Source organism: Pecten maximus, chromosome 6 (genome assembly GCF_902652985.1).
Source record: "Pecten maximus chromosome 6, xPecMax1.1, whole genome shotgun sequence".
NCBI classification, from domain to species: Eukaryota; Metazoa; Mollusca; class Bivalvia; order Pectinida; family Pectinidae; genus Pecten; species Pecten maximus.
Window position 1 is genome coordinate 32,292,764 of NC_047020.1, and position 251,470 is coordinate 32,544,233.

At 36.2% G+C, this 251,470-nt stretch overlaps 11 protein-coding genes and 2 long non-coding RNA genes across 18 annotated transcripts; 4 read left to right on the top strand and 9 right to left on the bottom strand.

Moving 5' to 3' along the window:
- Positions 1–8,505: 8,505 nt before the first annotated feature.
- Positions 8,506–11,374, bottom strand: LOC117329547. The gene has a single exon (XM_033887540.1). It carries the CDS (start codon positions 11,204–11,206, stop codon positions 9,647–9,649), a length of 1,560 nt encoding a protein of 519 aa, XP_033743431.1. The 5' UTR covers positions 11,207–11,374; the 3' UTR covers positions 8,506–9,646.
- Positions 11,375–31,125: 19,751 nt separating this feature from the next.
- On the bottom strand, positions 31,126–43,099 carry LOC117329548 (trichohyalin-like). Its single transcript, XM_033887541.1, has 7 exons — positions 42,943–43,099; positions 39,866–39,953; positions 39,390–39,609; positions 37,725–37,979; positions 36,247–36,311; positions 31,627–34,786; positions 31,126–31,277 (listed from the first exon to the last, which is right to left on the bottom strand). The coding sequence occupies exons 2-7, from the start codon at positions 39,950–39,952 to the stop codon at positions 31,273–31,275; spliced, it is 3,792 nt and encodes a 1,263-aa protein (XP_033743432.1). The 5' UTR covers position 39,953; positions 42,943–43,099; the 3' UTR covers positions 31,126–31,272.
- Positions 43,100–54,344: 11,245 nt separating this feature from the next.
- LOC117329549 (putative leucine-rich repeat-containing protein DDB_G0290503) lies at positions 54,345–80,598 on the top strand. Of its 3 annotated transcripts, XM_033887543.1 has the most exons (17): positions 54,345–54,669; positions 55,329–55,565; positions 58,086–58,229; positions 59,042–59,098; positions 61,742–61,822; positions 62,134–62,189; positions 62,652–62,756; positions 63,046–63,135; positions 63,606–63,680; positions 64,952–65,038; positions 66,114–66,227; positions 67,550–67,636; positions 68,824–68,928; positions 69,748–69,946; positions 70,750–70,836; positions 77,061–77,177; positions 78,132–80,598. In XM_033887543.1, exons 1-17 carry the CDS (start codon positions 54,655–54,657, stop codon positions 78,498–78,500), a joined length of 2,025 nt encoding a protein of 674 aa, XP_033743434.1. In that variant the 5' UTR covers positions 54,345–54,654; the 3' UTR covers positions 78,501–80,598. The 3 variants fall into 3 exon arrangements, with proteins under 3 accessions (XP_033743434.1, XP_033743436.1, XP_033743435.1); XM_033887545.1 differs by lacking the exon at positions 64,952–65,038; XM_033887544.1 differs by lacking the exon at positions 61,742–61,822.
- Positions 80,599–89,944: 9,346 nt separating this feature from the next.
- On the top strand, positions 89,945–101,206 carry LOC117329550. Its single transcript, XM_033887546.1, has 9 exons — positions 89,945–90,072; positions 90,935–90,961; positions 91,804–92,098; positions 93,175–93,221; positions 93,348–93,563; positions 94,102–94,294; positions 94,502–94,591; positions 97,327–97,431; positions 98,306–101,206. The coding sequence occupies exons 2-9, from the start codon at positions 90,936–90,938 to the stop codon at positions 98,585–98,587; spliced, it is 1,254 nt and encodes a 417-aa protein (XP_033743437.1). The 5' UTR covers positions 89,945–90,072; position 90,935; the 3' UTR covers positions 98,588–101,206.
- An 849-nt stretch (positions 101,207–102,055) lies between these two features.
- On the bottom strand, positions 102,056–105,875 carry LOC117329552. Of its 2 annotated transcripts, XM_033887551.1 has the most exons (5): positions 104,267–105,875; positions 103,856–103,913; positions 103,466–103,643; positions 102,983–103,068; positions 102,056–102,268 (listed from the first exon to the last, which is right to left on the bottom strand). In XM_033887551.1, the coding sequence occupies exons 1-5, from the start codon at positions 104,267–104,269 to the stop codon at positions 102,162–102,164; spliced, it is 432 nt and encodes a 143-aa protein (XP_033743442.1). In that variant the 5' UTR covers positions 104,270–105,875; the 3' UTR covers positions 102,056–102,161. The 2 variants fall into 2 exon arrangements, with proteins under 2 accessions (XP_033743442.1, XP_033743441.1); XM_033887550.1 differs by lacking the exon at positions 104,267–105,875 and having other exon boundaries at positions 103,856–104,252.
- A 118-nt stretch (positions 105,876–105,993) lies between these two features.
- Positions 105,994–123,111, bottom strand: LOC117329551. Of its 3 annotated transcripts, none has more exons than XM_033887547.1 (6): positions 123,033–123,111; positions 121,552–121,600; positions 111,088–111,204; positions 108,880–109,072; positions 106,831–106,919; positions 105,994–106,279 (listed from the first exon to the last, which is right to left on the bottom strand). In XM_033887547.1, the coding sequence occupies exons 1-6, from the start codon at positions 123,042–123,044 to the stop codon at positions 106,167–106,169; spliced, it is 573 nt and encodes a 190-aa protein (XP_033743438.1). In that variant the 5' UTR covers positions 123,045–123,111; the 3' UTR covers positions 105,994–106,166. The 3 variants fall into 3 exon arrangements, with proteins under 3 accessions (XP_033743438.1, XP_033743439.1, XP_033743440.1); XM_033887548.1 differs by lacking the exon at positions 123,033–123,111 and adding an exon at positions 112,985–113,104 and having other exon boundaries at positions 121,552–121,594; XM_033887549.1 differs by lacking the exon at positions 111,088–111,204 and having other exon boundaries at positions 123,033–123,108.
- Positions 123,112–126,254: 3,143 nt separating this feature from the next.
- Positions 126,255–135,016, bottom strand: LOC117329554. The gene is made up of 6 exons (XM_033887552.1): positions 134,917–135,016; positions 134,039–134,087; positions 133,516–133,542; positions 132,833–133,007; positions 127,212–127,300; positions 126,255–126,506 (listed from the first exon to the last, which is right to left on the bottom strand). The coding sequence occupies exons 1-6, from the start codon at positions 134,974–134,976 to the stop codon at positions 126,364–126,366; spliced, it is 543 nt and encodes a 180-aa protein (XP_033743443.1). The 5' UTR covers positions 134,977–135,016; the 3' UTR covers positions 126,255–126,363.
- A 2,970-nt stretch (positions 135,017–137,986) lies between these two features.
- Positions 137,987–149,307, bottom strand: LOC117329555. Its single transcript, XM_033887553.1, has 8 exons — positions 149,131–149,307; positions 148,821–148,871; positions 147,198–147,372; positions 146,438–146,523; positions 142,112–142,210; positions 141,113–141,293; positions 139,176–139,282; positions 137,987–138,195 (listed from the first exon to the last, which is right to left on the bottom strand). Exons 2-8 carry the CDS (start codon positions 148,864–148,866, stop codon positions 138,077–138,079), a joined length of 813 nt encoding a protein of 270 aa, XP_033743444.1. The 5' UTR covers positions 148,867–148,871; positions 149,131–149,307; the 3' UTR covers positions 137,987–138,076.
- A 3,220-nt stretch (positions 149,308–152,527) lies between these two features.
- LOC117329556 (WD repeat-containing protein on Y chromosome-like) lies at positions 152,528–200,659 on the bottom strand. Its single transcript, XM_033887554.1, has 28 exons — positions 200,488–200,659; positions 198,688–199,255; positions 177,756–177,896; positions 177,389–177,454; positions 176,142–176,369; positions 175,495–175,554; positions 174,874–174,962; positions 174,212–174,304; positions 173,171–173,263; positions 172,610–172,727; positions 171,708–171,777; positions 171,240–171,422; positions 170,864–170,906; positions 170,418–170,523; positions 169,884–170,038; positions 168,526–168,549; positions 164,753–164,855; positions 164,244–164,350; positions 163,704–163,783; positions 162,844–162,898; positions 161,766–161,880; positions 161,015–161,177; positions 160,700–160,851; positions 160,229–160,373; positions 159,302–159,430; positions 158,032–158,198; positions 157,146–157,300; positions 152,528–156,344 (listed from the first exon to the last, which is right to left on the bottom strand). Exons 1-28 carry the CDS (start codon positions 200,499–200,501, stop codon positions 156,188–156,190), a joined length of 3,579 nt encoding a protein of 1,192 aa, XP_033743445.1. The 5' UTR covers positions 200,502–200,659; the 3' UTR covers positions 152,528–156,187.
- Positions 200,660–201,104: 445 nt separating this feature from the next.
- On the top strand, positions 201,105–204,995 carry LOC117329557. The gene is made up of 4 exons (XR_004533231.1): positions 201,105–201,505; positions 202,138–202,309; positions 202,669–202,800; positions 203,521–204,995. It is a non-coding gene; the product is annotated as an uncharacterized LOC117329557 (long non-coding RNA).
- A 3,482-nt stretch (positions 204,996–208,477) lies between these two features.
- Positions 208,478–233,953, bottom strand: LOC117329558 (calponin-1-like). The gene is given in 8 exon segments (XM_033887557.1): positions 208,478–212,420; positions 212,483–212,724; positions 212,726–212,854; positions 214,697–214,901; positions 215,109–215,182; positions 216,691–216,777; positions 217,001–217,067; positions 233,825–233,953. Coding segments are annotated over 6 exon segments (615 nt in total). The 5' UTR covers positions 217,052–217,067; positions 233,825–233,953; the 3' UTR covers positions 208,478–212,420; positions 212,483–212,655.
- Positions 233,954–233,977: 24 nt separating this feature from the next.
- LOC117329559 lies at positions 233,978–235,022 on the top strand. Its single transcript, XR_004533232.1, has 2 exons — positions 233,978–234,088; positions 234,458–235,022. It is a non-coding gene; the product is annotated as an uncharacterized LOC117329559 (long non-coding RNA).
- Positions 235,023–235,797: 775 nt separating this feature from the next.
- LOC117329560 (alpha-glucosidase-like) lies at positions 235,798–248,704 on the bottom strand. Its single transcript, XM_033887558.1, has 10 exons — positions 248,468–248,704; positions 247,308–247,487; positions 246,873–247,033; positions 244,798–244,923; positions 244,474–244,581; positions 243,804–243,928; positions 243,222–243,405; positions 237,040–237,225; positions 236,784–236,915; positions 235,798–236,436 (listed from the first exon to the last, which is right to left on the bottom strand). Exons 1-10 carry the CDS (start codon positions 248,580–248,582, stop codon positions 236,077–236,079), a joined length of 1,677 nt encoding a protein of 558 aa, XP_033743449.1. The 5' UTR covers positions 248,583–248,704; the 3' UTR covers positions 235,798–236,076.
- Positions 248,705–251,470: the final 2,766 nt, after the last annotated feature.

Consider the following 251,470-nt stretch of genomic DNA (forward strand, 5'->3'; position numbering starts at 1 on the left):
ATTGGAAAATTACTTGGTTGTGTTAAATAACGCAAAGGGCGATAACCTGGCAATGCTTCTGCTAAGAAATGAAGTGAACCCTGCAGCGTTGATCTTAAACAATCATTTTCCCTGACTGTAGTAATGACTGCATCAAAATTGATATATCTTACCAAATGTCGTTGACATTAGCGAATATACTTTTTATGTATCTGGATTATCTACGTAACTCTAGGACATGATTATGTAAATAATAGAACAACAAACAAAGCAAATGTCAATGACATTCTTGATCAATACTCAATTTCGATATATATTCGGGAAATTGTCCGCATACTAATACAATAACACTGCTTATATTATAACTCCATTAAGAAATTAATTTGGGCAAATTGAAATAAGACGACGCGGAAAAGCTAATATCTTAAATGATTACATTGTTTTCTTTTCTACTATGGACGATACTAACACTGACGTACCAACTGTAGAACTTCGGACGGACGCAACTATATATGACATACCCTTCAACTTAAATGACATAATCGACATCCTAAAATCGTCAAATTAGTAAAGCAGTAGGTATTGTCACAATACATATTAAAGAATACAGCAAAACCAGTAGCATTTCCTCTATCTCTTATCTCTAAAACTGGCAAATTATGGTATTTCGGGAAATTGTAATAGAGTGGTTAAATAATTATATAGTGATAGACAGCAGCAAGTCTTTGTTTTATATATTAATTCTTTATTTCTTCTATATTCAAATTACATAGCTAACTTGATTGATTTATATAGATCAGGGCGTATAATGGTGTCGCAAGTTCATCCCACTAGACCTACAACAATTATGTACACTTACTTTTAAACTAAGGACAGCGTCATTGATCTTTCTCGACTCATATGACACTTGAGAAACGAAGATATCAGCAGGAAAAGAAAGACAAAGTGATGAATGTCAACTGATGTCATCCGAGTTGGGAAAGATCAATGGCCCGGTCCAAAAACAAAACTCTTATTATTTATTTATTTATTTATTTTTGTAAAAAATATCCGAATTATTCTTCATCAATTGTAAATAAATAAAGGATACTTTCACATTCTCTCCCTCCTTTCACACTTCTTACATCCCATCTCCATGTACCCATTCTAAACTCCCATTTCCGAAGATAAGGTCACTATATATAAACTCAAATGTCATCTTGTGTAAGTACCTATATGTTGTGTTGATATTATGTATAGGCATCAGCAAAACTATTCGTACGAAATCAATATTTAATTTTCCAACTGAGATGACATACGTATACATTGGTGACCTGTGAATAAACAACGACCGTCTTGGGCACTCGCTTGTATATGGATTTTTACTGTCTCGTGAAAATGTTCTGAAAACAATACATAATACATAAAGACACCATTTCTTTTTCAATTACTTACTGCGATTTCGATAGTTAAGCGACACCTAGCGGTTAAAGGCTGTATTCATATACGTCCTTTAATCTCAACAATCGATTGTCTGGTCCGGTTTCCAGCAGTTTATGGTAAACTTACAATATACGTTTATAGAGCTGTATTAATTAGAATAAATCTCGTCTCCATAACTAAATCAGTGACATAACGACGTACAATACACATCAACCATGTCAGTTGTTATTAGAGGCAAAGGTTTTAGGTAAATACCAAAGAATATTTTCTGTAAATATCATTATGATGCTAACAATACGTCGCAGACTTCCCATCGTAGAGAGATGTCGGCACCCCGCTACTCCCCTGTATCCGTGACGCTTGTACAGCGGCCAAATCGTAACCATAAATGTGTAATTTGTTTACGCCAGTAAATATATATACATTGTACGTGGATATTTCCAGAGTAACCTCATTATACCAAGAATTCGTTTGTTATGATTGTATAAAAGTGGTACATTGTAAACACTTTTAAGTACGAATGCACCAATTAATGTATCGATAGAATAAACCAACCAACGAATACATCTTCTAGGATTCGTCAGTGATTGCAAAAATCTAAAAATATCAAAACAAAACAATAAGATATATTAAGATATAATGCATAAAATTAGGAATGTAGGGATGCAGTATGACTGTATGAAAGGCGATGGGGGTATGAAAGCCCTCTTGTGTTAGACGACATTTACTCTGCAGGAGATAGAACCCATGGCTTACCGACCCTGGTAATCTTTACATCTGTACATTTTTTGTTCAAAATCATAAATTCTAATGTGTATTTTGAAAATTGCATATGAAGTTATATTGAATTTATATATATATATATAGCGTTGACATATATTTGTCATGTCTGCAAAAATGAATGAATGAATTAATTAATTAATAAGAGAGGTAGCCATTTCGTCGGAATTTTGCAATCATGTACAGTACATTGTTTAAAACATCAATACCAGAAAATGGAGATAACCAACAAAAAAAAACACAGCATCTATAAGATTATACTTGCTCAAAATCATAAATTCTAATGCCTGTATTTTTAAAACTGCATGTGAAGCTTTATTGAATTTTACCATCATTCAATAATGTTGGTAACTGGACTGAATGTGTTAGATCTATGTTATATAGCCTATGTTTTAGCAAGGTCTGGGTAAACCAATGCACGGTAACTTATCATTAATGTAATGATATTTTCCATTCTACATTCGTAAAAGTGTCCTATACACCACATGAATTATGTATTACGAGTCATGTATTTGTATGCAGATTAGCTGTATAGTTTATTGTAATAAGAGAATTTGAATCTGAGTATAGGCAAGGTTACAACCACAGCATATATTAATAATAAAACACAAAACTAATTAAGTTTTTGCTATAACTGTTTATTGCATAATTGCGTGTAAAAGACGCGTGTGTACAAACTAATAAATTGTCAGTGAAACATTTTGTGTATGACAAATAAAATAAGTGTCCATTGAGCAAGATCGGTTTCATCTTTCACATGTGATATCACACACACACACCTAGCATTATAGACGCATTAATGCATCTTTTTAGCCACAGTTTCGTACATGGGACAAACCTTGACATGCGCATTGAAACCAGTATATTTTCTTTCTGAATTGAATATACTTTGTTACATTTTAAATTTCAAAATACCTATCTCTATCCATTATGCCTATGATAAAATGAATTGTAGTGTTTTGTGAAAGGATATTTCTTTTTTAAATAAACTTGTGACTCAATAAGAACTATTTGCCAAATTGCATATACCTTGCCTTTCATCCTATACTTTCTATCATACTAAACGTATAACAGATACAATCAGCATGTCACTTCTCAAAGAAATCTATCGAGTATTTCATATAACACATTAAATATTAGTTGATTTGTGAAGGTAATATACTTTTGTTTCAAATATGCATATGGAATATTACTTTTCCAAATTAATTATTCAAGAAAGAGCTGTGCAAGTCAAAAAGAAATCAAAAACATTGTTCCACATGTACATCTAATATACTTTCTAGAATGAAAATATTATCGAATGTTACGTTGGTGGAAATTGAGGTATGTGTTATATTATAAAACATGTAACTATGATCATATTGTCAGCAAGTATAAACAACGTCGACCTACAGTTCATTCCATGTTCATTAAATCCAACATATTCAGTTCAGCATAGCTAGTAAAGGCGAAGTCCATTGATTTGTAAACAATGTATCATTACAATTGTAAAAAGCATACTTTCTATTTAACGTAGAAATAATATATTGTATGGTCTATAATGTATGGTATTGCCCTGTTTATCAACTCTTAGTTAAATGACGGATATATTGGGTAAAGGATGGTCTTATTAAACATAAGATCAATACAATTGCCATTTTAAGTTCTTACTATATTTGTATTTCAGAATCTGGCGGACAAAAAATGTTCCTTGGGTGCATGCTGTTTCATTACACTCATATTGCAAACAGCAAACTTTTTGTTTGTAAAAAGAAGTATCGATTCGTCCAATTATTCAAAACTGTGGTAAAAGAAAGTTCTATTACTCCTGATAAACGCATTATTGTTTTGGCCATTCTAACATTTTTAAATCAATTAATTTAGTTTGATAAATAAAGATAAAATCACCGCTCATTTTGGAAATTTTAGTTATGGTACCAAAATGTTTTAGAAGTTATGGGTATACTGCTTATTCCATATGAATAGATTCTATTTCATGTATAAATATTATTCAATATTTTAATTACTTGTAAATTGAGCACTATAACAAAAGCAATTACAATGCTGAAAGAAGGAGAGAAAGGATTCTATTCACACATATTAAAGCTACAATCAAAGATTTGAGAAGGTATAAAATATACCTAACAAATATATTCTTGATATATCAGTATTACGTGTATTACCATAACGGACCCACCCTCTTATAATTCTGTTTATTGCAAGGACGTTGTTAAACACATGTAAAACAGCATGGTACCTCATATCTTAAGTTGATACAAAAGAAGTTTCAAGAACATTGTAGGATTTATCTTGGCATCCTTATCAAAGGTTTGATTTTATCAATACACACGTCCCCCATTAAACCTTCTTTAAAATCAATGCCTGTGTCAAGGAAACAAGTAATAAACACTGGATGGAAAGTTGACTTGAAACGCCATATCTACGTCATTGATTACGTTGTATTACGAAATGCACCTTGTAGGAGAAAAGAGTCAATACCGCATCCGAAGCAGGCCATTGTCAAGATAGATGGTGTCTTAATTTTGTAACTCGTAACGAGTGCATGAAATATTAACGCAAATGGAATAGAATTTTTACAGAATCAGCATCTGAGGAAACAATCAGGATAAATAATTGATATCAAAAATTGATTTCCATGCAAATCAATAAGTCGGTTTCAATTTGAAAACAAACCTTCTACACATGTTATAAAACTGATGTATTCAGGAGAAATATGGACTGCTTTATAATGTATTCTTATCGTAGATTGGACACGAAATGCTTAATGTTTTTCAAAAGATCGTGAAGTGATAATTGGCGAAAACTAATGAATATTTCAGTATTTGTAATATATACATAGTTCTACCTTCGTCAGAGGATACAAACACAGCTATGAAGGGTGAATCAGCATGCTGTCTAAACAATTCGGGACAGAAACATTTTTTCATTCAGATAAACGAACAAAAATCAATTTGCGACTTAACTTATTGGGTGATAAGCCTTGTTTCGTGGCTTTGGAGTAATTTGCAAAACTAGAATCCAGCACCGTTTCTGTAATTAGACGTACTTTGCATTACTATCAGAGTATTGGAGGTATGCATAGATAAACGTCACTTTGATCCCAGAGTATGGACAAGTACTGGTTTAAAGTTTATATCGCAGCATTTCAAGTCAGAATTTTGATCAAGACACGTCAAACCTCTGACCTAACGTCGAGCACAATATAACAGCTCAAGTACAAATACATATAACAATAAAAACTTCAAAGTGGACTATTCAATGTGTAAAGTTATTTTAGTGTGTTTGCATAGAAAAAAGATTAATAACAATTTTGATAAAATCTATTATTTTATAACTACATATATAGAAAAATTGTAAAGATGTAGAAAAACATGAAATTTTAAAACTCTAATAACAATAGTATGTACATTACATGTATAATAAAGAGGCGGACAACGACGGTTGTCTGTCGATATGTTTCATATACATCAATCATTTGTATCATAGTTGTGTAAGATATAGTCCTGAATTGATAATCAAGACACAGTCCAGTTTTGATTTAATTTCTGGTTAACGGCTCAATTCGAGACATAGTTGTTAACAGATAAGGTACATCTGCTGCCAACTACATTTTACCATATCCCACTCTCATTGACATCTGAATAAAGATACTGCAAGCCAACACATGGGAACTGAATGATTACATAGGTACACATAACCGGTGTCTGGATAGGGAGACAATGGCTAGAGGGACAAACCACCAAGATTATTGGTGGCTGAATAGAGACAACCCATCAATATTATTTGTGGCTGGGTAGAGAGTAAACTTAGGTTAGAAAGACAACCAAACAAGTAATGCTTGATAACTCACTCACCTATGACTGGATATAGAGATAGCCCAATAACCTATGACTGGATATAGAGACAACCCAATCACCTATTACTGGATATAGAGACATTCCAATCACCTATTACTGGATAAAGAGACAACCCAATCACCTATAACTGGATAAAGAGATAATCCAATCGCCTATTACTGGATAAAGAGACAACCCAATCACCTATTACTGGATATAGAGACAACCCAATCACCTATTACTGGATAAAGAGACAACCCAATAACCTATGACTGGATACAGAGACAACCCAATCATCTATTACTGGATATAGAGACAACCCAATCACCTATTATAGTGGATATAGAGAAAACCCAATCACCTATAACTGGATATAGAGACAATCCAATCACCTATTACTGGATATAGAGACAACCCAATCACATATGACTGGATATAAGGACAACCCAATCACCTATGATTGGGTATAGAGACAACTAAATCACCGATGACTGGATATAAGGACAATCCTATCACCGATGACTGGATACAGAGAAAACCTAATCACCATTGATTTGACGCAGACAACCAAATCACTTATGACTGGATATAGAGACATCCCAATCACCTATGATTGGGTGTGGAGACAACCAAATCACCGTTGGATTTAGACACAATCACCTAAAACTGCATATAGAGACAACCAAGTCACCTAAGACTGGATACAGAGACAGTCAAATCACCTATAACTGGCCATGGATATACAGACATCCAGAGAACACGTTAGTACCTAGATTAAGTTACAGTCAAATCGTTGGAACCTAGGACCAAGGACATACAGAAACAGAAAAAAAAATGTTGGGCAGATATTGGGGCAATACAATCAATTGTACCTCGATATAGTTACATATATATGATAACTTAAAAAGAAATGTTTTTAGGGGTACACCAGTATTAGTAGATTAGCAATTTAGATATTGGGACAACCAGATTAATGGTGACTAGATTAGCAATTTAGATATTGGGACAACCAGATTATTGGTGACTAGATTAGCAATTTAGATATTGGGACAACCAGATTAATGGTGACTAGATTAGCAATTTAGATATTGGGATAACCAGATTAATGGTGACTAGATTAGCAAGATTAGAGAGATGGACAGCCAGTGATACAAGTTCACTACTCCCGGCCGTAATTATATTTGATGAACAATTGTGTAAGGTACGTAACATTACATTTCATATATACTATTTTAACCGCAATGTATTTTTGTGGTTACAATGGTGACATTGTAAATTCAAAATAAATCACAGAAGTTTCAGCTCCTAAATCCTGTAAACGTACTTAATTTGATGCACTCAAATTTTAACGTAAACCCAAATTTAAACATATTAGAAGAACGATCAATTAGCAACGATCAATTAACGCACCAACAATGATTGCCATAGAAACAAATATAGATAAACTACAATTAGCGCGATGTTTCCGGCGCGAAAAACGCTAAAATATGATGACTACTAAAATATAAACATTTACAGTATTCTGTATAATAACATCAATCTCAAACGTAAAGGACCGGTTAAGTAATAATCTACATAAATTACATGCATTCACAATAGTCAAAATTGTCATAATAAAGAATATCTAAGTGCAGAACAGCAGCAACATCAGCTGGATAGTTTATCAAACATTATATATTAAAGATATATAACTAATCACATTTAACACTACTGTTGTAGACAAAGTGGGCATACTGCAGACTTGTAGTCGTTAGTTTTGCGGGGCTTACATTTCGCGATTGTCGCGGTTGGAACTATCTCGCGGAGATAATATTTCGCACAGAACCGACTTTCTAAAATTCTACAATAAATAGGCAGACGGGTCTAGATAATTGTAAAAATGATATATGAAATGCACACTCACAGAGGTTATAATTCATGGTACAACTACGTGCTAGTTATTTTTTCGGTCTATATTCATTGACCACGAATATATCCGATAATACACTAACTTGCAATAGATTCCAATCATACTAAACGTATAAGACAATTGTATCAGTGCAAATAAATCTTCTAGGAATGTTGTAGCAATAATAATATACTAGTGTAGACCATTAATAAAATCATGATGATATCATTTACACGTGACAAATAAACGTACTCTCAATGCAGATTCTAACCTTGTTTCACGTCAGTCATTAAAACTCTAATTTCATCACTCACATCCAACTCCAATCAGACCTGATTAAAATTGTCAGATAAAAGATCTCATTTACAAAGGAACGTAGATGACTGTGCTAATTAGTACTAAACTACTAATTAGTACCACAATACTGATTTGTAGAACAATACTTATTAGTACTACCTTACTGATTAGTACTACAATACTAATTAATACTACAATACTGATTAGTACTACAATACTGTTTAGTACTACAATACTAATTAATACTACAATACATATTAGTACTACAATACATATTAGTACTACAATACATATTAGTACTACAATACATATTAGTACTACAATACATATTAGTACTACAATACATATTAGTACTACAACACTGACAATTACTCTAGTACTAATTAGTACAACAATACTAATAAGTACTACAATACTGATAAGTATTACAAAACTGATTAGAACAGTATTCAACGATAACAATCATTACTTCGGAGCAAAAATAGATCTGCTTGTCTGATCCAATCATATTACATAGGTGAAATTGAACGAGTTTTATCTGTGAATGCTAGTATTTAAATTCCTGGAGCATTTTACTCCGGAAATTGTAACCTTATATAACAGCGATAAAGATTGACAATGAGGATGTAGTATGCTCTCTCATTGTCAATCGATGTTCCTGCTAGGCCGATTCACAACCAAAGGTAATTATGACAATGTTATTCTGTACACGAGGCAGTTTCTGTTAGCATCCACACAGTACATACAGTTATGTACCATTGTGTTTACGAGGGAAGTATCAGATAGAAAAAAAAACAGAAATTCTTAAATGTTGCTATGATAAAACTTAAATGAAATGTCCATTGGAAAGCATACATATATGTGTTTTGAAAGCAGGTTGATAGACCTCTGCATCCCGACCTTTATATCCATACATTGGTTTAAGAAATTTTAGATAAAATGAATTTAAATGATATTTCAGTATAGGCTTAAAGCTGAGTGTTACATAACTAAACATGACTTTTGTATTTTGATTCAAAATTTATGGAGTATGTCATTGCGTTTTTTTTTTCAAAGTTTTTCTTTTTCCAGTGTAAGGAATCGTGATTTTTACTTAGAATCCCTTGAAACTTAGCAACTCGTTCAAAAACATTTTAACGGGAGTAGGTATCTTATATATTGAACATCAAATTGTATATTATATAATTAAAATAACGTATCTAGCAAAAACGGTATATCGGAGAGCGTTTCCAACGCCCCGTTTCACCCAAAGTATGACTTTAAAAAATGTCTGTGGAAGAAAGGATATGAAATATCATTTATCAAGAGACTTGTAACAATCGATTTCTAGAGTACATCAGCTAGGTTTGGTAAAAAATGGAAACTGTACTGTTGGCAGTCGTCCTATCCTTTTCACACAAAAAAAACCCAACACCAAATGATTTTGATTTCTTATCTGGTGGTTTTAAGAAATTACATATCGAACAATTTTCACTTTTCCGTTGGAGAATCCGACCCACATGTTGCCAGCTTTGTCTGACGTCATAGCCGTGATTTTGACGTCACCATCCAATACTTTACCAATGACCTTGCCAGTTTGGCTGTCCATGACGAACACGCATGATTCATCTGCTACCACTAAATTATCCTCCTTGTCATAACACACATCCTGTGGGTGGAAAAAACAACTGACGCCTGGATCACCGGCTTCTTCTGGTCGCTTGTACTCCCCAACCCCAAACGTGACAATGCTTCCATAATGTCTGAACTTTAAATTCAAATGTTTGTCCAAAACCACAATGCTGTTGGGATTGGCATCCCAGTTGACTATTGCGATGTCCCCTGTGAGTTGACTCTCGGCGATTCTGTGAGGAAGTGACACAAGTTTCTCTCCAGACCTGTCACATTGGGCCACATCTACGATCTCCGAAATAGCTTTAGAGAATTTGACGAGCTGTCCCGAACGGAGACCTGCGATCAGGTGATGTGATGACGTAATCGAGTAGGGTGTAGTATTCGTTGTAGCAAAGGTCATGGGATCATTTGTGAGGAAGTTTTTGATGGTGTTGTTTGTACAACTCAGCCATATTGTCGGGCTATCTCCTTCGCAGTCACAGCTGACGTCACAAATTGGGAAGTCGACCTTGAGGGTTTTTAACAATCGCCCTTTGTCAGACATTAGACGGACTTGTCGGCTAAACACGGACGACATCCAAACTTCCGCCCCTTTTGACGAACTCATGGCATAAACATCCGGGGCCCCACTCGAGAACTCAGAAATAACACTGACCTCTCGAATCTTCCTTTCCCCAGATTCTTTAATTTCGATTTGCTCTTCTTTTTTGTTCTCTGTTGTAATTTTTCCGAATATAGCTTCAAGTTGCATGGTTGTGTCAGCACGATCGTTGAAGGGGAACTCCAGCTTTGTTTTAAGAGGTACCGAATATACTTTTCTTCTCAATAATTTTTTGAGAGCTTTTTGTTTTTTCATCACCATTTCAACATCAGAAGCAGTGAGCCATTCCTGATAAGTCAGAAGTCGTTTCTCAAGTTCTGCCTTAAGTCTGCTCAATTTCTCCTCATGTTGAGAAATAACTTCAACTTCTTCATTATAAAATTCGTGTGTTTCTCTGATCAGTTTCCCAGCGACCCCATCGACAAAGTCTTTGACTTGTTTTTGCCTGGCACCAATCCTACCCTCCACAGTGTTACACTGTTTTTGTACACGGTCTTCTTTTATCCTCAACCCACCCAGCTCAGCGTCTACATCTTCCAGCTTCGCTGCCGCTTTTTCAAGTGTTTCCTCCAATTCATCTTGTTTCTCTTTCAGAAACAGATCAGCATCTACGCAATCGTGGCCACGGTGTGAGTTGGAGACACATTTGTGACAGACAGGTTCATTTTTACACTTCATACAAATCATTTGAAGCTGAACTTCCGGATGTTCTTTACACAAATGTTTGTCATTTTGTAAGGCGTGGGCCTGGTTCAGCGCCATGTTAGCTTGTAGCTCTATGATATGCATGAATACGGTTGATTGAGGTTCCCCACCTGTCACACACCTGAACACGCCGTCAACCAATAATTCCTATGAATGCGTAAAGTACCGACTTTACGTGCGACCCACCGTTCCAAGCCCCAATGAAGACGACAGCAGCGAGGAGCCCGTTTATACACCCGTTCTATCAGCCTAGCTCACCGCATCAGTGGCGTGGCAGCGTAATGTTCACCAATAATACACCAGAGAGAGCTCTTGCATGTGTGTTTGCTACTCGTCTAGATCGTTGTCGCTGTTAAACTTGCCACATCAATCATATATATCCCAGAGTGCAAAGTAGGTTTGCTGTGGAAATTTTAGATCAGAATTGCATTTGTCTAACACATTATGTACCAGAGCAGCAAACAGAGAATGTTATCATTGATTCGTTTCGCTACTAATCCCACCTGCTTACACCAGCAGATATGGTTAACTTAAAGTCCCGCCACATATATATAACTTGAAGGAGATAATATCATGGAGTACCGAGGTTTTGACAACAAGCAAAGCAAGCTTAAGGTCACAAGAGAAAAGCACAATTGATAGGTATCAATTTAAGCAAGTTGAATTATATATCATTGCTTTCCTTTCGGAAACTGCTTGGAGCAATAATTGTGATTTCTGCAGACATTTAGAAAATAACGTGAAAACTGTTCCGTATTTTTTACATTTTAGGATAAGAGCTTCCGTCATAGTCAGCTGATCTTTTGTACATCAGCTTGATATGACATTTCATAAAGCTCACATATGCAGTTACGATGTAATTAAATGTAGATACAAAATGCTGTTGAAATGTGGATGTTTATGCTTTTAATGTAATGGAGACAGTAAGTGTACTAACCAGCCAGCAGACGGCAGTCCAGATAAAAATATCATATATATACAAAGAGTAGAAATAGCAAGCTTTTTAAATTACATTTGTTGATATATTTTCAATTGATGGCTTCAATCTATATCATTTAAACAACACACTTTAATTTTGTTATATGTTCCTTCCAAAAATCAAGTTTCATGATGTGCTCTGGTAAAAACCAGACTTGGTTTCCCAGGAAATTACATGACTACGACATACCACGTTTTGGTGTTTGCGTGTCTGTCACATGAAACGGTAGAGCGTTAATGCTTCGACCCCAGTTTAAACAAATATCTGCATGGTAACTTCAATTACCTGTACGGATTTCACCACTCAGTAATTACATTTGGAACCAAAAAGTAAACATGTAATAGGTGCCCAATAAAGCGCTTTGTAGTCAATACATCGTTGTTGTTTGCCTAATGCTTTGTCAGCTTAACAAACCCCACCTTCTGTATAAACCATGGATCGGTGTCTTTATCAATAGGTCTTCATACTATTCTGTTTACATCCCAAAAATCTTTACTTTTATATCATAGTAAAATTTCATGTCGATAAGATTTTTTTTTTTTTCGTTGTTATACACTAAACTATTTCGACTGGCGTTCAATACTTGACACTGGTGTCAATTTGTTTTAGAAAATCATGCTGATTGCAGCATATGCATTGTCATGGTTCACTGCGTCCCGTCACGTAGATGTTGCCTTGTCTAGTAACAATCGATAGAACTGTATATATACATCACCGTTCTGTCATCCTCCAATTAATTATTCAAACTTTTCTTGATTTGGTTTTTATTGTATATTTAAAAGCGTTAATATCTTAAATACGGTTCTTTAAAAAACATCTCATTTTCAAACAAAATGAACTTCAGCAAATCTACCCAGCATAATGAAAAACTTTTTAATTGTTCGTTTCTCATTGTTAAGTTAACTAAACATTTTTCAAACGGAGGATGATGTTAGCAACAAGGATTGTCATGTAAAATATTTATATCGAGTTACTTTTTCAACAATAGTGAGAGTATTCCGCATCTATAACCTTCAATAGTATTCCACTCGTACCCGTAAAACAATACACACAATCACTATTCTGTGTTTGTTTTGTAAAGATTAAACATTCATTATACGTCTGGTACAAACGAGGCTCGCCAGTATACCTTTAATTCATTGCTATTAGCGTGAAGTATTGATCTGCTCTATCGATTTCCTTTTCATCGGTAGAATAGCATTTCATACACCTACTAGTGAGGCAGGAATGTGCCAGGCGCTGACAGAGTAACGGGTCTCGCGAGATTTATGAATATTAATTACTTTTAAGGGGATTCTCACGAGACCGCGCGATGTTATTCCAAATTTGAAAGAAGTAATTCCAATACTACAAGATAGTGTTGTAAACACCATTCGGAGTGTTGTAATACGAGAAATAATAACACCTCTTATTTTATAAAACATCCCAGAGTCGGAATATTGATATTGAGGTTGTAAAAATTGTAATAATTTCGTGATCATATCACGCTAGCCCAGGTCGGGTGATAAATGAAACCATCATACTAATCAGAAGCAGAACAAATCAAATCCAGTTACAGTAATCTTTAACTGGCAATCATACAGGTGTGGTTGAAAAATGTTTGCTAGGAACAAGGTAAGAAGTCTACCTCACTGAACAACATATGGGAGGCCCTTTACACGCCAACCAGAGAAACGATGGCAAATTGTCTAACGGCACAACCACTACAGCCCGAGACTTCCCGAGAAACACAAGCCGATACGGGCAGGAAGTATCGAACCACGCACCTCGGTTCTTTGCCTGGCGTTACATGGCCAGCCCTCTAACCATATACTGCATATAGTGTATACAGGTGATTGTGATATCAGCCCAATGTCAGTACGTACGTTTACTTTCTCTAGATTACTCTGGACAATGCCATGTCACATGTTGATAAAAGATAAAGACTAATTTGATGGATGTCAATCTCGATGTTGCCATACCGTTAAATTGACTGGCTTTAAACTTGGTTGTCGCTTTCTGTAATCTTCAATAGAAATGCGTCAGTTTAGTGATTGGTCAGGATTTTCTCCCGGCACCAATGAAATGTTAAGTAACTAGTCTTGTGATTGGTCAGGGTTTTCTCCCGACACCAATCAAATGCTAAGTAGCTAGTCTTGTGATTGGTCAGGGTTTTCTCCCGACACCAATCAAATGCTAAGTATCTATTCTTGTGTATTCCATTTTTCTATGACATATTCCATGGGTGCTGAGAGCGGAAGTGAAGGTACCTACTGCAGTATCGATGATGATATCTAGTATGCGACAGATTTTTTGGAAACAAGTTTTACATTATGGTATAGTTAGCTTGTCACGGAGAAAAAGAATATTTTTTGCACTATGACAATATACATAGCATGTGGGAGAAATTCGAAAACTTTATGATCGTGATACTATGGAAAAGTGTCACGCCTGTATGGTTGGTTCCGGGGTTCGATTCGCGCCGTCGCAAGACATACTTTATATCTAATGATTCGCTTAAATTGTTATCCAGTGAATTGTTTTTGTGTATATGTCACTAGTATAATATAACCTAGGGCGTTTTTTTCCATTGGCTGCATCAGTCAGAATTCCACTGTGACCTCACAATTCTGACACTTCATGAATTGTACGTGGCGCAACAAAATGGCTGCCTCAGTTTGATTTTATCCCCACATTTTGACTTTAAAACCTATCAAATTGTAAGTTTTTAGAGTTATGTGATAAGTATATTACATTTGTTTTCATTGCATATGAGATTTTATGAAACTCGTCTTGAAGCTTTGTTTCAATTATTGCTCGTCAAAGGCTCAAAAAATGAAATTTTCTGAGACTTGTTTCATGAAAATCTCATTTGTCTCATTTGAGATTAAAAACGTCTTTAAGATCATATCGATATTAGTCAGGGTCTGGTAGTTTTGATGGAACTAACTTTATATCTATTATAAACCAATACCTAAAAAAAAAAAAAATATTTTCAGCAGAAAATGTGCCATTTATCATACTGCTCGATCTATTTTCTGATAGCTTACGAGTTAGTGCCTGTCGTATCAAACTAGAGGTGACGGTCCTACCAACTCAAACTGCTAATACCACGGAGCTAGGCAAACGAATGGGTTAACACCATCTAATAAGGCTAAACACAAAATGAAAATGGCATTTTCTATTAGTTGGTTCTAACGACCATGCCGCAGTATAAAGGAGGCCAATTGTTCTTTCCTAGAACAGTGTAATTACACAGCTGTCTGTTCCAACTCGGGCGGAATTGATGGAACCCAGCGACTAAATATACCCCCGTATCTCTGTGCATCATACCACGCCGCTAACTCTTCATAGATTTGGCATTATTTGGGTCAAAACGTTGTGAACAGTTAATGAAATTCCACATATATGAGGCATTGACCTTCACGAACTATCAAAATTCGTTCAAAGAGACTTGGGATATTTTTTTCGAATTTGGGAGCGATCCAACATCTGTTCTCTTTTCAAAACATTGAAATGCTGTTTTCTTGTTTACGTATCTTAATAAATGTATGGGTACGTCTCAAATATTCAATAACCTTCGTTTTCTACACTTTTTTGATTAATTTCCTAAATGGTAGCCTATCTATCGACTTGGTGAATGTATTGTTCGCGTAATAATGCTTATCTATCTTCAACTATTACCGCTCCCCCAATAAATTGAGTTTTATCAACGTCCCCGACACTGGCTCATGGACGAATTAATACCTAGTTACTGGGATGTGGTCGGATATTATCTTTGGAATATAAGACTCATTAAATGCCTGTTATTCTAATTTCTTTCATTATAGAGTCATTATTACACATTGTACGTTACATAGTTGTGTGGCGTGTCAATTAGAAGTTCCCATTTTTATCGTCTTTATGTTTATATTCTTACATGATCTTGAAATTTACATTTATGAACTCGACCCCATGCTACTATTTTATTTGTCATCGTTTGATTTGATAATCATGAGAGCCTTATTCACCTATGAGTCCTATAAATTGATCATGAATAACACTCATTCGTTTTTCTTTCTTTCTTTTTTTTGTTACCACATTTGCCATCGACATAGATATTGGTTAATTTAAAGCAACGAAGCAGAGAAAATATTTGCCGTCGTTTGCTTTGGTGCATTTTCGTTTTTCAATGTCATGCCTTGCCTTCTTTCACAGTGAATTGTGGTTATGATTTCAAACCAGTGGAAATTTCGATGTAAAGATAAACAATGACGTCATATAATACCCGTGATACAAACTATAGTAAACAATACATATATAATCATATTTGATATAGCAGATATTATGTATCATGTTTCCGATAAATATTAGAGGTGTAAATTGTCCAAACACTATTGAATTTATTTTCAATAACGTCAATGTTTTTCAGTACAAACATTACGCGAAACAAATAGATACAGATGCATATGCATTGTACTGTTAATTTGACCTGCCATACTTGTTCGATCGTGTGAAATTGAATCCGTCACCATAAACGTTATTGCTAATTGTTCTGGTAGGTATTTATGATTAGACCAACAAGCGTAAAACTTCCGTATTTTGCTAGTCACTTGATATTCCAATAAGTGAGTGATTGGCTAATTTGATATAACAGCACGTGCTTCAGAGTCCCACTGGACCTGGGTTATATTGACGCCTGTCCAGGGCTAGCTACCCAATATGAAAGCATTGGAAGTCGGCTTGATCGTGTAATATTTATTGATGCGCTTACTTCATTGGATACGGCAAATCAAACACGTGGTTTTATACCGTTTACTTACAAATGGCAGGAATCATATGTGTTGTTTTCAAATACAGCATTACAGTCTGATACAAACTATAAAAGCGACCATCAGCGGCCACAATAATAATATCTTAATATAATATCTTCCTTAAATTAACTTATTGGATAAATGAAACCTAAAACAAAAATTGTTTTATCAAGCAGGCGCGGATCCAGGAATTTGAAAAGGGGGTGGGGGTGGGGGGTTCCAGTAATTTAGTGGTAATGCGAGCGCCAATAGCGCGAGCCGAATTTTTTTGGCGAGGGGTCTGGGGGCCAAAATTTCGGAAAATGATTATGTCAAGCAACCAAACAAACCCGTTCATGATGATCAACAATGTGGTAATTACGCTTGCATTGTGATACACTTCTGTGTTACAGATGCCATACAGCGATGCAACGCAATTTCAGCAAGGAAAAGAAAGGTTCCAGATACCTTGTGGTCCGAAAATCGCTAGTTCCATGTCCATATCTTCGAGGGAAATCTCAAAATACAATTTATCAATTATGGTGATGCTTGCATATTACAATAAAAAAATTATTAATATGATTAAATTTAAACGTTGTAAATCGATCGATTTTGAAGCAAAAATGCATGAACTTGAATAATGACCTTGCGTGGTTTTTACTTTGAATTGTAAAATATGTTATTAAGTTAAGCTTTTTCGTGATATTGAATTATTCTAATTATGATCACGTTATCTTTAAGAAGACTACAAAAATGCGAAATGTAATAACCACAGAGATTCATCAAATATAAGGCACATCTCGAAATAATTCTGATTCTAATTGTCAGAAACATTGTGATGTGTTTGGTTCCTGGTAATGAATTTTAACACAAACAGGGAGTGGGTCGCTAAGGGATGCTATGATCCAATGATTAGTCCTGAAATGACAAGGGACTCGATATCTTCCTCGTAAAGTCTACAATATTAGATAAAAACCATGCCCGGCGCGGAACGGGCAAAAGATAGGCCGCATAAAATGAATATTTGTTTTTTATCTATTGTTTTTGGCATTGAATACAAAATAAACGAATGCAAAACGTCAGCTACAAGGAAATGCTTTCTGACTTTGATAGTGACTTTCTTATTCAATTATTACTTAGACTGAGAAACTACCAGTCGATATAAAGGATGCATGATATACAATGTAAAGTATTTTACGGTGGTCCAGAAATTCATGTTTTACGAATTAACCCCACCAGTTCACCGCGACGCCACCCAGACAAAAAGTATTGGAATTACACAAATAATTCTGATGGACTGTATTGTTCAAATAAAGTTTTGGCCATTCCAGTGAGACTGACTGGAGATAACATACAATACAACATCATTGTTTATTGAATTAAATAAGCAGGTCTTTTAAAGCAATATATTCGTCCATTTTTGCCAATTGTATGTCCTGAATTGCTGAAATCATCTCAATACAATGATCCTCTATATTGTCATCACCATAGCAACGTCGTTCTCCCTCTCTCTCGTCATTACATTGATAAAATGCCTGGTTCCACTATCTCTATTGCAATCATCTGAGCATGCTGTCTCTCCCCGTCTCTCTAACTCAAATTGTCTTAGAAAACCGTGCCCCTGTCTCTTGATCGCAATCACCTTTGCAATATCATGCCTCCCTCCCCTATTTTAATGGTCATTACCGTACAACGTCGGTGTTGTTGTGGTTGTATCCTTGTACAAGGCGCTTAATTTACACTCTTTGCTTTTGTTGGCTTGCGACTGGTCTCCCGAATGTTGTTCAGTAAGGTAGTTACCAACCCAGCGAACCAACAAACAAATGTCCTTCTGCATCACCGCCTTGGCAACATACGTCCTTTAAACGTTACTCTCTATTGCCATCAACCTTGTATAACGGTTATGGCGACCCCGTCGTCAGTACTAGACTCAAAGTTATCACATTTCATCGTGATTTGATTATCGAGGACACAAACCCAGCAATGTGTAATGGCAATGTTGAAGTATTGCGTTTTGTTGATTTGCGTTATTATAAGTGTAGGGGACGGGATCTTTTAAATAACATTAATCCCACTCGTGTAAGCCACCTGGTGTATTCACATTCGGCACTTTGTTTTGTCAGATTTTACCAACATCGTCTGATTACTTGATATACAGTTCAGCTGTCATTCTTCAGTAGTAAAGCCATACATTTATAGAGGAGGGAACATGTAATTCTCCATTTCTAATAGTACGTCCTGATAATCAATAAATATGATTACATTAACTACTCTTGTTGTCGGAATTCATACAATAATTACATTACACCCAGAAATACTTGCCTAATTAATTTGACACTGGTGTACAATCTTACTCCTTGGGTCTCGAACTCATATCACCTACGCATACATGTTTGGCAGCCGACATCCGGAACCCCTCGGAGCATTCCGTCAGAGGTACACACTCTAAAGGTCCGGAGTGTTCCGGATGCTGTAGTTTTGGTGTCTTTACCCAGACTTACGATCTCCCAACATAGTATCTGGGACCAGACATCGTACGTCATATATACGATCAATACATCTACACTTATATGAGAATTCACACGAAAATTGAAAAACACACTATGATTTGGTGCCTTCGCCCACATCGATTTTTATTCCGCTGACACGTCTTATACAAAAAAGAAAAACAACCATTACCGGCAGCATTTCATAGACTATGGCCATTTGAATACACAAAACTCTTCAACGGAATCCCAAGTTGTAACTCTTCAACGGAATCCCGAGTTGTAATAAAACGTGATTTTGTCTTATTTTTAAATTGTTGCGATCGGAAAAAACAAGTGTTTCATTGGATGTATATGACTCATAAGAATCAGTAGCAGCAGTTAGATATAAGACATTTATTAGGCAATCCCTTGGCATTACAAGCTCGCACGCGGGCGGAGATGTCACTAGTTTGACCGTCCACATTGGAGATGTGGTCATCACGTCTTCGGAATTTGACGTCATCAAAAAATGCAATACCAGTAACTTGACCATTTACTGATTGAGGTAGGGATTGCCTCTTTAGACCTCCTCTTTAGTTTGCGTCCACATCAATGAGGTATTCAATGCCGATTGTCTCTTCAGAATCTGACCTTATCAATATAGCTTGACCGTCAACAATAATCTGTATTTTAATCAGATTCGACCATCAATATCGGAGAGGAAGGCCATTGGCTCTTCATAACTTGATTTCAAATGGCCGCAAAGGACGTGATGCTATTTTTGCCGTAAACTATTTTGGCGAATGAATTTGCCAGATATACAGTGCAAATTTAATATTCATATAATTACTAGAAATGCGTATAAGTATCACCCAGTAATTCTTCGACCAGTCTGACGTCCGAATTTCGTCTAATTGTGACCATTCCTAGGAAATTGGGACAATAAATATCAGGGGGAAAACAATGACTAGCGTGAATGTTACTTCGGTACAAATATCCATTCATAAGGCGAGGATGTTGGTCCAAGAATCATTAGTAGCATTAATTAGGGTTGTTCTAGTTTACCAATAGCGTTTACACACAATGGCATTAATTATACATACTTGAACACACCGTGACCCCGCCTAACAGTATAAATATATACCTTAGCTTTCCTCATCGCCCTATAGGCTGTACTAATTTCCCCGTGGATTAAGCACAGATATGCAAGCCATCCTGGATCGATAGGCCAATTTGGTCACCTTTATGTGTAGTCGCGAGGTAACTACCTGTCAATATACCGACTATTGCGCGTGTGTCTGTCACACCTTCCGAACCCCTTATTTCTCGACAGATTAGACAATGTATCTAATTAAACTAATTTGACAGTCAGTCTTAATGACAGGAAAGATTTACTTTAACAAGTACAATGCCATCTCGTTATACTACAGCAGCACACTGGTCCAAATATATAATACAGCTTCCACGTTCCTTTTAAACAGTACAGCACGCTGCAGTCCCGTTATACTGAACGGTACGCTGTGGTCCCACTATTACACACTGTGGTCCCACTATACGGTATAACACGCTGTGGTCCAGCTATACTGTATAACACACTGTGGTCCTACTATACTGTATAACACGCTGTGGTCCTACTATAACACGCTGTGGTCCCACTATACTGTATAACACGCTGTAGTCCCACTATACTGTATAACACGCTGTAGTCCCACTATACTGTATAACACACTGTGGTCCACTATACTGTATAACACGCTGTGGTCCCATTATACTGTATAACACACTGTGGTCCTACTATACTGTATAACACGCTGTGGTCCCACTATACTGTATAACACGCTGTGGTCCCACTATACTGTATAACACGCTGTGGTCCCACTATACTGTATAACACGCTGTGGTCCCACTATACTATATAACACGCTGTGGTCCTACTATACTGTATAACACGCTGTGGTCCCACCATACTATATAACACGCTGTAGTCCTATTATACTGTATAACACACTGTGGTCCTACTATACTGTATAACACGCTGTGGTCCCACTATACTGTATAACACACTGTGGTCCCACTATACTGTATAACACGCTGTGGTCCTACTATATTGTATAACACGCTGTGGTCCCACTATACTGTATAACACGCTGTGGTCCCACTATACTATATAACACGCTGTGGTCCCACTATACTATATAACACGCTGTGGTCCTACCATACTGTATAACACGCTGTGGTCCCACTATACTGTATAACACACTGTGGTCCCACTATACTGTATAACACACTGTGGTCCACTATACTGTATAACACGCTGTGGTCCCACTATACTGTATAACACACTGTGGTCCTACTATACTGTATAACACGCTGTGGTCCCACTATACTGTATAACACACTGTGGTCCCACTATACTGTATAACACACTGTGGTCCACTATACTGTATAACACGCTGTGGTCCCACTATACTGTATAACACGCTGTGGTCCTACTATATTGTATAACACGCTGTGGTCCCACTATACGGTATAACACGCTGTAGTCCCACTATACTGTATAACACGCTGTGGTCCCACTATACTGTATAACACGCTGTGGTCCTACTATACTGTATAACACGCTGTAGTCCTACTATACTGTATAACACACTGTGGTCCTACTATACTGTATAACACGCTGTGGTCCCACTATACTGTATAACACGCTGTGGTCCCACTATACTGTATAACACGCTGTGGTCCTACTATATTGTATAACACGCTGTGGTCCCACTATACTGTATAACACACTGTGGTCCCACTATACTGTATAACACGCTGTGGTCCCACTATACTGTATAACACGATATAGTCCCACTATACTGTATAACACGCTGTGGTCCCACTATACTGTATAACACAATGTGGTCCCACTATACTGTATAACACGCTGTGGTCCTACTATACTGTATAACACACTGTGGTCCTACTATACTGTATAACACGCTGTGGTCCTACTATACTGTATAACACGCTGTGGTCCCACTATACTGTATAACACAATGTTGTCCCACTATACTGTATAACACGCTGTGGTCCCACTATACTGTATAACACACTGTAGTCCCACTATACTGTATAACACGCTGTGGTCCTACTATACTGTATAACACGCTGTGGACCCACTATACTGTATAACACGCTGTAGTCCCACTATACTGTATAACACGCTGTGGTCCTACTATACTGTATAACACGCTGTTGTCCCACTATACTGTATAACACGCTGTGGTCCCACTATACTGTATAACACACTGTGGTCCCACTATACTGTATAACACGCTGTGGTCCCACTATACTGTATAACACACTGTGGTCCTACTATACTGTATAACACACTGTGGTCCCACTATACTGTATAACACGCTGTGGTCCCACTATACTGTATAACACGCTGTGGTCCTACTATACTGTATAACACGCTGTGGTCCCACTATACTGTATAACACACTGTGGTCCTACTATACTGTATAACACACTGTGGTCCCACTATACTGTATAACACGCTGTGGTCCCACTATACTGTATAACACGCTGTGGTCCTACTAAACTGTATAACACGCTGTGGTCCCACTATACTGTATAACACACTGTGGTCCTACTATACTGTATAACACACTGTGGTCCTACTATACTGTATAACACACTGTGGTCCCACTATACTATATAACACGCTGTGGTCCCACTATACTGTATAACACACTGTGGTCCTACTATACTGTATAACACACTGTGGTCCTACTATAACACGCTGTGGTCCCACTATACTGTATAACACGCTGTGGTCCTACTATATTGTATAACACGCTGTAGTCCCACTAAACTGTATAACACACTGTGGTCCTACTATATTGTATAACACAATGTGGTCCCACTATACTGTATAACACGCTGTGGTCCTACTATACTGTATAACACGCTGTGGTCCCACTATACTGTATAACCCACTATACTGTATAACACGCTGTGGTCCCACTATACTGTATAACACACTGTGGTCCCACTATACTGTATAACACACTGTGGTCCCATTATACTGTATAACACGCTGTGGTCCCACCATACTGTATAACACGCTGTGGTCCCACTATACTGTATAACACAATGTTGTCCCACTATACTGTATAACACGCTGTGGTCCCACTATACTGTATAACACACTGTAGTCCCACTATACTGTATAACACGCTGTGGTCCTACTATACTGTATAACACGCTGTGGACCCACTATACTGTATAACACGCTGTAGTCCCACTATACTGTATAACACCCTATGGTCCTACTATACTGTATAACACGCTGTGGTCCCACCATACTGTATAACATGCTGTGGTCCCACCATACTGTATAACACGCTGTGGTCCCACTATACTGTATAACATGCTGTGGTCCCACTATACTGTATAACACACTGTGGTCCCACTATACTGTATAACACGCTGTGGTGCCACTATAACACGCTGTGGTGCCACTATAACACGCTGTGGTCCCACTATAACACGCTGTGGTGCCACTATACTGTATAACACGCTGTGGTCCTACTATACTATATAACACACTGTGGTCCCACTATAACACGCTGTGGTCCCACTATACTGTATAACACGCTGTGGTCCCACTATACTGTATAACACACTGTGGTCCTACTATACTGTATAAAACGCTGTGGTCCTACTATTACACACTGTGGTCCCACTATACTGTATAACACGCTGTGGTCCCACTATACTGTATAACACACTGTGGTCCTACTATACTATATAACACACTGTGGTCCCACTATAACACGCTGTGGTCCCACTATACTGTATAACACGCTGTGGTCCCACTATAACACGCTGTGGTCCCACTATACTGTATAACACGTTGTGGTCCCACTATACTGTATAACACGCTGTGGTCCCACTATACTTTATAACACGCTATGGTCCTACTATACTGTATAAAACGCTGTGGTCCAACTATACTGTATAACACGCTGTTGTCCCACTATACTGTATAACACGCTGTGGTCCCACTATAACACGCTGTGGTCCCACTATACTGTATAACACACTGTGGTCCTACTATACTATATAACACGCTGTGGTCCTACTATACTATATAACACGCTGTGGTCCCACTATACTGTATAACACGCTGTGGTCCCACTTTACTGTATAACACGCTGTGGTCCCACTATAACACGCTGTGGTCCACTATACTGTATAACACACTGTGGTCCTACTATACTATATAACACGCTGTGGTCCCACTATACTGTATAACACGCTGTGGTCCCACCATACTGTATAACACGCTGTTGTCCCACTATACTGTATAACACACTGTGGTCCTACTATACTGTATAACACGCTGTGGCCCTACTATAACACGCTGTGGTCCTACTATAACACACTGTGGTCCTACTATATTGTATAACACGATGTGGTCCCACTATACTGTATAACACGCTGTGGTCCCACTATAACACGCTGTGGTCCCACTATACTGTATAACACCCTATGGTCCTACTATACTGTATAACACGCTGTGGTCCCACCATACTGTATAACATGCTGTGGTCCCACCATACTGTATAACACGCTGTGGTCCCACTATACTGTATAACACGCTGTGGTCCCACTATACTGTATAACACACTGTGGTCCCACTATACTGTATAACACGCTGTGGTCCCACTATAACACGCTGTGGTCCTACTAAACTGTATAACACGCCGTTGTCCCACTATCATGTGTTAAAACGCTGTCGTCCCGTCAAGTCAGGTTCCTGTCACCTAATGAAACCTTGGATAGATGGGACGTTTTAATTGTAGCCGAAGTACAAAAAAAAAAAAAAATGAATGAGACCATTGATTAGAGCATACTCTTTTATTTCCATATGTGTGTCATGTGTCTTACTGAGTTTATAGAAGTTATATAATTCATGCTGGCAAGTTGTTGGCGATCCGACAATAAAACGTCACCGGTCGAACTCTGGTCTAACAGTTTAATAACTATAGACATGCTCATGCTACATTCGTAAATACAAAAGTGATATAGTACCACACCGGTATTTAATTTTACCATCAAGTGCACGCAATATCTGTGATCCAGTTGGCAGAAGATTCTTCGTTTTAGAAGTAAATTGGTGCCCACATTCGATCGGTGACCTCGGGAGTCTCGACCAAGGCGAGGCGGCCGGATGTCGTGGAGACGTATGATGTTCGGTGAACTATTCGAGCAATAGCGATAAAAATACTTGGGAGCCTTCACGTACATGAGTTCTGAGAAAATGCAAAAACTTAGTTTAATTAAGATCCTGCGACCACTTTTGTTTTGATCAGTCATACAAAGGAATCTACATATGAAAGTTGAAAGCGATTAAATTGGTTCTCGAGAAGTAGCGATAACAAGAAAAACTTTGTGGCCGCACAATGAACGATGGGCGATATGAACATATTCCCTGTCGAGTTTCGAACTGTTTGTATCATAAAACATCCCATCTCTCAACTCAGAAAATATATAACTTGCACATATTTTCCAGATTATATCTGTTTTCGCATTTCTTTATCTGTTCAAAAGTTAATAATAAAGTGGTGATGTGCTAGGGCAAAAAGATGTCATAATCTGCAGAAAATATCTTCTATGCCGGAACTTTATTATGGCAAGATAAAACACATATGCAGACAGGATGACAGCAAACAAATAATTTAATAACACTGGCCAAATTTCAGTCGCTTTGGCATCCCAAAGGAAACAGAAGCAACTCTCTTCTTGTAGTACTCAAAAATTAATCCATACTTCACACACATGGTCTGTGTTTCGACTGTTCACTTTACACCGCGTCCCCAAAGTCATATAAAAGACGTCACGCAGATCACCAGAACGGGCCCTGCCGACGGTTTCCTGATCAAAGATGGTACGCTACCAAATAAACAGTCGAGTTTACGACTCCCGCCGTTATAGCAGCGACTGATTCTGTGGGAAATCCAGACATCGGACTAGTTTTTCGTTACCGGACGAGCGGGGTTATATCAACTGTCAAAATGACAGACATTTCCTGAAACAACGCCAGATTTAGAATTTCCCATTTCCTTAATTATACTTCAGAACACCAAAATAGTCAGTGTTCCGTGAAAACCGTATACACATAGAAACTGTTCTAACAAAGTATATGTACTCTCCACTTTCTCCTCTCAGCAATTATTTTCATTCGATATGGTTGCTTGACGTGTGTCAGCCCAGTCTTCCACTAGGTTTGATTCCCGGCTGAACCACAGGGGCTTGGCACGATTTTATAAATGATTGTCCATATATATATGTATTATATTGACTGTCAATATAATACATATATATATGGACTATCATTTATAAGATCGTGCCCCTGTGGGTCGAACGTGAACATGTATGGGGTCACTTACCCGACCAAGTGTACCTCGGTCCTCTCCACAGCGACTCGGTTTCGGCATTTTGAGTAACATTGACATCAGTGAACAACCACAACACTATAAATCCAGTTTCCATATACAATCTGAAACTGTTATGCATTGAATCCTGGTTTTTATAAAGTTTCAGAATGTATATGAATACTTAATTATAGGTTTGTGGTGGCTAGCTGATGTCACATGTTAATCAAAATCTGGAGTCATATTATTTGTCCATCCTTATGCGGCATAACTCCCTAGTCTTGTCTTTTTTTTTCAAAATTGACGTGGGTGTTTCGCAGTTGAATAGAGAAAGACAATTAGTGTATATTATATCCAAAGTGTAATATGATAAAGGCCCCGACTACATATGTAGTTACGTAATCCGAACAACCATTCCATGGAGTTCTTACGAAGACGTAGTTACGAGATAACCATTCCGTTATTACGAGCTAACTTAAGTATGTCCTATGAAAAGATAAATAATATGTAATTTCGAGATAACTATGTTGTAGCACTAAACGTACGGCGTCCGTAGCGAGAACAAATCATAAAAATGTTTCTTGGTTTGGTTGGTTAGCGTAGCGTCAGGCTTCGTCCCAGAGATATATGGTCATACCGAACATCATGACCATATACCCAAAGATTCAGTTAAGGACAAGTTTAAAGCTGATGGACGATGGACATCATGCCGTGTTGACAAAAGGAAGCTAGCTGTCTCTGTATCGATATCATTTCAATTGGTAACAACAAATGTTTACAGGTGTGTGGAAGGATCAATAGACCTAAAAACAAGAGATCCCTGAGGGATCTTAGCGCCTACCATTGAATGATCAATATCAGTCAAATAAAACACTGACCTTTTCTTCTACATTTAATAACTTGATATAGTACAATATAGCAGGAGCAACCTGGGATTGTCAAACTCCAAGATGGCCGCCTGTCGGCCAGGTTGTTTCCGATCGGTCTGAAAATGCAATATGCATAACTGGAGACCCGAGTAAATGTACATATGAAATTTGAGAAAGATCCCTTTTGTACTTTCTGAAAAAAAACCCCCAAAAAAACCCAAACAAACACATACGCCCGCCACAATATTCGACACTTGGAAGGGGGTAGTTTCACAGGTTGTAATGCTTTAAAATGAAGTATCATTGTTGGAAAGTTGGAAGGAGATATTGATACACATAATGGTAGTCGAAACCGAAGGGCAACTTTAAATGATGAGATGTATATATGTTGCAAATATGGGAAACCTTCGTTTAGACACAACACAAAAATTAGTTCACATGTTTATATACAGAATATATAAATTAAAAGAACCTCTTTGCAAAGAATCGGCCTCCTAATACCATTATTAAGTGAATGGTGAGCAATTACAAAATCATCAAAGGGGAATAACTCCGCAAATACAGGGGTAAGGGGCATGATTTTGGTATGCGACACTCCGGCTCATCAAGATGTATATTTGTGTCAAGTATGGAGAGCCTGGGTCGAGTAGTACTGGAGATATGGTCCGGACACCATATGTGCCCGAAGTAAAATCATCAAAGGAGAATAACTCCACAAATACGGGGGTAAAGGGCATGATTTTGGTATGCAACACTCAAGCTCATCAATATGTATATTTGTGTCAAGTATGGAGAGCCTGGGTCGAATAGTACTGGAGTTATGGTCCGGACAAGTAAAATCATCAAAGGGGAATAACTCCGCAAACACTGGGGTAAGGGGCATGATTTTGGTATGCGACACTCCGGCTCATCAAGATGTATATTTGTGTTGAGTATGGAAAGCCTGAGTCGAGTAGTATTGGAGTTATGGTCCGGACACCATATGTGCCCGCCCGCCACATGATAACATAATACATCCAGTCTTTCGTCGGGTGTATAAAAAAAAACAAAAAACGATAACTTCAATTCTCAAAATAAAAGATGGCCGTTGTTGGCATGTTGTTTTCTGATCGGTCCCAAAATGTAATATGTACAACTAGAGACCAAGGGGAACCTACATAAATAGCGAAAACAAACTTCAATTGTCAAAATCCAAGATGCCTGTCGGTCATGTTGTTTTCCGATTGGTTCCAAAATGTAATATGCATAACTAGGGATCAATGGGAACCTACATATGAAATTTGAGAAAGATACCTTCAGTACTTTCTGAGAAATAGCGACAACAAAAATTGTTTACAGAGGGACAATAGATCACGGATGCAGAGCAATTTGAATAGCCCACCATCTGATAATTGTGGACTAAAAATTATGCGTCAACTTATTGGTATCTCCAAAAGATCTAAACAATAATGAGGTCAACTTTTTGGGTTCTCTCATCTTTATTTCCATGCATATGAATCGCATACATCAATGACAAACCACCCTCAGCAAGACCTGGTTCCACGGAACATAAACTTACCTCAATTTCCCTACAGAGAAATTAGAGGTAAAGTTAAGATTTTGTATAACTTCAGGTATGTTTGGGAAACCAGGCCCTACTAGTCTGGCATTAGATGTATATGCCAGTGGTCTAATCATACACTTTGTCCGATTTATAACTCGCTTTCAGAAATCTTCCATTCCACATTTAATTGTATACTTTTCCGACACATTTCTGGTTTCATTTGTCCCACATTGAGAGCCAGAAAAAACCTTTAATTTCACACATGCAAGCTTAACAATAACAATATATAAGAGGCTTCAAATTATCTAATACGTTGTACAACATTGTGCAAATACAAATAATCTAAAACATGAGCAGCTTGTCAAACAAAACTTTCTTTTACTGGGGTACAATTTCATTCACCTTTAAATATAAAAGCCTTTTATTTGAAAAAAAGGTATCCTCTAAAATTCGATATACATAACAATTCTCAAAAAAATGTCAGCAAATTCCCTCCCCTCCTTTCTTTTTTTAAATCACATTCTTTTCTCATCCTCCCTAAAAGCATTCCAAACATCTCTCACAGCACAACACTGTATATTCTTTTACACTACAATGATAGTCACACACTAGGTCAAGCATCACAAGAAACACTACATTTGTGATATACAATGCTACTTCACATTTTGTATGCCACCATTCAATCTCAAACAGATTTGATTGGGAAACAACACTACAAAGCATTTCTATATTGATGCTTATTTGTCTAAATGTCTGTTAGCATTTAAACTTTATGCAGAAAGTGTCTTGTACATGACCTATTGACGTCTTTTCTTAGGTCTTTATGGAATGACCACCAAAAGATGTTACTGTTTGTACTAACACATGTACACATATCAAGTTTTCAACAAGCTGGTTAAAATTTAAATAACAGAGTTTTCTAAATTAACAATGAAAAAGTTTTTTTTCTTATTATTTAAGAACCAATGGCCTAAATGGTCATCGAAATTCAGTTAATTAATATGTAGATTGTTGGCTTTTGTTTTTAATACACAACAAACAAAATTGTTACCTATTCAAAATGCAAAAATAAAACTGCATGATCCAATAGCATACAGATATATAAAGACGGACAATGGACAAAAGACCATTGTGATAGCTCACAAGTCTTAGGTGACTTAAAAAGCAGCACATTTAAATAGTTTTCCTTAATTGGGCCCAATCATTTTGTTCTTAAGGGGTTAAAACAAATTCTGCCATTTTAACCAATATCCTTAAAACCGTCATACTTGTATGACAATACATTACAGGAGATCACACAAATATTTTGAAAACTAGTCAACTAAAATTTTTGTACAATAAAAATTGATGATAAATTATGGACAGAAAAACAACTTTTAGGCTTCAGCCTGAAAGTAATATTTTCATATTGGTATCATGATGCAATTGTCACTACATGTCAATATGAAAATTGAATAAAAAAACGTAATTTATTAAGTATATTAGAATATTTGTTAATCAATATATCTAATTAGTTATAATCTTATCTATATGGTCTTTGCCTACCACTAAAACTTACATCCATGTTCTGTGTCAGACATAAATTTGTCCAATATTTATTCGGTACATGTTAATAACTGTACCATGATAAACAGCAGTCACCAATTTCAAAATTACTGATGTTGTTGATCAGAAACAGCCTATTTCATTATTCAATCCATCTTCACCAAAAACTTGCAAGATATGCACTTGGAATGCAGTTATCTTTAGTGTGCTATCAGATCTTTTGAAATTGTTAAAACAGAATAAAGTACACGCAGCCTCAACACATTACACTGCACCCTGTTGTATCTGAGCATATAGCTGAGCTCCGTCTGCGCCAGCATCCATTGGCTGCTGCATGACATACTGGACAGTACCGTCCTGGTCCACAATGGCATGTGTGGCATTCTCCCCACCATCAGCGGTCTGGACAATGATGATGGTCTCCTGTCCACCTTCGGTTTGCAGAGTGGTCAGTCCCTGTCCAGCCAGGAGCTGAGCTGTGTCACTGACCACTGCTGTGGTGTAGGCCCCGTCAGCCCCAGACACCGTCACATAGGTCTGACCATCCTCCTCCAAATGTACGTTTTCAACCTGAAACAACAGTTTGTAGACACGTCAACCTAATGAAACTGGTGGTAAAGATTATACATTCAAAACTTGAAAAAGTCTTCCAGCATATCCAGACCACTATTTTAAAACCAGAAAATAAAAAAATCTGTATGGAATATCTTGATTATGAAAACTATCAGAGGAAAATCCTGCTAGACCTAAATGAAAAGGCACCAATTTCCCACATAGCATCACAAAACATTCAACCAAGCATCATACATGTAACAAATGAGGGAATATGAACTTTAATGTATAGAAGGTATTGATCCTAGTTATTTCTAATACAGCTTATCATATGGTACTGTTAGGACAAGTTCCTTTGATCTCTTACCTGTGCCACAGTCCCCCTGCTCATCCAAATCATCATCATCCAGTTCATCATCAGAGTCCTCTTCAAGCTCAAACTTGCGAATGATTGCCTGGGCAGCCTCCCCAGCGGTGACATGGACTTTACCTATGTGCTCCAACAGGAGTTTCTTGCGTTTGAAAGTCTCCTGGCACATGTCACATTGGTATGGCGATAACTTTTTATGCACCAGCTGGATGTGGGACATCAGATTGGACTTGTTGTTGAAACATCGGCCACAGTCTATACATTTGTGTGGCTTCTCTCCTGTGTGGATCAGCATGTGTCTGTCCACATGGTACTTCTTCGTGAAGCGTTTCTCGCACACCGAGCAGATAAAGATCTTTTGATTTGGAGACTTCCATCCCTCATGAACACGCTTGGTGTGACCTATCAGAGCTCCAAGTGTCTTAAATGCAGCCTTACATGTATTGCAGAGATACTGACGCGTATGAAGATGCATGCCCTTAATGTGGGTATTCAGATTTCCACGGAATGCAGATGAGTAATCACAGTGTGGGCACTTATATGGGCGGCGACCGGAGTGCACAGTACGCATGTGGGAGCTCATACCGGTCTTGAGAACCACCTTGCCACAGATAGGGCAGGGGATCTGCATGCGATTCTGTTGGTGAAGTTCTTGGTGACGTTTAATATTCTTAGTGGTTTTGCCGCATTCTTGACACTGCTCACCATCTTCTTCAGCACCCTGTGTAGAAACTTTCATTATTTTCTCCCTCCACTTGGCATTTCTCATTTCCTCTTCATAGTCCGTCTCATCCCTGTGCTTTCCCTTGATGTGTTTCACAAGGCCAATAAAAGCCTTATCACAGAAGGGACAATTCAGCGCCTCCTCAGTGTTTCTCACAGACCTCCTCTTTGGTTCCAGGTCTTCGAACATTCCAACATCATCTTCCTTCTTCTTCCTTTTTCTTGGAGACTTCTCCTCTCCATTCATATCCATTTCCATTCCAAGTGGTCCAAATTTCTTTTTCTTTAGTTTTGGATCAGTCTGAGTCAAAACTGACCTCTTTCCAGGTGACTCCTCAATGGTCTCAACCTCAATAAAAGGTGCAGTAGGTACACTAGGCCCTGCAAGTGAAGAATCCATAGGTTCATCCTCATCAATCTGGTCAATACTATAGATGTCTCCCTGATCTTCCCTCACTATCACTGTCTTAATCGGTTTAATTTGATGTTTTACATCATCCATAGGTTCCTGCTTTACTCTATGTAGAGTTACTTTGCCTGCCTCGGTCGATGCATCGGACATGGTCTGAACACTTTCCGTGTTTTTCAAACGTTTTTTCGCTGGTGTCTCTTCTTCAGCAACAGCCTCTTCTTCCCGACCGTCCTCTTCTGTACCCCTTCCTCGTTTCTTAGTGGCAGGTGTGACAGTTGCTGTTGCAGCAGGTGTCCTCCTTGTTTTCTCTTCCTCTTCTTTCTTTTTCCCTTTCCCTTTCTTTACTGGGGACTTCAATACCTCTTCTTCAGTCTCTTCCTCAAGTTGTTTTGCTTTGCCTGACCTCCGTCGAGATTTGTCAGAATCTTCTTCCTCTGCAAGTTTACCTCTAGTGATAGTTTCTTTCCCTTTCCCAGCTGATGGAGTTTCAGCTTTAGAAGGTGTACTAGATTTTGAAGGTCGTCCTCGTTTCCTCTTAACTTCAACAACCTCCTCTTCCTCTTCTTCCATTTCCTCTTCCTCATCATCACCCTCATCTTCTATCTCGATAACCTGTTCCTTTTTTGGCCTACCTCTTCCCCTACTCTTTGGTGTAGGAATGTCTTCCTCTTCTTTTCGAGGTCTTCCTCTTTTCTTTGGCTCACTACTTGAAGATGGTGTTGCAACTTCTTGAGATTTACCTTTTCTACCTTTTGGAGTAGGAGTTGGTTCTTCCACATCTTCTTCTTCCTCCATCTCCTCATCTTCATCCTCTATTTCCACTTCTACTTCTTTCTTTTTTGGCCTTCCTCTCCTGCCTGGAGTTTTAACCTCTGTACTTTCCTCCGTTTTGGCCTCTTTAGGAGGACGTCCCCTACCTCTACGGCCACTCTTTGGAGGCTCTGGAGTTTCCTCTTCAGGTGCTTCCTGCTTGATTGTTTTTGCAGGCCTACCTCTTCCCCTTTTAGTTTCTGGTGTTTCTGAAGATGGTGTTTCCTTTGCCGGTCTACCTCTTCCGCGCTTAACTTCAGGTGTCTCAACTTCTGCATTATCTTTCTTGTTATTTGATTTCGCCTCAGGTGTGTCTTCAGCAGTGGCAGACTTCCTCCGTGACTTTACAGCACTAGCTGCAGCTTCCTCTGCTACTCTGGATGGTCGTCCCCTTCTTTTTGCTGGAAGTTTCTCTTCTTCCATTTCTTCTTCCTCTTCCTTCTCCTCTTCTTCTACAATCTCTTCCTCTTTTTCCTCCTCCTCTTTTTCCTCCTCCTCTTCTACCTCTTGTATTTCCTCTGGTTCTTCATCATCTTCCTCTTCATCATCGTCAGGAGGAGGTAGAGGCTCAACCTCACCCTCATCGTCGTCGTCATCATCCTCTACATTGTAAGTAACAGCCACAGTTCCCCCATCATCACATTTCAGGGTTTCTATTGTAGCACCTGTACTTGGATCAATCACTGATGCAGTGGGAGTTTCCATCTCCTCTATCATTTCTTCTTCTTCATTCATCGCTTCTTCATTTTCCAGCTCCTGTGGTTCATTGTCATCGCCTTCCTCTTCCAATGTATTCTCTGTGTTCAACTGAATTATCTTCACATCTTCTTCCTCTATAAGCTCATCTTCCTCATCAACTTCTTCAACATTAGTTTCTTCCTCCAACACTTCTGGTGCTTGTTCTACATTTTGTTCCTCTTGTTCAGGTGTGACAATTTCTGTTGTATCTGGGACAGTGTCTACAGTTTCCAATATATCCTGTTGTGGAACAGCTGGTGTTGCCTCCTCTACAGTTTCCTCTCCAAGAGGGACAGCTGGTGTTGCCTCCTCTACAGTTTCCTCTCCAAGAGGGACATACGTCTCAGGTTGGATGACAGCCTCTATTACTGGTTCCTGTAGCGTAGTATAGGACTCCACTGGTGCAATGTCTGCAGAGTCAGCAGTCATCATCTCCTCCTCTACTTCATCTTCTCTTTGTTCAGCGGCCAATATCTGAAACAACGAAAGAGAAATGTGATATGTGAAAGATAGAAAGTGATATTTTTTCAAGATGTTTCAGTTATAAATACAATGAAATAAACAATCTGTAGAATTTCAACAATGTCATAAATGAACTGTCAAATATAGATTTCAAGATGTCTAAAATTGTAAAGAGCAAGTCACTGAACAATACAAATCTGAATCATCACATAAAGCAGAAAATTTAACTGATGTATTGAATTTCATGACACATAAATTAATTAATTAATTTAATTTGAGGTCAGAAGAGCAAAGGTGTCCAAATTCTATTGATTCTTAATGAAGTCAGGAAAGAGAAGACAACATTGAATAATGTAATTAGGGTAGATCTCTGTATCACATAAACAACTTGTTACCTGGGGATAAAATGTATTTGGATATAATGTGCATTCTGGTTCAATAGTCAAGTGCTTTTATGAAGTTTTCTATTCTATTTTTTATTTTTTAGTGGCAGACTAGGGATGTCAGATGGTTGAAAGTCAAAAAGCAAATACTTTTCATTTCCTTTAAAGTCATTGGGCCTATGATATTAATGTGAAGAAAAATGTATGTTCAGTTTTCAAGGAAACAACTATCAAGATGAACTAAAAGTGCATATGTTGCCTGCACCCACTAGCAATATTTCAATGTGAGAATTTCTGTGTACAAAGGGTTATAACTCCAGCAAAAATTAAAATGTTGACAGAAAACTGTTAATTCAGAATTTTTTTTATATGCAAAGGGCCATAACTCCAGCATAAATGGAATATTTGTAATCCAATATGATAAAGCCACATACCAAGTTAAAATCAAATACCAAATTAAAATCAATATGGCAAACAGAAGCGAAACAAAAACTCTAGAAAACTCAAGTGTGACTGGTGATGTCAATCATGCAAGACAACGGATAAAGTGATCCCTAAGTATCTGTTCACAGGCAACACAATACAGGTTGGAGACACAACTTCCCAGAAGGAAGAGAATTGCAATCAAGATGATCTGTCATGGATACAGGTGTATACACGAGGTCTCCCCAAAAATCCAGGTAATGAATGTGTAAAAACTGTGAGCCCAACATGAAGAATCATTCAATGGTCGGATTTATTGGAGAGCGTTGTTTATAGTTTTCAGCTATAGGGCGTGCATGCTCTGATGTCATCAATTTCTGATGTTTATACATTTATCTAAGACGCAACAATGTAAGATTGCTGTTCTGATTGATGGCTACCCTATAGCCGAAACATGTAAACAATGCTCTCCAATAAATAGAACCATTCAATGAATCTCTGTGTTTGGCTCACTGTTTTTAATTACTATTCAAACATTAATTGCTGATTGGCCATCAAATAGATACTTTGTTCTATCAGAAATTTTTTTGCTTGCATGATAGCATCCAGTAAATCAAATACAACACACCTGAAGTCTTGATAATGCAAAGCTTAATTATGACTCACTTCTTCATTTGCCTGCTGGACAGCTGCTTCCACAGCACCATTACTCTGCATCACCTGTAGTCCATCTACAACATAACAGGTCATACATTATGTAATGTGTACATCATACTGGTATTTATTATGGGAAATATTCAATGTTTGCACTATGCTAAAACTCTGAAATGAATAACATCAGCCAAAGCGTGCAATTCCTTCTTGTACATACTCAGACACTTTGAAAAAAATCTGACATTTGTCAAAACATTTATTCATTATTGCTGAATGAACCAATAACCTGTTTTCAATGGTACGTATGTCTTTTATTGAATGTAAATACATTTGATGTTAACTTGAATACAGTGGAACCTCTATAAACCGAACATGCATGGGACATGACTATTTGTTCGGTTTATAGAGGGTTCGGTTTGGAGAAGTTGATCGAAAAATGACCGGTCAAATTCCGGATATAATTGGTCGGACGATGTTTTATTAGAATGCACCCGATTCCAAAACGGCACGTACATACTTAGACAATTTGGATTGTCTGAATAATATGCATATTATGAAAGTTAATCAATGTTTATATTGCAGAATATATAAGAAAGGCAAATGACTATAACAATAGTTTTAAACAGTATTTTCACATGTACAACTACACTTTACGATCGGCCTACATTTTGTTACATCCGGTGAAGCCTCGTCATGTGGATGGGGCCAATAGTCCGATACAGAATATTTTACACATCAAATAATATTAAAGGGTGTGAAGATGTTTTGTTTCAATATCAATTACAATTGATCAGATGATACTGGTCGTATTTCCGACATCGCTGCTGTCTAAAAAAAACATCACGGGCTTCTTTACGAAAACAACCCCTTTTGGGCCTCATTTAAATTAAATGCGAAACTCAGGCTTCTAGCTCTACTTGCATTGAGAAGATAAACGAACCGACGCGCTTCAATGAAGTGTGGCATTGTTTCATAATTGTCGTGTTGATTATACACTAGGCCTTCCGTCATAATGCCCCCTTGGGGTATATATTGGATACCTGTACAAATCACCTACGTAGGTCCCGAGACAAGATGGCTTCACACAATACCCGTCACAGTTGTTGTTTCACGGTTGACTGGCCTGACCTCGTGTCATAATCGCCCAGGTAAGGCCGGTTTTCAGAAGTAATTTTTGGTATATTTTAACAGGAACCGGACACAAAATCAGTCCGGTGTTCGGAATTCAGAGGGATCGGTATTTGGAAGTTTTTTAATACTATAATAAAGAAGGACCAATTCCGTACAATGACAATTCGTTCGGTATTCAGAGGTGTTCGGTTTTTAGAAGGTTCGGTTTTCGGAAGTTGCACTGTACTTATCAAATTTTTCTATTTACTGAGGTTTTTAATGCAGCTTCAATTTCTGTGTATGATTGGAAGGAAATATGGCTAAACCTCCCGACTATATTCTGGTCAACCTGTAAGTGTGACATACTGCTTCATTCATACCTGCTGTTACATGAAGAACCTGCATATGAGAAATGTCAGCTTCTTCTGCAGCTTCCTCAGAGTTGTCTCCCTCTACAACCTCAGCCTCTTCCACCATCTCCTCCACTGATTCCTCAACCATGTCTGGAACAACAGGCATCGGCAGAGACTCCATGTGATACGACACAGCGTCCATGGAGAGACCTCCTTCACACTGGCCCGGTTGGGCAGGCTGATCTGCTATCACATAGCTTGCACTGTCGACTGACTCACCAGCTGTGAACAGTAAAATTTTCAAAATGACAATCTTGATGCAAGTTAAAATCATTCAAGATATCAAGGTCATAGGGTTTCCATTTGAGGTACAAATACACCCAAGAACCTAGATCAATTTAGTGTTGTCTTTAATTATCTAAACTTTGTAAAATTGGCGTTAAAACTGGGGTTATTTCCCCTACACCATAGTCAGTGTGCAGTAACCTGAAAGGTGTAAATAGCTAGCAGAAACTATTACAAGATAGGAAGCTGGGTATCTATTGTTAACTGCAGTGTCCTCTTACCATGAAATTGAATCTGGTGATACCAATTTATTATTTGATTGCATTTGATGGTATGAATTTTAGTAATATCACTAATTTATCAGGATTCAGATGTGAAAACGAAAGATTCAAAGAGGCAATGCGACTAATTTGTCAGATCAATGATATTGCCCATTCTAATTGTGTAAAATCACTCATGTTCATTTTAACTGATATATATATATATATATATATAACTTAATTAATTTTGATATTTTACTAATTTGATACTGTTTCCTGAATTAGAAATATTGTTATCTTTAACTGATAAAATATATCTAAGAGAAAATATTACAACTTAAATGTGCATATGGATGTATCAGGATCAGTAAGTCTGAAAACTTAATATCTTAAGTATTACAAACACACATGGAAAAAAGATTGTGTTTTTGTTGTTGTTTTTTTGCATGTGTGTGTGCATTGGCTCCATTGCAGAAGTTTTTGAAGTCTGTCAATGATGAAGTTCAAAGGTCATAATATGGGTTACAGTAACAACTTTTGGAACACAACATACTGCCTTATTTAGGTGATCCCATGCCCCTAGTATGAAGTGCCCGTGCTAAAAAGCATAGGATATAGAGCTCGGACGACAATTTTCTTTGATGTAGGTCAAAGGTCACAGTGTAGGTCACTCAATGTAGGTTAGAGTGACCTTAGTTTGGTATGCGACACATTGTCTCATTTAGGCAAACCCAAAAGTACACCCCAAGTATGAAGTGCTAACATGGAAAAGTGTAGGAGATAGTGCCAGGACAAGATAATGTGTGGAAGGGCGGTTGGACACAACACAAAACTTAAGCCCCCTAGTTTCTGGGGACTAATATTACATCACTGTCCTACCTTTTATCCACTCATTTTGATTGAGACCTTTTAGAAAATTAACCTCTGCTTTGAATAATGTGCAAAACTTTTTTGAAAAGTTTGCTCATGAAGGGAACACCACATAAATTCCTTTATAATCTGCAGAAATTAAATCTAGTGGTGAAAAAGGATCAGCAGACATTAAAATCTCACCTTGACCATGATAGTCATAGTCATATATGAAATGTGTATTAAACCTAGTTACATTTCACCCGGAATTCTAAAGTTCAAATATGATATGATTTACCTGCAACATGCACCACTTGCGTTGTAGTATTTTCCTGCTGGGCCATAGGTTCAGCCATGATTACAGCTGGCATAGTGCTACTGACAGCTTCCACCTCGCTGTACTGAGCTAGGCCATCGGCATCTGCAGTCGTCAGGTCCTCAGAGGCATATATCACCACATTTGGCTGATCTTCCAAGGTCGATTCGGCTACCGGGTCAGTCATCACTATCTCAGTTTGCTAAATAAAAAATGACTGTTGTAGTATTTCCATAAAAAAAAAAATAATCCAAATTGCAAGATGCAATTTCTTATTTATTCAGATTGCATTAATTATAGCTGGGATGTTATCTTTATATACTATGTTTAACACAAAGTCAAGGAAAATGGTATCAAATCCTTTAATTAAGATGTAATGATTTTAGTCAATATAATGCAATTGAATACTTTATATTTTATATATACAATCTTATAATCAGCACTAAAACAGAACTCACAACTTGATCTGTAGGTGGTGCCTCCATAGAAATGACCTGTTCCTCCTCTACCGCAGATGTTCCCTCCTCTGGGACTGGATTGTCCATCCTAAAATCATACATCCATCAATGGCATCATGCTCAGTGAAAATTATCAATCAACCAATCCAGTATCTATATTTCAGTCAACGATTCGACATCATCAATGAGGATTATTAGTGCCACTTCCCAAATCAAGGCTCTCGAAGTGTAATTTTCAATGTTTAGAAACCGATAGGATGCACATATACTGTACGTCTTGACGCATGTTTGATTTCATTTTCCCATTTGTTTTCACATTTCATATTTTGTAATTTTAACTAAAGATGAAATTAAGCCATCTATGACCAGGTTGACCTATAGCTTTCAAACACGTTTCGGTCAATAGAAAAATCAAATCTGTTTCATAGATGTGAAACGAATTTTATTAATGAAAAGAACAGCAATTTTGTTTTATTTCCCTTTATGTACTTGCAGTGTTTTTGTTCCCATTATTTTTCAGCCTCCCGTGGCTTTTGAGTTGGGAAAATTCATCGACATTTTGAGAATTTGGGAAAATACCAAATTGCAAAAAAAAAAACTACTGATTTTGTCAAATAAATTTATTAATATATATGGTAGTTCACCATGTTTTCAGCATTATTAAAGTAAACATCACTTGCCACAAAAAGAACACATTATAAGTGGTTTAAAATCATCATGTGCCGTTAATATACGAGCATGGTGAGATATGACTTGTTGCTAGTAAAGTTCTGAATTTGTTGTTTTAATCCTTTTAAAAGATCAACAAGTTCCTCTTAATCAGTCAACAAAAGCTCCTTGTTCAAGTAGCAAATCCCATGGCCAGTAAGAATGAGTTTTCATACCATGCATTCACTGCACTCCGACAGGGTATAAGAAATCCCTCCTACTCAGTTTACAGCCGATAATGTAGCAAGCCCCGCACAGGGCGGTTGTATGTACACATATTTTTGAATAGAATACATATCAATATATAATTTGGATAATTACAATCAGTATCCTTATTAATGTGTCACTAATTCTAACAAGAACTGCATGTTTTTTTCAGTCGGTCATTTGTGTAGTTTTGGTTTTACGATGTCTGCATCATCTGAGCGCTTGAAATCACTGACATCTTATTACAAAGCGTTTTAAAGATCAAGATCTAAAACAACAAAGATCGCACACTGCTAGGCCTACGGGATGATGTTACATGTATGAAGTGATAACGTTCATATTAGTTAGGTTTGGAAAATACTTTATGGCTTCGGAAATCGTCGCGATGTTATCATTTACACAATGTCAGAATAGGTAGAAGAAACATTTTTAAACTTTTTTTTCAACTTTAATGATTGGGAAACTCCATTGAAATTTTGGGAAAATACAGCATTTTTGGCCTAAGGGGAAACAGCCGATATTCGGCGGTAAAACAGGCCAAACAAAAACACTGACTTGCATTCAGTTTTTATATTAACAAAACCTTTCCTTCAGTGTAGAGTGCTGATGTTCTATCATCTTAATGTTAGGAGAGGAAAAATTATTATTATCCATTTTTTCCACAAAAGAATGAAGATTTCATCTTTGGTGACCAGAACTAATCAGCTGAACTCTATAAATTGATAATACTGCAACATGTTATTGAAATCTGACATTTGAAAATGCAACAGCTGATCAGGTAAATCACCATCAGGGTTTGCGTTGAAGCCATCCCAATAGCCTTTTGAAGCATAGAAAATTGAAAGAACCCCCCCCCCCCCCTTTTTTTTTCTTTCTGGAAGCTCCATTCAAATTATTCAAAGGGACCCAGTGCAAACCCTGACCATGATAGGGAAATTTGTAGATACACGGCACTATTTATAATAATAAATTTCTTGCTGTGTCAAACTTAAAAGATATTTGAGTAATGCATGTTAATAAATCTAACAATTTGTTGAATATAAAATAATTATATGGATGATAAAAAAAATTAAATTAAAAGAAAATTACAATGAATCTGGAAAGTATCTAGCTAATTATATATTATGATATATAATTATGACTAGTAGGTACAGTATGAAGCTAACTACTGCTGTGAATGTTTCAAAAACTGAACATTTTAAGATTTGTTATGATATATGTATTCACATGTTAACAAAATGTATTCCTTTAAATTATTAATATTATCCTTGTAGGCTACAGCATCACTGTGTCTAGTGTGTGAGCCATGAATGATAGCCTATGATTTTGGCTGCCATTGTTTAAAAGTATTGTTGCACTAGACTTCATGTCCATATCAAATATGCAAAGCTTGATTTCATATTGATTTCAGAATTAAACTATTTATTCTTTCAACTCGCTAACTGGAAATCGTCTCCTACATTGATTGTGGAATTTGAGGTAATAATTATATTGTCTAAATCATGAAGTTATGATAATTTTTAACATAGTTAATCAGCCACATCCACTTCATAATGTATGCGCTGCTGTGTGCACTTTATGCAGGAAATTATGCACATTTTATTGTCGAGTCAGCTCTACATAATACACGTAGTCACATGATCTAAACACTCGAGCGTTTGACCTATGACCTACGAAAAAAAACGAAATAAATCTGAATATATTTGTATTTACAATTTTAATGCTAATGCAATGCTTCTTAAAAAGTGATGCGTAGCCGTTTTGCACTGTTTTATATCAATATAATTCAAATGTATTCCAGGGGAACTCACTCCAATCTAGCAAGGCAAACATACTCATTATGCACATAATGAAATGCCGCTTCGACTCGCTGGCGACTGCGGGCACTTTGTCATAAATCCGCCATTTTGAAATACGAATTATGCAAACAGACCTTTGAGGATTCCCCCAGTTTCCTACATATTTAATCAGAATCCATCCGGTTTATTCTGAAACTACACGATCGGTCAATATTTCCGAGTACGTATGTGTGCCCTCATACCCGAAAATTAAAATAAATTGTCGCCCCTGTTTACTTCAAGGGCAGTAACTGAAAAACAGGCCATTTTAGTTATCGCCCGTTGTCTTTCTTCCTTACTGGTGTGTATTACAACAAAACTTACCTAGAATGTAATGTCAGTCAACTTGAGACCTATGAAAATTGATCCGAGGCCACAGACAACAGAATGTATATCCTAAATGTCCAAATTTCCTATTTTACAAAGCGATCTTCGATTTTTCAGCCATGTAGACCCGGCACGCTTCTCGCGATCCCACAATGCACCACGACATTGTCGTGAGCTTTCGCGGCTTTCCGTGATGTCATCATCGACATCAGAGAGGACTTTTTTTTTATTTTAATAAAATCACTAAAATATAGATTTACAGAATACTTGGTTATCTTAAATGGTTACTACAAATACATTTTTAATTTCATTATTTTTTACTCTTTTTTCTTTTCGATATGATCTTTAACAATAATAGAAAATGTATTTAAAATATTTTTAAAATGTTTTATTACCGAGACCATGCAGGACGCACGTCCCTGTCGAGACGCAGGCGGCATCTCCTCTCAAGGGGAGTCATCATTCAATTATACAATTTAGGATAAATGTGCCGAAATTATTTAAAACATTTTTATCCGGGTATTAATGAAATATCCACATTTTAAATGCATTTGTAAAATAGTGTTTTGGAGAGTTGTGCGTATGTGTAAAACCATCCACACTACAGTGACTTTATATAGATTAGATCTATATGGTGATTTCAGATTTGAAAAATTACTTTTCAATTTTGATGTTCGCTAGGAGATTATACGCCATTTTTATAATTATTTTGATTTAAAAGATGACCTTTCCTCAAAATATTGAATTATTTTTCAGTATAGGTTTGATATGTAAAGGACGTGATTTGTCAAATACGAAACGAAATAAAGTTTTTAACTCCATTTTTTATGAAAAGTTAACTTCATCCACATTTTCCTTCGTCATTTCCATCATAAGTATGCTTCTATGCTTGATAAATATTAGAACTGGTGATTTTATTATGTATTTGACTGAATTTTAACGTACCGGTAAGTACAGTAGAATACATTAATACGCAATATTTAAAGAAATAAGAAATCTGTTTTTTATAGTGCGTATTCTAAGTCTTTACATCTAAAAACAAAAAAACAAAAAAAAAGAAGGTGTTTCTTATTCTACGTACACACTTCCACACAAATAGATTTCCACTACTCACTTTTAGGGTGAAAATATCCACGGGCGATTGTTGGACAATGAAACACATGTGATGTACCCACGTGCCTTTTGACAGGTGAGAAATTATCAGAATATGTCAAAAATTGTAGTACACTTGTATGACTATGCCAAAGAGATCACAAATGAGGCGGATGTTCTTTATACAGAGGTTTTTAATGGCACATAACAAAACTGGTAATTAATCCCAACTGTCCCGCTATATGAAGTTTACTTATGATATAAGAAAGTTTATTTTACGTCGAATATACACAACAGAGTAAAAATAGCTCAAAAGAACTTGTCATTCGACATACATCAATTAAAACAGACATACACACAACAACATAACTATATCGCAGCACTAGTTAGTTATATGATAATTTAGATAATTACAATCACAGATATATATTATACTTATATATCACAGATATAGATCGTACTTACATCACAGATTTGTGGATTAGGAAGATAAAAATCTAAGAATGAAATTAAAACACAATTAAAAAAAAGTGTAATATCCATATATTTGCTAATGTAGCAAAAAAAGTTCAAACTTGCAGAATACACACTGATACAGTGTACGTACATCAAAAGAAAAAAATAATCTTGATAGGTATTAAATAAACGAAATTATATACTAAAATGTCGGTAGAGGAGACTATAGAGACAAATGTACAACGTGGTTTTCAACCATAAATCGCCGAATGTTTGGAAGGCTATTCCATATTCGAGACACCTCGTCCCTGAAGGACATTTTTGCTTTGTTCTCTGTCCTAAAATCATTATCGTCGTCGTCGTCGTCGTCGTCGTCGTCGTCGTCGTCATCATCATCATCATCATCATCATCATCATCATCATCATCATCATCATCATCACCACCATTGTATATGTATATAGTAGGCGAACGCAAAGGGGCTTGGTGCAAATGTACAACCAACTGTCCATATATGGGTTGGTCTCTGGTACCAAGTCTCTGTATGTGGGCTAAGACACGGGACAGAACACGTGAATCAGTCACCATATTTTAGGAAATACATCAAGAACTGTTTGATGATTTTCACATGAAATTATTATGATATGTCATTGTTAACAGGTATTTTCCCAACCACTTGCTCAAGCCATGCCTTTGTTAAAAAAAGGAGACCTTCATGTTATAGACTGATTTTTCTTTCATCTACTGTTGGTAAAGTTTTTGAACGTGTAATTAACAAACGTCCGCATAACTATTTCGTAAAAAATCATTGTTTTACCATTTGGTTGTATGCATGCCTATCTAACTGTATATCAGCTGATAGAAATGTATCACAACATTTGTATTTCACTTGAAGAAAAGAAACATATATGTATGGTTGATCGTATGTCGCATGAAGGTTTAATGGTGAAGCTAAAAATCTTATGGAATTTGTGGTGAATTATATACCTGGCTAGAAAACTATTTAATTGACAGGCACCAAAAAGTTACATTTACATTTAGGTTTGAATTGAACAGGGTTCCTCAAAGTTCCATCTTGGTCAACTTTTATTTTTTAATTTATATTAATGACATTGCTGGTGTCCTCGACTCAGCTGCCCGTCTGTTTGCTGAATATACATCTCTATCAATGTCTTCCTCATAATGTATTGAAATTCATACAATCTTAAATAGTGAACTTGAATATGTAAACGTGTGGTCTAAAACGTGGTTGGTAACCTTTAACCCAGACAAAACTGAGGCAATTCTTATTTCAAGTTCTACTGATATAAATGAAGATTTAGAGTTGATATTTGACGGAAAAGACTTAAAATAAAGTTAAATTATTCTGACAGCCATCTTGGAATTTATTCTAATGCGAGCGCCAAGTGGTGGATCATATAAATGCCAGATACCGTTCTGTTATGAAGAAAATAAATCTATGAAGAAGATTAAAATTTTTGCTAAATCGAAATAGTCTTTAAAAATGTATCTTGCAGGTTTTAGAATATGCGTGTGAAGTATGGAATGGTTGTACTAAATATGAAACTGAATTGTTAGAGAAGGAACAGGCCTTCCTTCGAACGCGCATATAGAAGATCTACATTTTGAAACTGTGCTAGAGACTCTTTCAAATCATCGAAAAACGTAAAAAAAAAAAACACCCTCCAACTTTTATATAAAATGCATAATAAGATATCTCCGGACTATATACGTTCCATTATTGGTAGCTGGAACTTGTTCGTTCTATATGTACACTCGTTGCCTTTCCTGAATTTGTTCGAAAACTCCATAAACTCAAATGTACAACCATCTCCACCTGTTTACTAGTATAGTGCACTCTGTCCAAACCGGACTCTGTCCAATCCGGATATTTGCCAAAACCGGTATAATAATTTGGTCCCAAAAACTTCCTTCTTTATCTATAGTAAGTAAACTCTGCATGATCCGGACTCTGCCTTTTCTGTAATCCGGCCATACATTCCGGACCCATTCCTCCTTCTGTATACTAGTAAACGTACTCTGTATAAACCGGCGTCGGTCCCATCCATGTTTCGCCGTTAGCGGTGCATGTAATAGTGAAAGATTTTTTTAAACGCTTTACATACTAGAACGAGGTACAAATAAACGTTTTACATACTAGAATGAGGTACAAATAAACGTTTTATATACCAGAATGAGGTACAAATAAACGTTTTACATACTAGAATGAGGTACAAATACTAGAATGAGGTACAAATAAAAGTTTTACATACCAGAATGAGGTACAAATAAACGTTTTACATACCAGAATTAGGTACAAATAAACGTTTTACATACCAGAATGAGGTACAAATAAACGTTTTACATACCAGAATGAGGTACAAATAAACGTTTTACATACCAGAATGAGGTACAAATAAACGTTTTATATACTAGAATGAAGTACAAATACGCGTTTTACACACTGGCACCTGTGGGCATCTTTGCGAAAATTCCATTAACTTTTTCTTTGAATGCAATGTGTATAAATTGAAAAACAAGAGGCCAATGGGGCTTATTGGTCATCCGAGTTCTGATATGCATACACTATCAAATTATTTTTTGCTTTTAAGCTTTGAACTTTTGAACTTCGTTCGCACATCAGAAACATACACAATTTCTATTGATGAAATCTAAATCAGAACGATGATTAGACGAGTGTTTGTGCCTATAAGTAATTAAAATAACGCCAACACGTACAGGAAAAAGGCGTGTCGTATACAAATACCGTATGTTTGTGCGGTAATTAGTGATACTTAGGATCGAATTAAGAATTTTCAGGACTCAATACTTAGAACTTTTGTTTATCTTGAGAGTAAAACTGCCTTCGGTAGTCCTTCATCCCAGAATGCTATTGGCCGAATATTAGGATCATAGACCTAAATTGCAAAGGGCCAGAACTCTTTTTATCAGATCAGTCTCCAATTGATAAAGATCTTATTGATATTAAAGCTCACAGTACGCCATTGTCATCAAAATCCATTCATATTTACATGCTATTTTTTTCAAAAGGCCCAATGGTAATAAAACTGCAAAGCGCCATAACTCTATCCATTACAACTAAATCAGCCCCATCCTAATAGATTTTATAAATATTTAGTTGCAATCCATGTTTCATCAAACTCTCCCCATGTTTAGTTACTGTGTTCACCATGTCCTGTGATATAAGTAGTAAAAATACAAAGGGAAATAATTCAGTAAGTTAAAATTGAATTGGTTCAATTGTTGAATGGATCAGAGAACTTATTATATAAGGCACCATACAAAGTTTCATCAAAATCTGTATGAATTTATTCAAGTCATCTTTGTTTTCAAGGTCCAATGATACAACTGCAAAGGACCATATTTCTGCAAGTTATAATTACCATTGAATTGCTCCGATTTTTGAACTCATCCAAAGTTGAAACATCCTATTAGACACTTTATTGGTGTCAGTGTTAGTACGCTTCACATTGGTCATTGGTCTGATGAAGGCGACAGTGAAGTCATTGAAACGCCACACTCTTAAATATCATATCGGTCGTTATATAGCCTCTACCATATTTACATTACCGACCCACAGAAAGTGTTCCAGAATCCTCCGAGATCTTATGAATATGAGACTGCCAAAGTTTCATCAAAATCTGTTCATATTTATTGAGGTTACATTGTTGAACACAAAGCCCAATGGTGATAAATTAAAAAGGGCAATAACTCTGTCAATTACAACTAAATCAGTCCATTGTTAAATTCATCTGAAACACTATTGATAAAAGGCTGCATACCAAGTTTCATCAAAATCTGTTCACATGTTTACTAAAGTTAGTGTGTTCAAAAGGTCTAATGATAATAAAACTATGAAGCACAATAACTCAGTAAGCTACTATTGAATGGGTGAAATTGTCAAACTCATTCGAGATTTTTAAATACAACGCAGCATATCTTTGGCTCAGATGACATAAAAATCCTACAAAAATTACTTTGTAAGTCTTTCCAATGTACCAGGTATTTATCAAAAATATATAAAATAGTGTAACAGAATTCACAACAAACTTTATTACATATTTATAATTTTATTCCTGAAAATTCTTAAATGTGCACACATATTTTATCAGAGTCACTTGGTCAAAGAGATAATTTGGTCCCTTATCTTCCTGTTCACATCTCATCTGCAAATTTAATCATTGCTTCTTCCTTTACCCTGTATTTGTTGATCTGTGGAAACAAAGAAATACATATTAATATCACTAGTACTGTACCAGTACTTCACATCAAAATTAATCCCCCCTCCCCAAATTATACCCATAATCACCTATTCAAAATGAAAAGTGAGTGAATGGGGGTCACATTGATACATGTACTCTCATCCCCTCATGAATCATCAATAATACTGTCCAGGGCCTGGTTCGTGAGATGTTATGTATACCAGTCCTTTTAAAGTAGTAGTGGTCTCAGCTTTGATGGCCAACCAAAATTTGATTAGGTATAGTTTCATGCTGTTGTGTTATTGTCTGAATAAATATATCTGGTGCACAAGATTTTTATTTCGAAAGAAGTCAAGTGTGTGACATTTGACTTTTAACCTTGAACAATAATCACGGAAGTCTCATCAGGTGTACATGTACAGCCTGATGCTGTGATGTTACGCCAAAAAGTAATGTTGTAAATATGAATTTTTTTTTAAAAGGGTTCATGAGATATTACATACACAATCTTTTTATTTCAAAATTGGTCAAGCGTCACCTTCACCTTTAATAATGAAATGACCACCAAAATCTAATAATGTGTAGATCATGATCATGTGATGCTATGGCGTGAATATGAGCGGTAAATCTGTCCATGAGCTCATGAGAAATGATGTGTATACAAGATTATTATGGAAAGACAAGCTCAGAAAAATGAAATGTGTAAAGACCAAGTGATTATTATATATACCCCTCCCCTTACTATAGTGGGGTACAAAAAGGAATCAAGCTTAAGTAGAATATATAATATTCAGTGAAAAATGAGCTTTCAGATTGAGAAATTTTACATTATCTTGGGAATTTAAATATGATCACTTGCTTCATTTTCTGAGAACATTATCCCTACTTGGTCTGCACGAGTGAGGCATTGTAAAATCTGCCTGGTAGAAACACTTAGTCAAAAGCAGTATTGACTAAATTCTCTCATAACATGATATAACGATACCAGTGTTTTTTTCTGACAGTTTTTGGAAATTGCTACATTGTTGAAATTTTTTATTTGCAAAAATGTGAAATAATGAGGAAAATGGATCACAGATTGCTGAATCTCATGCCCTCAAATAAATACCAGAAGATTTGGGTAATTTTGTTGATTTCATTTGGAAAAACAAATTATACACACATATGGCAATATGAGGAAATCCAAACTAGGACCAAAATAATATATAGACAAGAAAAACTGCAATACCAATAGATATCAAATCGGTATTGAATAGGATTTCAATGTCAATGACAATCTTTTTGTTATCCTCATAATTAAACCCACAAGACTCTGTCTCTGCTTTCACTTGAAAGAAACAGCGTCTCCTGGGTTAATTTCAGATAATGTAATTTTGCAGACATACTCATTACTGGAATTAAGTTATGTGTTTCAATACATTGGGACATCTGGTGGTGCATTTTATGAGCAGCCTTTTAATTACCAGATGACAATTTCCTGAAATAGCCTGGAAAAACACTGTATGAAGTGTAATATTGTTCATCATTTAAAAATTTTCTTACCCCTCTTAATGCATAGGCTACGAAAAAAGCTGTTGTTCCACCATAGAATACTATATCAGGTAGTGGTTTCATGTAAGAGCCATATGATCTAACACCTGAAAAGATAAGAAAAAAAATCAATCATTTCACTCATACTGCCTTCATTGAAAACATTGGACCTGCAGCAATTTCTATTGTAGATTATAATTATATTAATTAGTAATAATCATTACTGTACTTACTAATATAGGCTGAGCCTGTTGTCCAATCCCTTTTGCCAACACCAATTCTGTACGATATTCAATGTAAATTTATACTTGTTGTGTTGACAATAAAATATTTTGAAATTGAAAATTACTGTACTTAACTTGATAACCCTTGATGCAGTTACAAAAACACAAAGTAGGTGTTAAACAATAATTTCCAGTAAAAGTTAAAATTTCCATGTGAAATATGGGTCCTAAATAAATACATGTACCAATGTCGGAAATATATTTTATTGAAGTGTACAATTTGAGTGAAATATATATCTCTTCAATATGTCTACATTTCATAATGTAGTGCATTTATGATGTATGTGTGTTGTTGTTTTTTTATCAGATTGTAGAAGTTTCTATAAAACTTCTCTGGAAAATCTTACCAAAAGAGTTTGACTGCGTTGAATTGGCATACATCACAGGTGCCTGTGCATATATATCAATGCTATTTATAATACAAGACAGCTGCAGATACATCCTTAAATTCCTGGTCTCATTGGATTTTCATATTTCAAATGTTATTAAATACATTTTTATATACAAAACTAGCATAGTGTTGAAGACTTAAAAGTTAGTAACATCACACAGAAGGGTTTTCTGACTTTTTTCTGAAGGTTTTTGGGGCTGGTAGTTCTGAATTGGTCAATTGGAATGAATCAAGTATGATAATATGCCAAATTCACAAAATTTGCAGTTTACTCGTGAACAACATTTCTTTCCTAAATGCAGGATGAATAGTACATTTCAGTTGAGCTGTAAAACCTGTTCAATTTGGTTTGGAATCAGGTTTTCCCAACCTAAACTGAGTGGTACATGTTGGGAGGTTATTTATAACAGTATGTTCACCATCTAACAAGACACACACATGTACTACACTACTCCGCTTGGTATCTTATATATAGACCATTAGCCCACGATCATCTGGAATTTTATTTATCCACTTCATGCATGTCTTCATTATAATCTAACCCCCCCCCCCCCCCCCCCCCCCCCCCCCTCTTCATTAGCAACACGCCGGATCTTTATATCTCCAATCTGAAATTAAACTGCGTTTTCACACTCTCCATTCTTACTTGAAACAGTGTTTGGAGTGGCTATATTCCTTGTTAGTAGCCCAACTTTTTGAACGGAGCTTCTTAAAAGTCGGTTCATGGTGGAATCTTGTCTGCCCTTCTAAATATGTCCTCTGACTCTGGCGTGCGAGGCTTATCTGGGTTAACCTAAGATTCAGAAGCTTTCCGAAGGTAATGGGCGTGCTCGATTTGTTCGAGCTTGTTTCTTAAAAATATAGGTCGTGTATTTTTTCTGTCGCAAAAATAGTACATGTACTTATCAAGTGAATTCACAAATTGAAGATTTTTGAATAAAATTATAATCAAAAGCTAAATAGACCTAACCAGAGACGGAAATATTTACGTCTCTAGCCTTGGTATAATCAGAGTATAATTTACGTAGGCTAACTCACGTCAGTTATCGTTTATGGTGGTAGAGAATTTGTATATCCCGAGCCGAGCCCGAGCTGAAGATCCGAGCCCGAGCTTTGGATATTTTCGTTTTTCTCCTTCATTACTGAATGGATTAAAGTGATTTTCTCTACAAAGATTTGATTTCAGGTTTTTAAACAATCCGTGTAAGTGGATTTTCATGAAATGTATTTTAACGTCCTAAATCGACGATTTTCATTTTTTAGGGGGAGAATTTGTGTAGCCCGCAATCAAGCGTGACTATTCATGTTTTTTGCTAATTTTTTCCGATACATGCTATTACTGAGAAATATTACTAGATACAAACAACCAGTAAATATAGCTGATTCTAAAAATATAAATTTCAACATATATCTAATGTGACTTGATGTCAAATTTTGACATTTTTGTAACCGCGCTGACGATCAATGAACTCGCCGTGTTTACCGAGCTTTCACCGAGCCCGTGCTAAGGGCAGATAACTCTACCGATCCCGAGCTTTGTAGAACTTTTAGCCATTCTGGTATAAGAATGTTTCTGGGCTCTGCGACGAGGACGCAGTTCTACACAGATTTTTTTATTTTATTTTAATGATTTTAAATATATTTACCCATCTTTTCATTAATGTTTATCACATTAAAATATTTTTATCAACATATGTACTTTTGTATTTTTTTACGTAGAAAATAAAGTTTTCATTTGTGGTATAAACCAATTCACTGGTTTACTTTTTATCTGTTACTAAAGCTATTTCTTTTAGTAAAAAAAATATTTTCATCAATGGATGATTTTAATACAACTACAGTACTATTTTCTTATTGTATTCTAGTTTGAATTTTCGAACATTTAGTACAATGCCAAACGAAACTGTCTCTTGAAAAATGAAAATCTGACTGATCACAAACACATTTATTGTGAAACCTACACGTTTCCTGGAATTACGTTTAAGTTGGGCCATATGAAGTTTTCTCTTACCTACTGAATCATCTATTCCTATACTTAACTTAGCAGCTATAATGTTATAACAAGTACCTATAGACGGACACTGACATTTCTCTTTGGGATGTAACTGAACTGCATACTTATCTCCCTGCGAACCTTCAATTAAAAATGTCTTGGCAGATGGAACATGAGTTACCTTATTATCCCTTAATGCGGCTACTGCTAACGACTTTTGTGAATTATACTTACCTGCTTGCGGAATATTATAGTCTGTTGTGGCGTTAACATTGTCATCACTTACCTCTTCGTCGGTTATCTCGTCGTGTACATCTGGCTCTATATCATTGATATTACTCTGAATTAAATCTAATATACCATCGGGATTACAAACCTTCTTTGAAAATACTACATCATCTGGATCTAACTGTGCGCTCTTATGTATAGCTTTAAGTTTGAATGGACCTACTCCTATTAACCCCCTCTTGATTTCGTTACAATAGTAATTCTGGAGATAATAAAAAGACAAAACTGTACTATCTAACGGTAATTCTTTCCAATTATTTAAAGATTTAGAGCTATTAGCTATTAGTCCCCTCCACAATGTTATTTGTAATAACCATATACTTGTTACCTACACCTAGCTCCGATAGTACCTACCAACCTGAATATTTCACTATATCTCCCTTAACACTAGAATTGAAATAGTCTACAAAAGGTTCGCTCCATTTCTCAGAGACCTTATCTAGCATAGTAAAAAAATCACTTTCACTATCACATCTCAAAAGTTGAAGAATATCTTCCATGTAAATAGATATATCACTACTCCCCTTATGTTGATTCAACCAAAACCTAATATCTCTACGAATATGATTCCAACAAAAAACCAACTTGATATTTGGAAAAACTTCCTCTAAAGAATTTCTAATGGCGAATTCTCTGTCTACTACCATAACATGATTACCCTTCGATAAGTTTGGAATTAGTGATTTAATAGACCGCCAAAAAAATTCGTGAATCTTAGTTGATTTCTTATCGTGAATGAAAAAAGCTACTGGGATGGTTTTATTACCCTGAAATAAGACATGCCTAAATACTAAAGCAGAAACATAAAAATCCCCTACTTGAAATGTTGTGTCGTAAGACATGTACAACTTCTCGTCAGACTCTATTTAAAGCACTAAATTAAACTCATTCAATAACTCCTGAATACCTAAAACACACCTAAGATCGGGACCTATAGCTAACTCATGAATATAACCCTCTAAATGATACATAAGCTCTAGAGTACTACACTATACTATGATTTTTGTAATTTGATATTTCAGTTAATAACTTTAAATGTGCGATAAATATATAAGGAGAAAAACGAAAATATCCAAAGCTCGGGCTCGGGTCTTCAGCTCGGGCTCGGCTCGGGATACACAAATTCTCTACCACCATCGTTTATCGCGAGCTGACTGAAGGCTTAACGGTTGGACCTGTAAGGACGGACCTGCTGTTTTGTTGTTTTGTTTTCAGACGAACATTATCAAAGATTTTAAAAGCCTGTAGTAACATGAGATGTTCGTCAAGATATTTATATTCACTTAAAAACAGATGAAGCAGTCTGTCCGCGTAAACGAATTCAAACAGCACATTAGGCCTATTTGTTTTCCAGAAACAGGGAAGTTTTACAGACTGCGCAACTGAGCTGGTCTTATCGTAGATATCATGATCACCGTTATTTAGAGAAAGTTACAGGCTTCATTGTAAAACCCATGGCAGCACTAAACGTGAGTAACGCTTTAACATTATTAGACAAAATTACATATATGCAATATTATGACAAGTTAGCGTTTTAATGTTTGTGTATGTACCACTTTCGTTATCCATATATTTAACATGCGGATGTAAACAAGTTCAGTGGAAAACAGTTGTTTGGCAATTAATGATGTATAAGTATTATTTATAAATCTTCAAATAACTATGTTACTTAATAAATAATCAACAAAAATATTATTCAGTTAAAATTCATGTCACAAACGCTATCTTAACACAGCGTCAGTTTCATTATTTCAGTGAAAAAGATTTTGGATTGTGTGTTCGCATAATATGTTTTCATCTAGTTAAATTCGTTTTATCTATAGAAAATATTCCCTAAGAAGAAAAAGGGTTAAATCTTAAAATGCACAAATATTGAATTAGATTCCTGAATGCTATTAATGTCAGCATCAGATGATACTACTTTTATTCAGCCTCAGTTTTCTCTGGCCCTGTCACCATGTCTGGTGTAGGGTCCCTACACAAGACATGGTGACAGTGCCAGAGAAAACTCCCTACACCAGACATGGTGACAGGGCTAGAGAAAACTCAGGCTATACATGTACTTATAAATACTCATTACTACATGTACAAAACTGAATACATTGTAAATTAAATTTCTCTTTAATAGGATTCCAAAGAGGATACAGATAGTAGCTTGAAAAGGAGCAAGTTTTCTAGATCTTTAAGTTATTCTGGTGGCAAAAAGAGTGCTTCATTCAAAGCCAACCACTCAAGTAGTTTTACTGGTTTGGAGGAACTCCAAAATCTAAATGAAGCTAGAAAGAATGTATTTGATGGCATATGCACACATCTCCGAAGCCTACATAATGAGCCTTTGTCACTGAGAGATTGGGAGCAGTTTGAGGTAAAAATGTTAAATAAATTTGAATTTAGGTTATCAGGTTGGCGCCAAGCAAATTGTCAGTGTGATATCATTTAGTACAAGCTATCTATAGATATGTAGCGAAACTGGACTGGGTGGATCATCGGCGACCAGGTAGCTCAGTGGTAGAGTGTCCATCTAGAGTTCGGTCTGTCTAGAATTCGGAGGGTCCCGGGTTCAAACCCCGGTCTGGCCGCGATAATTTTCTCCTCTCCTGTTACATAATTGGCGAGCTTGCCTACCCTTGTTTAAAGCTTTAGGAGTATGCTTAGCAAGGGGATATCCGAACTTTTGGTCTTCGGGGGCGAAGACTTGAAAAAAGAAGGGAGGAATGTAGTGGAACTGGACTGGGTGGATCATCGGCGACCAGGTAGCTCAGTGGTAGAGTGTCCATCTAGAGTTCGGTCCGTCTAGAGTTTGGAGGGTCCCGGGTTCGAACCCCGGTCTGCCACGGGCTGCTACATTTTTTCCTCTCCTGTTACAGATAGGTACTTAAGATCAAAGATATTCCAACAATGATATATGACTGCACCAATAATCTATCAATATAAAAATTCTGTATTAAAGATGTTATGTAAGTTGGACAAATGACAATGTGCATCTGGTTGTTACAAAACTTAACATTCTGAGAGTGACTGTGAGTTTATTATAATTGTTGGTCAATGTTAAATCTAATGACTATTGCAAGAATTGGAGTACATATAATTTGTATGCGACCCTGATCATGGCTACCTGGTAATGTTCAAGCGTAGAATGACATAAAGTATTAGCCATGGACAGGTACAATTTAGAACAGATTAATATGTTCTCAAAAAATGGATATTAGGGGCATGCTGGTGTTGTGGAGATGGACTTGGCTGAGTGCCAGACTGGCCAGGTAGCTCAAATGGCTATACATTACCTGCCCGGAGTTCTGTACAGGTTCCTGGTTTCAGTCACAGTCTAGTCATCGCTTTTCCCCCTTCCTGTTACATGTGGCACCCAACTTAATACCGGTGTATGAGGTATTGGGTGTCATGTGTGTCTTCAGGGTCGAAGATTTAAATTGTTGAAGGAGGGAGGAATGAAGCAGAACTAAACAGGGCTGATGGCGGGTGGTCTGAGGGCAGCTTAATTTGTTAGAGCATCTGTCTAGGTTTTGGAAGTCCCCAGGGTTTCGAGCCCTGGTCTGGTTGTTGCATTTTTTTCTTTCCCCTGTTACACTAGGACGAAGTGCTTTTAATTTGGCTAAAATGAATGACCTTGATCTATTTCTATGGTCAAACCTGTCGGATGGCTTAAATCATCAAAATATTTGTTGCTAAAACCAAAATCCCTTAGTTATATCAGATTAAATTTGACAGTCCTAATTACCAATAGCTGAATAGAAAGTGTCTTAATTTGGGTCCCACAGCCACCACCTGACAAAATCAAATTTGAAAAGTCTTAAAGTTTGATATAAACAGGCCAGCAATTCAAATCAATGTGTCATTTTAGAATAAATTTGACCTTGATCCATTTTCATTTTCATAGAAGACGTACAGTACTAGTAAAATAATTAAAGTGAGTCAGTACAGGTCCTATGAACCTTTTTGCTGCCCTTTTTGTCTGTCGTCTGTTGTCCATCCTGGAACAATTTCATGTGGGGTGGTCGAGTGAAACAGTGGTAACAGGTGCTTTTCACCTATGCGACTGGGGTGGTAACAGGTGCTTTTCACCTATGCGACTGGGGTTCGATTCCCAGATCAAACATGAAAATTAAGGTATAGAGTCACCTGCCCCTCCGAGTGGGTTTTCTGTGGATAATCCAGTTTCCTCCCACACTATGACCATCACACGCTTCCATCTGTGCCAACAAGTGTGATTAATATAAGTTGATATAACTTGTTAAAAATGGCAATTGTTGTGAAATAGATAAAGTTTACATTTTTACAACAATTTTCATGTTATCATTGTTTCTCAAGAAGTACTGGAAGGAACTTTCTCAAAACATATTAGGAATTCATTGGTCTCTAGTTTTGCTAGTATAATTTTGAGAATGATTGAAAACACAGAAATACCCAAGATATAGCTATTTTGAATATATTGCTATGGAAGTTTTAAAAAATAAGACTAATATTACCATATATGACCTAATTTATAAGGGCACCCCTACCTTTTTTTCCCAAGAAAATAAACTTTTGACTAAGTGTCAAAATTGTGTTAAAAAGTAATAATTTATGTGAAAAAGTTTTGCTACTTTTTGTGTTCAATTTTCTTTAGCAAAATTAGTCACTTGACAGAAGTCTTCACCACATTGTCTAAGCTTAATACAGTTTATTTCAATGATATTTAATCTAAATAAATGATCATGAATAGGTATCTTCATCCTGAACATTTTTTATAACCGAATATTTTACTATTTCCACAGCCTTGGGTTTTCTGTTATAAGGTATATTCTGTTTCATAAAACTTTTAGAATAAATTAGGACAAAGACGGTATATGATGACACATCAAATAAAGAGACAAAGGTTTTATTACAGGTTTGGTGTATCAATGATGAGGAAAAAGGATTATCAAACATCACAACTTCGTCTGAGGCAGCCGATGTATACCAGAAATGTAGGCTGTTAATGGTGGATTTGTATGGACAGTTACCAGATAAAACAATCTGGAAGGAGGCCAAGGTACGAAAATATATTTTGAAAGATACTATAAAATTGATAGAGAATAAATCCAATGTAATTAAATTTCTTGATCTGTTCTCCCATTTTGTATCATAGCTGATCATGACATGGGAGCAGAGGTCAAGATATGTTTTTCTTATTAGATTAAAATTAAGCATGGTATGTATGTATTGGTAAACAGGAATGATCTAAATAGATTATGAACTGTATAAAAGTATCTATACCTGTTCAGTCTGAATATGATTCTTACTATCTATTGATTTGCTTTGATATACAGTTGTAGCATAATACTGGAGTGGGCTGAACGCCAATGGCACAGAAGCCCAAATGATTAGAGCATCCATCTATAGTTCAGAGGTCACCGATTCAAGTCTTGGTCTAGTCGCTGCATTTTTCCTCTCCTGTTACCTATAACATCCACCTAAATACCCACAGAGTTGGTATAGGGTCTTGTGTCTTCGGGGTGTAAGACTTTGTTGAAGGAGGGAGGAAATTAGCATAACTACACTGGGCTGAACATCGGAGGCCAGGTTACGCTCAAATGGTTACAAGCGTCAATCTAGAGTTCGGAGGTCCCGAGTTTGTGTCCTAGTCTGGACACTGCATTTTTCCTCTCCTGTTACACAGTGTACTGCTAGGGGTGAATGATATATCTATCTTTTGCCGCTGGTATTATATTAAAGTGCAAAGATATTTCAAATCATCCAGACCAATACCCAGTATAATTGTAAATATAATGTACATATGCCAAGAAGTAACCTTTCGCAATTTATTTTCCTTGTTTTATTAATTAAGTGTTTTCTGTTTTGTAGGAATGGTATATGGCTCTGCATTCTGGTTCCTCTCATCAGAAGAAAACTCATGATATGGTGATCATTATTTGTTTGTTTTATTGTTGAATGTGACCCATTGAAATACATTGATGAAATACATCAACATGTATAATGTTAATTTAAGATGATGCACATGTGCATATTGCAAATTTGTTTCACCTTTGAATCAATTTATCATGTGTTAGAAAAAAATACCTTACTAGTTCTAATGAAGCCTTGTTTCTAGAGGAATCTGTTTGGCCTCACTTACAGAAATGAACAGCCTCTGGCAGCCACCGCAGCAATATTGCAGCTCTAGTCTGATTTGTGTGTAGTTCACTTTGCTGCTCAAAGTTTGCTGCTGACTTTGTGACACTAAAGCCGCTTACTTTTTGGCATAAAAACTGCCATATTGCGGCTTTTTTTATGCACAGATGCCATCCACTCTGTGGCATGAAAGCTTCATGATAGTTGCACATATGGGTTTGCTGCACATATGGGCTAGCTGTTTTTGACAAATACTAAGAAAAATCTAGATAAAGCAATTACTTCAATTCCTTATTGTTGCAGACAAGTAATATATAATTATATATTGAATAATTTGAGGTCAAAATATCCCATTTTATTCAGTTATGAATCTTTTCTATTTCCTCTAGCATCAAATTGCAAATAATATAGTCCTGTGATGCAAGCTTAAAGAATGCTGATGTATTGTGGCTTTGAATTAAAATGCAAATTGCAAAATCCAAGAATGTTTTTCTCACATCATCCATTTATGACTGAATAGGCTTCCTTAACTCTTCTCCTTCAGCAGCAGCCATTAATAACCAAATTGGCTGTTTGAAGTCAACCATTTTTAGCTAACCTGGACCGAAGGTCCGGTGAGCTTATGTCATGGCGCAGCGTCCGTCGTCTGTCGTCTGTACGTCGTCCGTCGTCCATCAAGATTTGCTTCAAATCGCTACTAGTAAAAAAAGTTTTTATTGGATTTTGACCAAATTTGGCCAGAAACATCCTTGGCAGAAGGGGAACAGATTTTGCATAAATGGTGACTCTGACCCCCCCGAGGGGCCAAAGGGGTGGGGCCCAATAGGGGAAATAGAGGTAATTCCTTTAAATCGCTACTAGTCATAAAGTTATGAATTGATTTGAACCAAATTTGGTCAGAGACACCCTTGGGGAAAGGGGAACAGATTTTGCATAAATGGTGGCTCTGACCCCCGAGGGGCCAAAGGGGCGGGGCCCAATAGGGGAAATAGAGGTAATTCCTTTAAATCGCTACTAGTTATTAAGTTATGAATGGATTTGAACCCAATGTAGTCAGAAACATCCTTGGGGGAAGGGGAACAGATTTTGAATAAATGGTGACTCTGACCCCAAAGGGGCCAAAGGGGTGGGGCCCAATAGGGGAAATAGAGGTGATTCCTTTAAATCGCTACTAGTCATGAAGTTATGAATGGATTTGAACCCAATTTTGTCAGAAACATCCTTGGGGGAAGGGGAACAGATTTTGAATAAATGGTGACTCTGACCCCAAAGGGGCCAAAGGGGTGGGGCCCAATAGGGGAAATAGAGGTAATTCCTTTAAATCGCTACTAGTCATAAAGTTATGAATGGATTTGAACCCAATTTTGTCAGAAACATCCTTGGGGGAAGGGGAACAGATTTTGAATAAATGGTGACTCTGACCCCCGAGGGGCCAAAGGGGCGGGGCCCAATAGGGGAAATAGAGGTAATTCCTTTAAATTGCTACTAGTTATTAAGTTATGAATGGATTTGAACCCAATGTAGTCAGAAACATCCTTGGGGGAAGGGGAACAGATTTTGAATAAATGGTGACTCTGACCCCAAAGGGGCCAAAGGGGTGGGGCCCAATAGGGGAAATAGAGGTGATTCCTTTAAATTGCTACTAGTCATAAAGTTATGGATTTGAACCCAATTTTGTCAGAAACATCCTTGGGGGAAGGGGAACAGATTTTGAATAAATGGTGACTCTGACCCCCGAGGGGCCAAAGGGGCGGGGCCCAATAGGGGAAATAGAGGTAATTCCTTTAAACCGCTACTAGTCATAAAGTGATGAATGCATGTTCTAAAAACAATTCTTGAGGTCTTTCAGACCTTAGAGAGTCTGGACTTTATTAATCTTTAAAGCAGTGCGGATTCCCACACTATAACCATATATAGCATTGTTAGAGATTTACAAATAAAACAAATTGAATATGAACATTATTTTGACATTTGGTCTAATCCAACCAGGTGAGCGATACAAGCCCCATGGGCATCTTGTTGTTTTTACAAAGGATCATGGGAATACCCACATTTTCTGTCTTGTTGCAGTGATATTGTGGTAAACTCAATGATTTGCTGTTTAGAGTTGTTCTTGTATAATCTATGGCACCATTTCTGTAGACAGACTTATAAAGTAAAGTTTCTGGCACAAAACCTGCAAGTTTTCAAAATATTGGTATTGCTATAGTGCCAGATTGATGCTACTTGCCTCACTAACCTGCTCGTTAATGTCATACTATATTACAGCTATATTGCTGCACAATTAAGATTTCTGTAATAATGATAAGCCTGAACCAACTTATTGGCAACATTTGAGTGTGTTTAAACACTCTTTAATTGTTTTATTTTGATATTCATTTCATCACCTCAGTCTTTAATTGTTTTATTTTCATATTCATTTCATCACCTCAGCCATGCTCCAAAATCATCACCATTAAATCCATGAAAAACTCAAGGATGAGTTCTTCCCTGGAGGGGGAGTATGTCACCCTGGTAAATACTAACTGCATGCTGCTGAGCCATCTGCGGGGAATTTCTCTAATTTCTTTATTATTTGATAGAAAGTTAGGTTTTCGGGGTTAGATCACTAGTTGGGTCATCAGAAATATTGATACAGCAAGAAAAAAGCATTAACATGTGGACAAAATCATTGAAAAAATGTCAAGTATTAAATTTTCTGCATGTACATTGACTCTTAACAATTTGAAGTAATTTGAAGTAGAATTAAGTAGAATATAAACAGCACAAACAGAGACTGGAGACATGCAGTATGATTTTAATATTGAAATATTTTGTTTTGAAAGAGGGAAGATAAACATCATTTGGAAGAGATTCCCATGGACACGACAGAACCTACCAGGTAAAAATCGTCAGGAGGGAACAAGAAAATTTTATAGAAATCAGTACCCTATTTGAGTATTTGTATCTTTTTTTTTGGGGGGGGGGGGGGGGGGGGGGGGTGACCCATAAATAATCACTATATTTTGTATCATACTTGTACATTATTTTAGAATAATATCAGTCTTTTAATCAGAAGTTGAGTTGAAAAAAACCACATACTCTTAGGAATCTTATTTTACATTATCTTAAGTTTTGAAAATCTTTAAGAAGTGAGTAACATTAAATCATTATCTCATTTCAAAGAAAAATTTAAAGCTATTTGGAATATTTTTCACTAAAATTGATAGAATTCTAGACTTTTAGGTACATGTGTTTAATTAAATACAGCTGTTCAGAGTATTGTTCATGATATTTGTGTACTTTTCCTTTTAAATCATAAACAGATAAAAAGTAGTATAATTGTATTTCTGAATGACTGTAGCAAACTGAAGTTTTTGGAAGGACAACATCACTTGGAGATTCCGACAAAGAGCGAGGACCCTAAAAGCAGGACAATGATAGCCGTAGAACAACTCCGACAGGATATGTATGTATAAACTGAATAAAGGATTATATGTATATTACATAGATTACTGTATTTATCCTCATATAAACCCCTCCTCTAATGTGAAAGTTTAGTACTGTATTTATCCTCATATAAACCCCTCCTCTAATGTGAAAGTTTAGTACCGTATCTATCCTCAAATTAACCCCCACCTCTAGTGTGAAAGTTAGTATTAAAGTTTGATTTTGATTTTGATATGATAGTGTAATAATAATTCATTATTCTTTTGATGTATTCTCATTATAATTGTAAAATGCTATTATAATGACAGGGGAAATGATATGGCCGAATTAAAAAAGAAAGTTGAGAATTTAGAGAAGGAGAAAGAAGGATGGCATAGAGAGAACCTGGAACTCACAAGGTAATTTGATTCCCTTTGGTCGCTTAATGTTGTGTGTAGTCTCTACTGTAGACAAACAATAGTCTTTCTCAAATCGTACAGTAGCTAAAGAACATGTACATGTACATATGTAGCATTGAGAGCTATGAGAAGTGCTGAAAATCTCAAATTTACATCAAACCAATAAAGATCATACAATTTTGGGCATCAAGTATGATAATGTTATGGTAACTTATACCAGGCACTGATTGGGTGGTTAATCCTCAACAGCTTTTGTCATTGCGGTAAGAGTGTCAATGTAAAGGTCATTGTTATATCGTTTATAGAAAGTGTTTTTATCTCTCAAATTCTTTACTTTTAGAACATTTCAAAAAAGTTCATACAATGCTGAAATCAGTAAGTAAATTCTGAACACTTAATTTTATATTGCAATGAATTATAACAAATATTACGATATAGTAAATTATTATTTTACTGTATGTGTCATGTAGAAGAGGATACGGAGGAAATACATGGAGACAAACTGATGTTGGTGGTCAACAAATGGATAGCGTGTTTGTGAGAAGGTACTGTAATATTGTCAATTTATCACATACCGATATCCTGTCATCAGTGTCATATACCAATAACATACCTACCCTGTTATCAGTGTCATAACACCAATAACACATCTGTCCTGTCATCAGTGTCATGACACCAGTAACATACCTACCCTGTTATCAGTGTCATGACACCAGTAACATACTTACCCTGTTATCAGTGTCATAACACCAGTAACATACCTACCCTGTTATCAGTGTCATGACACTAATAACATACCTACCCTGTTATCAGTGTCATAACACCAGTAACATACCTACCCTGTTATCAGTGTCATAACAACAATAACATACCTACGCTGTTATCAGTGTCATAACACCAATAACATACCTACCCTGTTATCAGTGTCATAACACCAATAACACATCTACCCTGTTATCAGTGTCATAACACCAATAACATACCTACCCTGTTATCAATGTCATAACACCAATAACATACCTTCCCTGTTATCAGTGTCATAACACCAGTAACATACCTACCCTGTTATCAGTGTCATAACACCAATACCTACCCTTTTATCAGTGTCATAACACCAATACCTACCCTGTTATCAGTGTCATAACACCAATACCTACCCTGTTATCAGTGTCATAACACCAGTAACATACCTACCCTGTTATCAGTGTCATAACACCAATACCTACCCTGTTATCAGTGTCATAACACCAGTAACATACCTATGCTGTTATCAGTGTCATAACAGCAGTAACATACCTACCATGATATCAGTGTCATAACAACAATACCTTCCCTGATATCAGTGTCATAACACCAATACCTACCCTGTTATCAGTGTCATAACACCAGTAACATACCTACCCTGTTATCAGTGTCATAACACCAATACCTACCCTGTTATCAGTGTCATAACACCAGTAACATACCTACACTGTTATCAGTGTCATAACAGCAGTAACATACCTACCCTGTTATCAGTGTCATAACACCAATAACATACCTACCATGATATCAGTGTCATAACACCAGTAACATACCTACCATGATATCAGTGTCATAACACCAATACCTACCCTGTTATCAGTGTCATAACACCAATACCTACCCTGTTATCAGTGTCATAACAACAATACCTACCCTGTTATCAGTGTCATAACAACAATACCTTCCCTGTTATCAGTGTCATAACACCAAAAACCTGCCTAACCTGTTATCAGAGCTGTAATACCAATAATATGGTTTCCCTGGTAACCATGTCATATGGACTTTTTTGTAGATCCTCACCTATCCCATATCATGAGCAGGAACACCAAAGTTCTGTTGGAGAAAACCAAACATTTGTGGAACATAAGGAACGAGATATGTATGTAATAGTATAACATAAGGAACGAGATATGTATGTAATAGTATATGTGTACAATATCATGATTTTACGCCAAGAGTCGAAACTTTGCATTTTGTGCATATCTTTTTTCTTCTTATACCTGTCAGATTAATTTTAACTGTGAATGGAATCTTTCAGTTTAGGCTGGATGATTTGATCCTTTGACTACAATACTATGGTATTTATAGTGTAATAAATAACAGGGTTTGGAGGCAAAAATAACATATTGCACTAACATGTAATATGCTGTTTGCCTGAAAAGCTGTAACATTATATTAAATTACTACATATTGAGGTAATTCTGACACAGTACTATAAAACAACAGTGTTATTATCCACCTTTTGTTGTCTGATGTAAACTCTATTTAGATTTAGATTAGAATGAATTACGGTACTTGTATGTGTTATCCCCATGGGTGCGTTTCACCTTTTGTCGGCACTCTAGGAACTTCATTTGAAAATAGATATCTATTAAAGTTTCAATGTTCGTCAAATGTTTCAGGATGCCAAGGTCAAAAACAAGGTCACTTACTATTTATAGAAAATATTTGTCAGCATTCTAGGTCAAGTATAGACTTACTCAAATGAGTTTGTTTTTCAGGGTGCCAAGGTCAAAGACAAAGTCACTGTTACTATTTATCACCTGCCATAGTTTGCCTTTTGCTGTCTATATGGTCAAAATTGCCCTATATCTGTGATCAATTATGTATCCGTACACAATTCTTGTAATCACTATTTCTCGAGAAGTATTGAATGAATATTTCACAATATAAGTTCCCCTGGGGACCTAGTTGTGTGCATTCAATTTTGAGTCTGATAAGGAAAAGAAAATGGCTGACAGTTGGCCATATCTTGGATCTCGACGGTAAAAGCTTGTTATCCCTATTTCTTGAAAAGAACTGGGAGGATATTTCTTAAACATCACATATTTGATCACCTTGCACCTTCCTTGTATATGTAAGATGGTAAACAGCCAATCAAAACAATTAAAGGTTACATAAAGTCATACAGTAATGACAGTTTGTGTATCACAGTTTTCTTATTTTTACAACAGCGACAAAAAATTAGAGGCCCTCCGAATGGAATGTGAGCAACTTACTCGTGAGAATATGCAGAAAACCCAGGAGATTAACAACCTGAAATTACACCAAGAGAAAACGTCAAACAGGTAATCACTTTGATACCTCTAGATCAACTCATTGTGCTTCATCCGTCATTGCGTCTACTGTTTGTAAACTTGTTTCATTTCAAACTACTTCTTAAGTTCCACCAGTGGGACTGAGTTCTAACTGGCTAGATATGATCTTGAGATGGTTCTGACCAAGTATTTTTAGGTTGATTGGAAATTCTTCTCCACCAGTTCTACTGGTACCATTGGTCTTGGTGGGGATGCTAAGAAAGGGAAACCAACAAAATGTGTTTCTTCTTGCTTGTAATGAAGTATTCTATTCTTTTCCATTTCCATTTAATTTATTAGAAAGATAAAAGTTACCATGATCTGTATTGATGCACAAAACATTTCTTTCATTTACTTTAAAAATAATTTCAATAAGAAAGAACAATTAACTGGTTGACTGTGGTAGTTTATGAAAGAACAATCCTAAATAATGAAAGTATGTGTATACCACCTAGGAAACAAAATCAGAGGATGGAATATATTTCAAAGTCATGTGATAACCATCAATTAATCAGATAATACTGTTATGTATACATGTAATAACATTTCAGGTATTGATTAACTGACAGAATATGGTATCAATCTGGTTTATCTAATTCAAAATTACCATCCATTAAATTATTCCGTGTAATCTGAGTGTCCAGACACATTATCACTCTCCCTCCACCTCTGGGTTATGAGTTCGAAACCTACGTGGGACAGTTGCCAGGTACTGACTGTAGGCCGGTGGTTTTTCTCTGTGTACTCCAGCTCTCCTCCACCTCCAAAACCAGGCACGTCCTTAAATGACCCTGGCTGTTAATAGGACGTTAAACAAAAACAAACTGAACTGAGGGATATTTTAGTACGTGGGAGGACTCAAGTATTCACTGTAATTAACACAAAACCATATTTAATAATCACATTGAGAGTAATTACTTAGTCTTTAATTTTATTCAATGAAAAAAAATGGTTATATGGTCCATTGGTAACGTGCTTGCCTTTCACTTGGGTGGCCGGAGATTGAATCCCTGATCCGATGTGTAAAGTCATTGGGTCGCATGCCTGACCACAATGATTTTCTCCTGGTATGCTGGTTTCCTCCCACAGTAATAGCAGCACTCAAATGCTTCCATCCAGGTCAACAAGAGGGATTGATATAAGTTGATAACTTGTTTTGCAATTGTTGTAATAAAAAAACAGCTTCTTGTCAGATTATTCCTGTGAAAACTATGAACCACGGCCTGGAAAAGCTTGACAACCAGCAACCTATTAAATATGTACTGGTTAATTTGGCTTACTTTTTAAATGTATTTTTTGTTTCTTTTTCTCAGGGTGGAAGAATTGGAAGGAGAATGTGGACAATTACACATGGATATGAAAAATAAAGATATCCACACTGAGAGAGAAATAAGCAGAAGGTATATATGATTTAAGGCTACAATGGAACAGGTAACGTGTACCACAGTACTGAAGAGCTAATCTACAGTCCATATATTTGTATTAAAAATATAACAAATATGGACAGCGGGTTTGGAGTTTTTGCCAGGTTCCTTTGCCGAGGAGTTTATATTATAATAATAATAATAATAATAATAATAATATTTATTGTACAAAAAAGGCCTCCAGCCCATAGTACCATTACAACATTAATTAGTTAATTGGCATCGTCATAGATAGACATATAGATAAGTAAACACCCAGCATCAGGGCGCAGTATAATTTTACATGTTATGTATCACTTGTGTATTCAAGTATATTAACATTCATATCATATATCATATTAGTTATATAATAATAATGTATAACATAATACATATGTATAACTTGTAATTTGAATAGTAGTATCACACATGTAGTACATATTGTATTTAAATAAAATGTTCACTTAGCTATTTAGCATCTCTATTCTTACATCGTTTGCTTTTTTGATATAGATAGCAATATTCTTTATCATAGTGGCATTCTCCGAACGCAGTATTTTGACGAGGTTTGACATTGTTGGACTTGTATAACACCACGACGGCAAAAAGTTAACTCTAATGTCTTTCAGTATGGGACATTTCAGCATAAAGTGCAATTCATCCCCTACCTCCTTCATATTACATATCTTACAAGTTCTTTCATTCCGAGGAGTATTATTTTTCCTACCCGTTTCTATCTCCAAGTTATGTGTAGAGCATCTCAGGTTTAATAATGCGAATCTAAGAGTGAATGATAAGGTATTTATGCACTTCTCCGTTTGTAAAGCAGGTTTTATACAGGAGTATAGTTGGAGTTTATATTAATGTCATACATCACTGTGAAATTATGTTTAGTTTTAGAACACGATGATAATCTACTGAAAATTTGATACCAAGTTAATAAATATTTGTGTGTTTAATACCATTTGTACGATTTAGAAAGTTCCTGAATGGGGTGTTGTCAAGCGAGTCTACATATTAGTTGGCCTACTTGTGCCTTTTTGCTATTGGAGAGATTTTATTTTTGCTATCTATCTGTTACCAAGGGAACAAATATTGATATGTTTCTTGTTGATATGATTTCAGTAAAATCTTACACATATCACAGTTTTAATTGAATTCCCAAATTTGATTTATTGTTTCAGTCATGAAGAGTACAAAAAATTGCAGAATGATGCTCAAAATAAACTTTTATCCAGAGATAAAGAAATCCAACGCCTGGAGGAGGAAAAGGCAGACGCATTAAGAAGGCAAGTTGCTACTCGATAAACAGACATGTAGTCATGATGTTTAAATTACCGTAATTAAATATAAGATCTTTTTCACATCGCTATCATATAAGATAACCCCCAATTTACGTCAATCATGATTGAAGAGGGCAATCTTAAGCTCTGTTTACTGAATCAATTCTCCTGTGGGGTCAAGTTTAAACTAAGGTGAGCCCAAGAATTAACCACTGCAAGACATAAAAGTTAATCGTTTATGGCGACTATTAGAATCTTCATTTAACTTGAGGACTGTATGACTGAGAAATATCCAACCAGAGGGGTGAAATTCTTGGTTGTCTATAACCCAAGGTTTTGTCAATAGTTAAAAAGTCACGAATATGATCCCAAGGTTGGAGATTTTTCTGTCACATTCTCAAGGTAGTGGATCTCCCATATGAAACCATTTTAATTATGCAGGGTCCAGTTGTTCCAATATTGAAAAAAAATTGTAATTAGTGAAACATAACGTTGATGTGTCTCGTGCAGAGGTGGTCAAAGGACTGGTGACCTTTGTTTAAAACCTGGCATGAGGCATGACCAATGACCATCAAAATGTGATCAAAACATGATCTGATGATACTATGGGACAAATATGAACCAAATCCATTGGGGGGGGGGGGGGGGGGGGGCATGTCAAGATACATCACTGGTATTTGGAGTGGGCTATGACACGACGGCACGAATGCACATTGCTAACACATTGTTGGGCATAAGAACGAGACCAGGATATCAATTTATGTTACAGAATTCCTCAGAATGTATAATTACATAAATACAAGAATGTATTCTTGATTTTTTTAGATTGAGTACTTTAGCAAGCGCGAAACTGTCTGACAATAATCCTGACATCACAGATTTGAGTGATATGAACCGGCCCCAGAAGATTGCGGAGAAGTACTCCGAACTGTACGACAATGAATGGACTGACTCATATGAGTATCTCACCTCAAATGGTCAGGATCATAAGAAAGCAGTGGCCATCCTTCTTAATATGTTAGAGGTAAATGTTGACATCCTCCTTAGTACATGTATTACTTTTATAACAAAAGACAGCTGGTGAGCTGTTTTACTATCTGACATCAAAGTGACGATTTTGACGCCTGTCAAAATTTTCTCACTGTGATGAACCTCTAACATTGTCAGAGTATTACATGATGTAATAGAGGTAGAATTTGGGTCACATCATGCAAATGTTATCATAAGGAAATTGGGTATATGGTCATACATGTAGTTTTATGTTGGAGGTGTCAAGATATGATGTAGGCAAATTTTTCTGGCATTTCAAAATTGTTTGGCATGAAATATGATGTAGAATTGCTTGATGATATATCAAATATATAATTCAGTAAATAACTGAAGCACTTGGGCCCAGTTGTTCAAAAGGTGATTAGCTTAATCACTTGATTAGTGAAAATCTCATTTCTCTTTTACTTCAAATCATATGTGTGAATATTCTTCAAAATCAGCAAGTATGAAGAGACTGGTACTGGTAGGTGGTATAGTTTCAGAAAATTTTGTCAAATAAGTTTTACCAGAAATTATTTTATCAACATTTTAATATTAATTAATTTGTTGTTAAACTGTGATTAGCTGAAACACCCTTTGAACAACCGGGCCCAGGTGTCTGTCTTTTAGTCTAGATGTGAAAGAAAAATACTTTTGTTCATTTGTAAATTTTAATTATTTAGGGAATATTGTAGGTAAAGAAATAGACACTGTAGATACTCAATATTTAGATAATTACATGTAGTTTGTGTCCCAATCATCAAAGGTGTGGATGACATCTCATTTTCCTGATTTCAGAGCTGTTTTCAATACTGCAAGGCTGTTGGCAGACAACAGTATGATTACCTTTTCATGATTGCTTGTTCTCCATCTTTTGACCAAAAGGTGAGTTTGATCAATTTTACGTGACTGTTTTCCTTAAAGTTATAATGAAATCACTTCTCACATAGTTCAAATGTGTATTCAACTCAAATTAATCATAAAAATCAAAAGAAACATTTTTTTGAATGCAAACCAGGATGATCAGCAAAAAAATAATCCACTTGCTTAACCCCAGTCATCGAATTCATTCATTTCCTTGAAATAAACTTTCAGGAGTCATTGTATCCAGATTAAAACAATTAAGTTTGTATACCGGTGTAGTATGGTATTTTGACCCCCATGATAAATTGACCCCGGGGTCAAAATACCATTATGGTAAAATGACCCCCCCTATGGTAAAGTGACCCCCCCCCCCCCATATTAGAGTCACTAAAAACATGATTTTCATATATCATTTAACATATTTTCATTAAAACAATATTGTATCATTATAAACAGAACAAATTTCGATGGGTAGGTTGACTATAGAGTGAAATATAGGTGAATAGTTGATGGAGAACATCAATGGAGAAATAAAGCTTTTTTATCATTAATTTTGGTAATGGTAAGTGACTTATTTTCACAAAACCTTTATCAGTATACATCAATAAAAAATTCTATAAATTTCAACAACAACAAAATTGGTCTGACTTTGATGAGTCGTTTATGCTTTGCTTGGGGGAGGGGGGGGGGGGGGTCACTTTACCATGACTATGGTAAAGTGACCCCCTCCCGCCCCTCCATACACACCTTCTAAGTTAACAATATTTAATTTCTTTTACTTCCATTCATTAAAATATACATAAATAAAGTCAAGAAAATTGGTCTTGGGGTAGGTGATTTTGATGAGAGTTATGTAGAGAGGTTTGGGGACGGGAGTCACTTTACCATGATTATAGTGAAAATATTTTTTTGTGGATTTAATTGTTTTCACTTAATATTTTCCAATAAACCTCAATTCATTAATCTATACATTTTAAAAAATTGAATTGAATCGTTATCAGTGAATTTAATGTGAGTCTTGTAATGAGGGGGAAGAGGGAGGGGGGGTCATTTTACCATGGCCATCGTAAAGTGACCCTCCCCCCCCCTCCCGCCCCTCCACACACACCTACAAAGTTAACAATATTTTATATTGTGTTGGTTTTTATTTTTTAAATTAAAAATTAATTCAGTTAATCAATTGAAGTAAACTACTAAAAGATTTAGCAAAAAACTATTTCTTGATGGAGGGGGAGGGGGTCACTTTACCAAAGCCAATCCAAATCATGTTGCTGTTAATGTATAGACCTGCCACAACTTGAAATGATCTACCCCAATACAATTCTGTTGATACTTCATGATCTGATGTATAGAATAATACTTATTTAACCAAAATGTTCATTAATTTATTTCAATTAATTAATCAATCTATATGTGAGAACATAAAGCATCTACAAAATGTTTGGATGTTGACATTATAACAACAACAAGTGATGTTAATGTGAGTCATGTGAGGAGTGGGGGAAAGCGACCCCCCTTCCTTACATAACTCACATCAATATCAATTATCTCAGGCCAATTTAGATTTGTTATAATGTATAGATTAAGGAATTAAGGTTTATTAAGAAAAAAGGGTAAAATATTTTATTTCATTATGGATATAGTAGCGTAGTAAGTAAAATTGATTAATATACATATATTGATCAATTTTACTTATTACACTACCATATATCACACCTACATGATCACATCAAAAACTTTTCTTAGACAAATCTTGTTTTGTTATGATGGATAGTTTAAGGAATTGAGTTTTTTTTTTTTTAAATATTTTGTGAAAAAAAAGTCAATCACAAAAATGGCCATGGTAAAGTGACACCCCCCCCCCCCCCCCCCCCCCTTCCTCCCCCTTACATGATCACATCAAAAACTTATCTGAGATTAATTTAGTTTTGTTTTAATGTATAGTTTAAGGAATTGAGGTTTTTTAAAAAAGTATTTCATTACGGTCATGGTAAAGTGACCCAAACCTGCCCCAGCTTTTGCAATGATCTACCAGAATCTAATATTGTGAATACTTTATTTTTTGTGAAGTAAACTTGTTATAAAATTTAGGTAAAAAAGATATATCAAAGTATTGTAAAAGTAGTGGAAGGGAATGAGCGGGGTAGGGGGGGTCACTTTACCATGGCCATGGTAAAGTGACCCCCCCCCCCCCCCTTTCTCCTTACATGTACATGATCACATCAAAAACTTACCTGAGATAAATTTTGTTTTGTTTTGTTATAATGTATAGGTTAAAGAATTGAGGTTTATCAAAAAAAATGTAAAAATATCTTGTTTCATTATGGTCATGGTAAACTGACCTCCAACTTCCCCAGCTTTTGCAATGATCTACCAAAATCTAATATTGTGTATACTTTTTTTTTTGTGAAGTAAACTTGTTATAAAAGTTTGGTGAAATAGGTATATCAAAGTATTGTAAAAGTAGTGGAAGGGAATGAGCGGGGGAGGGGGGGGGGGGGGGGGGGGGGTGTCACTTTAAGTGACACCCCCCCCCCCCCCCTGCACTTGCATCAAAATCACTTATCTGATACAATATAGCTTTCATTAAAAAATATGTTAAATGATATATGAAAAACAAGTTGTTTTTTTTTTTTGGAAGGGGGGGGGTCATTCTACCATGAGGGGGGGTCATTTCACCATAATGGTATTTTGACCCTGGGGTCATTTCACCATAATGGTATTTTGACCCCGGGGTCATTTCACCATGATTCAAAATACCATGCTACACCGGTAGACTGAACCCATTATCCATTTTCGGAATCAATAAATGAGCAAATCTAAAAGCCATTGATTATTATTGATATGTTTGAGAATATGTTTTAAAACCATATATCAGAGATTTATCCACTGAATCATAACAGTATGGTTGTTTTCAGATAATCTAACATTGCACACATAAAGCATTGTTTATAGATTTGTAGTTCATTCCCTCCTCCCAAACATCGGTTTGTCCATACTTCCATCCTTTCACAATTTATCTTGTCTGGGTCTAACTCCTAATCTTGTCTGGGCTCAACTCCTTATTTTGTCTGGGCTCCAACTCCTTATCTTGTCTGGGCTCCAACTCCTAATCTTGTCTGGGCTCCAACTCCTTATCTTGTCCAGGCTCCAACCCCATATCTTGTCCAGGCTCCAACCCCATATCTTGTCCAGGCTCCAACTCCTTATCTTGTCCGGGCTCCTATTCCTTATCTTGTCCGGGCTCCAACTCCTTATCTTTTCCGGGCTCCAACTCCTTATGTTGTCTGGGCTCCAACTCCTTATGTTGTCCAGGCTCCAACTCCTTATCTTGTCCAGGCTCCAACCCCATATCTTGTCCAGGCTCCAACTCCATATCTTGTCCAGGCTCCGACTCCTTATCTTGTCTGGGCTCCAACTCCTTATCTTGTCCAGGCTCCAACTCCTTTTCTTGTCTGGGCTCCAACTCCTTATCTTGTCCTGGCTCCAACTCCTAATCTTGTCCAGGCTCCAACTCCTTATGTTGTCCAGGCTCCAACTCCTTATCTTGTCTGGGTCTAACTCCTTATCTTGTCTGGGCTCTAACTCCTTATCTTGTCCTGGCTCCAACTCCTTATGTTGTCCAGGCTCCAACTCCTTATGTTGTCCAGGCTCCAACTCCTTATCTTGTCTGGGCTCCAACTCCTTATCTTGTCTGGGTCTAACTCCTTATCTTGTCTGGGCTCTAACTCCTTATCTTGTCCTGGCTCCAACTCCTTATGTTGTCCAGGCTCCAACTCCTTATGTTGTCCAGGCTCCAACTCATTATCTTGTCTGGGCTCAACTCCTTATCTTGTCCAGGCTCCAACTCCTTATCTTGTCTGGGCTCCAACTCCTTATCTTGTCAGGGCTCCAACTCCTTATCTTGTCTGGGCTCCAACTCCTTATCTTGTCTGGGCTCCAACTCCTTATCTTGTCCAGGCTCCAACTCCTTATCTTGTCTGGGCTCCAACTCCTTATCTTTTCCGGGTCTAACTCCTTTTCTTGTCTGGGCTCCAACTCCTTATCTTGTCTGGGCTCCAACTCCTTATGTTGTCCAGGCTCCAACTCCTTATCTTTTCCGGGTCTAACTCCTTATCTTGTCTGGGCTCCAACTCCTTATCTTGTCCAGGCTCCAACTCCTTATCTTGTCCAGGCTCCAACTCCTTTTCTTGTCTGGGCTCCAACTCCTTATCTTGTCCTGGCTCCAACTCCTTATCTTGTCAGGGCTCCAATTCCTTATCTTGTCCAGGCTCCAACTCCTTATCTTGTCCGGACTCCAACTCCTTATCTTGTCCGGGCTCCTACTCCTTATCTTGTCCAGGCTCCAACTCCATATCTTGTCCAGGCTCCAACTCCCTATCCTGTCCAGGCTCCAACTCCTTATCTGGTAGGTGATCCAACCCCTTATCTTGTCTGGGCTCCAACTCCTTATCTTGTCCGGGCTCCAACTCCTAATCTTGTCTGAGCTCCAACTCCTTATCTTGTCCGGGCTCCAACTCCTTATCTTGTCCAGGCTCCAACTCCATATCTTGTCCTGGCTCCAACTCCTTATCTTGTCCAGGCTCCAACTCCTTATCTTGTCCAGGCTCCAACTCCTTATCTTGTCTGGGATCTAACCCCTTATCTTGTCTGGGCTCAACTCCTTATTTTGTCTGGGCTCCAACTCCTTATCTTGTCCAGGCTCCAACTCCTTATCTTGTCTGGGCTCCAACTCCTTATCTTGTCTGGGCTCCAACTCCTAATCTTGTCTGGGCTCCAACTCCTTATCTTGTCTGGGCTCCAACTCCTTATCTTGTCTGGGCTCCAACTCCTCATCTTGTCTGGGCTCCAACTCCTTTTCTTGTCTGGGCTCCAACTCCTTATCTTGTCCGGGCTCCAACTCCTTATCTTGTCCGGGCTCCTATTCCTTATCTTGTCTGGGCTCCAACTCCTTATCTTGTCCAGGCTCCAACTCCTTATCTTGTCTGAGCTCCTATTCCTTATCTTGTCTGGGCTCCAACTCCTTATCTTGTCCGGGCTCCTATTCCTTATCTTGTCTGGGCTCCAACTCCTTATCTTGTCTGGGCTCCAACTCCTTATCTTGTCGAGGCTCCAACTCCTTATCTTGTCTGGGCTCCAACTCCTTATCTTGTCCAGGCTCCAACCCCATATCTTGTCCAGGCTCCAACCCCATATCTTGTCCAGGCTCCAACTCCTTATCTTGTCCGGGCTCCTATTCCTTATCTTGTCTGGGCTCCAACTCCTTATCTTGTCCAGGCTCCAACCCCATATCTTGTCCAGGCTCCAACCCCATATCTTGTCCAGGCTCCAACTCCTTATCTTGCTGGGCTCCAACCCCTTATCTTGTCTGGGCTCCAACTCCTTATCTTGTCTGAGCTCCAACTCCTTATCTTGTCCGGGCTCCTACTCCTTATCTTGTCCAGGCTCCAACCCCTTATCTTGTCCGGGCTCCTACTCCTTATCTTGTCCAGGCTCCAACTCCTTATCTTGTCCGGGCTCCAACTCCTTATCTTGTCTGGGCTCCAACCCCTTATCTTGTCCGGGCTCCTACTCCTTATCTTGTCCGGGCTCCAACTCCTTATCTTGTCCGGGCTCCAACTCCTTATCTTGTCTGGGCTCCAACTCCTTATCTTGTCCAGGCTCCAACTCCTTATCTTGTCTGGGCTCCAACTCCTTATCTTGTCTGGGCTCCAACTCCTTATCTTGTCTGGGCTCCAACTCCTAATCTTGTCTGAGCTCCAACTCCTTATCTTGTCTGGGCTCCAACTCCTTATCTTGTCCAGGCTCCAACTCCATATCTTGTCCAGGCTCCAATAGCTTATCTTGTCCAGGCTCCAACTGCTTCACTATAAGTTGTCTTCATACTTGGAGCATTAGTTCACCCAGGTGAAGAGGTGTGTCATGTAAGAGAATTATGTCACATTGACCTACATTTGACCTACATCAAAGAAATAAATGTTTATGCATTATTTCCTGTACTACTCGTCACTGGAACTTCATGCTTGGGGCTTAGGTCAATCTGGTGTGGCAGTGTATCAGGTATCAAATGTAGGTAACTCTGACCTACATTTTCATCTTTGACCTACAATGAAAACGTCGGTCCATTCTTTGCATATGGTTTTATATTTAATGGGTTTCTGCCAAAATTGCTCTGATATTAACATATTACATTATATGTACTGGGATATAATACAATTGAAGGAAATAAACATCTGTTTGGTAAGGACAAAGACTTGGGACCTGCCGGAGGTGCAGTACAGATGGTTAGACAGATGATCACTCAGAAAGTTGTAGAACTAAGAAAAGTAGCATTTCAACAATCGCTTAAAGCGATCAGGCAGGTATGTACTTCAGCTTCAAATTTTATTTATGTCAGGTATGTATTCAACTTCAAATTTTATTTATGTTAGGTATGTACTTCAACTTCACATTTGTTAGGCTTGTGACTCCTTTTCACAAAAAAGTGACACATCAGAATAGGAAATTGAACCTTGGTCCTGATTTCATCAAGGTTCCGTTAACATAAGGAAATATCCTTTACATAAATTTCCATAGGAAAGCATTATTGGAAAATAAGGAAAAACTTTTTCTAAAGTCCTATAATGCTCTCCTATGGAAAATTTCTAGTTTAAAGAATTTCCTTGCGTTAACTGAACCTTGATGAAAGTGAGGCCTGGTCACCAAGGGAAAAGGGGAGTGTCTGTTAGCCCTTCACCACCCAACAAAACAACTTATAAACCTAATTTGCATAAAATATTCTAGGAAACAGGAAAAGAACTGTAGTTATAGTGTTATAATAATGTTTGACAGAAATACATACACTGTACATATATATATATTTCCTTTCACAATTATTTTTATCACAGACGTGTATATGGAAAGTTGGTGTTTTATCAAACCACAACATAAAGTGTTTATCTGGATTATATTTACTGGACTCTCGTAGATCACATATACATGTCGAGAATATCAATTACCGGTATATGACGTCATTTTGGTTCCATGCTCACTTAGGTTAACGTAGGTTTGCATGTTGACTTGACTGTTAAACGCATTACACCAATCATTTAGCTGATTATGATTTTCAGGAAAATTGCTTATTCAAGTAAATAAATAAACAACAAAGAAATTCAAATGATATATAGAATTAGAAAATTATGAAAACAAACTCTGATATGTGAATACAATTATGGAATGCATTCATATTGCCAATAGATACAATCAGATGGGTATTCAATGGTTAAATAAAACCATGCTAAGTAGTTCTCTGCTAATATTTAATTTTATATATCCAGACATACAAGACGGACAAGGGGAGAGATTTTGTCCAGTGGACAAATAAGGAGATCTCGTTATACTTGGATAAATGCCTCGAGGTTTCCTGGTTGGCATGTATTCAGGATCCACCTCTGGAAATTGTTTCGGACTTTCCTCCCTTTTCCAAAGTTGATTTAAACATCGTTCGGAAATACACCAAGAGTGGAGAATACGTTGACTATGTCATCTGGCCAGCTTTGTTGCTTAGCGACGATGGTGCGCTTTTGTCCAAGGGTGTAGTTCAATGTACATCACAGTTCAAGGATGATGGCGCCCATCCACCACCGGCCGACCAGCAAATGCGACAACGTAACTTCTCCAACCAGGATGATTACGTACATGTGTAGACTGTTTAAGTCATTGAACAAGGATTCTTAGGATGATCATGGACATCAGAGTTTGTTTGAATGAAGACTAGAATTAATTATTATACAATAATGATTTTACAAATAGATCATCTCAAAATAATTTTCGGAATGAATGGAAGCATTAGAGGTTGATTGGTATGATTTCAATAAAAGAAACACCAATATTGCAATTGTACAATACTCATAAATGAATCATTTTCTTGTAGATGGGGCTGTGATACCCCAGTCAATTAGAGCGTGTCGTCCACATAACCTCCAAGGTGCATGGTTTCACACTTTCTACCAGTGGCAGTCTGCACTTCATTTCAAGATCCATCTTGGCCGGAGGTTTAGCTAAAACTTGCCTGAAAGGCTCCTGAATAAGTCTTGACTAAGAGTTTTTATTTCTGGGTTGGTCAGATAACCAAGATGGCCACTATGGCTAACAGTACCACTATGCTTACTTCTGAGTATGTATACTACAATAGTACTAGGGTAAGATGACAGTTAAGGCCAATGGGCCTCTTGTTGGGTAGTAAGTTTGATTTTTTATAAAACTTCCAAAAATGTACCCCCGAGATATTTTGAACCATCATGTTTATCACAATACCTTAACATTTATATCTGTTAAATATTTATAAATTTCAAATTATACCATCTGTCTTCTTATGACTCTAGATGTGTTGAGGAGGTTAAACACCTAAAACGAAACTTATACCATAATCTTTTAATACACTCCTATATTCACATGACATCAATTATTATTACTGATATCTATTTAAATAACTGAAAAGTTGCAAATACAATAAATATATTTTTGTATATACATGTATTTTAATTTGAACTTTACAGCAAATTTTTTGTATATTTTAATCTGAATATTATATTTCTATATACATTGTACATGTACATTTATTTGGTCATCTGACCTGAAGGATCAGGATGACCTATAACCATTGTGCTTCATTAGTTGTTATGTGCCATATGTACCAAACTTTTCATATTACCAACTTCTCAAGTTCCACCAGTGGGATTCAGCTCTGACTTACCTGAAATGATCCTGACCAAGTATTGTTATTTTAGGGTTGGCCAAAATCCAAGATGGCCACCATGGCAGCCATCTTAAAAACACATTTCAAAATTCTTCTCCAGGTCACTGAGTGCCATTGATCTGAAATTTGATAGGGATGTTAAGGAGTGGAGCCAACAAACATTTTTTTTTTTTTTTTGGTTTCGTCAAAACCTTCACATGGCAGCCTTTGCAAACATTTTGTAACATGATTGTGCAATCATGGTTTTCCCTGAACACTTATTTTAAACTTCTTCTCAAGTTCAATGAGTGTGATTCAGATCTAACTTACCTGAAATGATCCTGAGATGGTCCTGATCAAGAGTTGTTACGTGGTATTTTTCGAGTCGTCCAAAGAAAAAGATGACTGATATGGCTAACAGTATCACTATACTTGGTACTGGGTATGTTTACTACAATAGTACAAACATCGATAGAGTCAGATGACTGTTAATGCCCACGGACCTCTTTGTATGTACATTTCTATGGTTTTTCATCACACATCTCATTTCACAAGGCTGAGTTTGTGTAGCCAAATGTATTTATAACCACTTTGTATATCAGACATGATTTTGAGATGAAAATAAGCCAAATATCAGGCCCTGGTTAGAGAACCTTCGAAAACTCTTTGTTTGTTAATGGAGTTAAGTTCTTAATTCTTTAATTAGATTTCTGTTCAAAAGCATTCCTACATTAATGGTAATTTCAGTTAGGCAAATCCTTTCCAAGATGGCAGACGATAGAATTTTTTTACTAAAAAATAATTATGCATTCAAAAATAGGGGATAGGCATATCCCCAAATATGGTTCTAGTATGCAGTGAAAAATGTGAAAGGAACAGGGGTGGGGTTTGTAGGGGGTGGGCTTATTCTCGAGCATGGGCTTATACCCTGTGAGATATTCATGTATGAAATTTCTTGTCATATTACATTCTTGATGCACTGTGTATATCAGAACCTTTATTATGTGATGTATAGATTTCCTGATGAACTTAATGTAAGGCTTTATCAATAAAGAATCCTACATAGACATGAGTTGCTCTTAAATGTTTAGTACTCAGTTTTGATGTGAAAATGTCATGGTTAGAAGAAGGAACACTACATTATCGATATTTGTAGTGAGGGATTCAAGTCAGAGAAAACTTATGGATGTTAAACAACAGTAGGTGATCACGGCAAATATGCTCTTTACGGCACAGTTATTGTAGTTAAGTAATCAATTTTCACTCTAGCAACGAGCTGTCCTCCTGCGTTAGACTTCTACATGTAATCTAAATAAATATATTTCATTACATGTTGGGGTTGGCGATAATTGTATAAAATTAACAATTCTGTGTTATATAAACGTATTTGTAGATGATAAGACATCCTCTGACACAATGTAAACGATGGAGGAAGTTGTACTTAGTGTTCCCTCGACTGCCGTGTATTATCAATAACTTCGAAGAGCCTCTTTGTCATGAGTGCCATTAAGAACTGTGCGTTGTCGATTTGCGATTTACATTTTCGACTTCTCAGAAACCCCTGTACCAATTTCAATGAAATTTTGCAGAAACTTCCCATGCCATGGCCAAAGGTCAACCAACATTGTGAATAATACGGTCCCCAGCCCTCAGTGGACTGAGCAGTTGGTCAAAAGGGGGTCAAATTGGCTGAAATTTCAAAAATGATTTAAGCCTATTTGACCCATGTGACCTTGAATATAGGTGAAGGTCATTAATTTGAACAAACTTGGTAGCCCTTCAGCCTAGCATGCTACAGACCCAATATTAACTCCTTGGGTCTCTTGGTTATTGAGAAGATTTTAGCCTACAAATGTATTTGACCCCTTTGTTCCGGAAGAACGTCATGCAAAGAGCTACGTAGTTTTCTAGGGTTGTGTTCGTATTACCGACGTATTCTCTAGCTGACAAAGAAAAATGGACCATTAAGTGGACCGAAGAACATTATTACGCGTTTATCGCTCTTAAACATAAACTAACAGATTCGGAAATAAACGATTACCCGATCAAAAGGGCACTTTTATCCTCGATACTGATGCGAGTAACTTCGTGATAGGTGTTTTTCATTCAAAAATCCAATCGCAAAATGGAAATCTGGTTGAGCGACCGTTAGCGTTTGCAAGTAGAACACTCACAAAGTCCGAAAGAAGGTATCGTGTTACCAGACGACAGTTACTGTCAGTAGTTTACTTTATAAAACATTTTCTCTATACGGCAAGTAGTTCAAACTAAGGGTTGACCATGCCACTCTCAGATGGCTACTCTCTACCAAAGATTCAGACGACAAGACTTCGAGAGGTAGAAACCCTCGATACTTATCAGTTTGAAATTGAGCACATACCCGAAAGGAGATGTCCTTATGCAGTCTCCATGTCACGACAGCCTTGTAAACAATGAGGGATTGAGGATGATAGCTACGACGACGAGACGACAGAAGGTTTGAAAGCAGCAACACCAACGACATCTTCTGGTCAAGATGAGAACCATGTGAAGGTACACCAGATGAAGGACAGTGAACTCAAGAGGGCGAAGGCCGGAAATAAACCGTCACCTGAGGAAATATCTGCCGATTCTGAAGATCTGACGAGTCACAGTGGGAATAAATATATGTAACTGATGGAATCCACAGGCGCTTGCATAGAAAATTAGAAAAAATGGGGGGGGGGGGGGGGGGGGGGGGGGGGGGGGGGGGGGGGGGGGGGGGGGGGAAAATGATACCAGTGGTATGTGTACTGTGTAATACAGAAGGCCGGAAACTCCGCCACGAGCGAAACGGCAGACCACTACACTTCAATCGACTAAAAAACACTTTTATTCAAACTGACACGGCGCACACTATAAGCGACCGTCATCAGAAAACATTTATCTTTAACCTACTGTGCCACTCAATACGAATTGTTACATCCAAAACACAATAATCCGTGAAAACATCGCCGAATTCCTCGCTCAGAACGCCATTTCTCAAACGGCTCCCTGAGCCTGTCCAGATTCTTCATTTACATACGAAGTTGAAAGGTCATGTGATTGTATAATCGACTGTCACCAGGTGCACTTTTTGGGGTCATCTCGGCATTCTTTATTTTACAGGTGCATGCACAGGACGTCGTTTGCGATATTACGGGCTAATAAGATAGCATGTTTTAATGCCATGCAGTGATGAGATTGTCCTTTCCTTTTTTTCAACTGTATCATTTCGGTAGTTGTTGAACTTCGTTTTCAATAAAAAAGATTGCATATAACGGTGCTCAATAACTTGTTCAAGACAGGGCCGGGGCATTATACGTATACCATGAACACGCAGTATCAGTTGGAATTTTTCGAAGTTAAAATTTGGAGGGGGTAATATATAGCTGATGGTTGTTTGATATTTTGATTTTTTATTGTACTTGTCATCTATTTAGGGCTATGCCAATCTTCAATTTTTAAAAAATGGACCCCTACATGACTAGTTGAAAATGTATATACCGCACACAATACCGATAAGAATAAGAGGTTGTTCTGGGTATTCTGGTGTTAGCCCTAAAATACTATAAAAGTCTGGCGTTGACACAAAATAACCACTACTTTCCCCTCAAGTATTCTCTTTTCTTTCTCATTTTAATTCAGTTTCATAATTCTGTAAGCACTTCAGCCAGCTTGATTATTATTAGAGTAGCGTTTGATGCTTACACAGTCAATTAATCAGGTAATTCATCAATAACTTACATTTTATATATGCGAGCGATGTAAAGTGGAATAAATGGATAATGAGTATTACAAAGAATACATTTTACAATGCGTTAAACTCTTTGACATTGTCACTGGCGGATTTAAATCCTCCCCTCCCCCCCCCCCCCCCCCCCCCCCCTTTAATTTCGCACGCAATCCAGTGTCCGCCCCTCAATATTTCGATACATACTCATACAGTGATAGATGTAGTCATACAATTTGGATTGAACTCGAAGAACTTCCAGCAAACATTAAATCTAACATTGTGGGAAATGAAAATAAATTGATGATGGATCATAGATCACAACGTACAGATCGTTTGGCAGGTCTGAAGCATGATTTTCGTATTTGACGACGACATGATATTTGTAAAATGTGCAGAAATAAATGAACAGGTCTGAAGTAAGTAATGTTGGTACACATGTATACGTTCGAGTAACCTGATGTCAGTCTTATTCGTGATTCACTTTTCTTTTTGTTCGTCCAGATTCCAGTAAACTGACAAAAGTTAATAAATAAATAAGCATTTTGTTCTACCTTTGTGACAATTATTGCATTATATAGAAAACGATACGATAGTGACGTTCTGTGTGAATCAATTTATGCCCCCTCCCCCCTTTCCACTTATCGAAAATCTTATTCTCGAAAGATTGCAAAATTTGCTATAATCATTTAATCATTTCATTTTTCCGAAATTTTGTTCCGAAAGTTTGGCCCCCAGACCCCTCGCAAAAAAAATCGGCTCCCGCCTATGGCGCACGCATTACCATGCACATTACCACTAAATTACTTTCCAATTCCTGGATCCGCGCCTGCTGTGTACTGTCATATACGGTGCATGGTAATCTAACGTTCAAAATAATGAATAATTTATGATTATAAATCATCATTCATCGACGAAACTCTTCAAATAATCGTAAATTAGACGAAACTCTTCAGCGAGCCGAAGCATTTTCCGGACAAAATGCATGCGGAGATGACCCCCGAAAGTGCACCTGGCGGCAGCCGATTATACAATCACATGACCTTTCAACTTCGTATGTAAATGAAGAATCTGGACAGGCTCAGGGAGCCGTTTGAGAAATGGCGTTCTGAGCGAGGAATTCGGCGATGTTTTCACGGATTATTGTGTTTTGGATGTAACAATTCGTATTGAGTGGCACGGTAGGTTAAAGATGAATGTTTTCTGATGACGGTCGCATATAGTGTGCGCCGTGTCAGTTTGAATAAAAGTGTTTTTTAGTCGATTGAAGTGTAGTGGTCTGCCGTTTCGCTCGTGGCGGAGTTTCCGGCCTTGTACTTAACAGATTACACATACTACTGTCAAATAAAAAAAAAATGAAAATCACATATTCTATGCAAGCGCCTGTGATGGAATCCTGTATTGACGATCGGTAAGTAAAGGTGGACAGGATCATAGGTATAACTTCATAGTCTCTCGTTCATTACGCAAAATTGTTCTTCGGGAATTGCATGGCAGCAAGACAGCGGGACACTTCTTTACTTTTTTAGCATGTCAAACATGTCCAATTCACAATTTCCTCCGTTAAAAGTTTAAAAGTGAAGAACTAATGATATCACCTTGGCGCACGCTTTAAGACATTAATCTAAGATTTTCATTGGGTGTCAGACAAGGCTATCATTTCTTGCTATATATGTACTTAAATGGTTCGAACTAGTCATATCAATATAATTATGTTATATATTTCAACAGTTAAAACATGGCTGTGATGTCATATATCGTTGTTGCATTAAGTATAGTTGAGACGTGGACAAATATTATATTAACACCTGCTACTGTGGAAAAGATATAGTTTTGTCCTGCTAAAGTTAAAGCTTATAAAACTACTACAAAAACTGGTACGTCCAATCCTCGAGCTCTGTTTGCTCCAAAGTTGTAGAATTTAAAATACCAAACAATGTGAACGGCTGTAAAATCTTGGCATACCCCTTGATAAAAGGGGGCAGGCGTTTATTATAAACTTTTAACATATATATCATATATTTTAGAATTAAAAACGTAATTTTTTTAGCAAAGATGAGCGAGAACTATGCCATACTGGCCTTAAAGGAGGCCAGGCGCCACCCGCTTTTCAGCAACTATTACACAGACGATAATAAATAATAAGACAATCTGTTAACAGCTAATTATTTTAATGCAATATATATATATCTAATGGAAAAATAACACTTGTTGATCCGTAAGAGAAGCACATTTGATAAATCCAGAAAAGGGAGATAACTATATCATCAATACAACACGTTTGCCATACTTAATCAAACAAGCTCACTGTCATCATCGTGGAAGGAAACATTTGATGTCTCATCTAAATTTAATATCAAGCCTGGATACATGTACAGTTTTCATCCACTTTCTTTGGTTTTTCACACCAGACTACAAGAGATCACCGACTTTCTCCAACTGATTTTGGCTGGTACGTTTGTATCCCCTCACCTGTAGCCTGTTTCCTGCTTCAAACAGTCTTGTTCCAACAGTTGCTGTTAGACTGATTGGAGTAAAACCTTGGAGCCGGCTTCTTAACACATCCTACTCACTGTTTGGCTCAAAATGTTGACGCCATCTGGAGCATCAGCGTATCAGCAGATTTGTGTTGTATACTTTATAGGCCTGAGGTACAATGCTTCACATTTTCCTATTTCAGGTATGAAAGAATCTAACGGGGGGAAATAATGTATGTATAATTTCAATGTTTTATGTATTTATGTAAATACTTATTATAGAGTAAAATGGGCATTATAATGAAAATTTCATAATTTGTGTCACAATAAATACTGCAAAAATGAAGGATTTTACCGACATTGAACAGTATTAATTAAAATGTGTGTCAGGAGCGGATTTGTCGGCCGGGGGTGGGAATCTGGTAAGGTTAGCATGAAAAATCAAATAACTAGTAGTAGTATTTACCTTAAGTTCAGTAACTGTTCATAGATCCTTACTGGACTTTTGTCTGGTTGTTTTGGGTTTCCATAAGCACATTTTTGTTTTGGTGTCAGTTTACGATGATTGAGACCTCCAGGATTAGTTTTGTATACATCCTGTGTGTACTGAATACACGCGGCCATTTCCTTGTAAAAGTAGTTGTGTGATGAAAATAACATTATCACTAGTGCTGCAGTCCTCCATGTTGAACAGTCAAACTAAACTCAGTAAAGGTTTTAATAGCACCATATTGCCCATGAAATATCCACATTTAATGCAAAGTATGATGCATACTTTTAGTGAGATAAACAAGTAAATAGGTCTCAGAGTTTAACAGGTAATGGTTTACCTGAAACTGTGGAATAGTCAAGTCTAATACAACTGTGGAAAAGTCAAGATAATGCACAGTTCGTCAGGGCCTTGATAAGAGTTTTCGGTGTTTCTCCATTACGCATAGTCCTGCTGGATTTACAAAAAAACGTTTGACACGTCGAACAATTCCATCCTGTGCGACAAATTAAATAGCATTGGTGTCGAGTCCTACAACTGGTTTAGGTCTTATCTGGTCAACAGATCTCAATCAGACAGTGTTGATGGGGTAACCTCCTTAGTGGACACTGTGGGGTCTCCCAGGATGGTTTATTAGGACCACTTTTATTTCTTGTTTATGTCAATGGTATGAGAATGAGCATAGAAAACTGTTGTAAACTACTTCTGTATACAGATGCCAGTGCAACTATTGTTTTCAAATCACTGTCCAAAAACCATCTCTTCTAAAAGTATCCATAGGGTACTCCCCCTGAAAAAGTTTTAGCAGGTAAATGCAAAATTCAGCATTCTAGTGTATTTCACGATAGATTCATACCTGGTGTGTTTTATAAAAACAAGTATATGAGAGATATTGTTTCGCTGATTGATACGGGAATTCGTTTTTAAGTTACCCTTACTTTGAAAATTTTAGGGGGGGGGGGGGGGGGGGGGGGGGGGGGGGGGGGGGGCTTTAAATCCGCCAGTGACAATGTCAAAGAGTTTAACGCATTGTAAAGTATTCTTCGTAATACTGATTATCTATGTAATTCCACTTTAAATTGCATATATAATATTTAAGTTATTGATGAATTACCTGATTAACTGAGTGTGTAAGCATCCAACGCTACTCTAATAATAATCAAGCTGGCTGAACGGCTTACAGAATAAAGAAACTGAATTGAAATGAGAAAGAAAAGAGAATACTTGAGGGGTAGTAGTAGTTATTTTGTGTCAACGCCAGAATTTTATAGTATTTAGGGCTAACGCCAGAACACCCAGAACAACCTCTTATTCTTACCGATATTATGTGTGGTCTATATATTTTTAACTAGTCATGTAGTGGTCCATTTTTTTTAAATTGAAGATAGGCATAACCCTAAATTGATGGCAAGTTCAATTTAAAAACAAAATATCAAACAACTATTACCCCATCCAAATTTCCCGAAAAAAATCAACTGATACTGCTAGTTCATGGTATACGTATAATGCCCCGGCCCTGCCTTGATCAAGTTATTGAGCACCGTTACATGCAATCTTTCGATTTCAAAACGAAGTTCAACAACTACCGAAATGATGCAGTTGAAGAAAAGGAAAGGATGATCTCATCACTGGCATTAAAACATGCTATCTTGTTTTCACGGATTATTGTGTTTTGGATGTAACAATTCGTATTGAGTGACACGGTAGGTTAAAGATGAATGTTTCTAGATGACGGTAGTATATTATATGCGCCGTGTCAGTTTGAATAAATGTGTTTTTTAGTCGATTGAAGTGAGATGGGGTGCCGTTTCGCTCGTGGCGGATTTCCGGCCTTCCGTATTACACAGTACACATACCACTTACATCATTTTTTTAAATTCTCATTTTCTATGCAAGCGCCTGTGGAAAAAACATTTGTCACTCTTCACTTCGTAAAATGTAAAACAAAATGTAGTTAAGAGTGACAAATGCGTTTCCACTACAACGGTAGCTAATAGACGTCTCACTAGACACCGGAACCACATCTACAGGTCAGAATGTTTAAGTCTGGCATCAGCTCCAAAGGAAACAGTTTAGGAGCGATAGTGAACATAACCTCTGGGTAACCGAGGGTGCTGTAATAGGGACGCGCTGTCTTCTCTCATAGGACAACATGTGAATCGATTTACACGAGCCTAATTCTCAGGAAGAGATTTTTTTAGAAAAAACATTGGAGTCGCTTTGAAGCCTTTGTATGTATGGACATTGTAGGGATTTGGAAACCTTTGGAATAAATTGGAAACAAACATTTAGCGAAGTTTTATTGAGCTTAAACAAACACGTAGAATACTGACTTGTAAACGAACGACTGTTTTGAAAACCTATGGAACGATTTAGTTTTCGTTCAAAATTTGATATACAAACAATGCCACGACATCATTAATGACGAACTGAAAACTTTTATCAATTACATGAGGTACATCCTCTTATCTCATGGTGCAGTATCCACATAAAAAAAGACCTTTCCCCACTACCTGCATCTCCCCAACCGCACTGTGCATCAACATATACATGCAAAATGCTAATATGAGAGCTGCTATAGGGAATTTTAACATACTATCGAAAATACAGTGCAAATCTTGTTCTTAATTTCCCATATTTTTCGCTACCACCACGACACATAGCTGTTAATTACCAGTTCCAAGCACAGGGGCTTGGCACGATTTTCCAAATGATGGTCCATATATATCTTGACACTATAATACATATATATATATATATATGGACCATCATTTGGAAAATCGTGCCAAGCCCCTGTGGTTCCAAGCCAACTCCTTGTACAGTAATAACGGTTATCTAAATATGGCCATTTCAATAGTATGAACCTCATAAAGAAGTATGTTTGCTTTTACGATATACATTTTGGTGTTCTGTAGTACTGGTTGATAAGTCTCTGATTTTGATATAGAATTATATTACGCTTACTCTGTCGGAACACCTGGTCTTATTCTCCTTGGACTCATTAACATTCGTTTGTTATCATTTAGTTAAATTTAACGTTACATTTACACATCGGTATTTTATGGTGGTTGATTTTGGCCATGTTGCATTGACGTCCCCGCTAAGGTCAGTATATACGTACGTCATGTGAAGAGGGTCATGCGACAAAATTACGAGACAGTGCGACGAAAAAATGTCGCGTTGGTGGGGTACGTATGTCGTATTTTTTGTTTTTGTTTGTTTGTTTGTTTTGGGTTTGTTTGGTTTTTTTTTTTTTAGAAAACCCTAGCTATACTCTCACGTGCAATGGTTACAACCTAAAATAATGTACATGTATTCATAACAAAATTGCTATTTTGTGGTTGATGATTTGAAAGGAGGGGGAAATGCCGATAAATTAGTGTGATTCGAATAAAAGTCCTATTTTTTCCACAAAGAAAAAAATATTGTTACAATGTAATGCAGATCGTATCTGCCTAGCTAGAAAAGAGATAAAAATGATGATATTTTGATTTTTTTAAATGCATCTACTTTCTTATGCCATAATTAACGTTCTGTAAGCCTAAACATACAGCTTCTTATTTAAAAAAAAAATTAAATTAACACAATCATCTCTGAAAACTGTACAATCCATTTACAAATGTTGGGTATTTTTACAAATGATGAAGTGTCATGTGCCATTCTCGGATGTATCTCCCAATTGGGCCCCAAGTGTATACGTCACTTGTACAAAATGGCGACACGAGTAAAAATAACCCTATCTGTTGATATGTAGCCTACGTGAACACGATCTGTACAAGCAGTGAGTGACACATTTTTCAGTTACAAGGAAATCAAGCTACCAAGCTCAAGTGTCCGGATAAAAGTAAGTTCATGTTACTGCTGTCCGCCTCGAGTCTAACCTTTTTAAAGGTTGAAGCTAAAGTTCAGGTGTCAACAATAATAGGAGTATTTTTAGTTGTTGAGTACGGCGAACAATGTGCATGTTTCATGTAAAAATATTGATAATTATTATGCCATTTTTGCACATTTTTTATTCTATCGCCTTGACAGGATATATAATATCTCAATAGCAGAAAATATATTTACCATTACACCTGTACGTAAACCGAAAGTAGGTGTTAAGCGTCGCATTAACCTAGAGCACATTCCACTTGGATAGCCTGCCTTTGGAATATCGAAGCGATTTGTCCTTCTCAGATAAGAGTTATTGGATACTTTTATTCCCAATATTTTGTTTTTGACAGTTGAACTTATTAATATACTCAAGCATCACGAGTTATTTAAACTAGCAGTTGAAAATCTGCATGTATAATAAAACAGATACCTCGATATGTTTTATGACTTTTTCAAATGCATTTTTTTCCCTAAAAATTCTTTGTATTGTATACAGTTCAACTGCCGAAAACGCGAATATTTAGAATAAAAACCATTATTAATAGGTTCACATCTTGTGGCTAATGCAAATAACCCTAGCCCGAGTTTCCTCTGGCCCTCACATCATGTCTGGTCAGGGCCAGAGGAAACTCGGGCTACTTCAAACCTAGCTGGTGTTCGCGACGTTGATCGTCGATATACAGTTAGGTCAAAGTCATTATAAAACCGTGTTATGTCAATTCTAATGAGGATAAAGATAAGGTATTTTCTAGTTTGTTATTTATAGTTTACATGAAACGACATTTTATAATTTGAAAAAAATGAAGAAATTTATGTTATTTTTTTTTCAGAATGAGCAGGCCCTCGCACAGATTTTCGTAAGTTGATATAAATACTAGACGGTAATATCAATTTCTTTTTAATCTCTTGCTCTCTGCGAATTAAAATTTTGTTAAAACACCATTTATTGTCACTAGGCTAGTACCAATAGCTCATCCTAAATACAACAGGAGTTACAGACATAGCAGTATATAGATGGAGCAATAAAGGAATTGATGTATGCATCAGAATTATTCATTCACTTAAATTTTTGCAATGATAAAAAGAGGGACTTAACCTTTTGGAGGGTGTTTTAAATTTATTTTTATGTACAATATCTGACAGTCTATTCAAGTTATCAATCGATCGAAATTAATCTTTCTCGGAGGCGTAGAGCATCTTTAAAGAAACAGTCACATTTAAAGTTATGGAATATGATAATTAATGTTTGTCATTATTTTCATCGAAGTGAATTAATCTCCATTTCTGAGCTTGATACACATAACATATTTTGACCATTCCTATTGATAAATTCATCGTACTGTAGTCTGTTCAGTAAAAAAAATGTTGGGAACATTCAATGATGGCGGCTGATCAAGTTACTCGACGGCGAGCTTTCAAATGTGTTGGGATATTTTCTTTTCATCGCTATTTAGCCCTTAATAGAAACCTAGTCAGCTTTAAGACCCCATTTAGTAACATCACACATCTACGATAAGATTTTGGCATTCTACAAATCGACTCTGTGTATTAGGACAGTCGCCATCTTTGAACCAAACTTTTTCGCACATGCTACAGTGCGATGGTATTGACAGTTATTTATTTATTAAGAGTATTCCAAGCGTAGGAATGCATTGTACATAGTCGGGGTATTTTCATCTTTTAAATGTTTCATTTATAGGCAGACAGTGCGCCAAAGGCAAGCGCCTTCCTCACCAATTGTACATCAAACCTCTTTTAGACCAACAAGCGGCCATGGCGTAGGTGTACATTTTCCCGGGCATAATCAAAGATCTGGGCAAATAAGCAACGTAAATCCGACACGGCAGGCACCAACGCCGACGAAACAAGAACTTCGATTGGCAGACAGTTTGAAAAATTTGAAGAGGGAAATACCACAATTCGATAAATTGTTCGCTACACCTGGTTCTGGATTCCGGGACGCGTTTCTTCAAGTAAACAAAAACCTTTTGAAGGTAAGAAAAATAGAAAAAAAAAAAAAAAAAAAAAAACAGTTTCATACGCCAGTACATCTTGTATATGGAGTTTTAATGTAACGTGTAACCGATTTCATGGCTTTTCAGTGAATGCTCATTACCACAGGCCGGGCACATTGAAGGACAGTACTAATTAATTTCGTGTAGGTTATTTATTATGGCAGGTAAAAATCGATTAGACTAACGTATGATCATGCTACTATTAGATAATTAAAATTTCCCCGTTTCTGTCCTCACTAAATATTTCCCCGTTTCTATCCTCACTAAATATTAATCCCGGTTCTGTCCTCACTAAATATTTCCCCGTTTCTGTCCTCACTAGATATTTAATATTTCCCCATTTCTATCCTCACTAAATATTTCCCAGTTTCTGTCCTCACTAAATATTTCCCCGTTTCTGTCCTCACTAAATATTTCCCCGTTTCTGTCCTCACTAAATATTTCCCCGTTTCTGTTTTCACTAAATATTTCCCCGTTTCCGTCCTCACTAAATGTTTCCCCGTTTCTGTCCTCACTAAATTTTTCCCCGTTTCTATCCTCACTAAATATTTCCCCGTTTCTGTCCTCACTAAATATTTCTCAGTTTCTATCCTCACTAAATATTTCCCCGTTTCTGTCCTCACTTAATATTTCCCCGTTTCTATCCTCACTAAATATTTCCCCGTTTCTGTCCTCACTAAATATTTCCCCGTTTCTGTCCTCACTAGATATTTTCCCGTTTTTGTCATCACTATGTATTTCCCCGTTTCTGTCCTCAGTAAATTTTTCCTCGTTTCTATCCTCACTAAATATTTTCCCATTTCTGTCCTAACTTAATATTTTCCTGTTTCTGTCCTCACTAAATATTTCCCCGTTTCTGTTTTCACTAAATATTTCCCCGTTTCTGTCCTCACTAAATATTTCCCCCGTTTCTATCCTCACTAAATATTTCCCCGTTTCTGTCCTCACTAAATATTTCCCCGTTTCTATCCTCACTAAATATTCCCCCGTTTCTGTCATCACTAAATATTTCCGCGTTTCTGTTCTCACTAAATATTTCCCCGTTTCTATTCTAGCAAACGGTTGCCGAACCAAAAGAAGACCAAGGTCAAAGTAGCAATGAGTGAGTATTTACTAGCGGAGAAAATTTGTTCAAATGTATGTTTTTCATATGTTCATGTAAAAAACTGCTTCAGTTTCCTCACAACATCTACATGTATTCTAGATGTGTTTCACATTTTCTGATTAGATGGAGGATTAAAGAGCACACACTCCTGACAGAAATCTCGCAACTGACTGAACAAGTGCAGTTGTTGCAAAGAAATACAAAAGTCTCGCGGAGTGACAAGGGATATGTAGATTCTGCTAAGTATGAGAAAGAAATAGAAAGACTTAAGCAAGAAAACTTGGACTTCAGCAAACAGCTACAGTCCACAAAGGAGGAAAAGAATCTACTTCTGCACAGGTAAGTTTTTGAATAAATCATTCTTAAATTTCTGTAATTAGCGCTTATATTTTTTTGATAGAGCGATGATCGGAAGACAGTTTTCGGTTGGACTCTCTGACTTTAGTTGTATATAATGATATGGGTCGTCATTGTCTTTGAATCTCTCGTGTGTGGAATATGTTGTATAACATGAAGTACAATGGCAGCATTCTTACCTATACTTTCCTATAGTAGAATCATCTGAATGTTTTGAACTGCTGTATCGAAATAAGTTACACTGACCAGCTTTGAACTGCTGCAATAAGTTACACTGACTAGCTTTTAAGATAAAACCCCAAACATTCTAAACACTTCGGATTCTCTATTTTGGACAATTATTATGATACCAACTTTCAAAGTAAAAGTCCAAATATTTTTAACACTTCAAATTACTTGATTTAGCATCTTCCACCAACTAGGTATTTTCTTTGCAACGAATAATACCCATCCGGATACAGACAACTTCCATGCACATACAATTTGTGATATTACTTTTTTTCCTTGCACCACGTTTAAGGTTGAGTAAGCTTGCCGGGGCTAAGTTATCGGACAACAATCCCGACATCACCGACCTTAGCGACCCGAACCGCCCACAGAAACTAGCACAGATGTACAATGAATTGTATGACAACGTGCATTCGGAAGCTTTCGAGTCGTTCCCTAAATCTGATGATAAAGGAAAGGCTCATGTTCTCCTTGACATGTTTATGGTATGTATACAATATGTATATCATTATCTCATAAATGTATGATGATTGTTCAGTTAAAGTACAGCAAATGAATATTATTCGTTAAGTTTTCCCTCTTTGTATGGCAGATTTTGTTTATTTGAACGGTTTTCTATATCGTTGTAATTATTGTATTATTCAGTGTTGACAATATTGATTATTGAACCCACTCAGTATATTTTAATTAAGGAAATCTGGAGGTTTTGTAGAAATCTAGGACACCATCAGCTAGTTTCAATGGAGAATCTAATGCTGCATCCTTGGCTGACCACTTACGAGGTACAGTATTTTTTATAGAAGCTTTTGCTATTTCTTCTCAATTTTGTATCAAATGTTGATTGGTCTACATCCGATCACATGTTATTCCATTTAACATTGAATTGCACTCAGAGACATTGACAAACAATCGTATTGCACGAGCAGCCACATTGACAAACAATCGTATTGCACGAGCAGCAACATTGACAAACAATCGTATTGCACGCTCGTGCGAATATTCCATGCCGTCGCATAATTTCAGCCAATCAGAAACATTCCGTCAAGTTGCACGAGAGTGCAAAACGATGATTTTTCAATATGCGTCATTCATGACGTTGCTATGAAAATCATGAAATAAGACACAGTTTAAATGACATCGGGTGATACCTTGAACATTCTGTACTCTGGTGATGTTAGCAAAATGTAATAAAAGAGTTAGGTCACTTTCTTTCTATCGATAAATCATCACATTAGATATAGTCCGATATTCCTCAATTCGAAGTTAATATTTTGATTTTTAATGTGGCTGGAGTGTTTCCTTAATTTTCATTGGCCAATTTCCTGTTTTCCTCACAAGGACCTATCCGTGGGTAGACCTGTCCGTGTTGAAAATAACACAGCTAGGAAATTCCCCCGGCATTGGGGACCTGTTCGTGTTAATTATAGCACGGACAGGTCAGCAATCTTTGCCTCCGATCCCGCAGCATGTTATTTTGGACAGCAGCCAATCAGACTGCTGGCAACAAACGATTATTCGGTATCACTTGTTTTACAATATGGCAGACGAGAATCCCCAACGTTTCGCTGCAATAAGCGAAGAGGAATAACAAGATATTTTGAAAAAAAGACTTGTTGAACACCCGGAAAAATACTCCAGGTGCAACAAAACTATTCCGGCCATATTTATGTGCCAAAGGTCAGTCTGCATGCCGACTTTGAAAAAAATTAGTTAACATGATTCGGACAGGAGCCTGGGGAGTCTTTTATTCATTTGTTTTAGTCAATGATTGTATAATATTAACCTGATGTTTATATTTTAGAAACACCGAGTTAATATTGCGTTTATGACGCCATAATCATTGTGACGTCACATTGCCCCAACTTGAATTTCCTGTTGACAGTTGTTATAAATATAATGCTATTCCATCCCTTTGAAGACAGTTTCATATGTAAAATTAACATAAAGAACTTTTCATTCGGTTAATATGGTGTTATTGACTAGTCGATCATAAAATGCTTCTAACAGAACTCACAAATGCTTTTATATGGAGACCAGAAACCGCCATTGAGCGTGAAAGTTGTCTTAAAATTAATAAAAAAAACGAAAAAGAAGGAAATATGATGCATACTGTAAATCACTTAGATTTTGCGAATAATTATTTCGCGAACTTTCCTCTTTAGAACGCTGACCAAGAAATGACAATGAGTGACCTAGTCATGGACTTTGCAAGATTTTTTATCGGTAACGGATAGCTTGGTCGTCATCCATAGATGTTGTTTTCTTACAAATAATCGCAAAGGATTTGAATTTGCGACTGATGCTCCTCGCGTATTAACTCGAAAATAAATTCCACGCGAAATATAAGTGATTTTCAGTAATATATTCGGTACCCTCGCCAACTGAATTTCAGGAGAAATTGGTTTTATAGAAATGGTTCTGAAACATAGACGAGTGATTTTGGAAAAAAAATTGCTAGAAATGTACAAAATGACTATCATTGTTTTTATTGCAGTAAAAAAACTGATGTTTCATCAAAACAATAAAAACAAACTAAGTTCCAACCAAAGGTGTTAAATGTTGGAATGTATCACGTTTATCATAATTCGACAGTGAATAATTATGATTAAAAAAAACTACTGTTAATTGGTGCTCTATTATTTCATATTAAGAAGTACTAAACAGTCTCCATCAGAATACATTTTTTATTTGTTTGCAAGATAATACGACTATAAACGGTCATATTGCGACATATGTTTTAATATGAATTATTTCCCTAATACCTTACAATTAATTGATAAATTAATTGCATGAATAACTAAAAGACATAACCGGTATTTTACATACATTCGTATATATTTACATGACGGGTACGTCGATGAAGGAAAAGACACTCACCCACCTAGAACAGTTGGTCTTAATCTTCTTTGTTAATAAACGGGATGAGTCTCAAATTTGTGCTTTAAACAACTTATCAATAACCGTGAGGTACAGATACCTGGTTTTGGGCCTTTAGTATGCTAGGATGACGGACTACCAGTTTGTTAAGATTAATGACGTTGACCTACATTTAAGATCACAGGGTAATAAGGCTAAAACAACTTGTTAAGAATACCAAAGAGGCCTAGACACATGATGATTGTATCATTCTGAAATGAAGGTCTACCACGTTCATTCAAGGTCTAAGGTGTCATATGTGCTAAAATATTTTAACAACGATTTCTCGATAGCCAAGAGACTCCGAGAGATGATGTTTGGCCAATAGCATTCTGGAATGAAGGACTTCAACATTTGATTTTTGTATAAAGTGATAATCATCTTAGTATCTAAATAAATGACGTAGAGTAACTTCAAAGTCCCAATGGGCCTCTTGTTTCATGTTGCATGTAGTAACTTAATGTAATCCGTCTCTAAACAAAAATCAAAGTTGATAAAGGATGATGTTATTTCATCATTTGTGAGTGCAGTAAGACTTTAAAACATTACGTTATGAATTGAGACTCGTACTTTATACTTAATTTTCGATATGTTACTCTAGGGACCAAAGGGATCACAAGGGGATAGCTACCAGACTGAGATAATGAAAACCATCAAAGATGTCCGGAAGATAGCTGCAAAAGAGACAAGAAAGAAACTCTACCAGGTAATATGTATATATATATATATATTTATTGGTTCTTGTAGCTTTTACAGATATATGTTTTACACTTATACATCACATCTGTGTAAAATTATTCCCCTAAATTGCAAGAATTATAGGCAGATGAAAGACAGTTGAATACTTATATTTTCGTTTTCTTAAATTATCAACATATGGTTGTGTTATGGCATTTCAAAGTCAAATATGACGTCATTTAGTCTCGAAGTCATGGAGTTGTTATTCACATCACTTCACCAATGGGAATTATGTTAGACTTATGATCTGATAACCTATTTTATTTGGTAAGGTTGTACATCGTATAGAGATAATGCAGAGCAGAGAAATATAACGTATCATTCTTTGTTACTCTGACAAAGACTGTGAATGCCTTGTGTGTCAAAAGACGCGAAGTGGATAGGCTACAGGTAATATTCATTGTAGATATCGGTTGTTTAGAAGAACAAGGACGTATCACCAACATGGCGTGCTTAGAAGTAAAGGGCCGTATCTCTTTATCATTTTTTAGATTTTGATAAATTACAATTCCGACTGAGCTTTTCTTATAGAATATGTTCTTTATATCAATGGAAATTGTCTAATTCTTTTAAATCACATAGTATTTTAACAAAATTAGACCATTTCATTTGATATAATGTACAAATTTTATAAGAAAATCTCACTCGTAGTTGTAATTGATTAAAATCTAAAACTGGATAAATTTAAGATACGGCCCTTTACTTCTAAGCACCCCATCGATTGTTTAGAGGAACAAGGACGTATCTCCAACAATGTTGGAGATACGTCCTTGTTCCTCTAAACAATCGATATAATAACACCCTGTAACTCTTATCTTAAATTACATCATTTCGATTTTCAGCATTTCCTTCATGAGAATCCTAGATATGGTTCCTACAACAAAGAAGTTTCACACTATGCAGAGGAATGTTTGAAACTGTGCTGGCTCTGTGCCATTCAAGACCCGTCTATAGAATTTATGTATAGTGTGAAAGAGGGGGAAGTGATTGATTCCAAATACTTCAGAAAATATGACCGATCGGGAGATATTGTCGAGTATCTATTGTGGCCGGCGATGCTTTTGCACAAAGAAGGACCAGTTTTAAGCCGTGGAATAGTTCAAGTGTTCAAGAAAAAAAAGTGAAAGTTTTTGGTTATAAATTGCGATGTGAACAAACAAAAAAGATTGACATATTTAGTATGAATATATTATGTTACTTGTTATGGGAAGAAGTGATTATGATATTAATATAAAATTATGATTATCATTATATTACATTATAACCGTCATCATCATTCCAAGAGGCACTTTCAATTTTTCAGGATAGCATGTTACGGGACTCCCGTATGCTTTTCAGAAAATTAACCCCCAGCTTCTACAAGAAAACCCCACCTTCAAATGATCCTTTTGACGGGACAATTAACCAAACTAACAAACGAAACCATCTTGCATTGGTCATAAAAATAATACTGTAAATCACTTAGTGAATTCTTTTTTACGTGAACTTACCTCTTTAGACATTTTTACGAACGTTGATCAAATTTGAGAATGTTGAGATAAGTATAGACATGCACTCCAGACTAACGGTAACGGATAGTGTCATATTGGCCACCATTGTGTTAATTAGGGTCATGGGGATAACCAGAAAAGTCGTGATTCACTCATTTGATAGATGCTGCGAATGTATTTACCTATGAATAGGCTGACTCGTGCATGATAGTATGCAGACAAAAGAAATTTACGAATGTGAATTGTGAACGCTCTACAGTAACAAAAATATATGATTTTCTGATTTTCAAATCAAATGTCTACATGCATTTATCATCTGTTAAGATGTTTTTCCCCTGTAGACAGGCGGTACTCATTCATATATATGTCCTTTTACAAGCCGGGGTAACCGAGTTGACCAAGCGTGACATACGGGACATTTTGAGCCATTCTTCCAATGGTGTTTCAAGTACTCGTGCCTTCGTTACTGGCCATATAACTCACATATGGGATTCTAAGAAAGTCAGATAAGATATGGTCATTAGCTATTGATGATGAAGCAGCTATAAAGCCGTGATATCGGGTTAATATCTAACGTTGTGTTTCTTATCTGTGATAATCATATTATTTACTTGTGTTTAAGCAAAACAAATACCTCCATCAATCGATCAACATTCGACACAAATCCGTTTTATAACAAAGCATCCAACACAACTCGTGATGAACTGATCAATGGTTGTTTTATGTTTACACCCTATTTGGTATTTATTTAATGCCTGTTCCAATTCTGCTATAGATATATGTAGGTTGTTATTTTACTTTACACTTTTTTTATGGGCTTAGACATTTTCAGTATTGCATTTGAATATTTAATTCTGATTGGCCTCCACAAAACTTTAGAAATCGTCCTTGGGTGTGACTGAATAGGTGGCTTTCGACACAATTCTAGTTCTTTTTGTCACTTTGGGAGGTCTTTGCCCTCCTGAGAAAAATCGCCAATGATCCAATTTAGACAAAAATTTACAGTAAAACACAGTGTTCTTTGTCATTAATTATCGCTGTTGTTCCTGGATTACACGTATTTGTATATATATATATATGTCTTCGGGAACTAGCTGGTCGACTGGCACTGATTTAATTTAACATACCAGGAAGAATGGTGTTTTACGTGTAGTTTGATTGACCAAAAAAAGTTTGATGATACACTCATGAAAATGTGTAACAGGAGGCCATTATTGCAACAACCAACAAACATGATATTTACTGTCTAAGTAGCTAGATATATGCACGCAAGACCACGAGAAAACTGTTTTATTGTGTAGTTTTTGATATTCACCTGTCATTTGATACCGTACACCATTGCTCTCTCTGTTCTCCACTTGTATTTTACAATTCAGCTTTTTGGTGTGGCAGTTTTGAAACTATTTTTTATTCCACAAGATCTCTATTTTAACATGTACTTGTGATTACAGGATTATTAGAAATTTTGTCATTCAGTAGATGTAAGTGGCATAGTGAAGGTAGACCTTACTTCCTGTTGTTTTATATTACAGTCTTTCTGTGACATTTAACGGAAGTGCAGCGTTGTTTTGATATGGCAGCAGGATCATAATGCTTTTTGGGGTACGGTAGTATTATGTCTTTACGAACGACGTTGAAAAGTCGTAATAGAATGTATAATATATGGAATGGCGTGATTTTGATGTGTTTATCTGGTAGGTTATTAGCGTCTGATGCTTTATCCAGAGAATTCCATGAATTTCTTTATTTCTAAGGGAGACGATTTTCATCAATGTTGCGTGATCTCTGTACGTAGCATATCTTGATATCAATTATATTCATTAAAAAGGATCCAGTTGGTATCGTGAGATAAGTAAAAGTCCATGGATGATATAAACTATAGTGTCCGATTCTTATGGGTGATATGTATATACCATAGATGCACATAATTTTGTAAAGAATATTACAGTGTGTTTATATGTGTTTGGTAGTTTTGGTTTTGTTTTGTTACACAACTGTCAAGCCGTCGATCCGTAACTACGGTAATTTCAGAAAGATAATCTTTACTGATGGCTAATGTAAGAAGTTCTAGGTAACATGCTATTATAGATATTTTTTACAATTACCTTATTGATACTTTGTTCACGTTAATTCTTGTTAATTCTTGTAGCGAATTAAACTCGAGGATGACACATTTGATATTAAGTTTGCATGTATTTTGTATTTGATATTTATGCGAAAATAATTGAAATAATAAAGAATGAAGACTGTATGTATCATGGGTTATTTTATATATCGATTTTTATGATAAATTTCTAGTTTTGCCTAATTGATGTTCGGTCGTTGTATGTATGTTTAAGATTGTTTATGTGTATGTACTGTATATAGAAGTAATACCACGAATGTAAAAATATAAATAACTTATTACAATTTATTAAAAATTATAAGTCGTTACTTGCATGTCGAGGAAATGCATTGATCGAAATATATATGAAAATTTGACAAAAATCGCGAACTACTTTTTGTGTGTTATCATTACTGCGACCGCGTGAAGCGACCTTCAGCGACTTTCATGCGTCAAAACGTATCGAACCACGTGATAAAGAAGTAGGTGAACGACATTTGGATATTAATTTCAGTATATTCTCTGAATTTACTTTCTTGAAATCTGTATTTCCTCCTAGTCATATAAATGAGATACTTAGCTCTTTCAGAATGTCGATATACGTATCATTTGTCTAATAGCTTATGTCTTTTGTCCATTCCTATGTAGCATCAGGTAATTCTGAAATGATGATGATCAGTGCTTTTTCATCGTGAGACAGATTACTATTGACGTCCCGATGACGTCATTTTGGAATTTCCCTTTTGTATTGTTTACAATGTACTCTGCACTTTATTCTATAAACAGTGCACTGTAAACATTGCTATTACTGTACCACGATATAAATTCAAAGGCATATCTCATGGAATTGGTTAATATGAACATGGCATTGTCAGATACAAGAATTATATTTTTGATTACAACTAACGGGAACGAAATATTCACCCTTTGAAGTTATATTTATTATCTTAACATAGACCTGTTTAAATAATGTAAAACGACGGAAACAAATTTAGAAAGACGGGGTGTTTATTTACTATATACATAATGTACTATGACAAAGTATATATATATATGTTTATTTCATCATTACAATGGAGATCTTAAATACAATTGATACACAATCTATAAACGTCTTGCAATATCCAGGACAGGTTCCATATCTTCATTCATACAGAGATTTTCAAAGGTGACCTCCTGATCTTCGGGGATTTCTATAGGCTCGAAAGATCCTGAAATGACGATCGCATGACGCATATGTATATATGTATTGTAATTATGACATCAGTGAGGAATGATATTTCATAAAAATCAGTATTATTATTGTATATGATGAACTCTGTAAACACTTTGGCGTGGTTCTATGTTCGATTGACCTCTTGGAGACCCGTTTGACCATATTTCACTTACTAGCTATGTTTCAAATTTGTGAAAATCACTATAAGAGCAAAATGCTTATGGTGCTCTATATCTCTTTAATGTAAATATTTGAAGTGGGGAGATTTGTTTTATCTTTTCTATTTCAGGTAGGAAGGAATACCAGAGTTGGGGAGTTTTCCTACCCTTCCTTAGACATACAATAGTGATTAATTGACACATTTCTTTCATGCAGTATATTGATTTGAAATAACATTTTAATATTTAAACATTCTTTTTGCTAAAATCATATTAAACATAATTCTACTGCACATTAACTTCAACTTCGTAGCAAGCATACATTTATAGATTTTAAATAATGTATAGCTTAAAGAACAGCGAGCTTTTCTAATATGAAATTTAACCTTCAGCACAGTTGGGTGAAAAATATTTCTTTTCTGATTTTCTGTTTCGCATAACGATCAAAATATTAAGTATATTTATCAATCTTGATTTCTACCATTATATATGCAAATACAAACTTTTTCTCATATTGATTTTAAGCATGTTAATGGCAATAACTAACTTACCGTTCTTGGTGACCACTGTGTATTGAACCATCGAGTCCATCATGATGTGGAACCTAAGGCAGTTGTAGCTGGCTTTATCGTGTGTTCTGTAACAGATGTGTATTGTTAATATGTATAATATATATATATATATATATATATACAATGTATACGGTACCATCTGTACAACACCTAAGATGTTTTCTGATTAATTACAATAGGCCCTTGGCGGTACCATCTGTACACCACCTAAGGTGTTGTTTTCTAATTATTACAATAGCCTCTCGGCAAATGAATTATCGACCGAAGGGTCACTAACGCAAGCATAACGATATTATACGTTGTTTATCTACTAAACTTGTATAACTGTTTCATGTTCTATGTCTATATGGCATTGTTTGTAATTTAATTGTGTCTTAAAGGGGCGGATTGATGTTAACATTTGTTTTTAAGGTATTTTTGGAACATAAGTGGCTGTAAAAAGACACAATATTAAATACTTACAACAAGAGGAAAAACGTTTCGTATTCATCAGATTCTTCGCATTTGTATTCAGTTGTGACGTCATTTAAAGATCCGATGACGTCAGACCCCTGAATCTCGAGGTTGTCTTCTGTTCTGTACGTATGATCCTGTACACCGTCCCACTCGCCTCCATATCTACTGCCGATGTCACAGGAACCTTTAACAGTTAAAGAGTTGCTTATATAAACCTTTTGACACAGTAATTTGAAATCAAAGTAAATAAATAAATAAATAAATATATATATCTGACATTTAGATATAAGTGTCGGAGAAGCCATTAGAGTTTTGGTGTTCCGTTACTAAAGATATAGAATGAAATAACATTTACTTCCGGCGAGATAAACAAAGCATATTGTACAGATAACTTACCAGATACCGCCGTCGACAATACCGCCACACAAAACCACGTAAACAATGTAGTTTGACACTGAAAATAAAGAAGGTATGACAAAAAAATACAACAGGTATTTTTGTTGATCATATATGTGTGTTCTGGCGCTTTTAATAGTCATGTAGTGAGTGTCTTTTACGACTGGACTAGAAGGATAATGAGATTATGAACACAATTTCCAATTATTTTGATAAAATATTTCGTAGCTCACTTCTTTTAGCAATGATCAGGCATCGATTTTTTTTTTGTATATCACTTTGTAAAAGATGTTACTTGCAACATTTTTGCAACCTTACATTGTAAATATTATCACAAAAGGTATGAACATTTCCTTATTTTTTATTGCGTGATATTACCAAACAGTAGTGATAAATAAAATCTGTACTTACCATAGCGACGCTCTATGAAAACAAGCTATTTGACCGATAACTATTCGCTTTCTCTGCACTTACAGCTTGTCGAGGTTTATATAACAGCCAATATAATCACCAGTTGTCATAATTGTCGCCGTTTAAATGGTCACATGAAGGTCATCACAGATTGAACCAAACGATATCATTAATTACAATTAGTACCCAGAGGCGAAAGCGCTATTTAGTTCATCAAGTTCTAGATCAGGGCAACATACTGAAAAACCTTATTATAGTCCACAGGGCAGGTTATCTCACTTAGAAAGTTTGACTTTTGTATCCGATTTAAAAAAAATATAATTGTTATTGTTGATATGTTTATTGTAAGATTATTTTATTAGTTATATTCACTGTCTGAGTCTCGATTCATTCCATCCGATTATTATAATATATAAATTAATATATTTTTGATTTAATCTCATAAATATCAGATTATCAAGATGTGCGTATTAAACAATTTCTGTCTAATTGTTTTGTTTACATTTTAAATATAACTATTATCCTACATCAGAGTAGGTTACGTCTTTTTTTAGTGTTGATTTTAGAACGGCATATCAGCATAACTTTTTCTGTTTGCTTTACTTCTATTTGTCACTCTTGTTTTCCCGGTGGAATCGCACGAGGCTCTAACTGTGAGAGGAAGAGAAAACCTACTTGGAATGGCGGGAGACTCACGTTACCATACACCGTTTATGTGAAAGGCGAGAGGGTCACCAATGCTCCATCCGACCACCTTCAATATTTTAGAAGCTCATTTCCCCAATAATTTTCTTAACTATATTATTGCCCACCTTCACTTTCGGTAGTTGTCATCCATTTTTTGTTTTTGTTTTTTTGTTGGTGATCCGACTTGCAGGATGTATCAATATTGACTGTCACTCTGGACCTGAGAGCCTCTGGGGGAATATGATGCTGTCGCCATATGATATATGTGCGCCATATGGTCATGATGTGTACATATTGCTACTTGGGGGCAAACTAAGACTTGTCCATATGGTATGAGATTCATAGTTCTGAGGCCATATATTGTATCAGGGATACCAGATTGATTGAACGGATGTCGACACAGTCTTTGATAGGATAACTTCTTAAAATAGAATGACTTTCTAGATTATCAATAGTGAAATTACCGATTATTTAAATTTTCTCGCTATTACTAGCTTGATGAATATCCTGGTTATCATTATTTTTTAAATTCGCATTAAATATTGTGCAAATTTTTTTCAATAATGAACTTTCAAGGTTGCAACTTTTCTTCCCTCTATCCTCGATAACATCACAAGATAGAATTCACTAAAAATTTAATCGAAGTAAATGATACTTTTGCGATGCAATTTTATCGGTGATGTCATTTTCGTATAGCACTGGTTATAAGGAGTCGCATTCATCACAAGTTGTTACTTTCGCTGTGTATGGAGACTTTCCTTCCGTTGTCCACAATCAACACCGCTTACGAATTAGCTATTTGAAATCGATGTCGATTCATTTGGTCGCCCATCTAAATGGCGTTTTTATTAATTGTATATCTTTCTGAAAACTGTGAACACGGACTTTTGAACACTTATTTTCACTTAAGTATCACTCGCAAATAAAAAATGGGCTGAAACTATTGTAAAGTATAACGCGGCTTCATACATAGCTATACAAGCTATACCAATTTGTTCATTCCTTCCTTTGCATTTCTCTAGAAACCACCCATCAAACACTTGAACTTGTTGTCTTAAGTTTTTATTTTGGAATATTAAGTTTATAGATCGAATACGTCTTGTAAACCCTTTGACAATCAAATAAATAAATTAGTTTCCGAAGACGCTAACATTTATATTTTTCTGATATCTGTTTTTCGACAAAGACACGTGTTAAATTATCTGTACATTCGTCATTTGGACCACTGCCGTCTTAGATTTAGCACATCCTCAGCAATAGTATTTGTACATAAGCTTGTATATTCGAGATCCGTCTTTTCCGGGATGGGAATCGGCTCAAAAGTCCCTGTAAAGCAAATCATATTCGCATAAATGCCCGTGAATTTTTATAAACAAAACATAGTTTTATTCCTTATGATTTTTAATGATTTTGTCTGCAATCAGAAGCTACATACTTATAATATAATATTTTATGTAGTTTTCATAAATAGCTGACATAGTTATAGAACAATTATTTATAGAAAAGCAAAAGAAATGATGGAACAGAAATGATTATTTTGCTAATAGGAGTATTAGTGTCGTCGTTTGGTGTCATTGGTATATGAAGTTGTAATATTTTTATCTAAATTCATTTGTTATATGCTAACATTTCAAGACTCAATCTCTTCAACATCTTATTTGTTTTTAAACGCTAAGAAAGTATTATTAAAATACACTATACATGTACATACATTATTGTTCGGCTGGAAAATTAAAAAAAGATAAATGAATAAAAAAAATATGGATGTTTTGATAAATTAACTTAAATAAGTTGATAAGCTTAATTGTTGCATAATGATGGAGATGAAAACAAATAAATACAACATGTTCTACATCTAGAGAGAAAATAACACTCACCAGTTGATGTTGCGAGCTTCCTCGTCACATCACTCTCGCCAACGTCAGTCTTCAGCACACACACATAACTATCGTCAACATCCTTGCTCCTGAAATCATAATTAATACATTATAGTGAACATGATGTGATTGTGACGTAGATCCTACATATATACTCTCATACTTGTATCTTTCATATTGTTACACAAAAGAGATTATTTCAGTATTCCAAGCTGCAATGTAAGCATATGATCACGTTAACTATGTTTAATGACAAAACTGTGATTATATTAGTTATGTTTAACATAAAAAAACATGCGATCATGTAAACTATACATAACGGACAAAGCTGTGATGATGATAATTAAATATCATGTCGCACACGTGTGACCACGTTAGTTATATTTAATTGACACACCTGTGATTACGTAAGTTATATATAATGGACACACCTGTGATTACGTTAGTTATATATAATGGACACACCTGTGATTACGTAAGTTATATATAATGGACACACCTGTGATCACGTTAGTTATATATAATGGACACACCTGTGATTACGTAAGTTATATATAATGGACACACCTGTGATCACGTTAGTTATACATGTATATAATGGACACACCTGTGATCACGTTAGTTATATATAATGGACACACCTGTGATCACGTTAGTTATATATAATGGACACACCTGTGATTACGTTAGTTATATATAATGGACACACCTGTGATCACGTTAGTTATATATAATGGACACACCTGTGATTACGTAAGTTATATATAATGGACACACCTGTGATTACGTTAGTTATATATAATGGACACACCTGTGATCACGTTAGTTATATATAATGGACACACCTGTGATTACGTTAGTTATATATAATGGACACACCTGTGATCACGTTAGTTATATATAATGGACACACCTGTGATTACGTAAGTTATATATAATGGACACACCTGTGATTACGTTAGTTATACATGTATATAATGGACACACCTGTGATCACGTTAGTTATATATAATGGACGCACCTGTGATTACGTTAGTTATATATAATGGACACACCTGTGATTATGTTAGTTATATTTGATAGGCACACATGTGATAAAGTCAGTTATATTTAATGGACATACCTGCGATTACGTTAGTTATATTTAATGGGCACACCTGTGATTACGTTAGTTATATTTAATGGACATACCTGTGACCACGTTAGTTATATTTAATGGACACACCTGTGATCACGTTAGTTATGATTAACGGAAAACCAGTGACTACTTGATTTATATTTAATGACACTTGTGATCATATGATATATTTAATAATGACTCGTCTGTTGGTACGTTAGCTTCATTTCCTGACACGTCTGTTAGCATATCTATTTGATGCCTGAGAAACCTGTGATTACCTTAGTACCATTTAACGACATAAACACTGTACACGCTCACGTTAGGCATATCTTAAGGCACACATGTGACCACATTAGGTATTTCTAAAGACACATAGGTGATCACGTTAGGTATATCTAAAGAGGTCACGTAAGGTATATCAAAGATCATAAGTTACCAATTTCTGTATGTTTAAGATAGTTTTATACAATGAAGAAATTTTTGCACAATGAAGAAATTACATATTGAACCGCTGCCATTATTAATGAGAATTCAAAGATAGCAGGAAAGATAACGCAGAACAACCAATATAACCAGCACCATTAACCACTATAACCAGCATTATTAACCACTATAACCATCATCATTAACCACTATAACCAGCATTATTAACCACTATAACCAGCATTATTAACCACTATAACCAGCATTATTAACCACTATAACCATCATCATTAACCACTATAACCAGCATTATTAACCACTATAACCAGCATTATTAACCACTATAACCAGCATTATTAACCACTATAACCAGCATTATTAACCACCAAGCCATATCAAAAGATTTTACATGACACACACAAACGAATACGCCAATGCACAAAAGAGTTATATATCTGTAAACCTTGGGACTATTGTAATGTAATGTAATTTGTAAAGGTGCTTACTTCCAAAGAAACTCTCCGTAAAAGAGCCCTTTATCGACACAAGTGAACTCGCTGGTGAACCCTTGGATTGTCACCTCAATGTTGTCCCCATCAACAACCACTCGATCGTCTGTATCACTATTGTCGGCAGAAAGACCGATCCAGGTTCCCTGCATGTTCTCACGGAGCCCACACACATCCGAAGAATCGCTATCTGCATCGATTAAGAAAGTAAATATTTAATATGCGTGTACTACGTGTTAAATCAAAATAATGTACAAAGATATATCATGTTAAATCAAGAAAACAAACGATGATACCAGGTATTGTATCAGCATAATATAAAAAGATGTAATGTTTAGATCAACATAAATACAAAGATAAAACTTGTTATAACAATATGATATACAAAAATATAGCCTGTTATATCAATATACTATACAAAGATAAAACGTATTTTATCAATGATATACAAAGATATAACGTATCATATTAATATGATATAGAAAGATATAGCATGTTATATCAATTTATAAGCTAACAAACAATGTAATATGAGTTTGCATACTTATCAACATCTAAAAACTAACAGTAGTATCCACATTATAACATCAAAACAACGCTAAATCTTTGACAACAGCTACACATCTTTCACGTTTTGGGCCCGGAGAGCTATGAATGAAAAGAACCCAAAGGGGAGGATATCCGGGAAGTTATCCGTTTGATAGGTCCCGAGTCGTTTCATTCTAATAAATCGTATTATATGTGCAGTATACGTAATCAGGCAAATGACCCCCGAATGTGGAATGCTCCTATAATAGTCTTGTTTTAAAATCGATCGGGTTCTAATAGGGGGATCTCCCAGGACAGAGTCCCCAATGGGGAAATGTTCCCGACAATTACTCATGTGGGATGTGTCCTGTAAGAATGAATATGATTACATAACATTTAAAGGCATCTATACACCATGAGAGAACCATGTGAACGACAGCAAATGTCGAAAACGCTCTTAACATTATTAATTTCTAAGGAATGAAAATGTCCCAAATGAGGATGTGAGGGATTGTAAGTGAGTAGATAAAGTGTACAGTTGCCGAGTATCCGAAAATCTCAAGGATTGTTTAAAATATGTATATAGTGTTGTCTAATTCAATAGTACGGATATACAGAATTAAAATTAAAGATTAAAACATCATACATGTACATGTAAATATAAATACAGGTATCTTTTTATACAGATCTGCCATTATATCTGGTATGAAGAAAATAAACGGAACTAGTTACAGTAACTAAAAGGTATAATACGATGAAATGAGACCCCGACATACCGTGCGTTCATTTCGAACCTAAACAAGTTGATCATAACGCGTCACGAAAAGATGATATAGGCGTCCGGATATAAGTTTGATAACAACTGGATGACAACAAGCAGAATGTCTTAATAAGATGATCCCCCCCCCACGTGCTGTGGCAGCTTTAATAGCCGCGTCATTTCGGAACGAGTGACCGCTGTACAGAGTGCAATCGAGATCTCTCTCAGTGACACAATGAATTGCTGTCTTGTCACAGGAGAGGATGTTTCATATCGAAGAGTGGGACCTTCATATCACTGGTCTGATTGTTACTTACACGCATGTAACCTTTCATATTTATGTAAGGGCACTCGGGTAAGACTTTGGCGAATAGAACCATGCTAACTCATTTCCAGGAAGCATCAGTCTTGGATGTTGTTTAAGTATAAATTGACGGACCTTGGCAAGGTGAGATAAACAACATCTTCGGTACAGAGATTTGTGTTTGAATTCAACGTTTACTGTACACTCTCCGCAGCTGAGAAATCTATCTAAGGCTACTGAAAACAACGCTTCTTACAATTCTTTGAAGTGTACACTTTATGAGTGTTATTTTACAACAATATAGTAGATAATATGTCAAAGTTGCTCGTAAATAGCGGTGTTGGATGGTTTTGAGATGTTTTTGACCAAATTCATAAACATGGCGGGACGTGTTGGCATGTTATCATGGTCAGTTTCCTAAGTATTCATTCCTGTGATATGATCTATTGACATCGTTTTCCGCACAAATTTTGACTGTTGCAAATCGATTTTGTAACACCCCTACACAATGACGTATAAAGTAGTTGAACGTATCCTCTGATACGGAAGGGGATTGTTCCTTCCCCTTTTATATCCACTCATAGAGAAAAAAAGCGAAGGTACACCGGCATACCTGAATTGTATACTGGTTTAATGTGTCTGGTCATTGCCTTTGTCCGAATCAGGCCAGCTGTACCGGTCAGCCCAACATTATCTTGGAGGGGAGAGGAGGGCTCCTCGTCTGTTGTATCTGGAAACGAGATAAACGGTCGACATTGCAATATTTAAGACCTGGCACATCTTTGGCATGAAAAGCAAAATGGAATTGTTCAGCACACCTTTCCTCATTTAAATCACGACCTCCCTTTGTTGATTATATGAGCATTTGTTTTTCTCATCTTAAAAACAATTCGGTCATTTTTCGGCAAGCATTTTTTGTAGATAAAAAACTGATCGTGAAACACCTTTTCATTTTTGTAGAAATAATAGCCACTTGCGAATGCTCACTCTACATGTACTATTCAGATACACGAAATGCTTGAGCTTTTCAACGTTTGTAGATATTTAAATGAGGTAAGATTCAACCCTCCTTCCTACTGGAATAACTCTAAACGCTAAATTTAAATGTGCGAAAAGTTGTAGCAGTTCTCTTTTTGTACAATTGTTTTTATCTCCAGAACATCTTGCAAAAATAATTTGATACGCTCTACTTTGTCCCCTTGCAACCTAGCGTCCATGTGCATTGTGTCAAGGACGATACCAAGATACTCCAGTTATATTAACGGCCCTACCGTTTTATGTGGCGCTAAGGGTATATTTCAGACAGTACACTATAACACCATACGATATCCAGCAAATGGCGCATAATGAAAATGTTATTATAGTGTGGTTTTTTTTTAAATCCAGCATACCGCTACTGATAAATGATGAAAAATAGGTCGACATCCAAAAGCTAGTCATGTATAAAAGTAATAGTTGCCTTTTCATTTAAAACCAAATATTTGCCATCGTTCTGGTTTGATTGTGTTTTAACAGAAAATACTGCTGAATGACTTTTTTCGCGTCATCTACCTTTACCTAAGACAGAAAACATTCCACCTTATCAAACAACTGGTGCTTTGATGAAAATCGTCGTCTAGTGGTTATAAAAAAAATCTGGGATAAGGAGTTTCTTTTTAGAATATTTCTCCTTGATAACTCCCAAGGGAGTGACGCGGTAAGGTTGATTGGGTGGCTTCGCGAACGGTCCGGGTACATGTAGGTATCCCTTTGGTATTTACGATGTTACCGCTTCTGTTTCTTTCCGTGTCGTAATAAATCATCGCTTTCCATCGATATAATAGGGTAGCTTCCTAGTTTGGTGTCAAAACATTTACGCAGGCCATTACACAGGAATTGTACAAATCCACGATCCGGATGGTCATTTGATTCAAATTCAAGCCTCTCGACATTGATCGGTGTGGTTGCATTGTTAACTTATTTCGGTAGACTTGTCTTTAGATTTAGCCTTGCTACACACTTGTTCACAGTGGTTATCCGATTTACAGCCTGAACACACAAATGTGAGCGGAAGAAACACATCCTTTTTCTCTGTTAGAATTGTTACATATTTCCCTTCCTTGCTGGAAAGAACGAGGTCGGCCAAGAATGTCATTTTTTGAGCATCCGATGTTTATTTTTTTGTTCTCTCTGGTTGATTTTGTGACGTAGTTGTGATGCGTGAGTGAAACTGTCTCGAAGATCGCAGTTTTTTTGCCTGACTGGAAGTTTATGATAATCATTTAACGCCTGCTCGCTATATAGGGAGTTGAATGATTAGCTCTCACACATATCAAGCTCTTTCATTCTTTGTCGATACGCTTCGCACATAATGATCGTTGTTTACTTTCCAAAAGCCACAATCAAGTCCTGAATGCTTAGAATATCCGCAACTCATTTGTCTGCTTTAATTTGGGCATGGGGGTAGCTTTGATGGCTAGGCTTCTGTTCGTAACCGGCTACTAGCAGTCCTGTTAATTTGATGTCGTTACCTTTTATTATAGCTCTCCAGGCCGACGGCATTACAATGTCCAGGGGTAACAACGTACCCCGATGTAAACCGTTGTTTGTCTGTGTTAGCGGTGACAGAGCTGTCAGTTATTCAGGACTTTCTGCAATAAACATCCGGTTCTGTTACATTTAAGAAGTGTACCTCATTTTGACTGCGTATACGGTAGTATGCCCTCAGTTGGCGACGGACAATTCCTATGGTTAGCGTGTTAGCTCTCCATAGGATATGTTCGTTGCCAGCTGCGGGCTTACTACCGTATTCGCAGTCAAAATGAGGTACAATCCTTATATTTACATAAATAAAATCGTTAAGATACAGTACAAAGAAAATAAAATGCAGGGTGTGTTGCGACGTTGGTAACTACGGCAGCCGTGGTTGCTAAGCTAATATAGTTCCAGTGAATCTACAAAAAGATTGTTAAAAAGATAAAACAACGCAACAGTTTTATTTAATACCTTTTACGTTTTTGATTAATTGATACATGTATATTCACATTCCATAATTTCCGTCTCAGATTAACTATGGTTGTCAAGCACAGCGTGCATTGACAAGTTTATTTCAATAATAGCTCACCACCATATAGATAATAGCGTATCGCCTCCGGCAGCCCATAATTTGCATAACAAAAATGAAAATAAATATCCCGTGAGAGGACCCTTAATGCCCGATACGAACGCACCGCGCATGACCCAAAACCTCACTTCCGCTTATGGCAGCCATCATCCCAGAAGGATTTTGACGACAGCTCGTTTTCCCAGGGTTTTTGTTGCATTTAATTAGTTTTTCTTTTGCTTTGCTTTCGTAATTTGTTATTCTCATCTTTGTTGACAAGTTTTTCATTTTCGTTTGAACTGTCAGTCCGTTTGTGTGTCGTATTTCGTCTTTTTTGTCGAGTGGTTACTGCACACGTGGACTGTCTCGCTACGGTACCGCGGTCTAGTAGACCACTTCGGTGTCTATTTTTCTCGCTTTATTTGCTACCGTTTTGCTTTTGTCAACTCAGTTGTTTTATTTCTTTTTCATTTTGTACTTTTCTGTACTTATTTCCAGTTTACGGGACGTTTTTCCGTAATTTTATCGGTGGATTTTTCTTCCGTTTTTTGGCTGGATTTTCTCGTTTGCTGGAAGCTGCCCGCCTAGCAGAATGCGAGGTAAGAGACTTACTTCGGGTCCAAAACTCGGTCAGGAGACTGCGGTCATGTCATCCTCGATGGGGATGACCATGACACCTGTTCTACCTGCCGAGGCTGCTCCCGGGACAACATGTGTTCCGTCTGTTTGACATGGTCAAACACTTTGTGGGACAGGGTGTTGTCCCATCAGTCTGTCGCCCGTAATAAGGGTGCTAAGTCTGGGGCAGACAGTAAACGTCAACCTAAAGTCCAGTGTGGTGCTGTTGTCAGCCTCCCACCTGGCAGTGAGGCATTTTTACCCCCTGAAGGGGAAGTAATTTTGTCTCACAGTGGTAGGCACTCTTTGGCTACAGAGGAGCCTATTCACACACATATTTCTGAGGCGGTAGGGCCTTTGGGTTCTATCGGTCATCAGAAGGGCACTCACCCGGGAATCTCCTTGGAGGTCGAAGGGAGCGAGTGTCCAGGTACCATCTCCGTTAGCGGAATGGTTACCGAACAGGCCAGTCATGCGACCCGGGCCCCATTGAGGGGTGCCGGCGTACCCACTGACAGTAGGCCGGCTGGTACTGCCAGTTTTTACGGTGGTTCTGGAGAGGCTGCACTAGGAGCTGGGAGTGTCTCTGTTTCACTCCCAGGCGTTGGTTTACCGTATTTTGAGTCTGGTTTGGGTTCCGGGGTTATGCACCCGTCGGTTCCTAGGTCTGCCTTGCCTCTATCTGGTCCTCCTCCAGTTAGAGCTCCTGGCTCAGTGGGGTTTATGGGTGCTCCAGGGCATCCCCCACCTTATCCCTACCCTCATTCTGCACCCGGGTTAGGTGGTAGTTTGCAGTCTCCTGGCAATTTTGGCCATTTTCAGCCATATTGGCCAGGCAGGTCTCCAGTAGGGGGCAATTCATTTCCTGGTCCTGCGGGTGTCGGAATGTTGCCTTCTCCCCAGTATTCTGGCTTCGGCCAACACTGGGGCCCCTCCCAGTCTATGGGATTTCCATACCCTGGGTATGGTCAAACCTTTCCAGGTTACACTGGTCAACCTTGGGTTTCCTCAGCTGTCTATAATCAGTCAGGTGTTGAGTTGGGTCCCCCCCCTTCTCGCTCACGCCTTGTTAAGTCTAAAAGGGTTCACCGTCCCTCGAAGACATTGGCTGAGACTCCCAGGTCATCGCTTCCCAACAGGGTTAAGCGTAAAGTCAACTTCTCTCATCTTAGTGCTGGCCTTTCTTCTGCTTCTAAGTGTAGGAGAATGGAGGCTCCAGACCAGACTGTGTCTCGGTCAACCTCCAGTTTTGGCCAGTCTCCTCAAACTGATCTTCAGGAGACTGAGGATATGGATTTTGAGGAGTCCGAGACTGAGGGTGTTGGTCAGCTGACTTTGCCTGATGATGGGGACACTCTGTCGTTGGATGCTGGGTCTGATGTGGATGCCGAGACTCGCTCATGGCTCCCATCACTACCTACCGAGGGGTCAGATCATGAGTCTTTTCACTCTGAGGCTGATAACCCCGACTCAGATTTAGGTCTGGCTGCATCTCAGGCAGAGAGGAATCTTGATTCCTTTCGTAGCCTTCGTTTGGAGGTTGCTTCCCTTTTGGGAGTTGAATTTTGTCCCCCTCCCTCTGCTTCTAGCCTCCCAGAAAGGACTTCAACTTTAAGTGCCTTTCTTCCCTCGGAGCCAGAAGCTAAGGCATCAGGTAGGTCTTTGGCTGAAGGGACTATGGTCTCTTCAGCATTGGCCCAAATTGAAAAGGTTCTGCAGGCCAAAGGTTCTTCTAATAGGAAGCAGGATCTTTCTGGTTTGCTTCTGGGGGTTAGCGATATCGAGGGGTTTAGTCCTTCTCGATATTCTGTGCACAATTCCTCAGTTGAACCTACTCCAGCCAAGGTGGATCTTATCTTAGACCATCGCTGGCCTGGGAGATCAAATGATATTGTTCATTTATCTCCTAAGGAGCATAGTCGCATGGAAAGACTGCTTCGTCTTGCCATTCATGTGCTGGCTTATGCAGATTCTTTTTCCTCTGCTTTGTTCGTAGCATCTTCTCATTCTGTGGAGAGCCTACCTAACAAGACTAAGCTTCTGGCTGAACTCAGCAAGGCCATGAACCGGGCCCACATGGATGGAACCGCGCTCATTTTGGCAGTTCTTGCTGATTTTGTTTTGGCCCGCCGTGCAGCAGTTCTGAAGCCCAGACTAGCTGCCTTTCATTTCCGATCTCATGACTGCTCCCTTGTCTGGCTCAGAAATGTTTGGAGGTATTCTCACCTCTGTCATGGACCGAGTCAACAATGACAAGGCGGCTTCAGCTAGGCTTGAGAAGCTTAGGGCTAAGCCTAAACCTGGCCGGGTGCAGCGTCCAGGTAAGCCTAAGAGGGGTGCTCAGACAACTCAGTCTCAGACTCAGACTCAGCCTCCTGTAGCTTCGGCTGTTCGAGGTGGGCACTCTTCTCGGGGTCGGGGCAGTCAGAGTCACAGAGGGGGAAGGGGTGGAAAGAAGAATCCCAGCAAGAAGGGACAGAGTTCCTGACTCTTTCAGTCCCTCGGTTCCTCATTGTCACTTGTCCTCCCCATTAGACGATCCATGGTCAGGTCTCCAGCTTCCAAAGCCAGATCTGCCCGTCGGGGGTCGTCTATCCTCCTTCCTACCAGAATGGAAGGAGCTCACCAAGGACAAGTGGGCAATTTCGGTGGTTTCCGAGGGTCTAGGTATTCCTCTCTTGAAGGATCCTCCTCTGTCTGTGGACCCTATCTTCTTTCCTCCACCAGGCGATGTAGAGAAGGCTCAAGCCCTCTTAGACGAGGTCAATTCCTTGATAGCCAAGGGTGCTGTGGAGGAGCTTCCAAGGTCACTCTGGACTCCAGGCTTTTACTCCCGGATGTTTCTTGTCAAGAAGAAATCCGGGGCCTGGCGTCCGATTATAGACCTCAGTGCATTCAACAAGCATGTAGTCTCGCCACACTTCAAAATGGAGACACCTCGAAGTATCTTGACTTCGGTAGCTCCAGGTATGTGGGCGACCTCAATCGACCTCAAGGACGCTTATTTCCATATACCGATAAAGAAATCGGTCAGGAAATTCCTGAGATTCACTTCTCAGGGCAGAGTGTTCCAGTTCAAGGCCATGCCCTTCGGTCTGACCACGGCCCCTTTGGTGTTCACCAAGCTACTTCAGGTGGTTGTGGGCTATTTACACAGTCGCGGAGTAAATATCCATATTTATTTCGACGACTCCCTGATGCTGCATATAGACCCAGTCTCTCTGCGTTGCAGCACCAGGTCGGTCTTGACAACTCTTCTACGCCTAGGTTTTATCCCTTCACGGGAGAAATCCGAGGTTCTTCCATCCCAGGACTTCATTTTCCTGGGAAACCGTTTCCTTACGGATCGGGGCCTCGTTCTTCCTCCTCAGTCCAAGTTTCAGAAAGCCAAGGAGTTGGTTATTCTGCTCAACAGTCTGGACTATATTCAGGTCAGGTGGTTTCTGAGGCTTCTCGGATTCCTCAATTCCCTTTCGGATGTCGTACCCCTGGGTCGGCTCCATATTCGCCCTCTTCAGATGTTTCTTCTTTCCAAATGGAAACCTGCATCCCTCGAGTGGGATGCTCGGATTCCATTAGAAGCTTCCGTCAAGGCCTCGGCCATGTGGTGGGCTTTGGAGGGCAATGTTTTGAAGGGCGTCTCTCTTCAGAGAGCGTCCCCTACAGCAACTCTGTATACGGACGCATCTATGACGGGTTGGGGTGCCTACCTCAACGGTCAGTGTCGTTCAGGGGTCTGGCAGGGGGCTCAACTCCAGGAACACATCAATGTGCTGGAGATGAGAGCAGTTCTGCTAGCCATTCAGTCCCTACAGCCTCTGCTGCAGGATCAGTCCATTTGTCTGGCTACAGACAATGCTACAGTGGTAGCTTATTTGGAGAATCAGGGGGGTACAAAGTCTCACAAGCTATGTGCCCTCACTATCAGGATTCTTCTTCTTTGTCAGGATATGGGTCTGTCCCTCTCAGTGAGGCATCTTCCAGGGCACCTGAATGTTTTAGCAGACACGCTATCCAGATCACGGAGTCCAGTTATCACAGAATGGACCCTGAACAGGTCTATATTCAGGGCCATCTGCATGGTTTGGGAGACTCCTCTTGTAGATCTGTTTGCCACAGCTCTGAATTTCCAGATTCAGACGTTCGTGTCTCCAGTTCCGGATCCTTTGGCTTGGGAAGTAGATGCTCTATCCCTGAGCTGGGAGGGTCTTCTGGCATATGCCTTCCCTCCATTCAACCTCCTGGGCAGGGTACTTCACAAGGTCAGGAATCACGATTGCTCGGTTCTCCTGATAGCACCTCTGTGGCCCAGACAGCCTTGGTTTCCGGCTCTTCTGGATTTGCTGGTAGATCTCCCCTTGGCCATTCCGGCCAGGTGGAATCTCCTCAGCCAGCCCAAATCCAGACAGTTTCACCCCAATCCGGAACACCTACACCTTCACGCGTGGAGGCTATCTCGGTCTGTCTCTTGCAGGCAGGCTTTTCTGCAGAAGTTACCGATGGCATCACAAGATCTATTCGATCTTCCTCATCTGCCATCTATGAGTCCAGATGGTCAGTCTTCTGCAGTTGGTGTATCAGCAGGAAGATTGATCCACTCGGTGCCTCTATTCAGTTAATAGCGGAGTTTTTCCTCTACCTTTTTAAGGTTAGGGAACTAGCGCCTAGCACCATTCGAGGCTATCGTTCAGCCTTAGCCAATGTATTTTCTTTTCGGGGTCGTTCAGATGTTGGAACATGTTCCACTCTCTCTAATCTCCTCAGGTCTTTTTCGTTGGAGAAGCCTAAGGTAAGAATCTTGACACCCCAGTGGGACTTGGCTTTAGTTTTGGACTCTCTTACAAGGTCTCCTTATGAGCCTTTGGCTTCTGCTTCTGTTAAGTTCCTTTCTTGGAAGACTGTTTTCCTGATTGCACTTGCCTCAGGTAGGCGGAGAAGTGAAATACATGCTCTTTCTTCTTCTCCGTCATGTCTCAGGTGGTCACGAAACTATTCCCTAGTGACCCTTCTCACTGACCCCTCCTTCTTGGCGAAAAACCAGGTTCCCAATTTTTCACCAGATCCTATTAAGATTCCTGCCTTAAAGGCTGTCTCTGGTCCCAATGATCAGGATCTGCTACTTTGTCCTTGTAGGGCTTTGAAGTTTTATCTTGATAAAACTAAGGGGGGGGGGGGGGGGGGGGGGGGGGCAGGGTCCTAGACCTCGTCTGTTCTTGTCCATCAAGGCAAAGCAGTCTGATATATCTTCTCAGACTATTTCCAGGTGGATCTGTGAAACTATTCAGAAAGCCTATGAGGGGTCTACTGCAGAGACTCGTGACAGTGTTCGGGTTAGGGCACATGAAGTTAGGGCTCTATCTGCCTCTTGGGCTTTTCTCAATGGAACCTCATATGATGAGGTCATGGCATCTGCCTTTTGGCGAGGCCGCAACACCTTTGCAGACTTCTATCTGCGGTCGCTGTCCTCCCATGCAGATGGGTTATATTCTCTGGGTCCTCTTGTCACTGCTCAGTCAGTCACTTGTCCCCCAGTCAATCCTTAGGGAGGTTCCATTGCGGTTTCTGTTTTTAAAGAGTTTTTTTTGTAAATATCCCAGACCCTTAAGGGGTTTTTAACTGATGTCTTTGTTGCGGTCTTTTCAAGAGGTCATTGTCCTCGGAGACTCCTCTACGGTAAGACAAATTCGCTATTATCTATATGGTGGTGAGCTATTATTGAAATAAACTTGAGGTTTTTGTAGTAAAACCAATGTTTATGATATAATACTCACCACCATATACTAGAGTTCCCACCCTCCTCCCCTCGTCTCCTCATCCAATTTATTTGGTTGCGGAAGTGAGGTTTTGGGTCATGCGCGGTGCGTTCGTATCGGGCATTAAGGGTCCTCTCACGGGATATTTATTTTCATTTTTGTTATGCAAATTATGGGCTGCCGGAGGCGATACGCTATTATCTATATGGTGGTGAGTATTATATCATAAACATTGGTTTTACTACAAAAACCTCAAGTTTAGTTGTGATGTAGTCAAATGTTCTCTAGAAACTGTACACTACAGCCATTTGTTGTTAGCTTACCTCGTGGAGAAGTTAAATATTCCCACATTTCTGCAATATTCAGTTAAGTTTTTGACGAAATACTCACTTGACGTTAGCTTTTTGTACAGAGATCATCAGTCCTTTCAAATTGGCGCCGTCTAGTTGACGTTCCGGTAACGCCACAGATAGACGACGTCATAACTATATATGTTACCGATTCCCGCGCTTATTAATCTGCTGAGCCTGTTTTCACTGCGTATATGCTTATTTATTCGCAGTCGGAGTTTACCAAGCTGAAGAAGAGCGAGATGTAAATATTGAATTGTTGGCCGTTTTTTTAAGATCATGTTACCATTGTAATACACTTTGTTGTAGGTTCAACATTTCCTTCTGAATATTCAACATGATGTCCAGTGCCCTACAGTGTTGTGGTCCAGATGGTCTGTTTGGTCAATGTCTATTTCCATGCCAGTAGCTTATCTCAAAACTTTGAGGTGGTGCACTTTTCAGCCATATCCCTGTTGTAAGGCGTTGAACGTTTTTGCTTTCTAGGCGGCATTGTTAACTCCTACATCTGGCATGTGGACATACAGTATATATATTGATATATGATGGAAATTATGATAATGATATATAGTGAAATTTACAGTTAGTATTGATAAACGTTTGTATTCAGCCACAACTACTGTACAAACAACGTGAAGCTGAAGTATTAGGTATACACCAATCGCACACCACTACACCTCATTGCTCGGCCTATACACTCTTCATTAATTTGTACCTGACCGAGTGGCCCCTCACTGGCCAGCCTGTGGTTCTATTGAAAAATAGGTGTGTCAGAAGGTCGTACACACTCATATTAACAAAACACTCACAGAAGTGGGAGCATGATAAAATTACATAAGTAAAGTGATCTTCAACTGTCAACAGAATTATGGAAATTGAAAATTTAGTTTATAAACCAAGCTTAAACATTGAACAAGTATGTAAGGACATACCTTGTATAATAATATAATAAACAAAGAAATAACGTGTTAGATCAACATTATATACATTACATCCAGTTGTTATCAACAATATATACAGATTTGTGTTATATCAATATAATATATACAGTATAATGTGTTATATTGATATGATATAGAAAGATTTAACGCGTTATATCAATATGATATACAAAGATTTAACATGCTATATTAATAAAATACAAAGATATAACGTGTTCTATAAATATAATATATATACTTAACATGCTATATCATATAACATACAAATATATAACATGTTATACAATGTATCAAAATAACGTACAAAGAAGACACCAAATGCCAATCACTTACCTGCTTTTGTAAGCCCACATACAACGGCAAACAATAAAAGGAAGGCTACCTAAAAAACAAAAAGGCATGCCACTTACTAGTTCACCTTGTAAATGTATCAGTATTGTTGATTTCGTAAAAAAAGCCATCTGTATCTGAGAGATTTTACTATATACTGTCGATCCTAAAGAAGTAAAATTTATCTTCACATTGTAAATACGCCATTAGGTAAAGTAATTTTAACTGTTTTAGTTTAACATGTGTACATTTCGTAAATTAGCAAACATTTTCCTACGTAATCTTAAAGCCATATTTAGTAAAGGCAAACCATCGACCTCGTCTTTTGAATGTTTCTAATAATCTGATTTGTTCAATGAAAGATAGAAATATTTGTAGTCGATGAAGAATAAACAAAAAGGGGCTTTCGATGTACTTATGAAAATACAACTTTTCCCTTTATAAAAAATTACATTAAGGCAACTATTTTTGCGATTTTATTCTTTCCTGGAAAATAATAGTCCATGTCATATCACTCCCAAAACTCCATATTTCTTCTTGATGCTTCTCTGGGCTTGTGTCAGATATAACACAGATTCAACACAACGGAACGAAATGTATACCACGGTATATACATGTACACGAAATATATCTAAAGCAACTGGAGAAAGGCTTAAAGATTATAAATATTAAAACGATATGAATACCATGATGGAACCGCAAAATAGACAAATTACTCAGAAGGGTAAAACGTTTACCATAGAACTGAGAAATCAAAGAATTTCTGAATGAATAACGAATTAATTCGAATAACTGTGGAAAAATACAAGTTAAGAGTACTACCACCTGCATGTTACTTTTGTAAGTAAAATATATTAATCAGATAGAAGTAAGATCAAACACTAATTAAGAACCTCAAAAGCAGTAGAGTTAATCAAAGTAAATCTTCATTAAAATTTACACAATATACAGTCGTTTAATTGGCATGTGTTAAGACTGATTGTCTGTTTTACTGCTTGTACAGACTCATGAAGGGAACTGTGAAGCAATTTATGTACCAAAGTTTTTCTCCGATTAGAACAAAAACAAGCGACCCCAAATTTCCATTGAGAAATGAAATGATCGGAGTTTACAGATACATGCAGTCGGAAAGCAATGGAAAGGTACATTTTTAGCACAGTAGCGTGTAAGATACAGCAACAAATAGCAGCTGTACTGGTAAAAATACCGTAAATTGCTTATTATGTTAACGTAGATTTGGAGTCAACAGGCTTATACAATATGCAATAAATGAATTCATAAAAAATATCAAATCTAGATAAATAGATAAACATGATTAAAAATAAAATACATATGTATATACTTATGAATAAATAAATAAAATGAATAAATAAACAAACAAAGCAAATGATTATGGTTTTAGAATAATACACGTTTTTCAAGTCAAGTTTTAAACATGAAGCTTTTGACATCATAATATTCTAACAATAGAGAAAAACACTGACCTTAAAATGCATGACGAAGTGACGATTAAATCTACAGTGACTGACGAATCAGATAATAGAAGTGTGAAATGTAATGTGAAGTTGTTCCCTAATATATATAGGTTATGATTGGTAACATGTTGTGGCAATACACACTCAATATACGCACGTGTAGGGCATGGCGTTGACATTTTGAATAATCATTTATTTACTAATGAGTAATAGGTGGTAAAATATCAATCAAACCATTGATTTGAATAAAACTTTACGGGCTATCATTTATCATTTAAACAAAAGACACAACATACAATGCAACAGCTATCTATTATCTACGTAAGGCGATTGTTTTATTACAATAATGTACTTACGCATGTTACCTTGGGCAATTAACAACTGCTAATAAAAAAACCATATTGTATACTTCAGGTAATGAGATGCAACCCAGAATAATGCAACAGATGACAAATCGCTCAGGACGAATACGACATTCTCTTAATAAAATAGCACAGAGGGAACTCTTGCGGGGAATACTCAATATATAATACAGAATAAAAGCAAAAAGAACTTCCAACAAAACTTTAAATCGAAACTCGGACAAAGTATGTACAAAACAAAAAAGAGTACCGACACTTAAACCGGACCTTCATTCTAACTCTGATTGACCAAACGAAAGCAAATTACGGATAAAATGTAGATTTGCACGAAGACTATTGGAAAAAGACCAGGACAAGACCGGATACATCTGGCCCCGCTTGTATAAAACTTCTTAAGTGTTGAGATTTCCTCAAATCTGAGGATTTCGCAAATTACATGAGATTCCTCAAAATGGCTTGCAAAAGCCTTCCTCAACGTCAACTTACCTCAAATTTTGAGTTTTTCCTCAGTTCCTGAGATTTTCCTCAAATTCACTTGTTCAAAAGTAAAATATGCAGTTTTCCTCAAATAAATTTGAGACTTTCCTCAAATAGTTGAGGTAGCTACAGAGCAACCTCAAATATGGCGAATTTAGGTCGACTGAGACGCAGAAGACGACAAAGAAGGAGGAATCGTGTTTTTACCCAGAGTTAGTCTCGGAGGAATGTCAAGTGAAGAAACTTTTAGTCGCTTCAGGTTTTCGCTAGATACATTGGTATATATCACTAGTCTGATAGACACAGCTATTTCAACGCCAACAAGGAGGAATCAGTTCCTATCACAGCTGCAGCAAGTGCTTCTTACCCTCCGATTTCTCGCTACGGGAGCTTTTTTTTTTTTTTTAAATTGATCGGCGATTCAATTGGTATATCCGAAAGCCAAGTATGGTAAGAAGCGTTGTTGCTTCATTGACGACTCCAACCATACAAATCTAGGTCTAATCGGAGTCTTAAAATGGGATACAGGGTGTTGGCAACGTAACCACTATACAAATTCACATGCAACGAATACGTCTGGCATATCGAACAAGGAACTAGAATATTACCCAAAGACATAATGATGTCAACCTGAAAATATCTCCATGACTTTCATCAACTTATATCTCTCGAAGCTCTGTGTTTAGACATATGGAGCCCGTTTGAAAGGGTATTAGGAGAATACGACGAGACGTTTCAGGGGAGTGAAATTCCCCAGCTTCATTAAGGACCATGTACAAATGTTTATATAGTTTTAAATCAAGAAATGCCACGTTCTCAAAGTAAGGGCCGAGAAAGTGAAAAGGGAGTAATAGGTTACTTATGAATGTATATAACAATGTTTATCATCATAAAGATCAAGGAAATATAATGTATGGTATTTCTGATTGAGATGGCATTGAAAGGAAAAAAACTTGATAATTGTGGACTTTCTACAACCTGTATCCTTTTTCAACTACATATCTCGATATATGTTACATTGTACATAGAATAGTAAGTATGTTATTATATAGCAATGGAAACGATAGGGGTGTAGCGTGTTGAAGATAAGGATGTAGAGGGGCGAAGATAGGAGTGTACAGGGGTGAAGATAATGGCGTAGAAGGGCAAAGATACGGTTAGAGATAAGTGAATATCGACATGCGCACAAACCGTAATTTCTAATCTAAACGAGGACCAAATATGAACCAAATATGAACAAATTGGAGACAATATGAATAACGCTGAAAAAGTACTACTGCAATGAGACCGTGTGATCCTGACTATAAACTGCATTAGGGATTGGAAATGTTGACTGGAATCTGATTAGATAAGCAAAAGATATGCATCAGCAAATGCTTCTTGTTTTACTGCATCTATCTCGACCACCGTGTACTACCGCATCGCATCCCTTCTGTCACAAATAGTGTCGAGCAAGACATTGTTCATCGTTAATACTATATAGGCATATATGTTAAAGCTTCAAAGTCTAATGGCAAAATGTTTTACCTTCAAGAAATGTCCACATTGCTTTCAGCTGGTATGTCAGTATTTTAGGTTATCAGGATATTGACATCAAACTTATAAAACGATTTATTCTTGATTGCTGGGAATTGAGACAGAGATGTTGAAGTGTTCAATAAGTTCAGGTCGGTACTGCGACTTCAGACAAGTGACTGTCAAATTATTGTAGTCTATTCTCATCAAACAGAGTTGATGTGGACGACTGTACTTCTGTCGGCATCCCGGGACAAAGAGTGCATTGTAATGGTCTTTTAAGAGTCAATGAAATGAATTGGGTAAAAATGACAGAAATATTATGAGAACGACATGCAGGAGATCGGCCCTTATCTATAAAATTTGTGATTTTGTCTTACTTCTGAGAAAACGTGGATCAAAATCACTTTCTATGTATAGTCACAGAAGTAGTTATGATTTATGTGTCCGTTTTAAAAATCTCTGTTTGGAGGAAATTATAATCAATGTATCTAACGATGTGCCTTGTGTTTGATACATGGTGATACGTGCGCCTATCACTAAACAATACTTGTTCTTTTCATCGATGTCAAATTATTAAGAATCGCACTGTTGTGAGTTACATACATTAAACATTGTCTGAATATCGACCATTGGAGACAATTCATAGAAATATGCTATATATAACCATACTGCTGTATCTGCGGTTTTGAATGCTGTGATAACCATTCTGATTGGCCAATAGTTTATGAGCATCGCTCCATTATACTTTTTCATAATATGTTGTAGTGACAGAATGTTATTTATCCAAATATCATATTCGTCGATATATCTATTTTGTTAAAAAAAAAAAACACTCTCAGAACGCACTCTTATTAAGGAAAAACAAGAAAACCGATTCAGTGACGAGTAAGTCTTTATTGCAAAATCTTGTATAAACATTAATTTTATGATACACTTATTTAAAAGTTAATATTTTCCAAATACTATAAGCAGCCTTAATGGTGTTAGACTGCCCAAAAGTCTTGAAGCAACGCTGTATCGGTGTAGTCTCTCTGTAAATCCATTGCTACGGATCCATCTGTAAAGTTCCCGCATGCGGCGTCAAACGTGAGTATTTCTGGTAATGGACTCAGACCTTCGAAGTTACCTAGGAAATAGGAGAATGAAGTTGAAAGCAAAGTGTTATAACAATGTCTGAACACAAAATGAATGCGAAGTCGAACGGAGAAACAACAGGATCTGTGGTAATGATGGACTGAATACTGATGACAAACATTTGAAGTGCCCAATCAAATTCAGCATATAGCGATATTCACAGGTAAGCATACTGATAAATAAACTATTCATATGTCTTTTGCATAGTCATTTTATCGGTAAAAAGTTCTATATTATGGTGGTTTAGTAAACAGTGAAAACAAATCATGTGAAAATTGTTCATCGGTGTATTATTTGTCATGTTTGAATACTGCATTTTTTTCACAGTGGGGTTCTTTTTTCATTGTTTTCAAGGATAGATGGAACTTAAACCATTAAATTTAACAGTATATATATACTACATATTTACAGTACGCAAATTGTTGCCTCAAAGTCTAGAGTTACTTTGAACGACCTCGGAAGTAGCACGTTTTTCTGGATTTTATGTTTGTTTATTGTTTATCTTTAAACTTAATTGCCAGTCAATATTTTCACTCATGCACTACGTTACTACTTATGTTGTCGTTTTGACTTCACATTGACCTTACAATACTACTAACAACACATAACATTCATGTAAGAAAGGGATAAACTGAGAGAATTAAGAGATATGCTAACTTCATCAGCATTGCCGCACAAAAGATTATTATTGACTTACCATTGTTTGTTAACAAGGAATAATCTACCCCGGGGGAATCCTCTCGGAATTTGAAGACAAGACAAAGGTAGGAGGTTCCATTAGAAGACCTGAAGACATAACACGAAAAGGACACATTTACTTAGAAAAAAAAAAGAATATGTCGAAGTTTCATAAATTTTCCTTAACTCACAAAAATGCCCTAACTTGAATATCATGTGAAATCATTTAAGAATTTTAGGAAAATGTCCCTAAGACTTTCAGATGGGAAAAATCTAAATTATGTCACAGATTTCCTTCAGTTAAAGAACGTTTCTGACGTGTCCTGAGTCAGATGGTGGCTTCCTTTGGGATATCATTATGAAGTCCATTTTATGTATTTTTTATGAAAAATAAGTCTCCATATTTAGAATTTAAATTACAATTGAACAATCAAAAGCAATCCGTACGGTATGACCTGGATTAAATATTAAGTTTAAAACTCCGAGATTGTGTACACCGATTAAGTAACATCAGGGTGACTCTAACTTACAACATGAGGTTGGTGTAGCCCGACACAGTAACATCAGGGTGAGTCTCAATTACAACATGAGGTTCTTGTAGCCCGATACAGTAACACCAGGGTGACTCTAACTTACAACATGAGGTTGTTGTAGCCTGTAACACCAGGGTAACTCTAACTTACAACATGAGGTTGTTGTAGCCCGATACAGTAACACCAGGGTAACTCTAACTTACAACATGAGGTTGTTGTAGCCCGATACAGTAACACCAGGGTGACTCTAACTTACAACATGAGGTTGTTGTAGCCCGATACAGTAACACCAGGGTGACTCTAACTTACAACATGAGGTTGTTGTAGCCTGTAACACCAGGGTAACTCTAACTTACAACATGAGGTTGTTGTAGCCCGATACAGTAACACCAGGGTGACTCTAACTTACAACATGAGGTTGTTGTAGCCCGATACAGTAACATCAGGGTGACTCTAACTTACAACATGGGGTTCTTGTAGCCCGATACAGTAACATCAGGGTAACTCTAACTTACAACATGAGGTTGTTGTAGCCTGATACAGTAACACCAGGGTAACTCTAACTTACAACATGAGGTTGTTGTAGCCCGATACAGTAACACCAGGGTGACCCTAACTTACAACATGAGGTTGTTGTACCCGATACAGTAACATCAGGGTGACTCTAACTTACAACATGAGGTTTTTGTAGCCCGATACAGTAACACCAGGGTGACTCTAACTTACAACATGAGGTTGTTGTAGCCCGATACAGTAACACCAGGGTAACTCTAACTTACAACATGAGGTTGTTGTAGCCTGTAACACCAGGGTGACTCTAACTTACAACATGACGTTGTTGTACCCGACACAGTAACACCAGGGTAACTCTAACTTACAACATGACGTTGTTGTAGCCCGATACAGTAACACCAGGGTAACTCTCACTTACAACATGAGGTTGTTGTAGCCTGTAACACCAGGGTAACTCTCACTTACAACATGACGTTGTTGTACCCGACACAGTAACACCAGGGTAACTCTAACTTACAACATGAGGTTGTTGTAGCCCGATACAGTAACACCAGGGTGACTCTAACTTACAACATGGGGTTCTTGTAGCCCGATACAGTAACACCAGGGTGACTCTAACATACAACATGGGGTTCTTGTAGCCCGATACAGTAACACCAGGGTGACTCTAACATACAACATGAGGTTCTTGTAGCCCGATACTGTAACATCAGGGTAACTCTCACTTACAACATGAGGTTGTTGTAGCCCGATACAGTAACATCAGGGTGACTCTAACTTACAACATGGGGTTCTTGTAGCCCGATACAGTAACATCAGGGTAACTCTAACTTACAACATGAGGTTGTTGTAGCCTGATACAGTAACACCAGGGTAACTCTAACATACAACATGAGGTTGTTGTAGCCCGATACAGTAACACCAGGGTGACTCTCACTTACAACATGAGGTTATTGTAGCCCGATACAGTAACACCAGGGTAACTCTCACTTACAACATGAGGTTGTTGTAACCTGTAACACCAGGGTAACTCTCACTTACAACATGAGGTTGTTGTAGCCCGATACAGTAACACCAGGGTGACTCTAACTTACAACATGAGGTTGTTGTAGCCTGTAACACCAGGGTAACTCTCACTTACAACATGAGGTTGTTGTAGCCCGATACATTAACATCAGGGTGACTCTAACTTACAACATGAGGTTGTTGTAGCCCGATACAGTAACACCAGGGTGACTCTAACTTACAACATGAGGTTGTTGTAGCCCGATACAGTAACACCAGGGTGACTCTAACTTACAACATGAGGTTGTTGTACCCGACACAGTAACACCAGGGTAACTCTAACTTACAACATGAGGTTGTTGTAGCCCGATACAGTAACACCAGGGTGACTCTAACTTACAACATGAGGTTGTTGTAGCCTGTAACACCAGGGTAACTCTAACTTACAACATGAGGTTGTTGTACCCGACACAGTAACACCAGGGTAACTCTCACTTACAACATGAGGTTGTTGTAGCCCGATACAGTAACACCAGGGTGACTCTAACTTACAACATGAGGTTGTTGTAGCCTGTAACACCAGGGTAACTCTAACTTACAACATGAGGTTGTTGTAGCCCGATACAGTAACACCAGGGTGACTCTAACTTACAACATGAGGTTGTTGTAGCCCGATACAGTAACACCAGGGTGAATCTAACTTACAACATGAGGTTGTTGTAACCTGTAACACCAGGGTAACTCTAACTTACAACATGAGGTTGTTGTAGCCCGATACAGTAACACCAGGGTGACTCTAAACTTACAACATGAGGTTGTTGTAGTCCGATACAGTAACACCAGGGTGACTCTAACTTACAACATGAGGTTGTTGTAGCCCGATACAGTAACACCAGGGTGACTCTAAACTTACACCATGAGGTTGTTGTAGCCCGGTACAGTAACACCAGGGTGACTCTAAACTTACACCATGAGGTTGTTTTAGCCCGATACAGTAACACCAGGGTGACTCTAACTTACAACATGAGGTTGTTGTAGCCCGATACAGTAACACCAGGGTGACTCTAAACTTACACCATGAGGTTGTTGTAGCCCGATACAGTAACACCAGGGTGACTCTAAACTTACACCATGAGGTTGTTGTAGCCCGATACAGTAACACCAGGGTGACTCTAACTTACAACATGAGGTTGTTGTAGCCCGATACAGTAACACCAGGGTGACTCTAAACTTACACCATGAGGTTGTTGTAGCCCGATACAGTAACATCAGGGTGACTCTAACTTACAACATGAGGTTGTTGTAGCCCGATACAGTAACACTAGGGTAACTCTAACTTACAACATGAGGTTGTTGTAGCCTGTAACAACAGGGTGACTCTAACTTACAACATGAGGTTGTTGTAGCCCGATATAGTAACACCAGGGTAACTCTAACTTACAACATGACGTTGTTGTAGCCTGTAACATCAGGGTGACTCTAACTTAAAACATGAGGTTGTTGTAGCCCGATACATTAACACCAGGGTAACTCTAACTTACAACATGGGGTTATTGTAGCCCGATACAGTAACACCAAGGTAACTCTAACTTACAACATGAAGTTGTTGTAGCCCGATACAGTAACACCAGGGTAACTCTAACTTACAACATGAGGTTCTTGTAGCCCGATATAGTAACACCAGGGTAACTCTAACTTACAACATGAGGTTCTTGTACCCGATACAGTAACACCAGGGTGACTCTAACTTACAACATGAGGTTGTTGTAGCCCGATACAGTAACATCAGGGTGACTCTAACTTACAACATGAGGTTGTTGTAGCCCGATATAGTAACACTAGGATAACTCTAACTTACAACATGGGGTTGTTGTAGCCTGTAACATCAGGGTGACTCTAACTTACAACATGAGGTTGTTGTAGCCCGATACAGTAACACCAGGGTGACTCTAACTTACAACATGAGGTTGTTGTAGCCTGTAACACCAGGGTGACTCTAACTTACAACGTGAGGTTGTTGTAGCCCGATACAGTAACACCAGGGTGACTCTAACTTACAACATGAGGTTGTTGTAGCCCGATACAGTAACACCAGGGTAACTCTAACTTACAACATGAGGTTGTTGTAGCCCGATACAGTAACACCAGGGTAACTCTAACTTACAACATGAGGTTGTTGTAGCCCGATACAGTAACACCAGGGTAACTCTAACTTACAACATGAGGTTGTTGTAGCCCGATACAGTAACACCAGGGTAACTCTAACTTACCACATGAGGTTGTTGTAGCCCGATACAGTAACACCAGGGTGACTCTAACTTACAACATGACGTTGTTGTAGCCCGATACAGTAACACCAGGGTGACTCTAACTTACAACATGAGGTTGTTGTAGCCTGTAACACCAGGGTGACTCTAACTTACAACATGAGGTTATTGTAGCCTGTAACACCAGGGTAACTCTCACTTACAACATGAGGTTGTTGTACCCGATACAGTAACACCAGGGTAACTCTAACTTACAACATGAGGTTGTTGTAGCCCGATACAGTAACATCAGGGTGACTCTAACTTACAACATGAGGTTGTTGTACCCGATACAGTAACACCAGGGTGACTCTAACTTACAACATGAGGTTGTTGTAGCCCGATACAGTAACACCAGGGTGACTCTAACTTACAACATGGGGTTGTTGTAGCCTGTAACACCAGGGTAACTCTAACTTACAACATGAGGTTGTTGTAGCCCGATACAGTAACACCAGGGTAACTCTAACTTACAACATGAGGTTGTTGTAGCCCGTTACAGTAACACCAGGGTGACTCTAACTTACAACATGAGGTTGTTGTAGCCCGTTACAGTAACATCAGGGTAACTCTAACTTACAACATGAGGTTGTTGTAGCCCGATACAGTAACACCAGGGTAGCTCTAACTTACAACATGAGGTTGTTGTAGCCTGTAACACCAGGGTAACTCTCACTTACAACATGAGGTTGTTGTAGCCCGTTACAGTAACATCAGGGTAACTCTAACTTACAACATGAGGTTGTTGTAGCCCGATACAGTAACACCAGGGTAGCTCTAACTTACAACATGAGGTTGTTGTAGCCTGTAACACCAGGGTAACTCTCACTTACAACATGAGGTTGTTGTAGCCCGATACAGTAACATCAGGGTAACTCTCACTTACAACATGAGGTTGTTGTAGCCTGTAACACCAGGGTAACTCTCACTTACAACATGAGGTTGTTGTAGCCTGTAACACCAGGGTGACTCTAACTTACAACATGAGGTTATTGTAGCCTGTAACACCAGGGTAACTCTCACTTACAACATGAGGTTGTTGTACCCGATACAGTAACACCAGGGTAACTCTAACTTACAACATGAGGTTGTTGTAGCCCGATACAGTAACATCAGGGTGACTCTAACTTACAACATGAGGTTGTTGTACCCGATACAGTAACACCAGGGTGACTCTAACTTACAACATGAGGTTGTTGTAGCCTGTAACACCAGGGTAACTCTAACTTACAACATGAGGTTTTTGTACCCGATACAGTAACACAAGGGTGACTCTAACTTACAACATGAGGTTGTTGTAGCCCGATGTATCCCCATCTATACAGTCGAATCTCTGTGTTGTCCCGTCTATAGTGACGTCCATCTCATCATCCTCTATCAATATATGATCATCTGAAATCTTATCTCCGACGACTCTGTTCCATTTTCCTTCGTAATATTTTTCGAGCCAGCATGATCCTTTGAGAAAGAAAAAAGTATTTAACAATACATGTATATATCTTTGAAGGTAATATAATCATCCGACTCTTAAAATCTAAAATGATTCCTGGTTAATTACAATTGGAAAGGGATAATTATAAAAAGGAAAACAATGTTTCTATATTTATAACATTGCCCAGTATCCAAAAATAATCAAACTATTTGATAGCGGTGTTATACTTCACATCCCTTCCTTAGTTTAACAATAGTTTCCGCAAAACGGATAACTTCCCATTTCTTAACTTTATGCCACCTAAAATCACTGACAGTTATATCAGGACGAACCAGCAGTAATACATTAATCAATTATAAATGTGGTATCTATACATAAATGCATGGGGATATATGCTGTACAAATACGCATTAATCTTACTATAAATGTATATCTAACTGCATGTGCACCATATGATATATACAGATGTATTGGAGAAAGTAGGAATTAGTGTGACCTAAATGCAGCACCATATATTTCAACTGTGATACTCACTGCCTTCATCATCATCTTCCTGATCAGCTGGAAAGAGAAAAGATATCTTGAAATGTAGATGTCACTCTTTTGTAGAGAGTAAAGTCTGGTAGACCTATATAACTTTTTCTCAAGAAAAATGCTTGTCTTCATCAAACGAAATTAAAATTGAAAAAAAAAAAAAGAAAAAAAAAAAACTACTTCTTCTAATAATAATAGTAATAACGAATAATTTCCATGCGTTCTTTTATTGTACAAATCACTTCCTCTATATTGTAGTTAAAATGTGGTAATTAATGACCAATCAAATACCATATTACATATATTATGAATTAAAATATCAAATTCAGTATATTATTGAATTATATATCAGATGAAATGAGGAGAATAAAATTTCATCACATACACATCAACACATCTTATCTAACCAGTCTGTAAAATACATGTCAGGTGGCTTTTCTGTATTATAAATCACTTGTTGACTTTAAATTTATTAAATTGTTGTCTTTTGAACTATACATAATTACGTATGTAGTATACTCACAGGTTACTGTAGAAGCCAACAACAGCATCACAGCAAACGTTGTATAAATCTTAAAATTAATAAGAAACAAACTTTTCTGTAATTATTACTGTATGATATTAACACGATTGCAGTAAAAAAATAATTAAGTTAATGACTTAGCAGATGAAACGTACCTGACATTTTGTAATTTTAAGTGTCGTAATTATTATTGATAGAAAAAAAAAGAAAAAAAACCCAGAAAATTTATACAACAGTTTTTGATTAAGACTTTTCGTAAAATAGTGAAAATCTAAACCAACGAAAAAACAAGGTATAGGTTGTGCAAAATACATAATACTGAATAATTTGATAACGTGATTTGAAGTTACGTAAACATCGTTCGAACAAAGTTCAATATATTGTAAGTCGAGTAATATATTCAGCTATTTCTGTATTGGTAACATTAACTTTTTATGATATAAACTTAACATAGTCACGTTACTGACACTGTTACATTACCTGACGCGAGAGTTTGTGTATTTTGAAATTTTAACATGCTATATAAAACAGAAAAGTTCAAAATTAAATAAAATATCTTTAACACAATATCTCATTACGGTATCTGCGTATTATGTTATAAATGTATTGTTCTACAGCTTTTTGTTTAACTTATTTTGGCTATTAAGATGGTGAATAGGTATTTGTAAACCTGGTTATTGTTATCGTGTGAATGTGTAGTTGTATAGTTATTTAGACCACATTCGAAGACAATATTATATATACATCATGTTTTCTGTGAAAATTAAATTATCGATTTATAAATACATATTTCATATCATATCTTTACAATAAGCATAAAGTATATTCAGTATGATGTAAATATCAAATGTCTGGTAATATCCATCAATTCACCTTACCTTGTACATGATGTCCGAGTTTGTTAAAGCCCAGTGACCACGTATGGTCAGTGTGGACATTTTATAACTGGACACTGTGGATGAGTTCTGACAGTTGATAAGTATTAATGAGTTACCGAGTTACCTATGTATGTACTTCGTATTACGTGTCCAATTTCACAACAACACTTCATCAATTATATATGCCCAATGTCAAACATAACGTTACGTGCCTACCGAACGAAATAAAATGAATCCATCCATCCATCCATCCATCCATCCATCCATCCATCCATCCATCCATTTCTCCCTCCCTCCATCCCTCCATCCATCCATCCATCCATCCATCCATCCATCCATCCACTTCTCCATCCCTCCCTACATCCATCCATCCATCCATCCATCAATCCATCCACTTCTCCCTCCCTCCCTCCATCCATTCTTCAATCCACCCATCCCTCAAGTCAGTCAGTGACTTATATCTGTTACTATTTTCGTGTCTATTGTTCCATCTTTTGTTATGTTTAGGGTATATAATATCCTTTATCGTCATTCATTTCATACTTTGTATATCAAATTTGAAATAATTGAGTTATCATGACAACTTTGCCAGGCTTTTGTTCTAAACGAACATTCAATCATTCTTCCCATGCCTAGTACAAACGAGATAAGGTTAATATATGTGTTTATTTATTTGTATTTCTAAAGGTGTAGCGCCCTTTAATATTTAGTAATCGATACAGTATATACGGAATAAGGAATATAAAGTCGCATCTTACAGTTCTATAGATATTCAGCTATGCTTGTAGCCTAAATTGTTGAGATAATCCCAAACAAATATGCCTTAACAAGATAGAACTTGAAGTATTTCTTTAAACAGTTTATTTTGAAATTATACGGATGTTTATCAAAAATATTTTAATCTAAATATCCTTTAAAGTACTTACAATATATTTTGAGATTTTCAGGTACAGTATGTACTGAAGTACATAGAAATACATTTTTTTATTTGCTACATTAACTTTATTAGTACAAAACGTTAAAAGATCTTTAAAATGCTAATACAACGCAGTCAAAAGAAATTGGGTAAATTAACTCTGAATGGATTTCAATGCATGAAGACTGAGCTGATGAAATCTGCCCGTTATTGTAAGTTTTATCTTAGACACTATTATAGTCTTTCGCTGAGAAACAGTTTGAACGATAGTATGGTACTTAAGAAAAAAACAAATAGCCTACTTCTATTGATGGATATTTGTAATGTTAGCAACATTATTTCGCAAGTACAGCTACAGCATACATCAAAAGCGTCCAAATTGTTTTAATTCTAAGCGTTTAAGATATTTTGTGATTGTTTATGTAATTGAATATGATAATGAAAATAGATTCATTATGTTATGTAGACTATGAATAAAGATAAAATATGTCCGTTGTACCTATACAACATACATTATATAATTGATTGTTTACAGACCTTAATTATAACATGACCTATACGCCTTACAGGGTTCGGTTCATACAAACTTGTTATCACTGACGTTGCTGCTGTTGTTCACCGTGGGCATAATGGTGTAGAGGTCACAGCTGGACTGATACAAGAGACAGAGGTCACAGGGGCTTAAACCACGTAAGTTATTTATATACGCCAGGTTAATGATTGTCCGTCAACATTTATTATTTTATTGGTTTAAATTAGTGCAGTATGTCGGTTTGTCCTTACTCTTAAAAGTCTTCATTTTTATGCAGAGCTAAACCCATAGTTACTAAACATTGGCGTTCTCTTGATTAAGCGGTACTTTAAAGTGTGCTAATTTCCAGAATAGAATGAAATCCCGCAGAATTGAAATTGAGAAAATGGACCAATTCATAATTCATAATTCATTGATACGAAAAATAAATCTCTCAATTTTATCGGCATGATACTCTAGTTTACCCTTTTTTGTTATAGACATGTAAATCTGTGGAAGGATCTTTGATTATCTTCAAGTCTTAGTCTTAAGTTACTCTAGTGTGTGACATTGTATTACAGATTGAAAAAAAAGTGATTTAACAATCACTTTTTTGTAGGTGAATAAGAGGATTTGAACAATTATATTTCAAACGATGGACCTTCAAAATGCCAATGCCTTTGGATTTTCGAGATTTCATGTGTGCGAGGTTTTATTTCAAATTTGGTAATAAGATGTTAAGGCTATGGAGTATTATCATTATTATCATTTTTTCTTTTTTTTGTATTTTTTTTTATCAAAAATACAGCTACGAAATCTTGACCCAAACGACACAAGTATCTGCATTAATGTTTGTCATTGCATTATTAACTTTGTCTATGATACTAAAACACTATGTTTTATTTCGTAGAACAGCATACATCTTCATCAAAGTAGAATACGCTTAATCTTCCCGAGCACCTCGTCTTATTCCCCCGGTACATTTTCGAGGGTCTCTGTGTAAATCTTTATTTTGTTTATACATGTAGTTTATCGATTTTGAGCTGGAAATATGGTCTCTTTATTGTGTCGGTATTCTTTGTTGTGTGTGTTTAAAGGATATATATGTTTTAACCTCCCATGGACTACAGAGAATATTCATTTAACCGACGTGTTTACAGTTAATTACCTGAATGACATTACCAAAATGAAAAATGCTATGCATACAAGTCAAAAAGTTTGTTATTAGCTATACGGAACTTTAAGGGCATTATTGAATCCATTAAATAAGTAGTTAACTTCAGTGATGTATGTCTTAGTATCGGAACTACCTGTACAATCGGGAATGGAGATACATTAACAATAGATGAAAACACAGTAAGAGCACGGTAAGCAAACTGGCCACAGTTTCATCAAAAATCTCCTGAATTTAATAAGGAAGTTTAAAAAAAAAATTCCAAAGGAAACATGATTTGTTGTGCAGTAACTACGATTCTTTCTTTTTAAATCTAATAATACTTTCCTTTAAAAAACTTCAGTAACGTCCATGAAACCGGGACCAGAATTGCAAAAGAAAACAGTTGCGCATGTACACTGCGTCGAGTGATTTTACGTCAACTTTATGACTATATACAGTGCTTAGTGCCATAAGACATACTATGATAATTTTGGTTGGTGAAATAATTTTATTGATAATGTATACAATTTATTAAACAATGATGATGGATGAGTTACATGATTTCTGGTGATGGCAATCATTCACGATTGGGAAATGCCACATGCCACGTGTCCGGGCTACCAGTGTCCACGTATTCGCACGTCTGGTGAAGGTATATAGGTGTTCCGTGATTTATCAGCTTAATTGGAGTCCCATCTGTAGCAAAGGGTCAAAGTGGTCTCAAATTAATGCTGCAGATGGTGATGTTTTTATATGGTTCTATTTTCATTATTTTCGAGGACAGTATAACATATTAAAGCCGCAAAAACATAAACCTTAAAAGTTGTACGGTAATTATATTCTAATTCACGATTTGCGGGTAACGATAAATTGTCTTCAAATATTTAGAGGAAAACAAAAATTTAAACAATCGAGAAAACAACATGTCGAAGAATAAATCTCGAAATCTATAAAATGTTATGAAATCGCGAATTGATCTTATACTTTAGTTATATTGGATAGTATAAATTCTGTGGTTTTAGGGGTTTAATGTTGCTGAATAATCTCGCGGTAAACAAGTGCCTTGAATATAGCATTAAAAGATATGATTATTGTCCGTTTATAATTTTCCTACAAAATACGCCCTGTTTACTGTAAACATTTCATAAACCACGAAATGATTGACTATTAAAACAGACCAGTATAACATACAACACCGAGTGCTTTATTACAGAACAGATTTAATCAAATTGCTATGCATTAAGTTTGCTGAAAGCTACCTTACGAAAACATAGCTCTGAACATCAAACCTATTGATGTAAAAAAAAAGGTTATTTACCACTGTTCATAGATTGCTGAAATAGTTTTTTCAGTATATAAAATAATATTGTGGGGTGATGTAATGATTTCTTGATGTATTAGAAATATGACGAGGTATTTTAATCCGCCTTACTACAACCCGGACCACCGGAAGAAATGTTATTCAGATTTGATTTTTTCCCATTTGAACAGCCAATCCAATCAGTATGACATTGATTATTCGTAACAGTTTGGGCAACTTTTCTTTCGAAAAAAGGAAAGAAATTATTTCAAAACTACAATCATCAGCTCATTTCTTTTAATTTTGTATTGTTATATTTCTGTCCAAAACTTTATTGACGATTTTTTTTTTTACCTTTTAGTATCAGCCAACTTACCACTGAAGCGTTGCCCGGCTAGGATATGTCCTTTGCTATTACCACTCGGTATGAATTTGAACCGGAAACACAGATAGCCATCTTTGTTTCTCCTTACATTCTCCTTCCTGTTAATCAAAATGTGTAATTTAAAGGACTGCAACTCAATTCTTTCTGCTCGACTGAGTATTATATTAATACACAATGTAGAGAGAAATATGAATTTTTAAAGTAACTACCAACAATCGGGATGTTATAGCGTGTCAGACTATATAATTTGAAGATCCTATATTTTAAGCTGATATATATTAATGTAATTCATTCATGTACAAAAATAACCATGCTAAAAACCATTCAAGGTAATTATTTCACTTATTATTATCATTATCATTTCATTTTTGAAGATAATTATTAAATTTAACTGATTTTTCATTCATGATATTTCTATTCAAAGAACCATTACTATTGTTTATTTTGCATATTGTTATGTTGAATTTTATTAGAAAAAATGCATGTGATATTCAGTTTTGCATTTTATTTGTGTCCGACAATTCACATTGTGGGTTATCAAGTATATATGCATGACCACATGGTATCAATAGGTCGTAAAGACTACTGCATGACCCTGTATGTCATTGTGTTGATAGGCCATTCAGACTACTGCATGACCCTGCATGTTATTGTGTTGATAGGCCATTCAGACTACTGTATGGCCCTGTATGTTATTGTGTTGATGGGCCGTTAAGACTACTGCATGACCCTGTATGTTATTGTGTTGATGGGCCGTTAAGACTACTGTATGGCCCTGTATAACGTTATTGTGTTGATGGGCCGTTAAGACTACTGTATGGCCCTGTATGTTATTGTGTTGATGGGCCGTTAAGACTACTGTATGGCCCTGTATAACGTTATTGTGTTGATGGGCCGTTAAGACTACTGTATGGCCCTGCATGTTATTGTGTTGATGGGCCGTTAAGACTACTGCATGACCCTGTATGTTATTGTGTTGATGGGCCGTTAAGACTACTGTATGGCCCTGTATAACGTTATTGTGTTGATGGGCCGTTAAGACTACTGTATGGCCCTGTATGTTATTGTGTTGATGGGCCGTTAAGACTACTGTATGGCCCTGTATAACGTTATTGTGTTGATGGGCCGTTAAGACTACTGCATGGCCCTGTATGACCTCATTGTGTTGATGGGCCGTTAAGACTATTGTATGGCCATGTATGACCTCATTGTGTTGATGGGCCGTTAAGACAACTGCATGGACCTGTATGATATCATTGTGTTGGTGGGCCGTTAAGACAACTGCATGGCCCTGTATGACCCCATTGTGTTGGTGGGCCGTTAAGACTATTGTATGGCCCTGTATGACCTCATTGTGTTGATGGGCCGTTAAGACTACTGCATGGACTTTTATAACCTCATTGTGTTAACGGACCGTTAAGACTACTCCATGGCCCTGCATGACCTCATTGTGTTGATGGACCGTTAAGACTACTGTATGGCCCTGTATGATATTATTGTGTTGGTGGACCGTTAATGCTACTGTATGGCCCTGTATTATATTATTGTGTTGGTGATCCGTTAAGACTACTGTATGCTGCTGTATGACCTCATTAAGTCGGTCGGTCGTTAAGACTACTGTATGATATCATTGTGTTGGTGGACCGTTAAGACTACTGTATGCTGCTGTATGACCTCATTAAGTCGGTCGGTCGTTAAGACTACTGTATGCTGCTGTATGACCTCATTGTGTTGGTGGACCGTTAAGACTACTGTATGCTGCTGTATGACCTCATTAAGTCGGTGGGCCGTTAAGGCTACTGTATGCTGCTGTATGACCTCATTGTGTCGGTGGGCCGTTAAGGCTACTGCATGATCCTTTATGCAATATAAGATCATCAGCATATTTTGGAACCAATGTATTCAACAAAAGTCACACTGTTAAATACCTTAAGGCAAACATGTAGGTATGGTTTCCCTCCATTTGGAATCGTTCGCATCCGAACGTCATCGCATTGGAATCAAATGCTTCTATGGTCAACGTGTTCTTTTCTATAGAAATATCCTTGATAAAGTTTCCGGAAAACGGCCATCTCCCACGTAGTTCAGTCGGAAAGATGCATCCAGGATCTGAGCATCAAACAAAGAAACATTATTTCAAGAAAGTATTTATGCAAGTCTACCTACACAAGAAATAAGTATATTGTATGCTCACTGCATCAAAATACATTATCTACAAAAAAAGTAATTATTTTATTTATCTACAATAATGTAATCATTAGAAAGATGTCTGGAGATAAATTGGAAAAATATTGTTTTTATGAAATTTAACATATCCATATTTTGGAAAAACAAAAATGGTTTAATTTACAACAAAGACAAAGCTTTACTCATTTGACAATTCTAACATACATGTATATAATATTCAGATCAGGTCAAGAATGAATATTTATACTTTTACATGACTTTACTAGAATTAATATGCAATAGACTTACTAGTATATCTAAGCAGGGGCTTTAATTGACCTCAATATAAACTGATTCTATTCCAATAAATGCCAAAATAATTGATAAGCTGTGACATGAAATTATATATTTTCAAATAAATTTACGGCACAAATAGCAACCGAAGCCAAAGAAAATATCTGAAGTTTGATTGAATAAGCATGCAAACTTTTTCAAGAAGATATGTTTCTTGTATCATGAGCTATATTATGATTTTTTTATTTTGTAAACTTTTGCTTTTACTTTTTAAACTGTTTGTACAGTAACACGATATACAATATTCATTAAAAACGGTTGATAGATATCGGTCTTGTACCAATCTTCATAAACAAATATTTAAATGATGTGTTAATGCGCTATGTTCTTCATCATTTTCTTGTCAGTGTTCAGGTTTTTCATTATCCTTATGTTACAAGACACATCGGAGAAGGTTATAAGGTTACCTGTCCGTCTGAGATGCAGAGTCCCCAGATCACCAGCCCTCGAGCACTGACTCAAACCTGTCGGCTGTATGACGGATAGTCTTCCGGTCGTATGATGTCCTAAAACAGTGGAGTAATGTATTGTTTAAGCAGTCAACACGTTCGTAAACAAAAAATAATAAACATAATCAAATATCACAACCAATAAATTAATACTACGCAGGATAAACACGAGGTTTTTAAAGCATGTTTAATGCTAACATTTAGTTTCAATCTATCATAAAGATGTATCAGCATTGGTGATTTAAATTGTCCCGAGGTTGTGTCTGCCTATCTATAAAGAAATGTAATAATATGGTGTATGAAAGGCTCACATGATAGATTTAAGGGTTCATAAACAAAATGAAGCTATACAAGTCAACGTCATACAGGGCCATACAGTAGTCTTAACGTTCCATCAACACAATTACGTTATAATTTAATTTTGCTTGTAACAAGCATTTTCATTGGCTCAAAAAATTATGTTATCATCTCATAACATAACACAATATAAAAGGAACTACTTTCAGTTATACCGGAATTACTGTGACGTCAGCGGAGTAATCGTTGTTCACGGGATTTTGTATTTATCATGTGTTTTTAAATATCTGGAGCAAAATAAACATGTTAAACTTAATGAAAATGTTTCTTATCGTTGTTAATTAAATAATAAGGGTTAACTGTAATATTTGTTTTTACGTTATTGAGCAATATCACAAAAAAACTGGGGTGTACTCTGTTTGTGTTATTGCTCAATAACGTAAAAATAAATATTACAGATAACCCTTAGATAAAGAGCCATACAGTAGTCTTAACGTTCCATCAACACAATAACGTTATAAAGAGCCATACAGTAGTATCAACGGTCCATCAACACAATAACGTCATACAAGGTCACACGGTAGTCTTAACAGTCCATCAACACAATAACGTCATACAAGGTCACACGGTAGTCTTAACGGTCCAACAACACAATAACGTCATGCAGGGTCACACGGTAGTCTTAACGGTCCATCAACACAATAACGTCATACAGGGCCACACGGTAGTCTTAACGGTCCATCAACACAATAACGTCATACAGGGTCACACGGTAGTCTTAACGGTCCATCAACACAATAACGCCATACAGGGCCACACGGTAGTCTTAACGGTCCATCAACACAATAACGTCATGCAGGGTCACACGGTAGTCTTAACGGTCCATCTACACAATAATGTCATACAGGGTCACACGGTGGTCTTAACGGTCCGCCAACACAATAACGTTATGCAGGGTCACACGGTAGTGTTAACGGTTCATCAACACAATAACGTCATACAGGGCCACACGGTAGTCGTATCACCTCAAACAAATTTTAACGCATTACATGGCCACACGTATCTTATCGGCCATCAACACAATAACGTCATACAGGCCACACGATAGTCTTAACGGTCCACAACACATAAGTCATACATGGCCACAGTAGTCTTAACGGCCATCACAATAATCATACATGGCCACATATTCTTAACAGTCCACTAAAAAATAACTCATACAGGGTCACGCGTAGTCTTAAGGTCCACAACACAGTATACATGGCCAGCGGTATTCTAATTGATGTCCATCAACACAATAACGTCATACAGGTCACACGGTAGTCTTAACGTCCATCAACACAATAACGCCATACAGGGCCCACACGGGTAGTCTAACGGTCCATCAACACAATAACGTCATGCAGGGTCACACGGTAGTCTTACGGTCCATCTACACAATAATGTCATACAGGGTCACACGGTGGTCTTAACGGTCCGCCAACACAATAACGTTATGCAGGGTCACACGGTAGTGTTAACGGTTCATCAACACAATAACGTCATACAGGGCCACACGGTAGTCTTAACGGTCCATCAACACAATACATCATACAGGGCCATACAGTAGTCTTAACGGTCCATCAACACAATAACGTTATAAAGAGCCATACAGTAGTCTTAACGGTCCATCAACACAATAACGTCATACAAGGTCACACGGTAGTCTTAACGTTTCATCAACACAATAACGCCATACAGGGCCACAAGGTAGCCTAACAGTCCATCAACACAATAACGTTATACAGGGCCACACGGTAGTCTTAACGTTTCATCAACACAATAACGTCGTATAGGGCCATACAGTAGTCTTAACGGTCCATCAATACAATAACGCCATACAGGGCCACAAGGTAGCCTAACAGTCCATCAACACAATAACGTTATACAGGGTCACATGGTAGTCTTAACGTTTCATCAACACAATAACGTCGTATAGGGCCATACAGTAGTCTTAACGGTCCACCAACACAATAACGTCATGCAGGGTCACACGGTAGTCTTAACGGTCCATCAACACAATAACGTCATACAGGGCCACACGGTAGTCTTAACGGTACATCAACACAATAACGTCATACAGGGTCACACGGTAGTCTTAACGGTCCATCAACACAATAACGTCATACATGGTCACACGGTAGTCTTAACGGCCCATCAACACAATAACGTCATACAGGGTCACACGGTAGTCTTAACGGTCCATCAACACAATAACGTCATACATGGTCACACGGTAGTCTTAACGGTCCACCAACACAATAACGTCATGCAGGGTCACACGGTAGTCTTAACGGTCCATCAACACAATAACGTCATACAGGGCCACACGGTAGTCTTAACGGTACATCAACACAATAACGTCATACAGGGTCACACGGTAGTCTTAACGGTCCATCAACACAATAACGTCATACATGGTCACACGGTAGTCTTAACGGCCCATCAACACAATAACGTCATACAGGGTCACACGGTAGTCTTAACGGTCCGCCAACACAATAACGTTATAAAAAGTCACACGGTAGTCTTAACGGTCCGTCAACACAATAATTTCATACAGGGCCACACGGTAGTCTTAACGGTCCATCAACACAATAACGCCATACAGGGCCATACAGTTGTCTTAACGGTCCATCAACACAATAACGCCATACAGGGCCATACAGTAGTCTTAACGGTCCATAAACACAATAACGTCATACAGGGTCACACGGTAGTCTTAACGGTCCATCACCACAATAACGTTATACAGGGCCACACGGTAGTCTTAACGGCCCATCAACACAATAACGCCATACAGGGCCATGCGGTAGTCTTAATGGTCCATCAACTCAACACAATAACGCCATACAGGGCCACAAGGTAGCCTAACAGTCCATAAACATAATAACGTTATACAGGGCCACACGGTAGTCTTAACGTTTCATCAACACAATAACGTCGTATAGGGCCATACAGTAGTCTTAACGGTCCATCAACACAATAACGCCATACAGGGCCACAAGGTAGCCTAACAGTCCATCAACACAATAACGTTATACAGGGTCACATGGTAGTCTTAACGTTTCATCAACACAATAACGTCGTATAGGGCCATACAGTAGTCTTAACGGTCCATCAACACAATAACGCCATACAGGGCCACAAGGTAGCCTAACAGTCCATCAACACAATAACGTTATACAGGGTCACATGGTAGTCTTAACGTTTCATCAACACAATAACGTCGTATAGGGCCACACGGTAGTCTTAACGGTCCGCCAACACAATAACGTCATGCAGGGTCACACGGTAGTCTTAACGGTCCATCAGCACAATAACGTCATGCAGGGTCACATGGTAGTCTTAACGGTCCGTCAACACAATAATTTCATACAGGGCCACACGGTAGTCTTAACGGTCCATCAACACAATAACGCCATACAGGGCCATACAGTAGTCTTAACGGTCCATCAACACAATAACGCCATACAGGGCCATACAGTAGTCTTAACGGTCCATCAACACAATAACGCCATACAGGGCCTTACAGTAGTCTTAACGGTCCATCAACACAATAACGTCATACAGGGTCACACGGTAGTCTTAACGGTCCATCACAACAATAACGTTATACAGGGCAACACGGTAGTCTTAACGGTCCATCAACACAATAACGTCATACAGGGCCACACGGTAGTCTTAACGGTCCATCACCACAATAACGTCATACATGGTCACACGGTAGTCTTAACACAATAACGTCGTAAAGGGCCACATGATAGTTCTAACGGTCCATCAACACAATGAGATCATATAGGGCCATACAGTAGTCTTCACGGATCCCGTTAAACATTGTCGCATGTTAAATATTACATTTACCAAAGGTGAGCACGTCATTATTCGCAAGTATAATTGTCAATTTGATGATTAACCAGCACATTAATATAGATTAAAGTAGTGTACCTCTTCGTATTAAGTAGTATTCGTCGTGTGAGCCTGTGTCTGATGGCACGAACTCCAAACAGACGTAACCTTCGCCACCGATTGGTCTGGAAAAGAGCAAACGTTTAAATGTTATACTGACGTCATTTTATTCATTCAAAAGATAGTAAAATGTACAGTTTCTTTTTTTAATTGCAATACTGGAAAATTTTCGACTGAATTTAACTCTACTGTCCCAGAAAACTGAACGCAGAAGGAGAACAATACTATTTCTACTTTGCCTATCTAGTGTATGTTAGGTTTGGTTTTGTATTGTTTGACCTCCTATAAACAGGTATGGTCGTGTGAAAAATACATGCATTAAGTGTATGTGTGTTTGTTTTGGGAGGCTATGGTTTGTCTCCTTGTGATAACGCAAAACTGATGCGGCTTTATAGTGCTATCTCACTGAAACATACTGCTGAAGACATCTAGCAGTACACCCCACCCGGTCACCTTATACTGATAACGAGCGGATCAGTCATCCCACTCCCAAAATTCTGAGCATTAAGCAGGTGCAGCATCTACTATTTTATAGACTCTGGTTTGTCTCGGCCAGGGAACAGAACCCAAAGCCTTTGTCACAGAAGTGAACTCTCAGCCATAGGTCGAAAATGAAGGAGAGAAAAGAAGTGAAGAGAAGAAAACTTATCTATTTAAATCACTCTTACTTGACAAGATATCCTTTTACATGTATATGATAGCATAATTCTCATTTTCCCTCAGTTTCTATTTCACTCACTTTAGCTGGACGAGGTAACCATTGGTGTCAGAACACGAGTACTTCCTCGCCTGGCCTCCTCTCACGATTTCTACATTATGGCGGGAAACTGTGATAGACTCCTTCTCAATCCGATCTCCGCTGGCATCTTCAACCCACCACTGGCCACGGAGACGCTTGTTCAGCAGGCAGGTTCCTACCGAAAAAAAATCATGTCTACATAGGCAAAATGTCTTCATGTCAATTTGACCGGAAAATCTTGACCTGAAATTGACCTGAATTTGCCCTCAATTGACATGAGGACAGTTTGCCTGTGTACCTGTCTACCTTCTTATACCTACCTGACCAAAACTCATCATGTCAAAATCTATTAGATTAAAACTAAAACTTTATATGACTTAGAAAACATAATTTCAATTACAAAATTAAGAGTTAGATCCTTCTAGGACTTGTCAGTGATTCCATGCTCCTAAAGTGTTAAATACCTAGGATGTGACTGGGGAAACTCAAAACATAATTGTCAGCATTTGGAGGCACCAATGGTCCTATAATATTTAACGTTTGTAACGTCGCTTTTGATTCAGTGATACAGCGACGTAATGATTTCTAAGAAAAAAGAGTCCATCAAGAAAAGTGAATTTCCATAGGGATTATGAAGAGTAATCTAAATTATAAGGATTGACTTGGAATATATTTTTATGTCGTGGAGGCATAACGAAAACAAAAACAAAACAAAAAACGGAGTGTAGATCTGTACTTTCATCATGAGCCGCTAAACGGTTACATGTAATTATTATAACGTACACTCCGTTTTTTGGTTACACCTCCATAACATGAAATATGTTCAAATTAATTCTTAAATAAATAAAGATGTTTAGGAATTAAGTGCAAGTCTGTTCAGGTCATAATGTTGTAAGCTGGAACTGGTTGTGAATGTGCTTGATAACGAACACATCAATATATATATATATGCAGAATATGATAATTATCTGCCTTGATGTCAAGCCGAGACGAGTACTACTATACTTCGGATGGGATTTACTTGCCCGTTAATACGCGCGGAAAATCAATCGCGAGTCCAAATCCTTCGCGATTATTTGTGCGAAAATAACCTATCTGTTACCGATATAGGAGACTAGTGGAGTCCGTGAATCTAATGTTTCATTATTCGCGAATTTAAAGTAACTTCTAGATCAGCGTTCGCTAAATGTCTGAAGAGGTAAGTCAGAGACCTATATATTAGTATATAGGTCTCTAGGTAAGTCAACGAAATAAGGTGTTTTGCGAAATCTAAGTGAATTACGGTAGTTATTAAAACAAGTTATCTGCTTCAAAGAATTTTTTAAAAATACACTGAACATCAGAACAAAGTTAGAGACTTCATATTGTACAGTTCAATACACCACATTTTTTTCAAATTTTAAATCATATTCGAACATTCCAGACATTCGATCACAATGATATTTCTAAAGTTCGATTCGACTTATTGAAACAATCTGTAACTCTGATGTGATTCACGCCGTATATAATATGGTAAAATTTAGCCATATTGAAATTATACTTCTCTGTAACCTACATTAGTAAAATTTATGATATTTCAGACGTATTTATTCGGGAAGCAAAACAAAATAAAGAATCACTTACCAGCTGCCGAGGACGCTAAAGCCACTAACATCAGCAATTCTTTCATCGTGTCTGAAAAACAAAATGTAGTAGTTTTTTTTAATAATCTAATTCTTGATTTAAATTTCAATAAGTCATAAAACTCTTCTGAAATAGAACAATGTTTAAAAAAAGGCATGTCTCCGTAAATGATCGAAGTGCAGTTAATGTATTAAATTATAATTATTAATCCGACTTCGCTGGTAGCGGATGATAGTCAGAATTATTCGGATTAGATCATTTTATAACTCCGATCAGTGTCTACGCAATTACGTCCTTAACAAACACCTGCCTTTTTGAATCCTTATTAGTTACTGAAGCCAGACACTTCTTTCCCGAGTGTATATACGATTTCTGATGATCGTGTCCGGTTTGGCCACCGTGCATCAATGACAATCATGCTCCACCGATCTTGTTTACATGAAGATGATTAATGAAAGAAGCCATGTCTCGTTTTACAGATGACCTAAGATAAACACCAAGATAAAATGAATAAGAAAATAGTAAAAAATCGCATGTATTAAGCAATATGATGCATTATGTCACGGTTAAGGCCTACAGACTAGACCGAAAGTCGTGCGCGCGCCCACTTGTACGAAGTTGTTTTTATGTGTGTGTGTGTGTAATTCGGCTGTTAAAACATAACAATTTATTTTGACAGATTTGCAGTGGATAATTCTAAAACATGAAACTAGACATTAACAATGCATTATCTACACAGCCGATGACAACAGTGAGTAATAAAACTACGACAAAACTGATCAACACTCCGTCAACTTAAATCCGTGCATTTATTTAGCGCTAAACATCCGTACTTTCATTTCAAGGTAAATTTTAATCCAGTTCTTTAAATAGTGCTGGATTTATTTAACAAGTTATTTAAGTTTTTTTATAAATTCAATATTAAAAAGGATTGTACCAAAGATACACGGGATATTAGCATATTCCAATACAAAATAGACAGTTAGATATAGAGCAGAGCAAAACTAAATTAAACTGGGCCTAACCTGGTGTTTACCTGGAGGGAGGCGGAGGAATCCGATAACAGGGCGAACAATGTTAAAATCTGAATAGAAACCGTATACGTAGGTAGTACGTAAAATTAATTCATTTTCAATATAGGATTTCAAAAGCACGTAAAACACATACCTATGAAATAAAACGTACGTAGCATGTAGGTTATAGGTTATAGGCAAAACTCGGGGATTAAAGTCCGGAAACGATACTTATCTTAGAATCTGTTTACACATTTTACATACATTGTATAAATAATATCCGTAGGTTATCATTTTCTCTTCTGGTACACGTGTAAGAAGAGTGTTGTTTAAAACTAGTTCTTTGTCACGAACTATACAGAAACGTCCCTGTGTTTCTTTGAAATTACGATACATCATCACAGTCTGGCCATGCATACAGTCAGGATCGAGTAATGTATTCGAACGTAATTTGTCTGAACACCGTTACATTTAAAATTTTTAAATAAATGTTTGACGTAATCTTTAACACGAATAGGAAATGGGTTAAACCATGCATCGGCAACTTTATATAAAAAGGTAGGACCTTAGGAATACACAATCTATAGGAATACACAATCTATAGGAATACACAATCTATAGGAATACACAATCTATAGGAATACACCATCTATAGGAATACACAATCTCGAGAAAGATAAGTTGAAGAAAAAAGTCATTCACTATATTACTGTAAACTGAAGCATCTCAAAACAAAACATTTAATGATTACGAAACGTTACATTTAATTTACACCAATGTGGATGGTCAGATTTAAAGAAAAGTCGTAAACTGTGATACATAACTTAAAATAATAGAAGGAAAAACACCGAGGAATTCCAGATGATAGAAATAGCCAAACCATATGGTACGTAACACTGAAAATACCACAAAATCTCGAATGCCAGGTAATACTTAAAATATTTCATTACCTGGAAATTAAGATTTTATAAAAAGTTATATTCCTACGAAGATAGTGTAGGCTTTATCCATGAATGATTTATGGTTGATATAACCAACCATTTCACATGTTATAGCGCCACGGTTCAGAAGGTCGCGTGGTCGGCATTCTCATAACATTCAATATTGAATATTATAGGATTGATCAAACTATGGGGTAATTTCATTTTCCCTTCCATATCTAAACACTTCTTTTTACCTTTATGAGTTGCCTCAGTCACCTCGCTCGTATGCATAAGCATAACTGAAGTAGAACAACTGTGTGTAGTTGCGATAACGTAACTCTGGACAACGGACGGACAATTTCTGACGGTTTTTTGTTTGTTTTTGTTTAACGTCCTATTAACAGCCAGGGTCAATTAAGGACGTGCCAGGTTTTGGAGGTGGAGGAAAGCCGGAGTACCCGGAGAAAAACCACCGACCTACGGTCAGTATCTGGCAACTGCCCCACGTAGGTTTGGAACTCGCAACCCAGTGGTGGAGGGCTAGTGTTAAAGTGTCGGGACACCTTAACCACTCGGCCCCTGACGGAGAGCAGTGTATAGGCAGGGTATAAATATTCGTTCTAGCTGTGTGGTGTAGTTTACTTCATTCTGGCTCTACTCTACATCTTTTGTGTATTTTTGTACAATTCTGCAATTTATTCATTCTAAGAAACATCAGCATTTTAATTAAAGTTAGTGTAACATTCAATGAATAAAACACTGTATACCGGATTGATATCCCCAATCATTATCAAGCAGAATCCACTCGACCATCTCTGATTTTAGACTAAGGAATCGAAGATGGCTAAATACCTTTATTTGACCTGATCACCATGATCTATTTTAAATGGCCTCCTGTTTAGTTCCAACCAACTAAACATCATTTTATCATTACACAATACACGTATCTAAAAGATAAGTTAAATATATTCTGACCTTGACCTTTCACAGGATGACTTTAATGTTTGGTCAGCTGACTTCTCGTTAGATTTGAAAATTTATTACCAGTTAAAAATATACAAAATTGGATTTTGACCTTTGGTCTAATGTTGCCAAGTTCATGAAAAGATGCTATGTGTCTTTTGTAATCTTCTGACCTAGAGTGTTGCGAGGTCTCTGGTTTTCTTGAGAAGAAATCATTTTTAGATTTTAGAACATACGACACCTGTGACCTTGAATTTGTGTCAAGGTCATTTAGATGATGTCCAGTTCAGCTAAGACCAAGTCTGCTTCATATCATAACATTTAGAAGTGGAAAGATAAAAAAAATTGTCCTTGACCTTTACCAAATGACCTTCTTCAGCTTGGTCAGATGACGTTCATACCATTACAAAATCTTTTAAGAAAAGACTGATTAAAGATAAAATAAATGATTTGACCTTTTACCAATGACCTTGATAAGCTTCTACAACATATTATTTGTTGACCACATTTGTGTTTACTTCAAAACTGACTTTAACTTCTCCCTAACCACAGCATTAGAAACCAAGAAAGTCCAGCAGCAGGTCAGTAAGGCATAAAACATGGGTCATGTCCAGCCTCTGCAGTATATACAGTATGTAAAGCATCTCTAGACACATCCGTCATATAGGTATCGGGTTTATGTACCATTTTTAGTTTTTTCAATATCAATTTCAACTATTCTTAATCAGACACTGCCAATTTAACAGGTCGCATTAACCCACCTCAACACAATATCAACTTCAGAGCTAAAAATAACAAAACACATCAATCTTTATAACTGAATGTACACATTTAATTTTGACAATTCAGAATTATCACATGGTGCAGTGAAACTGCAATGTCCCAAAAATCATACCTAGGGACTTGGTCATCGATACTTTAAAGTTAGTAACCTAGGTTACGTCTCATAGTTGTAACCTAGTTAACGTCTCATAGTTGTAACCTAGGTTACGTCTCATAGTTGTAACCTAGGTAACGTCTCATAGTTGTAACCTATAGCTAGGCTATGTCTCATAGTAGTAACCTAGGTAACATCTCATAGTTGTAGCCTAGGTTACATCTCATAGTAGTAACCTAGGTTACATCTCATAGTAGTAACCTAGGTAACGTCTCATAGTTGTAGCCTAGGTTACTTCTCATAGTTGTAACCTATAGCTAGGCTATGTCTCATAGTAGTAACCTAGGTAACATCTCATAGTTGTAGCCTAGGTTACTTCTCATAGTTGTAACCTATAGCTAGGCTATGTCTCATAGTAGTAACCTAGGTAACATCTCATAGTTGTAGCCTAGGTTACTTCTCATAGTTGTAGCCTAGGTTACTTCTCATAGTTGAAAAACATAGTTGTAACCAAGGTCACATGTACATCTCATAGTTGTAACCTAGGTTACGTCTCATAGTTGTAACCAAGGTTACGTCTCATAGTAGTAACCTAGGTTACGTCTCATAGTTGTAACCAAGGTCACATGTATGTCTCATAGTTGTAACCTAGGTTACGTCTCATAGTTGTAACCAAGGTTACGTCTCATAGAACAATTCTATCATTCAATGACAGAAATATTGCTTCATAACAATTTTTCCTACAAAGAACTGCTGCATCACATTTAAATAACATATAAAGTATAAATATAATCAAATATTTCTTCCACAGAAACTTTATCACAGATATTTGTTTGCTTTATTTTGATATTTATACAAGCAGCCTAACGTGAAATACCATTACTATATATACGTATATTGTGTCAAACCAGTGCTACATTCCATAACAAATTTATTATATTTTTATCAGTCTTTGACTTCTTCTGCACAGAAAATATTTTCAAAGATATTTAATTTCACAATGATTTAACAGGGGAAAAAAATCATAAAATGTATTATCTTGTGAATATCTATTCAGTCACACATAATGAAAAAAAGAACCGATATCCTGTCATATATGTCAGCCTTATAAATATGTTCTAGAAAAGCAATTGCATAAAAAAAAAATGTACGAAAAAAAAAGTGCTATTAATGTGCAGAGAGAACATTCATATAACTCAGCATGTCTAAATGGAATTTTTTCACAGCTGACATCTAACAAAATATCTAAATATTCATCGACGTGTTTTTAACTTTCTCTTTCACATCAAGAAAGAAGTTTGAAAAGTCTTCATCAACCGAGAATGATGAGCATATATACAATGAATCTTTATGTTTTGGACGGACTTAAGGATGTATGCTATCTTACAAAAATGAATGTCCCCATATATTTTATATAAGAGTTAGCTCCCTTACATTTAATACTGTTATCACTATAAACCTATTAAACAAGCAAGAAAGAAAAACATATTTCTCTAATTAAGTTCTCCAAGTTATATTGATAGTTTAATCAGTATTTTGCATTTTGGATAAATCTAATGCCACAGGATATCTTCTCAATATTTTCTCCCTTACAAAAAACCCCACAAAATTTAACCAACGACATGCAGAGTATTTCAAATGACCAAAATATTTTCTTCTGTCAACTTGTTAGCAGACTTTAGTTCCAACAAAGTATTCAGGTATTTCTGCCTTTGAGTAGACTTTATCAGCATCAGGCTTGAAAATACCATACAGAACTCAGAAAAATCTAGGCAGTGAATGTTATTAAACTCTTGTGAATATGACAATTATGAAATAAATAAGGGGGGAAAATAAAATGTACAAAGAAGTATGTCTAAAAATAACCACAACTCTATCAGTAAAAATATATTCTGAAAAAAAAAAAAAAAATTAAAATACTCTATCCTTCATACAAACATTAAACAGTCAGATATAATCATGGTAAAATATCACTATATTTATTAATTTGTTTGACCCTTATGTGTACAATTCAACTAATACATTTACTTTCAAAGTAGTATTTCAACAAAGGAATATTTTAAATTGGATTTCAACAAGGCATTTTATTGATAACTTTGAACTGATAAATAAATTTATGTAGTACTAAATAAATACATACTACAAAAATAAAAAAAAATAAAAAAAAAAACTACCCTATTTACAATTTATAGGTTTATATAATATTATTATATACATATATGCATCATCTAATACACTCTAATCTCTAGTATTGCAAAAATCTTGGCACTCTTCAAATATTATATACAAATAATTATAATAAAACACATGACAAAGGTTACAAACTTGAAGATATAAATATAAAATACAAAACAATATATAGAATACTAGAATTATTTTGTTTATTTTGATATCAGATGTAAAAATCAATACTGATGTCACCATGTATTTCGTCACCCATAATGTCAATACAAACATTGCTATGTATCAGATCCATTTGACTTATTTTTATTTATTTTAAATATAGTGTTGTGCCAAATTGGATAAAAGAAATCAACACTTTGTAGAATTAATTTTAGATTAGAAAATTATCTGTGAGTAAAATTTTTAAATCAATTTACCAAAAACCCTGAAAACCCTATAATAATAAATATCAATTTGGTTTGGCAAAAGTACATGTATATTTAAATTTGTCTTGGAAAAAATACATTGCTATAAAAATATAAATAAATTGCAAACCAATGTGAATACACGTGTAAGAAAATCTGCTTCAATAATTTACCTTTCGGCAAAATATATGATGCATACCATCCTTAATTAACGAATCTTATTTCTTAAGTACTTCTAGTACACGTCTAACTCAATTAGATGTTGGCTCTAGAAATGTTTAAAAATGACTCAAAGATAACATAATCATAATTAATTTTAAAACTCATTCAGGACATGTAAATTAATTTATCCTACTACTTTTTAAAATTGAACTACAGCTGTATAATATAGACAGATTTAAATTGACATGATTAAAATTTGAATTTGGTAGTCTCTGCTCCATGTTCAATTAAAAAACAATTTGACAGACATACACATTGTAAAAATCTAATGAAATTTTATTCCCGTTATTTGTATACTTTAAATGATATCACATTACTGTGTTCTAAGCAAACTTAAAATCACAAAAAGTTTTTTTCTGAGGTATGTAAATTTATTACCAATCAATAAATCTCTACACACAAACAATATATGTCTGTGGAAACTATACTAGTGTTCAACAGCAATTCACTCTTAAAAAAAAAGAAATGGGGCTAAGTGCTTGATTCTGGGTCAGCTGAACTCTTTGAAATCTTTGTAGTATAAAAGCTTGCTTTTACAACCAAATAATAAAAAAAGGAAAATGCTGCATTCACATTTTTTTTCTAATCTTCACAATCTAAATCTTGTCTAAGACATATCTGATCAACCCTGCAGCTGGCACACATGGTTGGAGGATCCTGAATGAGATATCACAGATATTAAAGACTGCCAGACTCGTTCATGCTAGGGTGTGGTCAGATAGACTACCATGCTTACACATGCTGGGGTAATTTAACTTAAACTATGTTGATGTCACATATGCTATGATATGGTAAAATCTAGAGGATTGTCCTTATTGAACCGATGTTTTGGTGGAGGGGGCATTGGTGTGTCCTTCAAGGGAGACCACTTCAGCATATGATATTCACTAGGTCCGCCGCGATCTGTTGGCTTGATCTTCGTCTTCTCATGGCGAAGCCTGCAACATAAATAACTTCCGTTAGTTTGTTTCAGAGAGTGATCAATACTTCCCCCTCAGAATCTTATGTCTTTTTTATATCCACATAAGTAATGAAAACCCGGCCATTAAACCAGGAACGGACATCGGGGGATCTCACCAGTGTGGAAACTCGCCTTGTTTCATCAGGTTTGATATTGGTAACATTATAACATGCTCAAGTTGTGATAAAAAATGGCATAACCTGATATTGAGTCATAGATAATGGTATAATCTGATATTGAGTCATAAATAATGGTATAACCTGATATTGAGTCATAAATAATGGTATAACCTGATATTGAGTCATAAATAATGGTATAACCTGATAATGAGTCATAAATAATGGTATAACCTGATAATGAGTCATAAATAATGGTATCACCTGATATTGAGTCATAAATAATGGTATAACCTGATAATGAGTCATAAATAATGGTATCACCTGATATTGAGTCATAAATAATGGTATAACCTGATATTGAGTCGTAAATAATGGTATAACCTGATATTGAGTCGTAAATAATGGTATAACCTGATATTGAGTCGTAAATAATGGTATAACCTGATATTGAGTCATAAATAATGGTATAACCTGATATTGAGTCATAAATAATGGTATAACCTGATATTGAGTCATTCCTTTTCCATTAAAATAAAAACGATAAACATATATATATATACAATATCAATTAAATTTCATTGAATTAGAGATGAAGTTTACTATTATTTTGAGAGAGATATTTAAGACGAAGCTTATTTCCACATCTTTAATTAACTAACCATTTTCCCCTGAACTTCTGAATCTCCTCTTCATTGAGGCGTTCATCCTTTAGAGTACCGGACAGATCTTTTAATTGCCGGGCGATCGTGTCATCATCCACAAAGAATTGAGTCTTGCCCTGTGCCACTTGTGGTGTGGGAGTTCTCATCGGGACCTGATGGAAAAGTACAGATCATCAGAACACAACCAGACTACGTTTGTAAAATATACATGTTCCTGCTCCCACTTCCATGAATATAGAGGTACATTTAAATGCATAATTTTATACCACTGGTTTGCATGAAAGTTGTATTTCAAAATACAAAACTTTGCAAAAATTCAAAACATATGAAATAATGGAGTAATTTTTTCATCTAATTTTCCAATTTGAATGCACAGCATTGATGTTTGACCTCAAATTAGATATTTTTTCATTCAAAATATCAGCATCCTATTACTATCAATGAATAAAAGATAAACTCTTAAATATTTTAACCAAAACCATCAACCTAAAAATTAAGACGAAAAATCTACTTCAAAAAATGGTATTTTTTTTTAGCAAAAAACATCATTTTTCCTATTTGACAGCACAACATCAATGTCTGACACTGAAAGAGCTTTCAAGTTCTTTATCAAATTTGTGACAGATGGATGAACGGAAAGACTTGATGCCTCGAACCACTCCATGTGTTTTAAATCGATACATTCCAGATCAATATCACAGCATCATTTAAATGTTAAAGATAAATACTTTTGTCTTTATTGTTGATACCCAAACAGCTATTCATTAGAAGCAAATCGAAAATTACCTGGTATATATATATGTTCCCAATCATTTTTATGATGAGGGAATAAAAAATCAGAAACAAAAGAAAACTAAAAATATATTTATATATGATTCCTGACCTCCTCCGTTTTGTCGTCCTTCATTAGGTCTGGTGTCTCGGCAAACTTATCGAAAATGGGATGTACTGGTAGACTCATAGGGTCAATGAGGACATCATAGGGGACCATGGGATGTTGGAAAGACGACGGGTCATACAGGTCCCAGGGCTCCGGCTGACCATATGTACCTGGTCAAATGTAATCAACATAGAATCAGCATGCTCTATTCATACAACTCATCAAAGAGAGAGGCAGGTTTGGTTTACTGCCTCAGAAACAACCAGGATAATTTTTAGGCAAGGTCTCAAAACAGAGATTAAAGTGTTTGTTTTTGGAAATACTAAAATAGCTGGTTTTGTCAAAGTTTAAAACAGACATATGAATAAGGAAAAAAAAATTCAGAATAATAAGTTCAGTATCAATGCTAAAAACATTCTCTGATGTCCCTGTAGTAGAAGGTGGCTACCTCACTGAATGAGTAACCATGCAATGATGTGCCGTCATTGAGCAATCAGGGTATTGTGTCTTGCCCAAAGACAAAACCACGACAGTAGAGAACCGTCTGTAATCCCAGATTATGATGATCATAAACTGACACATTCTCCTGAGATGACAACATTGTCATAAAGCTCTAACCAACTGATCTATCATGGCCTTCTATGGTAGGCAGTATGAGTTTTGAACATTTACTGACCGACACTTCATTTTTTATACAAACTATGACACTATCATGTCATATTTAAACTTAATTTGTGTTACATTGTTCTTGTTCTTTGGTTTATTAATGTTCCAGGTACATTAAAAGGTAAGTTCATCAAAGGGTAATTAGATTCAGGGGGTAATTACATTAAATGGTAATTACGTTAAATGGTAATTACATTAAGAGGCAATTACTTTTAGGGGTGATTATATTAAATGGTAATTACATTAAAGGGTAATTATATTAAAGGGTAATAAGATTTTCTCAAATGCAAAGTTCATATGGGTACAAGTTCCTAGGGGAGACAACTCCAACAATAAAGATGACAGCCAAGATAGAGAAGACAGGGACAGCAAATCACTTTGATTTCTTCAAATTACCTAAGTAATAATCTGATCAATAATCTGATCAATTACCTGATCAATCAGCAAGGAAATATATCATGAAAAATATTGTTCATATGGAAGTCTAGATTGACCGAATATTTCAATTTAATTTTGAATATGTTGTAATATTTTAATATCTTGTAATGTTGACAATACATGTGGGTTATTTCAGTCATTAAACTCAGAACCACAAAGTGTCACATACCGATGTAGTCTCCGTTGAACGTCCACATTCTGACTGTACAGTCCATGGAGGCTGTCAATATGACCTTATTCTTTTCCACCATTTCTAGACACAGAACACTATCAACATGGCCTCGCCACGAGTGGATTACTGAAAAACGCAACAAGTCAGTAAATATATAATCCAACAAAGTCTGTGGTAACAAAGATACAGTCTCAGTGAAAAAAACTTTGTAAGTTGTAGAGTGGCAAAAATTAGCAAGACAAACCTAGTATAATAATATAATTGTCAAATTTCCAAGGTGAATATAACATTTGTAAATGATGAATCTTGACATACAAGGGTTAATTGATTTGTTGTGAGCCTCGTATTGAAGGAGGTACTCAAGGATGTCCTTTTAAGTGCTATTATTCTCCGACTATGGCCGTGTATCCAAGGACAGGTATCATTTGGTTAGTTTATATCGACGAAGTAACACTCTAAATTAAACAAGACAAGCAGCTTTTGCAATATGGATAAAATCGGTAAGGGTTAGGGTGAAAGAGTCTGTCATTGTCGTGGCTGCCATTCACGATTGTGGCTTAAAATTGAGCACCCGCCTTATTCACCTGATCTTACTCCATCAGACTTTTATCTAGTATTTCCAAAACAGAAACTGAGCAATTTCAGGAACCCTAACCCTAACCCTAACCCTAACATGCAGTGGATGACTGATTATTAAAATAAAGGGTTATGATAAATTCTGTCACACACAGACTGGTCAGTCACCCATCACAAGAATTTGGCTTGTGTGACAGAATATAGCACATTTAAATATAGGCTCTGATAAAAAACAACTTCAAGATGGAATATCTAATATTAAAAGTGTAAGGCATTTAGGTGTAATATCTGTTAGAACTATGAAACAGATTCCACTCAATGTACAGCTGGTAAACCTTTGTCACTTACGATCAGGAGGTGACTTTGCCTTGCCGTTAAGACAATAACCATCCACATCATAGATGAGTATAAAGCCGAGGCTGTCTCCACAGAAAAGCATGACGTTGGCATCATCAGTAGCCATAGTCGTTATCATCCCACCGCTGTTCTTAGACTGGGTAAACAAAAAATATTCTTAAATTACAGAACCTTTTTTTTTAATAATTGGGCGTACGAACACAGAAAAATCTTATCCTTGGCAAACAATACAAAACAAAAAAGAACAATCTTGAATTTTTGAGGCTCAAAGAGAATCATATTGGAAATATTCTCATTGTACATATTTGTATCTCCATTTATATTACATGTATATGCAAATAATATTTTTTCTTACCCATGCATATATGTTTTATATATGTATTGATGTTTTTGGAATGAAAATAAAAGATTTCTAAATGAACAAAATAACAAAACAATCTTATCTAAGGGAGGAGGTCTCACCCCTTTGAACTGTGCCATCATGCTGCCGCCCTGGAACACATTCCAAAAATGGATATGCCCTCGTGGTCCGCTAGCGATGAGGGAGGCGGACGTCTTACGAGACTCTCGAGACTTGAGAAATACAAGCTTGTTTACACTGAGGTCGCCATCCACTGAAAATGAACAGATATACAGTATATTGTACTGGAGTGTCAAAGGAATTAGGAAACCTTAGAATCATTAAGAATTTCTGTATAAAATGCTTCTTTTTAAACAGCAGACATTTTGATTTGTGATACAGGTGTCGACTTCAGGAGAAATACATGATGAACTTACATGATTCGTCCTCATAGTTTTGTGGTACAGGAGCGTGCAGATGGCAGAAGATATGACCGGACACCATGTTCCATACGATAACTTCTCCGTCATAACTTCCTGTTGCAATCAAGTTTGGAGGACTCTGGGCAATCGCCAGAATATCTTCTTTATGGCCATTTTTCTGTAGAAGTATTGTTTGAAACATTAAGTCAATTTACGGAAATGCAAGTTTACGAAAATATTTTTTACAATTTCAGACATGCAGTTTTATGAAAGTATTTCTTACAATTTACGGACATGCAGTTTTTCAAAAGTATTTTTTTACAATAACATACAGGCAGTTTTACAAAAATATTTTTTACAATTTATGGGACATGCAGTTTTACGAAAATATCTTTTACAATTTACGGACATGCATTTTTCTGAAAACAGTTTTTGCAATTACAGACGTACAGTTTTACGAAAGTATTTTTTACAATTACAGACGTACAGTTTTACGAAAGTATTTTTTACAATTAAAGACATGCAGTTTTACGAAAATAATTTTTACATCTCATAAGCACCATTTTGATTTGCAATAGAAGTAAATAAAGAGAAAGAAAAAAAAATCATGTGTTACTGTTTTTATCCTGTAATAAGCCCAGGGGACTACAAGTGCATGTGTTAGCATACATAGGCTTAATGCTAAGCTACATTAAATAAAATGTGATAATATTTGAAAACATCTGAAATATAACATCAAATCCCAGTTTGATAAACATTGTCCTACCTTATCGTCCGCCCAGTACAGGTTAGGGTGCTGTACGAGGTGGATGTTGCTGTCTGCGTTGGCATCATCAGAATAAATGTTGATTGTTCGGTCCCAGCCTACGGATATCACATATCTACAAACGAACAGATCTAAGTATATGAAATTATGTCGACAGAAATAACACAATGCAGAGCAGTACGATATGTCAACAACAAATACCATAACACTAGTTCTGTCACAGACATGATACACAAACTTCAACACTAGAAACACGATGGCTACACATCAAATAGTAGCCGTTGATTACACATCCATTCTCATCCCAGTAGACACCATAACTAGACATGCACACACACTCATTCAGACATATCTCTGCTACATTAGTGAATAATGTTCATGTTCATTTCATTAATAGCTTTATTTGCTGATCTCTAACAATGCTATATAAGGTTATAGTGTGGGGATCTCAACTGCTTTAAAGAAATAACCCAGAAATGAAATCCAGACTCTCTAAGGGTGTGAAAAGACCCGAGGGATTGTATTTCCAATATGAATGTGTTTAAAGAAACTAAGCCCTAGGGGTGGGGAAAGACCCCAGGGCCTATTTTTACATTAGAACTGTGTTCATCTCTTGATGCCCAACAATGCTATATACGGTTATTGGGTGGGGCTCTCCACAGTTTCAAAAATATAACCATGAAACTAAGTCCCTATGGGTGGGGAAGACCCCAGGGCCTATGTCTCCAACCTGATTTTGTTTATCGCTTTATGCCCAACAATGCCATATATGGTTATAGGGTGGAGATCTAAGATATATCATAGAAACTAAGTAGGTAGGGGTGGGGAGAGACCCCAGTAGCGATTTAAATAAATGACCTCTATCCCCTCTATCAGGCTCTGGCCCTTTGGGGTTTCACCACGCCTATACAAGATGGCTATAATCAGCCACCAGACTACAGAGTGTGTGAGTTTGAGTTTTATTACACTAATGAAAATCCCAAATAGTCCGATGAACCTCATTTCACTTATAGCTAAGGTTTTATCTGAAGTGTACAGTGTTTTATAAAACACAGTTTACATAAACAAACACTCGTACCTGTTTCTGTTCATTTCCACATAGGTTAAATCACAAACTTCGTCAGTTTCTGCCTCTGGAAAGAGAAACACAATCACAATGTATATAAACAGTGTATATTTCTTTATTAATTGAAAGTACATTTGTAATTACATATGTTTATCAGAACAATTAAAATTTCTTCTAACTATTTTTTTTTTTAGGCATAAATTTAACCTTCTTTTCTCAAGTTGTTAAATTGAATTAGATCAGATTAATTTTAACTTCTTTTTCATATCAAATTATTTATCAGATCAATTAATTGATTAATAATTCTCAGCATATATTTCCTCCTTAAAAAACTTTTCCAGTAATTTGTTCATGTTACTAACTTGGATAAGTCATGGTATAGTAATTTATTAATATTTTTACACTGCCCACATTTGTTCAAGTTTGGTGTTATCAACACTTAATCATAATGATAAAAATATGGTGATGTATGAAGGGAGATATAGAAAACTTATTTTACTAGTAGATGTTTGATCATGGCAAATAAAACATGATCAAGACATTTGACAATATCAACATTTAATTTACGATAAAAACACTGATTCTAAACAAACAATGCAATGGATCTCTGTTTTCGATTTATTACTGCTTTATAGAACTTTAATAACACTAAGCAAAACTTTCAACAATGACAGTTAAATTTCTTAAATTTTCACTAATTAGGTGAAATTTAAAGACTAATTTAAAGTCTAATGTGACTCTGCAAAATTAAACACATGACCTAGATATTCCAGCATTTGTTCTCTACTACGACAGCATTATTTAGATCAAATCTTGCTTTAAAGTCTTAAGCATTAAAAGCAGCTCAAAGTAATTTAATTTTTAAATTCTACCTTTCTTAAGCATCCGTAAACAATGGCCATTGTTGTAATTCCAGATTTTAATGGTTCCATCTCTGCCACCTGTCAGTAATCTACAATGTCAATCAAATATATCAATTAATAAAACTGCAATCTCTCTCACCTCACGTAACAACATACGGGAGGCCTGTCGCATGACATCCAGAGCAATTATGGTAAAGTTCTTGCCCAAGAAGACAACCACGACAGCACTCAAGCCAGTCTGTTTCTTAGCTTTCAGAAAAACAGAAACAGACATAGGTACGCAGCATCGAACCAAGCACCTGAGATCTTCACTAGAGGTTACATTGTACATAGCCTTGACAGAGCTATTGTGACTCATAAGCAGATCAGAGAAGTAATAAGCATTTCATATGTTATAATTAGCACACCTTTCCTTTTTTCCGGAAAAAAGGCAGCAGTGTGCTTATTTGGTTGAATACGGATCATGTAGATCCCCTTGTTACCCTATAAAAGGATAAAATGAACAAATTTAAGGTATAAAGATTGTGAATTAGTCGAGGAGTTTCTTACCTTCTCCCCGTGGAGTCAAAGGTCATACAGGTTATCGCTGCCTCGCCATGAGCATCTCCGAATTCAAATATTCCTGCACCCGTCTCAAAATCCCATAGTTTTATCACCTGGAACAAGGGATGGTAGACATGGTTTAACTTAACTTCTCAACAAAGTCCACAGAGAAAACTATAAACTTAGTAGAATTCTACTTCAACAGCTGACATCTTATAGGAAAATACACAGTTTGAAACGGCTTATGATTTTTTCACAATTTCACCAAAGCTTGCTCCAGTTTCATCGATGTTCCTAATTTAATTTTTTTCCATATTAAAATATTACAGAGGAAAGTTACTTTTCTTAAAATCATGTTTTGCTTTCAAATGGAAAATTTTAAGTAATGTTGTTGAAATGGGGACATTATCATATAAAAACATGGCATCAATTTTTTGTGTGATTAAGATACATAATTCATGTATCTTAAACAAATGTAGTTTACATTGTGTGAATTTTGAATGTGATGAACTTACAGAGCCCTCTGAACAGGTGATGACTTGGTTAAAACTGGGGTTGTATTTACAGCAGGTTACTGGCTCCTTATGTGTGATTGTGATGTCAGCATGAAGCACCGGTCTGTACAACAAACATCATAATCATCATAATCATCATAATCATTATAATCATCATAATCATTCATCATCATCATCATCATCATCATCATTTTCATCGTTATCCATTTCATTATCATTGTCAGCGTCAATGTCATCGTCATCACAATCATTTCCATTGTTATTACTTTCATCTTTATAGTATGAAGTTTGTCAGTATCAATTTTGTGAATTTGTTTTATAAGAAACTGTAATAGGGGGTTCAACTCCTAACACCATAAATTACTGTAAAACAAATGGACAGAAATGCAAACAAAATGTATTGTTTGAAATGACAGCCTTATAATTTCAGATAAATGCCTCTGACATAGTGATCATGGTAAACAAAGGGCCATAACTCTACAAATGAAGCAAGTGCAACCTAATATATCCCCTCAAGTAACTGATGGGGACTAAATGGTGCTGTTAGAATATCATTGAAATTAAATTTATAAATTCTTTTGGAAAATAGCTTAAAGATAACATCCATAATCCATATTATGTATTTTTTTTTTTACTTTTCTTCAAAATTAAATTGTTACAGGTGAGGAGTCCATGTTATCATGCAATTGGAACAGTGGAACAGGTTTATATATATATATGTCCAGTGTCGTAGATATGGTTCTGTATTAATATGGATATTACATGTATACTGGGGGTAATTAAAACAGGTTAATAACGGTATATTAGCAAAACATAATAAAAAATAATGGTAGAAGACATGCTCATTTTGTTGTGAATTAAAAGCAAATGTGTTCAAAGTTTATCAATTGTCAAATAATAAAAAAACAAGAGATCCCAGAGGGATCTTGGCGCCCACCATTGAATGATCTTTATAGGTTCCATGTCAGATCGATCTTTTCTCTACTTTTCCCTTCCTCTAAGTCTTACTAATCTGTGTAAATTCAGAAACAGCCCTCTAGTACTTTTCAAACAAGGGGAACCTATATATAAAATTTAAGATTAAGCGATAATGGCTGTCTGTCAGCCATGTTGTTTTCGGATTGGTCCCAAAATGCAACACCAGGGACCAAGGGGAACGTACATATGAAATTTGAGAAAGATCCCTTCAGTACCTTCTGTAAAATAGCGATAACAAACTTCAATTGTTAAAATACAAGATGGCTGTCTGTCAGCCAGGTTGTTTTCTGACTTGTCTCAAAATCCAATATGCATAACTAGGCACAGAGGGCAACCTACAAATGAAATTTCAGAAAGATCCTTTCAGCAATTTCTGACAAATAGTGATAACAAACTTCAATTGTCAAAATCAAAGATGGCTGCCTGTCGGCCATGTTGTTTTCCTATTGGTCTCAAAATGTAATGTGCATAACTAGGCACCGAGGGGAACCTACATATGAAATTTGAGAAAGATCCATTCAGCACTTTCTGAGAAATAGCGATAACAAACTTTGATTGTCAAAATCCAAGATGGCTGCCTGTCGGCCATGTTGTTTTCTGATAGGTCTCAAAATGTAATGTGCATAACTACGCACCAAGGGGAACCTACATATGAAATTTGAGAAAGATTCCTTCAGTACTTTCTCAGAAATAGCGATAACAAACTTCAATTGTCAAAATCCAAGATTGCTGCCTGTCGGCCATGTTGTTTTCCGATAGGTCTCAAAATGCAATATGCATAACTAGGCACCAAGGGAATCCTACATATGAAATTTGAGAAAGATCCCTTCAGTACCTTCTCAGAAATAGCGATAACAAACTTCAATTGTCAAAATCCAAGATGGCTGCCTGTCGGCCATGTTGTTTTCTGATTGGTCTCAAAATGCAATATGCATAACTAGGCACCAAGGGGAATCTAAATATGAAATTTGAGAAAGATTCCTTCAGTACCTTCTCAGAAATAGCGATAACAAACTTCAATTGTCAAAATCCAAGATGGCTACCTGTCGGCCATGTTGTTTTCCGATAGGTCTCAAAATGCAATATGCATAACTAGGCACCAAGGGAAACATACATATGAAATTTGAGAAAGATCCCTTCAGTACTTTCTCAGAAATAGCAATAACAAACTTCAATTGTCAAAATCCAAGATGGCTGCCTGTCGGCCATGTTGTTTTCCGATTGGTCTCAAAATGCAATATGCATAACTAGGCACCAAGGGGAATCTACATATGAAATTTGAGAAAGATCCCTTCAGTACTTTCTCAGAAATAGCGATAACAAACTTCAATTGTCAAAATCCAAGATGGCTGCCTGTCGGCCATGTTGTTTTCCAATTGGTCTCAAAATGCAATATGCATAGCTAGGCACCAAGGGGAACCTACATATGAAATTTGAGAAAGATCCCTTCAGCACTTTCTCAGAAATAGCGATAACAAACTTCAATTATCAAAATCCAAGATGGCTGCCTGTCGGCCATGTTGTTTTCCGATTGGTCTCAAAATGCAATATGCATAACTAGGCACCAAGGGGAGCCTACATATGAAATTTGAGAAAGATCCCTTCAGTACTTTCTCAGAAATAGCGATAACAAACTTCAATTATCAAAATCAAAGATGGCTACCTGTCGGCCATGTTGTTTTCCGATTGGTCTCAAAATGCAATATGCATAACTAGGCACCAAGGGGAGCCTACATATGAAATTTGAGAAAGATCCCTTCAGTACTTTCTCAGAAATAGCGATAACAAACTTCAATTGTCAAAATCCAAGATGGCTGCCTGTCGGCCATGTTGTTTTCCGATTGGTCTCAAAATGCAATATGCATAACTAGGCACCAAGGGGAACCTACATATGAAATTTGAGAAAGATCCCTTCAGTACTTTCTGAGGATTAGCAATAACAAGAATTGTTTACGGAGGGACGGACGGACGGAGGGACGGACGGACGGAGGGACGGACGGACGGACGGACCACGGACCACGGACCACGGACGCAGGGCGATTTGAATAGCCCACCATCTGATGATGGTGGGCTAAAAATGTAAAAGCTCATTAAATTTAATGAAGCTGTTCTACATTTTTTTATTAAAAAAGAGAGAATAGGATGTCATATTCAATTTCAAAACTATTTGTTGAAAGTGATTAATTCAAGTTACAGGTAAGTTTACATTGATTTTGTTTTGATTGATAATAAGAAGCATGCTATCCTTCTTAATTCATATTGCTGAAAATAAACAGTAGTTCTGGTTTTACAGCTACACAACAACATCACTTTAGGATTCAAGATATCATCGGAAGATCAAACAACATCAAACCCAAAATAGAAGGACAGTTTTTGAAAAGACACACCCACTAAGCTCTTTCATTTAATATCCGAGACTAATTCAGCATATAAAATATTAAAACAGTGAGACTTTGAGAAGAAAAAATGCACTCAGAAATTTGTGACAAAACAAATGAGGATCCAGGAAATGTCAAATAAACGTGAAATAAAAATCAAACTGAAACAAAAGTATAAAATGTAAATAAAAAAATGTGGAAAAGGTAAAATTAAAAAACAATTGAATAAAGTTATTAATATAAATGCATGAAAATTGAAAAGTGCAGTTGAAATCACACAAGATAAAGTGGGAGAACAGGGTGGAAATGTTAATTGATTCCAGGAAAAGTGTCCATCTGGGATTCAGCTTTATTCACGCTGTCAGATATGCGAGAAGGCTTGTATGAAACGTCAGCTTTTCCGATCTGACCTCTTACCTGCTGTTTATATTCTGATCCAGTCTTAAAACAAACACAGGTGTCAGTTGTAATAAACGGTCACCATTTTGCAATATTTATGCGGCTATGAGCCTATGCCTTGGAATAAGCCCACTTATTTTTATTGCTGTTCAAAATAATTTTAACAAATATATAGCTTCATTGTCCTGTAATAAGCCCACCCCCTGATCATTATGTGTTAAATGTTAATGGTCCCCTGGGCTTATTGCAAAATATAAAAATTTTACAATTTGGATATCAAAACAAAACCTAAAATCCAGCTGATTAAGATAATCTAGGACAAAAATCTCAACTAATCCAATTCATCATAAGCCCCCACAGCTAATTTAACATGAGTTAAGAAATTCTACAATATATTACATCATAAGCCCCCACAGCTAATTTAACACGATTTTAGAAATTCTACGATATATTACATCATAAGCCCTCATAGCTCATTTAACATGGGTTTAGAAATTCTACGATATATTACATCATAAGCCCTCATAGCTCATTTGATTTGAGTTTTGAAATTCTACAATATATTTCATCATAAGGCCCCACAGTTAATTTAATCTGAGTTTAGAAATTCTTCGATATATTTTGAAATCTTTGAAAATATTCCATATAATTTTGCCAAGCAGACTATTGAATCAACATGTGAAATAAATTCTATTTTTTAACTTATTAAGCCAGAACATTTTTGGAATATGTATATCTTTAATAAAAAATCCTCAATTTAACCAAGCATTTTCAGGGTGGGGGGTTATACAATCAAAACACTAAAAAAAATAACTAAGAAAACAATGCCATGACAACATTCATATAAATGATATTTCATATGTGAGAAGCAAAAATAATTCTTGCCAGCAAAAGATAAAATTCAAAATTTAAATGATTAAATAAAAGTAAAAAAATAATGAAATGAAAAGAAAATACATTGACCAAATAGATTTCAAAAAATCACATATTCATTTTTGTTTTAGAAGCCTGGGTAACCATAATATATGGGGTTATTTTAATCAAACTCATGCATTAACATCTCACATTTGATAAGTAATTAAACAATTAACAAAGCATTGTTGACAACACAGGACATGCAATGAATGTATGCACAATTAAGTTGCTTTTCACTTTACATATATTTTGAAATTTAAGAAAAATAATTATTCATGGATTTACATAATAGTATTAAAATATTTCTGCAAAATCTAGAGTTAAACGAGCATCCAAAATCCAAAATTAATTAAAATCCTTAAACCTCTACATGTGACATATAAAGTTTTCAGAAATGTAACTAACTTCAACATGATGACCATGTGTAACTGTAAGATAAACGAGAGAAACATGGTATTTACTTTTGCCTGAGGTTCAGAGCCGCAAGCTTCTGGTCAGTTGCCACGGCGAGAGATTTGGCGATGTTTGAGTAATGACAGGCTTGAAGGTCACCGTGAATTTTGTGAGCTTTGGGTCTGATTGTCAGTAAACAATTATGGTCCTGGATATCCCATACCTACAACACACAAAGTAACCTCTATCTTACACAAAGAAAGAAAAAGATCAAGGTTTCATGTTTTTCAAAAAGATAGTTGAAAAGTTACATTTTAAATACTAAATATGATATCGACACACTTCTGTGTAGATTTATTCACCTTGACACACTTGTCTGTAGATATACTGACCTTGACACACTTGTCTGTAGATATACTGACCTTGACACACTTGTCAGTAGATAAACTGACCTTGACACATTTGTCAGTAGATATACTGACCTTGACACACCTGTCTGTAGATAAACTGACCTTGACACACTTGTCAGTAGATATACTGACCTTGACACACTTGTCAGTAGATATACTGACCTTGACACACTTGTCTGTAGATATACTGACCTTGACACACTTGTCTGTAGATATACTGAATATCCGACTTTCTTCCTCCGCAATAAACAGGTAAAATATTGGGGCGTTGTGTCCTCTCAGCAGTGCGGTTGGTTTACTGTAAAAAAGGGTCACAATTGTTAGATAAAATACATGTGATATTATTTTAACCACAGTTGCTTTTTCATTTTCCATTATTTATTACATTGTTTTCTATCGGAAATATATATTGTGGCTAGATGAATTCTTAATAGCCCCAATCTGTTAAAATTCAATAATTTGCTATAAAAACTATGAGAGTGCCAAAATACATATTTTTGCAGTAAACATTATATAAATAGGAATAGTATTCACTACACTGTAGTCACTCAAAGTCATGTGATTATCAGGTATAAATATAAAAAAAAAAAAAGATCAAAAGGCCACCAAAAAGGCCTGTACATTATAACAACACGTACCCTGGCACATACGGGTTCCATAATCTTACAATTCTATCCATACCTGGAAAAAAAAAATACAAGGTAACAATTGATGTTATGTAAGTATTACCACAATTATAGTCATAATATTTAGGTACAAGTATTATAATTACAATATAGGAATAATTGTCAAAGACATTTCCAAAATATTTTCGTGTCTTGAGAAGAAATGTATCATAGCAAATAATTCAAAGGCCACATAAAACAATGATTTCTATTTTCTCTCCTTTTAGTTTTTAAATAAAATTTTTTTGCCCTACATTTTAAAAATCATTCTTTTGTTATACTATGCTTTCATATTTAAATTTTCTCAACATTTCATACTGACTTTGTTTCATTGTATTATCATACCTACCTCCTGTTACAATAACGTTTTTGTTTTTACAGAAATCAAAACATTTGACTCCTTTATAGACGTAGAATACTGATTGGTCGGCCTCCAGCCTCGGTTTGGCCACATTTGTCCGCCTTGCTCGTTCATCCGAGTCCTTTGTCTCCTTGAGTTGAGCTTCTACATGTGTGGAGCCTGTTGTACACCCTGTAGTGACAAATATGGGGGAGGTTATTGTCAAAATCTTATTCTGTAAAAAATCTTTAATTTTACTGTCAGATTGTACTGCATATAATTTCTCTGACAAAATTTTCATTATTATTTTAAACAGCTTTCCATATTAAGTAACAGATTTTTTTCCCCAAAACAAATGGAGAAGGGAACCCAGAAAATAATGTCTTTTAGGAAAGGAGCAAAATAAGATGAGGAAATTTAAGTTGATATTTTTCAGATAAATGATTCAGGCAGCTTATTATCCGATGGTGAACTTACCAATGACAAGTGCTGTGTTGGCGTTATTGGAACAGGAGATAATCTGGCCGATGTTGTGATAGTATTTAAGCTGGAATATGTAACAAGGGTTATTCAGTTAAGTAAAGTTAACGTACAGCATCAGTAGAGCATAAGCCTTTTTTAATTCCACAATGATAATTTTTATAAGTAAGAGACATTTTTGAGAAATATGTAAATTGCAACCATGGATAATGTCAGTTATCAGTCATTAGGATGCAAACATAAAAGTGAAAAAAGTCAATTTTATAGCTAGTCCGAGATTAAAGAAGAGAAATGGTCAGAGCCATTTGAATATATATCATAACTTTTAATTGTTTCAAAGATGAGACTTTATTATGATATACATGAAACCACTCATTGGTTGATGGCTATATCACAAACTTGATTCTTACAGAATAAAAGGCATCTTTAAACATATGACTACCCAATTCCCTCCTAAACCCAGAGTTCCTGATTTCCACAAGGGAGACAACTCACACAAGGAAGACAACTCACCTGCTGTACCCACAAGGGAGACAACTCTCACAAGGGAGACAACTCATGCAAGAGAGACAACTCCCACAAGGGAGACAATGCATACAAGGGAGACAAATCATGCAAGGGAGACAACTCTCACAAGGGAGAGAACTCACACAAGGGAGACAACTCACCTGCTGTACCCACAAGGGAGACAACGCATACAAGGGAGACAACTCACCTGCTGTACCCACAAGGGCGAAAACTCTCACAAGGGAGACAACTCACCTGCTGTACCCACAAGGGAGACAACTCACACAAGTAAGAGAACTCACACAAGGGAGACAACTAATACAAGGGAGACAACTCTCACAAGGGAGACAACTCTCACAAGGGAGACAACTCTCACAAGGGAGACAACTCACCTGCTGTACCCAATCTCCATGGACCTGCCAGCGGAGGTACTGGACCTTCTGTATCTTAATGACACTGTCCAGACTTACACTGGCTATACCGTCATGTTTGGGGGCCTTCTTCCATGTTCTTAATAAACCAACACAGTTTGAATTAGAAACATTGTTTTCCATTAATTCAAAACTCAAAACTAAAAAAAAATAAAATAGCTAAAATATTTTTGTCAATGTAGTGACATTGATAAACATGAACAATTATAACACCCAATATGATCAATGGGTTTAAAGAGAATGGATTGTAACATTTTAGTGAATTTGAGTGCATAGGGAGTATCTATCACATTTTATACTAATATACTAAATGTTTTTTGTTATTTTTGTTACATTATTGAAGCATATTATACATATCTCCATAATTATCTTTTAACCCAAGACGGAATTACCCATGTTTCAGAGGAACTTGTCATTATTATGAGTACTGTACATGAGACATTTGTATAGTGTGAGTGATGTCGAGCCTTGTACAATAAGATTGTTACCTTTGACTCTATTTGTGTACCACCTGTTACGTACCTTAGACATTCCCCGGCCGAGTCCACCAACAGGATGTTGATACAGCCGAGACTGTCACCATAAAGGATCAGACATTCATCAGCACCTGTAGAACTGTAACACAAAACAGACAAATTCATCACTCTACCGACAACAAAACCAAATGCATACAGGATCACTTTACAGTTATATTTAACTTTGTCCGTTACTGAGATTGAGATTTCATACCTGGTTATTAAGCACAACATCATACAGCGAAATATAACTTTAAATTGAAAATGGAGATTTTTTTCTATTTGCATCACCAAATAAAATAAAGATACCATTCCTTCCACTCATTTTTTACGTTGGGTATGTTTATTTCAGTAGCAAGTCTTAGATTAGTAACATGCCGTGCTACAGAGCAGGATAGAAAAAAATTGTGTGGAAGCTGGAAAACTGTTAACTACATTGCAAGTTGGACAACATGCATGCAGTTATCTCCCTTACTCCAATGTCTACTTATATTTTGAGCTCTGTATTAGATGATGGAAGATTCCTCACCTACGCCATCTTACTTCCTCCTCCATCACCAAGATACCTTTTGTACATGTAGCCCTCTCCCCACACCACCATCTTACTTCTTAGTTCACCACCTACATATAGCATGAAGGCCCCCCCCCCCCCCCCCCCCCCCCCCCTCAAACCCACACACACCGTCCCCTACCTTGACCACTGACCACCACCTATAACCTACATGTAAAAAGCCCCCCTTACTACCTTGACCCCCAATAACCTACATGTAAACACACATAATCGCTTATACCTTGACCACCCCTATTAACCTACAGTAGAGCCCCCCCCCCCCCCCCCACACACACACACACATATAATCGCTTACTACCTTGACCACCACCTATAACCTACATGTAGAGTCCCCCCCCTACACACACACACACACACCCTCACACACACACACACACACACACACACATATAATCGCTTACTACCTTGACCACCACCTATATAACCTACATGTAGTACATGTATAGAGGGGATCAGTGATAGACTTGTGTTACTTACCAGTAATCCAATTTCAATGGTACAGTATCCAGTCCACTGACTTGGCAATACGGATCGAGTGAGGAGAGTTCATAGAACTGGATTTCTCTGTCCCTAAAATTATAAAAACTTTGAGTTTGACACCAAAATTCTGCTTAAAATGTATATGGCTCCTTAAAGATAATGTACAAAGCTATAGAATTTCTTTTTCTCTAAATTCACAATAAAAGTGTATGCGTCATTTACATGGCTTATATAACTACATACATATAGTTCTTTAAATATTTTAGTCACATGCACACCAGTAAAACCATTTTTGTATAAGGTGAAAGCCCATGTAGTCGGGCAGGTCAGACCCCGTACCTTTTCATATCCGAGTGGGGAATCAAACCATGTCTGCCTACTAGTAGGTGAAATGCGGGTATGTTAATTACCACTGTGCCACCCGACGACTAATTAATGCCTCTCATTTTTCACAGATGGAAAATACAATGTTATTGAAATTATTCTTAAAACAAAAATGTTTTACAATAGACTGCAACTAAACCAAACTTTGAAATTATACTTCACAATTTCAAATCTAAAGGTGAATTATTTTAAATGTTGGTTTTTGGTACAGATTTATACTTGATGTTGTAGTTGACGATGAGATGGAGTATAACGTAGGTCAGTCAATTACTTACCCAGTTCCAACAAGAAATTTGTTAAATTCGTTCATTATCACAAAGTCTGTTATCCATTTCTGTTTCTGTTTCATTCCAGGTTCATTGTTCTGTGAAAGAATATAAAATACAGGTCTGTCAATAGTTGTAAACAATTAATATGTAGCAGCTCCATACACCTGGTGTTTTACTGTCCACAATGCCTAGATTTGGACAATTTGTTAGATAACTTCACCACATGCTCAACAGAAACTAATTTTAATTAACTTACACAGCAAACTTGAATAATTTACTTATATCATCAAACTTTTAAACAATCACTTCAGTGAAAAGAAACATAAATAATTTACTTATATCATCAAACTTTTAAACAATCACTTCAGTGAAAAGAAACACAAATAATTTACTTATATCATCAAACTTTTAAACAATCACTTCAGTGAAAAGAAACATAAATAATTTACTTATATCATCAAACTTTTAAACAATCACTTCAGTGAAAAGAAACATAAAAAATTTACTTATATCATCAAATTTTAAACAATATATTTATCACTTCAGTCAAAAGAAACATAAATAATTTACTTATATCATCAAACTTTAAACATTGTGTTTACCACATTTCACAAGACACACACTTACAATGAGAGCTTTGTGTTTTTTTATGTCCATATTTGTCCCCAGGAATGACACATTGCCATCCTGAAAAAGAAAAGTAAAAAGATTTTATTAAACAGTTAAAACAGTAGCATTTCTAGTTACAATTTTGAAACACTAAGGTTAACACTAAGATTAATGTTACAGATCCTATGCATAACTCAAGAGATGGGCTTGTATTACAGGTGAAAATCCAAGGTGCATCGTTAAATGCTCCCTAGCCGTAGTGGTTTGTGTTTCCCGGGAAGCTGAGGATTGGGCTGGTCTGTGTTGTCATGGTTGTGTTTTTGGGCAAGACACTTTACCCTTATTGCTCTGGATGGCATGCAAGGGGCCTTCTTTATGTTGTTCAGTGAGGTAATCACCAACTACTACAAGGAGACCCCACCTCATTATGACCCTGGCTATTCACGGGGCGATAAACCCAGCAAACAAACAATTACAGGAAAATGAATTTTATTTTTTGGCCATTTCACTCAACAGCAATACACAAGGGTCGCTTTATTAATAGGCATGGGTTTATCGCCGAATAACTACAGTATTATATATATATGTATCGAATCAAAGGATAAAAACACAGTATCATATATACATGTATCAGATCAATGTATTGTCCAATAGGTCACACTCACCAGACTACAAGCTACAAAAGTGCCATCTGACGTGTCTGTGATTCTTAGGATTGATTCACGACAGTTGATGATTTTGGCTGGAAGGTGGAAAGCGACATCTTTAGAGCGGAGGTAGGAATCCTCCTTCTCAGCGTACTCAAGTTGCATGTATGTACAGAACTCATCCCATGTGATAGCGCCATCAGAGGACCAGTCAATTTTCATGAAAAGTGAGTCGATCTGTGCATCCTACAACAGAAATAACGGTATCATCAATTATATTCTGGTATATCATTATGACACAGAAAATCAACGAATGTCTATTTAACATTCCTTTATGGACAATTCTCACAAAACAATGTACATACTGAATCTGAGTTAATTAACAGTAGAATTAATTATGATCAATATTTTTCTGATAATGCAACAAACTTAATTCAAAAGGTAACTGGGGAATATGTTAATGATTTTCAGGGAGACAGCTGGTTCAACAGGACAGGTTTCATAGGTATGAATATGGGTATGTAGGATCATCCAAATGTTTAATTTACAGGAGATGTGGGTGAGAAACTTTATTTTCATGATAAGAAAAACTGCTCAAGGAACATAATTATGAGGTATGGAAGATAAATGGTGTGAAAATGAAGCTTTGATTTCTGAGACATATCATGAATTATGGTGGACAGAAAATATACTCCCCAGCTGAGACACATGAGGTGAGACGATGATAGAATTTACTCACCTGATACACACGAGGATTACAGAGAGAAGATGACAGAATTCACTCACCTAAGACACATGGGGATTACAGTGAGAAGATGACAGAATTTACTCACCTAAGACACATGAGGTGAGGAGATGACAGAATTTACTCACCTGAGACACATGAGGTGAGGAGATGACAGAATTTACTCACCTGAGACACACGAGGATTACAGTGAGAAGATGACAGAATTTACTCACCTGACACACATGAGGATTACAGTGAGAAGATGACAGAATTTACTCACCTGAGACACATGGGGAATACAGTGAGAAGATGACAGAATTTACTCACCGGAGACAAATGAGGATTACAGTGAGAAGATGACAGAATTTACTCACCGGAGACAAATGAGGATTACAGTGAGAAGATGACAGAATTTACTCACCTGACACACATGAGGTGAGGAGATGACAGAATTTACTCACCTGACACACATGAGGATTACAGTGAGAAGATGATAGAATTGACTCCTTAAGGACATATGATAATAGAAATTACTTACTCGGGGCACAAGATGGTCAAGGTAAGGATGCAGTACTGGGACACTGTAAGGAGAATCTCTTAGAGTCTGTGAAAAACAGAAGAAAGCTTTGGAGTTTGTCTCGGAGGATAAGACGTCCAACCAAACAACCTCCAACAGCAGAAAACAGGCAAGACAGTCACTGACTAGACAGCGCCATAGAGAGTACGACAGGAGAAAAGGAAGAGATTAAACAAAGAAATAAGAATCAGACATGAAGAAATATCCTGTTAGTTTTGTGAAGATGATCGTTTAGGGAAGGAAAGAGAATTAGAATTCCAAATGAAAGATCATTGGATAATGAACAGTTTTAAACATGTAATCAAATATCTTTTTCGTATAAACATACATTGGTACCCTTGAGGTGCAGACGTTCCTTGAGTAGAGACTTAAACTCGTCAAGTTCAAGTTCCCCAGAACCATCCTCATCGGCCTCAACAAAAGCCTGCTTCAGGATCTCAAGTGTGTCCAAGTTGATCTGCTCCTCGATCTGTTGAGGAAATCAAAACACTGGAGTCAGATACTTCTTAAAACAGATATTTCTTATAAACATGTATACGTATATATGTATTACACTACCAGTGTGCCAAAAACATGCTGATATTGATACACTTGTGAAGGTAAAGTGAGAATTTTGAATCTGATTGGCTCAGGACCAATAGACAGGGGGACATGACATTAGCACACTTTGTATAGGGTTGAAATGTAGGATAAATGGGGAGATTTACACTAAAACTGTTTAAACCCAGCCGGGCTGGGGTATTATCGTTACACAAGCTCCTTCCTATATTACAAATTACATTGTTAAATTTTAATGGCATTATTTCTCATTTTAGAATTACATCAAGAAATATCTTTGAAAATGGATATCATGGAATCTTACACATGTATTTAATGAGACAGGATTTGAAAGACTGGCTTAGGAGGGTATGAGCGAAACAAAATCTAAAATTGATATTCATCAGGAATCATAGGACTGATATTGGGTACCACTATACCTATACACTATACATGTATATAAGGTTTACCCAACAATTAATTGATATCTATATATGCATCGTAAATTCGATAAAAAAATCATTTATGAATTCAAGCTAATTCAAATTCACTTAAATTTTCCTTTCAAAAAGAAGTACATTAAGGTACATGAATGATATTTCATCAAAACCATTACCACAGAATATTTGAATCAAAACTTACAAATTATATGAAATACTACACTTTAATGACATACACATACATTAACGAAATGTTATCATATGAAATTTTAATGTGAGTTGACATTGTTATGAAGTAGAAAACATTAATTAACTAATTCTATAGTCAGTTTCATGCATTCAGCTACAAGAACTCCCACTTTTGTACCTGTCTAAATATAAAGCTCCTAATGGACGTGAATAGCCACAGACAGATATAATTCTATACTGTGGATTTTTAGATATCATATTTATCCTCCAATAAGCCCAGAGGAGTTGACCGTTTTCTTCTTATTCCAAGTCCGGAGTGAACTCTTGTTTACAAAACAATACAATTACATTCGTAGTTTATTTCACTAGACAGCAGTAGTTGATTGGTTTATTACCAGGCATGGGCTTCTTGTTGGATAAATATGGTATTCATATTTAAATCATCAATACATGTGTATCCACAAGGTCATATTCTATGTGTATCCACAAGGTCATATTCTATGTGTATCCACAAGGTCATATTCTGTGTATCTACAAGGTCATATTCTATGTGTATCCACAAGGTCATATTCTATGTGTATCCACAAGGTCATATTCTGTGTATCTACAAGGTCATATTTTTTTATTAATATCCACAAGGTCATATCCTATGTGTATCCACAAGGTCATATTCTATGTGTATCCACAAGGTCATATTCTATGTGTATCCACAAGGTCATATTCTATGTGTATCCACAAGGTCATATTCTGTGTATCCACAAGGTCATATTCTATGTATCCACAAGGTCATATTCTGTGTATCCACAAGGTCATATTCTATGTATCCACAAGGTCATATTCTATGTATCCACAAGGTCATATTCTGTGTATCCACAAGGTCATATTCTATGTATCCACAAGGTCATATTCTGTGTATCCACAAGGTCATATTCTATGTGTATCCACAAGGTCATATCCTATTAATATCCACAAGGTCATATTCTATGTATCCACAAGGTCATATTCTGTGTATCCACAAGGTCATATTCTGTGTGTATCCACAAGGTCATATCCTATGTGTTTCCACAAGGTAATTACATTAGCTTTTAACATTTATGTTGATATAATCTCTTCAGGTTCGTGAATGTTTTATCAAAAGTACTTTTCATTTAAAAGGATTTATTATTTTCAGTTATACAAGCCAATGTCTTGCAGCGATGAAGTAAGAGTAATATATCAAACCAGATCATTTTGAAATAAAACTCATGATTTGACAGCCAAATCAGGTCAATATGCTATACAGTACTGAAAATACTGCATGGCAAATATTTTACAACATTTATTAAAAAAAAAGATGTTTCTTAGTAAAAGCTTTAAAGACATAAATGTCATCAACAATTTTTTTCACTAGAAAAATGTGAGAAATTATCAAAAAAATAAGTCTGTTGCTGTTTTTTAAATGACATGAATTTCCTGTTGTTTTCTTGATTCAGCAGTGAATATCCTTTATTCACACAGACCTTATTCAGTCAAAGCATTAAGAGCAAAGCAATATTAAAAGCTACTCCTTCAGAATGGATAAACAATTTCTAACTAAATTCAGTCAGGATCCAGTGAGCATTTAAAAGTAAAGATACACATGTACAGTGTAAGACTGACCATTAGATGACCATTCAGTACCCCAGGTATCTGAACAGTGGACTCGGAATCCTACAGAGAAGCATGTTATGTTCTGACCATTGATTGATTTTACCCTTCAGTAGGTGTCTTGTTCTTCTGTTATGTATATTTTCCCATACACCTTAACAACCCTGAACAAATCAATCTTTGCTGCAGTAGTCAACCTAAAATACACTTGTCATGCTAAAAACTTATCTATCAGAGTTACTTCCCCTCACATTACTCGGTAAAGCAATAACTTGATAACTAAAGAGGGTGGATATAAAAAATATTTAAAATTTTCTTAGAAATATCAGTGTGATAAGCAATTTTTTCATGGTATTTATGATTATTGAGCAACTTACAATTATCTGTTCAAGACAAAAACATAAAAAGAGGTTAAAAGAACAGCTAAGGTGCTTATTAAGGTAGCAGTGTACAGTAAAAATGCCAAATTCTGAAAAATATGGCACATGCTTTAGATATGTAAACATTGCCAGTTAACCTTACATATAACCTCTAATAAAGTATATATATTTGAAATCTGTACAACATTTGCAATTTTAATAGAGCTCTGAAGGATAAGTAAACTGATATTTTCTGTGATTTTTAGAGCTGTGAATACCATGGTAACAGCTTAAAAAATTCTCAAAAATTGCAAAATATTATGATATTTGACCCAAAATGGCACAATTCTCTACACAATTTTTTTTCTGAAACCTATTTAAAGTTAAATATCTCTATCCCAAAGACAGAATTAATCTTGTTTGGACATATGTTGTAAATTAAGTTTTTCCGCTATCTTACCTTTTCTGTGGGCTTCCATTTTGCGCTGTAGGCGAAACTAAATTTCCTGTGTAAACACACGTTCGGAAAATCCGGATATTTAAAATCCGGAACCAATTTATTGATTTTTGTTTTAATAAATGTGAAGCCTGTATGTACTACTTCATACTGGATATACCAATTATAGTGTACATTTATTTTTTCATTTTTTATACATATCATAATACAGGAGTTATTTGCTTAACAAAAAAATTGCCCATGGCCAGGCTGTCTTACTGTGGTGTGCTACCTTATACATCACTTTTGTTAATTCTAATTTTACTAAAAACCCCATGAATGTCTAGAATATGTTCCGACGAACAAAATGACATATCGGGTTTCTGTGTATCTTTAATCGTCACCGAGTATTGCTGATTTCCCTGAGAGGTGTATTTTGACAACTTTTTCTCCCAATCCAGTAATAAGGGGAGGTAATTTTAAAGATGAAAACTCCCATAATTCTGTATATCTCTTGAATAAAGTTGTGTTTTGAGTTGAATGTGGTACTTTGAGTCTCTGTGCATGTAATCAAGCAAAAAATACTATACAACTATCAAATTTAGCCTTGTAATATGACGTCATAGTTACCATGACGTCATCAGTAACTATGATGTCATCAGATGGTATCTATGACGTCATAAATACTCAATGGTGTCATAATAAATAACCAAATTCCTTTCCAAACCTCAGCTTAGCAACACATGCAATATTCTAACTGATAAATCATGACATGATATCCAAGATTTCAAAATGTCATGCCTATGACATCACAGTCATCTGTTTCCACCCCGGTAATTCAGATATGTACCAATGATCATATGAAAGTGTCCGCTGATCCCATTTTATGCGGAAAATGCTATTTTTTTCTGCTTTACCGAAGGAAGTGACAATAATTGACAATATTGTATCAACCGTACACTCCATCAATTGAAATTACATGCTTACCAATGTATAAATAAATTGAAAATAATGGTTTCACCAAATATTTCAAAAAATAACACTTACTGTAATAGTTTCCATGGATACGGGGTAATAAATCAGGTAAAACAAACCAGAATTCAGTCTATATGGTTTGCTAGATACCCAATAAGTTATTTTGGGTTTGTTATAAAACATAGAATATCTTTTCAATTTACACTGACTCATTAACATTATGCTTAATTAACCCACCCTTAAAATGGGTAAATATGCGAGTTACCTCCCTTGATTCCTCTAATATGACAAGCCAGATAATAAACAAGTTTTAAATTGTTTTTATGCATTTTTGAGCAATAATGAACTAAAATGAAGCTTAATCAAGCATAATTAAGCACAATTTCCAAAAAATAACATTTTTCAGCCCTTATAAGGTAGCAGTGTACAGTAAAAATGCCAAATTCTGAAAAATATGGCACATGCTTTAGATATGTAAACATTGCCAGTTAACCTTACATATAACCTCTAATAAAGTATATATATTTGAAATCTGTACAACATTTGCAATTTTAATAGAGCTCTGAAGGATAAGTAAACTGATATTTTCTGTGATTTTTAGAGCTGTGAATACCATGGTAACAGCTTAAAAAATTCTCAAAAATTGCAAAATATTATGATATTTGACCCAAAATGGCACAATTCTCTACACAATTTTTTTTCTGAAACCTATTTAAAGTTAAATATCTCTATCCCAAAGACAGAATTAATCTTGTTTGGACATATGTTGTAAATTAAGTTTTTCCGCTATCTTACCTTTTCTGTGGGCTTCCATTTTGCGCTGTAGGCGAAACTAAATTTCCTGTGTAAACACACGTTCGGAAAATCCGGATATTTAAAATCCGGAACCAATTTATTGATTTTTGTTTTAATAAATGTGAAGCCTGTATGTACTACTTCATACTGGATATACCAATTATAGTGTACATTTATTTTTTCATTTTTTATACATATCATAATACAGGAGTTATTTGCTTAACAAAAAAATTGCCCATGGCCAGGCTGTCTTACTGTGGTGTGCTACCTAAGTCAAATAAGGTATTTTTAATCCACCAAGGTCACAGGGTCTGATAGGTCAAGATCACAGGGTCTGATAGGTCAAGTCTCAGTAGTAATTGGAAGATATATACTTATCCATTGTTTAGTACAGATACATATATCCCAACCGGATAAATACCCAAGGAAAGTTGTTTGTTGTTCGTCTATTGGGTGAAATCAATCAATGTCCATATATAACATCAAAGGTACAAACCATACAATATACAGTAGAGATACACAAGTTCCTGTAACAAAACAAGGCTTAAAGTCTGTCCGCTGTTTGTTTCCATTTGTTGTTAAGATTAGCCGTCTATCTGATGTCTGTTTCCATTTTGAAATATCTTGGTAATATTTAAATTGTAAAAATGTTTGTGCTTGATAAATGATATGGCACAATTGGCACGTTTTTATTCGTTACCACCGAGAAATTTTATTGAATTTACAGTTAACGCAAAAATATAAATGTTTGAATTTTGCAATACTGGAACTTTTTTTATGAAATTTGTTTTATTTCAAATTATTTTGTCAGTCTACTTTGTTAAGTCTTCCAAAATTATTTTTTCCCAGCTGGGTATTAAATATTCAGTATGAAGTAAGTAAGTACATATGCATATTTTAATCTGTTTGTTTCTGGCATGCCATTGTTATCTGACAATAGAAATCCCTACTTACCCTTTCCTCCTCCTCGTCAGAATAATCCTCCAGAAATGTCTATACATACAGTGATAATGATTATTTTATTACCTTTGTTGTTATTTTTGATAAAAAATAATCTAAATATTTATATGTACTTAATGCATTCTAAATCAGATCAAACTATATGTGTGTCTTAATTAAAATTTTGTTGACTTTTTTTTGGTCAGCATGCATGCAAGTTGAAATGTTTAAAAAAAAAAAAAAAATTCAGAGGTTAAAATTTTATAAAAAAAAAAATTAAACAAATTCCAGTATTGCAAAAATTGCAATTTTGAAAACCTGTTGAAGTCGAATCAAAAACCAGGATGCTAGTCTGATTAGGTATATTACATTTTAGGCAGATTCAGATGCTAGTCTAATTAGGTTTATTACATTTTATGCAGATTCAGATTCGAGTCCTTTTAGTTGTCACAGAAATCATAATTTTCCCACATTTTTAAGACAAAATCATGCAAGATTTGAAGTTTAATAACACACTTGATACAAAATTGTCAATGATAACCATTTATATACAGTCATCACTAAAGTCAAAGTGTGATTTATATGATTAGATAGTCCAGTAAGAGATTGACTAATACACTGAGTTATCCCCCCTTGTTGCTATTGAATATTTGTCTTTTTCCTGCAAGAAAAAAAGTGAGTAAACTGTGTCCTAATTATATGGTTTACAATTGTCAATCAAAATATAGAAACTCTTATTATAAACACTCCATCTATTCTAGATTTTGATCAAACTTCAAAATTTAACAAGCAGAGTTAATTAAAATTAATCCACTTCAATCAATCAATCATCTCTCCAATTAGAGACCAAATCTGAAAGAAAATCATAATTCACATTTTAAAATTTGTAAATAACAACACTGTTTAAGATTGTTAAATTCATTTCTAACAACATTAGATTTCAGATTTGAATACCAAAACAAACAAAAAATACTGTAAACAAATTGGTCACCAATAAACAATTCAAGCCTGAACACCTCGAAGGCCATTTGAGACCCCTTAACTCACCGCACGCTGAAATGCTCCATAATCCTGAATCTGTAAAAGGCAATATACTTTGACCATCACTGCTTGACCATTGGTCAGTTTAATGTCTTTTTTGCAGAAAATGTGTTTTAATCAGTATGACACTGGTTACACTGGTTTCAGGAAATTAAGTGGACCATGAAGAACAACCCCTTAAATAACTATAAAGCGGAAATTATGACAGTATTTCAGGAGCAAATTTACCTATATATACCATGATATATATAGATCAAAGATCGAGATAAAAGAATTATGATTTTTGTGATGTTAAATTACAACAACAATTAAGCATTATCTCAACTTGGCCTAAAAGTAATAACAATTATTGTTCACAAGTACTTTTTTTTAATTACGAATATATTGTTGGGAGATAACAAATTTAATCATATCTATATTTCAAAGTTTAACTAAATCTAAATTCCATTCTCGTTTAAAACTAGCTTAGTGGTAAATAGTGAATTTAAATAGATCATTATTATAACAGATCTTTTCACTATCTTAATAAGTAAAAACTGTGTATTGTATCATTAAAACAATTCTGAAAATGCCAAAACTTTTGTAATGTTCAACATTTTATTATAAATTCATTTTTATACCATTTCTATTTGATGATAAACTAAACTCTGAAGTAAGTGACCTTCTATGGGGTACCTCAACATAAAGTTTGACATTAACAAAACAATGGATCACACTCTCATGTATACAACATATATTGGTTCCCTTTCTCTGGACTCCTACGACCTGGATGGCGTAATTAGAGTAATATTAAATCTAACATATCAAATATCTAGGATGACATCAACAGCTAACCTTTGACCTTTGAATAAATGATTTATATTAATTGCACTGAATTTTTCAGTTTGCAGATCAACCTTTAGAAAATCAAAATACATATCCATGTTTACAAATTGAGAATAATAATGATCGGAGAGTATATTAGTTTTCATAACTAACTGTATTAATAGAACACACACTTTGATATGATTTGAACATTAATATCTATGCATGCATATAGAATTTTCAGATAACAGGGTATTTTCATCATCCGTAATCCATGGTTGATTGCATAATCGCGAATCAGTAGAAAGGAAGGTAAACATTATAATGTATAGCTGAAAGGTTGCCATGGGTCACAGATGATGAAATTTGTATGTATGATAGCACAAGATGGTACGGTCTACACAACACTTTAGTACATTTAAAATAAAGTTCAAGTTAATATAGGGTAATGGTCGACTGATGTATAAAGTTTTTACATGCTATACAGCTTTAAATAACTTTTTTATATCAATATATTACAATGTTTACACTTCAATTTGATACACATGACAAATATGTATATATCTTCAATATTTTTTCATCTGTGATTTCAACGAAATAACAATTTAAAACCAAAAATAAAATAGTTGTAGAGATTTGTTTTGGTAATTGTACATACATTTTTTAACCAATGAATAGTCAGTACTGAGTAAGTACAAATTGCTGTACATTGTATTTGAAACTTTACACATGTTGACCATATACAGGTATATAGAATCATACAATGAAGTTGTAGTGTAATATACATTCTTACGGTATAATATTACATTTTATAGTGTAATATTACATTTTTTTAGTGTAATATTATATTTTTATAGCATAATATTACATTTCATAGTGTACAATATTACATTTTTGAAGTGTAATATTACATTTTATAGTGTAATATTACATTTTTGTAGTGTAATATTACATTTTTATAGGGTAATATCACATTTTTGTAGGGTAATATTACATTTTTATAGGGTAATATCACATTTTTGTAGGGTAATATTACATTTTTATAGGGTAATATCACATTTTTATAGGGTAATATCACATTTTATAGGGTAATATTACATTTTTTACATGGAAGGAAATTAGATATTCACACACAGAATATAAACACGAGATAGAGTTCCTCTACAACCAGGTGCTTGACTACTTACTTTCATCTTCTTAAACTACAAACAAATTGGAGTTTGGCAATCAGTATTCCATAGCAATTAAAACTAATTCAAAGTGTTCCATTTTAGAAACCCTTGTGTGTATATATTCCATTTTTTTTTTTTTTTATTTTCAATAGCCTTCTCATTCTCATATACATTTTTCCATCTGAAATAAGATGATGTCTTGAAGCTATAAAATAATATCGGATAAAAGAAAAACAATAAATGAAATCTTCCTGAACGAAGCTAAAATAATATCCGATAAAAGAAAAACAATAAATTCAATCTTTCTGAAACAATGAAACTACAGATATCATCAATCTTAATAATAAGACTGTTTTCTGAAAAAGAAATTAAAAGAAATAATTAATTGATATCAGAAAAATAAAAAAACCTTATATTTCAGACACTTGTAATAACAGTAGTTACCTCAGATGTTTTACTGTCAGGTTTTTTACCCTGATTCTCAATTTGCTCATCAATAATATATTTTTGCCTGCGTAAAGATTTAACTGTATCTTTGCATTCAGTGAGAACTCCATCGCCTGTTAGGAATGTTCCGACACTGACAACACTTTGTTGATCTGACGAAACCCGTGAAGGAGACAAATATGTTTTACTATGAGCTCCGGAGAAACTTCGGAGAGCATCCTGAACATCCACCATGCTGATTTACACAATGAAAATCAGGATCTTCTCAAAGTTTTAAATCCATAAACTTTCTGTTGGATACAGGTATATAACATGGCTCTCGCGTGAACTTAAACCTTGCCACATGCTACACCTGTACCTAAACACCCACCAGAATTATAACTCCTACCATATTTGATATCGAACAAACTAAACTAGCATGTACACACGCACAAATACCATATGTTGTAAATCCTTGGTATTTAAACTTTAAATCCTTGAAAGAGAAACAGGTTCAACTGAAATCCTTTTGTTGTGCACATTAAATTAAACATGTTGATATTTAATAAGAATGTATATATGTAAAATAATAAATTGACGGTTTAAAATCCGAGTAGTTTGGTGACGGCTTCAATGTCGCGTTAATTAACTGTGCTATTAATTATATGTATATCTGTAGTCTAGGGGAGGTCTATGACAGGTACGATGACTCTTTTGAAATATTTCTCGGGTGTTTCTCTCTGGGCCGTGGTCTGTGACAACACGCCCGGACTCTTTAGATGAATTCTAGTATGTATAGCAGCTATACAAATCCGTGTGACTACAACGTAATAATTGTGATACACAAGCACCAGATCCCATTGTGGACGAGAAATAGAATATAGTAGCTTATATCTTACTTAACTTATAATGGCATAACAGCCCTCTGATATAATCTGTACGGAACTGATGTTAAACACATTGTCCTATAGCCTTACATATCAATGCAAAGCATTTTGAAGGTTCAGAAACTCCCAACAGTATACAATATTGTTTTATTAATACTACATACACTTTTGTACGTATAGAATGAAGGATAGCTATCTATACAATATACAGTAACTCCTAACAGTATACAATATTGTTTTATAAATATTATGTACTATAGAATGAAGGATAGCTGTCTATACAATATATAGGAACTTCTAACAATATACAATATTGTTTTATTAATATTACGTACTATAGAATGGAGGACAGCTGTCTATACAATATATAGGAACTTCTAACTGTATACAATATTGTTTTATTAATATTACGTACTATAGAATGAAGGATAACTGTCTATACAATATATAGGAACTCCTAACATTACACAATATTGTTTTATTAATATTATGTACTATAGAATGAAGGATAACTGTCTATACAATATATAGGAACTCCTAACATTACACAATATTGTTTTATTAATATTATGTACTATAGAATGAAGGATAACTGTCTATACAATATATAGGAACTCCTAACAGTATACAATATTGTTTTATTAATATTATGTACTATAGAATGAAGGATAACTGTCTATAAAATATATAGGAACTCCTAACATTACACAATATTGTTTTATTAATATTATGTACTATAGAATGAAGGATAACTGTCTATACAATATATAGGAACTCCTAACATTACACAATATTGTTTTATTAATATTATGTACTATAGAATGAAGGATAACTGTCTATACAATATATCGGAACTCCTAACATTACACAATATTGTTTTATTAATATTATGTACTATAGAATGAAGGATAACTGTCTATACAATATATAGGAACTCCTAACATTACACAATATTGTTTTATTAATATTATGTACTATAGAATGAAGGATAACTGTCTATACAATATATAGGAACTCCTAACATTACACAATATTGTTTTATTAATATTATGTACTATAGAATGGAGGATAGCTGTCTATACAATATATAGGAACTCCCAACTGTATACAATATTGTTTTATTAATATTATGTACTATAGAATGAAGGATGTCAGTCTATACAATATACAGGAACTCCTAACAGTATACAATATTTAATTGTTTTCTGTATTTCTGATGTAACAATTAACATATTGTTTCATTATGGAAGTACAAAATGAATAATAGCTGACTATACAATATTGTTTTCTGTATATCTGATGTAATAACATACTGCTTTATTACGGGGGCATAAGAATGAAGGTAAGATGATCACAACTATACAATATATAAATATTATGTATATTCCATCAAAAACCTGTTAATGAAATCTGAAATAACACACCGAGTACCGTTTATAAAAAATGATCTCACACCTCGTCCTGCCCTATAATTAAAGTTAAGACTGACAATTAGTTACTAATATTCAGGCCACAAAAATAATACTTAAAGTTTAAAACTAGTTTCATTTTCACAGCCAAGAAAATAATTTTGATTGCCTCAAACATACTCCACGAATCTTAAATCGTTAGCTTCAGTCGATACAGTTAAGTACCAAACAACTTCAGTCAATATATTTCTCATTCTCCAAGAACTGAGACATTGCTCATGCACCCTTGGAAAAGTATATGGTACATGTTTTCATATATCACAGTCTATCGATGAATAAACAATATTCAAATTCCATTTATGGAATATCTTTTTACTTTTGGTTAAAAACAAAGAAAACTTAAAAGATCATTTAAGGGGTAGGTCATTACTGCTATAATTGTCCATTTGGGGAAACTAAAGTACCCACTCTGTCCAATTGGAACAAATCTTTCTTTTATTTGATACAAATGACTGTAATATTTTTTATACCAGGTAAGGTTAAAATCCCTTTAGTCTTACTGAAGGAGTAGATTTTTATCCCCTTATCCTTACTACATGCCAGCCTAATGCAGCATCAACTGTATAGAGTGTCCAGAGACCAACATCCCTAACTGGTCAGTCCTTACCCTACCTTTGTCCTGGATAGGGTCAGTTTGTTGGACAGCAGTGTCCGGAGAGTCAAAGCCCTGCAGAGAGTCCCCATCTTTGAATGTGGATATTATACAGGTCCCTATAGGTTACTGACTGTCCGCCTATTACACATGTACATCATCCCATGATCTCCGATTACAAACCTGAGTGTGTGACAGGACGGGGCAGTTATCATGATTTATATACTTATTATATACCTGAAATCTTATAGTTTTATTAGTTTGGTCAACATAACGAACTTGTGTAACATCACAAATTATCCCTATATTTCCCATCATGTCTATAATGTTTAAGTGCTATTTACAATACTCCTTTCCTTATCAGTGACATCACTAACCCATTGTAACCCTGGCATACACTCAATATTATAACAACCATAAATGATGCATTCTCGCTCTAAACACTAAATAATGATCAACTTTACACTGAAAACACCAGGCAACAGCGCCACCTGATGGACAAAAGTGGTTATATTACACGGAATGGATAATCTGGAATATAATTTTCTAATTGGCAGAAATCATTATATAGAACAACAGCATAGTTGTGACTGGACGACTACATTGTTTTCCAGGAGATCAAAAAAAAAAGATATTATCTACACCATCATCATCGTAACTATTCTCAGGCCGCCAATGCCACCATCATCACAGTAACTATACACAGAGTACTGAACACACCAACCACAGGTAATTTTTTCAAAAGAATCAATTTTGTATGAAATCTTCCACCTCTGTATTTACATATACAACGCATGTAAAGCAATTGAAATGTACTTGATCATGGTAAAACATACATTTCAATGTGTCTCTGTGGGCGATATTTCCAAGCTTGAATGTGGTCAGGTTAGAACATAATCGATAAGAATAGTAGGACTCGAACAGAACAGAAAAGGAAATCAATCCTTCATTCGCTTCATTTAACACACGGCGGGAACCAACGGAAAATCTTTGTGAAATGCCCCCAGCAGAAAATATACAACAGGAAAACAGACGGCATAACAGATTGTTCTTGAAAAATCTATAATCTGAAACTCTATGTATATATGTTTATCTGAAATATTGAAATGATCATGTTGTATTTTTTCACCAAAATAGTGAAAGAAATTTTAAGAGAGTTGCAATCATATTCACACTACAATCAATAGAATCATATTTGGTTGGGTTTTATACTCTTAGATTAACATTGTGTCACAGAACAAGCAGTGTTTATTAAGCAAGGCTGTTCCTTAAGTCCACGCCTACTTTAACAAAGGGCCATAACTGTATAAAATACAGCATATGACCTTATTTCATTATGTGGCACTTCATTTTGCCAAAAAATAATTTCAATTCATTTTGTTTTTATTTTCTTTCTTTTTTTAAGATTTTTGTAATTGTAAGTGATGTTATGATGAAATGGATCACCACAAACTGATAAACACTAAACAAAGGGCTATAACTCTGTTTACTAGTATGGCACAGCGAATTTACATGTTATTTTATAGATGTATGAGCAATGTTGAATACTGCATAAAATATTGTTTAAATTAAAGGAACGCGAATAAATGCACCTGTAAACCAGTCCCACAAGTCTGACTGTCGTTAACCCTCCGTCCCTTACCTTAACCTGATCACATGATGTCCCTCCCTCCCAAGATCACCTTACCCACCTGTAAATCACCATACTGGTCCTCCCATTCCGGCCCGGAGTCTTTTCTCTCCAGATTTCCCTCCCCATGTATTGTCTCTTCTCTCTCAAAATCATCCCGTGGATCATCCGACCAAGGACTCCCTGTTCCGTAGGTCAAAAATACACCTGATTTGGAGGGAGGCTGATTCACCTCCATAGTTTCTCATCAAATTATTTAGTTGAATTTACTTTATTCTTGGTGAACACACTTCAAGATAGATGTATATATGGTGCAGTTCCACAGTGAATCCAGACAAGCAAAGTAACATCACAAAATCTTAGTTATAAGCTCAGACAATTACAAGCTCCTGGATAACACAGACACAGTAACCTCAGAAAAAAATCCATTGAAACTTCAGATAAGCTCCACTGTATAATTAGCGTGATCACATCACTTAAACTAAAAATTTCTAAAATTCCTTGATAGCGAAAATTGTGGAGGTTAATTGCATCACAGCATATAACTACCTCCCTTGGTTCAAAACCTGCATCTCCTGTTTACAAATCTGAACTGAGAGAATCTATGACAGAAAAGTTTAACACAAAATTAATTGTTATACTTCTATTTATGAGATATTAAATCAATATAGTTTAAGATGGTTTTGACTTTTAAGAAAAATTACTGGAAACTCCCAAACAATATATATTATATTAATCCTATATATAATACGTTACTTGATTTACCCCATACTCATTATCCATTTTCCGATAAAAACTTTTTTTATTACAAAACAAATGATTTAATTAACAAAGAGTCAATATCATGTATTCTCCTGTTGACCAATACCTCCTGAGTAATAATGACATCATTTAAATTTTAACTTACACTTTACGAAACTTCACCATACTCCTTAACAGTTATAACCAACACAATTATCTATGCACATCTGGTTCCTGATGTAAAGAAGCAAGACTTTCCAAAATTTGATATAAGACACATTAAAATTTACATCTGACTCCTCAAACAGCTTTAAATCCTGAAGAAAAACCACAAAACTTTCAAAAAATTCTTCTGAATGGAGACACTAGATTTTCATCATTTTCCCAATTGGTCTTGTTAGCAGAATAGAGTTGTACGCCCTAGGAGGCATCGGTGTGATCAAAATGTACTTGTGCTGTGACGACACAATGCTGCTCTGTAATGTCCCATACAAACACTGATAACAGTGTCAAACCAGCCGTACACAAAATCTAAATCCGACCAATTTGGATCAAGTTTGTTAGATGTTTGTCATCCAATTGATTGTACAAATCGAGATCCTAGTTCTGGCACCAGACGAAGCAACAGCCAATTTGATAGTCTTATCACACTTCTTGTCTGTAACTTACAATAGACAAGAGAAGGGATGAAAATCCAGGTAAACTATCAAGGTCAATGTGATCACTCTTCAGTACAAGTCATCAAATGGGAAAATAATCACCAAAACTGAATTATATATCATTTCAAAACATCAGGACTGTCAGAGATTTTAAAATCCCAGGAATGGTTTTAGAGAGTATTTCCATACCATAGTAATATAAATATTGTCTAAAAGCAAATCTTCATTTATGCAAATATGAACTGTTCATCCATACCGACGAGAGAAAACTAAGCCAGTTGCTGTACAATGTTTCAATGGCCTTGTCCGTATCTAACACAGAAAATCCATCATGTTTTCTAGGGTTTTATTGATGTCCGTATCAATACAGGAAGTAGATTTACACACATCACTGACAGAAATCTACCTGAAATCTATGCTCCACCCGCCAGGATTATGACAGGTGGGTGGTATATAGGAATTGATTTTCAGTAAATCAAAAGAATTTTTCATAAGACAGAAAAATGAACGAGTCTGAATTGCCCACTAATCATATATCGTGTCATCAGCTCATGTTTATGTCACCATAAAGTTATAAACACATATATCACTTGAAATATATTAATTGAATGAATTAGAATCCTCTTTTTTGTACAGGATTCAACTTCCTTCCAAAAACGAAAGTCATAAAAATGTATTTGTACTTTGATTTTTTAAATAATTTTCCATGATTAAGTTATTCACAATTTAATAAGTATTTTGCTAATTACATTCTTAATTAACTGATCTTAATTCAGATACTTTATAAATTAACACAGAATATAAATCTAAAGTATTTTTGAGACCCCCTGCTTTCAATTACATGATACTTGAAGATGTGTTTAGTACTATCTATCCTAAAAAATCCCTAGATTACCACACAAAGTCTGCCTTGCCCAAAGAGACATTATAAGATTTGACAAAACGTCTTTACATGGCTTAGGTGACCTTTGTAAAACTTAATCCAGACAAGGTTCCCTGCTGAGTATAGATATTTTATACCTGGTATTGTAACTCGGGTAAATAGAAATCCTTTGTGCAATGCACAGAAAAATTGATAACTTTTAAAAGATTTTAAAACTGAAGAGGCCCAATGGGCCTGGATGGTTTTATGAATAAAATATTTTCAAATATATTACAGTAATGCAGTAAATTAATGGCCTTCCATGGGCTAAAAGACATGGTTGCAACAATTGTCTAACATAGAGACATTTTAGAAGGTTGTCTCCCATCCCCTCCCCCTCCCACAAAAAAAAAATGAAGAATGAAGAAATGAAGCAAAATTAGATGAAACTATCATAAGCTTGAATTGACCTTTGGATGATGGCAAAACCCTGAAAATATATATAAATACCCACAGACATTTTGCTGATACATTGTAAAGCGTGCATGTACATCTCTACCCGATAAGGGTATTTAAGTGCACAATTCTATAACAAATGGCTAAAGTACATACCTAATGTATATGTATATATATGTAAAAGCAAAGATAAGAAGCTGAACTTTATTTTAATTTTCAATTTTTTTTTTCTGAATATACGTTCTGTATGTAAATCATTTATCTAAAGTGTTCAGGTACAATTGGCCTTTTATTTTAGCTGATATGTCATGAAATGGCAAAACGGTGTTCTAACAATGACCACTGACTCAATGATATTTACATGTCTGAGTTTCCAGGACGGGTGTTCCTAAGGGAGTAACCGTCAGACATTCCAAAAAACAAACATGATTCAATCAATATTTTCTACTTAATTCTATGACCACTTTGTAGATCTGTCAAAATAACAGTTCACTGTCCAAGCTTCATCTACAAAATCACAGCTTTTATTTCTAACAATAATTATGTGAGATACAAATTAATAATTTCAAGTTAACAGGGCATGAGAAAAGGTTATAAATTGTATATTTGTCTAACAACACAAACATGAGATCCATACAGTCACGTCATTTCAGGTAAATCTCAAAACAATTGATTGCTGTTCCATTTAACACTCCCTAATCCAGGATTTTGAGGGTTGCCTAATATTGCCCCTAACTAAGTAAGGTCAACAATGTTATCTAGATAAACTTCGAAACATGTTTTTTTCTGTTTGAAATTCCAAAAATAAAGAATAAAAGTTTTAATTTAATTCAACAACAAATACTGAAATTGCCTTTGGAATTTTACAAGTACCTGGTACTAACTGCATTCAAGGCTTTCACTATCTTAAACCATTAAAACTTTGGTATTTATATCAAAACCATTATTTTTTTAATGCATATATAATTCACCATTAAAATTTGTCCATGTATGAATATAAAGTTATGTACACACAGCTGTTGTTCTTATTAATCTTTTGGTCCTGCACACATAAATTATATTTAACCATTTAAACATGAAACCTGCATACATCTGGTATGTATTTTAACCATTTTTATTTCTAACCTTTAAAATTCCACTCTGCATATAAATAACCATATACATCTTGTACATTATGTATGTATTAATGGTCAATTCCACACTATTAAAGCCTTATTTATGAATTTTAAAACTATCACCCCCAAATATGTATATAACCATACAACTTTGGTACATGTATGTACATATATATATGATATATATATTAAACCAATTAATTATTAAAACTTTGACCTGCATATTAAAACCAATCAAATCTTCCATACATTCCATTCACGCATATAGCCATTAAATTTTAATTGGCCGTGCATATAATAACATACAATTAAACGCCTCTCTACATTAAAACAAAACCCTCAATTTTAAAGTCCTTTCTTTTTTTGACCAGGTGCTTTCAATTAAAAAAATCTGAGTATGAATCACCTTGATGAAATTCATAATCAATTAGACAACTGTCCTTAACACACATAACCTCTATTTCACCTTACCCGTGTGACTTCCTCCTTTTTTTCCTCCGTTTCGATCACTGTACTATCTTTCCTTTGAGGAAACACCATAGGCTTAACTAGCTCCTTAAATGTTACACTAAGATTCATGATTCTTGAAATAGTTGAAATTATTTGCAAACAATAAAATTTCAATATCATATGAACAGCTCTGTAACTGTCAAAGTTTATCAATCTATCATAAAGATTCGATCATGTTCTTCTAATGGATAACTTCTTTAACTGAACATGCTATATAGGAAGCATATAGCCTTACCCCTACTGGACAATGGAAATCTTCATCAATATTTAAAAGTAATTGAAACTAAGGTAACCTATTGTTTTCTCACCTTTACCACAAGCTCAATAAACCACCTCCTCTCAACAAGCACTCCATTCGTCTACAGTATCAAAAATGTCGGGATTCATCAATTTTGCAAAGAAAAAGAAGCCATTTAACCCACAGGCACGGAGTAAGGTAGCCAAATTTAATCAAGACGATGCGGGAAATGTGATTCCCTAGGGGGCCATTAAAGGTAATACCTTCCCCCACAGGTAAAACTAGCTGGGTAGTATAGGTGTCTCAAATGCAGCCATGCTGAAATATTCATCTTTTCCCCTCAGGATGCTTCTGACCTTTAACCTCATCAGGAATTGGCCAGGGCTATATTTATATGCATCGGCTGATACAAGATTCTTATCTAATTGGTTTCTATGTAATCACAAAGAAAATCATTACGAATGACTGTGATGGAGAAACTGCAGTGGTAAGCAATTCTGATTACAATATCACTTAAATATTCTACTGTAAATGGCTTTCAGGAGCTAATTTTTTTTCACATCTCTTATCTTTTAATTGAAGTTAAGAATTCTATAGTCTGACGATTTTAGACACTAAAAAATATAAGTAAACATTTTAATCAAACTCATATTGATATTTTTATGTCCAGCATTATGATCTTCAACCTTTGTAATTCAAGTATGAACAGATGGTTGCATGTACATTATTTGATTCTAAGTCTAAGGTCAATATACACAATTTAATGAAATGTAGTTCATTGAAATATGAAAGTGTTTTGTGATGTTTAACAATGATTCTGTATAAGGGTTAAAAATTTCAGTAAAACAGCTCTAATGTACATTTACATGAATTTTTCAATAAAAAAACAACAACCTAAATTCACACTATTAGTGATAATTCATGTATTATCTAATATTTTTCTAGATTTATAGTCCAATAGCGGAGCCAGCAGAGAAAGAAAACAAGTTGAAACATATATTTACAGGTTAATCTTTACTATAACAAAGAAGCAGAGCCATATTCCTCCATCCCTATTTTCCATCTTGACTCTTGATTTCAACATCACCACAGTAATTACTACCATTAAGTACTAATTGTTGACCATAGAAGTAGTGGAAAAACAAAGCACTGATATTAAGTTTGCGATATCAAAATAACCAGAAAGGAAATGCTATTACCAATAGCCATGTAGGCTTGAACAGGTAGAGGAAATTTTAAATTGATACATCATGCTTGTGGTCACAGAGTTGCCAATTCACAGGATTTTGTCAGTTCAATTTGATTTTGCCAAATCAGGTCTTTCTCAAATTATGAACAAAAGCTTGAATCACTTATTTCATTTTATCTTATCAAAATTAGAAATTATGAAAACACAAATTTTTGAAGCTTGAATATTCAACATAATGGTAAAATAGAACACAGAATATCAAACCAATATCCAAAATTATATACTACAATAACTATCTAACTAGGAATTTTACTTGGTAGTCATTTAAAACATCTTAAATTGATTTGGCAGGTTTGCGAGTATGTGCGACATAAATTTATCAATATACAACATGTAAACAAAACAGGTAAATCATTGATACACTATATCTTAAACATTGCCATAATCCTGGACATATTCTATGTACATGCATCCCTGTCATAATAAAATAATAAAAAAAAAAACTCTTTAAAGGAATCAGATTTCTTTCCTGTGAAACTGAAAAATAAATTTACTAAGTAAATTATTACATGTAAATACATTGTACTTTTTTGTGTAATTCCAGATGTTTTAAGAAGCAAATTACGTATTATTGATCATCTTGTACATTGTAAACAGTCTGCAGTTAAACATGTACAGTTAACAAGTTACTCTAAATGCCGTTACAATTATGCAGTTTCAGCTGACTTCACTCTATAAAACTTAAAAAAAAGAAAAGTTATAATTATTTTTTGTCAACATTTTATTATTTAATGAAATTTCCGCTCAGTGTTGACATGTTTGGCAGAGCAGTGATAAAATATCAGCAGGACACGCCCCCTTTTGTCACCGGAAGTAGTCAAGTTGCTACAACAAATCGCCATTTTGAATAACAAATTAGTCCGCCTGGAGCTTTCAATCATAAACACGACAGTATTGATTTTGTTTGCATTCATCCATATAGATTAGTGTCGATTCAGACACCAATCTGGAGTAATAAAATGATACATAAACGTATAAAATCACGCGACGATTAATCTGGAGCTCGTAAACATCTCCCAGAGTACCAGTATCGTTTGTTTACACGTGCTACTGTGTACGGGGTAGCCCCAGTCCCATAAACAAACTAAGTAAACTTCACAAAACATTACATACCTTGCTTTTCAATTGTGCCGAAATCGCCCCGGACCCCATGGTGGGGCGGGGGATATGTTCGAGCTCAGAGATGCCATCTACAGCCCCAAGAGTGAGTCTACGGGGCTGTTTGGCGATTTCTTTCAGTCGTTCATCCTCCGGGGGTGCCCGATACTGCCTCCGACCCCCAGCCGCGTGAGTGACGGGACGCTGCCCGGCCTCGGGGGACCGGGTACTTGTGGTCGCTGTGGCTGGACGGGAGTTATCAAATATGTTGGTGTAGAAGGATGGATGGCTTTGAAGCTTAGCTGCTGCCGAGCTTGGTCGGAGTTTTTTCTTGATTCCATGAGTGGTTGTGCTGTCAAACTTTCCCGGGGGCATGGCGTAGACTTTAGGGGGTGTAAACGCAGTCCTCAGTATTAACAACTCCTCGCTTGGTGAGATCAGACTTTCATTTCCCCATACAGGTCTCTCTATCGTAAGTCCCCAAGGATTATTAACCACAGCAAGGCTCTGTCTTCGTCGCCTTTGAGAACTTAGCTTCCTGTCCTGCCTACTGGGGACTGACAATGTGCCTTCCGCCTCGTTCCTGAACAAACAAATATACTATTGGTGACCGCTGATTGATTGTTACGGGCTGAAAGGCCTCCCGGGGTCACTAGGGCGGTTGTGGATTTAGTCTCAATTAGCCGACAAATCACTTACTTATAGTCTACAGAATTGGTCAGACCGTTTGAAATAACTTCCATGTACATGTATACCATGCATTTTGGGACACATTTTGCATTTGATCTATTTATAGAAATACGCATTAATTTATACATGTATAATATAGGATTCATTTGAGCTTTAATAATCTAAATAGATAAGACAATTACGTATTTTAATTAAAACATGTGTAGTACTTAACAAAAATACAATCAATTTGTGTACATGTTTGAGTAGATTCGACCACCCGTGATTCGATTAAAGGAGACATTTGTACCGCGGTACACAGATAAAAATTATGAATTATTTATGAACAAACAACCATACTTGAAAAAACTCCTACTTTAGAATAATCCCTAGCTTAACTCCCGTTAAAAACAAGCAAGTGGAATATGATGATGTCGGTAGGAATATCGAAATCCAATTCTGGTTCTAATTAATGGACAATGCTCAACTAAAACTAACTTTAAAAAAATCGTTATGCATATTCAGTACTCAAATATGTATCTTATAGCATGTTTCCAGGTGGAGGAAAAGCTATTTATATATTTTATTCATTGTTCGACGAAATCTAAATTGATACTTCAATATTTTATCTGAGCCCATATCAAGAAACATACCATGTCATGATGACATGTATTCCCTAAATTATGGGGAACCTTTTAATACCTATTTTAAAAAGTTACATTTTCTAAACAAGAAGGCGGATTTAACAATGTAGATTCGATTTCCTTTCAGAAATATATAATATACGTATTTAGATGTAAATTAAGCAATGAGATATTAATAAGTATATCTTTCTGACATAAAAGTCTGTACATATCACTTGAATTATTTGGCATACATAGGGATTCGACTCATACCAGGGACAGAAATAATGGACCTAAAGCAAATTATCGATAATTTAGCGAGAAAGTGTATACTAGAATATAGAAAGTAAATATCAATCTAAAGATCTTTCCTTATAGAGCGTTGAATATCGATATGTCAGTTAGCAGACACGTGGGCATGGATGTAATATTGATGAAAAAAGACAAAGACTTGGTATACACAAGGACTACATGTAATCTACAGGTGTGGTATCTCATTATACATGTTGATGGGCAAACATACCTGTGCGCCATCATCAGATGTCTTGTTATCCTCTCAGTAAAACAGGGACCACGCGCGTTATAAACGTCATATCATGCTTTCAGCCACCCTATCCCCCATACAGGCCGTTATCTGACATTTTAGCTTCATACATTCTACATCTGAGTATCCTGGCGACATTATCGCTACTATGACGTCACCATATTTTCTACGTCACAATGCTTTCGACGTCAAAATCAGGGGCTGAACCAGGAGGGTCGAGACAGAAAATTATGGCAAGGGTCTCGGGCAGCCTGGGCCCCGAAAAGCTTTAGAAGAAATTGTGCAAAATCCTTCATTCTGAGACTGTCATTATCAATTATTATTCTACTACATTCATATTTCCCAGATTTTCACAATTCATTATATGGAAAAGTGAGAAACAAACAATTATGTCCATAATGCTATAATTGTAACATTGCTGTACACTTGTTTGACCTCTTGTTACACACTCTCAAGTGTGTCAGAGAGTAATACAAATCTTGAATCTTGAATCTTGGCACCAAATTTCCCACAAGGTAATAACTAAAGTTTTAAGAAAAATATCTTATTTTGTATGACAGTATTAAAGCGACTATTCGGGGAAGAAATAGGTCAAAGTTGAAAAAACGGCAAATCCATAAAGAAAATACACTCTTATGAAAAATTCTTATTGAAGTTTTGGCGATATGTAACCCCTAGAATTAAAAAATAATAATTTTCTGGGGAATCCTCTCACTGTCGAATGACGAGATAAAATGCAAATTTCCCGCTTTGGGCGCATGCGCAAGAATCTAGGCAAGTAGAACGTAAACATAAGCGGCAGAAACATGGCTTCCGAAGCCAAGAGATGTCGGCCTAGAATTGTAACGAGTTCGGCAACATAGCGACGTAAATAGAAATGGTCACAGGTCAACCCGATTATACGACTGGGGAAACAACCCACTAGGTGGAAGACATTCAATGAAGAAAATAGTTTCTCTACAAACGAGCATGCAGCACGGATTCTTCTGGATAAGTGGTAAGCCCGTAGCCTGCGTAGGGTCAGTTCTATTCTATTGCCGCACATTTTATATCGTTATCAGAATGTAACTCGTAAATGTCCTTAATTTTGTTGACAAACAATGCATAAAGTATGTTGCTTAAGTGTAATGGTTATTAGTTTCAAGCAACATAAATGTAAATGATGTGTAGAATGAAGAGATAGACACATTCCACCGCCGTTTTATGGGGCCCCGTAAGGGGTAATTTATACGGGTTTTTTTTTATTGTTCGCATATCACAGCTATAGGCTATATTTATGCCACTATCATTTTAATTATGAAAAATTATAAATTGATGTATGACTGATGATTAATGTCAGACCTATCAAGCTTACTGTTTTCTTTATTAAATACAAAATGGTGTATGTGTAAAGTTCAGTAGGACTTTCCTGACGACTATCATATTACATGTAGGCATATAGGCCTATATGTTTCAGATATACAGTTGACTCATAATATAAACGATTTGCAAATAATATTGGTGTATGGCTTCAAATACAAGTGCTGTTTTGTTCCATTCTTTGAAATGTGGTAAAAATTACGATTTGTGGGGAAAAGATTATCATTATAACTTAGCATGCAGTACATAATTATTTTTATATTTTTCAAGTGCACTTCATTGACACAAGAAGTTCATGCAGGTGAAGACATCCCGACACCAGCTGAAACTTCTATGGGACCGCCATCACATGTGTGCACCCCTACACCAGTAACATCTACGCCTGCACATGCCCATAAAGAACCTATAGCTATAGATAGACCTCCGATGTCTCAGATATAGAGTAAGTTCTTGGATCTAACTATGTTGGATTTATAACCCCTCAAAATATACATTGATGTATCTTAATTTTTTTATTCAGTGTTCATCATTCCGTGTTGAAGTAAACTGTAGCAGGTCACACATATATGACATTGTAATTCCATAAATGTTTTTACTATTTTGTTTTTTACAACATATTTTAACTGTTAGACCCAGCACCATATTGTATGGTAGGGTGAGCAGTCAAACATACTAAATTTATATTCTGTAATTATAAACATGCTCTGCTACTGCATGTCATGAATAGATAATACACCATTTCGGGCATATATATTTGTTTTTAAAAGAATTGTGTAATTTTTCATAATTTTAATATTTCAGAGCTCAGTCATCACACTCGTCTGATTTATCTTGTGTGGAAGCATTACAATCAGACTCCTAGAGTAACATTAATGCCAGCTTGCTTTCCCATTACCAACAGAAGGCTAAAGAGGATGACACCTCATTTATTGAGTAAGTATGTTGTGTTATTTTTGATGGTGTGTTCTTATTGCTATAATAATACATTTACTTGTATATATAGTAAAGAGGTATTGGTACGCCCAATTTCCCCGCAGGACATTATGTTCTGTCACCTGTCATCCTGCACACAGTCTGTAAATGGATGACCTTGCTGTCAATGTCATTCAAGGTCACACAGGTTTAACATCCTCAATAGTAAACTAAAAGGACATTTTTGTCAATAACCAAGAAACATATAATTATAACTGTAATATGCTGCTGTGGAGGAGTACTGGGGCGGCATCCGACGTCTGTCCCGCTGTCTTTCTGTCTGGCCATCCGGTGTCCACGTTTTACTTTAAACAACTTTTTCTCAATAACCAAGAGGCACAGGGACTTGATATTAGGCCTGTAGCATGCTGGTGTAAAAGGCTACCAAGTTTGTTCAAAATGAATGGCATTCATTCTATGTAATTTGGGTTAAATATAGGCTTAATCTTAAAACAAAATGGTTTCTCACTAGCAGAGGCTCTGAAACCTAATTGTATGCTGGAAGTTAATTGTTATTGATAAACCTAGCCTACTGTGATTTTGATAAAGCGGTAATCTTCATAGTATCTTCAGAAATAACTGAGATAACTTCAAAGTTGCTGTATAGCCAAGTGAGCGATACAGGTTCATTGGGCCTCTTGTTTAAATGAATTACATTGTACATTATCTTTTACTATCCAGTATACCTCAGACACATCAACCTGAACACTTGCCAATGGCTGAAGATCCCATAGAAATTGAAGAGGTTGATGTTGATGATGAGCTTGCAGAGGATGAAGGAGACATTGTGGAAACAGACACTCAAAATGATAGTGTTGAAGAAAGGAAATCCATATGCTTCCAAAGTGCTCTGTTGTAACTCACTACAGTTCGAATACCCACAACTTGTCAAAGAAAAGCATGTGGTGCAAATATCATTCTCCAATGGAGATATGTTGGATGTGCAGTACAGTTTAAATGAATTGGAGGAGCAGCATTTGGTTCTAGTCCTGGATCCTCTGGTTCACCTACATTTTCGCAAAGGTCAAAAACATTATCCTGGCTGACGATACACTAGCTGAAGAACTAAATTTATCAGTGGCTTTGGGTCCATCCTTCTGATTATATCCTAATACATAAAACAATTATTATAGAAAAAACCCATGTGGGTGGGAGTACTGTAGCATTCTAATGTATAAAAATAACTGTTTTTCCTTATTTTTGGTTTTTGAGTTGATAAATTTTAATGCACTTATTAACTTATCTATTTTCCCTCAAATTTCATCCCAAATTTTTCTACTAAGGTTTTATTTAAGGTATGTATGCGTTTTTTGATAGTTTGTGGAAGTAAGTATGGTGTAAATGTGGTGTTCAATTTCAGAACATGTAGGAGGTAGGTGTTCACTTAATGGTGTATTGCAGGTGTTTACATTTCAGTACTAGTGTGTGTTTGAGAGTGTTCACTTGACAGTAAATGCAGGTGTTCTTTCAACATTGTGTGTAGGAAGTGTTCAATTATCAGTTTGCAGGAAGTGTTCACTTATCAGTTTGTGTAGGAAGTGTTCACTATCAGTGTGTGTAGGAAGTGTTCACTTATCAGTGTGTGTAGGAAGTGTTCAATTATCAGTGTGTGTAGGAATTATTCACTATCAGTTTGTAGGAAGTGTTCAATTATCAGTGTGTGTAGGAAGTGTTCACTATCAGTTTGTAGGAAGTGTTCAATTATCAGTGTTTATACGAAGTGCTCACTTGTGAGAATGTGTTTGAGGTGCACGTGTGTACTAACATTGTGTGTAGTTATTATTAACTTATAATAACATTGTGTTCATAGATGGTTCATTCTGATAAATGTGTTAATCAAGTGTCTAGTTGCATATTTTTTCAATATTCTGTGAACTAAAATGAAATACCCCCATGTGTAATGTAAATACCTACCTAGAGAAACAGGTCTTATAACCATACCATTCACTTGGTTGGTTAAAAATTAGGTGTTCATACACATATGGGAAGTATGTTTGATGTGTGAGAGGGTCTGTGCATTTTTGGTAAAATTTAACACTTTCAGTGAGTAATAGTATAAATTGTCTCCTGAATGCTTTGGTAAAATGTCTACTGTTCTTTTTGTCTGTGTACATGCCAAAGAAATATCAAAATAAAAAAGATATGAAAAGAAATAATACAGTACTTTGTAATTGATTATCAACTAGTCAAAATAATTTGAATGATGAAGTAAATTGTGGATAACATTCATAAAACAGTAGCATACAGAAAGTCACACTACTAATATTACAAAAATATGATTATTAGCTTTGTATGATAGGAGCGCAAGGTTCATGTAGATCCCTTCTCCTTTGCTGTTGCAATGTCAGTACCCTGGCCCGATCCTCCTGCTGCAGCACAGCAACTGTACCACGTGCACCCCTTGGCCCCCTTCCTCTACCTCGCCCTCTCTCCATCATTGGACTGCTGTCTGCCCCGAGACCCCTTCCTCGACCCCTTAGCTGTCCACAGGTTCCTCCCCTCCTCCTTAATCCCCTCACCCTCCTTGGGGATGTATGGACTTGTGCATATATTCATAATCTATCTGATGAGAAAGCAAGAAATTATTGTAAGAGCAAAACTGAAGGAAAAAGTTTACAATGCAATGCAACAGAAAAGTTTACTGATGAATTTTATATTGCTATGCATATCGAAGACAAAATATAAATACATTTGTATATACATGTATATTTGTATACATGTACATACTAATTCATTTATATATGTGTAACAATAGAAAACTAAAGAAATGTGCATGTTCAGCAACCAAAAGTAGGTATTCTAATACACTTCAGTTAACAAGATCACATAAGCCTGGTATGAAAATATGATTAGTCTATAGCTATATACGTATGCTCTATTTGGTATATTGATTATGTTTGGTGATCAATGACAGCAGCATTCCTTTAAATGGTAATGATGGGGGTAAGACTTTGGTATCAAAAGAATTCTTCAAGTGCAAAATTTAAATAATGTTATACATACAGCAGTACTATGCAAACTATTACAACTTTCCATGGGGGAACTCATTATTCAAAATTAAACATAATTGAAATTTATTCAACATATAGAGACTAATAAAATAACAATATAAAATGGCATATTTTGAGTATTTCTTTTATAAAGAATCAATAGATCTTTAAATATACAAATAGTTTAGCTTTACTAATTGATAATAGTAAATTGAGCTGTCCAAAATTGGAAACTCCGTCCTAAACAGGGAGCTCGAGGTTGAATTGGCAATTCATTACATGAAGTTCTTCAAACTGATGAGAAAACAAAACACATATCGTCATGGAAGTAAGAATCTTGGAGCTAAGAGGCTTTGTCAATAGCCGTTATGTGCATGTGCATGTATACATGTATAACATATTGGTAATTGAAACGTTTCCCGAAGCTTCACTTCTGTCGAGAAATACACGTAGGTCTACATGCATGATATTTGATTGTTTAAATTACTGTAAGCATTCACCTCATCTACTCATATCCTGTTAAATCAATAACACTATGTCTTGATTGTTTTCTAATATATATATGCCTACACAACTATTGATTTAGTGTAAATGAATTGATCACGATATTACCGGTGACGATGACATACATTAGATTACCCCACATTGGGCCCCATCTCTGCATCGGATGCCGATTCACACCGATTTCAGTTTTTATTGTTATTATTGCATGTATTAAGTCATATGGAAACAATCTTTAGGCATAAGTCCCACACATGCATCATATATGACATGTTAATTAAGTGTTTACGTACCGTGTTACTGCTTTGACTGCTTGATGAATCGGACATCTCTAAAAATTCACGTGTTTCTGTTGACGTTTTCTCACTGCCTCGTTTTCGAAATACCACGTGACTTATAAAAATAGATATGTGTTATATTAGGACAGGGCTTTTCCCGAATTTAAGTGGTCAAAACTGGACAATGCAAGCAGAACTTGACCATCGCATTGCTGTGATAGAACTTTTGGAAGACCAGATAATGCATCTAGACTAAGTTTGTTTCCCCGAATAGTCGCTTTAAATATTCAAATGTCGCTTCTTAAATTCCAGGATTTGCTGTTAAGGGGACAGAAAGGAAAGGGTGATGGGTCGGTCTTGGGTTGTCTAGACCCCCAGAAATTTTGGAAGAAATGATGCAAACTTTTGCGTTCTTAGGATGTTACCATTTTCGTGACACTCTATTTCGAACGCATGTGAGTAACGGAGAAAACAATAAAATGGCGGTATATTATGACGTCTTTGTATTTTAGTCCACACTGAAGCTATCAAAAATGATAAAATTGATATGTTAAATACAGTAAAGTGTGTGAAAAGACGGATAGGATTGGAAATTGAACCTTGCTTATAGGCATCAATTATTTTATTCCCGAGGGGAGGGGTCTGGAATTTGTGTCGAAAAATATGTTTTCATTTTATTTTTGTTTACAAAAAAACTTTGTTTTGGTGTGTGATGCATTAACATTTTTTAACATATTTTTTTTTGTATCATAAATACATGTATACACCGGGGATCGGACACAAGTTTACCAACTTAACCATGAAGCCCTTTCCTATCAACATATTACACAACACATACATTTGTATTTACACAAGATGGCATTAGAATTAGTGATATTATGGGAGTTTAGGAAGAGTAAAGATGGGATACCAAGAAGTGTGAATGGAGAGCGAGAATGAAGAAATCTTCCTTTGTAATTGACGAAGAAAGTTTTAAAATATTGTTTTTCGACTGAGTGAGTGATCTTTCTCGACCCAGCTGTCATTAGTTGACATTTCACTATTCCATACTTTCAGCTGTTCAAAGATAATCATATTTCCTGTCATGAATTGCTTTCACATTTGTCTTTGAATTAGTCTCGATCGTGATATCTGGGAGAGAAGCTAGGGCACTTACAACGATGTAAACCTCAAACCTCTCTGTACGTAGTTACGTCAGAGAGACAAACGAAAATCGTGGCGTATTAGGAATTTAACAGATTTGATGCAAGAATGTACGAGTGATCTCCCCTTAGACTGACAAAATGTTTATACATTTATTTAGTTTTTTCGTTTAATTTAAAAGGTGGGTAACCATTATCAAAATATGTAAATATGACATTAAAATAGCAAAAATGACCAGGAAAGCCGTTCGGAGGCAAGATCTAATCTACTTTCTCTCTACAAGAGAGTGCCAAGCGAACTGCCTGATTAACCGCTTCATCGGTGTATATCGTAAGGGCGGTTCTTATAATGGCTGGCTAGGAAAGTATAACAATTAGTTTTGCGCTTTTTCTTTTTTTTAAATAACGCAATATCGGATCAGTTGGTCGCGAAGCATGTGTAGGCAACACACAGTATCCCACCAATGGCGTATATTTCAATGGAGATTTGATATAGCATCTCTAAGATTGTAAAATAATCAACGCTTTTAAACATTTAAGAAATATCCAATGAATGATGACGGCTTGGTTTATGTGTATGTAGCAAGGAGGAGGAGGAGGAGGAGGAGAAGGAGGAGGAGATGTTACATCGGCATGAATTTTGGACACGCTAGAAAAAAACAACCTCAGTTATAGTGATATGAACCATTTATAATATATATGGTTAAAAAAGAACAAACACCAACCATGTAATGTTACGTGTTTATTATATAAAAGATAATGGTTGCAAAGCTCATACAACGCCAGCCATTACCGTAGTGCGTACGTTACACAGTTTATCGGAATGTATTGTCAGTATGATAAACACACGTATATGTAATTCATTATTCAATGAACGCAATTCTGGTTATTTCTAATCATCAGCTATCCTGTATATATCATGTTTTATTGATTTCATACCACATTTATACATACATGAACGCACTATACATTTTGTAAGTGGAATTGTGTCCCGTAAAAGACAGAGACGCCTACATATGTAATGATAAATCTTACGTAACGAGTCACAGAAATCAAGGCTTTGTTTCATAGTAAGTAAAATCTATTTGCCTTCAGAAATGCTATGAACTCATTTGGCTTACATTGCCAGTATATGCGGCAAATATACTGATGGCTATAGTGAAAGTTCACTGGACATTCGAATGTAATACAGGCACACTCCGCACTAGTAATCGGACACGTGTGTTCATATAGTACACAGAATATTATTAATTTCACACGAAACCTTTGGCGAATGTCATATGGAAGTAGTATGAAACTAGTCAAAATCAATCAACTATTACATAAAACAGCGTTTCGGATTCTATTGATCATATTACCCTAGAAGCATTTACAGATATATTTTCAATGCATTTTCTATATTAAGGATAGCCGGGAGGACACATTTTGAGTACCGACACCATACCGTGACGTCATGTGATATGACGTCACAAGTGTTATAGTACACGTGTTCTAAATGTCCATTGTTATGAAATCAAAACCAGTAAACATGGAGTACCAGACACTACATCATGACACAGGTACAGAACGCCACACGTTTTCTATCCTTGTATTCACTTTGTACATTTCAAGATGTAAATAAACTGAACCATCTTAAACATATACTTTAAAATTAAACTCAATCTGGTCCCGGATGGTAAATTTTCCTGATATTAATACCAATTGGCCCCATGTCAGCTTAAAACGGCCTCATTAAGTTGTCAAGTGACAAGAAAACCTACATCTTATTAACTACACGTTCTAGTTATCAACTACTGATATCATCATTTTTTTATGAGGTCGAATACTGCAAACCAACAAATATTCTGGGCGAATTATTTTCGAGAAAATTCATCACCACGTAAATGTTGTTTTTTTTCTTTCTGTTTTCCAGTTTGAACCGAGAATTGGTTTGGTTTAGTATTGTTTAACACCCTTTCAACAGCTAGGGTCATTTAAGTATGGCTATAACCAAGAACTGCTAAACTATGTCACAAACACATACTCTATGACTATCAAACAGAGAAAATGAACCTCCGCGAAAACCCATTGGTTTGCAGTACAGTATATAGACTAAATAATACTAACCAAATACTCGCAAACATTTTCCTGAAAATACTCAGAAGAATATCATTTTATATAACCACTAACTGTGAGCGAGCACTTTGATACAAATGTAATAATTACTACATATTGTAGGGCTTAATTACTTAGCGTTCGTCCTGCTTATTACTACCTGAAACAGGGGATTACATATCTATCATAAAATACGTTTTACAATATAAAATACATTATAATATTAACAAACTCAATAAATGTATATGTATATCAAATATTAATACAGACCGTTTATTAGTGAAACTGACGATGTAAAAAAAAAGGGGGGGGGGGGGGGGGAATATCAATCAGATCTTTCAACGATGAAATATTCTTGTAAATTTCATGAAAGGCGCAGAAAGGAATCCATTTCACAAATAAAAATTAACTTGTGCAATCCGTGAAAGCCTCCAGAAAGAATCCATTTCACCAATGAAATTAACATGTACACCTGTGAAAGACTCTGGAAGGAATATATTTCACCAATGAAATTAACATGCACAATCCGTGAAAGGCTCTGGAAGGAATACATTTCACCAATGAAATATGTATCGAATCCGTTTTAACCAATAAAACATACATGCTCAACTTTATTTAAGTAGTTTTAATAGCCTGTTAAAAAATTATATTTTTTTGTGTTTAAAAAACATGTTTCAATGCTATCCAAAATTTCTGTAAATACAAGTACAACAATATTACCTAAAATACTTTAAATTCTACAGTTTTAAGTTTTAAGCCAAATAAATGCGCAAAACTATAAGCAATGAATAATGAATGATATTGGCTTTCATAAAATGGGTGTTAATCAATTAACTACTCAATGTAAGGCTAGACTAGAACAATGATTGATCTTGGAAAATACAAATTATAATAATGGCATATTTATCCTACGAAAGATGATACTTGGATGAAAAGAATTTAAGATAGCGGAAATTGTCAAAAAGGTTTATTAAAAGAGCGCTGAAAAAAAGCTACATTTTTACTTTAAAGGAGCATTTGAATAAAGCGAAAACATTGACTATAATGCTATTACATGTATATACACATTATAAATAGAAATTTTTCCTATACTTTTTTAACTGTCCAATCATTTTGTAACAAAATAAAAACGTTTTTGAAATTGAGTGAAAGTGAGTTTTAAAGAGTTACCAGACACATTGATAATGCTGATTGGATCCTAAGGCACAAACAACTGGCTATTATGTGAAAGGAGATCGAGTCATATTACTGAAAACGGCTAATTTCAAAAACGGTTATTTCATTTATAGACAGGGCAAGGCTCGTGTTCCTAGAACATCATTCCTTATCAACGTAACAAAGTTGATATCAAGCATATCACAACCAATCTATCTACATATCTAAATCAATTATTTGATTCAGGTCAGACAAATAAAAAAAATCCTATCTTTTAGACGTATGTTGACGTCACAATTTGATTACAAAGTCAGATGCAGTACGATGCAAACAAGCAACAGTTTAAGATTAAAAGAAATGGCATTGGAACCCTAAACAAATGTTCACATGTGTTTTAAATCTACATGATCTTAAACAAATATTGAAGTAAAAAGCATACTTAATTAAAAGTAGAAATATACAGGTGAAATGTAAAATCATATTGAAAGTTTTATAGAAATAATGTATATGTTTTCATAGATATAATGTATATGTTTTATCAAAGGTGAAATTGTACATGTATATTGTTACATAAATTGAACAAGAAATCAGGTTAAGATCCAAAGAACAGTGTAAATGTTGACATTTTGGAAGATGAAAAGTTGATTACCATATAATCAAGCTTTACTAAAGGAGGTACATTAAAATCGCAAAAACTGACACCTTCAAAATAAAATTTCACTAAGAAAAGTATAGGTCCATAGCTACCTAAAAGAAAAGGTTTTTTTCTTATTTTTTTATTAAAACCAGAGAAAGAAGAACCACAGAAAAATACGTTTTATCAACATGAAAGTATAACTAGCTTTTTATTAAAAAGAATGCTTATGTTTTTTTATCCCATGCAATTATAAGCATTGCAACATCATATACAAAGCCAGACACAACAAAGCAGGATACATTAGCCTGAATAGGTAATACTTAAACTAACCACAGTAATGGATTTATTACGACTTGTGATTTAGAGAATACAAACAATGATACACTCTTCTTGTGTAAAACATCTCTGTAACAACTGAATAAATTAAAAGTTTGGCTAATTCAGTATGACAAGTCATAACGGAATGATTCAACCCATGACTGTACATAAATGCAATTTTGACAGATGTATTTAATTTTTAGCTGATTCATATAAACACTCTTTAAAAATAGCCAATCGCTTATCAATGAGTCAAACGACACCAAATTTCACAAAAAAATGTAGAACGTTTACTAGAACTTAAATCAGCGGTATTCCGTTGGTAAACATCTTTACCTAAACAGCCTACTTAGAACCCTTTAACAAACATAAAAAATGACACAAAACAAAACTTGTTTTTCTTACATGTTGGTTTTTCTGATGTCACCAATACCTCAATGCACAATCTCCAATACACTTGATTAACCTTCCATTATCATCAGGGGTGTTTCGCCAACCTTCCATTATCGTCAGGGGTGTTTCGCCAACCTTCCATTATCATCAGGGGTGTTTCGCCAGCAGAGCACTTGAGACAAACTAACTGAAACTAGACTATATGAGAGTAAAGACAAAATGGATCTGATCAAGGCTATTATCTCACAGAAGCATTATGACTTTGTATAAATGACCTACATAATTTTAAATTCCTAGGTAGAACATTTTCAGCTTGACACATAAGGTTCGTTGATGCTCCGTGTTCGACCGAAGCTCATGCCTCTCTGGGAGGCGCCCCTTGTTTGATCCAGCCTGGAGCCCTATTACAGTCTGTCCCTTGTTCATGACCTCTTCGCCAAAATTACGTGGATTGTATTCCGCTTCTTTAGGACCAAGAACTGCTCCTGGAAAGCGCTTTTTCTGAGCCTACAATGGTCATTAATCTATTAATTATCGACAGCCAGTCAAAAATGTTTTTAATTATTTGATCAAATTCCAACTGATGTTTTCACATTAGACTCTATTGTCATTAAGATACGATGTTGTGTTTTATCTATGTCAGTGTTGTTATGTAACGTCAACCTATATAGGTGTCATATTTATATACTGTAAATCACTTATATTTCGCGTAGGATTTATTTTCGCGTTAATACGCTAGGAGAGTCAATCGCGAATTAAAATCATTCACGATCATTTGTATGAAAACAACACCTTTGCATAGCGGCCATACCACCGGTTACCGATATAGGACTTTTGTGAAGGCCATCTAATAGTTAATCGTTCGCGAAATCATGTATTCGTGAATATATCTGAAGAAGTCAGTTCACGAAATAAAGTACTCGCGGAATCTAAGTGATTTACAGTAAGTGCTTTGACACTTGTTTCTGATTCCTTTTTGTACAATTTACATGATGTATATGTATTGATATATGGAAATTGAAAAATAAAAACACAGTTTAAACTAAATGGTTTAGATGGCTTGAACAACAGACACACATGTCAATTTGCATACAATATAGGGATAGTAATATGTAATTATAGAAAGCCACAAGGTACATGCGCTTTTCAATACAAACTTAAAATTAGACTCATCAGCGCCAAAAATGAATTACCTGCGACGCAGATAGCTCATTATAGGTCGAAAGAAATGTCAAAATTTTCAAGTCGAGATACAATAACTTGGATTTAAAGCAAAGAACGTCAGGCACGTGCATATAATCTGAACAGTGGCTCTCTTGCCATGAATCAAAATTGTATGCAAGAGGCCCTTGGGCCTTAGCGGTCAACTGAGTTTTGAAATATTTCTTTATTTTTTTTTACTCTTTTTTTACCCTGCCCACCAGCCCCTGGGGCCAATAATTGCTTACCAGCAAACTGCCTTCCAAAACTGCTAATTCCAATAGAAATGACACTGATAATAATCAAAAATGTGATTTCCTTATGCAAACAACAGTAAAGGGTACCTCCTCCAAAGGGGCAAACGTTAGACCTCAGTGTCATGAAATTAATAATTTTGGGAAAGCACATTAAGACCCTTCCATATATGAAGAGTATTTGATTCTAACTTATTTGGGTCTTGAGAAGAAGATTTCTGAATTTTCAGCTAATTTGACCCTTTTTGGCACCGCCCCTCATCCCCTTGGGTCATGAAATTCACAATTTTATTAAATCTCCTTAGGACCTTTCTATCTGTGAAGAGTATTTGATTCTACCATATCTGGAAGTTGAGAGGAAGATTTTTGAAATTTTAGTCAATTGTCCCTTTTTAGCCCCGCCAATCAGTCCCTGGGGGTCAGTCAGGGCCAACATGTGCATACCATAAAACTGTCATCCAATGCTGATAATGTTAACCAAGTTATAATGAATGCCAATAGAAATCCAACAAATTATAGTCAAAAATGTGACTTTCCTACATAAACTATAGTAAAGTTTACCCCCTCCCAAGGGGCAAACGTGAGACCCCAGGGTCATGCAATTCACAATTTCTCGCAACAGTCAGGGCCACAGGAGGACGTGAATTTAGATACAGTATTTAAGCATGAGTAAACCAGCATCATTCGATTGTTTTGACCTTCTAGGACACCATTTGGTGATATATGTAGTGACCTAATTTGGCAATCCACAAAGAAAACTATGACAATCTAATATACCTAAGGTAAATGTGAAGACGGCTTCAAAACCAGTTTACAAGCTTTATAACCAGATAAAATCTGGCAATACTGAAGAAAATAGATTAAAAAAAATTCAAAATCTTAATATTAGACGTACCGCCCTGCCTAGTCCGTGGAGTGTGTTGACTACAGCCAGCATGTTGGTATTCTCGAACAGATCGGGGGTGTTAAATTGGTCCTCTTTGGCCACTCCATACTGCTGGATGGCAGACAGGAAGTTGGCGATGTTTTCCATCATATGGTAGTTTGTCATCGGTTTGTTAATTTTTTTCACGGAACCTTCTTCCAAAGCATTTATTAATCTGTAAATAGATCAAGGATACATCTTTTCTTCATTAAACAGGTTGAAAGTTCATTGTCATACAACTGTTAATTAAGACTCATAGTTTATACAGAATGAAATGTTATTCTTTTGAATGTTCACTGAATAAAATTGACACGTTTTTGTTGCTTATTGACACAAAGAGCTCCACTGTTTCTACAGTGGAGGACAGTATTTAAAACCTTACTCGCATAAGATGGTACCATTCTTTAGACACTCGTGAAGTCCATCCCACTTAAGGGGCTTGCTGCTGTCCGCATCCTGCAATAAAACAATGAATAGTCAAAGCACAGCTTCTTAGTTCGTTTAGGAATTGTCGCTCATGTTACAACTAAGGCAATGTTGAGAAAGAATCCCTTGATTAGTAGAAATTATGAAAAGAAAGACTTCAGAATGGAATCTTGTGTATCTCATGGATTGTTGATGCGCCTATGAGCCGTAAGGCTCTCGGCAAAATAAAGAATCTGAATCTGAATCATCTCATGGATAGAAAAAGTGTTTGTTCTTGTCATAAATTATCATAACATCTGGACTAATTCCGGCAAGACTCGAGATCTGATTTGGAGCCGTAACTGAATTAGCTGAAACACAGGGGCATGTCTAGTCTTATATTAAATCAAAGTGTCAAGGCCACTCAGAGGTGCTGTGCATGAGGGATTGGAATACAGGAAACAGCAAATATTATATAAATATAAAATGGCATATAATAAAAAGACACTTTTATTTTTTTAAGTGCATTCCTTATAATGTATTGCTAATGATATCCTATGTCATTTTAAGGAATTTTATTTACTTTAAAAAGGCTGTGGTTGCGTTAAAGTAGTGATGAACAGTGAAGAATTACGTTTTTAAACCTCACTTGAATCGGCATACTATGATTAAGTTTAATTCTTAGATCGATTAATCCGTGATGTCCGTCATGTTTCTTGACAAACCACATCGCGATTCCGCCTATATATAAGATTCCTATGAATTACTCTCCCAGTTTATTTTGGTTCCTAAGTTTTCAAACTGTACAAATTTACTGCTTTCCTCTCTCTCCGTGTAATAACTGATCTGTATCCTTTTAGAGATCCGATAACTGTCGTTAGAAGAAACTCGGCTCAGAAATTATTTTTTTCTCGATAAATTGGCCACCATTTTTGTGACTTATGGCCTATCTGTTCTGGTGACTTGTTGAATCGCACGTTCGTTCATGTTATATACTTTATGCAAGCATGTCACTATCGCCTAATTTAAAATATGCAACCTCTTTATTGCTATCGGAATCTCTATTGCGGAAGCGATCGAAGTTGTTTTTCTATATTTTTTTTAAATTTCAACAATGTCTTTAAACATATAAAAGCGTGAATCATATCACTTAATCACAAACAAATACTTCGCGAAGGAGACAAGGTTGTCTAGTGTATTGTTAGCGGGTTTTTTTGGGGGGGGGGGGGGGGTTGGGGGGGGGGGGGGGGGGGGGGGGGATATTTGCGGTTCCATCCTGAACTCATCGGGATTCATCATTGAAATAATGAAATAAGCGACAGAGAGAGAGTTCCGAATGAATTTGTTCTAGCGAAATTTGGCGATGACCGCTAAGGTTGCTGTTTCACAGCACCTAAAAACACCCAGAAATAATTATAAAAAAACTTTATATATACAGTTGTGTGATCGCACAACTTTCCAAAGACTAGACATGTATGCCCCTGGTGCTTCAACCAAAGAAACTACACCAAGATAAATGGATAAGTATCTGTGATGACAAGTTTGGATCATACACTTACTTTGGAGATTTTCCTGCCAATGACGTCTTCAATCCAGAGTCGAGCCTCCTGTTCTCGGTCTAACTCATTGTTGTACTGATCTTTTCGCTAAAAAACAAATAAACAGTTCAATAATTACAAAGTACATATAAAATATATAGTAAATCGTTCATATTTCTATTTAATTAAATGACACTTTTTCCATTATTCGACTGAATTTAAATCTTGTTTTCTTCCTCTCGGAGTGCACAATTAGTTCTCTGATATTTTTGTGTGTGATTCAATGTGTTACAAGTAAAGGGAGCTAACTCTAATAGGCCTGTGACATTACCTTTCTATATAGCTCAGCCGAGAGTCCAAATCCCCGCATCCGTTTTGACATGTTTTCCTAATAAAACCTGAAAAAACCATATTTCATTGCATTATTACGATTCAGGTATCAATGTATGTAAAAAATCAAGTCTTTCTTATTAATTAACTCATTACTGGAAGAGAAAAAAGTATTTTACTTTTTTATTATTTTCTTAATTTGTGTTTATGTCAAGAACTTCTAACCATCTGTAACTGTCTTAATCTTTTTAGGTTTGCACGTTTTCGCGACATCTACAGGACACTGACGTCACATCAGTATCAACATTTCTATTTTATCACCCCAAGAGATTTAGTACTTTTTAACCGAAACAAAATTGTAAGTGAATTGAAAAATCGTTTAATCTATAAATAGCTATGATAATGACATATATACCGATAATTTTATGCAAATTACAATTATTAGTATGCAAACACGTGTCCGTTAATGAGTTACGGTACGGCCCTAAGGTCAATCACTCCAATAGTAATGCGAGTAGTTATATATCTTCCGGGAAAGTGTATAATTTAGCGATTTACGGATTATGATCGATACGTGGGCCTGATCAGAAACGAATACACTATATGTAGGTCATAGTTCTGATCAATATGGGACACTTATCATATTATATGAAGCCATGGGATTCGAAATGATGGCTGACAGTTAATGTACACAAACATAATGTCACTTTTAGACATTTAAAACTGTTTATATGAATTTTGAAACAGACTATAATCATAAGTGAAGGTAACCCCGGCCTGGAGGTAAGGATATAAAAATGTCAGTTTATTATTCCGGGGCATGGTTTAAAGCAAACTATTTAATTAGATCAGCAAAAACAGAGGCAATGGACAGTAATTTAATTAGTCATCGGTAATAAATCTCCGAAAAAAAATAGGGCACAAAAGACAAGAAGAATAAAACCCAAAATTATGTGGATATATATAATTATATTCTATACAATGAGACTTATATATATATAATGTGTTATTCGGAAAAACAGAGTTATATAGTTTAAAGAAACGTATTACGGTCCGGATTAACAAAAGATTCCGGACAAAGTATGATCTTTTATGTAAACAGGTATACAGCAACCTAAGACATTCTTGTACATACATTAACCAATTATAAAGTTTTTTGTAGCTTACAGAAACGATATCTTCTATGAAATATCTAAAATATCCGGATTAGAAAGGTTCCGCTGTTTACTGAAACCAATATAAGTTTATACAGAAAACATTGGCCTCTCGATTATAGACTTTATTAACAGATTCATGCATACCAATTAGTGTTAACGTTCGGACTATCGAGGTTCCACAGGATACAGAAACCAACCGAAATGTCCGGACTAACAAGGCCATTTAACCAGCCCAAATGTCCAGACTAACAAGGTCATTTAACCAACCGAGATGTCCAGACTAACAAGGTCATTTAACCAACCCAAATGTCCGGACTAACAAGATCATTTAACCAACCGAAATTTCCAGACTAAAAAGGTCATTTAACCAGCCCAAATGTCCAGACTAACAAGGTCATTTTACCAACCGAAATGTCCGGAATAACAAGGCCATTAAACTATCCGAAATGTCCGGACTAACAAGGTTATTTAACCAGCCCAAATGTCCAGACTAACAAGGTCATTTAACCAACCGAGATGTCAAGACTAACAAGGTCATTTAACGCCTAGGTTATTTAACCAGCCCAAATGTCCAGACTAACAAGGTCATTTAACCAACCGAGATGTCAAGACTAACAAGGTCATTTAACCAACCGAAATGTCCGGACTAACAAGGCCATTAAACTATCCGAAATGTCCGGACTAACAAGGCCATTTAACCAACCGAGATGTCCAGACTAACAAGGTTATTTAACCAACCGAGATGTCCAGACTAACAAGGTTATTTAACCAACCGAAATGTCCGGACTAACAAGGTCAAACAAGGTAGAATCAATTGTGTATCCCTTCCAGAACCCCCGGTCCCGATAACACTAGATCCGTATACACGAGTTCGAGGGAGGGTTGTGTGGGTGACCCTTGACCTCCCTATGATAATACTGGCCCCAGAACCAATTTCGCGGCGCCCTCTGCCCTTGAACACTCGTTAAGCTACATTTCACTTGTCCATTTATCAAACATGTCGACTACAATGGCCGTATACTGGTATATTTTTCAGTTATATCTGAAGCGTAAATCTTTGGGACCCCTTTCTTGTTAAAATTTAAAACAGCAAAATGATGCATGTAACTTTTAATGACACACTGGTCAACATCAATTTTATCAAGATATTCCGTAGATCTAGTCCAGAGTGCTCTTGGCTTACTATCCGGCTACAACGTGTTTTCTTCTCTGTTGCGACAGTCGCAAAATGGCTTAGAAAGACAGTCAGGACCCTTCGACGACTCTTGATGAGTATCTACAGCCAACCCATCGTTAGCACACACATACAAGGATATATAATTAATATGCCTATTAGACATGCTTAATCACACTCCTGGATCAAACGACTAATAATAACATACGCACTCCTTTTTTAATGTCATATGAATAATATCTGGATTTGTATAGAGTGTGTCATTCTATCAAAAGCGTCGAAAACAATACATTTTTACAAATGCACTTAATGTAATTCATCAAACAAGATTTCAAAACGCATACACGTACAGTACACTGTATATTTCATTTGCGGTGTCGGACCCCTGTGCTGGTGTCCCGGTCTGGTCGCGGTTTTATTAACACTTGGGCCTGAAGTGGACTGAAGGGATTATTAGCAGACCGACATACATTATTGTTGACCTGTCCTGAGTAAATACAGTCGGGATACTGTCCTACTGGTGGTCAGTTATATTGACCAGCACTGGACACTGTGTCCATTTGTGTCCAGTCTGGTCAACACATGATATAACATTTTAAAAATCATATCATAATGTTTGACAACATTTAACTATTTTAAACACATTCTTTATTTTGTTTTATTGAAATGAATGTTTTTTTAAGATACTCATAAATATGTATACAATAACGTATTAGTTAATTTAACTGAATAGGCTTATTTGAGTATTGTAGCCGAGTTTGATTGTGCTAACTATGCTACAACGTTTTCAAACCCGTCACAGTTTGTTGTAAGTTCACGCCTCCAATACATAACAACTATCCTAATACTAAAGGTTATACATTAATATAAAATAGTAATAATGAATTGCAGCATTCACTTCAGCACCATCATTTATAACTCGTATGTCCAGCCGTTCTCTAACCGACCTAGTCATTTCCTCTTATGTCCAACACTTCCCTTGTCGACATAATCGCTCCCTTTTATGTCCAACCCTCTTATGATAAACCTTACAAGTCATTCCCTCGTTGACCCCCCCCCCCCCCCCCCCCCCCCCTCCCTTCCAGGTGCAATCCATTCACCCTCGTTACCCCTCTAGACGCAACCACCCCATCACAGGCGCAATCCATTCCTTCCTCGATCTATCAATTTTCTGGTACACGTACTCCGTCGACCTAACCACTCCTTATATTCCGAGAACAGCTAACGATGACTACACGAATATCAGTTCTGAGTATGGCCAATAAATACCAGGGAAATCGACTTTTAGATAAGTGTGTTTTTCAGGGACAGTCTACGCCTTAACCGGAAAACACAAAGTATAATAAACCGTCCCATAAAGAAAGGTAAATCCATAAACAAACACTTAATCAATGTTACGTTTTCAAATTAGCAAAATATACCCAAGACGGTTAAATAGTATAATGATAGCTACAAGGTTAATTGGCATAATATAAAAAAGGAGCTTAATTGGTATAATATACCCTAAAAGGTTCATTGGTATAATATACCCTAAAACGTTAATTGGTATAATATACCCTAAAATGTTAATTGGTATGATATACCCTAAAAGGTTAATTGGTATGATATACCCTAAAAGGTTAATTGGTATGATATACCCTAAAAGGTTCGTTGGTATAATATACCCTAAAATGTTAATTGGTATAATATACCCTAAAAGGTTAATTGGTATAATATACCCTAAAAGGTTAGTTGGTATAATATACCCTAAAAGGTTAATTGGTATAATATACCCTAAAAGGTTAATTGGTATAATATACTCTAAAAGGTTAATTGGTATAATATACCCTAAAAGGTTAATTGGTATAATATACCATTAAAGATTCATTGGTATAATATACCCTAGATGGTTAATTGGTTTAATATACCCTAAATGGCTAATACCCTAAATGCATGGTTCATTTGTATAATATACACTAGAAGGTTCATTGGTATAATATATCCCAGAAGGTATATTGGTATAATATACCCCAGAAGGTTCATTGGTATAATATACCCCAGTAGGTTAATTGGTATAATATACCCCAGAAGGTATATTGGTATAATATACCCCAGAAGGTTAATTGGTATAATATACCCCAGAAGGTTAATTGGTATAATATACCCCAGAAGGTATATTGGTATGATATACCCCAGAAGGTTAATTGGTATTATATACCCCAGAAGGTATATTGGTATAATATACCCCAGATGGTTAATTGGTATAATATACCCCAGAAGGTTAATTGGTATAATATACCCCAGATGGTATATTGGTATAATATACCCCAGAAGGTATATTGATATGATATACCACAGAAGGTTAATTGGTATGATATACCCGAGAAGGTATATTGGTATTATATACCCCAGAAGGTATATTGGTATGATATACCCCAGAAGGTTAATTGGTATAATATACCCTAAAAGGTTCATTTCTATACTAGTATTATGCACCAGAAGGTTAAATGGCTTATGAGGTAACATTACATTCAATTCAAGCACATTCGACAAATCCTTGCTTCGTTTAAAATGCGGCGTACCTTTACATCCTATATTGATAAACATAAACGTTTGTTTTCTTAAACTGAATAACGAACTACAGTAAGTGTAGTTTGCCTGATTTAACACAGTGGCGATGTTATCCTGATTGACTTGTGTTGTTGGGCGTGTTCGGACATCACTGACCACGTCTCCCTGACCTCAGTAGCCGGTGTCCGTGTCTTACTACGTTTTATCTTTCGCATACCTTCACGCTAACGCACGCTATGTATCAATATTTGATGAATATTATCTACTTACATAGAGAAAGTAGACCTACATCGAGACAATTACTTATCTCGAGACATTATAGTTGAAAGGGTTCGCATATTTGCGGAGTGATACAACAGTATTAGGTGTAGGAATGAGTTCGACCGGAACACATCGATATTTGGAAATAACCAAAACAGAAAGACTAGTGTTATTGGGTCCGATCAAATAACAAACATGGAATAAATATAGAATAAAAAATTCAAACAAGTCAGGTATTGACATTTGGACGATTTGAACTCCCTGAAACAGGAAAAGGATGAACCAAATGATATGCTTGAAACTTCTATTACAGCCACATTTTGAATTTTGAATGAAAGTGAACTCGGACATCCATAAACTCAGCAATTTATAAAGAAACGAAACCAAACAAAACATATAAACACGTATATCAAGAAAAGAAAAGAAACTAAAAAAACAATGCTCAGGATAAAACAATATAGACGTGACACAGTAACCTCAAGTTTTTTTTTCAAAAAGAAAATGACAAAAACAAATGTCGAGTTTGAGAAGAAATGTGCAAAATATCTAAATACCTTCCAAATATTGTCGTTATGATGAATGTGGTCTATATCCGGAATTTGTAAAAACTTTACTGTGGGTTACAAGGTTACCTCCAACAACAGTAGTCGTATGTGTTTACGTGGACATTGTGTGTATAGGTAATATACTTACCTGGTCAGCTAATCAGCGCCTGGAGATCTAAGAGGATTCGTAGCAGTAACTGTCTTAGTCAGCTGTTACTACTTACAACTTAGTGTCTGGAGAGGTGAGAATGTTGACAAAGCGGGAAGTGATGGACGACTGGTACATGTTTATAAATATCAATAAAATGATGTACAAACTGAATGAACCGTGGGTCTGAAATCTCAACTGGCATGACAGCCTAGTACTTTATTTAGCACTGCAATCCACCCTGGGTTTTAGTCATGGCGAATAAAATGCTCGTTAAAATTATCAATTCATACCCCAATAACCATGGTAACTTTCACTGTAATGGTGGATCTTCTTTAAATACTGTGCCCAGGTACCTTTCACCCACGTGCGTTGCTATTTTGAAATGGACGTTGCGTATGTCCCAAACCTTGAGCGCAAATGGCACTGAACGGACACAAGCATTACCCGAGCCTTGGATATAATCTTTTGTCATATTTTCTTACTTATACACTGTATATGTTGATGACATTGAAATCATTCCGCTATCGATATAAAACAAAACCTTTGGATTCTGAAGGGGGTTGTCTTCAATGACAGAACGTCTAACTTCGAAAATGCAGCACGTGCACGAGACGTCACTTCAACGTTCTATTTATAACGAAGTCGCATCATCGCATGGCATCATTTATATTCATTGTAGACTCTACTGTGTACCGACACTTGGCACGAATTTCTAACCGACGGTCCATGTATACATTATCATATGTTTCTTACTATGAACTAATAATGAACAATGTAGTATAATAGTACTTGTATTAAGAAAAAATAAAATACATCAAACCGTTTCCATTTTAAATCCCTTAATGTTTGGACGAGAATAAAGTTTAAAGAACAACTACTGCTTTAAACACATATATTAGCGCAATGGTGGAATTATTTCCTCAAAACACGCTACTGATGCCAGTGACGTCTTTGTTATAGTTTGGGAACGATTGAACATATTGATAGAAAGTATCGCGTGTATGGATGTACTTCAAAAGTATTAATGTCTTAATAAATAAAGGCGTACTCGCTTTTTATTACATTTATTAATTGAATTTTTGTTTTTATTTCTTTTTATTTTATTTTATTTATTTATTTATTTATTTATTTATTTATTTTTTATTTATTTTTTTATTTATTTTTTAGCACAATGTCTAAGTATACATTAAAGCATGTATGTCAAACATTGTATCTATATATAAGTAAAATCTTTCTAAGTCATGTTCCAATGTTTCGTGCTATAAATGTGGCCAAGTTGATAACATATATCTTGAAGCATAACTTTAATACACACGGACCGTGAGGTTCACAATTTGTGCCAAGTCCCTGTGCTAGCCTAAAGTTGCCAATTCAGCAGTTTCCACGCGTCTCTCGCTTATAATGCGTGTTCTTAGGACGGTGGAGTTAGACGTGAAATATCTTAGTCAGAATTTAGAATTGTTGTCGTATTAATTCAAGGGAACACGTGTGAAATTAATCTGTAGCGAAAACACTGTAAAAGCATTAGACATGTTTAAATGTGTCACATCGAGTGACGACCACTGCGGGAGTAGCTGATAAATAGGGGCCAACTGTTAACGTACCTATTTGAGCCAATAGCTTTTTACCTGTATTTTACCTGGTGACGTAAATACTGACGTAAATACGTGCAACTACTTACCTGAACATTCCAGAATTGATTCAGTAACGTGATTTCAGCATTTGTGATTTTTTATTTTGCCATTTATCTCAAAATATAAGATAGCATGTACACGCGTTAGATTTGAATAAGCAATACTGTTAAAGTTTATTTCGTACATACATATTCATATATACATCTTCATTAAGTTACGGCAGAATAGCCTGGTTTAATAACAGGGACCCGAGATGTTACATCCTATTTAGACCTATCTCATTTTAGACACATGCTAATTAGTGTTAGAATACCATTTTAGTGTGAATAACACATTTTAGACATTACTGATTGATGGTATTATTGTTGAAAGATATTGAAATAATTTATCACTCCTAAATGCCTTAAAAGTGACCTTTACATTAGTATAAATACATTTACACCTAGCATATAACACATGGCCAGGTACCTGTGACCCCAATGTACACGTAAGTACATGATGAGACGTCAGAATTTGGTAAGCTCATTTTTTTTTTTTTTTTTGTGAAAGTGGCACCCCTCAATGGTGTAGCGGGGTGTCATTTTACCGAAAGTTCATTTTAGACTGTAAAACGTCTAATAATGATATATACGAGTCGGGGTGGGTCAAATTACACCTCCATGAACACATTTTCTGGTCTCTGTAGCCTTATGTGTCGTATAACGTGTATACGCAGCCGTTATTTGATAGACAAGTTTATGTGTTACTCTGTTACACCTGGGGTATATTAGGTCACCTATATCCAGGTAGCACTTTCTATCATCGTGTCGAGGTTAAACCGTTACAGTCATCGCGACACAAATCGTAACCATTTGTAACTGTTCTGTGTTCATTGGGTTGGAAACTGCTAGTCTCGTTTAAACCCAAACCAACATATGTCTCATTGTCCCGAAATCCAGCCATCAGGAAACATTGTCACCTGTACCGTGAGAAGTTAGTATAATACACTCGAGTTATGGTCACTGAACCGTGTAATATATCTTAGAGTCTGCATTTAACAGAGAGAGTTTGTATCACGAAAAAATACCATCCCAACAGTTTGTCACTTCTACCGCCAGAAGTACCTACCATACGTCACGGCCAAGACTCCAACGCCGTCATACAGATATATCAAATTGTTTTGTATACTTACTATTAAGGAAACCATGCTTATTAAGATTGTCATAGCTAATCACCAAAACTGAAATTCCTACTTCAATACTGTAAAGTAAAGGACCATGGCGCCAATTGGGTATGTTAAATAATGCATTAATTTGACTTTCCTTAAATGTACGCATAAGGTATATTTCGAGCTATTGTACAGCTAAAATGACTATTGCACGATCACGTGCGAACTACTGAACACCTGTGACGTTTTGGAGTTTTTTCACGAGCAAACCTTTTGAACACCTGTGGCGTTTCGGATTTTAGTCCTTCCCTTTCAAGCGTCTAAATCACTCAGATGTCAAAACTGCCAGACGACAGTAATGGCGACTTCTAGACTTACAGGAAAGTCGAGATGTCGGTGATTCTATGTGTGTTTTAGCGATTATGTAATAAAACATATATAGCATGTGTGTCTTTGCAACAGTCCAGATTATTAGGATCATCGTTCGAATCCCTGTCTCATCGTTTTGCATTTTCTGCTGATAGTTTTCAGGGCTGTCAGACAGATGTCAGAATCAGGGTTTCCATACTTTCAATAATGTCACATTTACAAGACTTTGTGTATTGAGCTATTATCACGCACATAATTTCAATCACGTGCATGCGTCAAATATGGCTATGTGATCCTCATCGATTTTCCTCCGCCCGAGAATGTGTTGGACAATTGTAACGGCGAGATTACGTCATTTAAGACACGCCTTTCCTCTATCAATCATTTGATGACCCTAAGGTCACGTGTCCAGAACAAAAGACTTGACGCAAGATCAGTCTGGTTACCATAGCGACAAATATTCTCTGCGATTGGTTTCGATTTTGATTTCTTCGGGATTCATCATCCTCACAAAATGTAATGCCAATGTGACGAGTGGCTAGGCACACGCCATACGGATAAGTAATAAAAACAGGGGTCCCAAACCTTGCGATGAATGCAAAAAGCAAATCAATTGCGACATTTTGAATGTCTCCTGTGCAGACAGACGACAGAAAATATCCAAACTTTACGAGAACCTTTCCATTATTGGCCCCATACAATACGATTCGGTGCATGGGGACACGGCAATTTCAAACTCTGGGATCTGTATATGTCTACACAGACACGACACCATAACCTGATGGTTCTGATGTTTTATCGGCTGATGTTGGCCCATATAGTTCTCAAAGGCTGACAAAACATTTGAAACATTCAGACTAACGACACTCATATATACGAATTCTCGGTCTTGGGAGTTATCAGAACATTAGAAACATTTGGATTAAAGATACTCATATATAATATACAGTTGTGTGATCGCACAACGTTCCAAAAACATCGTGCGCACAAATGTGCGAGTAAACCACACAGCTAACGATAGGGTTATAAATATTACGAAATAACTAGTTATACGAAAAGATATACGAAAAAAAATAAAATTATGATATAAGATGGTCGCTTTTATATATACGTGCTGCATAACAATTGTTTCCATTCATGGAACATGTATGACCTGTTCATTTTTGCCATTTAAGTACCGTCATTTTGTCTCGCAAAGTATTCGTGATGTTTTCGACGGCCTGGTGATACATCTACGTCATGTACATGTACCAGAATGGTAGACGGACATCACTACGATTATTTATCTTACTTGATACATAAATTACATATATTATGTATTTTTAAACACAACAGAAATGTTTCTATTCAAAACAAGTCGTTTTATCTGTTGTTTAGTTCTACATGTATTAAATAGCCTGTATATGATCTCGCTGAATACACATTTCTTCGACTCGCCAAGGCATAGTGGTGTCCTCGACGACGTCCGAGCAAATCATATAAAGTTCTTTCATAATCATTTAGATAACTTATTTAACTATACATCGGTATTTAGTTTCATTCCTAATAATTATTGCATATATTTCACCAAAAATGTGGTAATTAGCTGCCTCGTAAAATGTTAACCGTTGTATATCTTTTACAATCGTTCCACACGTTTAAATAATTAGATGACGCGTTCCTCATTTTATATCGACCATGATACATATCGTACATGTACCGTTCCAATCGCGCATCGTGAGCATATTTTCCTGCACGATCCGTATCGCACATATCGCACATCGTGCGTGCGCAAATAAATCGCACATCGTGCGTGCGCACATCGCACATCGTGGAACGTTGTGCGATCACATAACTGTACGTATGATCGGGTTTGGAAGTTTGTTCTCTGTGATGCAATTTGATGAGTATTGCGACAGGCAACCTTTAATCTTAGGTACCAAACAGTTTGACAAGATTCCAATCGATTTGAAAAGATAAGTTGGTAAAATAATGACTTTAATTGAAAACTTGAAACCTTACCTTTGCCACTTTTTCTTAATTGTGACACTCACAGTGTCGCAACATTGGCTCATTCTGATAGAGATCGTAAGACATTTGAGACTTTCTTAAATCCTACCTTACCACTAAAGACATTTTCCGAAGCTTGACCGTCCAGTGTACACAGACATTATGGGCCATTGTTCCATATACGTTATTCAGTATATGGTCTCACAAACAGTGAATATATGCTGACATGCATTGTTCTTACCTGAAACTATTGTTTTCTATGGGAATTTATAGAATTCTGTTTACAACAATAGTTCAACCACCTTATGACAATAACGGGTTGTGTATATAGTTTTCAAACAAACATTAAAATACACACGGATCTTTATGAATAAAGACGACCTGATGTGGCCAGAATCCGGTCACGTGACTCTGACGGGAAGCGAATGAAAAGTTATCAGATATCGTTGTTTATGTGATGAAAATATTTATCATCCTGAATCTGTACACTTGTATATATAATATGTAAATGTATATTGTTCAAATTTCCTGCCTCAAATGTTCATATTCAAGGAAGGAAGAGTTTTATTTTTAGGGGCCCGGAACATAAACCTTTAACACTGAGAACTAATGAAACACTATCTACAATGGTTTGGGGATACGAATACAACCTTGAACGATCCGATAATGTTTTATTCATAGTTAGCGATCTCGGATTACTTATCAATGTATTTGTATACCTATATAGTATATACGGCTATGTGTGGCGCGCTGTTGTCAATCGAGTTCAACCTCTCTGTGACAGACAATGGTCGAATCTCACTCCGGCATGGCCCATTCATCGGTTTAAACCATTGCCAAGATATCCCTTGATATCAAACTGTATAAATTCTCACGACTGGCCCTAACCCACAACCTCTACCTGTCATTATAACGGTAGTTGTATTTATACAATCACGTAGGATAAGTAATACAACATAGGTAACGGAAGTCTGAGTCCTGTAATTAGTGGTTACCACACCTCAATCTTCTGACAATCGTTAGCCAATGTGACGTCATCTAATTTTATAATCGGCAATTAATATCGTCGCCGCGGGAGATTATCTCTCTACACATTTACCTCAAACAATGAATTTATATATTCGAGACCGCGTACTGGTTGAAAGTAAGAGGCTGTAAGAAATTGGAATGGGTATTTTCCCCTCAAAGTACTAGTAGGTCATTTTTCTCAGATCGTTTATCTTTGGATTTAAAAGACCTCTTCCCGATAACCCTTGCGAACATCCCAAAACAGGACCCTTTGTCCAATGTAATAAAATTCAACGAACAAAGCTACCTGTCCTAAATACACGAGGAATACGACCCATATGGTATAAACTTGTTAGGACACTCTATAGAATAGGACCTCTGCCCCAAGACCACTGAGAAAACATCCGATAGACCAAAAAAGTTCTATTGAGCCATGATGTGAAGTGTATCATCTGACGCCCCAATGACACGTCGTGGAGTGTATCTAAAGTCTACATATCATCTGACGTCACAAGGACACGTCGTGGAGTGTATCTAAAGTCTACATATCATCTGACGTCACAATGACACGTCGTGGAGTGTATATAAAGTCTACATATCATCCGTGTCACAATGACACGTCGTGGAGTTTATCTAAAGTCTACATATCATCTGACGTCACAAGGACACGTCGTGGAGTGTATCTAAAGTCTACATATCATCTGACGTCACAATGACACGTCGTGGAGTTTATCTAAAGTCTACATATCATCTGACGTCACAATGACACGTCGTGGAGTGTATCTAAAGTCTACATATCATCTGACGTCACAATGACACGTCGTGGAGTGTATCTAAAGTCTACATATCATCCGTGTCACAATGACACGTCGTGGAGTGGATCTAAAGTCTTCGTATCATCTGACGTCACAAGGACACGTCGTGGAGTGTTTATAAAGTCTACATATTATCTGACGCGTCAATCATACGTGGAGGAGTGTATCTAGTCTAAATATCATATGACGCCCCATGACATGTCGTGGAGTGTATCTGCTGTCTACATTGCTTCGAGGACACTTCGTATGATGTATCTGAAGTCTATATGTATATATGACGCCGTAAGGATACACCATCGAGTCTATTTCCTTCTGACTGAAGTCTACATACCACCTGAAGTCCCGCGAGGACACGGTGTGGAGTGGACGTTTCGAGGACTCGTGCGGAGTATCACCTGAGACCAGGTCTCCTATGGAGTACGTCAAGCCAACACTTGACAGGTTTTTCTAATTATGGTTTTATTACCGAGATACCCGAGACAAGCTCTCCACGCAGTCTACCGATGGTGACATATAGCAAACATTCTAAGTAAATAAAGCCACGACTACCACTGGATTTAGGGAAGTTTTACAGACAAGTACAGCGATACAATCCTCACTCCAACAGTAATCTGGTCTGACAAAAACTTTATAAATTAAATCTAATAAAAACAAACAAACAAAAAATGTACAAATATGCTATAGGTTTTAAATTTTTATTTTTTTTTACACGGATATAATCTCCAGTCTTTTAAAGGCGACCAGTATCACATTTGGTGTCCTTATGACTAAGCTGCTTTAAAACTTGATTCGAGAAACAAGAGTCGTCGACCTCTTTAACCTTGAACGCTACACCAGAGTACATTACCAGGAAAATAATCCCAAATCTGTCGTTGGTCCACTATCAAATAACTCCAGTTTGACGGACTGAGAGGAAACCTTTAAACTGATTATATGGTGTGCAAAGTCAAGAAAGACGTGATGTCCTTATACGAGAAAGCTTGAAATACACTAAATACACTTGACCTTTACCTTTGAGTCGCTTGACCCCTGGAATTCATCTTTACTTGGTTTGCTGTTAATGTGCTGAAGTGACGTGTGTGACAAATCTTATTGGTCACAGGGACCTGACAACTTTACAGCATTGAGATATATTTGGACACGCATCCTTGAGGGGTGAAATTTTTACCGAATGGTACTCTTAGAGTGATTAGACTCTACTAAATTCTCGGGTCCCCAGTATTCTAACCTAATGGCTTGCTTTTGTTTTTCGCGGAACACTTTATCGTATGTGTAACCCTAACGCTAAAATATAATAACCGTCGTATTTTATTTTGGCACGTCTGTCAGCTGTCAGATTTAGTCGAGGTAGAAAGTGAGAATGGTTTGTACATGTATAGCGGTTACACGGCTTGACTTGACAGTATGATAATTAGCACGGTTGGTTGACACGGTGACTTTTACCAATATACAGTAAAGAATGTATATACTATACATATACAGGATGGTATGTGTGGAATTTTCACTACCACATATACACGTCTGGAATATCAGGATACCATCTAGTGACAAAGTATACCTGACAACAGAAGCGTAACACTGTTAAACAAGAACATTTAACATGAAATTTTAAAATTTAAACGAAAGAAATTTAATTAAGCGAATCTTGTACAATCCCAACCGCCACAAAATCCCATCAGTATCTTTTATCTTATTCTTTCCATAGCTACAATATTTGCCCGGCTAGTCTTAATAGTCAATGTCTTATAATAGATAAGTAGCACGTTCGCTGATAACATCTGTTTTCTAGTTCTCAGGCCCCACAGCTCGTGAAATGTAAGCTGACACGATTTATTACACATACCATACATGTGTATTGAAGATGATTATATATTAAGTATATTGTATATGATAACTATGGGAAGAAAGAGACAGCATCACGCGCGAAATGTTTTAATCCAATATCCGGCAGTTCCGGTTACTAGCTCAGCATCAGTATCATAAACCAATATTCATATACAGCTCGACTACAACGAATCTAGGACAGACCGAGTTTCCTCTGGCCCCAACACCAGACGTCAGACAATATAGGGAATTCTTTCTAGCTTACTGAGACCATTCGAGATTTACGTCAGATATTTTGACGGACATGCAGACATATGTCAGACAACATGTCTAATGCCTGGTGTTAGGGATAGATGAAACTCGGGGCTATTTCTAAAACTCCAGTATAGGGTCTATAGGGCTACGGATCTAAATATGCATATTTTAAATTTTAAAATGTACATATACATGACGTCCAGAACACCAACAAAAGACTGGAATCAAAACTGGGATCTAAGACAACACACGAGTGTAAAATTTCAGTTGACAACAGTCACCCACATTTTAATTAACTAAACATGTGAAGTTTAAAAATTCTGAACAAATGCCAACGACAACAGTACATTCACTTCATCATCCATTCCAAGCCCTACACACATGCAAATGGATTACTCATTCAAGTCCGGGCCATAGGAAACTAATTTATTCAGCTCCATATACGGTCAACTGCCGTGGTATTTTAATGACGGGAAGTCTGTCTCTCTAAATTTAGCCCCTAGTCGAAATGTTTGGATCTCCACGTTTATGCGTTATCGTGGCGTATGATTAGCCAGATATATGTATACACACACATATATATACAGTAACCATACATCAACTTAACTGCTGGGTACGCTGTTTGGGAACTAGATATTGCCCCCATATCGGTTTACCAGCCAAATAAACTGGAAATTTAGACACCATTTTTCTTCCCCATATCGGGATACTAGCCAAATATGGCTTGAAATTTAGACACCATTTTTCTTAATTGGTCACACACGTGTAATTATCACGACTCCAATAAAATACCTACTGATTATATATACATGTATGATATATATAAACTGTTCTATATATATTGTTTTTTAAAGAATTTTATATATATATCTGATTTTATTGAAAATGGATTGATAATATATCAATCAAGTGTTTCGATAGAATAGCATTAAAAATATTTCATATTTTTCTTCAAAATTATCAGCAATATATTTTGACTCGGTTTATGAATCATAAATAATCGATTGATACATTTTCAGGCTACTTGATTTTTTTATACGGAATTAATACTGAAAGATATAAATCTCAAATAAATAAGTTCGACCTGGACAACAATAAATTTAAGCTGTTAAAAAAAAACATTGCACAATTGAAAGCTAGCCAAACATGACCGGGTGGTGCTAGCCGTGGGGCACCCCGGGGCACATCTCTGATATTAAATAAAACTGACCGGAACGCTTCCTGTAATCAAGCGATATCTCCAATAATCTCCTCCGGCGAGACCATTACGGAACCAAATTTAAATGTGGTCTACATTTATATCGATCGCCTATAAATCTATATATATATATATACACGTAATGCGTGTAACGGTCGTTCATCTGTCCATCTTGAGCACGCGATTCCAACCTTATTTGTTGTCGCTATATCACACTTCCAAGTTTGTTGATTAAGGCTCGTGTGTACACGAAAGGTGTGTCACACATTTTGAATACACATACACCCATTCACTGATTGTTATACAGGTATACAGAGGTATTACCTTTGTTATTTTTGATGATTTACCTTTTATGTAGGTTTAAATATTTATATACCATTCCTAATCCGTGATTATCTTCCCTCTTGGTTATGTACATGTATAATGGAGTTACAAAACGGAAGTACAAAAATAAAAACTGGCCACGCTACCGTAAATAAATTCGCACCTGCTGAGCAGGTGAGCGGTAAAGTGTCTTTACCCCTTTTTTGTGTAACAATCGGCGAAATGGTCATTTTACTTATTGGTGTTAGAAAAACCGTCATAGTCATGCCCATAGTATGGACATCTGTGATAGTGTCCAATTCCCCAGACATACTAAACAGGTGGGAATGTCGTTGTTCACCGGGGGTAGGGCATGTCATGTACCTGAGGGGGACGGGCGATGACAGACAGGAACTGGTGACATATTGAATGTTACAAAACTTACCTGATCTGATGAAATATCAAATCGTAAATCCAAATGTCCAATATTAAAGTGGTTGTTTGTATCCGTGTGTGTATAAGTCCGTCACGCGAGCTCGTGTACTCTACAACACTGTGTACCGTGTGTGGTCACGAACCTGCCTTGTGTTCCGAACGAGGGCGTTGTACGGTCCCGTGTACGGAAGCCCATTCCTAAACGACCGAGTCTTTCTGGACACCGAACGACGTTTAAGAACGTGTTTTCGGCACGAGCGAATGCATTCAATAAGTATGAATAACTATTATCGATAAATAAGTTTACGTATTTTTTATTTACTTTAACATAAATTAACTATTTATTTATAATGGTGAGTCACAGACGAAAAATTGAGATACAAGAAAGACAACCCTTGCACAAAACAGACAATGACAAGATTTTATTCTTATAAAAACATTGTATATGAAGTGTAGAGAATTACATATACATCTCCACAGAACAGCTGTACACTCTAAATTTAAATATTTCTCATTTATTCCAATTTTAATGATATTTCTATCTTACAATTGCCCCATGATATTAAAAGGGAACTTACCTTGCCCTAATAACCATATGTAGATGTATTCCTCCGCTCTGGTCGGATGCAATTTTCTGTCTTAGGTTTTTGAGGGGCGGAACAAAACAAGATAAGCCGTATCAACAAGTTGCAGTGAACACCTCCAGAAACAATTTTCGTCGTCACTGAGAAATATTTACGTGTGTAAATATGTACCATTGCCAGTTCTTACTAAAATCGTTACTTTTTTTTAATATAATGCTGTAAGCGATACATTTTCGAGGTATTGTAATATAGTCTACATATTGATCGGGGACGTTTTTGCCTAGTTTAAAAAGATTTTATGTAATATTTTATATAAGATTTTACATCCGAAATTACCATCTGATTTTAATTATCAATTATATGGTTATTTTACTGTATCTGAAGACGGAATGCAATTACCTACGATTTTAGCGATTCTCTGTAAGTAAATATCGACGCCTTCTGAAAACCTAAATGATAAACAGTTATTAGCTGGTCACTTAGCTGTCACTAACCGCAAACCTAACATGGTTATTTCTCAAAATATCATTATTCAACATTTTTTAATGAATGAGTAAATGCATTTTGGCGGCAGATCATATCAACAAATGTTCATTATACAGCGAATAAAATGGTAAAAGTGTACACCAGTTTTACTTTTGATTTACCTCTACATTATCTTCCATGCATGTGATGTAACGATCGCTTTCATTGGTCAGCTAGTGACTTATGCACAGCCGCGCAGGCATTCTAATTGATAAAAACTACCGATACGCTGTGTGGTCGTCATTACTGGTCCTGTTAAGGCATTGTACGAAACTTCTGCCGATTTTATCATGTTTCAGTTCCTGTGTCAGGTGTTTTCGAGTTCACTTCCCCGATGTTCACTACGAGAACGTAGCATTGCATGATGACTCATCGACTAGCAAGCCTATCTATTCACCATCAAAGTGTAACAAAGGGAAGCAACTCTGATAGTACAAGTATAATGTATCGTTATAACAATGTTTGTGATATATATTTGTGGAGAAGGCTTTAATAACTTAAAAACATGTTCCCAATCTAATTGTGTCTAAAGAATAAAATACGTTTAAATAAAAAAAAAATCTGCTAGTATGGTGGCAGCTACAAGAAAAAATGGAATTAACTCCAGGGGAACACCTTGTCTGATCATCATAGTAGTTTTTAACGTTAACGTTACCGGATTTATCCAAAAATGTAAATGCCATTGATTCGTAACATAAAATTTCCGTCAAACTTTGACATACCATTGTATATAATTACAATATTACATCGTAAATATTTTAGCAAAAAGTATATTTGCATGACAAATTAAAGAATCACAGTTCTCCCATTTTGGATCCAATTGGTACTTCATTTGCTCGCTTAAACAACGTTCAAAAAGACATGGACACCTTGATATCACTTGTGTACAATAATTTGTACCTGTTTATTGAAATATGATTAAACACATATTGCCAACATAATTATATTTTTATTTCCTCTAACAATATAAATGTATGTAGACCTTACAAGTATAAGATAATATACATCTAAAGCCTACAAGGGTACACATTATCGTACACCTGTAAATCATACAAACAGTATGAACTCTCAAAAGAACTGATCAAGCAATTTGATTTTTTTGATATTCAGTCAGCGAGTGTAAAGAACGACAACTCTGGGTACAGTTATACGGTTAACTCCCTTGATAAAATACCGCAACAACGAGTCCTTGTCCTGGTTGTAACGTTACTTCCGTTAACGAAATAGTATGTCCTATATCAATATCGGAAGAATTGAAATTGTTAGTCTTTGCAACTATTCTACCGGAAGTAGAATCCACAGGGCTCTTTGAATAATCATCTGTACTTCCGGTTGAACCGAAATTGATCAGAACGAGGTATTTGGTCCAGCCCCTTGCCACTCTGATGTAAGACACAACGTTGTCATTGGTTACAGCATAATCGAGTTTTCTGTTCTGGAATGATGGGTACTTCCTGAGTTTTGCTAGAGTGCGATACAAATTCAGCAAAGAGTTGGGATCTGCAGTCTCCATCTAAATTTGAATAAATAATGGAATTAAGCAATCATATGTAACAGAGCTCATGATTATTAAATCTAAACCACTGCCTCCGCTAGGTATCGAATCCGGGACCTCTGGCTTACTTACGCTCAAACGATTGAGCTAAAGAGAAGATTTCTCTAGCCGAACGGTATATTGCGGCTAGTTTACCATGGTTACACCTTATTATGATGACTTCACATCGATTTGCATACTACAATAATCTATTGCATAAAATTACCGAGACTGACGTTTATAATACAGTATGTATAACTGTGTTTTGTGATGTAATATATTAGCCATGTCTTTCCGATAACTTTGATAAGATGATGGGACTTTACCTTCACGTTCGTTCGAGTGAAGTCTTTATGCACGTGGAGCCATGGCGTGCCAGTTGAGAATCCCGCATTTATATCACTAGACCACTGCATCGGCGATCTCTCCGGATCACGTGACCTACCCTGATATCCTTCCTGTCGAACAATACAAGTTCATATTTCAGATTCTAAGATTCTTCATGTATATCTTACACGGAGAGAAATACTCTCCTGAATTCACATTCAACTTTTGTTCGTGTCAGAAATCAAATATGCTTACTTTTCCGAAATGGAGTCCAGCAGGGTCACGTGTTTCATTGAATGCGTAGAAAACATCCTGCATGCCTATTTCGTCGCCGTAGTAGGAGGTAGGTGTGCCAGGGAGTGTGAGTAGAAGCATGGTCACGGCACCCGATTTAGTTTTTCCCACACGGGAGGCAACTCGGCCGTTGTCGTGGTTACCAACCTGTCATGGGAAAGGAAGATAACTGTCAAAGGCATAGGGTAGTTCAGTCCTTATTTAGATGACGACAGTGGTTATCTTCATAATCCTGAATATTGTGAGACAATGGTCTGTAATTAATCAGAATATATCTTGGAAACCATATATAATATTATTGTTATCAAGACAACAATAAAGATATATAGAAGAAGTAATAGGGGAAACAAATAACAATATAACCCATTGGAACTTAAAATCGATATGAAAACAAAGCGACAGTGGCCGAGGGATATCATGACAAAAGGTATGGAACACACACATGACAAAAAGTCGGGACCTCACCATGAAATGGGCGATATGAAAACCACTCGGGTCTCTCCGTCATATCTCTGACGGAAAGGCCCGGATGGTTTTTTCGACCAGTCAACATATGTGCTGCTCGTTTTGACGCAAACAAAATTCAACTTCGACAGAATGTGACCGGCAGGTTTTCACATCGAGTACACCGGCCATATGCAATACGGCGGCCTATATTTGTTATGTTAGATGATATGGAGTTGATATGTAGGTCCCATTTCAGGTTATACTGTATGGTGACACCGAGCTATTTTGCGGATAGTACGACCATGTAAAGAATAGTTAGGATGTGGAGATGAGACGTTTGTTTGTGACTTCCAGCATGGAGCTGTTGTCGGGATGGAATGACATAAGCCAAACCTTTTCCCATGCAGCTGCAGCATCAAGGTCGAACGGAAGTTTATGGACGTCGTCACTGGTTTTAATAGCCCTGTAGATAGTGTTATCATCAGCAAAGGAGACGAAGAGCAGTGTTTAAGGTATTGGGATATATCATTGATATAGATTTGAAATAGTATGGGACCAAGAACAGTTCCCTGTGAAACACCTGAAGTGACAGGGAATGTGGCAGACATTTTACCTTCAAATATGACAGACTGTGTCCTATTGGAGAGAAGAGAAGCTATCTATTTACGGGTGTTCGATCTGATGATGCCGTGTGATTAAAGTTTATAGAGAAGATGAGGATGTGAATCCTTGTCGATAGCTTTAGTCTATGATAATAACATCAGTGCGTTTATTTTTATCACTAGCAGAGGTAAAATATTGTATAAAAGAAATACTAGTAAGTAGAGTTTCACAAGACCGTAAGGATCGAAAAGGGTTTTCAGGATCATATAGAATATCATTGTTCTCAAGATTGGTTATGATAGAGCTGCTGATGTTGTGTTTACAGATTTTCCAGCAGATATAAGTTAAGGAAATCGGTCTTTGTTTTTATTCCTTTTTTGAATACTGGACAGACATTTGCGTGGTTCCAGTCTCTTGGTACAGTTACAGAACCAAAAGACTTTTGAAAGAGGGATGACAGGATAGGTGCGATAAATTCTGCAGATTTTTTAAGAATTTGTCCATGGATTTAGTCAGGGCAAGTAGCTTTATTGGGGTTGATGTTCCTCAAGAGTTTGAGGACACCAATGACAAGAGACAGTAATGCTGTTCATAGTCTGATGAAGACGAGGACCTTTATCAGGTTTAGAAGTACTATCTGAGGAAGTGAAGGCTTGTTGGAACTGGTTGTATTGGATTTTTTTAAATATGGAGTCATTGTGGAACAGACCGTTTTTCATAAGGGATAGAACATTTGGGTCTTTTTATAGATTTAAGGTAGCTGTTCGGGGTTGTTTTTTTGTTGGTACAGATTTCCTGCGATTGGATTCATTTCCATCAATATTTGGTATTAAGTTTTAAATATATTTCTAGTAAGCGTTTCTAGTTTCTTTTGTATATCTTTTTTCATTGTTAGTAGTTTTTTTGTACTTCCCCTTTGTTCTTTGCTTGAGTATATAGTTGTTGTTGTTCTTATATATATATTTGTTTACTTTTTTTCGTAGTGGCAATTTTTCCGTGGAAGGTATTTGTGTTTGAGAGATTTTTTGTGGGACATTCTGTTCTATAAATTTACATAGGTTTTTTTAATATGCTCCATGAGATGTCTATGTATGTGTCCGTGTTTGCTCTTAAGAGTGCCGTGTATGATTTTAGGTCGTTATAATTTTGTTTCAGACAGATTTCCGAAATAGATCGTTTTTGTTTTTTGTTTTTTTTTTGTTTTTTTTTTTGTTTTTGTTTTTGTTTTTTGTTTTTGTTTTTTGAAGATTTGTTTCTAGTAAGGGAAACAATAAAATCAGCCCAAACAAGATGGTGATCTGCCTTGTTGTGGTATTTTGTGTCTATGCATTATCCGATTATTTTAACAAAGAACTATAATTAAAGAAGTCAGTTCAAGAACGATAACTCACGCTAACTTTTTCTGACTTTTTGCATATTACGTTCGGATTTTGTTGTTTTTTGTATGTTTTCTGAATTTGAAACATAAACTTTTTTAAGCAAGTGGTTTTAGAAGTTAGTAATTAGTAACCTAGATTCACAAAAATAATCGTGATATTGAAATGGGGTTTTTGTCACCTTTTATTATGTATTTGCTTCGACTTCAATCATTGACTATGATTTTATTTCATATTGGTCTTTTGATACAATTGACAAAATGCAGGACTTTTCGTTATTTTTAAAGTCGCCATGCATCTTGTGAAAAATATTGAAGACGTATGTCTAACATGTTCAGACCAAGGTCAAGGTCAATATATCAGGTGGAAGAACGGGAAGAAAAACGAATTTATTCATAAAGTACACAATTGTTCTCCTGATCAACTAAATTCTATAAATGATAAACTCAATGTTTTGTCGGAAAAGGTTTCTGTAAGTAAATCTGAAGTGAATGAGGTAGTTAACCAAATATCTAATCTATTTAAAACGGCAGCTACAGACATTTTTGGATACAAAAAGAATCACATCGGTAAACAAAATATAAATAATGCCTCTAATAACAAACCATGGTTTACAGCTGAGTGTCTCACCAAAAGGCGGGCCTTCCATGATGCGAAAAATATATACACAACTCACAAAACTGATATCAATAGACGAAATATGAATAAAAAATCTAGGGAATATAAAAAAATCATAAGGAACTGTTATAACGTATATAAATTTAACACTGAAAATAAAATACGTACTATGTCAAAATCTAATCCCAAAGAAATTTGGGACATCTTAGATTCATTCAATAAAAGTAATAATAGAAATGGCGATGTCGATATATCTTTGGATGAGCTCCATGAATATTTCAAAAACTTAAACAGCTCTGAGGATGAAGAGGATGAAGTTATCATTCCAGATACAACTGAAAATGAATTTGATGTTATACTAAATAGTGAAATAACTGAACATGAAATCAGACAGGTTATTGTTAACCTCCCTAGTAATAAGGCACCTGGTTATGATAATATAATTAATGAGTACATAAAACATACAGAGTCCACATTTCTACCTATATATGTTAAACTTTTTAATATTATTTTAAACTCAGGATGTGTACCAGAAGCGTGGACTATTGGAGTAGTTAAACCTATATACAAAAAGAAGGGTGACCCTAAAAATCTCGAAAACTATAGAGGAATTACTCTAGTCTCTTGTCTAGGTAAAGTATTTACTGCTATTTTGAATTCAAGATTAAACAAATTTTCGGAAGAAATCGATCTAATTTCAAATGTCCAAGCTGGCTTTAGAAAAGGTTACTCTACAACTGAAAACATATTTATCCTGCACGCTTTGATATCTATATACCTTTCCAAAAATAAAAAACTATTTTGCTCATTTATTGATTTTAGAAAAGCGTTCGATACTGTTTGGAGGGTAGGATTATGGAAGAAATTGTTAAAAAGCAATATCACGGGGAAAATTTTTAATGTTATAATTAGTCTCTATGATAACACTAAATCTTGTGTAAAAACTAGCAATGGTATGACCGATTTTTTCACATGTCATGTCGGGGTAAAACAAGGGGAAAATCTCTCCCCATTTTTATTCTCGATATATCTAAACGACATGGAAGATTTTTTTATGCATAATAATGTTGACCAACTTCACTATATCGATACTCTCTTCCAAGAACGCATTGGCATATTCGTTAAATTATTTATTCTGCTATATGCAGATGACACAGTTGTCATTTCTGAAACAGCAGAAGGTCTTCAAAAAGCTTTTCAAGAATTCGAAATATATTGTAACATTTGGAAACTTAAGGTTAATCTTAATAAAACAAAAGTTGTAATTTTTGAAAAAAGAAAAAGCAATGTACAAAATGTTCGTTTTACCCTTTTTGGTGAAGTACTAGATACCCAGGACAGTTATTCTTTTCTAGGACTGCTGTTTAATTGTAATGGCAGTTTCTGTAAGGCGAGGAAAAAACTGGTCGAGCAGGCTCAAAAGGCAACATATGCATTATACAGAAAAATTAGAAATATTATATTACCAATAGATCTTCAGTTGAAATTGTTTGATGCTTTAATCTCCCCCATACTTTTATACTCGTCAGAGATTTGGGGGTTTGAAAATGCTAAGGTGTGTGAGAAGTTGCATGTACAATTCTGTAAAAAAGTTTTAAATGTTCGTAGTTCCACAGAAAATATAATGGTATATGGTGAAACGGGTAGGTATCCCCTAAATGTTGAAATTAAGTCTAGAATGATAATGTTCTGGTATAAATCAATTACAGGTGGAAATAAATTATCAAGTTTAATGTACAAGCTTATGCTGAATTTACATGTAAATGATTTTTTTGGTTTCAAATGGATTTCTTATATCAAGGATATACTTAATAGTACAGGGCTAAGTTACGTTTGGTTACATCAAAATAGCTGCACTATGAATAAAAATTACCTCAAATTACGGTTAAAAACTATCCTGCACGATCAATTTATACAACAGTGGTATACTGATATTGATAAATCTTCCCGTGGTAAAACATATGCAGTATTTAAAAATCAGTTCCAGATTGAAAAATATTTAACCGTGCTTAAACAAAAAGATAGAACAACAGTATGTAAATTCAGAACTAGTAATATATTTCTTCCGGTAGAGACAGGGCGATGGACCGGAACGTCTCGTCAAAATAGGATTTGTCCGCTATGTTTTACTGGGGTTGGATGCGAGTACCATTACTTATTTTTATGTTCTAGTATATATGTAAATCAAATTCGTAGAAAGTACATACCTAATTATTATACATGTAACCCATCTATTCATAAAATGAAAGGATTATTATCATTATGCAATATTAGAGTATTATCAAATCTATCTATGTTCATCCAATTACTAGAAAAACATCTAAAAAATAATATATGAATTTTCAACATCAAATTCTAAAATTTATATAGTGTATACAATATTGTAAAAAAAATTGAAATGATATGTTTTAAAACATAATGTTATATAATAAGTACTACTGTATGGTTAAATATACCATCCTGTATTGAACGAACGTTTCATGCAGTGTACACTACAAACTTTGTCTCAATGTATGTTTCACTACTCTGTACAGAATATTATATATTGTATTATGATGTTGTAATTGTTGTTGACCTCTTGTCGCACACAATAGTGTGCCTGAGTGCTAATAAAAGATCTCTCTCTGGTAAAAAGATCTCCCCAATGAGATATGTTTAACCATTGTTATTATGTTGAACAATTAACTTTATATATTTAACATTAATTGGGAAAACAATTATAAATATCCTTTTATCAATTGATCTTCGTTACCAGGAATGGACATGCGCGAGGCGTCTGTTTGTGACAATGAAATAAATTAATTAAAAGTATTTTTTTTTTGTGCCGATTGTCTCGTTAATTTTTTACCGGCGCGATCGGAATGTACCAGTCAGGCCGGTGGGAATACCGGCTATATCGGCTTGTCCAGGAAGGCGACACGAGCAGCACCAAAGTTTCTCGTGCCGACGGTTTCCGGTACCACATGCGGCCTCCGTCAAGATGTAGCCTGTATTTACAATAAACCTGTTATGTGTCTTATTATAGCGTGTCTTATTATAGTGTGTCTTATTATAGCGTGTCTTATTATAGTGTGTGTTATTATAACGTGTCTTATTTACCTGAAAGTTAGGCCAGGCATCATCTGCAAGTGAACTTAGTCCTTTGTTAATTAACCGCATAACACATGTCCCTCCGCAGGTCGAGTTAATTTCTACAAGTGCAAAGTTGAAGGGCATAGCACCAGATTTGTAGTGAGCGTTTCGAACCTCTGTCGTTAATCCATAAGACTCCTCCGCCATGAATCTAGATAACAAAATGTGTCTGAATTTTATCTAAGCATACTCTGGTATTGGTACTTTACTACTGTGTAATGCATCTAAGATTATTTCCGGATAACTCCTTGCACCCACAATTTGGTAAATACACCTTCCTCGCAATTTCTATTTTAACCAAACCCTGCCACCTGGCTTGCTTCCATGTGAAACACTCTTCATTGTTTATGATCGTCTGTATAAAAGCGATTTTTTTTCTTTTCCTTTGAGACGAATCACCAGATACACGACACCCAATCGGAACCCCTCGGGTGTGATACAATGTTGGTGAGTTTTGTTGATACAGAACGGTAGCTAACTGCGTCTCGTAAATGAATTCTACCTAATACATGTAGCTAATAGCTGTGGGCAATGAATTCGAATACTTACTTTGGTTCATGGTCAATAGAAGTGTACTCGTCAAGCAGTGATCGCCAGCTTTTAATGACGTCACAGATTTGGGGGAAGCTCGTGGTCAAATTATGTGGTCCGTTTTCATGCCATTCATATTGATTCTGTCAGTAGAAAACTACAAATTTCAGTACTGGAACAATTTCTGTTCACGTTTCACGTTATCTATCATAAAAGCATAGGTAAATACACTAAAGTGATTATTTTCTAGAAGTATAAAATGCGGACAATCAAAATATAACACCAGGGCAAAATGCAAAAAAAAAAAAAAAAACAAATAAGTAAATAATAAAAAAATATATATATTAATTTAAACGAAGATCGTGAAAAAGATAAAGGGGGCATTCCTTCGTTTCAATAAAGTTAAGGTCGTCCCGAAAATTCTTAATTCGACCCGAAGTATCACTAATTACCGCAAAGACATACGGTATTTGCATACGATACGCCTTTTCTTGTAGGTTTCATTACATGTTGGCACAGACACTCATATAATCATTATTTCTATAGATTTCATCTATAGAAATTGTGCATGTTTCTGATGTCCGAAAGAAGGAATATTCCCCTTTAAAGGAAGATAAGACCTGGGGATCCGGAGGAGTAAGCGTACTCTGTCGAAATGTACCAAAAAATGGACGTCATCGGTACTTACAGGCAACAGAGCCTCGTTCTGAGTTACGTTCTCCGATTCAAATATAAACTTCAGTGCGTCCAAACGAAATCCGGAAACTCCCTTGTCCAACCAGAACCGCAGGGCAGACTGAAGCAAGAGGACAACAATGGCCGTATTTGGAGGCATTGGCAAAACCAGTCAATACATAGAACGTCTTAAATTTAAATTAAGGTTTGCTTGAAATTAAAAAAGTTGAAAATTGTCATTTTAAAAGAAATACATAAAGGGAGGGCAAAACTGTAAAGAAAAAAAATGTTATAAATAATGTTTAAAAGGGAAAAGAATAGGTATTCCGAGTAATACCTTCAACTCTTGGAGCACCTGGGGGTTGTAGTAGTTCAGATCAGCCTGTGATTCCAGGAACGCATGGTAATAATACTGTCCACGTTTTGTGTCAAATTTCCACGCCGAACCTCCGAACACACTCAGCTGTAATATCCGATCAAAACACAACATTAGGCAGAATATGACAGGCTTTGCTAAACCTTCATACCAAACAACATGGAAACGTCAAAATAAAAGGTTTTAGCTTCTTTATGTTACATACATTATATATGTAGTACCACAAATGACGAAGGAAGACAACTTTTTATAACACGTGACCTGGTCTTGAACTCGCGATCTACGGCACCTAACCGCCGAGTAAGAAATAGCTGCAGCTTACACCACTGCGCCTTATCCACGTTTTACACGAACTTTTCAGTTGCGCAGTGATGGTCGGTCTGATACCCTGACACGATCATAGTGACAAGCTTAAGTCGTCTATTAGATAATTTGAATACATGGAAGGCAATGTATATATATTATATAACACATGATACACATGATACATCGTGTTAATAATTAGATATATGACGTTGTAACACACATGAAGAAGAGTGACAATTACTTGACTCATGCTCTGACCAGGAATCGAACTCACGATCTACGGCAACTAGCCATATATAACTTCCTAGCCAATCTTTACCTAAAGTTTTCTTTCTTTACATTCACTTAAAAGACCAAATGAAGATTTGGGGGAAATGTGCTTTTCTGAATATATGACGGAAAGGCCTGAATGGATTTCCTGTTGTTAAATGACAAGTGCGTGTAAGTATAAGGAATGACAACTCTAGGAGAAAATTGCTTAGCTTTCAAACAACTGCTCAGCAACATTGGAATACTTGTGTACAATTTTAATACGATTTGACAAGTCTGGAAATTTGCGGACGCAACTATACATGTGATTCCATTGTTCACGATAAAAGGAAGCGCGATAACCATATGGTATAATACGTATAGCAGCTTATGTTTGTAATCTTCACGTGATAGATATCATTAAAATCGACTGATCTTTCACGTTATCCGGAACTCTTTGGATTTTTCCATGTATTTTGAAGAAAAATACCCGAAGAGTTCCGGGTACTTTCGCCGTAAGTGTACATATATGGAGAGCAGAACCCTTGGATTTTAAAAATGCACACAATTGAAGTCATGCAATAGCATACAACATGTCGTTTTCTCTGTATGTACCCGGAATGTAATGGTATCCAAATGTCACGGTGTTCAAACTTTAATAGTCTGACCAACACCTGTACATGTAAAGTGTGTATAGATACTTGCGCTGTGTGTCGTGTATAATGTTTGTACAAGCCCCTGTGTCATATAATGTCCTATGTACCTGTGTATATAGTTGTTATGGTGACGTATGAGAGGTGAGCGCAAGGATTGGTTGAGTGTGTCACTTTGACCCTGCATGACCCTATACCCGTGCACGTGGAAAACCTTACCTGGGCCTTGCCCAGGTGGGTGCAGCCACAACGGCTATAGACCCCACACAAGCCACACGTCCAGTATAAGCCTGTGCGCTTTATGGCCACAGTGCTTCTAGGTAAGTTGATTTAATTTAAAATAATAATATAAATACATATTTAATGTATTTTAGCTATTTGATATATAAAATACATTGAACTAATATATTTGCATTTTAAATATCTTGCCCTTAATATGTTAAAATATTTAACATATGACATACACGTGGTCGGGCTCCATAGGGTCAAAGCTATTGTAAAAATAATGTATTATAATTGTTAATTGTAAAAGTGTATCTATGAAATAAAATAGAATATAATATAAACATATAAAATATACCTAAATGAATATTTAATGCGTTAAGTATTAAATAATGTAATTGTCGGTATCGTTTACACGTGTCCGTATTTATTTTAGGTATTGTTCTTTTTATTTCAGGTCACTGTCTCCGTGTGTCTGTTTTTATGTCCAATAAACTGTTTTAAATGTTAAACATCGTTGGTGCATAATTTAAGAAGATAATCCACATATTTATAATACTCGTGTGACACAAAGGAAACATGGTTTCCCTGGTGTGGAATCCTTACCCAGTTATTCGGAGGTCCTCTAGAACCGTTTGGAAGGATGGCGCCATCTTTCCAGATATAGTAATCACTATAAGGGTTGTTGGGACCCTTCCTACTCTCCTGAAACCACATGCTTTCGTTGCTGGTGTGGTTAGGAACAAAATCAACGATTATCTTCAGACCTACAAAGAAAAAAGTACAACTTCCGACACTTTTTTGCGTACTGTACGGGTATATATTTTAGCGTTGATCATATTTTCGCACTTTTTGCGCTGAAAGGTTCTCCTGAGGGCTTGTCTATAAGAATGGCACATCGTGATACAGTCTTTTAGGCGATACCGATTTGGTCTTGTGTTTGAAACATGTATTTTAAGATATTTGTATCATCCTAATCGAACGATATCTTTATGTAATATAACATTATTAACAACAGTAGAACATACTGAACCAAACTACCTTTCTCTTTTGCCTCTTTCAGCAGAGTGTTGAAATCGTCCATTGTTCCAAACATGGGATCGACTTCTGTGTAGTTTGAGATATCGTATCCAAAATCCCTCATTGGGGAGGTGTAGAAGGGGCTTATCCATATAGCACCAATTCCAAGGTCAGTCAGGTAGTCAAGCTTTTGTGTTATACCTACCATAAAATATAAACTTTATTTATTTTACAATAATTGTGAAACAAGTTATATCAACGTTTATTGTATCACGCTTGTTGGCCTAGATGGAAGCGAGCGAGGGGCCTTTCTGTGTAAGAACACCGAGTATCGGGAGAAAACCCAGGCGGTCTGACAGGTGATCCCACATTTTCACGTCCGATCCGGGTGTCAAACCCAGGCCGTGCGCCCAGGTGAAAGGCGAACGTGTTACTGGTCGGCCACAGCACAGGCGCTTGCATAGAAAATGTGATTTTCATTTTTTTTTATTTGACAGTGGTATGTGTAATCTGTTAAGCTCTGTATTACACAGTACACATACCACTGATATCATTTTTTTTTAATTCTCATTTTCTATGCAAGCGCCTGTGGGCCACAGGGGCTTGACACCAATTAGTGCATAGAAAATACGGACCCTCGGCTGAGAATGTGTGTCAAAGGGTGTGGTAAAGGGGAAAGTACCGACAGTTACCATTCAACACCCAACGCCGGACTGTTGTTCGCCAAATCTCAGACTATAATGGCGATAAAAGGAGAGATAGCCCGTGATTCCTCTGGCCCTGACACCATGTCTGGTTAAGGGAGAGAGAAGTGACATCTGTGTCGTGGTCTGTGCATTTCTGAATGTCCTTAAACGCTTTTTGACATGCGATCAGAAGTGACAAATCGTAAAAAAAAAATCAAAGAAAAAGACGAATTGTATCATGAAACTGCTACCTTAGCCGTTTGTAGCACACACTATGTATAGTGGAAATGTTTACTTAGATAACTAGGTTTTCTTAGATAAATATTTTGAATATATTTGTAAAAAAAACATGCTTCTTGATTTACATGATAAATATAATCAAACACTCGTGCTCATGTAAAGTTGATCTGAAATTGCCTATAGATTTCATATTTATCTCGCCTCGTTTCAGTAAACTCAATATATTTAATTTAAATTAATAAATCCTAGGCATACCTCTTAGGTCACCGACTCCATCTCCGTCCGAGTCCTTGAAGGATCTGGGATATACCTGATAAACAATGGCCGTCTTCCACCAGGCCAGGTCGGACGAATCATATTGTAACTTCATTCGCACGGCGTCATCCTCAAAAGTCACCACGCAAATTACGACTATGCAGGAAACGACGAACAAGGCGATGGCACCTGGGCATACGGCTTTGGTACAAACATGTCTCCCTTTCTTCAGTTCATTTTCCCCGGCCATCTTGGTGGTTTTAAAGAATATCTATTGTGCTATACAGTGTACATGACCTGGCCACACGACAAGGCGATGTGTCCCCAATAAATACAGGGATACAGTGTTATGTCGCCTCTTGTTGATAGAGACACGATTATGCGACGACTGACCAGTATTTGTGTCGTGGAGTTATGTAATATCTAATATTTGGTAACATGCTGAGGAAGAAATATTATGTCATCATGCGCAGTAATTATGGCGTGGCGCTAATATCACAGGGACTTGAGCATTAAAGTTACAGTCTATAACATGTATTTGTACCTCCCCTAGTGTGTATAGCACATCTTGAGACGTTTTGGGTGGGTGGGGGGCTAGATTAAAATTTGGCAAAAAAAAAAAAAAAAATGGTAAAAACGGTCCAGCGGGGATGTGTATGTAAAGTTCTCGTATATATGACCACCGGGGATGTCATTTTGGCCAAATTTTAATCTAGCCCCCCAAAACGTCTCAATATGTGCTATACACACTAGGAGAGGTAAAAATACATGCAGACTGTTACTAATTCTCAAGTTCCTGTGGATAAAATGATATTGTAACGGTTTGTAGGATTTATAGTCACATTTGTTCACCATACCAAATTTCACATATCAGCCAATGCAGTTTGAATTAGAATGCCTTCATCCAAATTTAAATGATCATTTCAAATTATGGTACAAAAGGCACACAATATATTAGCACCTTTCGACAAACGTACAAAAGGTAAAAACATAACAAAAATTGCATCATACAGCTGTTTCGTCCTTCTAGGACTCGGCAGTGATGTTACAGACATTATACAGCTGCGTCGTCCTTCTAGGACTCGTCAGTGATGTTACTGACATCATACAGCTGTGTCGTCCTTCTAGGACTCGGTCAGTGATGTTACAGACATCATACAGCTGTTTCGTCCTTCTAGGACTCGTCAGTGATGCTACAGACACCATATAGATGTGTCGTCCTTCTATGACTCGGTCAGTGATGTTACAGACATCATACAGCTGTTTCGTCCTTCTAGGACTCGTCAGCGATGTCAGTGACATCATACAGCTGTGTCCTCCTTCTAGGACTCGTCAGTATGTCAGTGACATCATACAGCTGATTTGTACATTTTTGTACCTCTAGGATTCGTCAGTGATGTTAGTGACATTATACAGTAGTTTCTTCCCTCAAAGACTCGTCAGTGATGTTAGGGACATCATATAGCTGTTCCGTCCCTTTAGGATTCGTCAGTGATGTCAGTGACTTCATACAGCTGACTCGTCAGTGATGTTAGTGGCATTATACAGCTGGTACGCCGTTACTGGACTCGTCAGTGATGTCAGGGACATCATACAGCTGATTCGTTCCCTAGGATTGAGTCCTTGACAGACTGTTTACTCTTTATAGGTGTGATTCATTTATCATCCCGTAACATTTGTTTTTTACGGGGATACAAACTCTAAACGTGTTCAAAGCAAAACTATTCACGGGGAGAAATATATATTTATTCTTATCTATATTTAGAACTAAGCTCCATATATGGTTATATCCTGTGGACTAGATGGTGGCACCACTCCAAACACGTACGCCGCTCTCTACATAACGCTGGATTATCCGGTTTGGAGTTTCCTGGTGTATTATGTATCAGAGAAATGAGTTCTACATAAATTTTCTATCGATGCTAATTATGAAGAGTGTATTCAAACATAATACTAATTTTTATTTGCCATTGTATCCTTGAATATGTCAATATACCGTATGCAAAGCATAATATTTACGGGGACGACCATTCAAAGAAATCCCATAAAATTTCGCCGACGGTACGCATAAATTTCACAACAGTATTTAAAGAAGCAGAAATGTTGTCACAATGGGTATCACGGGTTTATTGTGGTTGATTTCGACCACAACGAACTGTCGTATTGGCGCCCCCGCCAAGCCAAGAGCGACAATGCGCCATGAAAAGAGCTACAATTCTTCATCCGACAAAATGAAGGCATCATGCGACAATCATATCGCCTTGTCGCAGTGGCTGGGTTCTTTTGTCGAATGGCGCATTGCGCAATGTCCCTCTTCACTTGGCGCCATCCTCCATCAGTGGTATACATCAACAGCAGCAACAACAACGACGATGACGACGACGACGACGACGACGACGACGACAACAACAACAACAGATAATGTCATTTTTAAATTTCGCAATGTTGTTTTGTGTAATATGTTATGCATTCATAGAATCAGATCACAGGGGCTTGACACGTTCTTCACGGCCAAAGTAATATGAGGACTGTGTCTAGGAGACACCAACAGCAAGGTTCCTATGAGGAAGGGTGTCAGTGAGACACCAACAGCCAGGTTCATATGAAGAAGGGCGTCAGGGAGACGCCGTGCAACAAGAAAACATAGATAGACATATTTCAAGTGTTTCAGTCGGAGCCACAGATAGTTTGGTTGAAAACAAAGAATAAAATCACCTATTCACAAATTCCTCAGTTGTCGTCCGAGAAGCTCATTGCCGTTCGATGTTAAGTTTTCTTCAATCTCAGTTGGTACAGTACATTAAAGCCAGTGAGACAGACTAAAGACGGCCTCAAGGTGACTGAACCCAGAGCCAAGGCTAAGATCTTCCACGAACAGTTTTGCTCCGCACACATGGAGGAGGTGCATTCTCTGCCAGATCATTTTGATTGTCATTAATGCAACTTCATGTAACACTGCATGGTAGTTATTAAATATTGGTTGAAATTAATTCAATCTGATTG

Excerpts from the sequence above, each read along its gene's own strand:
- LOC117329556 (XM_033887554.1), bottom strand. Across the intron at positions 174,305-174,873 it reads AAATTTCTTGTTGGAACTGG|GGACAGAGAAATCCAGTTCT; the intron begins GTAAGTAATTGA and ends TTATAATTTTAG. Across the intron at positions 156,345-157,145 it reads CAGAAGTTCAGGGGAAAATG|GCTTCGCCATGAGAAGACGA; the intron begins GTTAGTTAATTA and ends TTTATGTTGCAG.
- LOC117329550 (XM_033887546.1), top strand. The coding sequence starts at position 90,936 with ATGAGCAGGCCCTCGCACAGATTTTC. Across the intron at positions 92,099-93,174 it reads TAAACAAAAACCTTTTGAAG|CAAACGGTTGCCGAACCAAA; the intron begins GTAAGAAAAATA and ends TTTCTATTCTAG. Across the intron at positions 94,592-97,326 it reads CTTGGCTGACCACTTACGAG|GGACCAAAGGGATCACAAGG; the intron begins GTACAGTATTTT and ends ATGTTACTCTAG.
- LOC117329547 (XM_033887540.1), bottom strand. The coding sequence starts at position 11,206 with ATGCATATCATAGAGCTACAAGCTAACATGGCGCTGAACCAGGCCCAC.
- LOC117329551 (XM_033887547.1), bottom strand. Across the intron at positions 111,205-121,551 it reads ATGTGGGCTTACAAAAGCAG|ATACAACAGACGAGGAGCCC; the intron begins GTAAGTGATTGG and ends TCTCGTTTCCAG. Across the intron at positions 106,280-106,830 it reads GAAGCTCGCAACATCAACTG|GGACTTTTGAGCCGATTCCC; the intron begins GTGAGTGTTATT and ends TTTGCTTTACAG.
- LOC117329555 (XM_033887553.1), bottom strand. The coding sequence starts at position 148,866 with ATGAAAGAATTGCTGATGTTAGTGGCTTTAGCGTCCTCGGCAGCTG. Across the intron at positions 146,524-147,197 it reads GGTTACCTCGTCCAGCTAAA|ACCAATCGGTGGCGAAGGTT; the intron begins GTGAGTGAAATA and ends GCTCTTTTCCAG. Across the intron at positions 139,283-141,112 it reads ACCTACATGTTTGCCTTAAG|GAAGGAGAATGTAAGGAGAA; the intron begins GTATTTAACAGT and ends TTTGATTAACAG.
- LOC117329560 (XM_033887558.1), bottom strand. The coding sequence starts at position 248,582 with ATGAAGTTACAATATGATTCGTCCGACCTGGCCTGGTGGAAGACGGCC. Across the intron at positions 244,924-246,872 it reads GAGGACCTCCGAATAACTGG|CTGAGTGTGTTCGGAGGTTC; the intron begins GTAAGGATTCCA and ends CGGATATTACAG. Across the intron at positions 237,226-243,221 it reads ATGCCTGGCCTAACTTTCAG|GTTGGTAACCACGACAACGG; the intron begins GTAAATAAGACA and ends TTCCCATGACAG.
- LOC117329548 (XM_033887541.1), bottom strand. The coding sequence starts at position 39,952 with ATGGACAATCCAGTCCCAGAGGAGGGAACATCTGCGGTAGAGGAGGAA. Across the intron at positions 37,980-39,389 it reads GCAAGTGGTGCATGTTGCAG|CTGGTGAGTCAGTCGACAGT; the intron begins GTAAATCATATC and ends TACTGTTCACAG. Across the intron at positions 34,787-36,246 it reads TCCAGCAGGCAAATGAAGAA|ATATTGGCCGCTGAACAAAG; the intron begins GTGAGTCATAAT and ends TCGTTGTTTCAG.
- LOC117329549 (XM_033887543.1), top strand. Across the intron at positions 61,823-62,133 it reads AGGGGGAGTATGTCACCCTG|AGGGAAGATAAACATCATTT; the intron begins GTAAATACTAAC and ends TTGTTTTGAAAG. Across the intron at positions 68,929-69,747 it reads AAGGCAGACGCATTAAGAAG|ATTGAGTACTTTAGCAAGCG; the intron begins GCAAGTTGCTAC and ends TGATTTTTTTAG.
- LOC117329552 (XM_033887550.1), bottom strand. The coding sequence starts at position 103,967 with ATGATCAACAAAAATACCTGTTGTATTTTTTTGTCATACCTTCTTTAT. Across the intron at positions 103,644-103,855 it reads ATTGTCGACGGCGGTATCTG|GTTCCTGTGACATCGGCAGT; the intron begins GTAAGTTATCTG and ends TAACTGTTAAAG. Across the intron at positions 103,069-103,465 it reads GAAACGTTTTTCCTCTTGTT|AACACACGATAAAGCCAGCT; the intron begins GTAAGTATTTAA and ends CATCTGTTACAG.
- LOC117329554 (XM_033887552.1), bottom strand. The coding sequence starts at position 134,976 with ATGTCCACACTGACCATACGTGGTCACTGGGCTTTAACAAACTCGGAC. Across the intron at positions 133,543-134,038 it reads GTTGGCTTCTACAGTAACCT|CTGATCAGGAAGATGATGAT; the intron begins GTGAGTATACTA and ends TTCTCTTTCCAG. Across the intron at positions 126,507-127,211 it reads TTCCTTGTTAACAAACAATG|GTAACTTCGAAGGTCTGAGT; the intron begins GTAAGTCAATAA and ends CCTATTTCCTAG.